This window comes from Ictalurus punctatus, chromosome 4 (genome assembly GCF_001660625.3).
Source record: "Ictalurus punctatus breed USDA103 chromosome 4, Coco_2.0, whole genome shotgun sequence".
Classification (NCBI taxonomy): domain Eukaryota; kingdom Metazoa; phylum Chordata; class Actinopteri; order Siluriformes; family Ictaluridae; genus Ictalurus; species Ictalurus punctatus.
This window is the reverse complement of record NC_071284.1, coordinates 11,359,686-11,648,043: the sequence shown is the minus strand read 5'-3', so window position 1 is coordinate 11,648,043 and position 288,358 is coordinate 11,359,686. Positions and strand designations below refer to the sequence as shown.

Below are 288,358 nucleotides of genomic sequence, written 5' to 3'. Positions count from 1 at the left end.
ACACTGTAATATTATTTGTTACAAGTCTTTGAAAGGTAAGGACATTATATTTATTATTGTGTGCAGACTGTTTATCATTCTTGGTAATTTTGTTGGTTAGTCCAGCTTATTCTCGGAGTTGTTTTCACATGGTGGACAACGTTCGGTTTTTGTAGGATACACTGCTGTCTCATTTGTTTATGGAGACTTTGGGTGTGTGGGTGTTTGGAGGATTGTGAGAGTAAGCGGAACATGCCAATGCTTTGAAGGATGTAATGTTATTTAATTGAGAATCTGTTTTTAGAGGATTTAAACCTAAAATGATGAACAAATTATATTATAGAATTCAAGTAATTTTACTGGGGTTATCTCATACAGTGTAGCAAGTAATAATATGGAAAGACCTTTGTAATATCACAGTCTAAACTTGGATATAAAGAGAAGCAAATTAGTAAATGAATCATGCGTATATGAATCATACGTAAATGAATCACTTGAATATGAATCTCATGAAAATGAATTACATGTAAATGAACCATATGAAAATGAATATATAAATTAAAGACAAAAAATCAACAATGAAAAACCACATGTCTAAAGGCAATTGGACGGAAAGGTATGTGGTTATACTCCCCCACTTAATTTTAAATAGATTGTTAAATAGACATGTCTCATCTGTTCATAATCTATGGCACTAGTCAAAAGTGACTACGTGAAGCGCTACACATGAAACATAACATAAGCAATAAGGAAATTTATGTAACCAGACCTTTTATAAATTTTAGCTGAATACTCCTTATATAAACTATTTATTAAGTATCACACTGTCATATTGCTGCTTGTGCTATGAAAATAGTGTGACCGAACGTTACCACTTTGAGGAAGCAGACGGGTGTCCACTTGAACTTTTATTGTAGCTTTGAATGGTCTCATGTTCCTGAAATCAAAAATAAACAGCTATTAAAGTGGATTGTGTATTGAATTTGTGACCTAATGCTGTCCTAAATTTGGATATGTACCTAGAGTGTTTGTGTTAATGGAACGTTAACCTGTTTCACTGACACTGTGCTGTCTGTGTATCAGTCAGTCATCAATGACTGGAGTGAAAGAAAAGTGTGTACGTGCATATTTCTTTTCTTAGGATCTTTTCCTAAATATTCTTGGTTCCCTTCTGTTTCCCTCCTTTCCATTTTCCTCCTTTCCATAAACAACAGGGCTGATTTCCAGGGTTTTTAAAGTTAACTTTGAGCATTTCTTCCTTTGAGTGTTGCTAACTGTTGAAATAGTGTATCTTGTAATTCTGTACTTTAACTTTACATGTTTGTCCTTTTCTTTGCTTCCTTACCCGAATTACATCACTGTACCACGTCACAAAGGTGCAGTTATAACATCACTGTGAAGTAGTGGAGGTTTCCTGGCTTTTGTTTGTGTGCGTAACTGATATGAGGCAATAAGCCCGGGTGAAATAAAGGCGTAGAAAGGAAGTGACAGCCTTGCTGCTATTTTTTTTAATGAATGACTTAGGAGATACCAAGTTAATTCTACCTGGAACTTCCCAATGCACCGCCAGTTACCAAATGCTATTTAGGTCAGTGCCTATTATCATCTGAAATTTACCACAGATGACAAGTTGCCAATAATACTTACAGGAGCTAAGTGTTAACAGCAGTGATTATTTATTTATTTTTAATCCAAGAATGGCTGCAACTAACAATTATTTTATTAATCGATTAATCTGTTGATTATTTATTTGATTAATTGATTAGTTGGCTTAAAAGGCCAGTTTTTATTTTCTGTATTTAAAAACAAAACAAAAAAAAACGTTTTCACATTCTACCCATTGGTGTCCCTCAAACAGTGTGCAATTTGAAGGCTATGAAAAAGGTATTAAATGTATCTATGTGGGCTATGCTATACATTGTGCAAAGGATTTTTTTAAATATTAAAATTATAAAACAAAACAAAAAAAAACTGTCCACAAGCTTTAAGCAGAAGTTAAATCACTATATATTAAAATTGCTTAAAAAAAGAAAAACATAAAGCACAGTGTCAACTGGTAAGGGGTTGAATGTTCTGCAGTAACACACACATTCACTCATCTGAACACAGTAACGTTACTTCATTCTGTAAATGTATGACACTTTGTACATTTATATACAATTACATGTTACATTACAGTTACTGCTCTCATAAAAACACAATTACTTTTGTTTCTAAATATCCTGCGCCTCCTTTCTATTGCGCGCTGTTTGATTGACGCGCATGCATGGACTCATTCAGTGAAGTTTAACGGAGACTCACTTGCTGTCAGGACAAGTCTTTATGTAAAATGGAAATACTGGTGTGAATTTCTAACATTTACAGATAAGGATATAAAGGTAAAAACGTCATTGCTGCGCTGAAGAAAACCTGTCTGGAATACATTAAACAGCACACGCATCTGTCATAGCATCTGACACGACAAGCCACGTTAATACACTTACGAGTTTGTGTGAAGCACTTAATATAAAACATTCTCATGTTTTGGACCTGGATCGTGCACTTTTCCTGCAACAGCTCACTCTGTGACCTCCGCTGTGTTTCAGATGTTTTATTCATAGAAATGCGTTTTTCACCATTGTGAAGTTACGTCACTGACAGGGAGGTTATCCAGTGTCACGTCACAGACCCTACTAATCCATAATCAAATACGTTGTTGTTTATTTTAATTATCAGTTTTATTGATTAGTTGTTGCAGTCCTAAATCCTAAATTTTGGATTAGTCTTAATTAACCCAGAGAATGTCTGGGCTGAACTTGGTTTGCGTTTTCTCATTGTGGACAAGGCGCCTGTAATGCTCTCATGAAGTCTACAAAGTGTGTAAAATGCCATGGGCGCCTCCCTGTTTACCTTTTGTTAGCAACAAGTTAGCCTGGTTACTGTAATGAGTGTTGTAATTATCTTCCTCAAAATTAAACCATACAGTCATTGTTCTAGATTTAGTGAATGTGTCGGTATGCCGGTATGTTTTCTTTGGTTTTTCCTAATCGGAGGTCCGAGATTCTGAGTTGTGACATTTAGTTGAATGTTGCGTTAACAGAATACATTATTAGTTTCCTTTTTTGGATTTGCACATCCAATGAGAGTCTGTTACTGGATGCCACTTTTCCTAAGTTAACATTTAATATGTAAAATTCCAAAGTTTAGGGATTATGCCTGGTCATTCTTTAACAATAAATAAGCCCTTAAGCTATGGTGTGTTTAATTTGATAGTGTTATTTTAAATGGACCTTGTCAATCTTTGAATCCCCTTGCTGTTTGAAGGTGGTCTTAGTATTTTATTTTGCTTAGCATGTCCACATACTCAATACATTACATACATTTCTGATGACAGCATTCATCTGCACTTGCCCTGTCTCTCTCTCTCTCTCGCTGTTTCACTGGGTCCAGTTTAGCCTCATGGCAATATAAACCCAGGGGGTGGAGCTTTCCATCTGCTGCTAATGAAATAAGAAGTCTAAATACCGAAGCAGTGAGGGTTGAATGGATTTTCTTTTGAAAATAAATAAATATAAAATACCTGAGCCTAGCCTGATATTTATCAACTTTGTGTTAAATCTATGATTTCAAATGTACAGTATGCGTTCTTAGCATCAGAACAGAAGCACTTTTCTTTGATCTTCTGATAGACTGCTTGTGAATAGCTTCATATGATTATAGCACACTAAGTGCTCCTACAATCACAATAAATTATTTAACTAGAATCATTAAGTCATTAAAAAAAAAGATGTTAGCCTTTTCAAAAAGTGATTTGGACTGAAGTTTATAAATCTGGTTACCTCTAAGGTCCAGAGAAATGTGAAAGTGTGAGTATATTTGATCCTATTGCCATAAGATGGATTGCATTGGCAAATGCATTACTATTTAAATGACACACGTGGCATGGACTGTTAATGTTTGCTAATCGAGCATACTTCAGTGGCACTCCCAACAATGTTTCTTGTTTTAAAATATACACATCTTTATCAATCCCCTTTTTTGTTATTTTTGTTTATGCTTTTATTGCAGTCTTTATTTTAAGCCACTTTTTTGGATATGCAATAGCTCACAAAACAAAACTCTGGTTGAATTGAAACATGACGCCCTCCAGCACCAAAACTCACAACAAGGAAAGTTTGATGACCGATTCTTTTCGGTTCTAAAAATAACTCTGTTCATTGCATCTATTTTTAGCACCAGTGTGCTTCCTGCCTTTGGGTTGCATAACCCAAAAGGAATTTCTCTCTAGCCAGTGAGTGCTGGCTGAACTGAATTTCCCTCTCAAGAGACCCAAAGGCACTCGGCATTCTTTTTGATATGCTTTCATGATGAGAGACGTAAAGTCATTAGTTGCCTGTATGATATTGCAATCTGAAGCTTTTTCTAAAGTTAAAAAAAAACCTTTTGCTTGAACAAGGGGAAATCCTGACGTGACCTTTTCCTTTAAACAGACTTCCCCTTAAATATGAGCACACCATCACTTTTTTTTTTTTTTTTTTTTAACAGATATAAAACAGTACAACCTGCATCTTTATTTTCTTCCTTGTTGAGGATGCAGTCATTGTTAAGGGACCAGAGATACAATCATATTTTTAGCAATCTTCACACTACGGGCAATTGGACGATAGTTTAAAAACATCCGATGATAAGGGCCAATTATATCCTGTCAATAAGAAGAGGGTGGAAAAACACATCAATTTCGTTCTGTGTGTAAAGATGACGTCAAAACTGCAGTTTGTAAGCCCTGCACTGCTAAAATTTTATACCGGACGCTGCAGCAGTGAAGCGGGAGTTTCGGCGTTGAGCCTAATTCTTTTTTGTTGCACTGCTCAAGCTGAATTAAAGGGCCAGTACACCGTTGAAAGATTTAAATGAAGATGACTTGACAAAAAAGTGTATATTGCACAGAAAAATATATTTGTAGAGTAGTATATTTCATATCCAATTAATGTTAATATTTAAAAGTTTATATTATATATGACCAGTTTGATGTTCAGTGATTAAGTAAAAATGCTTTTGTTTGTGGTGAGTGAATGTGAGACTAACAGGAGGTTTTTTGTTGTTTTTTTTTTTTTTTTTAGAATCAATGTTAATATGAATTAATAACATTCAATAAGTTAAGAAATCTTACTTTAATCTTCAGAATTTAGTTGTTGTTAATGTGTTTCCTGTTTGAGACCAGTTACTGTGAAACAACTTGCTGAAATGGAGAAGTTTTTATTTGCATTTCCTTCAGAACTGTGGAATTGATTATTAATTTAAAATGAGGCATAAAAGGCAGAACTATCGGTTGTCAATTTTACTCGATCATTTATTTATTTATTTATTTATTTATTTATTTTATTTAAGGTAACCCATACATGAGTCCTGGGTCATAAGACTAACAAACATGTCCCGGATGATGTCACGTGCATTCATATGTTGTTGTGACCATTTATATCTGGTGGTATATGTTTGTCATATTAACATTACTAATACATGACAAAAATGGCATGTGGTATAATCTGTTGTAACAACAGATTCTTTCCAAGTAAGTTTGTGAAATGGATACATCACTCTAATGACACCCTAATGTTCAAGTAAAATGTTACCAAGGAAAATCATGAAGCCATGGTTATTATGCAAAAGTATCTATCAAATTTTCCTTGTTGTCGGTTTCTTTATCAAAAAACAGCATTGCAATGTAATGTAATCATTTCCCTTAATGTGTGGAGAATAACTGAGCTATTACTTCATCACTGCCTAACATAAACAATCTCTTCTTAGACGAAGTTGCAAACAATGTGTTACTGGTATCTGCTAGCGGCAGTGATCTCGATGCGTTCCTTTCAAATAAATTTGGTGAATGTGGAAAAACAACTTCAACACAACTATGTATGTGGGAGTGTGTATATACGTCACTGTCACATGCTCAGTGCAAGGGAATGATTTTGTATAATCGAGCAGAGAAACGCTGGAAGGTTCTGGAAATACAACCTTGGCTTGTGTTGTTTGTAAAGCAGTGCATTTGTCAAGTGGCATGTGCATCACTGTGATTTAGCACTTCTGTCCTGTGGTCACAACCAGCATTTGCCCAGAAAATGTAGTGACAAACAGAAGCCTGAAAATTACCCTATACCCATTCCTTTTCTCAAGAGGGCCAATGGAGTTGCAGCCAAAGAAAGAGACAGTGCCCATGGTGAAACGGCCAGATGAATGGAAGGACCCCTGGCGCAGGTCAAAGTCTCCGAGACGAAGACCTGGCCTCATGGGGTCTCCAACCCGCGGACGCAGGCGGCATAGGCCCTCAGGCTCATCTGTGTCACTCTCTAACACATCGCGGTAATGTTTAATATTATCACTTAAATTGCACATTGTATTTTGGGCTGTGGTATGGATACTAAGTGAAATTGAGTACTAACTGAATGGTATTTTCACAGATCATCATCGCGGTCTTCATCATACACAGGTTCCGGTTCCTCTCGCTCAAGGTCACGGTCTTCATCTCTCAGCTCTTATTCCACCCACTCCTCCCAACATAGCTCTTTTACAGGCAGCCGTTCCAGGCAAGAATCTCACATCCATCCATGCACGCACGCACGCACACACACACACACACACACACACACACACACACACACACACACACACACACACACACACACACAGAGACAAATGAATGCACCTAATATACAGTACACTGGAGGGTCAGGTTGCCTGTTCTTATTTCACTCTTTTTATTTATTTATTTTTTTAATGGGAAAGGAAATTGCTTTTCTTTAACCAGTGCTTCAAGGCATGTGGTCTCTGTTAAACACTTTTGGTAAACCATTATTATTATTAACTTTCCCCTTTTTCAAATTTTCCTTCTTTTTTTCTTCCTTTTTAAAGATCGAGATCCTACTCATCATCTCCCTCCCCTACACCTTCCGCCCAGAGAAATGCAGGCAAGAATAAAGCAGAGCAGCCTCCTGGACCAGTGAAGGGGTACATATACACACCACTATTACTATGCACCTAATACAGTCATACACACTAACTCATTTATAGACATATTACTCACACTCTATCACACTTTGCTTATATTAATTAGTCTAATGGTACCACTGAATTAAAACTTGAAACTGAATTAAAACTTAGAACTTGGCTTTGGGACAGTTTGCTAGCTAGCAAGGGACTAAAGATGATGTATCAACCACTTTGAATATGTATCAGTTAACTAATTCAGGCTATCAATAAGCCTAAGTAAAGTCCCTGCTGAAATCTCTTTGTTACTAGCAGCACTGCCAAGCAACATGTTTGTTTACTGCATGCAAGCACAAACAAAAATCTGTTCTCCTCCTTAAGCCACCCGCTGAAGCCAGGTACACTGCCCCCCCCTCGCAGGGACAAGGGCCCCTCCAAGAAGATGCCCAGTCCCTCATTGCCAGGCAAACCTCTGAAAACTACAGTGGAAGGAGTTAAACCCCCCAACCTCCGTGATATGGGCAGACCAGCTGCACCAAGAGAACCGGCAAAACCACCCACTGTGAGGGAGGGCCGCAGGAAAGACCGACAGCCACAGGATCCTCGCAGGTAGAGTGTGTGTGTATGTGTGTTTGTGTTTGAGTGGGTGGGTGGGTATAGAGTGAGAAGCTGACACAGGCACAGAATCCTTATTTACTTTGACACTTTTTGAAACATCTTTTCATTAACTCATTTGAATAATTTGCAAATTGGATGGAATAGCAAATTGAAAGGGGAAACACAAACTAATTTTCTGTATGTGTGTGAACTGTGTGATTTATGGATCCATTTGCATGAATCCAGTGTGTCAGTATCCAGCAAAGACAGAGGTCTGTTTGTGTATGTAGGTGTGTGCGTGGGAGTGTGAGATGTGGAATACCCTGTGTGGGAATTATGGTGGACTCTGGGGGGGAAATCACACGTCTCTCCTGGCTTTCCTGAACTCTGATATAAATGAGCTTTTGTTGACAAATTATCTGTGTCATATAACCTTTGACTGAGACTTCCCTAAGGGAAGTCCTGAGTCTCATGCCATGATGATGACTGTCATGTCTGTCTTCTCACTTTTTTTTTTTTTTTTTTTAAAGTAATGTTTATTTGGTTTATTTTTATTAGTATTTTAGTTTAGAACACTTGTTATCTAAATTATTATAATTATTATTTATAGATGTATTAGTTATTATATATATTATTTTGAATTCTGATCATATCCTGACCATAGTCTCTACACCCATCTTCTTAAACTTCTATTAAATTAATTTATTAAATTAAATTATATATAATCAGTTAGACTTATGAGAAAGCAGGAAAGTTATTGTATGTTGTTTCCCAGTAGGTAGTTTCACACATTACCTTCCTTGTGCAAAATTCTATTGGCTTCAGGCCATTAAAAGTAATGGTTTTTTTTTTGCTTCTCCATTTTCTAATAAAAATATCCCCTGTCATTATCTGCAAATAAGAGTGATTACTTAAAAGTAATCATGCATAGCTGGAATCACATGGTAGTTGAGTCCTTTACTGGGACTGTATCACAATTTTTGTTTATATGTACACTACTGGTCAAAGGTTTAGACACACTCATTCTTTATTATATTTGAATTTTTTTCCCCACATTTTAGAATAATAAAAGTCATCAAAACTCTGGAATAACACAAATGGAACTATGGGAATTATGCTGTGATAAAAAAATCCAAAATAAATCAAAATAATTGGGTATTTTAGCATCTTCAAAGTAGACATCCTTTTTGCCTAGAATTTCCAGAAATGTATTCTTGGCATTTTCTCAACCGATTTCTTGAGGAATCCCCCTAAGATGCTTTTTAAACAGTATAAAAGGAGTTCCCACCTATACTGGACACTTATTGGCTGCTTTTCGAAATATTTCGCTCCAAGTCATTTGTTTTCTAATGAAAGAAATGAATATGTTGGCACGATTATATTTTTGTCTACAACACAAATTTCAAACATTTAATCATATGCCTTCAGATCATAAGATTTTTAAGATAATGAGAAACATTTCAATCAAGTGTCTCCAAACTTTTGATCGGTAGTGTAAGTTGACATCTGACTTGGACCTAAGCTTATGTGGCTCTGACTCAGAGTTGCTTGCTCTGACATAAATAGGCTGCTTAAATGGTTTTCTTCAACATTTCATATCATTACTTGAACTACGCTATTACAAATGAAGTACAACTGCTGTGTGTGATTAAAGAAACGTCATCTCCCAGAGCACAATTCATGTAGATATAATCTTTTCACATATACAAGTACAGTACACCGAAACCCTTTTTCATATCACAGTTTGTTAGGATATTGGCGACAGAGAATGGGTTCGGTCATTATACAGTACAACAGAGAAGAGAGGGTTAAGGGCTCCACAGTGGTAGATTGGTTGTGCTTTGGCTTAACTTGTGACCTTTTGATCAATAGCCCCGATCCTTTAATCATTGAGCCACTGCCCTATTGGACTGGACTTGACATGGGGCCTTTGGATGTGATGATGTTATTTGGACTGTTAATCTCAGTTTCAGATGTTCTACCCACATACATTGTTTTGTACAGTTTTCTGCAGTCTGGATCACTGCTCTTTTGTGTATACATATTTCCTTGCAAGAAGCAAGAGACTGATGCTGTCTTTTCAAATTCTTACGTTTTTGCAGATGAAGCAAATTCACAGCTGTAATTGAGTTTCTGACCATTTCTCTCCATCTCTATCTCTCTCTCTCACACACACTCTCACAGGAGGACATTAAGTGGTAGTGTGAGTGGCAGCTGCAGCAGTTTTTCAGGCTCTAGCTCTCACTCCAGGTCTCGATCCTCTTCCGCCTCTCATTCTCGCTCTCAGTCTGGATCCCACAAGTCCAGGTGCAGACTGCTAAAATCACTGCACATACAACTTGTCCCCTATAACTCGGCGCTCAGATGAATAACTTGGTGTGTGTGTTCATTCATGTTGCAGGTCTCTGTCAGTGAGCAGTGTGTCATCAGTGTCATCTGCCTCTTCCAGCAGCAGCTCAGTGCGCAGTGCTGATTCTGATGATATGTATGCTGACCTGGCCAGCCCTGTGTCCTCAGCTAGCTCCCATTCACCCACTCCAGGTCACACACGCAAGGAAAGAGGACTCCCACGAGACAGGGATGCCAATAAAGACAGAGGTAGTAGACTGACATACTTGCACTCAGTGAAAGATGCAATGCTGTCATGCTATAATGTGATGTATGTAGTTCTGTGTGCTCTCTGATTTCTTTTTAAACTTTGTCCAGTTTTGGTCCTGGAGCCGAACAAGTCTAAATTCACTTGGTCTTAGCCAAGACTGATTTTAAAGAGAGTTTTGATTTATTTAGATTTTTACTTTTCACTTGCAACACCTGTTTGTTAAATTCATAATTAAACCTGTATGGAGGTAAATCTCCAGAATACAGTGGGGGGAAATAAGTATTGGACACGTCAACATTCTTTTTTCCTGTGTCATTCCTCTGTATTACACATAACTTCATTTATGGACTTTAATGTGTGAATTCTTTATATTTCCGGAATTCTTGAGTTAATACTGAAGTCTGGTGAAAATTTCATGTGAATAACCTCATTGGAAATATATTTACTGGAAAATGTTGGCACGTCCAATACTTATTTCCCCCACTGTAAACTTGGCCAGCCTAGGTGCATACTGTAGCTCCATTTTGGTTGAGATAACCTTTTGTTAAAGATAATAATCAGTGTTCAAAGTATCATTAGTGTCATATCGCTGAAACCGATCAGAATTTTGTTAGCTAATACACAATAGCAGCTTTTATGGATAGCTCCGTTTGTTGACATGTGCTGCTTCACAGGTTGCATTGTGTTCTGTGTAGGAAAGCCCACAAAGAAAGATGAGACCTTTAAAGATGAAAGGAATGAAAGGAAAAGGGTTGATCAGTCTGGCATCCCACCCAAAGCTGACTCGGGCATGCCTAGATCTGCGCCTGGAAACCGAGGGCACCCGATGAACGCACCACCTATGGGTCCTGCAGGGGGGTATGGTTCACATAAGGACATCAAACTCACCTTACTCAACAAGGTAGCTGCTTACCATAAGATTGTTTTTATATTCTTTAATTTAAGTAGCAACCAAGCAACCACCTATTTTTTTCATCCCCTGCATATGTAGCAACAAGCAGACAGAAGCAATAGAAAAAGGTACTTCCCTGCAGACAAAGACAGACCAACATCTCCTCTCAACAAGAGAATGGCACTGTCTCCTGATAGAGGTGAGAGGTTGCTCGTCATCCATGTATAAAGGTCTTTTACTAGGAAAAACCAGTGTAGAAATCCAGTCTGTAAAATTGCGTTTGTCAGGCACGTGCATGTGCATGCTTGTTAATGAGGATTTCCAGAAGGAAATCCTGCCTAGGAGAAACATCACCTCGGTCAGCAGTTTCAGTTCATTTTAGTGGCCGGCCACACAACACCACACTTCAGTTGATGAGGTTGTTATCTAAATGATCTAATCTAATATTTCATAGGTCGAGACAGGAGGCCTGGACGTTCCCCACTTTCACCTAGAATGGACCGGCCAAGAGGTCAGGGCCCACGGCCTATGCCTCCACAGGGAGACAGGTTTGTACTAATGCTTTTGCTTAATGGTTCTGTTGTTCTTGTTCCTTCTTCTCTACTTAAATCAGTCAATTCCTTTCCATATGGGCTGATTTCACAGTTAACAGCCCTTCTATACATCAGCAGATTTTCATGGGCTTCCTCTAACATTCAACTGCATCTAAAACAGCTTCACATGTCAACTTCTGTACTTTACAGTTTATGATCTTTTATTCCTCAATAACAAATTAATTAATTTTTAATCTCATTTACAATTCCAACATTATCCCCTGGCTTGACTGCGTTTTCCAGAAAAGCACAATACTGCACACAGATTGTGCACCCTAATCGTGGCTGTTTTATAAAATTCCCAGCGTAGGGAAAAGTTTGTCTCTTCCTTAACGTTTGTTTAAAAAAAAAAAACAAATAAAAAAAAAACACTGACCCAGGGTCACTAGAAAGGATGCAATAATAATAAATAATCATTTTTTCCTTTCCTGGATAATCTCATGATATTTCAAGATATTCTGCTCTGCATCGATCATGGTTTGAAAAAAATATTTGCTGAGTCTCTAGTCTTTTGTTTAGAACGCGGCTTATTATTAAAATGGGAAACCCCAGGGATGTATACACTGTGTGCACGGACAGTACATACAAACCTGATGACGCACACTGTTTAGGAGGGAAGTGGTCATCAGAGACAAAGAAATTGAATGCAAAAACAAAATACCTGTTTTGTTTGGGTAACTTCACTTCTTTTTTTTTTTTCTTCTTTTTTTTTCTTCTTCCTCCTCCTGCCACATACATGCTTTGTCACGAATATAACCTCTAGCTGCACAGGTTTTGATGGAAAATAATACTATAGAATGAATATATATATATATATATATATATATATATATATATATGTATGTATGAGAGAGAGAGAGACAGACATACATGCATACACAATTATATTTTATATATATATAAATGTGTGTGTGTGTGTGTGTATGTTTTTGCTTTTGAACTGTTGGATAGGACCTAAATGTCAGCCGTGTTGATATTTCCTCGTACCTAAAATAGTTACAAAATGCTTTTCAAATAATGCCTTTCTAAAGGGTTTCACTTTTTTCTCATTTAATAAGTGCATTATAAAATTATGTTAATTTTTTGCCTGTGTAGCTCCTTAACTGTACTGCATCAGAGAGTGCTGCTTGGTTTAAGGGGCTGATTATTATGAAGTGTAAGACCTCTTATCACACTCTGCCCAGTCCGTGTCACTCACAGTGTTTCTTTCAGCTGTTGCTGTGCTAGGTAACACATCACTCAGGTTTTGTGCAAATTTTGTGTGCATCTCTGCCCATCAGAGTCAAATTAGCATGCACGCGCTTATATAACTGAAAACAGTTATACATTGTGCAGCAGTGTTACATATCTGAATTTCAGACTCTGAAGTAATTTTTATTGAGATGAGACATTTTTGCTGAACATTTTAGCACTGTTTGCTTACATTATCATCAGTACACCTGTACATAAACTTTACAGCCTTTGTAAAGGTTCTCACATTCTGGTGGCTTCAATAAAATATTTCCCCAGAGGACAACTCTCATCTATGTGGTATTACAGGTTCAGTAAAGAGATAAAAATTGATGTGATGCAGACCAACCTCCAACCAATCGGGATCAGAAGCAGATACTACAGAGACGGGATTAAAATTTCACTACAGCTACCTTCTATTCACATTGTTAGCACTTCCTATAATTATGGATATGGATAGAACATCATTTATTGCAGAAGCACTCTAAAGTTAGCAGGCTGGTGTAAAGTTAACAAATCCTGCATACCAGTTTTAGTAGAGTGCCTCCTTGAGAATTTTTTTTCTACTTAACCACAGAAAAAAATACTCAGAGTATGTATTTAACAAAGGTGTGTGTATATATTTGTTCAAAGATTAAATACAATTTAAAGACCTAATTTTGTTTCCTCATGACTCATGGTTGTGTTTTTGTTCCTCCAGGAAGCGTCCCCAATCCCCACCACCCAAGTCTTCTGGGAAAGGTCTTGCAGCATCAGCTGGTAAATCTCCAGCCCCTGCACCAGGCTCAGGCAAACCCAGCAGCACTCTCTCCCGCCGTGAGGAGCTGCTGAAGCAGTTGAAGGCCGTGGAAGATGCCATCGCCCGCAAAAGGGCTAAAATCCCGGGGAAGTGAGGAATAGGCCAGAACCTGCAACATCTGGTTTCCAAGCCATCAGTCACCGAGGACACCCAGCGTTGTTTAGAAGTGGATAAAAAACGGTCATTGTGTTTAAAGTCGCAGACGTCTAAGTAGCTCACGGTGATCGCTGCTACATTATTCGCACATTTCACCCCCAGCGAGAGGTTGTCTACATTTTATATTGATGTGATATTGTAGTGGGGTGACAGTTCACTCTTAATCTGTTATTGCAAGAAGTTGGAAGCTTTACTGTAGTGTCTCTATGCTGAGAAAAATGTACTATTAAGTTCTTTCTCTCCCTCTGTCTCGCTCCATTTCGCTCTCTCTCCCTCTTATTCACTTTTTGTTAATAGTCTGTATCATAGTCTTTTGATCCAAGACTAAAAATTTTGATCATCAAGAAGGACTGCCTTACTAAGGGTGACTGCTTTTGTGCAAACACCTCCTGGCTAGCTAAAGTTTTGACACTCTGAAGACCTCTAGGTTCCAGTGTTCCCATCTTAACCAATGAGCTCTTTCCAGTTCTGTATGTTAAGCATTTCCTGACCGTCTTCTGTTTCTGACTGTGTACAAATATTATAAGCCAGTTGAGGAAACGCACCTCTTAAAGTGTATAAAACTAGAGAACAAATGACAGTGATGTGATGTATTGCTTTTATAAGATTGCATTGGTTTTCGTTCCCCTAGCTCTTCAAGTAAAAACTGTATTTTATTTTGTTCCTTATTTTTAGATGAGTGCGAGAGTTTGTCTTTGGGACACTTTGCGATAGGGAAGAATAATATCTTGCTTTTTGTGACAGAGAAAGCTTCTAAATAAACTATTTTGATAAAGAGAATCCTCACTTGACTTTTCGTGTTTGTTTATTCATGGAAAGTATGCAAATGAATAGTTAGGCTAAAAAACAGTGAATGACTACACTTCAACCGCCAAAACATAAAGTGATTAAATCTCTTAAATGGGTGGTTTATGGTATTAAGCCTGCAGTTAGTCAATGTAAGAAGGTGAATTAAGAAATTTCTATCTAGTGAAAGTATGCCACTGTAGCCTGAAAATGCTGATGAGGAACTGGGAATGTTGGAGCATGTGTTATCAACTGTGTGTATCATCAGAATTTAGATGAGAGCCAGTGGGAAAATCACCAAATTCCCTGTTTGGTTGTGAGAGCAAGCAGCCAGGATGTTATTGATTAATACAGTTTGCTGTGCTTTCCATAACTCTGTTCTGGAAAATTGCCAAGATAATCTAGAAAATACCAAGGATATGCTTAGAAATAAATACAACAGATCTACTACTTGATTTATCAGTTGGACTGGACGTCAAATGTTTCCTTAGCACAGAACCATACAAAAATTTCCTTCGGGATCAGTAAAGTTGGTCTCCTCTTCTCTTCTCTATAAATGTGGGTAAGAAATTCTACCTAGGGATTTGTGGAGGCTTTTGATAAGGCCAACGTGTAATGGGGGAATAATTTGAAGCCATAAGGAAACACACTGAGGTGCCATCTGAGGATGAGGGATGGCAGAATGGGGTAACCATAGGAAATATTAAAAACCAAATATCAAACAAAAAATCACTACAGGTGATCAAGATGTGATACACGTATATCAAAATACACCCATTGCAAGTAATCTAGACATCTAGCCAGAAGCCCTCGAGCTAGGATACTTATTTTGGTTTGAGTTCACCTAAATGAATCTTTAATTCCCTTTTGAGAATAATTGTAAAGTTTTTAACATTAATTCAGCTTCATGACTTGTTGCAATTGCAACCGTAATGTAAAAAACAAAAAAACAAAAACAACAACAATGTAAAAGTTTTGAAGGTGACAACACTGAATAATAAAAACATAAAGGATATATTTTAAAATGTCTCTTTTTTTCCCTCCAAATGAACATATTTCATATGCAATTACTATTCTCGTCATTTCCTTGTCTAATAAATAAATAGATAAACAGTCCTCAATGCTGCGCTATTGTAATTGAGCTATGTTTGGGGGGGTGGGGGGGAAGAGGAAACTGAAGTATTCTATTTCCATTTCCTCATTCTTTGGATTTTCCCAAATGAGCCGATATATTGCTCGACTACTTATAGCTGTGGATCACTAAGCAATTTGATGTGGACTAACAGGCCAAACTAAACATGTGGGTAAGTACAGTAGCCTATAATCTTGTGATTTTTTACTTATTTATTTATTTTTATTCCTTTAGTGCAACATGACTGATAATGCCCTTAGTAGATGTATTTATTATTTGAACAGGTATAAACTTCGAATGAAACATAGTAATTATGTTGAATTTTGGATGGATCATGCTGTCATTCTTTTCCAGTCTTCTCTGATAGTGGGAGTTTTACTCCTTTTCCTCACGGATGCTCTGGCAGTACAGAAGCACAAAGGCTGTTTGACTCGAGATGAACTGGAGATGCAGGCAAGGAGATTACAGCGGAGGACGGGCAGACACAATGAACACAGAGCTGTACATGCTGTATCCTCCCCGTCCTGTTCCGATTTCACACACTGGGTCTTCTCATCTGATCTGAAGAACCGGTCGCTGTCTCCTTGGCGATCAAGGTGAGTCTCATTTCCTAAACTGCTCCCACAGCTGATCATCCATCCGCGTATTGATTCTGGCGCATGTTTTACGCCGGATGTAGTTATTAACTTTCCCATTTTCACTACGTGCAAACAGTGGCTGAGGTTGCTTTTCCGACCAGGGAATCTAGTCCGATTTCTAAACTAAAGGGTTAAATATTGCAAGTATCATTACACATCGCTCCGTTTGGTAGCCTTAAAGGCAGAAAGCATGTTGCGCGTTCTTGTCTATTCATCCTAATCGGAGTTCAGTTGATTTGGTTTGTTTTGAATTGTGATTTCGTCTGGTTTAGTTTTACACTGCACGTAAATAAACCAAAAGGCAAGACGTTGGCAGGGGGCGTGTACATCTGAAAACACACATCTCACACAAGCCTCATTCACTGGTCAGAAATACGGTGGCAGAATAATAATAATAGTAATAATAATAATAATAATAATAATAATAATAATAATAATAATAGTAAAAGGTAAACAAACATTTGGCAAGTGTGCATAGAAATGATAAATCTTCGTAAAACAAAAGCACACGTAGGAGTAGTGTGTGTCCTGCTGTCTAATTTGATCAGAAAATGCTTTCCAGTAGAAAGAAAGTTATAGGTAGCATATGCCGATATGTTTTATATAATATATGAAGAAGCGTGATTTTATGGACGCACAAAGGCTCAGCGCGCATGCGCAGAAACACTAATACGACCGGATCTTTGGACAGGTAGGTTAGTTTACTTTGTCACAGCACCGGCGCTACATAAATTAGGCTGCTGGATAATTATAACCTAGAGATGATTACCTTTAAATGCTTTTGTGTATCGCAGCCAGGGTTTATTTAGTGTTTTTGTTTGTGTTCTGGCTCAGTGTAGCAGCTCGACAGGAAATGCGTATGTGGTTGGGTCGATTCACAGCTGAATCACAATCCAAACGTTTGAAGTCACTTGGAATAGGACCAAGGGAAACTGGTATGATTGGCCTGTTAGTTTAAGCAGGTGAGAACACCACATTTGTGTCAGGCCAGAACAACCGGTGAGAAAGAGAGAGTGTGAGTGTGAATGTGAGAGAAAGAGCGAGTGAGTGAGTGATAGAGAGAGAGTGTGAGAGAAAGAGTGAGTGAGTGTGAGAAAAAGTGAGTAAGAGAGAGTGTGAGAGAAAGAGTGAGAGAGAGAGGGAGAATGAGGGAGTGTGTGTGTGAGAGAGAGAGAGAGCGAGAGAGAGTGTGAGGAGAAAGTGAGTGAATGAGAGAGTGAGTGTCAGAGAACGTGTGTGAGAGAGAAGGTGAAAGAGTGAACGAGAGAGCGTGACAGAGGGAGAGTGAGTGTGAAAGAAAGAGCAAGTGAGTGACAGAGAAAGAGTGAGTGTGAGAGAAAGAGTGAGTGTGAGAGAAAGAGAGTGAGAGATGGAGAATGAGAGAGAGAGATGGAGAATGAGAGAGAGTGTGAGTGAGTGACCAAGAGCGTGTGTGAGAGAGAGAGTGAAAGAGTGAGTGAGTGTGAGAGAAAGAGAAAGTGAGTGAGAGAGCATGACAGAGGGAGAGGGAGAGAGAGCATGAGACATTCTTCTCTGAATCGACCCAAATGCAGAAAGTAAATAGTCGAAATTAAAGCTGGATGTGGTACATATAATGTTAATCAATAATAATAATAATAACAACAACAACGATAACAATAATGATAATAGTAAATAAAGATAATAATAGGAATAATAATAATAATGACGATGATGATGATGGTAAATAATAATAATAATAATAATAATAATAATAATAATAAACATAACAATAATAATAATAATCATCATCAGGTTATTTATATAATTATTTGAGTATGTGTTTATCTCTGTGTTCTCTGTGCTCAGATGATTTTTTTTGTGTGATTTCCACACAGTTATTTCTGACCAAAAATAGCACCGCCCCCCCATCAGTGTTTTCTTCATTTTTTAAGATTATGTAACTATGTTCAGTGTGAAACTAAACAAATTATATCAGAGGAAGAAAAAAGAATGGGGGAAAAAACTCGCTCTGATTGGGACTCTTCATACCGAATAAAGGAAGTCCGGTGTGGAAATTAAAACAGAAAGACATGATACATCATGCATCATGTGATATGTTTGATGCATGATGATTTAATATTTTCGCCTGAATCCTTAATCATGTTAGGTGTTTATTTGAAAGAGAGAGAGAAAAAAATCCCTATACAGATATTATGCATTGTACTGTAAATTCATTGACCTGGTGTTATGTTTTATTTCCCCCCAGATTTGAGACTGATCATCACCTGATCCCTCCAACATATGAAGTGGCCGAGTGTCTGTGTTCCGGCTGCATAATTGACGGCTCTGAAAACACAGACTACAACTCCATCCCTGTGATGCAGAGCGTCATGTTCCTGAAAAAGGTCGCGTGTTCCTCTGATCCGGATAAATACTCTTTCGAAGTTGTGTATAAAACTATCCCGGTCGCCTGCACATGCGCTGTGCCCAGACAATAACCTCTTGTAGAGGCGTTATCATTTAACCAAGACAAAAAATGTAGAGACGTGTCTCATGTAAGGTTGTGTTTGTTTTAAAATGCAAAATTGTTAAGATTAGTTTTTTTTTTTGTGTGTGTGTAAACAGCACTACGTGCTATACTTATGTTCCATAAACTGTGTTTTTAGCATAAATTTACTATGCAATCAAATTTGCAGTTGGGTACATTGTTGTACATACACTACTATATATTTTTTCGTCTTATTTATGTGATAATTTATTGACTATTTATTTAAATTATTCAACTTCTGTTTTTGAAGTTTGTTTGAAAGTTTTTATTTTATTTGTTATTTTATTTGTTATTTTATATTGTTTGTTTAACTAATAGTCTGCACGTAATTTTATTTAATGTGTATTATACCGATTTGCTAAATGCTTTTAAATATGGTGTAAATGTAAATGCTTTTAAACATGGTGTGACATTCAAATATGTCATCTATTAATCTAATAAAGTCATCCAACCTGACATATGCCTCCACAGAACTATGCTTAATAATCTCTGAATTAGATTAAAATATTTTTGTCATGCAGGACTGAAAATATTGCTTATGTCTACTTAGGCAATAGATGAATATTTTTTTAATTATGTAATGCGTAACATTACTACCATGGTGAAACATTTTCCCAACACAGAGATAAGGATGGAATTAAAGTAATAATAATAATAAAAAAACTAATATAGAATAAAAGCTACATACAAATCACATACCACCACAAACTCCATCTATACCACCACATGTATACTTTAATAAAATACTTTATTTAAAAACATAGTATGCCGTTTAAGAAATAAACGATGAATACATTTCCATACACTCACATACTAACAAGTATGGGATCTTCCCCTTTTTATTTATTTATTTTTATATACATTTTATTTATTTATTTATTTATATTGCCATTTTCACAGGCGTAAATGTGGTTTGGATCAACACTTATGTTTATGACTTTTGGCTTATGTATTTTTCCCCCATCTTAGCGACCTTACGTAGTCATGACGCTTAATTCGTGCGACACAGTTTCACATGTGCTTCGCTCGTGTTGTTGACAAACATGACTACGGCGCTTATAACTGCACTGAGCATCCTTACCAAACCTATTCGAGGTAAGTGATTCTGTTTGCTGAAATCAAACATGCAAATATTGTACCAGTTCCCTTTATTTATTTATTGTACCTCCATGATGGAGATTTTGTGCGTTTTTTTAGCCTCCACCCCACACACACACTGCAACAGTTCATCGAACATGTGTTAAAGATTCTTGTTACAATTAGGACTTGTTATTACAACTCGAAAGCATTCGTTTGTTTAATTCGCTTTCCTTCTTTCTTGTACAGTGTTACAAGGCATACAGGAACCCATGAAATTGAAATGTATTTTCTTTCCGTTTTGAAAGAAGGTGAGCAGTGTAAGTTCTGTAGCAGCTCTAGTAGAACCTCTGCTTCCACACAGCTCTACCATCTTACAGGAGTAAGCAGTAAACATTTGGAAATGTTGATAAATATCTCACTACATTGTCCAGCCTGTATAGATCAAGTTCTTTTCATTCATCTACACATAAGCAATGGGATTAGGGCCTCTAGTGGTAAAAATATAGGGCTATTTTTCATTTAGATGAGAGTATTGAATGTGTAAAAACTAGTAAAAGGCTTAATAAATAAATAAACTGCTTCTGTAAGTCATAAAATAATGAAATTCTTGAAAGTGCATTAGGTTTTTATTTTAGCCTAGTCATGAACTTATAATGTATGTGGTCAGAGCACAGGTGATTGCTTTATGACACAATAGGAAGTCCGACTTCCCCTAAAATTTCATTAAAATGCGGCAATGAAACGTTGACCAAATTGTCTGTTATTCATCACTCTTGGTGACCTTCAATATTTTAGCTAATCAGATATCTCCCTGCAATATTGCACTGTTTGTTCATTTAATTGCAGACTGTTTTTGGTGCACAGTGCAGCCTGCATGAAAATATCCTTTGTAGCCTCTGAAACAGCTCTGATAGAAACCTAGAGATGCCATGGTTCTATGGGCTCCTATGAGAGATTCAAGCACGATGTGTTTTAATGGGCACACAGATGAATGCTTATCGGACATTGGGCTTTTAATACATCATTAATACAAAGTTGGGTGGGTGGGTTTTACATCTCGGTGTACACTGGACAATGCGCTCTTTGTTTGATTATGCTGATTGAGAGATCTCTTAAAGGGGCAAAATCTCGTAACCTATTGCCACTGAAACAATGATATCTAAAACGTAAATGTATCAGCACTAATTGGAATCACTTGGAACTGCATTAATGGTTAGTTGAGTCTTTACGAAACAGTTTAACACACTAGTATTTCATATTTTATCTTTGTAATTCGTAAATACTGCAAATAAGCGTAAAGCTCACCAGTTGCCACTAGGGCAGAGATATGTTTCTGTTTGTTGTTAGAGCTTATTATGCTATTAGTTGCACGTTAATTGTGTTGTTTTTCTTGTATATTATGTATCTCATGTAATCATATCTACAAAACAGTATGCTTCAGATTGACAGTGACAGCGTTTGGTTGAATCAGTAGTGAAGGAGGATTTGAGTTTGAATATGCTTGTACTTGGTCAGAGTATGGACTATTCAAAACAACCCACCACATCTGGGCCAATGCCCGAAGCAGCCCTTAACGAGGCTTTAATTTATCAATGATGTCGTTAGAGGAAAACAATACAACCGAATATAAATACAGACAACAAACAATTGTTCTTTAAACAAAATGAGTGACACCCCTAAAGATACATTTTAATAAATACATACAAATTATAATCTAAATTAAATTGTACATGTACTGTAGAATTATGTACTTTCAGTACACACTGTAGAATCCCCATTGCCTTTAGTCAAATATGTGGTTGCACACACAAAAAAAATCCCTTAGTCATCCATCACAATCCAAAGAGCGTTCAAGACAAAAAGAGACAGATGAGTGTTGACCTAACACCGGCAGATATAGGATTTTAAAACTACATTAGCAATTAAAGATATTATTAAGCACAATAAAAAATTTGTTTCAAATGACTATAAAGCTTAGAAATGCTTGCCAGGCTCTCCGCACAGTGAAGATGGTGGTGAAGGAGACAAGAAAAGAACTTTCCAGAATTGCAGAATTTACTTGATTCCTCCTTCAAGTTTCAAAGTTAACACAAAAAAAAATAAATGCACGAATTAACTAGGAATATAAAGGAGCCAGGGTTTTCCCCTAGGTTTTCAGAGGGCTTAGGTGCTGTCTCGGCTCCAGGGGATGGTGGTGGTTTGGGGGGGGGTGTTGAAATTATTCAAAGGAAACTTCAAGTTACATTTTTTTCCACATTCTTTTGGAAAGTATTTCTGAAAGAAAGCTGGCAACACCTATTGTATTTATATTCAAAAGTCTATTTATTTGAGCAAATAACATCACTGACCAATAACTGAAAGTATTTGAACAGCAAAGTCAATTTTTTTTTTTTTGCTATACAGTGAAGACATTTAGGATTGAGATCAAAAGATGAATATGAGACGAGATATATCAGAATAACCCCACCCCCCCCTTATTGGAGCACGTGACTGATAAGTATTTCTTGCTGCCCAGGTGTGCTCTGTTAAATTAATTGTTTTAAAGAATTAATAGCTCTGAATGTCTACTCTTAGTTTGAGCCCCAGGTTTTGCCTTTGAAGACTGCATTTATTGGTAAAAATGGATAAAATCTGCATGAAGACCAACAACGGTATGTGGGAGAAAAGAGGGAAACTCTCAGCTCAGAAGTATTGTTCATAGCCGATACAACAATTTGGAATGTCCTGAAAAAGAAAGAAACCACTGGTATACTGAGCAACAGACGTGAAACAGGTCAGGCAAGGAAAACAACAGCAACTGATGACAGAAACATTGCTGTGAAAAAAAAAAAAAAACAAAAAAAAACAACAGTCAAAGACATCACCAACATCCTCCACAGGGCAGGGGTGAAGTTATCACAATCCACCATTCGAAGAAGACTTCAAGTACAGAAATATAGAGTCCATACCACAAGATGCAAAACACTCATCAGCAGTAATAATCATAAGACCAGAATTTACAAAGAAATACAGAGATGAGCCAGTAAAGTCCAGTAACCTCTATCAAAGTGATGAAAAGGCCAAAGTGTGGAGAAAGAAAGGATCTGCTCATGATCCAAAACATTGAAGCTCATCAGTCAAGCATGGTAGTGTCATGAATTGGGCTTGCATGACTGCTTAGTTGAGGAATGTGTAAAAGACATTAGACGGTAGATGCTTATTAACTTCCTCTTACTTAATTCTGATAAAACAGAACTACTTGTACTTGGACCACGAGTAGCTGGAAGTAACTTTTCTGATCACATAGTTACTCTGGATGGTCTCTCTATTTCATTATGTGCAGCAGTTAAAGACCATGGTGTGATTATTGACTCCAGTCTTTCATTCGAAGCTCATGTAGATAATATTACTAGGATAGCCTTCTTTCATCTCAGAAATATTTCTAAGATAAGAAATATAATGTCACTACATGATGCAGAAATATTAGTTCATGCTTTCGTCACCTCTAGACTAGATTAATGTAATGCCTTACTGTCTGGATGTTCCAGTAGGAGCATAAAAAAGTTCCAGTTAGTCCAGAATGCAGCTGCAAGAGTCCTAACTAGAACCAGAAGATACGACCACATCACCCCGATCTTATCCACACTGCATTGGCTCCCAGTGAAATCACGCATTAATTATAAAATACTATTATTGACCTATAAAGCACTAAACGGTCTTGCGCCGCCGTATCTAAGCAAACTTTTAGTTTTCTATGATCCTCCACGCCTTCTTGTATCAAAAGCTGCTGGCTATTTGTCGGTACCTCGAATAGCGAAGACTACAGCAGGGGGAAGAGCTTTCTTTTATAAAGCCCCACAGTTATGGAATAGCCTTCCTATTAGTGTGCAGGACTCAGACACAGTCTCAGTGTTTAAGTCCTGGGCTTAAAACGTATTTGTTTACTAAAGCTTACAATGAGTAGACTTTCTTTAACGCAAAGCACAGTCTTACTTAACAATCTCTCCCTCGTTCCTTCTGTTGAGACACACATGATTTTATGGAGATGCAAGTGATCCTGATCCTTTCTGCTCTCTGGACCTCTGGATCCCTTCGGATGCCCTACCTCTGGATGGAGCTCTCATCAACTCCAATTCCAGATGGACATTCTCACTGTGGTTGCTGGGACTACGGTTGCTAATTTGGCTCTGGGACTGCAGTCACCACATGCAGTTTTGCACTCGGGTCTCCTTTGAACAGTGGACTAGTTCAACAAACAGACTTCATATAAAACCATATTGAACTTTCCTTTACTTTCACACTGTCCGTTGTTACCCAGATGTGGATGGGTTCCCTTCTGAGTCTGGTTCCTCTCAAGGTTTCTTCCGCTTAACATTTTAGGGAGTTTTTCCTTGCCACCGTCGCTACCGGCTTACTCAATAAGGATAAATTCACACATTTAAAATCTGTATCCCATGTTTATATATTTATGTAAAGCTGCTTTGAGAAAATGACCGTTGTAAAAAGCGCTATACAAATAAAATTTAATTGAATTGAAAAAATTGTCTGCTTCTGGAACAGGCTCACTAATCTTTATTGACGATGTAACTCATGATTGTAGCAGCAGAATGAATTCAGAAGTTTACAGAAACAATCTGTCAGCCAGTTCAGAGAGAAATGCATCCAATCTATTTGGGAGGAACTTCATCATGCAGCAAGACAATGACCCAAAAAGCACCGCCAACACCACAAAGGACTTCATCAGGGGGAAAAGAGGAAGGTTTTAGACTGGCCAAATCAATCACCAGACCTTCACCCACTTGCGCAGCACTTCACCTCCTGAAGAGGAGACTAAAGGGAGACCCCCTCTGCCTAACTTGTATGCATAGGAAGAATAAACATGTTGAAATGCATATGTAATTATTTTAAAAATGCAGCCAAAGGACATAAAGAAAAGTAACACGTTTTTTTTTTAAGCAAAAAGATTTTACATAATAATCCTATGGACTAGACCGTGCTTCAAAAACGCCCTGGACTTCTTTTGGGTGACTCTCAACTGCATTTTGTTACAGGTTTTTTATTTTATTTATTTATTTATTTTTTTAATGTATATGGAAAAACGCTCTGTCCAACAGTTTTAATCAGAAAAAGATATTGCATGTGAACATAATCTAACTTCGTTTAGCTAACCAAACCATGTTAGATATAAACACTTCACTCAAGGTATCTTTATGTAACGTCAACTAACTATCTTTGCTGGCTAACGTAACTTAATTCAGTACATGAATATCTTGCGTAAGTTAGCAATTTCATTAGTTGTAAAATGGGCCACATTAGTTAATAATTTTCTCTGTCTGCTATCGCTTTTATTAACATCCACAAGAATTACTGCCTAGTTATACTTCATTTATACTTTGAGGTTAACCTTATCGATGGCTTGCAACATGCTTATCTGGGTTGATGGTTGTGACTACCATCCCAGGTTGATGGTACAGAGAAACTTACCTTTCCTTTTGAGATCATTCCACCTCTGCATTTTTTTTTTTGTCAGCGCATAGAACTCTCACCGTTGCTTTTACATTAATTCTGATATGTCACCTAAATGCCTTTTTACATTCATTCGGCTTAAGGTGCTACGCAAAAACAAACTTTCTTATGTTAGGGAAAACACTGGGAGCGTAACATTTTCTGCATGTAGGAGTGGGCCAAGACTAAAGTCTCCAAACTTTATAGACAGTACAGGCTCTGGACTGTTCTGTACTTCTGGGGAGGCTTCACCAGCTATTATTTGAAAGCATGCCAATAATTTTAAAACAAGTGTTTTACAGATAAATTACATAAAAATGCCATTAAAACATTTTTACGTTTGAAAAGATAGTTAATAGTTTAGTTTTGACGCGCTATGTTTAAGGTGGAAATATCACTTAATGCATGTGTTAATTCATTCAGCTTTGCTTACCACTTATCTGAAGCCTTTCCCAGGAAGACTAGACCCAATACAGGAATATACTCTGGATGGGATGCTGCACACACACCTTTACACCTGGGGCAATTTAGAGTAGCCAATCTACCTACTGACATTTTTTTGGTAGGCGGGAGGAAATCAGAGACCTCAGAGGGAACCCATGTGCACCTGGGGAGAACATACAAAACTCCACACGTGTTATTCATTATATATATTCTTTTTCTGTGAGATTTGATAGTAATTCTGAAGTTGACTGTCTGTCATAACTGAACAAGCTTGAGCACAATTACACCTCTTACAGTTTTCTGTAGTTGTTCTTTATTCTTTTATTATTACAAAATGTGACAAAAGCCAAATAGTGTGTGTTAAATTACATCCTTAGCATTTTCTTTTCTGAGGATTATATAAATATTCTATATTTATTTGGGTGCCATGCCTTTGCCTCTGTAACTGCCTCCAGTTTCGCATATCCTCTGAACTCCTAAGTGGTAGTTCTTGTTGTAAGATTCAGACACATTTCATTTTTACTTTCTGGAAAGTTTTTACTTGTGGAAAAATTGTAAACTAGAGGATCTTTTTTCATTCAGATTCCATAGGGGATGCAAACCTTTGCACTGAACTGTAATTATTTATTAGATTAATCTGGCACATTAATTCTCCATGGTCCTCCCACCCAGTTATAGTGACATCTGTGTAGTACAGTTCAGTCAAACTAGTGCCAGTTTGCTAATATGACCGTATTTATTTATTTATCTATTTAACAGAAGCCAATTCGACTGGTGCACAAACAACCCAACAGGAAGTGCTTGTGTCCGCGCTCCAGAGGAACCAGTTGGAACTGAAGCGAATGTTAGATGGCGGAGAGCTGGAGGATGCCCGCTGTTTACTGGAGGAAGTCAGGAGCGAGACACAGTGGTTCTGTGCTCACACTGAGGACCTAACCTGGAGCTTTGCACAGGAATGCCTCCTTCTGCTGCTCTGCTTGTCGCGCCACCTCAGCAGGATGGTGGAGGCTTTTAACAGAGACTCAAGTCCTGTTGTTCCAAAACCCTGTGCTCCAGAGGCAGCTCCGCCATTACCTCCGGATGTCCTTAGTGTAGCTCAACAGAAGACCTTAGGCACCGTGCTACAGTTTCTTGTCACCCTGGGCCTGTGTCCGTACTTGGTACCTGGAGTGGGAGTGAGTCTGGCTCTGCGCTCTGCGTTTGGAGTTGCTGTGGAGGGAGCAGTGCATCGTGATGTGGCCCCACCCTGTGAACGCAGGCTTCTCATAACCACTACCGTTTTTCTTGAGGTGGCTGCACTGTCATCCCTGGCCACTCTGGTCTTTACTCGCCACCTGGGTGACCTGATGGCAGCACTTTGCCAGTTAGGGTATCGGCCTCGTCGGCCTGAAGGAGACAGTGCAGAGATTAATAAGGTAATATTACTTAAAATTGTCATGTGTTAACAGTTTATTTTTAAGCTAGATTTTTCCAAGTGTTTATTGCTGTTCCTGTACAGTTTCACTATTTGCACTTTGTAGAATCTTGTGTACATATGCACTCTACTGTCGGAAATGAGTCATTATGATACTGGAGGGACAGTATTTCGTCCCACTGTACATGTGTATGGATGGGATGACCTGATACCTTTTAATACTATAATACATTAAATGAATGATTAGATTATGGCTTTAAATATGCTATCAACAATGGCCATGGACTCTGAAAAGATGAGATACATCTGTGTTGAACTTACAGACTAAACAAATACTTCTCTGTCCACACATATTCTATGAAACATTCTGTTTTCATTGTCTTAAATTTTTTAAGACGCCATGTTGTCACTTCAATAATCAGACCAGAGAGTGTCCATCTGTGAATATCTGTGAAATCGCTCCTCTTTTGTCATTAAAAGAATGCTTGTCTTGGATTTTGTCTTGGTTAAATGCAATACCAAACATCCTTCCATGTATCGCGTTGTAATTTAAAGTTTTGTGATTGGTTCCACTAGTGTGTGGCATTCCAAGGAGATTTGTCATAGTGTACACAGATTTTTCACATGACAGATAATAATTTCAAAGTCAGAGACTTTGCTGGAGTCCCTTGTTGTAGGTCAAAACTGAATGGCTAACTGCAGTCTGCTCCAGAATTATTGGCACCTTGAGAAATTATGATTATTGCAGAAAATATACATTACAGCATGTGTGCATTGTGCCCTTTGATGGATTGGCATACCAGTCAGAGTGTATTCTCACCTTGCACCCAATGTGGCCAAATTATCGATCCCCCCCAAAATTACTTAAAATAAATGGTAACAAACTGTCACCCTTGAAAAAAGTCTATGTATTTTTAAATTTGTCTCGGTCTTCTGAAAATGTATTGTTTCCTTTTTTATTGTTTCCCTTTTATTCCTGATTTGTAACTGCCTGAATATGAGGTTACACACACAAAGTCCCATTGTTGCAAAATAATCCATTGTTATTCATCACCCTGGGGAAAACCAACAAGTTTTAAACAAAAAAGTCACAGATGGATGTTGATCCACACAAGTCAGTAAGTCAGTTTGACTGGTTAATGCCATTAAGTATGTAGGGGATTTTACAGTTAAAGGCCAAAGAATCAGATATGATGAATGAAGATTAGGAGTCAAGATATCCAAACCTCTTGTGACAAACCTCCCAACATCCTGTGACAAGAGTGCTGACACACACCAACCCACACACACACATACAGATACACAGGTTCTTCAAGGTTGGATTTGGTCAAGCTCTAGCTCTGACCAGGAAACTTTCCCAGAACAAACTGATTAGATATACTTTCTCTCAGTAAGAAGTTCAGACAATGTTTGTCATTATTCTCTAATGATAGAACATGAAAAGTAAAGTAAATGCTTTAACTAAGAATAGTCAATAGTAAGCACAGGCCTGAGTGACTCCCAATGACCTGGGCTGTCAGGGTCAGCTAGAAGAGTAAATTTTAGTTATTTTTTTTAACAGGTGTTAAGTGCTTTTATCACATGTAGTAGTAAACCTCATAAGCTTGAAGAAGCCATTCAAATCATTTGATATTTTGAAAGATAAAGGTAGATTAATAACTCATTACAAATCACTCAATGGATATATACTGAAGGGGCCGGGGATTCCAGAATCCACCCTTCAAATACAATCAGAGACATAGTAAGAAAATGTCTTGAAAGGAGGCAAAGATTGCAGTTTGACAATTGCATTGTTTAGCTGATTCTTGGGGTTGTCAACTCAACCTCTGTTAGCATTGGACTTTTTTCCAATAATGTTTTTTTTTTTTTCACAGGGCCTCACTGTGGAAGAGCGGAAGATGTGCAAACAAGAACTTCAGAGTCTTCTGGGAAGAGTTTATCAGCCAATTGCTATAAAGGAACTGCTGGTTCTTCAAGGGGGCCCTAAGGTGTGAACTTTGACTGTTTCTTCTTTTCTGAACTGCATTTTTCAGTAGTGTACCCTATTCACTGTTTATGCTGGTGTACGGCTCCAGGCGGTTCCAGGCTCCAGGCTGCCTCAGGCTCCCCCCTGGTTGAGGCGTCTTTGTGGTCACCTGCTCTCTGAGAGGTTGATGCAGCCACACGGGGTCCAAGCGGTGGTCAGAGCCATCTTGGAGGGATCGGGAGGTAAGAGTGGTGTTGTCAAGCTCCTAGAGTTGGTGTTGAGGAGGTTGTAGTGTGTAGTAATAGCACTGATCTTGTTTAGTAGATGTTGGAGTATAAATAAATTCAGAAAATCATTAAAGATCTTTGGTGTGGTGTAGTTAAGGCTGTGATTGATTTGAAATGCTTTTCACCCTTTTGTAACAGCCTGTACTTACAGATGGGGAAAAGTGCTCTTTTAAAATTCATTTAAGTAATTAGAAAAAATGTGGGTTTAATATAATATTTGGTTTTACATGTTTATATGATTTGTTGATTTATGTAATGAATTACCTCAAGACTTTTATTCCGTTATTTTGTCCACTAGGTGGAGACTCAGATTGGAGAAAATGTGATGCTGTAGCCAAGATACTGGTGACTTGCCCCCAACAGTCGCTCTCTGCTGAGAGTTATTACAGTCAAGTGTGCCCACAGGTAAAGATTGGTTTAGTACTCAAGTGAAAAATGGCATGGCTTGTCTAAAAACAAGCAGCAGTTAATAAACCTGAATTACACTAGAATAATTGCGTTATAAAGATTAACTATGCATATGTGTGTACACACTATGCTGCGCACTATGTGAGTGCCATTGTTCACATTCTCTGTATTTAATGTGAATCTGGAAGATTATAAGGTACAAATGCTAGAGTGCAGGTCTGATTAGATAATACAGGTGTATTATACTACAGGTGTTCCTAATAAAGTGTAGGGTAAGTGTATACATACATACATACATACATACATACATAACTGCAGTTCATTAAAAAAAAAACACTGTCTTGCATAATTATTCACCCCCTTTGATATCCCCCACATTTTGTGGTGTTAAATCCTGGAACTGAAACTAACTCAATTTTTTTCAATTCAATTACGATACACAAAAGGATTTTAAATAATTAAATTGAATAAATTCATTTGGTGGCCATGTTAGAATGTTTATCGTGCTGGTCTTATATATTTGACACCCCTGACATAGAAGGCTAGTAAGTAGGGACATGCTTTCAGGTATGTATGTATGTATGTATGTAAAAAGTATGCCTAAAAGTTGTCCAGAATACTAAAACAGTGTGTAATTTGAGACACACTTAAAGTTTGTTTAGTCTGTTTCTGATGTCATGTCACATGCAGCAATACTACGTCCATCATTTACTTTGCTATTGCACCATGTCAATGCAGAAAACATGATGAGCCAAACAGCCACAAAATACACAACACCGCTATCTTACGTAAAAATTATGTCTAACTCCCATCTAGGGTCGCACCCACTTGTCATACGCACCCATCTTTCAGTAGGAGGTGGGCTGATTTCAGTGATTATATAATTCAGGAGTTAGAAACTCCTAATATTTTGGGTTGATATTCTCACCACTTGGAATCGTTTTACACTTTTATTCTCTAATTATATCACCGTGCTGTGTGTAGGTTCTAGATCTTCTCCATTTCAAGGACAAGATAACAGCACTGCAGTTCCAGCGAGTGGCCACCAGGGTGGCCCTCACCATGGTGGACGATCAGCCTGAGTTTGCCCAACGCTTTCTACTGTCTCCTCTCCTCTTACCCCTACAGCACTGTGCATCAGTCCCAGGTCTGTGTGTGTGGATGCATGTAAAGACAGCAGTTTTTTTTTTAAATAGCCTGTGACTGATTGAGTATAGATTTCTCTGCTGTTAAAATGTCCAGCAAGGCCTGCAGTTATGTTATTGATGGTGCCAGAGAATCAATGTATATGTGTGTTGTAAACCTTCACTCGAGTGTACATTGAATCTTCTCAGTCCTGAATAGAAGCTTCACACTGTTCTTGCCTCTTAATATTGGTACATTGGTATTTTTTTTTTCTTCATATTTTAGAGGCGGCATATGTTACAGGAGAGGAGGTAGTACCCGAGTCTGAGCTGACCTGTTGTGTGGAGGATGTGTACAAAGTGAGAAATTTACTACTATTGGGTCATGTTTGCAATATCAGAAATCACAGTACTCTATTAAAATATTTTAATTAGCATCATCAACTTCCAGATGCTTCCTGTAGAACTGGATGATCAACTGCTATTTTCCTGATTTTTCTGAAGATTTCCTTTGTTTTATTGATTTTACTTCTAGAATGTTAACAATGTAGCTATTACGCTACTATTCACCTCCCTTAGGTGCAGATACATTCTCTGTTTTTCCGTCTCTCTCTGTCTGGCTGTCAAATGTGCGCTGAGCTGCTTGCTGCAATTTAGTACATCTGTATATACACTCACTGACCACTGCATTCAATCAGCCAGTCATGTGGCAGCCACACCGCATAAAGTCATGTAGATACATTTCAAGAGCTTCAGTTAATGTTCACATCAAACATCAGAATGGAGAAAAAGTCTCATCAGTGACCGTGGTATGGTTTGGGTACAGACTCAATGAAACTGGATAATTAAAGATTGGAAAAACATCACCTGGTCTTTTCAACTCTTCAGCGGCCCAGTTCCTAACAGCCTGTGCCAACTGAAGCCTCAGATTCTAGTCCTTGGCTGACTTGAGTGGAACCTGATGAAGTCTTCTGCTCGTGTAGAAAATGAGAGAAAATGTAGAAAATTTTCATCCGCCTGAAAATGCGGTATGTTGTGCATTTTTAGATGCTTTTCTGCTCATTACAGTTGTGAAGAATGGTTATTTGAGTTATTGTAGCCTTCCTGTCAGCTCAAACAAGTCTGACCCTTCTCCTGTGACATCTCTCCTCAATAAAGCATTTCTGCCCACAGAATTTCTAGGTCAACTCGGGTGACTTTTGTGCAGAAAAATCCCAAGAGATCAGCAATTTACCATTTTACTACTATCAGCTTGTCTTGCTCAAACAACCATGCCACACTGAAAGTCACTAAGATAAAGTTTTCCCCCTTCTGATGTTTGATGTGAACTTTAACTGAAGCGTTGTACCTGTATCCGCATGATTTTATGCATTGTGCTGCTACGTGATTGGCTGTTTGGATAATTGGATGAGTAGGTGTAAAGATGTTCCTAATAATAATCATTCTCACAGGGGGATTTAGCAGAAATACTTATTACAATTTCGAAATGTCACTCATACTTATTTTTCTATAATAATTTGTCTTAATTGGTTCTATGGATTTTAAAAAAACTGCATTCTGTGGCTTTAGGTTTCATCCTATCTAAGAGATTTATTTCTTTGTAGTACAAGCTTACCTGGGTGTTGCAACTGTGAAATGGACTCTTTTGTAAATTTATAAATTCATACTATTAATAATAGCATTTTTCATTTCTAACAGATCTATGTGGTGGGTAACAGCCCATCAGGAATACTGCTAAGTGCTCTGGGCGAAGTAATTCCCACAATCGTCAGCCTGTTTTGTTACACCAAACAAAATGTCTCTCACCTACGGTCAGTAAAAGCCTGAGTTATGATAATATTAAAATATTTGTTAATCCTAAGTCCCCTAATGTTATGTTCAACAGCACCCCCTGTCAGGAAATCTTGCAGTGGTACCTGTCTCATGTGGAGCAGTCATCAGTACTTTTACTGCTCAAACACCTGTGTGTCATGCCGGGGAGTGGAGATGGAGGTGGGGGTGGTGTTGCACCTGGATACCATTTCTCACCTGGCAGTGAAGGAGGCGTCAGACTCACCCGAAAAGACCCAGTCAGGTGACCGAGATGCAGCATTATGATGTGATATCATGTCACTGAAGTAGATTTTCCAAAATATCGAATCATTTGGTCTGTCTTATGTACGCAGTGATGAGGATGATGCTCTGTATGAGAAAGTGTCAGGGGATCAGTGGAAAGTGGAGTGTGTTATACAGATCTTGGCTGAGATGAAGGACACCGACCTGCCTGGAGAATTCTTCCTCTTCCTCCTGCAGGTATGTTTTGAAAGGAGTGGCATTAACAGTGGTATAAATCACATCACATATTTTTATTTATCTTCATATTTTACAAATTGCACTCTTTTAAATTAAGCAGTAAATAACTTCCCTGAGCACATCTTCATCTTTTTGTTGTAAATAGACTCAGGTATGTAAGAAGGTATTTTCTTTTCATATTCAGTCCCTCCAGGATTTTGCGATCGCAGAAATCAATGAAACTCTGCAGTATTCGGAGGAAAATTTTCCACATAGTTAGGCCAAGACGCGTCATGTGATGTCATCACAACACGCATTCAGCCAAAGCCCCCTTCGATTCACATGTGTCGAATACAGCTAAAAGGTCTCATTTGGCAACAAACATCACTGTGAAAGTCTGTGCAAAACAATTTCGTGCAATTGCACTTTTGCCAATTCAAGTAGTTTTCTGCAAAAAAAAGGACAAAAAACTGTTTTATATTTTTACATTGTAGGCAGTTATGCTTAGTGGGTGGATAATATTAATACAACCTACCAGTTCAGTATGAAGGATGTCAGTTGTTACAGGTATATCGAGGGCAAACACAAATACACACCACTGAAGTAGGACTGGTTTTATCCTGTAGGTACTCCTGTTTGAATTTGAAGACAGAAATAGTGCAAAAATAAACAAGCCAGTTTTTTTTTCTCCCCCATGTAGGATCTGACAGACTTAGCAGCAGAGCAGCTGGAGCCCGAAAAGGGAGTAGACACATCTTCCATGACGTTGCTGGAGTTGGAGAAACACCTCACAGGGTGTGTGAGTGGCTATGGTCAAAGGCTGGCTCTCCTACAGACTCTGGCTGTTATGTGTGAGATTCTGCCACACACACAGCTACTGCGTAAGGCCACCCAGGTGTGTGACTGGTTTTGTGCTTGGTGATTTATGCTTCAGAGTTAGATGAAACCTTTTAGGTCATATTGAGCTTCATAATATAATTCTGGACAGACCACAAGTGCCCAAACTAGATCAGAAGTCCATACCTAATGTTTGGTAATTCCTTACCTAATTTGGTGTTAGCAGCTTTGTTTGCTCTGTTTTTGTTGGCCATTTAAGCTTCTTTTTGTAGAGCAGTCATCTGTCCTTGTGTGACTGTATCTGTATTTGTGGCAAGGTTCTACTGGGAGTCCTGATTAAGAAGATTTAGGGCATATGACGCATTTTAATCTTAAAAACAGCACACAGAATTTATTGGTCTTTGCCAATATCTCTATATCACTATTTTTCTTGGGAAAAAAAGTGTCCTGTACATTTTGTGGTTGCCAAGTGCCATGCAGCAACCCAGGCAATTTTCATCTCAATATATGAGTATGTGTGTAATAATGTTAAACATACTTTCTCATTCTATCCCTCATTCTTTCTGTCTAGGTTGTGAGCTTCATAGAGGCCATGCTACAGAGGGCATGTGTAGGTCTAGAACATGGCTCAGAGAGCTCAGTTGAGAGTCAGACTCTGAGTATGGGAATGGGGTTGGTGGCCACTCTGCTGTCTGGAGCTGCACAGGTATAGTACATTCACCTTCAACCCTGCTGCATTTACCCCTGCATTTTATTTAGAGTGGTGTGTTTAGGCAGGTATGAACACAAAAGTGAATTTCATGACTGCATCAAAACAACCAACCATCAAATCTACAAGAAAGAGATGGCCTTTGCAGTGCAGCTCGATTTCAGTGATAACAAAACGTATCCCTAAATCGTTTCAGCTGCAGCAAGTGATACAAAGTTGCAGGCACAGCTGTAAAGCTGAAGATGTATTATGGCCACCTGTGCAGAAGAACACAAAATAGAAATGTTGCTTAGAGTGCATGAAAATACATTTCCTATCGTTCACAGGTGTTTGGAGGGGATCAGGCCTGAAGTTGCTTTATTGCATATTTTTTTTCTTTGTTTTATATTTTCTGATTTTTAATTTAAGCAGCTCCTGGTGTTGTATGATTATTTGACTTAAAAACATATGCTTGGTTACCTGTTTACTTTTACATTGAGTCTTCCAGTTCCTATAGGTGTCTTATTTATTTATTTATTTATTTATTTTATTTTATTTTAAACACACTGTTAAGTTGATTATGGGCTCACGTTTGGCTCAACAGAAAAAAATCTTTTGCCAGATCTTTGGGCAGTCACAAGTTTGAATCCCACCAATACCATACCCAGAGTGTATTTGCAGGCAACACCATATTACTACTGTCATTATTTTTCCTGCTTCTACCCAGGATTGAGAGTTAAACATGCAAAAAACTAGTGCCTACCCAGCAAACAATTTGATGTCGAATAGTCGGCGAAAACTCACAAAGATTATTGTTGATATGACGTATAATCAAGCCGCTTTCAAGCCGTAAAACGGGGACACTTTTATACGCATGTTATCGTCGAAACCATGCCTAGAGTATAATCTACTTAACAATCCATTTATATATAACACAAACATACCAGTTCAAGATATAGCCTATATGTACAATGAAATCCAACATGGTTTAAGGACGATATCTGCGCATGCACGTGCTTAGCTTCGTATGTTTGGTTTTGTATGTGCAGTTTCCTATGCAAGAGATTTCGTATTCCCTTAAATTGGAGAATACGCTATCAAAAAATAGTGAACAATCACATCTAGATATATTTCTTTGAAATTACACAGCAGTAACTTCATTAATCAGTTTTTTTCGCTTAATTTCCAAGTAATATAGTGTTTCAAGAATGTTAAAATCGTTCAAGCTTATTTTCTACATATATTTGCCGTTGATTATTTTTTTTCGTCGTGATCAAGCCTCTTTTCGACTAACTGTAGCTTTCATTTCAATGGCGGGGGTTCGCTTGACTTTGTCGAAAGCACGTTTTGTTTGCTGGGTAGTGCGACTAGTGTCATAGAAAATACATAAAGATGCTACCCTGTACCCACTGTTCATACAAACCTCCTTCTAATTCCTTCTCTTCCTTTTGGTGTTCACCGCCAATGTCATATTCACCTCAGTTTACTTGCTGTCTTTGCACCAATTGTTTTTCTTTACTCTGCTCTAGCAAATAAGCCAGTGCCCACAGTCAAAAAAATAATAATTTCACATTCCTTCCTTGCATTCATACAATCCAGACAGTTGAGGTCAGAGAGGATAAGGCCTACCAGTAAAACCTGGTAAAGACTAAAATTAATTTGCCTGTTTACCAGAATACAATTCACTGATTGGGCCAAATCAAATCTTCACTTTTCGGTTTGCTTTATAAAAAGGTTAATATAAAGAAGGATTTGATGTCAAATATCATACCTGTAATTGTTCAGATTTACAATGGGTGCTCGTGCTCGTATCGTCACGTTTAAGTGCATCAGTAATCCAGAGAGAAATTGATTTTTGTTCTTCATGTACATTTCATTGAACATGAATTGAATTTGGCCTCTGAAAAATCAGTAGGCATTAAGCTTATTTTTGACAACACAACAGTACTTTTCCCCTTGATTACATAACTGGTATAATGCAAAAGCAGAGTACAATATGCCAACATTTTTATGTCATGTTAATACGCTCAGTGTTTGTCCATATTAGTAAGCTCCGTCACTACGAGTGTCTGTTTGTGTATGTATTTATTACACTCATCACCACGAAACATTGACTCCACTTATAGTGCATCCGGAAAGTATACACAGTGCTTCACTTTTTCCACATTTTGTTATGCCTTATTCCATGCCTTATTCCAAAATGGATTAAATTCATTCTTTTCCTCAAAATTCTACAAACAATACCCCATAATAACAATGGGAAAGAAGTTTGTTTGAAATCTTTGCAAATTTATTAAAAATAAAAAACAAAAAAGCACATGTACATAAGTATTTACAGCCTTTGCTCAATACTTTGTTGAAGCACCTTTGCCACCAAGTACAGCCTCAAGTCTTTTTGAGTATGATGCTACAAGCTTGGCACACCTATTTTTGGGGCAGTTTCTCCCATTCTGCTTTGCAGGACCTCTCAAGCGCCATCAGGTTGGATGGGGAGCGTCGGTGTACAGCCATTTTCAGATCTCTCCAGAGGTGTTCAATCAGGTTCAAGTCTGGGCTCTGGCTGGGACACTCAAGGACATTCACAGAGTTTTCCTGTAGCCACTCCTTTGTTATCTTGGCTGTGTGCTTAGGGTCGTTGTCCTGTTGAAAGATGAACCTTCTCCCCAGTCTGAGGTCCAGAGCACTCTGGAGCAGGTTTTCATCAAGGATGTCTCTGTACATTGCTGAATTCATCTTTCCCTCGAGCCTGACTAGTCTCCCAGTTCCTGCTGCTGAAAAACATCCCCACAGCATGATGCTGCCACCACCATGCTTCACTGTAGGGTTGGTATTGGCCTGGTGATGACTGGTGCCTGGTTTCCTCCAGACATGACGCTTGCCATTCAGGCCAAAGAGTTCAATCCTTGTCTTGGTCTTGGTCTGAGAGTCCTTCAGGTGCCTTTTTGCAAACTCCAGGCAGGCTGTCATGTGCCTTTTACTGAGGAGTGGCTTCCGTCTGGCCACTCTACCATACAGGCCTGATTGGTGGAGTGCTGCAGAGATGGTTGTTCTTCTGGAAGGTTCTCCTCTCTCCACAGAGACACGCTGGAGCTCTTGCCATCGAGTTTTTGGTCACCTCCCTAACTAAGGCCCTTCTCCCCCGATCGCTCAGTTTGGCCGGGTGGCCAGCTCTAAGAAGAGTCCTGGTCGTTCCAAACTTCCATTCACGGATGATGGAGGCCACTGTGCTTCGTTGGGACCTTCAGTGCTGCAGAAATGTTTCTGTACCCTTCCCCAGATCTGTGCCTTGATACAATCCTGTCACGAAGGTCTACAGCCAATTCCTTGGACTTCATGGCTTGGTTTGTGCTCTGACATGCATTGTTAACTGTGGGACCTTATATAGACAGGTGTGTGCCTTTCCAAATCATGTCCAATCAACTGAATTTAACACAGGTGAACTCCAATCAAGTTGGAGAAACATCTCAACGATGATCAGTGGAAACAGGATGCACCTGAGCTCAATTTTGAATGTCATGGCAAAGGCTGTGAATACTTATGTACATGTGCTTTTTTGTTTTTTATTTTTAATAAATTTGCAAAGATTTCAAACAAACTTCTTTCACGTTGTGATTATGGGGTATGGTTTGTAGAATTTTTAGGAAAATAATGAATTTAATCCATTTTGGAATAAGGCTGTAACATAACAAAATGTGGAAAAAGTGAAGCGCTGTGAATACTTTCCGGATGCACTGTTTGTTGTCGTGTCTCACCTGTGATTGAAATACTTTTGTTAGTATGCCTCAAGAGCAAATGTTTTTCGTATGGCTTATTTAAATTTGTGCAGTGTGAAAACAAATCGGACAAATTAAATACAAACCAAAAACTCAATAAATTTTACTCAAACAGACTAACAGATGAGAAAGTGCCCTTAAACTTAACAGCACATTAGAGTAGGGCACTTGCTCTTAACATTTATCCATGTATAAAATTGTTTCCTAGGTAAAGGGTTGTGTTTCTTTTCAGCTGATTCCAGAGGACTACTCTTCCATGGCTAGGCTGCTGGATCCTTTGGAGCAGATTTCACAGCAGCACCCAGAGCCGGTGATCCAAGAGCTGGCATCAGATCTGCGGGCTACCATAGCTACACGAGGGGCTTATCAGTCAGACTCTGTGAATAATGCTGCCCAATGCTACAGCCATAGTGGTTATGCTAAAAGAAAGAATCAGGTACCAAGCCAGAACAAAGGAAATCCTGTCAAACCTAGTGAAACCTCAGAGAGCCCAAAAGCTGTTCGTCAAAACATTGAGAAGCTGCATGTCAGTCAACAGTCATCTAAAGTTACATCTACCTGCTGTTCAGGGAGCGCACAGTCCACTGCCTCGGTTCCTTCACATTCCCAAAATACAGCACATCTTGGCACAGCTAGCACATCTGCACAAGTGAGGGAGCAGGCCCAGAGTTTTCAGCATAGAGATGAAAGAAATGGAAAATCATTTAGACCGAAGCCTGCTGCCAGCACACACACGTCTGCTTCCACTTCTCCCACTGCTCCCACTCCAAAGAAGGTCTTCTCTGAGTGGCTGCTGGAGGCCTGTGACCCCGATGTGCCCACCCGGGCCATCGCATTGCGGGCACTCACCCAGTGTGTAAAAGCGAGAAACAAAGAGGCACTAGAGGCCCGCGACAAGCTTCTGATGGTGAGTGTGAGTTTTGAAAGAAAACAGATGAGTGGGTTTGCATGTGAGAGTCTGTGAATGCTTGGCCTAATAGGTCTATTGTAGTCTATAGCACATTGCAAATATTCTTTGGAAAAAAAGGTGTTCCTCAAGGGTTCTTTGATTGGTAGCAGTTATCGCTCTCAAATGGATTCTGCTTAGAACCTGTGGCTCAGGTGGTGGAGCAGGTTGTCCACTAATTATAGGGTTGGTGGTTTGATTGCAGGCCCACATGACTCCACATGCCGAAGTGTTCTTGGGCAAGTCACTGAACTCCAAGTTGCACCCGATGTCAAGCTAGCGCCTTGCATGGCAGCTCTGCTACCATTTGTGTGTGTGTGAATGGGTGAATGAGAAGCAGTATAAAGCATTTTGCAGAAGGTTAAAAAAAAGCAATATAAGTGTAGACTGTTTACCATTTGTCATTTAATGTTTGCTGAAAGGTAGAAAAACTGAATTCCTTCACAGTGCTTGATGGATGGATTTTTGCAACAGGTGTAGGTTCTTTGATTCAGTAATTAATACCATATTAATACAATTTTCCTCTTGATTGATTTTGTCCTGGGTTTTGTGTAGTGTAATAGACACTGGTTGACTGGTTGGTCCTTTTAAAAGGGGCACACCATTTCACCTCCTTTTGCTGTTGGTTGGGTGATAAAGGGAAAGATGCATTACAAATGTTTTATGAATGAGTGGAGATCTTTGGTATGAAATACCCTAAAGCCAGGCTAGGGTCCACTGGGGATTGCTTGTGATCCTGTAACTAATCTAATATTCTGTGTGATAGTATTCCTTGCTGTGGGTACTCCATAGCGGTGTGCTTCAGGACCCAACAATTTCTTTTTAGTTTCATGTGAACGGGAGCAGGCAAACAGATAAAGAACTCATGGGATAAAGAAAGACCATGGAAGTGTAACATGGAAGTGTATCAGACTGCCATAAAAGCGCTGTACAACATGTTTACTGAGTTCCTATATTAATCTTCAGTAAATTCTTTGGTCAGCAGTGGCATAGCCTGGAATTAATTTCAGGGGGTTATGAGGAAATTAATAAAATCACAGAGTGATCTGTACAATTATATTGAAAAGTTTGACGTGCTTGTGCATTCTGAATGGATGCCAGAAGTAGTAGGAGTGGTGATCATCAACCAGTCATCCCATATTAATAATTTTGTCATGAAATCCCTTTATGACAGTTCCAATGAAAATGTTTAAAATGAGATGCTAGTTATAGGCGAGAAATAACATTGTATCTTATAAAACCAGATTTACCCTTTTTTTTCTTCCTGTAGTTCCTGTCACCTTAGTATCCCTGAGCTAAGATTTCAAATAGAAACGGGGAAAAAGCTTGATCCTGATTGGTTAAATTTGTTTCTCATCGTAGCAGATGGTAGCCAGTAAAATGTAATTAATCAAATGAAAGGATGCCTTGAGCTGACATTTGAGGAGTTTAAATATGGGTTCATAATGATGACAATGATGACCTTTTATGAACATCAGTATAGCATAATAACTGTGCAAAACATGTTATTTGACACACATATAGTCAACTGGATTGAATGTTATTGTTTTAACCACCCACACAAACCCCAAAACTACCCCCTACTCCCCTGCCAGTCAGGGTCATTCTGGTTACTTTTTATTTAGATTTTGGAGAAATAGAACCAGCTGAATTCATTATAAAATATCAGTGGTGGATACAAATATAATAAATACAGGAGTAGGTGGGATTGATCAGAATTGTTTTTCGGAGCAGGTGTGGGATAAACAAAGACCTGTGCACATCTAATTCACACACTCTGACCCTGAATGGAGTGTTTACTCTTACTGTATAAATCCTGTCTTTTTACTGAAGCTGTAATTTTGTCAACATGGTAGTACACATATGTGTCGGTGCATGAGTATAATGGTTTTAAATGGTAAAGAGTGTATAATAAATTCAAATTCAAGGTTGGTATAAAATGTTCAAACATATAATAGTTGCTATCTGTATTTGGAATTTATATTGGTTGCAAAAGAGTACATTAGTGCATTAGTTTTCTAATCTTCAGTAACCTCAAGCCATAAAAAAGCAATTAAAACCAGTTTTGTGGATTTCATTTGTGTTCATTATTTCGTTTACCTTAATTATGTACTGAGAATTGAGCTAGTGCCGTGCTCAACTGTTGTAAGGATAAACAAACAAGGTATTACTTTGAGTTAATTTTTGTCACAGTGTTTAATGAAGCTTTATCTGTATTTTCCAGATATTTTTGGAGAACCTGGAGCATGAAGACTCATTTGTGTACCTTTCTGCCATTCAAGGTATGGGGGTCTGATGTTAAGTGAAAACTGCTTGGGGTAATTGGGCCACATCATAATGTACAATATTTAGTAAAATTGTGAGAGTCAGTTATAAATTCTTTATTTTATATTAAATTAATGTCAGTTTTACCACACTAGAATGAAACATCAGTAAGCAGTAGCCTTGGTACCAGACTCACACCAAAGTTGTCTTAAGATCTAAATGAATCCATATGGATTTTCTTACTACTTTATTCAGTAGAGGCTTAAATGGATTAATCAGTCATACCTGAGATGTAGTCAGAAACTATAGGATGTATTTGGTAATGCATCATACCATCATTATACCACTATTACCTCTGACCTGTAAATCTTACTGAGACAAATAAGAGAACAAATTTTAAGAAGACTACTTTTACTTTCCATTTAAAACAAAAAACAAAACAAAACAAAACAAAAAAAAAACACTTTTACAAGACATATTAGCCATAGTATTATAACTTTAGGTTGCTGCTTTTGTGAGTTTTTTTTTAAGCTGATCAGCCAAACTTGAGCACACTTTGCTATTTATGCATTATTAATGTAGATACCAACCTCAACTGTACTTGAGAGGACATTGGGGACCACATTTTTTAATCTCAGCTGAAGAAAAGCTTCTGTATGGTCATAGCTGAGAGCTCTGTTTTACACATTTCAGCATTTCTTATATATATATAAAAAAGATACTTCTTTTCTCTGCTGCCCTACAAAGAGCAAACCACAGCACATACACTAACAGAGAAATGGCTCCCACCTTTGTTTGTGTTCAGATAGATAATGGGAATTGCCCTTATATAATACAATATATATTTATGAAGATGTTATTATACCTATGACAATGATGTGATCTGTGGCCCAACAGGCTATAATTATAGTTTTACTTCCACCATTCAGCTGGATTTTCTTTATTGATTTACAATATGAAGAATATTGTTTTACTTTATTATATTTTGTTTACTTGCTTTAGAAATCATACTTGTCCCATAATTTGTGTTTTTTATTTATTTATACAAAACCAGTGCTAACTAAAATGACACCTTTTTACTGCTGAACATGTGTCGAAACCACTGTGGATAAATTGTGAAGAGTGTGAACTTGAAGAGCTTAGCAAACGCTATTAATGCTATCAAATAGATAGTTAACATAAGCTAACCTGACAGAATTTCTTACTTTTTAATCCATGTAAATAAATGTATTCCTAATCTTTGATGTGAATGCTAGCTAACATGAGCCTACCTGACAGTTTGTAAGCAAATTTTTCATCTATAAAAATAAATATTCATAATCTGCAGAAGCCCTGAACCAGATGCTGTGAAAAAAGTCATTATTTTGAAATATTATTGTGAGTGTGTGTGTGTGTGTGTGTGTAGGCCTGGTCCTGTTGGCTGATTCATTTCCTGACCAGATCCTGCAGCGGCTGTTGGCCGAGTATCAGGCAGCTCCAAGTGGTGCGGCTTCCTCCAGCAGGGGGCGATGTCTGGAGACACGCCTCAAGCTGGGGGAGGCTTTGATGAGAGCCAGTAGAGCCATGGGTGGGTAATTTGTAATCTATTGTTTGTGTGTCTCTCTCATACATGAGCTTAATATTTCATATCCTCTCTGCCTTTCTCTTTTTACAGCAGAGTTGATCAGACACGTTAATATGAATCTTTAATTCTGAGCTGAAGTGTATTTTCTTAAGTCCCCTTACTCTTCTTCTGGTCTGTGCCAGATTTTGGGTAGTGCAGTGTTCCTGGCAGGAGCATGGGGTTATTCTTTGTGTCTGTGTTATTCAGCCTGGGCCTGGGTGTCTGAGTTTGGCACTGTTCCTCACATCTAACAGAACCTACTCTCAAAGGGTCCAACAGCTGCTTTGCTCCGTCTCCAAAAACACACATTGTGACTGCCCCCGTCAGCTCCCTTGCACTGCACCAGCAACCCAAAATTGTCTCACTCTCTCCATGCCACTCTTAAGCTCTGTTTTTTCTGGCATTATATAACTAAATAGTAAAAATTGTCTAAGTTTAAGGTTTCTGTCCTAGTTTATATTAACATAAGGAGTATGGTTGATGAATATTAAAGCCTGAAGATGCTGTTTGAGTCCTTTTCAATCTTGTGTCTTGAACTTACTTTGGTTAATTAATAGGCTCAAACAGAAGCTCATGCTAACTTTCTTAATATTTTAAACACATGCATCAAATAGGGTCCTTTTCACATGACTGTTTCTGAAGGCTATATTCCTTTTTGTCAGCAGAGACTCTAGAGGCTCAGTCCCACTGGACCCACATGCCAAGTATTGAACACTGAATTACGACTGGCTCATATCAATGGAGACAATAGAAAATTAACTTAGAAGTACAGCCATCCGTTGCCACTTAAAAGAAAACATAGTGCTTTAAAAAGAATAAACATTACAAAAAAAGCCATTGCTTTCCATTTTCCCAAATTGCACAGTGACTCAAAAAGTACCATTCTATCCAGTTACTCATGCATAAGGTATGTGATTAAGTCACTCTCACACTTTCACACAAAGATGGAGAGAAATTGTGGCGTCTGAGCTATGTTTATTTTCTCAGCACCTCGGCTATATGTTGTGTCACAGGAAGTCACATCTCTGAAGAAAAGTGTACACTGCAGAGTTGTTAAAATAGATCAGGTCTTGTGTATGGGATGTTGGAAAATGTATTGTCCCTGAAAACAAGGCTAGTAAAGTAAAAACAAAACAGCCAGGAATGACTTCAAATTAATTAATGAACAAATTAAAAATGAAGTAATTTTACAACATAATAAGTTGGGAAGGCAGGAGGTACAAGGTTAAATTTCTGCAAGTTGTAGTGCTGGGGTCTGGTGGATAGAGGATCAGGGGATGGAAATGTATACTTCTGTTTAGCCCTTGTGTAGAATCCCAGCAGATGTGTGCACAGTTTGTAACAGTTTGAGTGCAGTCCATGAGCTGGTAAAATGCCTCTTGTTCTTCAGGATGACTTTATTCCTAGCATTTGGCCAGTCAACCTGATCTTGAAATGCAATAGAAATTGTCCAATGTCTTTTCACCAATTTTTAGGTGTGCACTTTGAACCCTCTAGCACCACCAACAGGCTAATGTTAGACATACAAGTTGAACATATAATGGGACACCTCGTCATAAATTCATCATTCCAATTTTGAAAGATACTTTAGGACATGCTAAGTTCCATGATTATGATTTTACTAAGGTCTTACATAGAAATGGCTATCCGACAAAACGTGTTGGTTTTTTGCTACTACTCTTACATATTTTCAAAGCTTTTTTAAATTGAGTGAGCGTATGATCAGTCTGTACCACACAAAAGTTATCCATAGATTCCTTGCATTCATTCTCCAGCTGACAACAAAGATGCCAAACAGGAAACCAGACTATACATCAGCAATGGTATGGCATATTGACACCAAACTTGGTAAGTGGGTTTAGAACCACGCCTTAAAGGTCCCCAAGAATAGATCAATTAAACTATGACCTAAATGCTTATAAAATCTGAGCCACTTGCCATAAATCTATGATTCTTTGTTCTTCGGTTCCTTTTGATTATTTACATACAGGATGAACTTGCTACTTTGTCCACAATTTTTTACGTTTATGTATTGACTACAAAATGTCTGTCTTTGCTGTGATGCCTTGAGAGTAGCAATGGACTATTGGGTACTTTGGTCAAAAAGGGGGCACTCTTGGGAACTGGAAGTGAGACAGTATCTTAGCAACACTATTGGAGATTCACACCAACTCTGTATTTATTTATTTTTGACAGTTTACACTAATACTACCCATGGACTTTCATGTTCTTTCTCTGTTGTGCATTATTATAATTGTATAATTTCACTACTAGTTTATTTTAAAAAATATATGTAATTCATTCATTCTTCTTCAGTAACTACTTTATCCTGGTCAGGGTTGTGGTGGATCCGGAGATTAAGTGTGTGGACTTTAACTGCTTCTTGTAGTTTTATTTGTTACTTACTCTTTTAGCCTTTAGAGCTTTAGCCTTTCAGAATGAGACCAACACCACCTTTATCTATTGTAAATTAGTGTCCGATTAACTGCGTTTTGATTCTGGGGTCTCTCTTCTGTGTCAGGTGACCTTGCACCACACTATGGCCGCCCATTGATTGGGGCATTCCTGAGTGGCACACGAGACGAGGACAGCAGCGTTCGTGCCAGCTGCCTATCCAACCTGGGAGAGCTGTGCCAGCGCCTAAATTTCTCCCTCGGCTCACTGGCACAGGAGGTAATCCGACTGACCATCACACCAAAGCGGTCACACTGGATAGACAGATTGGCTGAAATTGTTGATTTATGGACTTTTTTTTTTTTTAAATAGTAATTAATACAGTAATAACATGCATTTTTAATAACACAACTTTTTCAAATTGTGTTTGCAAGTTTCATTTATACAGGTCCTTAAAGTATCATAATGCAGTATGCTATTAGTGAGACATAATTAGATCTTTTGATTCAGTTTGACCTTGTACATGTGCAGCTGCATTGTAACCCGTGGTCAAGGGGAAAGGTTGGGATGTGTAAGTCAGGACATTGTCTTGAGGGGATGAAGCGCTGCCTCAGGTCTCACTGCATAATATAAATTCTGCAACACAGCACTTATTAATTTATGTGCATAACAACAATGTATCTATGTGTGTGTTTGAGGATACCGAATTCTGCTGAACTTTTCCCCATTGCTTTAATTATGGTTTGTGCTGGTGCTAAAAGTAGGGGGGGTAAACATGAACTTCTTATGTGCCTAATCAATATCTGAGCTGGCAAAACCTCAGAGCCACCTCGCTAGCATGACTCTATTTGGCATGCATTTTTATACTATGCTGTGTAAATACAGTGTATGGCGTGTCTAGATATTTATGTGAATTTGTACACTTTTTTCAAAGTTTTTTTTTTTTTAGTTTCTGTGTATGCTTCTGATTTCTGAGTAAGCAGTTATATATGGCTGAGGTTCAGTAGGAGAGAGGTGGGGCATGTCTGAGCTCTTCATGAATAAGCAGCTCTGTCACTGTGAATAACAGGGTTGCTTATTCATGAACAGGCCACTCTCATTTATGGAGGAAAAGCGTGTGTAATCTTTGACCTAGTACACTTTCATTAGTGCATCTGCATGGAGTAGAGCACTGCAGTCTACTGCATTCTGTACTGCATCCAGGAAAATGTGTTTCTCATCTTTACACTATGTGTGTGTTTTATCCAATAGTTGAGCATGTGTCTCACAACCCTGATAAAGACGGAAAAAGAGGCAGAAGTGCGGAGAGCTGCAGTCCACGTGATTGCTTTACTACTGAGGGGCCTCAGTGATAAAACCACTCAGGTGGGTGGATGTGAGAATGAGTGTAATCACCCATTAAATGCCATAACACATGAAAATGTTACCTAAAATGCACAACAGATTTAGCACATATAATGGGTGCATAACGTAAGTGATCTTTCCTCTAGTCTAAATCACAAAGTAGGGGAATAGGCGAACAGTGTGCTTCGTGTCCGTGGACCATGGGGGCAAGGAGATAGCTGCAGCCATGATTACACACAGTTCACTTAAAAACATGAAATAGTAGGATTAACTGAAAAACAATGATACTCATTACACTAACATGGGCAGCCAGAATAAACGTACTGTATGTGGTTTAGATATATCTTTTTCTGTTTTCCAATGTTAGTGTACTGAATATCATTGTTTTTCAGTTCACAAAGTGTATAAAGTGAGGCTTCTTTGGATTTCACTCATGCATATAGAAAAGAAAATGTGTTGCACAAAAAGTAAAAATCTGTATCGTATGCTTCAGAGCTGGTGTAGGAAGCGTATCTGTTTCTTCCTCTCAGTGAGACACGTGAGATGGGGAATTAAAATATATATATTTTAAAGGAGTCATGTCATATGATTTTAAAATGTTTTTAAACGTTAATTACTTTGTTTATTGGGTGTAATAAAATAGGTTAACATGTTTTAATGTTCATAAAACGCATTATTTGTCAAATAGTGTACATTATCGCAGTACCCCTATTCCCAGGCTGCCTGAAACGCTCCGATTTCTCCAAAGCCCCTCCTTCCAGAAAGCCCAGAGTGCTCTGATTGGCTAGCTGACCCGTGTCGGAAATGTACCGCCCCTTGGCTTAGCTTTAGCCTCCAAAGCTTCTAAAGCAATTCTAAGTCCCTAAGCAATGTGTCGGTTTTACCGTACCAGTTTGAGCCAGTGTCGATTCAGAAAATGCGGAATGATCAAGCGGAACCAACTTTGCAAGCACGACTTAAGCAGAACATTTCAAAGTGGCAAGTTTTTATTTTGTAACTCTCTTACCTTTCAGATTCAATGTAAATTCCATCCCTGCCCGTGGGCCGTCTATGCTATGTACACAGCCTCTGTGTGTAAATAGGTACTCATGCGATATACCTTTGAAAGCTAAGATGCTTGTGATTTGATTGATATAAACCGTTTCAAGATGCAGTCACAACAGCAGCTACAAATCAACGTCTCTATCGGACCACGAGCATACAAACAAACACTAAAAAAACTGAGAAAACTTTAGCTAGCACGTTAGCAGAGGTCTACAACTGAGCCACAACACAAAACTCCACATTTGAACAGCAATAGCAGATACGTCATAAAATAAGCAAACATACTTACAGTTCTGATTGAGAAGCCCAAGATTGTACAAGCAAAATGGGAATCGCCCCACTTTTCAGTTGTAACCTTCATGTATAGCCTGCATTGTACTTGACCAGATTCAGGAAGCTGTCCTTCGTAAAATGCTCTGTGCACAAGCAAACGTTTGGGTTGTACTGCTCAGGAACAGCGTTATAAATAAACGGTAACCACCGATTCCTAATTTCGTCCCCGCTTTCTTTCTTTGTGGCTGCCTTTGGGCGGGATTATGCTGATGGTGCACGCTGTGACGTAGAGGAATTACGGAAGTAAATCTGGACTTCGAACAACACGTTATGGGCAGGTCTGGAGCAGTGTTTTCTGTTAGTTAAAATAAATCCCTTTGGGGTACACTATGAGCTTTGTGACTTTGCAGATCTTATACATGCACAAACACATACATTTCATACCCAAACAAAAGGAAAACATTAAAAATCATGAAATGATTCCTTTAATTCAATTCAGTTTTATTTGTATAGCTTTTTTACCAATAGACATTGCCATAAAGCAGCTGTACAGAAATCCGGATGTAGATTTACATCCCTAAAGAGCAAACCAGAAGTGACAGTGGTTGAGTACAAACATCTTGAGACGACATGAGGAAGAAACCTTGAAAGGACCCAGACACAAAGGGAACCCATTCCCTTCTGAATGACAATGGATAGTGGGATTATAAATCATTATTCTTCTACAACTGTATATTATAGCATCATATAGTAGTATGTGTGTTGAAAGGATTGTCAGTGTGAGCATATTATGACTAGGAGTACTGGGATGAGCATGGGACTGTCTTTATGATTGCAGCAGCAGCAGTTCATAGGCACAGGTCTGCAGTATCCAGATGAGATTATCTACTGAAGAAAGGATGAGACCTGGGCATAAATTGTTTTGGGGAAGAACAAATCCATGTGAGACCATCCATAACAGCAGGAAGTGTAGAGGCTCCAAGAAGAAGAATATCAGGGTGAATCAGGTCCACTTTAGAAACCCTTTCGGGGTAAACTGTTCTTTAGTGTGCTAATACACTGCACAGCTGTGTCCAACACATGGTTTAAAGGGAGGAATTCAGCATGCAGCTTTAGAAGTGTGGATGAGGCAGATGGTTTGAAAACCACTGGTCTCTCATCAAGCCCACCCTTCTGTGAAGCAATGTGTGTTTTCCCTAATTCTCCTCATTTGCATAAGGCCAAGGTCCAGTCCACTCTGTAGGCCACCACTGTGCTACAACTACTACAGCATTCAGTTGGTGGCATTATTTTATTTCTGATTACATGTAGTAGGCTCATGTAAATAGTACATATTAAATTTGATACAGCATCCGTGATTATTTATAAGTAAAGGTGAAGATTTTGGGTGAACCATTTTTAATCATTTAAATCGATGAACTGATCAGTTCTCCCTAGAATGGAAGAAACTCAAAAGCCATCTTGCTTGGACTGAAGTAGAGTATAGAGAGACTGAAGAAGACAGAAGTTTACCCAGCGATGAGAAATGGTTTAGTCGAGTTAACATTACACTGAAAGTGACATCACATGAAGTGGCTTGCTTTGGCCAGTCACCCAGCTTTCTAATCTGGCAGAACTGAGTCATTCTTTTGTGCTGCAAAAAAAAATTACAGCAATATCTTGAATATGGGCACATTTATATAATATTTCTTATTATGAGATTATTATAAACCAAATATATGATTATTAAACCTAATTAAATCTCTAGACAATTTATTAATTTCAAGCTTGAAATAGTCTTCTATTGGCAAATAATTTTTCAATTTCTAAGCATTTATTTCTAGAAAGAAGCAAAATGATCTGCCAGTAGAATTTTAAAAAATGTCAAGCTTGATGTGTAAAAACATTTTAAAAAGGCTTACAATGGGCACAAAGCGCACTCGAGACTCCTTGTATACATGTTACCTAAACATGTAGTTCCAGAAAACTTTGATTATCCATTTTTCTTTGTTAAATATAAACACATTTTAATCCATTCATAATCAGACTTAAAGATTATGTGGCGCTTCCTCCATAGAAGTCCCTGTGAACAAGGTGTTACTATAGAAACGGTATCGTATTAGAACAAGTGGATCAATATAAAACTGTCAATGGAACTGCAGTGAGAGCTGCTGTTATAAGAAATCAATCAACACATTCTGACCAAACAGATTTGAGAATTCAACGTATGTAAGAGAATTCACGGGATGTAAATTAGACTGACTACAAGTAAAATATTGTGCAAACATCAGATAAAACATGCATGGTTGTGGTCCTCATTAATGACCAGAAGGCTTACGTAATTTAGATAGAATAAAACAAAAGAGTCAGAGACCAAAAATGGTTAGAAAGGCTATACATTAATGCAAAATTTCCTTGAAAGAGAAATGTAGAATCAATATGAAGCAGTGAGACATTACATCTTCTTTGTCTATCTAAAAAAGGCTAAACTAACGGAGTCTCTGTAGAACAGTGCATAATCTGGTTGCTTAAAGCAGACATTGTTTCAAAGGTTGGTTGTTGCAAAAAGAAAGCAACACATGGTCAGTTTCCTGTGCCTCAAATGTCACAAGAAGTGACATAGAGGGCCACTGGCACACTGCAGACATGTCGTGTGTAAGCAGTGCCAAGAGCTAGAGAGTAAAACCGCTCTGTGTCCCAGCGACAGCTAAACTTTCAGCAAACTGCAGACACCATTAACCCGATAAAGCAATGGTGGGATAACCAGCATTACAGCTTCAGGAGAGATTATGAATCTCAAACTGCTAACTAAATCATCAGGCTTTCATACAAGAATAACATAGAGAATATCCTGCAACTGAGAGGTTTGATCTAGAGGTTTAAAGCAGTGGTAGCTACTTACAATCAGTCTGTTTTCAATCCTTCCTGCTGTTTTATTCTATTTCAGATTGCTTTATACATTAGTTTAATTTGTCTAGATTAATGTTGTTGTATAATTTTTTAAGTCCTTCCAAAGCATGATGTTATGTAGGTATCCTTCTAGCTAAACATTTTGCAGAACTAAATGAAATTGATTACAGTGTGGCTAACTAGAATGTACAGAGAATTATTTAAAAAAAATGTCCAGGACACAGGATCCAGCTGTACCAACAGCCAAAAGCACCACTTTGATATTCCCCATGTGATTGTAAAAGCACTTTTACTATTGTTTTTCAGCACTGTTAAACTTGCTGTTGTCGAACATGACACATAGCTATTAGCAGATTTCAGTGGGAAGTGTTGTGTTTTAGCTTTCATGTCTCTGGTGTCTAGGCTTCACGTAGACAGCTAGTCAGGAGATAGTAATTAACCCGTACTCCTGTGATTATAGACCACTCTGTCTCTGTTTGAACAAAAGGGAGAATAATTGCTTGCTTTCACATAGGAAGAAATCCCACACTAGAGAACGGGTTTGTCATTGAAGTGAGCATTAGAAATGGTACAGTTAATTTAAAGTAAAAGGATTCAAATGTAGATTCTTCCAAATTCACCACCCATAAGCAAACTATTTGCTGCGCCAGATAGGACTGGTTCATGAGAATGAGCTCTTCTGGGGTGTGACTTGTGGTTTGCAGTTTAAGGAATAAAACATGACAAAGAATGTTGTTATAGGAAAAAAATAATTAATGCCCACACCACAGTTGATTATTCTCTTGTAACAGCATTCCCTGCAGTGTTTTATTCCTTTTATACCACAGATTTTCCATAGATTACCAATTATTAACAAACATGTGAGACATTTTAGTTCATGTTATCACTTACTTTAGCAGAAATAATCAGTTGTTCCCTCACAAACCCCTCTTTTTCCCCCTCTCTCTTAGCAAAAATGCAGAAATTGCAAAATCCTTTGTGCCGAAGACTTTCTCATGGAGAAAAACATATTGAATCTCATAAAGTGCTGACACTGGAGACTCCATTAATAAATGTTAAATAATTATCTCATTGCGGAAAACTTCACCAAATCAATGAGTATTCCTTTTAAAATAAACATACACACATACAACCCCAATTCCAAAAAAGTTGGGATGCTGTGTAAAATGTAAAAAACAAACAAACAAAAAAACCCAGAATGCAATGATTTGCAATTCTCATAAACCCATGTGTTATTCACAATAGAACATAGAAAACATACTAAATGTTTAAACTGAAGAAATGTACCGTTTTCAAGGAATAAATAAGGTAATTTCGAATTTGATGGCTGCAACACGTCTCAAAAAAAGTTGGGACCGGGCAACAAAAGGGTGGAAAAGTAAGTGTTACTTAAAAGAAAGAGCTGGAGGAACATTTTTCAACTAATTAGGTTCATTGACGACAGGTCAGTAACATGATTGGTTATAAAAAAGAATATCTTAGAGAGGCAGAGTCTCTCAGAAGTAAAGATGGGATGGAATCTGGATGGAAGCATATGTTGCTCTAAAACATGTATATACCTTTCTGCATTGATGGTGCCTTTCCAGATGTTCAAGCTGCCCATTCCAGAGGCACTAATGCACCCCATACCATCAGAGATGCAGGCTTCTAGAGTGCTGATAAAAAAGCCGGATGGTCGCTTTCCTCTTGTTTATAGAACACGGTGTCCATGGTTTCCAAAAAGAATTTCAAATTCCAATTCGTCTGACCATAGAACAGAGAAAGTTTGAGAATTAAATAGCACTGTAGTATAAAAAGCCTTAAAACACAGCAGCTTCATGTCATTACTTATCTAGACTGAACTACTACAATTTTAATAGAAAGGCACAATCACCAAAAAGATAAATTGTTTGTGAAAGGCCATGGATTAGATTTCTGGTTTCCTCTGGTTTACACATGAAACCCTTGCTATTCAAACACTTGCTGACCCTCTAATTTTTCCAGAGCCGGTCTCTTGGCTATAGCAAGGTCAACACAAACTACACATTATAAGACCCTGAACTTCTGCTTTATGACACCAGTCATCACCTTAGTTACCACCTTGACCCTTGGCCTGGCATTCTGTAAATATGAGAGAATGTGTTTAGCCAGACTTGACTATTTGGAAATACTGATGTATTGACTTTGTCAGTAGTGCTAGGGATCAATTTGAGATAGGCGTGGCTTTGCTAGGATTGCTAGATCAATATTGGAACAGTGATGGATGGATGCAGCTGTTGCACTAACTAATGAAGGTCTGTAAAGCAAATGAGAGTGCTGAGGACCTACTTTCTGATCTTGCCTTTGACATTGTTTGTTCTTCAGCTGTAGTACAGAAAGCAGGAAACCACTTCTTCCCAAACCTTTACTGCTTCAGTGCTTGATTATGATGTTCTTTCTCTATGCAGGTTCTAGGAGATGTTCTTTTGGAGCTGTATCGCGCTTTGAAGTGGGTGGTGCGCTCTGACTCTGATGAGGTGGCTGTACTCCATGCGCAACTGGCCCTGGAAGAACTTGATGATGTCATGAGGAAATTCATTTTCCCTCAGCAGAAATTTGAAAAGAAGATTGTGGTTTTGCCCTGACTCTGGATACCTGCAGGGCTAAACCTAACATGTTTCTCTGGCATAAAATAAGAGATTATAAAATAAGGAATTCCCACTACTCATACTCTCTGAACTTTGGGCTTTTGTCATCAGACACAGAGGTCAAAGAGTAGAAAATAGAGAAAAGCAAAAGACTGTGAGATTGGTCTTACTTTGCACACATGACTGAACAGCAATCTGCTCAACACTATGTATGTAGTTCCTGTGCCCCTCACACCGCCCTTTTACACCGCATGTAGAAAAAAAACAGGGTTTTGACACCACTGAAAACAAAGACGACGCAGGCCGATTCATTACTCCATTTATTGGTGTTCTTTAAAAGGGCTGTACATGCTACTGAACCTTTCGATGCCCTTTAGCTTCCAGGATTGGTGAAAAAAATGTGAAAATTTGTCCTTGATATATTGCATATATCTGCTATAAATTAAATTTAATGTTTTACAGGGAAAATTATTTAGCACAGTGAAATAAATGTTTTTTTTTTGCTTTCCTTGAGCACCATGAGTGACTATTACCTAAGACAGACTGATGTAGAAGATGCTTATAATTAAACATATTCATTTTATAAAATTAAGCATTAATGTTGTGTTTTCCATAAATAGCTTAGGTTGACATGTTTAATTACATTGGAATGATGCATGCAAATGAGAAACATATTTCATATTTCAGTTGAGGAACTTCTGTATTAGCTCTAAAGACACTCCTAGAATGTGAAGCTAGCTACTCTCTCTCTCTCTCATATATATATATATATATATATATATATATATATATATATATATATATATATATATATATATATAATGAATTTGTATTGGGTAGCTGCTCATGGGAGCTCTTGATGTGCAGCCCAAAGAGGTTGGAAGAAAAAAAAAAACAGACCTATCAGAGAGATAGCAGAAATTTAAAAAGTGGCCAAATAAACAATTTGGTACATTCTCTGGTGAGCTCAGCAACACCAGAAGGACTGGAAGACCATGGAAGACAGCTAAAATGGATGAATACAGAATTCTTTCCTTGTTGAAGAAAATCCCCTTCACAACATCTAGCCAAGTCAAGAACACTCTGTAGGAGGTATGTGATACTTTGTAAAAGTCTACAATCAAGAAATGCCTCAGTGAATCTAAATACAGGTGGTTTACCTCAAGATGCAAACCACTGGTAACACTCAAGAACAGAAAGGCCAGATTAGACTTTTATATTGGACTGCTAAAAAAAAAAAAGATAATAACCTGACCAGTTCTGAAGTGTTTGGACAGTTGAAACCAAGATTAACTTGTACCAGAATGATGGGAAAAGAAGAGTATGGAGAAGGAAAGGGAAGGGCTCATGTTCCAAAGCATACCACATTATCTGTCAAAGTGGAGGAAGTGTTATGGCATGGGCATGTATGGCTGCCAATGGAACTGGGTCACTGGTGTTTATTGATGATGTGACTGCTAATAGAAGTAGCAGGTTGAATTCTGAAGCGTATAGAACTATACTTTTTGCTCAGATTTAGTCAAATGCTGCAAAACTGATTGGACAGTGCTTCATATTAGAGATGAACAATAACCTAAAACATACCACAAAAGCAACACAATGGCTTCTCAAGGTAAAGACATTAAATGTTCTTAAATGTCCCATGACATCAAACCAATTGAGCATGCTTTTCACTTAGAACAAAACAATAACTGCAAAGGATTTGCATCCAAGTATTTATATATATTTTTATATATATATATATATATATATATATATATATATATATATATATATATATATATATATATATATATATATATATATATTAATATTAATATTTATTATTGTTAGTTTGTCCAAGTACTTTTAAGCCTACAAAAATGCAGAGACTCTGTATAAAATGGCTGTAATTCCTAAATGGTTAAAGCAGCAATATTTTTGTTAAACCCCTTTAATTAAATCTGAAAGCTTAATTTCGAATCCATTGTGGTGGTCTACAGAGGCAAAATTATAAAATGTCACTGACCAAATGCTTATGTATTTGACTGTATATAGCTACAATAAATCAAATATATTGATTGTAGCTACCTTCACATTCAAGGAATATCCTTGGATCTAAACCATCCTGGCAACATACAGAGTACACCATATGGGATATACAGAATGTTACACACACACACACACACACACATATATGATAGAGAGAGAGACAGACATCCCATATGGTTTACAGGACTATGTTGCTAGTGGTTTAGATTCAAGGACATTCCTTGAATGTGAAGGCAGCTATGATGCCACTGCACATCATTAAGTTATCAGTGGCACTCAGGATGACCTCCTCCTCTACTATGATTTATGTTCTCCTGCTGCCCAGCCATGAAAGAGCTATTACACCAATAACCTGCTAGCCGTGATGCACTGGCTGAAAGAAAATGACTTTTATTCTTGAGAAATGAATTAAAAACATGTCAAGTATTTTTTGGGGGCAAATGATGATTGTATTGTATGATGGTATTACCCAGATATGAACATTTGGGGAGTGAACGGTTTACAAAGGGTATATTGACTGTTATAGCATACTACACATCTTCAACCCTCCCCCCATCCTCCCCCTTTTGCACTCCAATAGTCTCTCTCTCTCCCCTTTTTTCTTCATTTTCTCTTTGGACCTGCAGGCTGTCGGTGGCTAGGGCACAAGATGGATAAATAAATAAGTGCATAAAGGAAGCATTGAGAAGGGGTCCGCCCAAATGGTTCTGAGTCTTGTGGTAGCTGGCTGCACTGCAGAAAAGAGAAGCAAAAGGAGACAGAATGCAGAAGTGAAGATGAGGATAGGAGGAGGAAAGGACACGAGTGTGCTTTGCAGAGAGAGAAAGGAAACCAGGACAGTGTGTTAACAGAAGGGGGTGCTAAGATTTGGGTTACACTGCGTTGCAGAGATGCAGAAAGGACAGCAGCTTCCACTGCAGCACAGTGTTGACTAAATAAGAGAGAGGGAAAGAGATAAAGCACCCTCACCATGCAGGGCGCTCTTTCCGCATGCATGCATGCTGGAGCCAGGACCAGGTGAGCCACAAGCAGGCTCTACCACTCTCAACCTACCCGTCTACCGACACTGCCTTCTCAACTGAGAGGCCTTCATGCCTCAGGAGTGTGCAAGACGACAGGAGTTAAGGAGGAGGGAGAGAAAGGGAGAGGGAGGAGGAACCAGAGAAGGAGGAGACCGGGGTGCTGGATTTTTGGATGAAGGAGATCCTGAATTAAGAGCTGCTGAAATAAAGATGTAGTGTGAGCAGGAGGCAGAACAAGGAGCGTGCTGTGCTGCAGTGGAGAGGAGTGTGGTAGACGCCGGGTGAACACACCCCCACTCACATATCCAGCAAGACTCTCCCTGGACAGAGAGAACTCACCGTTACCGCCGCAGGGCTTGGAAGGTATGGAACTCAATTGGAGTGCTTATGTGTGTGTATTGTGTCTGGATGTTAGGGAGCAGAGGGAGAGGGGATTCTATTTGTCTTCATACAGGAGGGAGGAAGGATTGAATTTGTCTTTATAAAGGTTATGTGTGCATGTGTGTTCTGCGTGTAAGAGAGCAAGAGACTCAGAAGATGTGTTTTGGGAGGTTTAGGGGGTGTGCACTCAAAACTTGCACAAATAAGTTTTTGTATTAGTGTGTTTACACAAATAGAACAGGAAAAGGACCTTGTGGGCTCTAATTGCTTTTACTGAATGGTTAATTTTCTCTGAGATAGACTGGCTTAGAACTTATTGAAATCTTTGTAAATGTGGTAACATGCATGTCTCTAGACTGGCTACATTTACAGTATACATGGTGCACAACACTTTTTTTTTTTTTTTTGTACTTTCCTTTATTTCCCTTTAAAAACGCCTCTGAATTCTGTTTGAAGATGTGGGTCCTCTCCAAGGAAAATGCAGCCTGCTTTACTTTCTATGTCTTAAGAGACTTATTTAACACAAGAGTCTGGCGGCCTCAGGAAAAAGAACCTCCTGGGATTCACAAGCAACTAAACTAGATTATAACACTCAGACAGGCCTTACACATATCCATTCATTAACAGGGAAGACCAGATGTGGCTGGTCTTTTCAAAGCTTTGATATGATTGTGTATACCTCAATAGATGGATTATGGGGTACTATGGGGTATCTTCTGCTTACACACTTGGTTGGATTTCAGTCAAACTTTGATTACTCATTCGCTAGGTTGAACTTCATTCATTCCCACTGATAATGTACTGTGCACATTGGCCTAATTCATTAATTAAGCAAATGTATTGGTTCTGTAGAGGGTGACATATTGTACATCGCTGTAATGAGTGTGCCTCCTAGTGGTAGGAAACTGTGCTCTCAATCAAACCCTTTCATGAAGGAGGCTTGTTCATTATTATATATTTTTTTTGTTTAATCACTGTCAGCTCTGTATATATTCCCAATTGAAGACAATATATCTTTGTAGACTCTGTAGGTGATGAATTTATTTTGATATTGTCAGGCAGACAGGCAGGCAGGTCTAAAACCATGGTACTGACAGAAAGGATCATAACATTCTGAATCTACAAAGGGAGCTATTGAATTCCCAACCGAAACACCAACCACCAACACACAGGGTTCTCTACATTCCATTATGCTCTTGTCCTCAACCCTAACCCTGAGGAAGAGCTGTAATCCTGAAACACTATGCCCTTCACCTGGGACCACATCTGCACTGTCTGGGTGAGATAATTACTTTCTTCACTATACTCGCTGCACCTGAGCTTGGAATATACTGGTCTTCTGGGACAATAATGTGTAGATGATGGACTACTGGGTTCATGGACAATCACTGAGGTTGTTTTGTTGAAAATTATATGTCTAGAAAATATTATATGTATATTTTTTCTGCCTATATCTATAAACAGCTTTAAACAACCTCTCAATTATATTGCCTTTCTGAAAGTTCAAAGGCTTAGCTTTGACTTCTGTTTGTGTTGGTTTCTGTAGGCTACTCTTTTCTCATCGTCACATACATCCGTGTCTCTGTGTGCACAGCCTTTGGTGAGAGAATGACTACTGAAGTGTACTTTAGATTGTCATGAGTCTTTTCTTTTCAGACAGTCCCCTGGACTAAGAAACCCCCAATGGAGCAGGCCCTCTAATTAGGGTTACCTCTGATCCTCTGCATGCAGCTGTCTCTCCAGCCTAGGTTCAGAGAGCTGGTATTGTTAAGTTTGGATACTTACAACTAATGGAGCAGTGTCAATTAGAGTTTGGTCAATGGAAGTGGTTGTTTTTCAATGAAAGCAGTTTTTTGCTGTGTGGGCAGAGGGTGTAGGGATGAATTAAGGGAAAATTGTTTTTTGTTCAAACCATGCCTGGCTGTTAAATAAAATCATTAACCTGAGGGGGAGGGAAACTGAGATCAGTTTGTTCATTCAATAAGCAGGAAACCAATATTCAGTAGTTGCTCAGCTAACAGATGAGACACTATAGTCTGGTCCAAAAGTATTTGAACAGTGCCAATTTTTGTCATTTTGCCTTTGTACACCATCACAATGGAATTAAAATGAAGGAGTCAAGATGAGCTTGAAGTTTAGACTTTCAGGTTTAATTCAAGGGGTTTAACAGAGAATGCTGCATTAACCGTTTAGGAATTACAGCCTTTTTCTTGACATAGTCCTCCATTTTCACAGGCTCAAAAGTAATTGGACAAACTAACATAATTATAAATATAAGGTTTATTTTTAATACTTGGATGCAAATGACTGCATCCAAGTATTAAGTACTAGAAACCCTGGACATCACATAAGTGAAAAGCATGCACAATTGGGTTGAGGTCAGGTGACTGACTTAGATATTTAAGAACATTCCATTTCTGTGCCTTAAGAAGCTCTTGGGTTGCTTTCACTGTTATGTTTGGGTCATTATCCATCTGTACTGTGAACGGCCGTCCTATCAGTTTTGCAGAATTTGACTAAATCTGAGCGGAAAGTATAGCTCTGTACTTAGAATTCATCCTGCTACTTATATTAGCAGTCACATCATCAATAAACACCAGTGACCCAGTTCCATTGACAGCCATACATGCCCATGCCATAACACCTCCTCCATAATGTTTGACAGATGATGTGGTATGCTTTGGATCATGAGCCCTTTCTCCATACTCTTCTCTTCCCATCATTCTAATACAAGTTATTCTTGGTTTCATCTGTCCAAAGAATCTTTTTTAGGTTTTTTTTTTCTAGCAAAGTCTAACCTGGCCTTTCTGTTCTTTGTTTGTTTTAGCCAAAACCTTTTCTTGAAAGAGAGAGACTAGTTGGCTAGATGTTGTGAAGGTGTTTTTCTTCACCAATTAAGGAATTCTGAGATCATCCACTTTAGTTCTCCTCTGTGGTCCTCCAGGCCTTTTAGTGTTGCTGAGCTCACCAGAGCATTCCTTCTTTTAAAAAATTTACCAAATTGTTGATTTGCCTCCTAAAGATTCTGCTCTCTCTCTCTCTCTGATAGGTCAGTTTTGGTTTTTCAGCCATAATTATGGCCTCCATAACTTGCATTCTTTGGACTGCATATTGAGAGTTGTTCAATGTTCCCATGAATATCTACCAAATACAATTTCAACTCTTGGAATCAAAGTTAATGCAATGATTTTTGTTAAACCCCTTGAATTAAAGTTGAAAATCTACACTTCAATCAAACAGTCTTGATTTCAAATACAACCAAATAATGTGGTGGTACAGAGGCAAAATTCTGAAAATTATTATTATTATCCAAAAAATATTACCACAGTTATTGTGATAATAACAAGAGAAAATACTTGTCAGCACAGGTCTGTCACTACTGAATTCAACGCAAATGCTATTTATATCCTCCTCATCCTCATTAGGTTCAACGCATACAATAAGCACCATAACCTGCTTTGTTTTTTGTAAATCATATCTGAAGAAAATAAAATTTCATGGATAAGTGAGTACTTTTCCACAATTTCTCAAGCCACCTTCTCATCTCTCTAATCACCCCCATCTTTGCTTTTCATGTCTTCTTTCTCACCCTCTTTCTGTAGATGCCCTCTCGCTGTGGAACAGCGGTGCGGATCTTCATCACCACTCTATTTGCAGCTGTGGTGCTCTTTGCCATCCTGCTGGCCTATGTGACTGGCTACCAGTTCATCCACACTGAGCAGCACCACCTTTCCTTTGGCCTGTATGGTGCCATCCTGTCACTACATCTGCTGCTGCAGAGCCTCTTTGCTTACCTGGAACACCGGCGTATGCGAGCACCTTCACGGCTACAGCACCTGCACTGCACTGTTGCTCTTTGTATTGCTGCTTACCAGGAGGACCCGGACTACCTACGCAAATGCCTGCGCAGTGTGCGCCGCATCTCCTTCCCCACTCTAAAAGTGGTGCTTGTTGTAGATGGTAACCGACCCGAGGATGCCTACATGATGGACATCTTCCAGGAGGTAATGGGGGGAACAGAGCAGGCTGGATGCATGGTGTGGAAGGGGAATTACCATAGCAATGGGGCCAAAGGCACAGGTACAGGCTCAGTGAATATGGAGGAGGCTATTCGGGTGGCCAGGATAGTGCACAGCTGCCGCTACTCCTGCATCATGCAGGAGTGGGGCGGGAAGAGAGAAGTGATGTATACGGCTTTCAAAGCACTGGGGAACTCTGTGGATTATGTGCAGGTGAGTCTTAGTCTTAGAAATGAGCTTCACCGAACAAAACGTTGCTACCTTCAAGGCATAATTATGAGCCATTGGCTATTATCATCATTGACAGTGCTTCAAAAACAATTCCTTATTGTTAATTTTACTGTCACTGTTAATTTAAACAATGGCTCCTTCTTTTCCTCTTCTTCCTACGATCCGAAGCACTGTTATATGGAGGTCAAAGGTCATTTCATTGCCTTGTCACCTACACTCTGAGAACACCTGTGTGTTGTCAACAACTTCTCATTGCAAAGTCCAACCGTAGCTTGCAAACATCTGCCACTCTCAGTCACAGGCATTTCTAATTAGGTAGTTTAAAAACAAACATTAGTTTTGACTTTACTTTAAAAGTAAACCTTAATTTCTGGAATCCTCTGCGAAAGTGCATTAGGTGCCATGCTACAGGTCATTGTGCAGAAAATAAGTACTATTTATTATTATTTATTTATTTTTTAGCTTTTCTTTGGGACCTTCTGAATACATCACATATTTTCTTGTTATGTCAAGTTCAACATTCTGTCATTATCATTATACAGTTGTAATCAAAATTATTCAACCCCCACTGCAAATCAGGTTTATTGTCAAAATGTACAGGCTTTCAGCTGTTTGCAATGAACAAATCAAACAAAAGCAACTGAAATAGTTCAACACAACAAATGCTTCATATGGTTTCTCCAAATTCAACTGAAAATGCAACTTATAATGACTTCTCCAGTTTCAAAATTATTCAACCCCCTGAATAGAATCCCTCACAAGTACAAATATGTTAAACAGGTGTTGTCTCAAGCACACCTGATGCAACTAATCAAGGGCTTCATTAGTTGCACCAGGTGTGCTTGAGCTGAAACACATGAAATACCTGAACTGGCCAGGGGCTAAAATACATAAAATACTTGCACAGTGCAGAAAAAGGAAGCTGTCAACAGCTGCAACCAGATTTCTGAGAAGGCAGCTTGTGAAAAACAAGGCAGCTTGTGCAAAAGACCTGCAGCAAGACTTGATGGCAACAGGCACTGAGGTTTCAGTTAGCACAGTATGGAGCATACTAAACACAGAAAGTTTCCATGCCAGAACTCCAAGACATACACCACTACTGACCCAAAAGCACAAGAACATTCGGCTCAAAATTATATAAATAAGCCACAGAGGTTTTGGGATTCTGTTCTGTGCAGCGAAGAAACAAAACTGGAACTGTTCGGCACGATGGATAAGCGGTATGTCTGGAGGAAGAAGAATGAAGAAAGAACACTCTGTCCACAGTCAAGCATGGTGGTGGCTTGGTTATGCTCTGGGGCTGCTTTGCATCCTCTGGCACTGGAAACCTGCAGCATGTGGAAGGCAAGATGGATTCATTGAAGTATAAGGAAGTCCTAGGAGAAAACGTCATGCCATCTGTGAGGAAGCTGAAGCTTGGGTGTCATTGGACCTTCCAACAGGACAATGATCCCAAGCATGCCTCAAATTCCACTAAGGCTTGGTTGCAGAAGAAGTCCTGGAAGATTGTACAGGGCTATCACGGTCACCTGACTTGAACCCCATAGAAAATCTCTTATAGAAGGTGGTTGCAGCACACAAAGCCAAAAATATTACTGAACTGGAGGCCATTGCTCATGAGGAATGGTTCCTCAGGAGTACTGAAAGATTCTTCAGGAACGCTGCCAAAAGCTGGTGTCTGGCGAATGCATCTCATTTGCAGCAGGTCATAACAGCAAAAGGGTGCTCTACTAAGTACTAAAGATGCTTGCCATGAAGGGGTTGAATAATTTTGAGACTGAAGAAGTCATAATAAGTTGCATTTTCAGTTGAATTTGGGAAACCCACCTGAAGCATTTGTTGTGTTGAATTATTTCAATGGCTTTTGTTTTTATTTGTTCATTGCAAACAGTTGAAAGTCTGTAAATTTTGACAATAGACCTGATTTGCAATGGGGGTTGAATAATTTTGATTGCAACTGTATGTCTGTAGGTATGTGATTCGGACACAGTTCTGGATCCAGCCTGCACAATTGAGCTGTTGAAGGTTCTGGAGGAGGACCCAAAGGTCGGCGGAGTAGGAGGAGATGTACAGGTGAGAAGACTTTGTAGGGTAAATTTCACCATGTAACACCTTGCTGTACTCATGACTAATCTTTTAGTTCCACATTACCACAGCAAGAAGTCATCCTCAAAATTAATCCCCCTTCCTGATATGTTTCAGATACTGAACAAATATGACTCCTGGATATCTTTTTTAAGCAGTGTCAGGTACTGGATGGCCTTCAACGTGGAGCGTGCCTGCCAATCGTACTTTGGCTGTGTTCAGTGTATCAGTGGGCCTCTGGGCATGTATCGCAACTCCCTCCTCCAGCAGTTCTTGGAGCCCTGGTACCACCAGACCTTCCTGGGCAGCAAGTGTAGCTTTGGTGATGACCGGCACCTTACCAACCGAGTGCTCAGCTTCGGCTACAAGACTAAGTTTACTGCACGCTCACAGTGCCAGACTGAGACACCTACTCACTACATCCGCTGGCTCAACCAGCAGACCCGCTGGAGCAAGTCGTACTTCCGGGAATGGCTCTACAATGCTCTCTGGTTCCACAAACACAGCCTCTGGATGACCTATGAGTCTGTGGTCACTGGATTCTTTCCCTTTTTCCTGGTGGCTACAGTAATCCATTTGTTCTACCGTGGACGGCTGTGGAATATTCTGCTGTTCATGCTAACAGTTCAGCTGGTGGGAATGGTGAAGGCCACCTATGCCTGCTTCCTAAGAGGCAGCCTGGTCATGATCTTTATGTCCCTCTATTCCCTGCTGTACATGTCTAGCCTCTTGCCAGCTAAGATCTTTGCCCTGTTGACAATCAATAAAGCAGGCTGGGGCACATCTGGGAGGAAGAAGATTGTGGTGAACTTAATTGGGGCTGTACCTGTAACTGTTTGGGCACTTCTTTTGCTTGGTGGAGTAGCTTACACAATTTACTGTGAGACGCAGGAACCTTTTAGTGAAACTGAGAAGGTCCTGCTCATTAGCGGGGTCATCCTCTATGCCTGCTACTGGCTTATACTTCTGGTGCTCTATTTGGCTATAGTGGCCAAGCGCTGTAACAAGAGGGAGGAGCAGTATCACCTGCCCTATTCTGAAGCCTAGAATGCCTTAACAATGTTGCTGGGTAAACTATATGGGACTGGTTTGAATCAGTCTTCTACCTCTTTGGTGCTAAGCTCATTGTCACGTTGGGAAATTATGCATACTCACATCATTTGCAAGACCATGGAGCTTTTCCCGACCAGTTGAGATATACCGCTGACCTTTGAAAAAGATACAATTGAGCCGTGCAGTATTTTTGCTTCTTAAATATAGAGCATAGATCAGAGGAAATTTTCCATCATGGTGCTGAGCTCACACCATCATATGTGAATAGTGGTTTGGGTGCTTGGACTCAAATATGAATCACACTGTGGTGAAATGTGTACTGTTTCTGTGAAGAACCCCATATTAGTCACTGCAATTCACTTACAGTGAAAATGATCTTTTATAATTTTCATGAAATTTGACATCATTTGCCATAGCTTGAACAGTGATTTGAACAAATGCAGTACTAATCAATATTCTTTTGGGGTTTTTACTATACCAAAATTCATTGAATTTAATTTTATTTCATTTGCTTCAGGATTCTTCAGGAAACATTATTTTATGCCGTATTGGGAACAACCAAAGAGTCTTTTAAGGTTTATTTGCTTATAATTAATCATACACCACAAACATTTTCATACTTGTTGGTACTATAGATCCAGTTACACATTGCGACTAAACACACCAACCCCATTCTCCTTAAGAAGAACTGCATCAAGCTTGACTGTGCAACCTGAAACTTGAATGTGCAAAAAAATTAAAAGATATTGTTTGTTTACAAGTTAACAGTAATGTGACATTTTATTAGCTAGAATTCCTTTTATATATTACTCTATTTCTTTTCTTTATATAGATACAAGATTAGTAAAGTACTCGTTAATGCATATCGACTTCATATTAACTATGTAATTTTTCATACCAGCAAAAGGCTGAACATTACAAACACCCTAAAATAATGATGTTTACATGCAATTCAGTTAATTAAATGTTTATTAGCAATTGTAGAATTACAATATGTTAAATACACAAGGCTTTGCATTTACGTTTTGCCCTCTGTATGCCTAGAGTCTGCACAAACGCAAAAGTAGCAGATACAATGTTATAATAAATATAATGATTTTGGACATTTACTGTACAAAATCTGCCCCTTTTACTCTCCCAATACCAGCATGTGGATTTACTGATTTATTACTTAAGCACAATATCCACCTCCTGTTCTGACAACACACTCAGAGAGGAGCAATAATCTCTCGGTAGTGTGTTATGGTGTACATTAAAGAATTTATGCAGAGAAATGATGAATCCATGAAATGGCTGTCTGCAGAACTGCTTCTTATAAAGACAATTCCAGAGTTAAGTTCTAACATCAAGTGCGACGGTTTATCCTTGAGTAACAGACAGCCGATATGCATATAATGTGTACACTGTTCATGGGCACATATGAGGTTTAGTTGTAAAATGTGTAGAGTAGGAATTAAGTAAATAACTAAAACTTCTACATGCTTTTCAGGAGAGTTTTCCAAATCACTATAGAAAGGGACATTATTAGGCAAGTTGGAGTTTATTAACAAAATGAAAGCTTGCAGGACATTCTATAATGATGGAGCAGAAATAGACAAATCACAAGCCTGGATGCCCAGGACGAGCAGCTTTTGTCCCAGCGTTATTTTTTTTTTGTTTGTTTTTTTTTTTTTTAATGTAGTGGTCTACATTTGGTGAGCTGCTGATACAGAGCTCACCAGCATTTCCCCCCTCACATCCAGCAACCACAGAATGGTCTCTGAGTAACATTATCTCAAAGCACATCCCTAGTTAATTCACTAACTAAATAACTTGCAAGACTCTAGTTAAATGATTTTAGCTACCACTTTTTAAGCCTAGTTATTTAGGTTTAAGGGCAACCAAAGCATAGTACATGGAAAACACATTGGAGCTTGCCCAATGAGCTAGCTAATGATGTTATGTATAGTCTGGATGTTATTGCAACTGAAATATACAATGCTGAATGTAGACACTGATCAGGTCACAGTCAGTCAGATAAGGTGGATCATGAAATTTAATTTCTGTCCATTCAGTGTGCAGGATTAATGATTATTCACTAATTGTTCCAAATAGTTAAAACTTATTTAAATCTTTAATTTTAAATATCTACTGTACATGTCTAACATAAACCAGTGCAAAAATACTGACATCACACATTTTGTGTTGCAGTTCTTTCATCAGTAGACAATAGCATTTTTGTGAGTCCTGTAAAATAAGTACCACATCATGATGGTTGTTTAAATGGTTAGAGAAAGTGTGATCTATTTTAGAAGGTCTTGTGAGTTTCAACACATTTGGGTCGTAAATGATTATGGGTTAGTAAACTGTTCTATTATGCACTACACTTCTGTGCAACGCTAATGACAATGTACACCATTAAACTTTCCTTTCATATATTGTGTAAATGCATGAGAACCCCAGTCATACTGTTCAAACTCATTTACATTTATTGTGCAACTTGTTAAATATGTAAAAATTTTGTTTTTTTTAAGTTTTATATCAATATTGCAACATTTACTGTTTATTTTTGCAGACCTTTATAACACCTGCAAATTGTTTTTATGAAAATAAACTTTTTCTCTGACTCTGATCATTCTTTGTCCTAGAAAACGTACCTGCGTCACGTCTATTTTTACACTGATGGTCCAAAACATCACACATATCCAAACAGGATTTGCCCCAAAAGAATGCCAGCAGTCCAATTTCAATATTTAACATCTATCCAAACCTCACAGAACAGTCTTGTATTCAAAGCGTATCATTTGGAAAGATTTTAAGACCACATTTTCTGAAACTGTTGTACTTAAGAAAATGAGGGTAGCTGACACCATGAATGCCCTCAGTATATACGTTTTGGCCATTAAACCTTCTTTGGCACATTAGTAATGATAGGTTTAGGACGCGTTTTAAAGATCAGCTTCTTTTTGATAATAGCAGAGACAGTGTAGGAGGTAGGCTTCTCCTGGCCAGTTTCCATGGCTACCTCATCCTCCTGCGGGAGGCCAGAGTGCTTCATCAGGACAGCAAAAGGTTTCTCCAGTTTGACCTGTTTCCCATACAGGATGTGATGTCCCACAATCAGTATTGGTACACCCTTTAACACAAACAATGGCAGAACATTGGTACCCCACAGAGTAAACGTTTTTAAACACTTGTGAATATGTATTGGTTTCACCTTAAAACTGCTGATTAGAAGTCCAACAGAAACATTCCCAAAAGCCTACATGCACACTTCTGCAGTTCTATATCTTCCAGGAAATTTAGTAGATGGGAAAAAATACCCACTTTAAAAAACGATGTTTCAGTTGGAGGATCATCTCTATTTTCATCACTACTTACGTCACAGCGCTCCTGTATGCTCCATTCAGATTGGTCAGAAGTTGTTACTCTAATAAATGTTCTATAACAACACAGCTCAGACAGTAGCAATTCTAACACCTTATCATTTTAGTGACTTAAGGGCTATTAGGACAGGACTAGTTTTATATGGGGAAGTGGGGTAATATAATAATTACCAGAGCTGCTCTGTGATTTTAATCCTGTGCTAACTGGTCATGCCAGTTATTTTTCCACACTGCGCGTTCCCGTGCTGGTGAACATTACAGCGTCTTTTACCTTCTATAAAACAGCCTGTAAAAATAACCCCAGGTTAAATTAATCCCCTGCAAATGCACTCTCTGTAGTTTTTTAGGTAATCAATTCGTTCTTGACATTTAATCTGGTCACCAAACGCCACTTTGACAGAAAGACATTTATCACAATCTTCCTGAAAAATCTCCTCCCAAATGGATTGATTATGTACCATTTGTTCACACAGAGTTTGATAACGTTGTTCTCCCCAGACTGAAACTAAACAAAGTTTCAGCTCTTGTCCAGTTGTGGCTTTTCTTTTGCTTCGTCGGTGCACACTGAGGTGCAACACCATGTTATGTTTGACACACGGCTGCTGTGATGGGTCGTCTGAACGTAAACAACAAATAAACGCCCATTTCGGCAATGTATACAGAAATTCGCTTATCCTGTGCGAATTGATGATAAATATCACTGACGTCTGTAGTAACAATTACCCGACAGTCAAACATCCTGAAAACAAATCCTGTCCGAATAGGGCTTTACACAATATGGAACACACGCCCCATAATTTTTTTAAAAATGTGTGTAATCGTTGGTTTGGTAAAGTTCTCTGTGAAAACACATTTGTTTAGCATCAATGGAATGACTCAAAAGTGGTAAAGCTGTGTAACTAAGATTTCTGACAAGATCTTCAGGATGGACGATTTTTTTTGTAACATGACAAATTGAATTTTGTGTCTTGTTAACTTCAAGAGAGGACAAAAGAGAGACTGGTGAGGGAACAACTATTTATAGATGTAACAGGAGTGTAAGTGATAATTCAGTCCCTCCAGGATTTTGCGATCGCAGAAATGAACACAAAATCAAGGAAACTCTGCAATATTCGCTGGAGCTCGCTTTTAAAATTTTAATTACCACAGATTTTCTGCAGATTTGGGCCAAGACTCGTCATGTGACATCATCACAACGCACATTCAAAAGCCGTCTTCAATTCACGTGCGACGAACATGAGTACAGCTAAAAAGGTCTCGTTTACCAACAAACATCACTGCGAAAGACCGCACAACTGCAAATTTCACCAATTCAAGTAGTTTTTCACAAAAAACACCGCAAAGTTTTGAAAAAAGACGCAGCAAAAGCAAGCATTTTTGGCTGCAAAAACCTCTGTGAAATCCTGTATGGGCTGATAACAGGAACCAACTTGTTTTGTGAATGGTCATTAAATGTAACCACAAATGGATAAAAATTGCATCAGCTTTACATACGGTTTTTAAGTTAGTTTTTTTTTGCAAATTGTTGTGGTAAAAGAGGAATAAAACACTTTGGGATGGGCTGTTATTGGAAAACGAGCCATTTCAGGGTGGTAACATCAAACGCCCCATCATTCATTACTTTCCAATAACAGCATGCCACATTGTGTTTTATTCCTTACATGTGTAAAGAGTTTCCCTCTTTGTGTGTCGATATATAAAATTGGCAACAGATATAACATAGAGGTCAGAAATGCAGCGCAAGTTCCATCATACACAGTAAGTGTGTATAGTTAGTGGTACTCATATCATTAGAAGTTCTTACTGTACCTCTTTGGTGTAGTGCAGGTCCCCCATAAGATTTCCAGCCAGTCCAGTGTCATGTCGTGACACTGTCTCACCCTGTAACTCCACAAGCAGCCACTCACCAGGAGACTCTCCGCTTTTACTGAAACACACAAACAGCAGCTTAGCTACACAACATATATTGTACAGCTGAGCGCAATTTACATCCTCCTTGGTTTCACAATGGAAAATGCACTTTTATGTTACAACCGATCTAACACGAGGAAACAAAAGTTAATGTTAAAAATGAAATACATGCATGACCTGCAACAAGCCAAAACATAAAGCAAAATGAACAGAAAAACAGAGCTGTTAATCTGATGTGAAGTAGGCTGTGTGTGATACTGGCAAAGTCAGACAAACAACCAGAGACGGATTATTACAACTTGGAGAAGCCAGTTTGAAGGCAGTAATAAGGCAAAAGCCGACATACAATTTATTAGAGAATAGTTAGCACCTTCTGAATGTATTTATTTATTTACTGTTTAAACACTATTTTCCTGGAGGGTGTAAATCCGTGGTCACCAGCCCTCTTCCTTGAGATCTACTTTCCTGCAGGTTTCAACTACAACCAAAATCTAACACACCTGTTTTAGTTGATCAAGAACTTCTTAAGATAATGACTAGATGATCATGGCTGGAGCTAAAGTCTTCAGGAAGGTAGATCTCCACTGGTGCAGAAACATCAACGCTCTTTGCTGTCTTAGTAACTTACATTTCTTATCAACCTGTTTAAGACCTACCTTGAGATGACTATTTGAACCATGTTAGAACTGCTTTATGAAAACACGAGAAGAACAAAAATAGGCTGCAGTTCAGTCTCAATGTGTGGGAGTAATGCAGACCAAACAGCTGCTATGATGAAGACGTCGGTCCGAAGAATGATTGAGGTTATCTTTCTTTTGGTAGTTCTTTCGTGTTTAATAAAGAAAGGAAAAGTTCGACAACCACTCTACAAACCAGCTAACATAACGCTGTCAGTTTAAACTATTCTTCGCCCTCAAGCTTCCCGCCAGTTCGAGCATTTGCTCAGATTTTCCTTCCGTGAGCCTTCCTGTAATTTCAGAATAAAAGCCAACAGTACGCTATTTTCACCACGAGAGGGCAGCAGTGGAACACCGAGCACCCCAGTTCCAGTCGCCACTGCACGTTACGGTTCAACTCGACTCGACTCTGCTCGCTTTTTGGGGTATTTCCACTGTTGATAGTACCTGGTACCTGGTACTTTTTTAGTACCACCTCGGTCGAGGTTCCAAGCGAGTGGAGCCGATACCAAATGTGACGTCAAAAACCTGCAGCTGACTGACTGTTCAGAGAGAATCTGCACTACCAGCGTCAGTGGATTTGCAACACGGGATATCAAACCTGCTGGTTTAGATTTTTTTTTTAAGCAACAGTGAAAGCAGTATCATTTGTTCACACGTAATGGCTGTGCTCAAAATCATGCCGTGGTCAATAAGCGAGGTGCAGATGTTCTTCTCATTAATAGCCGAGTAGAGGATCCAACGCGAGCTGGATGGGGCAACGTGAAATGAAAAAGTCTATCAGGAAGTGTCCCAGCTGTTGGCTGTACATGGCTACCACAGGACCCAGTGTAGGGAAAAGCTTAAAAAAAAACCTTAAAAGTGAGTACAGAACCATCGAGGACCACAACAGTCAGAGTGGTAAAGGCGGCACAACAATGCCGATCAGCCTATAATCCCATCCATGTTGAGGCTGCACTAAACTGCAGTGGAAAGCAAGATCTGAAAAGTAAACCGAGCAGAGTCTAGTTGAAAGTATACTGTAAAAGTAAAAAAACACCCACTGACTTTTAGATTTATTAATAATAAAATGTACAGTAATTGTCCATGCTTTGTCCCACTTAATACCTCCAGATCATGATGACCAAAATATTACCGTTAAATTACAGCTAGACTTTCATACCTTTCTAAGCAAATTGTACTAAACTAGGTTAAATGGAGTAGTCAAATTCCAAGGTTCCCAAACTGGGATTTCCTCAACGGGGATTTTAAAATGCCACTTAATAATAAAGGAAACAAATAATTAGGAAAAATATCCCATATGCTATTTATATTTTTAATAGGTTGAATAATTTCTCACTAGCTCACTTTGTTTAACTAAACTTTATTTATTTCTCATCAGTTACAAACACTGACAAAAGATACATACTATTGTTGTTTTTGTTTTTCACCCTTGTTTTTTTGTATTGGGAACAATTTAACATATATACATGTACATATATGCATTATATCAATTTAGTTGGAAATAAAATCAGTAAATTATATGAACGCCACCAACAACAACAATAATAATAATAATACACATATGGGGGTTATATAACATTTTATGTAAGTATATATGTTTAAAGACATACTATTGGTCCTAAAATATCCTCTGCTTTTGATATTATTTTATTTCAAATATATCGGCGCGGATTCTGACGACTCTTCCTCGTCAGTCCCGTTGCATTATGCGATAGCGCAGTATCCACAGTGTCCACTGGTTCTAATGCTACCAGTGTTCATCCGGGCATTTCTCGCCTACTGTCGGACATACTACTTCTTTGGCGCACTGCTTTTCGCCTACTGTGTAGTAGGGTAGTATGGATATTCGGACACAGCTATGGTTTCCGCTTTCTCTGTGTTTCTGCGCATGCGCAGTCAGAGCCACGCGGAAGATGACTTGTCAGTGTTGTTGTGGAAAGCTGACAGGCACGTGAGCTGTGCGACGTCGAGTAGCGATGGCAGGCGACATGGCGGCCACAACTCCTCCCAAGGTACTGAAAACACTGGACTTTTCATGTCAGCTCAAAATTAAACATTGAAAATGAGCTCCGCTCTGTCAGTGGGCGCGGGTAGGCTTTGTCGGGGGCGTTGGTGTGGCCTGGCCGCTTGAACAGCTGAGGAAAAAGCTAAAGTTAATACAGTGCTGTGACCGACTACTGTTTTTAGCTTTTAGTTGTTAGCCAGTTAGCACTAGCACCTCATTACACATTTACAGTTGTTTAGCTAGCTAGCTGCTATGCCAGGAATGCCACGAAGGCACATCGGCCATGCCCATAATTAAATTAGCATTCTTAGGTTCACAGTAGTAGTCTCGTGCCTCAGTTAACCACTGAGCTAATCTAACCATTTAATTATACCTAGCTTGCTAGCGCTAACTGTAAAAATACTACCTAAGTTAAATGGTTAATTAGCTAGTTAAGTTAGCCAGCTAGCCTACTTTCTTAGTTGTACTATTTAAATTAGATAAGTTAGCAAGCAAGCGTAAAACTCCCAAGATTTATACGTTATGTTCAGAGTTTAAAAATATATATATCAGAAATGTTAGTTAATTATCCAGAAATTTCTTAAATCCAGTGCAGATTTGTTAAGTTTGTTGTTAACAGTAGCATCCGGCTACTTAGTGCAAGGGCCAAAAGTTTCGCAACGCTTCGATAGATGAGCACTCAGATTACACAGTGATGCTTTACACTTGTTTAGCTAGCAGATTCTCAAAGGTATATATTTAACATCTTGTTCCTTATTTATTATTGGCTATTTTTTAATCCGTCACTTTTTATTATGGCATGTCCATAGTCTTTCCTCGTGATTAAGTTAGTTTGGGTGTACCTTTATGTAGATTATACACATAGCCTACATCATTTTCATTGGGAACTAATAGTCATGGATCAGCAAATCATCACAGATCTATATGAAAATCTACGCCACACTTTGTACTCAACTAAAAGGAGTAGTTTCTTATTTACCTCAGGGTGCCTGCAGGGGTGGATTTAGCGATTTGGGGGTCTAGGCAAATTGCAGGGATGGGGCTGCAACGAACGATTATTTTGATAATCAATTGATCTGTCAATTATTTCTTCGATTAGTTAGTAAAGGCCAATTTTTCTTTTCTGTAGTTTTTTCTTTTGAAAAAAAAAAAAAACATTGTGTAAATTGAAGGCTTTGAAAAAGGTATTAAATGTATCTATGTGAGCTATGCATTGTGCAAATGAAAAAAAAAAACATTATTTTGAAAAAACAACTGATTGTCCACAAGCTTTAAAGCATAAGTTAAATCACTATATTAAAAAATGTTTTTTTAAAAAGCACAAACTTAACTTGTAAGAGGTTGAATGTTTTGCAGTAACACACACATTCACTAATCTGAACACAGTAACATGTTACTTTATTCTGTAAATGTATGACACTTCTTACATTTCTGTACATTTACATGTTACATTACAGTTACTGCTCTCATAAAAACACAATTACTTTTGTTTCTAAATATAGCATCAAACAGCAAATGTGATCAAAATTAATATTTTATTCAGAATTATTGCGCTTCCTTTTTATTGCACGCTGTTTGATTGACGCGCATGCGTGGACTTGCGCTCATTCAGTGAAGTTTAACGGAGACTCACTCGCTGTCAGGGCGAGTCTTTATGTAAAATGGAAATACTGATGGGAATTTCTAACATTTACAGATAAGGATATAAAGGTAAAAATGTAATTTCTGTGCTGAAGAAAACATGTCTGGAACACATTAAACAGCACATGCATCTGTCGCAGCATCTGACACAACAAGCCATGTTAATACACTTACAAGTTTGTTTGAAGCGCTTATTATAAAACATTCTCATGTGTTGGACAACCTAGATCGTGTATGTTTCCCGCAGCAGCTCACTCTTAGACCTCTGCTGTTTTTCAAATGTGTTTTATTCATAGAAATTACCATTGTGAAGTGAGGTCACTGATGGGGGATATTCACAGTGATGTCACAGATCCAACAAATCCAAAATCAAATTGTCAATTATTTTAGTTATCGATTAGTTGTTGCAGCCCTAAAATATAATATGTATTTTTAGGGAGCCCCTGGTTTCTTGGAGCCAAAGGCAGCTGCCTACCTTTGCCTAGTGCTAAGTCTGCCCCAGGGTGCCTCTGCAAACGTGGAGCTTTAATTCCTTAGGCTTGTCTGTCACGGTGGAATGTTGTAATACAGCAGCACTGTCTTAGGATATAGAACAAGAGAACACAAAAACAGTTTTCCTGTGTGTTGATGTTTGCAGGTAATATTTGAACACGAAGGGGTTTTTATCCATTCAAACACAGAAGAATCAGATGATCAAGATTCACTAATATCTGGGTTCCTTCGGATCGTTGATAAGGTACTATTGACCTGTCAGTGATAGGAAGTAGAGTTCATTATGTTTGAACAGCTCTTGCTTTTTTGTAATATCACTTAGAATTGATAGTATACAGTAATTTGAAGGTCATTTTATGTCACTAAATGCTATGTATTGAAGTCACAGATTGTGTATTAAAACTGCTGTTAAACACACATGTAACATTTTTACATATAAATAAGTAAGAAATAGAAATAAGAAATAAGTACCGCATAAACAATTCACAAGAAAAATCATACTTGCATTTTTGTCTTTAGGATGGTGAAACATTTGTGGAATATAAACCTTTGGAGGATACAGTGGATCTTTCAAACATGCTTTGTGCCTGCAAGGTTTGTTATTTATTTATTTATTTATTTATTTTTTTTTAACTTATTCATTTTACTATATTGCAGTCTATGTGAAATATACAGATGGGTTACAAATTAAAGGTAAAAAAAGCTGGGAGCTCTGTAATGTTGTGGCGGCGTGGATTAGCTCTTCTTTTTTCCTTAGAGGGAATGGTCATTACAAATCAATAGTTATTCACACTGATCACCTTTAGTCTATCATGAAATATTTCTGTCCTGATGGGAGTGGTCTATTTCTGGATGACTCCGCCCTATCTACAAGGCACAAAGACTCGCTAAACAGATTGATGAGTGTAGAAATTCTGTAAATTAAATGCTGTGGCCTTTACAGTCGCCAGATCTCAACCCAGTTGAATACTTATGGGAGATTTTGGAGCAACATGTTAGACAGAGCTCTTTCCCAGACTGTTGCTGCAAATTTGTAATGACACAATTGTATAGTTTGTGTCTACACAAACTGCACCCCCAGGCCTTCTCACCCACAATCAGTGCCTGACCTCACTAATGTTCTTGTGCTTGAGTGGACAAATCCCCACAGCCACACTTCAGTCTATTGGAAGGTCCTCCCAGAAGAGTGGAGGTTATTAAAACTGCAAAGGGGGACTAAATCTGGAATGAGTCGTTCAAAAAGTATGCGTGGGTGTGATGGTCGTGTTCACAAGCATTTGTCCATATAGTGTATAATTAAGTCTTTGGAATTGAACAGGTGCATTAGTTGTTGAATAGTGTTCATCTGTTTTTATTTTGTAATGTGAAGGACTCCAGCTCAGTGGTTGAGTGGACACAGAGACCTCATCGTCCTTTAGATCAGCAGCTAAGCTATGAGACTGAGTGGGACATGGTTAACACAGTCTCCTTTAAGAGGAAGGTCCATACCAACGGAGAAGGTAAAGCATTTCCTTGTACTACTTTAAGACCTGATATGAATGTAAATACAAGTTATCAGCAGGTTGAATCTTGAAAGGAATTCCACTGCATTACCCTCAGTGCTTACCCTCAATGACTGTGGTGCTGTGCATCAGAAAAATGCTGATTTGACGGACCATGTTTTCTTTTTATCAGCCAGGAGTGCTCAGACAGAATGTATATAATATTTCCCTGGTTAAAAAAAAAAGCCAATTAACTTAAATTAACAAGGACGCAATATTACATAAAATAATTTGCTTCTGGCTGTTTCCAATGAGGGGCAGGATTTGCGTTCCGAGCTGCCTCATTCATTTTTTAAACAGTAAACTGTCTCTACTCGTACTGTCCTCTTTGAAGCAGTATTCCCGACTTGAAGGAAGATTTCATTCTTCAGCCAGAAGAAAATGTTTATGCAGTAACATTTGGCTACATTTCCTTTCCTTTCCTTTCCTTTCCTTTAGAGTGCAGATCATTTTAGCTGTAAGTTTACTTTGAATTTTTAAGGAGCAGTTTGTAATATCTAGAGCCCTCTGCTGCTTATAAGGCAAATTGCAATTGAAAACATTGACAAGCCTTCCCAACCTCTCTGTTAAAAACTACCAGACAGAGCTCAGTTCCAGCTGGTGCTGAGCTAATTCCCAGATCGGAAAATGTAGAAGCCTGAAATGAAGAATCTAACAAGATCCATTGGATGGCATTATTGCCAATAAGAGTGTATTTGAAATTGTACGATTTATTACAAGTCTAGATACACATTTAAACATTACAAGCAATAACTTAAACAATATGGGTATTTATAATGAAGACTCTTGACATTTAAAGTAGCGCATTTTAAACAGGATTCATCTTCTCATTTCTTTTAGGTGGTTCAAACCACTTGAATGAGCGCAACAAGTGGGCCTTCTCCTTTAATGTCAGTGAACTCAGAACTGTTACAATAAAACATGAAGGCTGGTCATACCTAATTTTCTGCTTGAGAGATGACTCAACAATCCCTGCCATTCACTTCCATCAAGGAGGCAGCCAAGGGTTCTTGGATGTCTTGAGGAAATCAGTGCATCTCAGCGAGTAAGTTGTCGGGGAAAGTGTAAATAGATGAAAGAAAAGAAAAATGCAGTTGATTCAAAAAGAGTTGATTTTTGTTAGTTAAATTTTTATAAATATATAATTTTTACATTAGAGGCTGACATGAACTGCGATTATTTTGTTTACGCTTCACTTCCTTTTAGCATTGTTTTGAGTGTTTGTTGTCCTGCCATTTGTCCAGCAGAGTGCAGTGCAACTTGAGTTTTTGATGTCATGTGCACTAATATACAGAAATGGAGAGAAAGCTCAGACCTGTTTTAATGAAACTATATAACCTGTCATTTTCCCTTGCTGCTTTTATTCCATGACAAAACGTGTACTATGTTTTTCTTCATGTTTATTTATCAGAGGCCTCCAAAAGTTCACTGTTTGCCATTTACAGCTTCCCGTATCGAATTGAACAGGATTTTCTTCTCTATTATTTCCCCATGAAGATTAGCTGTCTAAAACAGTAAAGGACTGAATGCAACACTATTTATATGGTAATGGGGGGACTTTTGCTGGGGAATTTCAGTTCCTCTCAGAGACACTGCTAAATGGCATGTGTCTTACGGTGAGCACGAAAGTGGCTGATATCAGGTGGGACTGCAGCTGTAAGTTTAGTTTTGAGGCTTCATGATAGAAGTAGATGAGCACTTTTCCTACCCTGCATTAAATATCACAGCAGAATGAATAAATCAAGCTACGAGCATATTCAAGGCAGTGCCGCTGAGGAACAGATAGCTGTTATTAAAGTTCTTATCTTTGCTCTCATAATGAAATATGGGCCCGGCTTTGTTGCCTTTGCTTTTCATGCCAGTTGTACAGGAGCGGGATATGACCTGCGATGTCACTCGCTTAACTGTTCGATAGTGATTTTGGTACTATTTTTGTTGTTGTTTTCATTTACTTTATCTTGTAATCAATTTAAAGACATTAACACAAGTCCTTTTTTGTCTTTGAAGGAGTCCTGATGACAAAAACATTCTGCTAGTTTCCACATATAACAAAGCAATTTCACTATCCTTTGAGAATCTTCTAGATGACTCCAATTATGGCCTTGTTCAGGTATGAGAAATATATTGAGAAAATCATATTGATGCTGTTGTGCTTAATTAAAAAAAAACTGGCACACACAAAGCTGCCAAACCACTGATCAAACTCAGTTCCTATCAACAGAAGTTTAAAAAAGATCCCTACACAACAACTTTGGGTGGTTTCTCTAAAGTCACAAACTACATCTTTGATGCATTTCGGCCGACTGAGTCTGAATGCCTGCAGCGCCCTGCTGAAGAAGTGGCAGACATTCTCGGGGAACTGATCCCTGGCCTGGAAATCAACCAGCAGGAGGAGCCTGGTTTTGAGGTCATCACCAGAGTGAGTAGCTGCACATCAGTTTGGCTCCTGTCTTATAACATGACCTTGCCAATATTCACAAACTCTCAACAATAGGAAGTCATTCTGAAAGTCAGCGGAAATCATTGTTCTCTATCTGTAACAGTTTACTTATTATACAGGTAAATTATACAGGCTGCTTTTACTGTTTGCTCTAACAAATGCCTATGCCACATGAATGTTGAAGTCTGCATTGGGACTGGGATCTTCTGGTATACAACATCAAAGCTATGGGAGCAGACCACTGAAGTGCTATTAGCAGTGCCATTATTGTGCTGCCTTGTTCTGTGCTGTTCAGTTTTTGTACCACGTCCTTGCATGTTGCTGATGGGTAAAAAAGTTAATCTATCAACCATACAAGAAAATGTGTTCAGTTATTAAGAACAATGGGTAACAAAGAATGAAAAACAGATAGCCCAGACATGTAATCTGCTTTCCCAGCTGCATGGCATAGGGATTTCTTCACCCCTGATTTATTTACAGTTCTAACAGACCTGTGCTGACTGTATGTGTCTGGATTTATGTTTTTGTTGCAGGTTGACTTGGGTACAAGGCCAGAGGTGCAGAGGAGAGAGCCAGTAATGATGGAGGACTGGGCAAAGCACCAAGACTCAGAGGGAAGAGTGTCCAATGTGCCTCATTTAAAGCACCTTATTTTCAAAGGGGTAAAATGTGAAATGCTTTTGTTTAGCTAATATGTAAACTAAAATGTTTCTTACTTTACAGTTAATGTATACCATCTTTGGTCTTATAATAATGGGCATCTTAATTTCATGCACTAGTTTCTTTTTGAAACTGTTTTAACGTGAACATTTTCAGAACACATTGTCACAATGGCATCCTGTATTTCCTTTTTTTTTTTAAATATATTAGCATTCACTGCTAATAATCACTTTTTTTAAACAATATCCATGTAATATAATGGATGTATTATATCCTGTATATGATTTGGTCTTTCACTGGTTTAGAATATCTGCTACTTCAAAAATTAAATCCAAGTTCTTATTGATATATTGATTGTTTGGTTGAATGGTTAATTGGGTAATTTAATGATGATCATTTGATCAATTATATGATCAAAATCCCATGTTTGTTTGTGTGCTTAAGGGCCTGTGCTATGCTGTGAGAAAAGAAGCTTGGAAGTTTTTGCTGGGCTATTATCCCTGGGACAGTACGCATGAAGAAAGGAAAAATCTGCAGAAAAGGAAAACGTAAGTGTAGTCTGTGAGTCAGTCTGAGTTTTCCCATTTCTGGAATGGTTTTACGCACAGGCTGTGTTTAATATAACAAAACTTGTTTTTGTTTGCTTGTGTCTCTGTGGACTGAAGGGATGAGTACTTCAGAATGAAGCTGCAGTGGAAATCAGTCAGCGAGGAGCAGGAGAAGAGAAATTCCAGGTTACGGGATTATAAAAGCCTTATCGGTAGGTGTCCAGTCAAATTCTGTTTAATTTTTGTTCTTATAAGAAGAAAACTACCCGTAACTTATTGTACAGAAAAGCCAACACTACAAAAAGTGCTTTATCCTTACTAATTATTAAAATACCTAGTTGCACTAAATTGCCAGAATGTTACTGAAGATGAATAATTAAAATATCGAAAAAATACCTACTTCTTTTTGGAAACTGGTGGATAATTGGATAAATTTTTAAATATCTTTTTAACCTTAGAGAAAGATGTAAACAGGACTGACCGCAACAACAAGTTCTATGAGGGCTTGGACAACCCTGGGCTGATATTGCTGCATGACATTCTTATGACGTACTGCATGTATGACTTTGATTTGGGTAAGTGGTGGGGGAATGGGGAATTAAAAAGCAAGTGAATATTGCTGAAAAGGGTTGGCATTGTGAAGTTCAAATTTTGTGCCTGTGTTGGGGAAAAACTTAAACGGTCTGTATAATTATTCACATCATTTTTTTAGTTGCTTAGTGCTTTTTAATGTAAACTGGAAATTGTGCTTCATTGATTAAAGTTTGCAGTAGCCTTCTGTGCATACTCGTAACCCAGTTTGATATGCTCTGGTGCAGGCTATGTACAAGGCATGAGTGATCTGCTTTCTCCCATCCTCTTTGTTATGGAGAATGAAGTAGATGCCTTTTGGTGCTTTGTCTCCTTCATGGATCAGATGGTACCATAATTTTTCAGATATCACATTTTCATATCACATCATATGCATTTTTTGCTCATTGCTTGAGGTCTTTAATACTTGTGTATGAGTAATAAGTATAAAAATGAGCATCTAGACTAATGCAGTTATGCATTAGTCATGCAGGGATTTGAGTAAAATGGCATCTCTTTTTTGGTGTTCAGCATGAGAACTTTGAGGAGCAGATGCAGGGCATGAAGACTCAGCTGATCCAGCTTAGCACATTGCTACGGCTCCTAGATTTAGCCTTCTGGAACTACCTGGGTAAATGTCTCTTGCTTAGTAATCTGACATAACCTGGTTTGATTTGCTACATGCATTACTGAAAAGCATCTCTTATGGCTTAGAAAATGTCAGTGCAGAGGCTTAATAAGCATGTCCTCTGTAGAGATGCGCTAACCATCCATTTTATTAGGAACACCTTCTCATTCGGGTCAGCCAGTCATGTGGCAGCAGTGCAATGCAAAACGTCATGCCGATACAGGTCAAGAGCTTCAGTTAATGTTCACATCAAACATCAAAATGAAGAAAAAGTGTGATCTTTGTGATTTTGACTGTGGTATAGATGTTGGTACCAGAAGGGCTGGCTTGAGTATTTCATAAACTGCTAATCTCCTGGGAATTTCACACACAACAGTGTCTAGCGTTACTGTTTTTGGCTGACAGGAGTGGAACCTGATGTCTTTTTCTGCTGTTGTAGCCCATCCACCTCAAAGTTTGATATGAGATGCTTTTCTGCTTACTACAGTGGTAAAGAGTGCTTACTTGAGTTGCTGTAGATTTCCTGTCAGCTCAGACCAGTCTGGTCATTCTCCTCTGATCTCTCTCATCAACAAGGTGTTTCAGCCTGCAGACCCTCCTCTCACAAAATGGAGACTCTTGAGACTGTTGTGTGTGAAATTCCCAGGAAATCAGCAGTTTCTGAAATAAGTGAACCAGCCCATCTGGCATCAACAACCATGCCATGGTCAAAGTCACACAGATCAGATTTTCATCATTCTGATGTTTGATATGAACGTTAACTTAAGCTCTTGACCTGTATCTGTGTAATTTGTGTTGCGCTTCTGCCACATGATTGGCTGGCTGATTAGATCGCTAAATGAATGTACAAGTGTTCCTAATAAAGTGGACGATGTGTCTATGTGATGATGTCTCTTGTATTAACTTCAGTTTCTTGCTTTTGACAGAGGCTCAGGATTCTGGGTACCTGTATTTCTGTTTTCGGTGGTTACTGATCCGCTTCAAGAGGGAACTCTACTTTCAGGATGTGCTCCGCCTCTGGGAGGTCTGCTACATCAGTCCAAATATATCAAAAAGCATTGCACTGTGTCACATTTAAAATAATGTTTTTAGGATGTATTAAATTACATTTCATAGACATCATTTTCTAATATTCGGCATTTTATATATTTTCATTTTATATATTTAATAACGTGTTAGTAATGCTTGGACAAAATTTAAAAATCATTTGAAATTAGCATTAAAATGACCAATGTAATATAGTCAGTAAAGAAAGATTTATATAGCCCCAGGTGTGTATATACTTGTTTGTGCTAGTGAATCCTTCTTTCTTTGTCAGGTGATGTGGACAGGCTTGCCTTGCCAGAATTTTCATCTTCTGGTATGTTGCGCCATTTTGGATTCAGAAAAACAGAAAATAATGGACAGACATTATGGATTTAATGAAATTCTTAAGGTAAGTTCACAAATACTTGCAGATGTTTGGCATGTCCTGCAAAAATATGAGGAATATGAGTTGATTTATTGATTTTTATTAGTACTGATGTGAAAGTGCTCCAGTGGTTTATTATTTATCTACAGTGAGGGGAAAAAAGTATTTGATCCCCTGCTGATTTTGTACGTTTGCCCACTGACAAAGAAATGATCAGTCTATAATTTTAATGGTAGATTTATTTGAACAGTGAGAGACAGAATAACAACAAGAAAATCCAGAAAAACTCATGTCAAAAATGTTATAAATTGATTTGCATTTTAATGAGGGTAATAAGTATTTGACCCCCTCTCAATCAGAAAGATTTCTGGCTCCCAGGTGTCTTTTATACAGGTAACGAGCTGAGATTAGGAGCACACTCTTAAAGGGAGTGCTCCTAATCTCAGTTTGTTACCTGTATAAAAGACACCTGTCCACAGAAGCAATCAATCAATCAGATTCCAAACTCTCCACCATGGCCAAGACCAAAGAGCTCTCCAAGGATGTCAGGGACAAGATTGTAGCCCTACACAAGTCTGGAATGGGCTTGGACCATTGCCAAGCAACTTGGTGAGAAGGTGACAACAGTTGGAGCGATTATTCGCAAATGGAAGAAACACAAAAGAACTGTCAGTCTCCCTCGGCCTGGGGCTCCATGCAAGATCTCACCTCGTGGAGTTGCAACGATCATGAGAACAGTGAGGAATCAGCCCAGAACTACACGGGAGGATCTTGTCAGTGATCTCAAGACAGCTGGGACCATAGTGACCAAGAAAACAATTGGTAACACACTACGCCGTGAAGGACTGAAATCCTGCAGTGCCTGCAAGGTCCGCTGCTCAAGAAAGCACATATACATGCCTGTCTGAAGTTTGCCAATGAACATCTGAATGATTCAGAGGACAACTGGGTGAAAGTGTTGTGGTCAGATGAGACCAAAATGGAGCTCTTTGACATCAACTCAACTCGCCGTGTTTGGAGGGGGAGGAATGCTGCCTATGACCCCAAGAACACCATCCCCACCGTCAAACATGGAGGTGGAAACATTATGCTTTGGGGGTGTTTTTCTGCTAAGGGGACAGGACAACTTCACCGCATCAAAGGGACGATGGACGGGGCCAAATCTTGGGTGAGAACCTCCTTCCCTAAGCCAGGGATTGAAAATGGGTCGTGGATGGGTATTCCAGCATGACAATGACCCAAAACACACGGCCAAGGCAACAAAGGAGTGGCTCAAGAAGAAGCACATTAAGGTTCTGGAGTGGCCTAGCCAGTCTCCAGACCTTAATCCCATAGAAAATCTGTGGAGGGAGCTGAAGGTTCGAGTTGCCAAACGTCAGCCTCGAAACCTTAATGACTTTGAGAAGATCTGCAAAGAGGAGTGGGACAAAATCCCTCCTGAGATGTGTGCAAACCTGGTGGCCAACTACAAGAAATGTCTGACCTCTGTGATTGCCAACAAGGGTTTTGCCACTAAGTCATGTTTTACAGAGGGGTCAAATACATATTTCCCTCAATAAAATGCAAATCAATTTATAACATTTTTGACATGCGTTTTTCTGGATTTTTTTGTTGTTATTCTGTCTCTCACTGTTCAAATAAATCTACCATTAAAATTATAGAATGATAATTTCTTTGTCAGTGGGCAAACGTACAAAATCAGCAAAATCTTTTTTCCCTCACTGTATACCCCAGCACTGTTGAATTCTCAAAGGTGTTGACGAATTTTCTATAATAGAGTACCCCTGATAATGGTGGCAGCTGTAATTCAAATCACAGGTATATAATACTGCTCTGGTTCTGTTTCTGTAGTAACAAGTATCACTAGGATTTACATGGTAGATGCTTCAAATAATAAGAGGGATAAAAGCACATACTATTATTGGAAAATAATCAATATTGTTTTTATTTCTTACTCATGTAATGTTTTTGTTTTGTTTTTTTGGTGGATTTTTGCATTGTATAATAATGCTTTCCCCTTCTTTGTTTTAAACAGCATATAAATGAACTCTCCATGAAGTTGGATGTTGAGGAAATCCTTATTAAATCAGAGGCTATATATTTGCAGTTAAAGAATTGCAAGGTAAGTTTTAAAGGAAACATTAGAAGACTAGTAGTCTGTCATAATGCAAATCTCTGGAATTGGTAACTCTGGTGTAAACAAGTACATAGCTGTTAGATAGCTATTTTCATGTAGTAGATGTGATCACATTTTTATGTTACTTGCCTGCTGCATTGAGGGTCATGTTGCACTGGACTGTTTTATGTTTAGGATTTTTTTTTTTCTCCCATGTTTAGGATTTGCCCCATTCAGTGAGTGAGATTCTGGGCTTGAACACTGTCACAGAGAGCTCTACATTAGAAACCAGTGAATACAGCGTGCTTGAATCACCTCAGATCTCACCAAGATCTGCACACAGACAAGACCAGGCCTGCTCCAATGGCCATGGACTCTTACAAGAAACATCACACAACACGTGTAAAGTCGGCTTTATTTCCTAGGACGTTTCATAGGTTTTTCTTAGCACCTGTATATCAGTAAGATAAACAGAGTTTGGTATCATGTAGATATTTGCTACCAGATGTTACATTGTAAAGTATCCTGGATAAAACCATAGAAAAGAATGTATGAATGTAAAATTGGGATCTTATGTGATCCTAAAACTATTATTTTTGTAATTTTCTTGTACCATATTGTCTTTTCATTGAAATAATCATTCCTTCTCACTGTATAAAGTTTTCAAAATGTAAAGATGGAGTTTCCATTGTTGATTTTAAATGCTGATTTATTTCCCCCCTTTTTTTTCTGAATCATGCAGTTGAACCAATTAAAATCTGGTCTCCTCATGGCTGTGGTGTTTGGCTTTTTTTTGTGTGTGTAACTTCTATGACTTAGAAGTAAGATTAATGTAACATGAAATTGCACCCCATCCATATTTTCATTTCATGTCACCTGTGACCTGGTTCTATCTTTAATGGAAATATCAAGTGAACCATCTGTAATGATGCAGATCTGTGGGATGACATGCAGATATACATGCTATTCTAGTGTCTGCATACTCATGTATGCACACACGTAATACAGAATTATTGCCATCCTTCATAAAAATGAGCAAAAATCAATTGATTAAAAGAACAACATGCAGTAAGTGGTATGTGAACTCAAACATGCAGGATTATTGTATACATTTATTTATTTATTTATTTTTAAAACTTACCTAAAAAATTCATGCATTTTCTCCCTGTAAAACACTGGTTTTAAGATGATCTGCATCCTTTCAGTTAAATTTTGTTATGACGGGAGGGAATTTCAGCACTGATTCTATTACTGTTTGTAATGTTTTACAAGCTTGGGGACACTTGTTGAGAGATCTTGGTTCATGCCTCCATGCAGAACACATTTATTTTAGGTTTGAGCATGTGGACTTTCCTCTTCAATTCAGACCCCAGGTTCTCAGTAGGGTTCAACTCCACACACTGAGATACTCTCATAGAGATGGTCATTGCAAAATGTTGGTTTTGTGTTAATTTAACTATTTCTATGTTGAATTGATAATATGATTGACTCATTGTCTTGCAGAAAGTCCTGGCAGAGGCAACTGGGATTTAGACTGAAATATCCTAGTCCTGAACAGGTCAACAACCATCTGTCATATTTGCATCTGTTATAACATTTGTTGACCGTTCTTTGGTTTTTCTCATGATAATACATAATTAAGGTGTTTAACATGTGTGCAACTTCATATTTATTCCACAGGGAAACAGGACATGTTTAAAGGCAACAACAGAAGTTCCTGGACTTTTCATTGGCTCCCAGTCCAATACAAGATCCAATTTAAGGTTTTACTGTTTGTTTTTAAAGCTCATAGAGGATTAACTCATTACTACATCTCTTTTCTACTGTGCTTCTCTGCATTTAGGTTCCTCAAGTTCCCCATACCTGCTACTATTGGCTTTTCCATTATCTTGGCTGAAGGCTAAGGGTGACCATACTTTTGTTCACATCAAACAGCAGAATGAAGAAATTTGTGATCTCTTTTACTGATCATGGCATGGACATTGGTACCAGATGGGTTGCTTTGAGTATTTCAGAAACTGCTGATGATCTGGGATTTTCAGACACAACAGTCTAGAGTTTACACAGAATTGTGGAAAAAAAAAAAATAAACATCCTGTGAGAAGAGGGTCTGCAGGCTCAAACACCTTGTTGGTAAGCGAGATCGGACTGGTTGGAGCTGGCAGGAAGTTTATAGTAAATCGGTTAAACACTAAATATACAAAAAGCATCTCGCAATGCATGAAAAATCAAACCTAACCTTGAGGTGGATGAGCTAGAACAGCAGAAGACCACATGATTTTTTGCACTGCCACAGGACTGGATTGGCTGATTGGATAACTGCATAAATGAGCAGGTGTACATTAAAGTAGGCGGTGAGTGTATATTTCTCTGTTTTCCATTGTTTTGTATGTTCGTTGACATTTTTAAATGTTCTTTTATACTTATGTTTTATGAGCTTAACCATGTTTATATGATCTTAACTATCTACTTTGGTCAAAATTTGTCGTTTTAAATGAGCTTTATAAATATAACTTATTACGAACTAACTTACTGATAGTTCAATGACAATGATTTTGTTTGTTATAACAAATAATTTCTCTTATAGATTGAAATTTTGAGTTCATCTGTGTAGTGTTTGTTAAAAAATAATAATAAATAATCATTTTGGCTCATTTTTATGAAGGGGCCATTAATTCTGGACGGGTCTGTACATAAATGATGTGACGTGAGACAGTGAAGGTACACCACAAGGTATAGATAAGATTCATACCTTCTACTTAAGATAATACCCTGGGCTGAGCATTTTGAATGCAAATCACTTAATACACAAATAGCAATCTAAGTGGCATTTTGCTTGTCTATTAGACATTTGGTTGCATTTGGAACTGTGACATTTCAAGATGTGATGGGGAGGAGTGAGTGGAAAATCTTGACAGAAAAGCAAAGTATCTTTTATCGGCTCATAACAGAACCGAATGTTCACAACAAAGACACCCAGGATTGCCTCCCAACACTCTGGCACTTTCATTTCCTGTTATACAGGAAATTGCCTCAGAGGCGACTGATAGCTTTTCCTAAGACCTGTAATTTTATCTCACCTTCAGCTCACTTTCATTAAAGAAGCGCCTGCATTATGCACTGTAGCAAACACCACTCATTCAATGTGGACTATAAACAATGTGCATTGGTGCACGGACACACACAGGGTGATTAAATATATCTTTTCACTTGTGCTTATTTTATTAATTAAAAGTGGACATTAAAGCCTGTAGGAAAATGAATGTTGCTTCGGTTCCTTTATTTTCCCTTACTATAAATATGTGGCATATACTGTAATATACGGTACAGCATGTGTTTTGTAATTTTTCTGTACTTTTTAAAATACAGACTCACTTAAATTTGAAATTATATTGCAGTTAGTGAGACAACTAATATAATTGTTCACTTTTGCATTTTGATGTTAATGTTTTAATGTCTTTTGTGTTCTTTTGCTCTTGAGATAGCTCAAAAGAAACTGATCTGTGCAGAGATTTGTTGTACATCAGACCTTGAGTAGATTAACACTGGTGTTACACAATCAGTAAAGTACTGACGTCACATAACTTTTTTAAATGAACGATGCAGCAGCCTCCCAGAAACCAATGTACGTAAGACAGCCTGAGAGAAGAGTTCTTATCACCATCTTTCGTCACAGTATATAAGCAGAGCTCTGGCAGTGCTCTAGAAGGTGGAGTCCAGGGTAGAGCAGCACACTGAGCTTTCAATGGCTTCACAGGTACAAAAGAAGAAGGGGTCTGAAGCAGTCTCTGTGCATTCTGAAGTACAAGGCAAAACCAAGCCTCAAGAAACAATGTCTCCGCTGTCTGACAACCACAGTCAGAAAAAGGGTTCAGAGATCCCGAAGTCACCGGTGGGGTTGCTGAGGAAGAGGGGTAAAGAAGCAATTCCAAAGATGCAACCATCAATGATGATGTTCTCCAGCAAATACTGGGCACGTCGTGGATTATCTCTGGATTCAGCCATGCTTGATCAGCAGCATCTAGGAAATAATATGGTAAGTATAAGAACAATGTTAGACTTCAGTGGATACTGGAAGCTGTATTGGTCAGGTTACAATTTGTACAGTATCTAAAATGTGTACTGTGTGTAATATTGCCAGATATTGAAATTGTGGGGAAATTATGAATGATAAACTTGAATTTTATGGCCTAAGACTTAAAAGTATGACCTAAATCTTTCAATAAGTCAAATTACAGAAATTCCGAACAACAACTGAAATCACCATATGTCAAATTTCTGTCCAAATAAATACTGTAAAAAGTTATTAGCCTTCACACTGATTAGCACACATAAGCTTTGGGCCAGTGAATAAAATAAACAAAATTCATCATGATTTGAGTTCTTTTTACACCTAATTTATATATGCATAATAATATGCATACTCACTACAAATTATTTATTTTTTGGGTTTCCAACACTTTTTTGCAGCTTCGTAGGACATCCTTTAGTCGCATAGATGAGAAAGAGGATTCAGGCTCGGCTTCTGACAGCAGTAAAACAGCAGTGATTTTCTCTCTGAAGAACGAAGTGGGATGTCTGGTGAAGGCTCTTCGTCTCTTTCAGGTTAGCAACCACTACAGCTGGTGAATGAGAAATCAAAATAGAAATGTGTCAAGGATGTTAATCAAAGCAATATTAGTTAAATGTTTCAGTGTGATTTTATTTCTCATCTGAACGCATTCTGTGCTGTAGGAGAAGCATGTCAATTTGGCCCACATTGAATCACGCAAATCAAAGCGAGTCACCACAGAGGTGGAGATATATGCAGAGTGTAACTGCACTAAAAAGGAATTCAACGAACTGGTGCAGCACCTTAAAGACCATGTCAACATTATCTCATATAACACACCAGAAAATGTGTGGTCTGTAGAGACTGGTGAGTCTGTTACATGCAGAAAGTGTTTATTTGAGGTAAAAATACAAGGATTCATGAAATGCATAATGCATAAAATTCATGAAATGCATAAAATAAAGATCATTCACTCTTAACTTAAGTGAGTAGAGAAAGTTTGACATGACTACAAAACATATCCATAGTGATAGTGCTGCTGCTTCTCCTGGTTCTTTATTCTAGACTGTTTGGACTGTGTGTGTGTTTTGGGTGGCTTGCCAGATGTAGAAGGAGTCCCTTGGTTTCCCCAGAAGATCTCTGAATTGGACCAGTGCTCACATAGAGTGCTCATGTATGGCTCAGAGCTGGACGCTGATCATCCAGTAAGTGAACTGAGCTTAAGATACTTATGAAAGAAATTCAATAATAAAGCCCTTTTCGCAAAAACTAATCTATTTCATGTATTGCGTTTTTCAGGGATTTAAAGACACCATCTACAGGCAGAGGAGGAAGTACTTTGTAGAAGTTGCAATGAACTACAAATTGTTAGTAACTGTTAGTAAAAGTTCTCAAACTGATTCACACACAGTTTACATGAATATGAATATGGTTTATGAATTCAATTTACAGTGGCCAACCCATCCCACGCATTGAGTACACTCGAGAGGAGGTGAAGACTTGGGGGGTGGTCTTCCGGGAGCTCACTAAACTTTATCCCACCCATGCCTGCCGCGAGTACATAAAAAACCTGCCATTGCTCACAAAACATTGTGGATACCGTGAGGACAATATCCCCCAGCTGGAGGATGTCTCTCTATTCCTAAGAGGTAAATAGATGTATTACTATATTACTCCAATTTATGTCATTATGTACTCAAAAAAAGTTGGGTTGTTTTTACAACTCAGTTGTTGGGGTTAGCTTATTGGATCAGGTAATTGGGTTGACTTGACCCAAACCAGACTGATAATTGTAAACTGGTTAGGAATGTGGAATGTTACAACAAGATTCATTTTCTGGAATTTTCCACTGTATTTCCACAGCAGCAGCCAGAAAAGGCCTGAATTTAAAAAGAAAAGAAAAGAAAAGAAAAAGTAAAAATTACAAGAAGTGTAATTTTGTTCACATGTAACTTCATTTATTTAGCCGAACCTTTCAGAGTTATATTTGTGTAGACATTATCTAGGTTATAACTTTTTAACATGTAGTTTGGCTTGATAGCTAGTTTTGGCCTAAACTGATATAAACTGCTAGCTAACATTATTTAAGAGGAAAAATTGGCATGTAATAAATTAACATTATGTTTTGGGTTGCAGTGCAAGTTGCATATTAATATTACTTCTACCCATAGTTAAAAAAATGACTTTTTTTTTTGTAAGGTCATCTTGGATTATCAGCTAGCACTGGAGTCAATTTAATTCTAAATCCTGCATTTGATATTCATCTTTCATGTTTGCAAATTGTACACATACTGTACACATTATAAAATATAAAACATTATCATGTTTTAATTGAGAAAGGCTGCTTTCACATTAGGCATATTGTAGAGAAAAATGCTACCGGAATGCTTATTTTGTGCTAATATGAAAAACAAAGCTTCTCATGCAACACACACTATAACCATAACAATTTGGGTGTCTACAGCTCAGCAATGTAGTCATTTTACCCACAAGTTGGATTAGAAATCAACCTAGTGTCCTGGGTTAGTCCATAATGGACCGAGTGCTTGGTTTCCAAATTGAGACATGTTGGGTTATTTTTAACCCTACTCTTTTTAGAGTCTGGATTTTATAAGTAAATCTTCATGGAATCTTTTTCTTGTGATGAAAGGCAGTCTGATTGATTACAGATATTTGGTCTTGATATTTGTAGAGAGGTCAGGGTTTACAGTGCGACCTGTGGCAGGTTACCTGTCACCAAGAGACTTCCTGGCTGGTCTGGCATATAGAGTGTTTAACTGTACTCAGTATGTACGCCACAGCACTGACCCACTCTACACACCAGAGCCGTGAGTACTGTCTTGTCAACTGGTTGTCTCCCATGTCATACATTACTTTGTGCATCAAAATGCATCAACAATTGTTTTATTTTTGTATGAATTTTTAATACCTAACAATGTTATTAACACTAATTCTCAGGGATACTTGCCATGAGCTCCTGGGTCATGTCCCACTCTTAGCAGATCCTAAGTTTGCTCAGTTCTCACAGGAAATTGGCCTAGCCTCTCTTGGAGCTTCGGATGAAGATGTGCAGAAGTTGGCTACAGTAAGTAAGACTGAAACAGACTTTCATTTCACAGCATAGGTGTGTCTTAAATGTCACACTGCCTAATTGATTGATAGGCTCTCTGTATAATGCAGCTATTGTACCAGCATAAGAAGGTCACAAGGGCTGATGGTGGCATTTAACCAGCATTTCACTTTCAAATCTGACCTATGGTGGCACATTTGCATTAAATTGAATTGAATTGAATTGGCAGTGCTTTCTTCAGAGTGTGGGAAGTTTAGCTTGGAATATTTAAAGTACAACTAGTAAGAAACTTTCTTTTTAAACATTATCTGTTATGGTGATCATATTAGCAATACATTAATCTAATGTATTATTTATTGTGTTCATATATGTATGTATCTTATATATTAGTTTTAAAATAATGTTTTAAAACATTTTAAAAATATTAAATATTTATGTTTATCAGTGCTATTTCTTCACCATTGAGTTTGGCCTGTGCAAACAAGATGGCCAGTTGAGAGCCTATGGAGCAGGACTGCTGTCTTCAATTGGAGAGCTACGGGTACAGACTTTACTTTATTTTTTACAATACACTGAAACAGGAAGGAATTTACTTAACTACCCTGCATGAATTCACAGCATGCATTATCAGAGAAAGCTGTAGTGAAGCAGTTTGATCCCAAAACCACGTGCCACCAGGAGTGCCTCATCACAACTTTCCAAGATGTTTACTTTGTCTCAGAGAGTTTCGAAGAGGCCAAAGAAAGGATGAGGTAATGTCATTCATGAAACGTGCACAATTTATAAATGTATACATTTATCAGGAGATTTAATTAAGAAATATTGACTGTTTTAATGTGAAGCGACATTTATCCTCTCCACAGGGAATTTGCCAAAACGATCAAGAGGCCTTTCTCTGTCTACTATAACCCATATACTTCGAGCATTGACCTGCTGAAGGACACTAGGAGCATTGAGAATGTGGTGCAGGACCTCCGCAGTGACCTCACCACAGTCTGTGATGCACTGGGGAAAATGAACAAGTACCTTGGCATCTAGAAGCATACAAATTAGTTTTAGCCACACCTTTTCTGCTTTGAACTAAAAACCTATCTGCAATTACATTACGTACATTACATTACCTAGTGGCTAATGGTGTTCTTTAGTGTATAATCGGAACTCAAAAAGTCAAGCAGAACTTGGTCTTCCTGTCTGGTGTCTTCATGTATTTTCCAGCTTTCATAGTAAGTTTATTCATATGCGCAAGACTGCCATTACTACAGAGCCTGCAGGATGCATTCGTTTGTGGTTGCTGATTGTAATTTGCTAATCAGTATTCCATAATCCAATTGCCCAAGTTCCTAACTAGGTCCGACTTCACTATGAGAGAGCAAACAGGATGTTTGAGATGGATGATTCCAGATGCTAAGGCAGAAATATACCCCAGTTTGCTCTAGTCAATTAGCAGCACAGTCTGCTTCACAGACCCTCTAACAGTCTTAAGTCACATCTTGAATGATATGGAATGAATGCTAGTACATTATCATTGAATCCTATGGAACTGTTTTGTTACATTACACTGAAGAAAATCATTGGGTAATGAAAGTAAATCCATCCAATACATTACCATAATGAGTCTAGTATTAAATGTGTTACCTCTCTGTACCTCCATGTAAGCCTGAAATTTGAGTTGAGCTAAGATAGAGTAATTGTAAATCAATGTGTATTTATTTGCATCTTAAGTTGCAGCACTCAGGCTAAGGTAAATGTTGATAGTATTGTGCCTAAAATAATCTATATGTATAATCTGTATAGAATATTCATGGATGAAATTGCTAAGTGTTGGAGTGAATACTACAGTCCCTATGTCTGGATAGTGCTTAGTAGTACTGGTTATATATTTGCGGCTGATAAAGTAATTGTAGCAGATACTTGTTTAACAAAGTATATATTTTATGTTTTTTAGTTGTCTGTCTTAGTATTTTATTATGTTTTTGTCACTGAATATTTTTGTCTAGCAACCAATGCCACTTCTCTATTGTAGTAATGTTGGAAAATACAAAACTATTTAATTAAAGTTTTAAGACAGCTATTATGATAAATGTGTGAGGTCTCTCCAGGTTTTTTTGTTTGTTTGTTTCATCCCACCTTGCAAAAACATGCTGGTATGTGGATTGCTAACTTGAAATTGCCCCTAGGTGTAAACGAGTACATGAACGTGTATGTGCATGGTGCCCTGCATTGGATTATTGTCCCATCCAGGGTGTATTCCTGCCTCATGCTCAGTGTTCCTGGAATCTACCATAGCCCCAACCAGGATAAAGCACTCACTGAAGATGAATATTATACATATATGATATGATATAATGAGTAATTCTTTCATATATACATATATATGATATAATTCATTATTATATCATATAGCAAACCATTGTTAAACATCTGTGAAAATCAAAGGTTATCAGGAAAAAAAACCCAAGGATCTTTCATTTGAGCATCGCAAAGTTGTTTATTCAGGAGGCAGTTGAGGACAACATGACACGTCTCTGTTGGGAAAAGCAGCCAGTGACATCACTGCACCTCATCACCTTCATCAATTTTAAAAGCATTCTCCTTTAGTGGGAAGGGAAAGAGATTGATAGTAATGGCATTCATAATTATATACTGTATAACAGCATTCCCATGACAAGTTGAAATTATGTGCTATGTTTAATAGTATTTCTGTGCTGTATGTCCTAATAAGTTAATGTGCATGATTCAGCCCTTACCCAGCCACCATGTTGCTGAATCCATGGTGCAAAATGCTGGTGCACATATTGGGCCCCGAATCCCATTACTCTGTTCATAGGCTGCAGGTCCAAGGCACTCAGCCTGCTGGTCATCTCAAAGGTCCAAGCAATCTTTATTTTCTGATCATTGTCCTCTTTCATCTGTTTGCCTGAGGGCACCACACTGCTAATGAAGGCTGAGGCCAGTTCCTCAAACAGGGTGTAGGAGAAAAAACCTTGGAGATATCTTAAAAGTTCCTGGTCCTTCTCAATCTATGTCAGGAGAAGCAGTAAATGCGAATGTGTTGAGGATATTTTTTTCTTTTACTACTACCCGAATTGTATGTACTCTGCATGGACTGTATTTTGCCCAGTTGTTTACCTTTTCATTTACTTTGTCCCCATATTCTTTCATTAACTCTACAAGTCGCTGGATGATGTCTGATATAAAAAGAACAGTCCATTTACATACAGCATTACATTCTCAGAAATATGAAAGTTAGGAGAAGACTTGCACTTAAACCAACCCACCACTCTCTGTTACTACTTGATCCTGAGCAGGAGATACACTGTCTACAATATGAGTCAGCTGATCAGCCACTTGAACGAATGCATCTGTGTGATTAAAGACACAAGATTAAAACAGGATTTGAGCAGTGTTCACCATCTCAGATCATTTTATGTGCTCAATTGACTGTCTTACCAGTGTTTGCAGCTGCAGCAGTCCGTATTCCTGTAGGTAGTTGTAGATATTTGTTTAGGACGAGTGTGCGTATGGGTTTTGGGCTTAATCTTGACGTTCTTTTTTTATGATAAATCTTCAGAAGCCGATACTCGGTACTGAACAGGTCGTCAGCTGGCATGGTCTCCATTTTGCCGACAGGAAACCCTGGAGTTCTCTAAAACACATGACGGAAAATATTCTCACGGTCGAACAATTTAGATTGCTTGTATCATTCAGACCTGTGTCTGTATTACAGCTGCCGTATAAACAGGTGTTTTTTTTGTTTGTTTTTTTGCACCTACCGTTAAACTTTAATTTAGTTTCACTTTCAAAATTTGCGTTAGTTAATATTTCATGCTATCGCCTCCTTCACAACGACTAACAAGTGCGCTTTGGAGAAAGGAAGTCTGTTGTGTTCCATTTTTTACTTCAAAAAAGCGCTACGACTGAAAACGGTAAAGCACTCACCCGCACTAATGTAAAGGGCGCGCGACCACAAGCACAACGTTGTGTTCCTTTAGTTAGTGGGCGTCAGGTTTGCCAGATCAGGTTGACTGTTTCCAACAGAATAACGGGTCCGAACGCCCACAAGTCATTGTAAATGCTCACTATAACTCTTCAACTCACAAAGTCACGTTTCTATAGCAGTGCGATTAAACAATCTGGCAACACTGTGGGCGTTATCCTGTGTGTTGTATGGGCTCCTTGTTCCGCATAGGTCGTATAACATGGCTACAGCAAAATAAATATATGATTCACAGCCAGGGGTGGACAAAGTACTGAAAAATTATAGCTATGTAAGTGAAAGTATACACAGGCTTGGGTTTAATAAAGTATCCATAGCTGAATACTCAATACTCTCTCTTTATTACATCAATGTAATCAGTAACGTGTTCAGTTAGACTACTTAAAAAAGGGCAACGTATTCACATTACTTTTATAATACTTTTTTTTTTATACATAGTTCACATATTACAAAAGCACGGTTGGAAGAATTATGGTGTGATATGGTAATCTTTGGCTATCTTCTAATTGATCAGTGCTTTGGGTTGATGGCAGGTTAGAAGTAGTCAGTATGTTAAGTACAGAAAAAAGCAACGAAAATAGACACGTGGATATATGCACACACATTAGGCATTAAAGTAGGCCTATTGTATAATTAATCTAGACATCTATATAAATAATCCGTTTATTTTCTGCTTGAGGTGGGTGGGGGTTTTTCAACTGAAAGTAAATGTGTGACGTCATTAATTAATTAATTAATTCGCAAAGCATCTGAAGTCTGACAGTCGGTCATACTCCGAACACTCACTACGCCCCTTTATTCCGCAACACACACACACACACACACACACACACACACACACACACACACACACACACAAAAATTACTTAACCACTTTCCCGCTCGATTTGAATTGATTTAGTTCTACAGTGCTGTAGGTATATGGTAATCACACAGTCAGTGCACGAGAAAAAATTCTGTAGTTTAAATAACCACTAACTGCACAGTGCCAGTGTTACAATCCCATGTCTTGCCACTTTATTGTGAGCACAATAATAATACTGGGTATATAGGGGCTGCCTTCTTCTCAATCAGCCTCAGTTCTTTGTGGCATGGATTCCACAAGATGTTGGAAACATTCCTTTGAGATTCTAGTCCATATTGATAGGACTGCATCACACAATTCATGCAGATTTTTCAGGTGCACGTTCATGCTGCGAATCTCCCCTTAGAAGACCACTGAAGAACACTGAACTCATTGCCATGTTCATAAAACCAGTTTGAGGCAACTTTTGCTTTGTGACATGATGCATTATCATGCTGGAAGTAGCCATTAGAAGATGGTAAATTGAGGCCATGAAGTGATGCTCATGGCTAGCGATAATACTCAAATAGGCTGTGGCATTCAAGCAATGATTGATGGTATTAACAGGCCCAAAGTGTACCAAGAAAACATTCCCCACACCATTACACCACCTCCACCAGCCTGGACTGTCCATCAGCGGTCCATGGATTCATGCTGTTTGTTGGTGCCAAATTCTGACCCTATCATCTATGTGCCTCAGCAGAAATCAAGATTCATCTTGTCTAATTTTGGTGAGCTTGTGCCCATATTAGCCTCAGCTTTCTGTTCTTGGCTTATACAAGTGGAACCCGACATGGTCTTCTGCTCTTGTAGCCCATCCATCTCAAGGTTTGAAATGTTGTGCATTTTAAAATGCTTTTCTGCTCACCACAATTGTAGAGATCATATGGACAAGATCAAATTCACAGAGATCACCCCCCCCCCCCCCATTCTGACGACTGATGTGAAAATTGCCTGAAGCTGCTGGCCCATATCTGATTTTATACATTGCACTGCTACCACACGATTGGCTGATTAGATAATTGCATCAATGAGCAGGTGTACATGTGTTCCTAATACATTTACATTTACATTTATTCAGTTAGCAGACGCTTTTATCCAAAGCGACTTACAAATGAGAAAGATACAAGCAAAGCGATATATCAAGCAGAGAACAATACAAGAAGTGCTACCATACAAGATCTATTAATTGAATTCCAGAAGAAGCAAAGTGCAGAGTAGAGGTGTAAGTGCATTTTTTAAATTATTATTATTTATTTATTCATTTTTATCATGAGTTGGTTAGGTGTTCATGGAAGAGGTGGGTCTTTAGCTGTTTTTTGAAGAATAAAGTGGATGGTGAGTATATATAACGTTTGCAGCATGCTCTGATAAGATAAGAAGACTTTGTCATTGTACTGCTGTGCAAAACTTCAAAAAAGGTTCTCTGATAACATGAAGTGAAATATATCACTATGGGGATGCCTCAGGCATGAGCGATTGAGGGAGCACCAATGACAACACATCTGCCGATTTGGCAGACCAATTGTTGCAGCGATCAGGGAGTTCTGCCTCCCTGAATATAAGCCGTTGTTGCCTGCCGCTTCGTCATTCTTTGCATATCTCTTCTCCGTGCCAACTGCACGGAGGGCAATTTTGTGAGATACCTCACATGATGTTATCAGAGAACTGGGGTTACGATGGTAATCTAAAGTTCTCTTTCTATCATTTGTATATGAGTGCTAGTGCAACATCTCTACCCACTCCCAGGACTGAATGAGCTAGAGAGGGCTCAGCCAGTCACGTTAAAATCTCAAAAATGTGTGTGGGGATGACTAGCTCGCCACAGCACATATTTTTATGTATTTTTTAAATAGTGCCTAAGACGTAGCCACACCCCTAGTGGAGTGAGTGAGCTCATAGGTCTCCTGGGGGCTGCAGATTTGAGTTATTGTAACATGACACGATCGCCTCCACCACCCAGTAGGAAAGGTGTTGACGTGAGACAGGTTTCCCTTTTCATGAATCAGCCCAAGAGATAAAAAGCTGATGGGTTCGTAAGGGGGCTTTGAGAGCGCCTCCACGGACAGATCCCAATGCGGGACAAGTGGTTTAGATACTGGGTGTAACCGCCATGCACTTCTTATAAATTTGCAGATGAGATGGTGCTGGCCTATGGATCCCGAGTTAAGTCTGATATGAGATAGCAGCCAAATAAACCTTATCTGTACAAAAGGCTCTGTATTTTCCATTCCCCATTTAGAGGATTCCCTCTACACTGCAAGTCCGCTTCCCTATTCAGTATTCCTGGGACATGTTTCTCATGCACTGACTGTTGGTTTGTGCTGCTCCAAATGGTCAGCTCCTTTGCTAACCTGTGCAGCTCGAGTGAGCATACCCCTCCCTGCTGATTTATACAAGCTTTCACCATCCGGACCAATACATGATGACTTTTCAGAAAGTGCATCAAATGTTTTAGAGCTTAAAACTAATTAATATGCTTCTTCCTCAGTGCAGGAGTCCAAACTCCTATCATTGTTCTGCAGGATATTTCTTCCTCCAAAACCCGAGCTGATACCCCTTGGGCTGCTGACAATAGCACTCCATTTAAAACAGCGAACTGAAGCCTGTATCCACCGTTCATTGTGGGTAAAACCCAGGGATGGATTGCACATGCACGCCAATTCTCGATTTGAGCTGCGATCGGGCCCGTCCCATCTTCTCTCACTACTGGTGCTGCCACCCCCTCTAGTGGCAAAGGGGGAGATTGCAGCTCCAGCCAAGGAGTCACATTCATCTCCATTGAAGTTTGCTTTATTTTTCTGTGTATCTTTTCTCTTTTCACAATGCTCTGTGCCCACGGTCCTCAGCCTGGATGCATCAGAGAACACTTTATTTTTATTGGAGTGTTTGTGCACTTTTGCCCCCACCTCGGAACAAACCTTGAAGGTGGAAAAGGAGAAGGCTGTTTCAGGGACAGCTGGGGAACATGGGCCACTCTTTTGTGCACACTGGACACTGAACCATCCATGGGTGTCTCTCTGAAGGGTTGAGACAGAGAAACCCTGGTCCTTCCTGTCGCCCAGGCGAGGTCACAGGTCACCCGCCTCTTTTTGCTACCCTGAGGGATTGTTGGCCGGTGCTTCACTACTGTGACTGTGAAAGACTGTTTTGGCCTCACAAAACTGGGCTTTGGTTGCAGGGCCGTGTTTCCCGACAGCTGTGATGGAGGAGGGCGAGAAGGCAGATATTCAGACTGTCCTCTTTTACCGGAGGGCCTGAAATTCGGCCGGCTTGGATGATAAAGCTGAGCTGACGGTTTTCTGGGGAAATAAGCTTTGAAAGCCTTTCCCTCCTTCTTCCACAGGTCACATTGCTGATGCATTGGGAAAAAAAATAAAGAAGCACAGTGGGGACAACTGTCGGCGTTAGACAGTGCTGCTTGGGCATGTTTAGCACCCAAGCAAGAAATGCAGAGGCTGTGTGAATCCTTCACAGAGACCCACACACCATATGTGCACGGGTGAGGAGGATGGCCATTTCCCCCAGGGTTCTCTGGCTCTTTTGCCGTGGCCATGATGGAGCCTGCACCCTCTTCATACGTTAAGTCCACTACAGTGTGTAAACTAGTACAGAGCTGTGCCTTCCCTTTTTTTCTTTTGGTGCATAGTAAGTGCCACCAAAGCTTTGAAAAGGAAAAAAAAAACACAGAGAAGGAAAAGTCACCTTAATGCGTTATCCCACTCTAAGCCTGACATTCAACATACACAAAGAAGGAATAAATTGCGTTCGAATGTTACAATGAGGCTTCGTCTGCAAACTCTTGAGCAATAAATCCCAATGAGGCTGCTGAGGACAGCTTCAGAAATCTTCCACGGGGAAGAGAGCGTGAATGACGAAGCGGCAGGCAGCGGCGGCTTATACAGTGGAGGAACTTCCAGCAGGACAACGACCCAAATTATACAGCAAAGGAAACTCTCAATTGGTTTCAGGGAAAAAAATCAAGGTGTTAGAATGGCCCAGTCAATCACCTGACTTGAATCCAATTGAACAAGATTTATAGACAATATGTTTAGAAGATTTGGCCAAAATCACACATGAATACTGCGGCCGATTAATTTCTTCATACAGGAAGCATCTTGAAGGCTACTCCACTAAGTATTAAATAAATTTCAGTTAGTGTGTTCAATACTTTTTTCCTGTGTCATTCCTCTTCATTATAAATAACTTCATTTATGTACTTTAATGTTTGGATTTGTGGATTTCTTGAGTTAATACCAAAGTCTGGTGAAAATTTCATGTGAATAGCATCATTGGAAATATATTTACTGAAAAAAAATATTGACACATTCAATACTTATTTCCCTCACTTTATTGATGATCCCTGCATTGATTGGTCTGCCATTTCGGCATACGTGGTGTCGTTGGTTCTTCTGCATTTGGTCACACCTGAGGCATTCCCAAAGTGAGAACAACGAAATTGTCATTGTAATGGTATTACCTGAGTTCTTCAGACAACAACATAAAGCAACAAGATAAAACACAGACATGTATGTCTAAAATATTAAATTAAACAACTGTTTAAAAATTAAACAAAGTGGTACAGTAAGGCAATAAGACAGGATGTGCAGTTTAATTTTCTGCTTACACAATCTTTCTTGCGCTATGATGCATTATGGGAAAAGTTTTCATGCTGATGTGCTTCTGCCACCAGTGCTTTGCATTGAGGTTTGACATCAGGTGGTTCCGGTATGGAATGTCGTCACTGAGCTATAAGGTGACTTCTCAGTCAATGCAAACACACAAAGCCCTTTCATGACAACCACTGCTGTTTTGCTTACTTGCATGTTTAGTTTAGCAGCATACTTTGCTTATTAGTAGTTTTGCATACCTGCACGTTTAGCTTATTAGCATACTTTGCTATTTTGCATGTGTTGTCTATTAGCAGGTTTAGTTTATTAGTGTACTGTATTTACAGTCATATAATGTGTAAGTTAATCTCTTAAAGTATATTTACAGCTATACACTTTAGGCTCACCTTTCATCAACATATCATCGTTAAAATCTTAGACACATCACTAGAGGTCAGTTTTCTGCAGAAAATGCAAAGTCAGTTACAACTCCTTTGCTCTACAGCCTACCGAAGTTAATGAACAGTAAGTTTACAATAATATATTTCAATCTGTTCAAGCCAGTACACGTACAGTGATAGTACGTATAGTGTCAGGACACCAGGTAAACCGCTTACGTTTCTATGGTAACCTCTCGCGCTCAGAGTCAAGCATCTACTTGCTTTTATTGAAAGCTCTGCCTCTGGAGAGCAGCAGCTGCAAGCGGGGACAGGGGCAACTGGAAGCCTGGATGCTGCCAGGTTTGCTGGCTCATTGGAGATTGAAAGATTAGGAAAACATTTTGCTGACGGAGGATATGTAAAGATGAGTATGGCAACTGAACTGTTTGCGGATTTCCCGAAGAAGGAGAAAATCATTCAGAAAATAAAATACGTGCCCCTGTCAGCCCGAACAGTGCATGACCGCGATGTCATGATGGCACGTGAGGTAGAGAGGGAAAAAAGCGCGCACACACACACACACACACACACACACACACACACACACAAAAGGGGAATGTCAAGGGTATTATTTTTTTCTGACCTTTGTCCAGTTGATGGGTTTTATCTCTTACTGCTCTTAATTGGCTTAATATGCGATTTATTATTCTGTGCTTGCATGGTATATTGCATATTGCACTGTATTATTTAAATTTTTACAAATCTTTAATGTACTTAGTGAGTTTAGTGTGCATTGTATTGCATATACATAACACACAGTATACAATATATGTGCATATTCACACACTCAAACCACATGTTGCAAAGAGACTGTATTTGAACTAAACTAACAAACGTCACAGTAAGGAGACCGTATATCAGTACAATAACATGTTATATCAACAATAACATGCAATAAAATTTAGTGCAAACAAAGTTTTATTAGTGTCAAGCTCTAAAAAATGGCGGGTTGGCTAATATTACCATCAAATCTTGCTAATTATTAATCAGTGGAAATAGGCAGCAAATTATTCATCATTGTGCAACACGAATAGGCTACCACATGCCAAAATAACTTACAGTTACACTGCTCGACTTAGTAAAAAATGAGTGAATGTTTTTTGCCGCTTTGAGCTCATCATGATCTCTCATCATGATCGGGTGTGAGCGGAAGCGTGACACGTGACGTTGACCAATTATCATGACATGTTCAAGTATAAAAATCAAAAGATACACAATTTGGCCATGGCCAGTGAAAAAGTGCAGGGGACGAATTTACGTTTTATTAAAAGTGCGGAGGACATCCACGTCCCCCACGGATTCTGCACACGCGCACACACACACACACACACACACACACACAGAGAGAGAGAGAAGATTTTATGCTGCTGGAAACACAACCTCAACGTGTAAAGCCCTGTACAATTAATTCCATATTGCAACATATAATTGTTTGTTGCATATTTGTTAGTTTTTGAGTTGTCTATGGACCTAAATAAAGTTACTGTTATTGATATGTTATTGAAAAAACACGTTTTTTTATCACAGTAAAATATTCGTTTTTGCAATTACTCTTTCGCAAAAGCAATGCATTAACCAGACAATTTTACAATGGCACTTGGGTGAAAAAAGGTTCCCGACCCCTGTTCTGTCCAAAATACATTATTCCAAAAGGCCTGATCTTTACCTATATGCTCATTGGCAAACTATAGTCTTGCCAAGGCTTTTTCCTGGCATGCCTCCCATGCAGGTCAAATTTGTGCAATCTCTCACTGATTGTAGAAGCATGCACTTTGAGACCAACAGCTGCAAGACTTACTAGCAGATCATGTGATGAAATTTTGGGGTTCTTGGAGACTTCTTTTTGCATAAGATGATCTGCTCTTGGGCTGAATTTGCTGAGACAGCCAGTCGTGGACAAATTGGCAGTCATTTGAAATCTGTGCCAATGGTAGATGATTTTACTCACAGTGGAATGATGTATTCCAAATAATTTTGAAATCTCTATAAATCCCTTACCAGACTCAGGCATCCACAACCTTTTTTCTGAAGGCCTTACAGAAATTTTTAGATCTCGGCATGATCACACCACACACCTCAATAGCAAAGGGAAAAGCAGACACTAGATATGAGAAGGGTATAAATAAGACCTGTTCCACCTGCACTCCCTAAGCAGGTTCTAATCAGTGGCATCCAATTTTGAACACCTGATTCTAATTTTATGGATTTGAAGGTGGGATAGATGTAGGGGTGTAGTTACTTTTTCCATTTGACTGATCTGTTTTTTGTTAATTTAAATTGTGAAAATTACTACAAAATGTCAATTTTATGTAAATGGAACACTTATATAGTGCTTTTATCCAAAGCGCTTTACACTGTGTCTCATTCACCCATTCACACACACACACCAATGGTAGCAGGAGCTGCCATGCAAGGCGCTAGCTTACCATCAGGAGCAACTTGGGGTACAGTGTCTTGCCCAAGGACACTTCGACATGTGGAGTCACCCAGGCCGGGAATCGAACCGCCAACCTACAATTAGTGGACAACCTGGAAAATAGACTATAGCTGAGGGCACCAATACTGCTACAATGTTCTTTAGAGCTCGCTTCTTTACAACTGCATTATTTTGCTCCCCTTCACCTGGGACCTTTTTACGCAGCACCCACACAATGCCTAATAGACAGGCCACCATGACTATAAACAGCACATTAAAATTGATGGATAAGAAAACAGCCGTTTTAGAGAGGGTGTAGACAAAGTTGATTCCTGCCATGATGCAGGTGAGAAACCAGATGATGGCAGAACATGCAGCACGATACTCCCACTTCCCCAGGCTTATGAAGAGCACAGGGTGTACCACAGTGACATAGCGCTCCAAGCACATATTGGGTCAGCAGGAGTGGGCAGCCAAAGTAACTAAGGGAAGAAAAGGCATTTGAAATGCGTAGGAGTAGTCCTGAACGTTCCTGAGTGGATGAAATACTGATATCCAGTGGCAAGCCGAGGCAAAACAGTACACTAAGTAGGGCAAAATTGAGACCTAAAACCTCAGAGGGAGACAGAGTCTTTCTTTTCTTTACCAGCAGCCAGAGCAGGACTGCATTTGCTGGAAGGGCAAGTATGAGGACAAGGATCTGAATGGCTGCACGTATTGGGGCCATCCCACTGCTGTTACACTGAGCTATAATCTCACCAAGAGAGAGAGAATTCCATGAGACAGATGAAACATTGGTTTGCAAGGAATTGTTGGAGAGAGATTTTGCTGTTCCATTGTTTTCATTTATCACGATGTATTCCATGAGGAGCATTCTGGATGTAGAAAGTAGGTTTCAGTTGTCATGTAATAATGCAGAGCATGTTAACAGCTACTAGTACAAGTTAAATAAAAAAAAAATCATTTGTGTCTTTTAAAAGTTATTTCTATTTAGACATTTGAAGCAATTATAGGCAAAAGAAAACTGAAAACAATATAATGATAAGTGTTAAGTAATCCGTACTGACCTTATATTGCCATGAACAAATTTGACTGTTGTGAATGCCTTGCGTCTCCATCTGTTTTTATTTCATATATAGAGTTCAGTCTCTCCTTACGACATAATCTCTCTGCAGCATATTTGAATATTGGCAATGGACGACTGAACAAACTTACCTATCAAAAACCATCCAAAGATTCTACGTACATTACCAAGCACCTCTCATTTTAAACAGAGATGGGCTCTGGAGCATCCAATAGTGTGACTATTATTTACATCTCTAATTTAGCATAAAAAACAGTTTAAAGCGTAAAAAATACAGTTTTTAAATGATGATGTCAATTATTGAAGCAAAAAAGTTAGCTAATAACAATGGGGCCTGTGTGAAAATGTATTTCCCCCGTATTTACTAATTCCAAAAATCTATGAAACTGCATTCATAATGGGGTGAAGCTGGACACAACCAGGCCTGATTACTGCAAACCCTATTCAATCAAATCAACACTTAAATAGAACTTCTACAACAGCATGATGTTGGTTAAAAGGTTTTACCCAGTAACACACTATGCCAAAATTAACAGAAATTCCATAAAGGATGAGGAAGAAGGTGATTGAAATACAGCAGTCTGGGAAGGGTTACAAAGCTATTTCAAAGGTGCTGGGACTCCAAAGAACCAGAGTGAGAGCCATTATCTCCAAATGGAAAAACACGGCACAGTAGTGAACCTTCCCAGTAGTGGCCAACCATCCAAAATTCCTTCAAGACCACAGAAACTACTCATCTAACAAGTCACAAAAGAGCCAAGAATAGCATCAAATAACTTACAGGTCTCTTTTGCATCAATAAAGGTCACTGTTCATGACTCCACTATCAGAAAGACACTGGGCAAAAGTGGCATCCATGGAAGAGTGGTGAGGTGAAAAACACTGCTAACCCAGAAGAACATTAAGGCTCGTCTGAATTTTGCCAAAGTACACCTTGATGATACTCAAACCTCTTGGGAAATGGTGAAAGTGGAACTGTTTGGAAGGCAGGGGTCCCTTTATATCTGGCATAAACTAAACACAGAATTCCACAAAAAGAACATCATTCCTATAGTCAAGCATGATGGTGGAAGTGTGATGGTGTGGGGATGCTTTGCTGCTTCAGGGCCTGGGCAACTTGCAATAATTAAGGGAAACATGAATTCTGCTCTCTACTAGAAAATCCTATTGGAGAATGTCGGGTCTTCAGTCTGCAAATTGAAACTCAAGCGCAACTGGGTTATGCAGCAAGTTGATGATCCAAAGCATAGGAGTAAGTCCTAGTCCTAGAAGTAAGTGAAATACTGATCTCCAGTTATCAGAAGCTTTTGGTTGCAGTTATTACTGCTAAAGGTGGCACAACCAGATTTTAAGTTTTTGCTTCAATAAAAAAAGAAATCAATAAAAAAAAAACTATACTGTGTGTTTACTCGGGTTGCCTTAGTTTTCTGTTGTATTTTGTTTGAAGATCTAAAACTATTTAGTATGAGATCTAGACAAAAACAGAATAAATCAGGATATAATACTTTTTCACAACGCTATAGATTATTTTAAATCCCACATAAAGCTTTAGCCTCAGAATACTAAGATATTTAATCACTAATACTAAGCAAATTTAACACACATGATCCACCACGATGAATCCTATTTGCTTATCATTGTCAGTCATCCTTAAAGTATGTTTGCATGTCAAATGTTAACATCAGACATTAAGAGTCACGGTAAAATGTTTTGATTAGCAGATTAACAACTATTACAAAGCACAAGAGATTAATGTAAATCATATGCATTGATAGTAAAAAATTTGGTCATCTACACTATATGGCCAAAAGTTTATGGACCCTTGACCATCACACCCATATGTGCTTTTTGAACGTCCCATTCCAGATTTAGTCCCCCTTTGTTGTAACCTCCACTCTTCTTTCCCCTAGATTTTAGAGCATTGATATAGGGATTTGCCACTAATTCATTAGTGAAGTTGGGCCCTGATGTCAGGTCAGTTCATTCCAAAGTTGTTCAGTGGGGTTGAGGTTGGGGCTTTGTGCAGAGTGGCATTGCTGGCAATCCAACAAAAAAATCTGTGGGGTGACCTGAAGCAAGCTGTGCATAGGAGATGCACTCACAATTTGATAGATCTAGAATGTTTTTTGCAAGAAATAGTGGGAAAATATTGCCAGGTCAAGATGTGCCATGCTGATAGACTCTTACACAAAAAGACTGAGTGGTTTAATAAAGTCAAAAGGTGCTTCAACAAAGAATTAGTTCTGGTGTGTGCACAAAAACTAGGTTATTGTAACATTTTTATTTTTCCTATTATTCCCTAAAATGTTTCTGATTGCTTTTCACTTAATTTAATATGTTATAATTTCACAGTGAGGGTGGAAAACGGTCTGACATGATTTATCTCAGTTTTTAATCATCACAAAAATGTGCCATTTAAACAGGGCTGAGTAGACTTTTTATATCCACTGTATTTTCCTTTTGGTTTGACCTAAATATTTGTCTGTTCCTATACCTACTTTTGTGCAAACAGTCAAGTGTATCACTGCTGTTATACTAAATATTAGCACTCTTGAAACACTGCTTGTCCAATCAAATTAGTGGACCAGAACTAACATTGTTGTACAATGTGTTATTTGCGGCACCTGAATTTTATTTATTTATTTTTGGTTAAACACAGCACGATATATGCTTTCAGGCATAGTTCTTAATTGAGGTGATACTTCCAAAAAAGTTGACTGGCAAAATTGAAATTTTATTGTGCCTATGTAGAGTATATAAATGGATAAGACTGATGGGGTTGACCTGAAATGGCTTGCTGACAATAGTAAGCATATCCCATATGATTCTTCAAGTTCATACTTTTTGCTGTTCTTGGTTTGTCAAATCTTGATAAGATGGGGGTTCAAATCTAGTAATTTAGTTAAGATACACTGTCTCAAGTCACAGGCTCCAGCTTCCAATGCGTCACAAGTTACATAAGAATAATTAGCAGAATACTTTATCTGAAACTCAGATGATATCAAGATATTTGCAAATCACCAAGCCTGTTTTTAAGTCATTTATACCAACTTTAAATTCCTTGATTTATTTTCATATATTTGATTATCATAAATCTGCTTTGATTAAAAATATATTAACATTACACAAATGCACAGACATTCCTTGTTTTGTACACAGGTTTTACCAATAAATATATAGCAGATGTGTATAGTAGATATGTAAAACATAGTGTATGGCCAGAGTGTTTTAATTTGGGTGGCTTGTTAAGGAAACAGTAACTCAAAATTGTGCAGTAAAAAGTAAAGTTTTCATTTTAATGTTATTTATTTGGTTACCAAAATCAACCATAAAAATAGTAAAACACATAGACAACATATCTTAACTTTATAATGTTATCCTTAGATTATATTATTTTAAATTTATTTTTTAAATTATTTATAATTGGTATATATTATTTATAAACCATGAATGCCAACATGTACTGTGACATACTGAAGCAGAGCATGATCAGTATGCAGTATTCCAGCATGATAACAACCCCAAACACACCTCCAAGATAACCACTGCCTTGCTAAAGAAGCTGAAGGTGAAGGTGATGGACTGGCCAAGCATGTCTCTAGGCCTAAATCCTATTGAGCATCTGTGGGGCATCCTCAAACGGAAGGTGGAGGAGCACAAGGTCTCTAACATCCACCAGCTCCGTGATGTCATCATGGAGGAGTGGAAGAGGACTCCAGTGGCACCCTGTGAAGCTTTGGTGAACTCCATGCCCAAGAGGGTTAAGGCACTGCTGGAAAATAATGGTGGCCACACAAAATATTGACACTTTGGGCCCAATTTGGACATTTTCACTTAGGGGTGTACTCACTTTTGTTGCCATCGGTTTAGACATTAATGGCTGTGTGTTGAGTTATTTTGAGAGGACAGCAAATTTACACTGTTACACAAGCTGTACACTCACTACTTTACATTGTAGCAAAGTGTCATTTCTTCAGTGTTGTCACATTAAAAGATATAATCAAATATTTACAAAAATGTGAGGGGTGTACTCATTTTTGTGAGATTGTGTATATAAAGGGGGGGGGGGGGGGGGGGGCCCTCAGATTTTCAATTTGGTCTCAGAGGTTTGGACCCCACTGTGTATTTTGTAATTTCTGAAAGAAGGTATGTATTAGTTTTCTGAAGATGAGGCACCTTATATGAAAAGGTGATGATCTTAAAGAGGGAGTTTCTGGAGAGAAGCCTTGGTAAGCAGACTTTGAATAATCTGATTTTTCACTCTCCCCAGAATTGCTGCCATAGCCTGTGAGGTGTCCAATACATAGGTCACATCTCTGTCCTTCCCAAGCAGCACAGGGATGACAATTGGACTATCAGAGAGCTGATATATGGATATATGATATAATGATATATCATATATCATATCATGGATATATGATATAATGATATATGATATATCATTCTGAAACAAAGGGCTGTAATTAATTAAAAATGGTTTCTATTTTGTATTACCTGAAATCACATACACTTTACAAAAACTCTTTGACAAGACTGTAACCATTCTAAAGTCAAGAAAAAGGACCATACCTTTATTGATTCCTGAGAAAGTTCATATATTCCCCCATTTTGCAGTCCACTGGACTTTGTTGTTGTATAATATGGTTGCTATAGTGACACAGTGGCCACTAAAGGGTGACATTGAGACCATCTAGTGGTGACAGAGCACAAAGCATGTCACTACAGCACCACATGATGATTTTTTTTCATTTGTCATGCGTCATAAAAGTCACAAAACTCTGACTTATTACCCAAAATATATTAACCAGAGTATAAATATAAATTGTTAGCATAATATTAGCCAATGTTACCCATTTAAACAATATTCTGAGAGGAGGCCTGATTGTGGTTGTTATTTAAAGGTCATAAATGCTAAATGGATTCATGCTGTATGTCTGTTATCTGTCACATACAAGAAGGGCAGAACATGTGAGGAAATAGGAAAATGTCTGTTTTCACTAATTAATTGCTTTGGTATTTTTGCATGAGGATATAAAAGGTGCAGAGTTAGGTCTCTAAATGTTTAATATGTGAACTTGAATGATTTGACTGATTTTTTACTCATGAGTTTGTCCCATTCCCACTTATGTATACAAAGCTCTGCCCCCAGAACCTATGGTGGTTCAACCAGAGTTAGTATGCCATGGTATAAGAGGGTGATGGCTGATTTCAGAATGAGATTGGTTGGAGTGAATGGGCGTTAAGCATTGTCAATGAAATGACTGATATGAGACTCATCCAAACAAAAACCAGCCTACTAACCATTTTACTCATCCACGTAATATTTATAATGAGGCAATGATTTAAACCATTATATATAGAAAATTAAGAAAATGAATATCCAATGTTCAAACATATAATCATATAACCACAAACATTAAGAACAGTGTAAGCTTTTTCCAAATAATAAACACATACCTAACAGACAACAAACCCTTGTGTTTAACGTCCTTAACTTTTATTAAATGAATGCATACACTTGACAAAATAGTCTATGACAGTACGTCAGTACAGACTTTTATAGTAAAATATTCTTATACAAAACACATTTGTGAACACTTTTGCTATTAATGACATTTACCTAAATAATATGTGTGGTGCAGGTGATAATGCTAAACTGTAGAGGGTATTATAGCTCATGGGTTAAGAATTTTTAGCAAAAACTATTGTACAATTTTAAAAAATAATAATACTTTACTTAATAGAAACAAATTGCACACATACAATAACCAATCACTTTATTAGGAACGCCTATACACCTGCACAATCATGCAATTATCTAATCAGTCAATCATGTGGCAGCAGCGCAATACATATTATGCAGATACAGGTCAAGAGCAAGTTCTTGAAAAACTGGGGAGTGCGGCTCACAAAAGAAAACTTTGAATATGTCTGCCCTAAAAGAACTCAATATATGCAAATGTATATATATGCGCATTCAAAAATTATTGTTTATATATACATGATTACAATCCTTTTATTACTGAGGCTAAAACCTAAATCTACAATCATAAATTAGTGACACACACATATGGCTCATTAAAGTGGGGATGTAGAAATTATACTAGCTCTTTATTTATAATTCAGCAATGCCCTGCTAGGATAATCAGCTCATAATGAGTTCTGCAGGGGAAAAAGGGAGATGTGATTAAGATAGCCCACAGGCTTGATGGATTCCAGTAATGACCCCAGGTGCCTTAAACTAATTTCCTTTGCAAATGCGTCTTTTCATGAGATAAGAGTGTAGATATTTGTAGATTGTTCTATTCCATGAAGACTGAAATGTTGAGCACAAATTAGAAAATGAGATATCAGTAAGCATAGCAGGATAGATCTCAAATAGCGTAGTTAGAAATGAGACAAATTATTCTAACCTTCATTTTCATGTTTTCCAACAAAATGGACTTGCTCCCATACAGAATTTCCAAGAACAAGCATATGCTTTTCAGTGTCAATAACACACTGTAAAAGGGGACATATCTCATAATGCATTTCAAATATCCTCAAACTTGTTGTGAACATGTTGTCTTGTATTGCCAAGGTTTAACAGAGCGAGAGAGAGAGAGAGAGAGAGAGAGAGAGAGAGAGAGAGAGAGAGAGAGTGTGTGTGTGTGTGTGTGGGGGGGGGGGGGGTGGGGTGGGGGTGGGGGTGGAGTTTACCTCAGAAACTTGAGTGTCTTTGTGCCTAACATTATAAACTTTTTACTGTTTTCTGCAACGAACAATACACATAATTTACTCATTGAGCTTAATCACTTGAATCTTAGCAACACTTAAAAACAGTGTTATCATGCACTTACTCACAACAGTAAATAAAAGATCCGTTTCTGTTTGCCCGATGACCAAACTCAGCTTGATGTGTCCTATAGTTTGGAGGTTGTGCTGGAGTGGCCCTAAATGTTCCTCATTTTTGTTGCTGATGATCTTTTCCTTAAAGCTGTTGAACCAATGTAACATAATTATTAGTGCTCTGATTGCTATCACCGTTTAACCCCTTACGTGACCAGCTTATTATTTAGTTACTCATCTTAATGCATATGTTTATAGGATAATGTAAGTCTGGACCTGGTGATGGTTTAAGGGGTTCCCAATTTCAACGACAGACACAGAGTCTCTTTTGAATCTGGGCAAGGTCATTAACCTTCATACAAAAACTTTGATTAGATAACCTAGGATCAAGGTCATAGTAACCACTGTGCATTAAATGATGCATCTGCACATTAAAAAAAAGTATCATTCATATTATAGTATATATATTACTCAAGTTTCTCTATACTGACTGATGATATCAGATCTAGGGCACAGCCACTGTCAATTTTAACCATCATATCCCTCCCAAAGCATTAAGCAGAATTGGAAAGAAAGGAAAGAATGGCGAGTTTTGCCAAACAGGTATGCTCTGGGGTATACTGTGGCAAACTGTCAACCCTGACCATAGTTTGTTTTGTTTACCTGACACATGACTTGAATGAGGTCAGTCTCAGCCTCTTGAATATCACTGTGTATGCTGGGGCTTTGAACCGTATAACTGCGTGCTGGTTTCATGTTGCGGTTGTTCGATCTGATCCGTGATAAGGTGGCCTCCAACAGCCTTCTCTGGAGAATGTTGTGTGGTTGCTGAAAAATAAAAACATTTAGACTAGATGTATATTTCCATTTAATATATTTTCCAACTAACCTGATGTAAATGTAACTTTAGACAACAGCTAAAATCCAACATCCAGTAATTATTTTTGCAAAATTTGAGTCTAAAACAGTTACATGCATCCCACATATTTGCGTTACCAGTCGTGATAGAACATTCAGGCTGTTCTTTTGTTCTTTCAGCGCTCGTCGACTCCGGAGCAGCGGAGAACTTCATAGATGAGAAGACGGTGCAGGAGCTCGGCCTCCCCATACGTCCCCTACTCCGTCCTCGTGATCTCCAATCCATAGACGGGTTACCTATAGGGGGAGGCATAATATCTCACAGCACACACCCAGTCTGCCTTCAAGTTAGCGCCCTCCACCACGAAACTCTGGTCCTTTACCTCACGGTCTCCACCAGACACCCCGTCATACTCGGACTACCCTGGCTAGAACGGCACAATCCCCAAATCTCCTGGGCAGACAAGCAACCCACCCAATGGTCCTCGTATTGCGTGCAGAATTGTTTGAGGGGTCACAACCCACCTTACTACCTCCAATAGTTTCCCAATCCAATAATTCAAATAACCCAAATTCTTTCAAAAACACCGCTTATTGTCAAATTTAGCCGCTGTTTAAGATGACGCAATGGGTGTATTACAAAAAGGGTATATCCAGGACTGACCAATGACATCTTTGTGTTGCCAGACTGGATTAACACACCTTGCCTTTAAAACCTTCCAATCACTTTAACGGCACTATAACTGCATAACGTTCGGTTCGGTAAGTGACTTTGAGTCACTGAACTTTTGTAGCTACACCTTATAGTTTCCCTCCAGTGTGCCTAATTAAAATGGTTTTATTCGGAGAGCCTACACAATCCCTTCCTCCCTTCTTTGGACGTTCCGAGTTTCTTGAAGCCATCTAATGGCAGCAAGTCGGCGGAATCCTTGTGTAAAAACTGAATAGTCTGTTTAATGCTGCGCTGCCGCCGTCTCACTGATGTCCATGACGCGCACGCTACTATCCGCGTTTCTAAGCGCACGCAAGCCATTTATACAAACACCGACAGGCGGTGCAGGAGTTCCCGTTTATTCCTGACCTAACCACAGCGGAGATCTGATAAGCACTGTCTCTCTACGTTAACCACGTTAAACTGTCTACGTTAAACCACGTCCCAAACTACTATTCACGTTCAAGTCTTTATTGTCGTGGGCAAAAAAGTGGCCCTACAGTGTGCAACCGGCAGTGAAATTCATACTTTTCCATGCATACAACAATAGGCATACATATAAATAATCAACACGAATGGAGCGCGTCAGTGTTGAGATTATTATTATTTATTTATTTATTTATTTATTTTTACAGTCGAACTAATATTTAAGGTTATGATGGCATTTTAAGGGGCTTAAAGTAGCGAGTGTTTACAGTATTTACAACAGAGTAAAATAAAAGTGCTCAGTGACATAAATATATACATATATACATTACATCTAGAATACTGCTACAATGACAGAAATGATGTGTAGTATAAACCTGCTCATTCATGCAGTTAATCCAATCAACCAATCACATGACAGCAGCGCAATGCATAGAATCATGCAGATACAGGAGCTTCAGTTAATGTTCACATCACACATCAGAATAGAGAAAATGTCTCACGTCTACGTTGACCACAGAATAGTTGTTAGTGCCAGACAAACTGGTTTGAGTATTTCAGAAACTGCTGATCTCCCGGGATTTTTATGCAGAATGATGTTAAAACAAAAATGAGAGACGTCAGAAGAGAACGGGTAGACTGTTTTGAGCTAACAGGAACGCTATGGTAACTAAAATAACCACTCTTTACAAATGTGGTGAGCAGAAAATCATTGCAGAATGACAACAACACATAGTATTTTGAGGTTACAAAAGCAGATCACATTGGGCTCCACTCCAGTCAGCCAAGAACAGGAATCTAACCCTACCCCTAGGAGTCTACAGTGGGCAAAAGCTCAATGAAACTGGACAGTTGAAGACTGGAAAAAAAACAGGTGATGTTACATGAAAATGTATTAGAATAAATTAACCAAGGCAGCAAACTATCCAAGGCAATCATAACTACATTTGTTATTTATACCAGAGTATACAGCTTTGGACAAAGCCCAGTAATAGAACTGGAGAGCCATTACTACAGAAAAACAGAAGAAACAATCAGGTGACTCAAGGAACAATAGTAAATCCGCATTCAGTCTGATGTCAACAAACTGTCCTTGCTTAATTATCAACATTCAGTTAACACACTGAACACTGAGCATTTACCATATCTTACGAGTTGACAGAGCTAAACATAATTTGATGCCTTGTTTTATTTTGCTGTTAATGCAGGATGGTAGCATGCATCACACAAGTGGTGTTGTAAAAGAACATAATGTATAATTCATTAATAAATAAAAAACTGTAACCATAAATCGTTGTGGTATACGTGGAATAACACACCTCAAGTCGTGCCATTATATGAAGATAATCCACTTAGGCACACAGAGGAGGGCTGTGGACCACCCCAATGTGGGTTATTTTTCACACAATAGCATGGCTGTTGTTTTATTCCTTACTCAAATCAAGATTGCTATGTTTATATCTCGTTGGTAAGATGTTTATTAATAATTAGACAACATGGATTCTATATACAAGAATGACTTCCCCAGGGTATTTGTTCTCTCTGCTTTGTGTGATATATTGTATATGGCTGGTTTCCAGACACTTAGAGTACAAAGGATTTTAGTTTATATTTCCCAGAAAGTACAAAACTAGGCTTAGCAAATATCAAACCGTAATTTAGATAGTAAAGTCAGTTATATTTAGTCAGTCCATGATATTAACTCAACAGCTCAAAAGTGCTAATTAGCATAAAAGCCTGCTGCAGTGCCATATCCTGCTGATAAGTGTAGCTGGTTATATATAGTATATATAGTTAAATTGTAGTTCAGGATATATACTCTATTTAATGTCAGATCTTCGTATCACAAAGTTTTAACGTGAAATTGTGTAACCAAGCTGTTCACCAAGCATCTCCCCAAACGGACGAGGCGTTTATACTTGGCGCGCTCGCCGTTGTAATATTCTTTTAAACGAAAGTGGGAGACTCGGAGTAATCGTCCTATAAATCAACACGAAGTAGCTGAGAGAAGTAGTTGTTTGTCGGAACAACCATAGCAATGCTTACAAACAAGGTGCCTTGCGTGGAATTGCTGAATACTGAGGAGGCATGTGTTTATTGTTGACGATGCTTGTTTTCAGTAAACTTCACTAAAATCCACAGTATGAAAAAAAGGCTAAGAATCATATAAAACCGAGTAAACCTTGAGATTATCACTTGTCACATTACAACAAAAATATAGCTATACATATGAGAACATGTATAAAACTAAATTGAACCTCAATTTTTTTTATTCATTTCATTAAGATTTTTATTAAACATGAACCTTTGCTTTCATTAAATATACTTATTATTTATTGTAGGCTCATTTTGTACATGTTAGCAATTACTGTAGACATAAACAAAAAGTGGGAGCTTCCTGCAAATGTTATTTGTCACATTTACATGATCAGGTGTTTATGTTCACCCATCAGGGGAAATGTCTCTTTATGTATAGAGACAAAAGAAAGTTATTACAGAATGATCACTCTGTATGGCCACCAATCCATGTAAACATCTCTATTTATGAAGATAAAAGAATGAGGTTTAATCAGTGACTAATAGTGTAGTGTAGTGACTGTGTTTATTTGTGAAGATACTGATGAATGAAAACTTTGTGCACCCCCCCAAAATACTTTCAGCTTTGGTTTTATTCTTTCAGCAGTATGTACAAAGCAAATCTAAATCACTATTTTTAAAACCTTTCCATAAATTTTGAGCCATCTGGCTATCTCTAAGGTCCCGCATGGATGTATCATAGAGATGCCTGTACATTCGTACCTTTCGGCAAGAGTCACCTCGAAGTTATTCATTTTCAGATGCGACGGAATGCGGCAAGTTACAAAAAATGACGTACAATCCGCCGTGAGAAATGAGGCCTCACACACTCAACACGCTCGACCGCCCGCTCTGCGATGACGTAATTTTTGCCACACGCTCCCTTGCACTATTGCGGACACGTTGAGTATAAACCAGACTTAACACTGTCTAGCATTAATATTTGTGTAGGGTGCCACAAATTTTTCAACATTTTCAAAGGGTGCCGTGACTGAAAAAGGTTGCGAAACGCTGTTTTAAACAACCACTAACTGCACATTGCCAGTATTAATCCCATGTCTTGTCACTTTATTGGGAATACAATAATAATACTGGGTATATAGGGCCTCCCTTCCTCTCAAAACAGCTTCAGTTCTTCATGGCATGGATTCCACAAGATGTTGGAAACATGTTGATATGCTTTTCTGCTCACCACAATTGTGAATTGTACCCAATTCACCCCCCCGATGACTGATGTGAAAATGACCTGAAGCTGCTGGCCCATATCTGAATTATTTTATATATTGCACTATCACATGATTGGCTGATTAGATAATTACACGAATGAGCAGTTGTACACGTGTTCCTAATAAAGTGGACGGTGAGTGTATATAACGTTAGCAGCATGCTCTGATAAGATAAGAACATAAGATAAGAAGACTGATCACTCACCCGAAGTGGTCTGGTTCTCTGTACATACATATACAGAGCTCTAACCAGGCACATGCAATGTAGCCACTCTAGATAAAGCCTCTGTAGATAAAAAGGTGAATGAAAAGCTCACAGATCCACTACTCGACTCGAGCCATGTGGATCACTCACTTTAGGCACAAATGCCAGGTTAGTTCTGAGTGTTACCCTTTGACCACCTGTGGTAAAAAGCATACATAAGGAGTAACCAATAGTGCCTATAGTTTACTCACCCTTTTTGCTGTGGTGAGAGCGAGTAACATAACATGTCTGAAACTGAACATACATATGGGATGACATTCCTATCTGCACACCATCTTTTGAATACTCCCCATTTGTGATTATATAGAGAAGGCACTGAGGCAGCCCTCGTGTTCTAAATTGTCTCCATCTCTAAACCGACTGCATTTATATTCAACCTCTCATGGGTCAGGCCCAAAAAGCTAGTTTCTGAGGAGAGTGGTGGAATATTCACCCTCCCCCCCCCCCCCCCCGCACCTATGAGAGGAGAGTAACTATGAGGTGCTTCTCCTGAAAAGCTGTCTTTGGTGTGTGCCAAACATATTTGCTGTTACTGTGGCCAAACAACTCTTTTACTCATCTGTCCCAGTGGATAGGAACCTATGGCCCGTGAGCCACACGTGGCTCTTTGACAAAAATCATGTGGCTCGCCAGGTGTCTCACCTTTCACCAACATATCATCGTTAAAAACTTAGACACGTCACTAGAGGGTAGTTTCCTGCAGAGAATGCAAATTCAGTTACAATACATGACTGTGTTACGAAACAGAGGGATAGACAGGAAGTAAGTGCAGGAGCACTGTCTTTATTAATAAATCAATTAAACAAACAAGCAAACACAGGAACGCGGTCTATACGGAATTAGCAAGAAAACATAGGACTAGAGTCGAGGCAGTAAACAGGACATGAAAACAAAGACCTCTTAACATGCTAAACTTAGAGGCTACGCAGCTGCAGCTGCAGCTGCAGCTGCTGCTGCTGCTGCTGCTGCTCACACAGGTATCTCAACTACAAATATCGACATAGACCCGAGGGGTTTAAATACCCAACATAATTAATCTAAATCAAAGACACCTGGGTTAAATCAAGGACATCCTCAAACAGAAACTAGAACTCGGGCAAAAAGCGAATGAAAACAAAACAAAGTCATGTGACCAGTCCAGAGCCGTGCCACAGTGATATCTGCTGGCCGTCCCGTAACAGACTGACTGTCAAGAGGATTCTTTTTTTTCTGACCTTTGTCTAATTGATGGGTTTTATCTCTTATTGCTCTTAATTAATTAATGTGCAATTTATTATTCTGTGCTTGCATGTTATATTGTATATTGCATTATTGTATTATTAAAATAATGCAAGTTGTGTTCAGTGTGCATTGTATTGCACATACATAACACACAGTATATAATATATACTTGTATATTCACACACTACTTTATTCTATTCTATTCAACAGTCCACAGTTCAGAAAAGAAATAAATCACTCAAACCACATGTATAGAAAATATCAATGAAGTGTAATCAATATGTCTATCAAACATTTGGATATGTTCATAGAGTGTACTCAATATGTAACCAACATTTAGAATTATTACTTAAGAGTAATCGAATAGTCAATATTAGTTTAAAAAAAACATAATCTATATGTATAATCAGTAGTTAGAATCATAATCTAAATCCATAGAACAATGTTTGATCAAGTCATATTCTGAGTGTGTATTGTGTTGGATGAACTCTGGTGTCTTACTGTACACTAATTGTTCTTTCTGTATATATATATATATATATATATATATATATATAGTAGAGTTCTGGTTATATTGATTCCTAAATACTTAAAGCCAGAGGGGCTCAGTCTGAAGGGGATATCAGATTGATTTAGTTGTAATGCCAAAGTATTAACCGGATAGCACTCACTCTTGGAAATGTTAACTTTATAACCTTAAAATGAACCAAATCTCTGGAGAAAAGAGAGAATTCCTGGTAAAGAGCGACTTGGGCTGGAAACATACAGTTATAAATCATCCGCATAAAGAGATAGCTTAAATTCCATTCCCAAACATGTTATCCCAGTGAAAGAGGGGGAGGACCTCAGATAAATTGACAAGGGCTCTATAGCTAATGCAAAAAGTAAAGGAGACAAGGGACAACCCTGTCGAGTGCCACGGGATAAAGTAAAATAAGTTGATTGCATACCATTGGTGGAGATACTAGCTTGCGGGGATGTGTACAGAAGGCGTATCCAAGAAATAAATGTATCACTCAGTCCAAATTTATGTAATACTGTAAGCAGGTAGTCCCATTCAACCCTGTCGAACGCTTTTTCAGCGTCGACTGAGATCACTACTTCGGGGGTTGTAGTGGAGCGTTTGGAGTAGATAATGTTTAAAAGGGTTTAAAAGCTTAAATTCCATTCCCAAACATGTTATCCCAGTGAAAGAGGGGGAGGACCTCAGATAAATTGACAAGGGCTCTATAGCTAATGCAAAAAGTAAAGGAGACAAGGGACAACCCTGTCGAGTGCCACGGGATAAAGTAAAATAAGTTGATTGCATACCATTGGTGGAGATACTAGCTTGCGGGGATGTGTACAGAAGGCGTATCCAAGAAATAAATGTATCACTCAGTCCAAATTTATGTAATACTGTAAGCAGGTAGTCCCATTCAACCCTGTCGAACGCTTTTTCAGCGTCGACTGAGATCACTACTTCGGGGGTTGTAGTGGAGCGTTTGGAGTAGATAATGTTTAAAAGGGTGCAGACATTGTAAAATAACTGACGCCCCTTCATTCATATAATTTTGAGATCTTTTTAAATCCCTTGCCAGACTCATAGGTATCCACAACCTTTTTTCTCAAGGCCTATACAAAACTCTTGAGATCTGGGCATGATGACACCACACACCTCAATAACAAAGGGAACACCAGACATTTGAGAGGGGTATAAATAAGGTCGGTTCCACCTGTACTCCCTAAGCAGTTTCTAAGCACTCGTACCCAATCTTGAACACCTGATTCTAATTTTATGGATTTGAAGGTGTGATGCAGGTAGAGGTGTACTTACTTTTTCCATGTGACTGATCTGTTTTTTTGTTCATTTAAATAGTGAAAATTACTACAAAATGTCAATTTTATGTGACATTTGATAGTGTATCACCTTTATTAATAGGTACAGTTTCAAAGAGGATGTTTGCTTGTCCAAATGTCAAAAAAGCCAACAATTTCCATGGGGTGGAATTTCCATATTTTTCACATGACTGTATATACTCTTTGGCTCCTGGCATTTTGGAAACTGCAGATTGTGTTTTATTCCTTTTTAGGTTTGACCAAATATCAACATGTTTGGAACACCACTTGTCCATTCAAATTAGTGGACCAGAACTATCTGTAATATAATGTTATTTTCTGTACCTGTAATCTGTTTTTTTTTTTAACTCAGATTTTTTTTAACACAGCATAATCTAGATGTTCTGCTTTCACTGAGGCATAGTTCTTAATTGAGATAATACATCCAGAAGAAAGTTGACAGACACTGTTAAGCTTTATAGTGATGTTGGAAAATTTATTCTCACTCATTGTAGAACATGATTTTCCACTCTCTCATAGCTTTACTGATGCTATAGTTTATTCAGTACATGTTGCTTATTCTACAGTAAAATGTTTGTCGTATATATCAGCTTTATTTTCATTGGCATTTTAGTTCAGGAACCCATAAGTGCTGCATGTCCTCCTCTCATTTCTGCTATAACAACATCTATAATAAAAACAAGAATTACACAGAACTGCGTATGTCTTCAGATAAATCATACATGACTTCAATAGTTTAGTTTCTCTGGTCTGTAATGGTCTGTTTTGTGTCTCTTGATTCATTATTCCTGACACATAGCATTTGCCTTAGCCGGGCTATGTAGAACATGGGTCCAATGCAGACTCCAAAATGTGGGATAATACTGAACATCAACAGACCAGTACAGATAATCATATTTATGCTTTGTGAGCACGTTTGAATTATCAGCAGAAATGGGGCCAGGCCCAGCAGTGGAAAATAGATTATAGTTGAGGGCACCAATACTGCTACAATGTTCTTTAGAGCTCGCTTCTTTACAACTGAATTATTTTGGTCCCCTTCACCTGGGACCTTTTTATGCAGCACCCACACAATGCCTAACAGACAGGCCACCATGACTATAAACATCACATTAATAATGATGGATAAGATAACAGCTGTTCTAGAGAGGCTGTAGACAAAGTTGATTCCTGCCATGATACAGGTGAGAAACCAGATGATGGCAGAACATGCAGCACGATACTCCCACTTCCCCAGGCTTATGAAGAGCACAGGGTGTGCCACAGCCACATAGCGCTCCAAGCACATACTGGTCAGCAGGAGTGGGCAGCCAAAGTAACTAAGGGAAGAAAAGGCATTTACAATGCACAGGGATAGTCCTGAGCGCTGCTGAATGGAGGAAATATTGATATCCAGTGGTAGGCTGAGGCAAAACAGCACACTGAGCACAGCCATGTTGAGACCTAAAACCTCAGAGGGTGACAGAGTCTTTCTTTTCTTTACCAGCAGCCAGAGCAGGACTGCATTTGCTGGAAGAGCAAGTATGAGGACAAGGATCTGGATGGGTACACGCATGGGGCTAATCCCACTGCTGTTACACTGAGTTATCAGCTCACCAAGAGAGAGAGAATTCCATGAGACAGATGAAACATTGGTTTGAAAGGAATTGTTGGAAAGAGATATTTTTGTTCCATTGTTTTCATTTCGCATGGTGTATTCCATGATGAGCATTCTGGATGTAGAAAGTAGGTTTCAGTTGTCATGTAATAATGCAGAGCATGTTAACAGCTACTAGTACAAGCTAAAAAGAAATCATTTGTTCCTTTTAAAAGTTTTTTTCTATTTAGACATTTGAAGCAATTATAGGCAAAAGAAAACTGAAAACAGTAATGATGAGTGTTAACTTATCCATACTGACCTTATATTGCCATGAACAAATTTGACTGTTGAGAACTCCTTGTGTCTCCATCTGTTTTTATTTCATATATAGAGTTCAATCTCTCCTTGCTGCATAATCTCTCTGCAGTGTATTTGAATATTGGCAATGGATGACTGAACAAACTTACCTATCAAATACTGTCCAAAGATTCTACGTACATTACCAAGCACCTCCCATTTTAAACAGAGATGGGCTCTGGAGCATGCAATAGTGTGACTATTATTTAGATCTCTAATTTAGCATTATATAAAAAGAGAACAGCTGTTTTTTTAAAGACAGATATGCAAAAATTATTATTTGCTAAATATCTTACAGTGCTTTGAAAAATTATTTGCTCCCATCCTGATTTCTTCTGTTTTGTCTCATACTAAATTGTTTCAGAAATTAAAACAAAATCTAAGATAAAACAAAGGCAACCTGAGTAAACACAAAATATAGTTTTTAAATGATGATGTTGTTTATTGAAGCAAAAAAGTTATCCAACACCAACTGGGCCTGTTGTATTTATTTCACCCGTATTTACTAATTCCCCAAATCTATGAAACTGCCTTCATAATGGGGTTCAGCTGGACTAGACGCAACCAGGCCTGATTACTGCAAACCCTGTTCAATCAAATCAACACTTAAATAGAACTTTTAATACAGCATGAAGTTGGTTAAAAGGTCTTACCCAGTAACACACTATGCCAAAAGTAACAGAAATTCCATAAAGGATGAGGAAGAAGGTGATTGAAATACAGCAGTCTGGGAAGGGTTACAAAGCTATTTCAAAGGCTCTGGGACTCCAAAGAACCAGAGTGAGAGCCATTATCTCCCAATGGAAAAACTCAGCACAGCAGTGAACCTTCCCAGAAGTGGCTGACCATCCAAAATTCCTTCAAGACCACAGAAACTACTCATCTAGCAAGTCACAAAAGAGCCAAGGACAACATCAAATAACTTACAGGTCTCTTTTGCATCAATAAATGTCACTGTTCATGACTCCACTATCAGAAAGACACTGGGAAAAAGTGGCATCCATGGAAGAGTGGCAAGGTGAAAACCAATGCTAACCCACAAGAATATTAAGGCTTGTCTGAATTTTGCCAAAACATGCTTGATGATCCTCAAACCTTTTGGAAAATGGCGAAAGTGGAACTGTTTGGAAGACAGGGGTCCGGTTACATCTGGCATAATATAAACACAGAATTCCACAAAAAGAACATACCTATGGTCAAGCAAGTGTGATGGTGTGGGGATGCTTTGCTGCTTCAGGGCCTGGGCAACTTGCGATATTTAAGGAAAACATGAATTCTGCTCTCTACCATAAAATCCTAAAGAAGAATGTCCGGTCTTCAGTCGGCAAATTGAAACTCAAGTGTAACTGGATTATGCAGCAAGTTGATGATCCAAAGCACAGTAGGAAGTCCTACTCCTAGAAGTAAGTGAAATACTGATCTCCAGTTATCAGAAGTGTTTGGTTGCAGTTATTACTGCTAAAGGTGGTACAACCAGATTTTAAGTTTTTATGTCAATAAAATAAAAGAAATCAATATAAACTATATTGTGTGTTTACTCAGGTTGCCTTTGTTTTCTGTTGTATTTCGTTTGAAGATCTAAAACTATTTAATATATGATCTACACAAAAAAAGAAGAAATCAGGATATAATACTTTTTCACAGCACTATAGATTATTTTAAATCCCACACCAAGCTTTAGCCTCAGAATACTAAGATATTTAAGCACTAATACTAAGCAAATTTAATACACATGATCCACCATGATGAATCTGCATATTATATGCTTATCATTGTCAGTCATCCTTAAAATATGTTTGCATGTCAAATGTTAACCTCAGACATTAAGAGACATAGTAAAATGTTTTGATCAGCAGATTAACAACTATTACAAAGCAAAAGAGATTAATGTAAATCATATGCATTGATAGTAAAAAAATTGTTCATCTACACTATACAGCCAAATGTTTGTGGACTCTTGACCATTACACCCACATGTGCTTTTTGAACGTCCCATTCCAGATTTAGTCCCCCTTTCTTGTAACCTCCACTCTACTTTCCCATAGATTTCAGAGCATTGCGATAAGGATTCACCACAAGTGCATTAGTGAGGTTGGGCCCTGATGTCAGGCGAGGAGGCCTGGGATGCAGTCAGTGTTCCAGTTCATTCTAAAGTTGTTCAGTGGGGTTGAGGTCAGGGCTTTGTGCAGAGGGGCATTGCTATGCTGGATCATGTTTGGGCCCCTTAGTTTCACTGAAGGGAAACTATAATACTACAGCAAACAAAGACATTCTATACAATTGTGTGCTTCCAACTTTTTGGCAACAGTTTGAGGAAGAACCATAAAGCATGCATGGTATCTTACTTGTCGAAAGGAATCAATCAGGAGAGAGGTATAAAATAATTTTTTTAACATTCTCTTTATTGTTTTCCAAAATTGGATACAAAGAATGATTCAAAATTAAAATAAAAGAATTTCTTAAACATTATATGTACTATGGAACATTGTACAGGCCACCATCAACAAGTGGAGAAATGGATCACCACGGTGACATTAACAAGAACAGGACGTCCCTCTAAAATTTATAAAAGGACAAGACAAACACTTACCAGGGAGACTGCCAAGAGACCTATGGCAACATTAAAGTAGCCGCAGGAATATCTGACAAGTACTGATTACTCTCTGCATGTGACCACAATCTCTCATATTCTTTACATGTTTCGGCTATGTAGTACAGTGGCTAGATGGAAGCCCTTTTTCACAAAAAACATCCAAGCCCAACTAAATCACCCCAGCCACATTGCAAAATGTGTCATGGTCTGTTGAGGAAAATTCCAGAAGGTATAATATTTCCAAAATTCCAAAAGGTATGTTTGGTGCAAAACAAAAGCACATCACTAAAAGAACACTATATCCACAGAGAAGCATGGTGGTGGCAGCATCGTGCTTTAGGGCTGCTTTTCTCAGCCAGAACTGGGGCTTTTATCAAGGTGGAGGGAATCATGAATAGCTAGGAATACCAGTCGATTTTAGACACCTTCAGGTGTCTGTTTGTAAGTTGACAATGAAAAGGAATTTCACCTTTCAGCACGACTATGACCTAAAGCGTTCATCCAAATACACAAAGGAATGGCTTAACCAACAGAAGATCAATGTTTTTGAATGATCTAGCGAGAGCCCAGACCTAAATCCAACTTAAAATCTGTGGGGTGACCTGAAGCAAGCTGTGCATAGGAGATGCACAATTTGATGGATCTAGAATGTTTTTGAAAGAAATAGTGGGAAAACATTGCCAAGTCAAGATGTGCCATGCTGACAGACTCTTTCCCAAAAAAGACTGAGTGGTGTAATAAAGTCAAAACGTGCTTCAACGAAGTATTAGTTCAGGGGTGTGCACAATAACTATTTTATTGTGACCTTTTATTTTTCTTATTATTCCCTAAAATGTTTCTGATTGACTGGCACCCTGTCCAGGGTGTACCCCGCTTTGTGCCCGATGCTCCCTGGGATAGGCCCCAGGTTCCCCTGCGACCCTGAAAAGGAGTAAGCGGTTGAAGATGGATGGATGGATGGATGGATGGATGTTTCTGATTGTTTTCCACTTAATTTTTATATGTTATAATTTCACATTGACGATGGAAAACGGCCTGACATGATTTATCTTAGTTTTTTAATTATCACAAAAATGTGCCATTTTAACAGAGGTGTGTAGACTTTTTATATCCACTGTATTTTCCTTTTTGTTTGACCTAAATATTTGCCTGGTCCTGTACCTACTTTTGTACAAAGAGTCAAATGTATCAGTGCTGTTATACTAAATATTAGCAGTCTTGAAACACTGCTTGTCCAATCAAATTAGTGGACCAGAACTAACATTATTGTACAATGTGTTATTTGCTGTATCTGAATTTTATTTATTTATTTATTTTTGGTTAAACACAGCACGATATATGCTTTCAGGCATAGTTCTTAATTGAGGTGATACTTCCAAAAAGGTTAAGTGGGGTTGACCTGAAAAGGCTTGTAGAAAATAGTCGGAGTATCCTATATGATTCTTCAAGTTCATACGTTTTGCGATTCTTGGTTTGTCAAATCATGATAAGATGGGGGTTCAAATCTAGTAATTTAGTTAAGATACACTGTCTCAAGTCATGGGCTCTAGCTTCCAATGCATCACAAGTTACATAAGAATAATTAGCAGAATACTTTATCTGAAACTCAGATGATATCAGGATATTTGCAAATCACCAAGCCTGTTTTGAAGTCATATATACTAACTTTAAATTGCTTGTATAATTATCATATATTTGATCATCATAAATCTGCTTTGATTAACAATATGTTAACATTGCACAAATGCACAAACATCCCTTGTTTGGTGCACAGGTTTTACCAGTGTATAGTAGATATGTAAAACATAGTCCATGGCCAGATTTTTTTCCACTGTGGACTGAGTGTTTTAATTTCGGTGGCTTGTTAAGGAAACAGTAACTCAAAATTGTGCAGTAAAAAGTAACGTTTTAATTTGAATAATATTTATTTGGTTACCAAAGTCAACCATAAAAATAGTACAACACATAGACAACATATCTCAACTTTATAATGTTTTCGTTAGATTATACGATATTATTTTAAAATTATTCAGAATTTCTCACTGTATGTCATTAAAGAAACTGTCAAAAATATAATGCAGGGGAACCAAAAGTACATAAAAGCACATTCAGCATGTTTTGTCAGAAGCACAGACAACAGGGAAAACAATAACCAGATACAAATGGCAACACTGGTCCTTTTTATTTTATTATTTTAGGATTGCTAAAGGTCCATATTTTTTAAAGTTTTCATTGCATATTGGACACTTAAGGTGGCTTAGTGTATTCCCACTTCCTGCCCAGTGTTTCTATGACAAGCTCTAGATCAATTGTGGTCCTGCCCTGGATAAAGGGGATACTGAAGAAAAATGAATATATGTACAATATATGGACAAATTAGTTACAATTGTCCAGGACAATCAAGAAAAAGCAGGATGTTTAACAGATATGTTTTTTTTTATCAAGCAGACAGATATCTCATATACCCAGTCTATTTTTTGCCAAGTAATGCTCACCTGACTTAATATACTGTATAACCTATTCTGAATAGGTAGTAACTTGTGTAATCTCAGGACAGGATTGTTCCCTCTTTCATAGCTTTACTGATGTTATAATCTATTCAGTACATGTTGCTTACTCTATAGTAAAATGTTTGTGTCATATATATCAGCTTTATTTTTGTTCCCATTTGTGTTCAGGAACCCATAAGTGCTGCATGTCCTCCTCTCATTACTGCTATAACATCAACAACAACAACAACAATAAAAACAACAATTACACACAATTACAGTTTTCAGACAAATCATATTCAGTAGTTTAGTTTCTCTGGTCTGTAATGGTCTGTTTTGTGTTTCTTGATTTATTATTATTGCCACAGAGCATTTGCCTTAGCAAATAACATAAGGGTATTTGTGCCTTCTTGTGAGCATACTTGGATTATCAACAGAAAAGGGTCCAGACCCAGCAGTGGCAAATAGATAAAGGTTGAGGGCACCAATACTGCTACAATGTTCTTTAGAGCTCACTTCTTTGCAACTGAATTATTTTGGTCCCCTTCACAATAGGGCCTTTTTATGTAGCACTCACACAATGCCATATTAATAATGATGGATAAAATAACAGCTGTTCTAGAGAGGGTGTAGACAAAGGTGACTCCTGCCATGATGCAGGTGAGAAACCAGATGATGGCAGAACATACCCACTTCCCCAGGCTTATGAAGAGCACAGGGTGTGCCACAACCACATAGCACTCCAAGCACATACTGGTCAGCAGGATTGGGCAACCGAAGTACCTGAGGGTGGCAAAGGTCTGTGAGATACGCAGGAATAGTCGTGAATGATTGTTTGTTGATATTACTATATCAAATGGAAGGTTGAGGCAAAACAGCACAATGAGCACAGCCATGTTGAGACCTACAACCTCAGAGGGTGACAGATTCTTTCTGTTCTTTACCAGCAGCCAGAGCAGGACTGCATTTGCTGGAAGGGCAAGTACGAGGACAAGGATCTGGATGGGTACATGCATTGGGGCATTGCCATTTCTGTTACACTGAGTTATAATCTCACCTAGAGAGAGAGAATTCCATGAGACAGATGAAACATTGGTTTGAAAGGAATTGTTGGAAAGAGATATTGTTGTTTCATTGCTTTCATTTGGCATGGTGTACTCCTTCATGAGCATTCTGGATGTAGAAGGCAGGTTTCAGTTATCATGCAAAAATGCATCACCAATGCAGTAAATTAAATGGAGGAAATATTTTTTGCCTTTTTATTTGATATATATATATATATATATATATATATATATATATATATATATATATATATATATATATATATATATATATATATATATACACACACACTACAATTGATCCATTTGAAGGAATGAAAGGCAAAAGAAAATTGAAGACAATTCTAATAAGTAATGTACTGATCTTATACTACAGTGTAAACATTTGATTGTTGTGCACTCCTTGTGTCTCCTTCTGTTTTTATTTCATGCATAGTGTTCAATCTCCACAGAATCTCTCTCAAGGTATTTGAATATTAGCAGTGGATGACTAAACAAACTTACCTATCAAATGCAAACCAGAGATACCATACCCAAATTACCAAACACCTCCCATTTTAAATAGAGATGGGCTCTGGAGCCTCCTTTAAAAAAAATCAAACCAAAAAAAAAACAAAAAAAACAAACAACAAAACAGACACACAAAATTAATTCTTTTTTAAATTCCAGTAACTTATTTGCAACTTATCATAACAATAAACAAAGCCATAGACAATGACATTATTAAAAAAAAACATACAAATAAAAATGTAAGGTCATAATTTCTTGTGAATCAGCTTTAAATGATACAGGACAAACATTTCAGACATCCCCTGTTGGTATGCTTCACACTTTCTTTATGGTCTGGAAAAAAGAAAAGAAAAAGTAAACAATATAGAAAATCTAGAAGACAAGGGAAAAACACAATTCACTGACTGGCACTCATTTTATACAAATTATATTCACCAAGATGAATCTACATATTACTTAATTGTAAGTCATCCATAATGGATTTTTGCATGTCAAATGTTAACCTCAGACATAAAGAGTCATGACAAAAATGTTTTTGATCATCAGATTAATGACTAGTACAAAGCACAAGAGGTTGTATTAATAATAAGAATTAATAATACAAAAGATTATCATCTGGCCTCAACTTATATTTTCTTTTAGATTAGGTTAGGGCAGAAAAGCATGTTTCATAAATCTCCTAATGAATATATTATCTGCCAAACACTGAACACTACCTTACCCCCCCCACCACCACCACCACACACACACACACACACACACACACACACACACACACACACACAATTCTTCTTCTTCTTCTTCTTCTTCTTCTTCTTCTTATTATTATTATTAGCATTATTATTTTTAACATGTGAGTGTTCACCTCGTGTACCCTACCCCAATTTTGGAACCACTGTTCTACAGCAAGGCATGTATATGTGGTTATATACTGTACATCTCCTGTCGAAATGAGCAGCTATTAACCAACAGGAGGAGACAAATTCCATGTCTGTAGCGACTGTATTACACTGTTGGACAAAATAGGCTACACTGGTTAACTTTCTGACCAGTATATATAATGATGTAGATAAATATTGCCCATGTTTTAAAAAATCCTGGCAAAAAAATAAATAATGTACAAAACATAACTACTGCATATCTTAGGTTACGTTATCCCCCATAACAGATAATGGACTACATTTCCCAACAACACCTGGGAGAGGAAGAAAAACTTCACGATTCGCTTTCATTTACACGCCCAGAAGATCTGAACTAATGATACTGCTGTAACAACAATGTCGGACAGCGGTGAATGTTCACGGGAATTAGAAATAACAGGAAAGCATCTCGTGTTGTAAATTTTAACTTTTAGAAGTTTCGCCTTGCATGGCTCGATTCAGAAAAGGCTCTGCAGATTTGATTAACGTTAATGCCAGTGAATGTTTTGCACGTCTACGTTCAACAGTACACACCCATGTACTAAATGATCAACTGTGGTGGTGTAATTTCGTATATTATTCAGATTAGAACTGATTTGGGATGTAGCCTGAAACTTTTAGCAGGTGGATTGTGACTTGTGATCGATAACGAGCTGTGTTTGTCCGCGTGATATTTATTAATGTAACTCTCTCATGCACGTGCAGCCTGTGATCATGGCAGGTCGGTGTTGGCTGGACGCTTCACTTGATCGTTCGTCTAAACTCGGACTTGAGGTGTTGCAGAGAGCCAAAAGACGGTCGGAATCCTTGAAGAATGTCGGATCATCTCACCGAGATGATTCCTGCACCGAGAAACACACGGAGGTACAGTCTTCTAAAACTGGAATGGTTTTCAAATGGAATGCATTTAGACGATTATTATTGTCAGTGTGCTGCATAAATAAATCAATAAAAATTGACATGGAAATAACCAACATCCATCAGTAACCACTTTATCCTGATCAGGGTTGTGGAGGATCAGGCCCATCATAGGGCACCATGCGCGCGCACACACACCTATTGCAATTTAGTGTAGCCAACCTGAATTTTCTTGTATAGTGGGATGAAACCGAGTTGAATACATGGACACAAGAACATGTAAAACTCCACACATACAGTAACCCGAGGTCAGGATTGAACTAGGGATCCTGGAGCAATGCTACCTGCTGTGCCACTGTGCTGCCCATAACCAATATTCACCTGGTTTGTTCAAGGGGTATCCAAACTTCTCTGCAAATGGGCACTGTGGCTGCAGGGTTTTGTTCCAACCAATTAGCAGCCACACCTAATTTCACCAGGTCATCTTAGCCTTTCATCTTGATTGTCTGATGCTTGGTCAGAACGAAAACCTGTGGTCCTTTGTGCCTAAGATTGGACACCCCTGGTTTATTTAGTTATTTTAGTCATGGTGTTTTAACCCCTTTATTGGCCTTAACTACTTAAGTCATATGTTGTAAACAAATGAGAAGTGCTGGATGATCAAAAAAAAAATTAGATTTGAACAATAAAGTTTCTCAGAGTAGTGGTAGCTCAGCAAAAAGTCCTGCCATTACTGGGTAACACCTGATGAGTTGTCCTGAGCATGGTGAAGGCCCAGGGCACCAGATGACATGGAATAGCCCTACTACCCTACTAAAATATTTTGTGAGCGAACTACCCAAGAGCCACTGATAACCAAACAACTTCTGTAGTTAATCTTTGCTCTGATTCAAACTTCCTTCAAAGTTCAAATGGGAAAACATTTTGTCCATGTACATGCGATACCTGTATTTGCAATGATGACAACAGCAATAGTTAAATCTAACTTTGTTTATTCAAAGGATCTGGAACATCCTGCTGCCCATATGACCTTGGATAATGCTTTTGCAAAAATAATGGAGTGCATGTCTGAAACCAGCAATCAATGCAAGGTAGAGCCTGATGCTAATTATTTCTCTTTATTCATTCTGCCTTTCTGCTACTAGACTTGCTGAGCATGTGTTTTCCACACAGCGGTTTTACAGGTCTGCAAGTGCAGCAGAGCTTTGTGAACAAGAGCGAACCCATGTGTGTCGCTTTCATGCTAAGCAGCTTCTACAGACTTCAAGGCAAATTCAAACCACTACCATAACCTCCAAAAGGGCTCATTACACTGTAAGCAATTCCCACATACAGTGAAGGGAAATAAGTATTCAGATTTTTTTTATTTATTTAATATACTTCCAGTGGATATATCCACTTCAAATGTACTCACACAAAGTTTTTTGACTTTGTACTTATAAATAAAACCAAAAAGGTATACATTTATAAGCATAACTGAACATAGTATGTTTCTAAAACAAGGGGGAGTATTCAGACACCACAAATTACCAGCATTAGAAAGTTGTTGGCAGTTACAGCTTTGAGACGTCTACAGTAAATCCAAACATGATGAGCTGAATTATAAACAGTTCCTGTTTGTTTTATTCTTGACTGTTCTGAAAGAGTTCTAATTTGATTAAATGCATTTAGGTGCACATCTCAGTGCTTCTTTTTTAGCAGAGGATTTTTGTGTGTGGTGCAGGAACAGAGATGACTGAGATGCATTGCTTATTATTCCCTCTGTTGTTCCTGCTACTTTCAGGTTGTCCTGCAACTCTTTTTGAGTGACTGCTATTACTGTCCATATCATTAGTCTGAGAGTGCATTTTGAAATCTTGTGTCCGCACTTGTCCGGAGACGATTAGTTTTGGTTCCATGAATGTTCCTTCCACCTGTATATTATCTAACCAGTTGTATGAACAGGGATGTTTAAGGTTGACAGGGATGTCCATTTGAATGATGTTCAATAATGTCTCTGAGAACTTTAGGAAGCTCCTTCATGTTTACCATGATTGCAGCTTGTTGTGTGAAATCTTCCAATGGATGTTTCTCTTTTTATGACACCAAGTGCAATTTGCATGAGAGCATTCTTTGCAGCATTTATAAGGTCATCTTTATGTAACCTTTACATATACACACACCACTCATATATAATATTACATATACTATTTAATATAGTATCTGAATACTTTTGCCTTGTTGATTTTTGTTTCTTGAAAATATTTTGAAGTGGATGTATGCACTGGGTGTTTCTTTAATAACAAAAACTAAAGTGTCTGAATACTTATTTCACTCATTGTATATTTAAAGAAAAACCTCTAATTTGACTTCTAATCAAATTTGTAGAAGTCTCATGGAATAATAACTTTAAGTGTACTTGTTTCACTGTTATTAAAGGCTTTGTCTGAGCTAGAGGATTTCTTGATTGAATTGTCTCCAGGCACTTATGCCAGGAATGCAGGATGCTGGCCCACAGACCCGAGTGGTGCACATCAGTGCAGGGGAGAGCATGAGCCTCACATTCAACCTCTGACATCAAGCTACTATCCTCAGGTTTTGACAAAATGTTTCCATATACATCATAAAAAAGTCTCCTTTCATTGCACTAAAATTAAATTCTTCACAACTGAATTTAATTTTATTAAACATAATTTGGTGCACTTAATGTAATGTGAAATGTGCCTTAATGTAATGTGTACATGTACTACTCAGGGTATTTTTATAAACTACTGAATTTTAATGGTTATGATAAAATTATGTGCAATAGAACTTTTGCTTTATTTTGTGAAGTTTTGATGCTGAAATAAAGGATTTTTTTTAGATATCGAAAGTATTTTGCTGGGAGTTAATGCAGAAGTTACATTTCCTCTTTCAGTTCATACCTGTCAAACAGTTCATTACTAAATATTAAAACTGCAACATATATTCAATACATTCATTAAAAAATAAATGGATTTGTGTTTGCAGTGAGCAAACACAAGTCCATCAATTAATTATTCAATTATAAATAAATAAGTCAATGCCAATGGGCCGGTCTGTGCATAGCCATAAGCCATAAGCAAATACCTCAGCTGACAGAAGCTTGAGGTCACGCTTATGAGGGAAAGGATGTTTATTTTTTCAGAGGATGAAACTGGCTTACATAGGGGTTCTGTTTCCCACTGCATCTTCTTTTAACACTGCACAACACTTCCAGCAAGTGAGCCAAGACAAATAAAACAATTTTAAAATAGGTTTCCCTGTGTGATGTACTTGGTGTTCATGATCACATAAATACTGTGTAGATTTTCTCTATCCTCCATTTTCATGTCACACCATTTTCTTTACATTTTATTTAATTTATATTTTGTGTAATTCGTCTCAAAATTTTGACCTTTAAGGTGCTGTTAAACTGCTGAAAAGTTTCTGCTGGCATAGAAGTGAGTCAATATAACTTTCACCTCAGGCGTTCTACCTTTTCTTTCACTGTTCATTTTGTGTTTCCAGCCCTCTCTGAGTTTGACCTTTTATGTTTTTTGGGTGAGTTTTGTGGGTGTCTCTAAATGCAAATGATCTGTGTCCTGGTCACTAGAAAGCATTGCTGAGAGTTTAAATTGAATACAACAATGCATCACATTTAAAAAAAATTATATAAAATTAGAAATTTGATATAATTTTATTGTTGTTTGATATCTTTTGTCATGCTATCATTTAAAGAATATTCAAAAACTATAATCAAGAGTTACATCCATAGTAAATCTCATTTGCAGCTTGTGCAAATGTCATATCAAATGTTTTTTGAGGTTATTGAGCTATTTAAGCAGTTTTATGATCTTGGTTCACCTGAAATTTTCTTTACTGTAAAAGCCAATGGAGGTGGTGCTTCAGAAAGTGGTTTTTGTACAGTCCAGCCAAATACCTCTCTTACTGTTATACCTCTTCTTACTGAATGTGGAACCATTTCAAATAATGAACTGGGATTTGTGGATGCAAAACTGGATGAGGAGTATCCAGAATCACTGTTTATTCCAAGGCAAGAATAACCTGGATTTGGAGGCTTAGTTACTTGCCCTAAGAAACAGAAAAAAACATAATTAATTGTATTTAAATATATAATTGCATACAAACAACATGGAAACAATTTTAACATTGAAAGACAATGACCTTAGCAGAAATGAATTGGATGTGTGTGATGTTCTCATGGACTTATGGATCTTTGGTTCTATTAATGAAACTAGAGATGGCCTGTGATCAGGCAGACAGTTACCTGGTTTTTTGTGGTGTGGCTCTGGGGATCCTCTTCTCCAGTACCTCCAGGCTGGTCTATTCTGTGGCTCACTATGGGACTTATTCAGGTATGAGATCTCCGTGTTCACTGAGCAGCTCACCAGTTCTGGTGTGGAATTTAACTTTTCATTTGTAACTTCTTCCTCGTTTTCGCTTGAGTCTGAAGAAGACAAATCAGTCTTCATCTCCTGAGAAGCTGTCAGCTCATTTACTTGGTCAGGTTTAATCTCCTGCGCCTTCCATTGATTGTCCATAAGAAGGCGTTGATTAGAGAGGGGACAGTTCTTCACTGGGCAAAGGCACATTGAGGGAGTTGTTGGAAGACAGTGATTTATGTGATTTATGCAGCAGACTGGTGACCAGTTAATGTGACTACACTGGCTGTGGTTTAAGCAGCCTGGTCTGAGCACATTAGGCTGCAGTTCCCTGATTATTTGCTCATGGTGAGAAGCAGGTATCCACACAGCCAGGTCTTTTCGAACGTGCAGTCTGATTCCATTCCAAAACAGCACCACTAGACCATCTCCCATTCCACCTGAAACAAAACAACCATCTTTATTCCACTGCAGAAAGTGATTTGAGTAGTTCAATTAAAACATTTTATTTGGACCCACTCAAACCTTGGCCTTACCCTTCACTGAATCTCTTACTTCCATGCCTGAAACAACTCTGCCAGGACCATATCTGCTCATCTGAAATTCCCAAGGCGCTAATACCGTGTCTCCTGGTACTATACTGTGCTTATGTGCCTGTGTTATATTCACCATGTCAGGTTGACATGTTAACTGAGGTGATATGATTTCCATCATGGTGTTATCTTTGGGCAAACACTTATCAAATGTCACCATAAAGAGTCCTCCCCTGTCCTAGGGTAAAAAAGATATTTATGTTGTGATCACACATGACACTTAAAGGTATTGAGAACTTTTCAAACTTTTGTTTTACCTGTAGCTGGTGTACAATTGTCCCCAAGTAGTAGAATCCATCTACCTCTCTTCGTGCTAACACACGGCAACCTGGAAAGAACTCAGCACCTCTTGCTACCTTCCCTAAAACACACGGTGTCACACTAAAGGGATTTCCCATGGAACACCTGGAAGACATCAATTATGCCAATTTACTTAAATCTCTTTTTCCTTAGATGCTAATACTTATTGGAACCCCTTACCCCCTAATCTTCAGGACTTTAATGTAGAGGGCATACCAGTATGGTGAGATGCAGACTGCATGAAATGGTTTGTAGTAGGAGACCTGGCACTTGTCCTTTGAGCATGACTGATGTTGAATCTGGTGTTCTGATGAGTGCAACAGGGCTAGCTGTTATTAATGAAAACATATTAATATTAATAATGATGCACAGGATTTAGATACCTTTGCTCCAAGACAAACACTGAAATGTGTAAGGAATAAAACATGACATGTTTTACATGACATGTGCTATTACAGGAAAATGATCAACGATGGGATGATGTGATGATTCCAATAACAGTATGTTCTGAAGTGTTTAATTCCTCCTGTACCACAGCAATTTGCCAATTAAATTTGTTAATGATTTTTAAATGTTTATAGTTGCATTTAATGTTGTGGAACATCTGTGAGACAAGTTATAAGATATAAAACAGTCATTCCCTCACCAGCCTCTCTTTTTCCTCTTTCTTGAAGTTAATCAGACAAAAGCTTGTCATGCTACTGACAAACTGGAAAGAGTAAACTCCTCTGTCCTTGAAAACTTTCTGCTAGAAGGCCTTGACACTGGAGACTCCTTTCCATCCATTTTCTGTACCACTTATCCTACACAGATTCAGAGCCTATCCAAGGGTACAAGGTGGGGGACCCCCTGGACAGGGTGAAACCCATTGTAGGGCACAATCACACACACTCATTCATATGATGAGATGCTAATCAGTCTACAACGCATGTCTTTGGACTGGGAGGAAACCTTTGAAGCACGGAGAGAACGTGCAAACCATTAAATCACCATGCCCGAGACTCCTTTCATGAATTTTAAATAAACATCTCCCCACAGAAACCTTCACCTTATCAATGATTATATGTTTTTCTTTGTTAAATAACAAAACCTTTTCAATCTGTTTATCATTAGGCTTAGAATCAGTGGGTCATCAGCCATACTGTAAATTAGCAGTAAATGAGCTGTGCTGTTACAGAAAAATAATCAAAACCTTTTGATAAATCAGAGAAATCAACAGCACTGTGGTATAAATGTATATAACATACAGTGCCCTCTACTAATATTTGCACCCTTGATAAATATGAGCAAAGAAGGCTATGAAAATTTGTCTTTTGATCTTTTGCTCTCATGGATATCAAACAATTGCAAACACAACACAGGTTTATAAAAAAGATTCTTGCTTAAATATAGGTGTGCAACAATTATTGGCACCCCTATTAATTCATATGAAAGAAGTATATTCCAATTGACATTATACATATTTTAGTACACCTGGGTGACTAGGAACAGGAAATTGTTCAACCATGACTTCCTGTTTCTCAGGGGTATAAATATAAGGTGACACATAGGCCAAAATCCTTTAGTCATTCATAACAATGGGTAAAACAAAGGAATATAGCTGTGAAATGTGACAAAAGGTTGTTGAGCTTCACAAAATGGGAAGTGTCTATAGAAAATAGCACAAGCATGGACAATGCCCATTTCCACCATCAGAGCCAAAATTAAGAAGTTCCAGTCAACAGGAAATGTTATGAATCAAACTGGAATTTGATGTGAGTCTATATGATCTCAGTGCACTGTGAAGAGGATGCTTCGGAGAATTGCAGAAGTTAGTTGCATCTTGGGGTCAGAAAGTCCCCAAAACTACAATCCGATGTCACCTATATCACAAGTTGTTTGGAAGGGTTTCAAGAAAAAAACCTCTACTCTCATCCAAAACAAATTCTACCATCTTGAGTTTGCAAGATACTACTGGAACTTCAAATGGGATCGGGTTCTATGGTCAGATTAAACTTTTTTGGCAATAAACACCAGAGGTGATTTTGGTGCACACAGAGAGGTAGCCATAAGGAAAAGTACCTCATGCCCACGGTTAAATATGGTGGTGGCTCTTTAATGTTTTGAGGCTGTTTTTCTGCCAGAGCACCTGGACATTTTGTTAGGATAAATGGGATCATGGATTCTATCAAAGATCAGTGAATATTAAATGAAAACCTGACTGTCTCTGCCAGAAAGATTAAATGGGCCATAGTTGGATCTTCCAGCATCCAAAATATACATCAAAATCAACACAAAATGGTTTACTGACCACAAAATCAAGGTCCTGCCATGTCCATCCCAGTCCCCTGACTTGAAACCCATAGAAAACCTGTGGGGTAAACTGAAGAGGATAGTCCACCAGTGTGGGCCTCAAAATTTTAATGATCTGGAGAGATTCTGTATGGAGGAATGGTCTCAGATCCCTTGCCATGTATTTTCCAACCTCATCAGGCATTTTAGGAGAAGACTCAGAGCTGTTATCTTGGCAAAGTAAGGTAGCACAAAGTATTGACTAAAAGTTTCTTTTTTTTTCTTCTTTTTTTTTTTTTTTTAAATAAACCTGTGTTTCGTTTGCAATTGTTTGATATCCATGAGAGCAGAGTATTTTTGTGACTTTTTTTTAATAAATCAAAAGTTTAACAGTAAAGACAACTTTTCACAGTCTTCTTTGCTCATATTTACGAAGGGTGCCAGTATTAGTGGTGGGCACTGTACAATGGGTGATAGAGTTCCTGTCCTACTACTGACCGAGGGGTTCACCTGCTCAGCTGGGGCATTAGAGTTTAGAGACAGCCTGTAGCAACTCCCTTTAGTGGCAGAGGTCAAGCATTTTAGGAAATCCAAAACATCGGTGTCCAAATCCTGCTTTTCTGATACATGAAATGTGTGCACAGGGCGTGCTGTAAATGTAGATAGAGAATTCAGGCAATTCTCCAGGTTGTCTGGGAGGCTGTTTGTCACTAGGTGGACAGACTGACAGGCAGGATCAGAAAATGCTGTAATGAGTGCCGTAAGGAGATCATTTCCAGGGCTTGTCCTGAGAGAATGGATCCAGCTGAGGGCCTGGTACACTGTATCAGGTGCACAAGGAATCATGTGCTCAGACAAGGATGTTATCTAGGGAGATACATATAGGGGTGGTTAGATAATGTGTCGAGTACTGCTTTGTCTAAGAGCTGTCTGTGTATTTTACTCATATTGCCTGCAAACGCCAAATGCTTGATATATGTACAGTGGGGTCCAAAAGTCTATTTTGCATTCTTTTCTAAATGAAAACAGTTTACAGTATTGACAACAAACTGAAATGTAGAATCTCTGAAATATTTACATGAGTTGTATTTGGTTTGTCCCCTTTTTGCGTTAATGACAGTGTGCACTAGAGCTCACATGGATTCCACAAGTTTGTGCAAAACCTTATGATCCTTATGGCACACGGCATGGGACACCCTAGACAGGGTGCCAATCCATTGCAGGGCACAATCACACACCTACATTCATGCCCATTTACATCCTACTGACAATTTAGAAATGCCAATCACCCTACAATACACATCTTTGGACTGTCAGAGGAAACTGTAGTACCCAGAGGAAACCCCCAAAGCATGGGTAGAACATGGAAGCTCTCTGCACACAGGGTGGAGGAGGGAATTGAGGTGCGAGGCAAAAGTTCTAACCATTACACCACTGTTCCCCCTAGTGCAGAATTTTGAGCATTTACTTTCTTTGTGTTATGTGTTTTTATACATACATACATACACACACACAGTATCTCACAAAAGTGAGTACAACCCTCACATTTTTGTAAATATTTGATTCAATCTTTTCAAGTGACAACACTGAAGAAGTGACACTTTGCTACAATGTAAATTAGTGAGTGTACAGCTTGTATAACAGTGTAAATTTACTGTCCCCTCAAAATAACTCAATACACAGCCATTAATGTCCTAACCGCTGGCAACAAAAGTGAGTACACCCCTAAGTGAAAATGTCCAAATTGGGCCTAATTAGCCATTTTCCCTCCCCGGTGTCATGTGACTTGTTAGTGTTACAAGGTCTCAGGTGTGAATGGGGAGCAGGTGTGTTAAATTTGGTGTCATCACTCTCACACTCCCTCATACTGGTCACTGGAAGTTCAACATGGGACCTCATAGCAAAGAACTCTCTGAGGATCTGAAAAAAAGAATTGTTGCTCTACATAAAAATGGCCTAGGCTATAAGAAGATTGCCAAGACCCTGACACTGAACTGCAGCATGGTGGCCAAGAACCATACAGCGGTTTAACAGCGGATCCCCTCCCTTCAGAGACTGGGCTGCAGGGCAGTATTCCAGCATGATAACAACCCCAAAGACACCTCCAAGACGACCACTGCCTTGCTAAGGAAGCTGAGGGTGAAGGTGATGCACTAAACCCTATTGAGCATCTGCGGAGCATCCTCAAATGGAAGGTGGAGGAGCACAAGGTCTCTAAGATCCACCAGCTCCGTGATGTCATCATGGAGGAGTGGAAGAGGACTCCAGTGGCAATCTGTGAAGCTCTGGTGAACTCCATGCACAAGAGGGTTAAGGCAGTGCTGGAAAATAATGGTGGCCACACAAAATATTGACACTTTGTGCCCAATTTGGGCATTTTCACTTAGGGGTGTACTCACTTTTATTGCCAGCAGTTTAGACATTAATGGCTGTGTGTTGAGTTATTTGAGGGACATTGTACATTGTAGCAAAGAGTCATTTCTTCAGTGTTGTCACATGAAAAGATATAATCAAATATTTACACAAATGTGAGGGGTGTACTCACTTTTGTGAGATACTGTATGTATGTATGTATATATATATATATATATATATATATATATATATATATATATATATATATATATATATATATATATATATATATATATATATATATATATATAGTATAGAAGGTATGTATTAGTTTTCTGAAGATGAGGCACCTTATATGAACAGGTGATGATGTTAAAGAGGGAGTTTCTGAGAGAAGCCTTGGTAAGCAGACTTTGAATAATCAGATTTTTCACTGTCCCCAGAATTGCTGCCATAGCCTCTGAAGTGTCCAATACATAGGTGACATTTCTGTCCTTCCCAAGCAGCACAGGGATGACACTTGGACTATCAGAGAGCTGATATATAGAGGCTGTTGTCATTCTGCAACAGAAGGCTATAATTAATTAAAAATGGTTTCTATTTTGTATTACCTGAAATCACATACACTTTACAAAACACTTTGATAAGACTGTAACCATTCTAAAGTCAAGAAAAAGGACCATACCTTTATGGATTCTTGAGAAAGTTCATATATTCCCCCACAGTGCAGTCCACTGGACTTTGTTGTTGTACAATATGGTTGCTATAGTGACACACTGGCCAATAAAGGGTGACATTGAGACCATCTAGTGGTGACAGAGCACAAAGCATGTCACTACAGCACCACATGATGATTTTATTTCATTTATCATGCATCATAAAAGTCACAAAACTCTGACTTATTACCCAATATATATTAACCAGAGTATAAATAGAAATTCTTAACACAATATTACCCAATGTTACCCAATTAAACAATATTCTGAGAGGAGGCCTGATTGTGGCTATTATTTAAAGGTCATAAATGCTAAATGGAGTCATGCTGTATGTCTGTTATCTGTCACACCCAAGAAGGGCAGAACATCTGAACCTGTGTCAAACACAAAGTCACAAGTGCAGGTACTGTTAAAGTAAAAACTCAATAATTTGTTACAAAGATGGAAAATAGGAAAATGTCTGCTTTCACAGATTAATTGCTTTGGAATTTTTGCATGAGGATATAAAAGGTGCAGAATTAGGTCTCTAAATGTGTAATAAGTGGACTTGAATGATTTGAATGATTTTTACTCCTTGAGTTTGTCCCATTCCCACTTATGTATACAAAGCTCTGCCCCTAGAACCTATGGTGGTTCAACCAGAGTTAGTATGCCACGGTATTAGAGGGTGATGGCTGATTTCAGAATGAGATTGGTTGGAGTGAATGGGTGTTAAGCACTGTCAATGAAATGACTGATATGAGACTCATCCAAACAAAAACCAGCCTACTAACCATTTTTCTTATCCATGTAATATTTGTAATGAGGCAATGATTTGAACCATTACATATAGACAGAAAATTTAGAAAATGAATATCCAATGTTCAAACATATAATCATATAACCACAAACATTAAGAACAGTCTAAGCTTTTTCCAAATAATAAACTCCTACCTAACAGACAACAAACCCTTGTGTTTAACGTCCTTAACTTTTATTAAATGAATGCATACACTTGACAAAATAGTCTATGACAGTACGTCAGTACAGACTTTTCTAGTAAAATATTCTCATACAAAACACATTTGTGAACACTTTTGCTATTAATGACATTTACATAAATAATATGTGTGGTGCAGGTGATAATGCTAAACTGTAGAGGGTATTATAGCATATGGGTTAAGAATTTTTAGCAAAAGGTATTGCACAATTTAAAACAATAATAATGCTTTACTTAATAGAAACAAATTGCATACATACAATAACCAATCACTTTTAAACATTTTATTGTTTTCTGCAATCAACAATACACTTAATTCATTGATTGAGCTTAATCACTTGAATCATAGCAACACTTAAGAACAGTGTTATCATGCACTTACCCACAACAGTAAATAAAAGATCTGTTTCTGTTTGCGCAATGACCAAACTCAGCTTGATGTGTCCTATAGTTTGGAGGTTGTGCTGGAGTGGCCCTAAATGTTCCTCATTTTTGTTGCTGATGATCTTTTCCTTAAAGCTGTTGAACCAATGTAACATAATTATTAGTGCCCTGATTGCTATCACCGTTTAACCCCTTACGTGACCAGCTTACTATTTAATCACCCATCTTAATGCATATGATTATGGGATAATGTATGTCTGGACCTGGTGATGGTTTAAGGGGTTCCCAATTTCAATGAGAGACACAGAGCCTCTTTTGAATCTGGGCAAGGTCAATAACCTTCATACAAAATCTTTGATTAGATAACCTAGGGTCAAGGTCATAGTAACCACTGTGCATTAAATGATGCATCTGCACATTTAAAAAAGTATCATTCATATTATAGTATATACTTACCCAAGTTTCTCTATACTGTCTGAAGATATCAGATCTAGGGTACAGCCAGTGTCAATTGTAGCTATAATATCCCCCCCAAAGCACTAAGCAGAGTTGGAAAGAAAGGAAAGAATGGTGAGGTTTGCCAAACAGGTATGCTCTGGTTTATACTTTAGATCTGGGGTATACTTTGGCAAACTGCCAACCCTGACCATAGTGTGTTTTGTTTACCTAACACATGACTTGAATGAGGGGCACACGGTGGCTTAGTGGTTAGCACGTTCGCCTCACGCCGCCAGGGTCAGGTCAGGGGTTTGATTCCCGCGGCTCTGTGTGTGCGGAGTTTGCATGCTCTCCCCGTGCTGCGGGGGTTTCCTCCCCCAGTCCAAAGACATGCATGGTAGGCTGATTGGTGTGTCTAAAGTGTCTGTAGTGTATAAATGGGTGTGTGAGTGGGTGTGTGATTGTGTGCCCTGTGACGGACTGCCACCTTACCCCGCCTTGGCTCCCCCGCGACCCTGAAAAGGAGTAAGCAGTTGAGGATGGATGAGGTCAGTCTCAGCCACTTGAATGTCACTGTGTACACTGGGGCTTTGAACCATACAGTATAACTGCGTGATGGTTTCATGTTGTGGTGCTGGTTTCATGTTGTGGCCATGAACATCCTCCTCTGGAGAAAACATCACAGTAATTTGCTCCTAAAATTAATTAATTAAAAAATTAAAATTAATGTGAATGTGTATATCTGCAATGGACTAGCAGTGTTCCCAGAACAGGCTTTGGATTCACCACATCCCTAAGAAGGATAAAGCAGTTACTAAAGATGAATGAATGAATGAGTGGACTGGAGGACCAGAGGACAAGCGTGATGTCCATTTAGGGCTCATATAAGCAAGGCATGGAAAGTATGATGTGCACACATAAATCATAAATTTAGCAAAATTAATTTGGTAGAAATTAACACAAATTGTTCTCTGAAATTTTTTTAGAGAGACCTAACAATGTCCTCTGAAAATCTGATGAAGCGCAATATGATGTCATCAAAATTGTTGATCCGTATTGGTGGTAGAGAGAGACTGTAAATTCTGAATGCATATATCTTCTAGATGCGAATTTTGTCACTGTTTTGGAGAACACTAGCTTATAGATAACTTAAAGCTACTAAGATATTAAAAATACTAAAGCCCCGAAACTTCAATTTTGACGTGATGAGGACTTTAACCTTCCATTACTGATGTAGACATGTATAGGTTAATAAGGTCTAATAATGTAATCTAATAATAATAATAATAATAATAATAATAATAATAATAATAATAATAATAATAACTTTAATAATCCTTAATAATTCCGGCGAAATCCTTGTGTAAAAACTGAATAGTCTGTTTAATGCTGCGCTGCCGCCGTAAAGCCGCCGCCTCACTGATGTTCATGACGCTCGCGCTTCTCTCCGCGTTTCTACGCGCACGCACGCCATTTATACAAACACCTACAGGCGGTGCAGGAGTTCCCGTTTATTCCTGACCTAACCACAGCGGAGATCTGCTGATAAGCACTGTCCCTCTACGTTAACCACGTTAAACTGTCTACGTCAAACCACGTCCCAAACTACTGTTCTCATTCAAGTCTTTATTGTCGTGGGCAAAAAAGTAGGGCTACAGTGTGCAACCTGCAGTGAAATTCATACTTTTCAATGCATACAACAATAGGCATACATATAAATAATCAACACGAATGGAGAGCGTCGGTGTTGAGATTATTTTTTATTATTATTATTATTATTATTATTATTATTATTATTATTATTATTATCATTACAGCTGAACTAATATTTAATGTTATGATGGCATTTTACATGGCTTAAAGTAGAGAGTGTTTACAGTATTTACAACAGAGTAAAAATAAAGCTGTAAAGTGCTGTGACATAAAGATATACATATATACATTACATCTAGAATATTGCTACAATGACAAAAATGATGTGTAGTATACACATGCTCATTCATGCAGTTAATCCAATCAACCAATCACATGACTGCAGCGCAATGCATAGAATCATGCAGATACAGGAGCTTCAGTTAATGTTCACATCACACATCAGAATAGAGAAAATGTGACCCTACGTTGGCCACAGAATAGTTGTTAGTGACACACAGACTGGTTTGAGTATTTCAGAAACTGCTGATCTCCCGGGATTTTTATGCAGAATGATTTTAAAACAAAAATGAGAGACGTCAGAAGAGAACGGGTAGACTGTTTTGAGCTAACAGGAAGGCCATGGTAACTAAAATAACCACTCTTTACAAATGTGGTGAGCAGAAAATCATTGCAGAATGGGCAACACATCATATTTTGATGTTACAACAGCAGAAGATCACATTGGGCTCCACTCCAGTCAAACAAGAACAGGAATCTAACCCTACCCCTATGAGTCTACAGTGGGCAAAGGCTCAATGAAACTGGACAACTGAAGACTAGAAAAAGACCAGGTGATGTTACATAAAAATATATTAGAATAAATTAACCAAGGCTGCAAACTATCCAAGGCAATCATAACTACATTTGTTATATATACCAGAGTATACAGCTTTGGACAAAGCCCAGTAATAGAACTGGAGAGCCATTACTACAGAAAAACAGAAGAAACAATCAGGTGATTCAAGGAACAATAGTAAATCCACATTCAGTCTGATGTCAACAAACTGTCCTTGCTGAATTATCAACATTCAGTTAACACACTGAACACTGAGCATTTACCATATCTGACGAATTGAAAGAGCTAAACATAATTGGATGCCTTGTTTTATTCTGCTGTTAATGCAGGATGGTAGCATCCATCAACACAAATGGTGTTGTAAAAGAGCATAATGTATAATTCATTAATAAATAAAAAACTGTAACCATAAATCGTTGTGGTATACGCGGAATAACACACCTCAAGTCGTGCCATTATATGAAGATAATCCACTTAGGCACACAGAGGAGGGCTGTGGACCACCCCAATGTGGGTTATTTTTCATACAATAGCATGGCTGTTGTTTTATTCCTTACTCAAATCAAGATTGCTATGTTTATATCTCGTTGGTAAGATGTTTATTAATAATTAGACAAGATGGATTCTATATACAAGAATGATTTCCCCAGGGTATTTGTTCTCTCTGCTTTGTGTGATATATTGTATATGGCTGGTTTCCAGACACTTAGAGTACAAAGGATTTTAGTTTATATTTCCCAGAAAGTCCAAAACTAGGCTTAGCAAATATCAAACCGTAATTTAGATAGTAAAGTCAGTTATATTTAGTCAGTCCATGATATTAACTCAACAGCTCAAAAGTGCTAATTAGCATAATAGCCTGCTGCAGTGCCATATCCTGCTGATAAGTGTAGCTGGTTATATATAGTATATATAGCTAAATTGTAGTTCAGGATATATACTCTATTTAATGTCAGATCTTCGTATCACAAAGTTTTAACGTGAAATTGTGTAACCAAGCTGTTCACCAAGCATCTCCCCAAACGGACGAGGCGTTTATACTTGGCGCGCTCGCCGTTGTAATATTCTTTTAAACGAAAGTGGGCGACTCGGAGTAATCGTCCTATAAATCAACACGAAGTAGCTGAGAGAAGTAGTTGTTTGTCGGAACAACCATAGCAATGCTTACAAACAAGGTGCCTTGCGTGGAATTGCTGAATACTGAGGAGGCATGTGTTTATTGTTGACGATGCTTGTTTTCAGTAAACTTCACTAAAATCCACAGTATGAAAAAAAGGCTAAGAATCATATAAAACCGAGTAAACCTTGAGATTATCACTTGTCACATTACAACAAAAATATAGCTATACATATGAGAACATGTATAAAACTAAATTGAACCTCAATTTTTTTTATTCATTTCATTAAGATTTTTATTAAACATGAACCTTTGCTTTCATTAAATATACTTATTATTTATTGTAGGCTCATTTTGTACATGTTAGCAATTACTGTAGACATAAACAAAAAGTGGGAGCTTCCTGCAAATGTTATTTGTCACATTTACATGATCAGGTGTTTATGTTCACCCATCAGGGGAAATGTCTCTTTATGTATAGAGACAAAAGAAAGTTATTACAGAATGATCACTCTGTATGGCCACCAATCCATGTAAACATCTCTATTTATGAAGATAAAAGAATGAGGTTTAATCAGTGACTAATGGTGTAGTGTAGTGACTGTGTTTATTTGTGAAGATACTGATGAATGAAAACTTTGTGCACCCCCCCAAAATACTTTCAGCTTTGGTTTTATTCTTTCAGCAGTATGTACAAAGCAAATCTAAATCACTATTTTTAAAACCTTTCCATAAATTTTGAGCCATCTGGCTATCTCTATGGTCCCGCATGGATGTATCATAGAGATGCCTGTACATTCGTACCTTTCGGCAAGAGTCACCTCGAAGTTATTCATTTTCAGATGCGACGGAATGCGGCAAGTTACAAAAAATGACGTACAATCTGCCGTGAGAAATGAGGCCTCACACACTCAACACGCTCGACCGCCCGCTCTGCGATGACGTCATTTTTGCCACATGCTCCCTTGCACTATTGCGGACACGTTGAGTATAAACCAGACTTAACACTGTCTAGCATTAATATTTGTGTAGGGTGCCACAAATTTTTCAACATTTTCAAAGGGTGCCGTGACTGAAAAAGGTTGCGAAACGCTGTTTTAAACAACCACTAACTGCACATTGCCAGTATTAATCCCATGTCTTGTCACTTTATTGGGAATACAATAATAATACTGGGTATATAGGGCCTCCCTTCCTCTCAAAACAGCTTCAGTTCTTCATGGCATGGATTCCACAAGATGTTGGAAACATGTTGATATGCTTTTCTGCTCACCACAATTGTGAATTGTACCCAATTCACCCCCCCGATGACTGATGTGAAAATGACCTGAAGCTGCTGGCCCATATCTGAATTATTTTATATATTGCACTATCACATGATTGGCTGATTAGATAATTACACGAATGAGCAGTTGTACACGTGTTCCTAATAAAGTGGACGGTGAGTGTATATAACGTTAGCAGCATGCTCTGATAAGATAAGAACATAAGATAAGAAGACTGATCACTCACCCGAAGTGGTCTGGTTCTCTGTACATACATATACAGAGCTCTAACCAGGCACATGCAATGTAGCCACTCTAGATAAAGCCTCTGTAGATAAAAAGGTGAATGAAAAGCTCACAGATCCACTACTCGACTCGAGCCATGTGGATCACTCACTTTAGGCACAAATGCCAGGTTAGTTCTGAGTGTTACCCTTTGACCACCTGTGGTAAAAAGCATACATAAGGAGTAACCAATAGTGCCTATAATTTACTCACCCTTTTTGCTGTGGTGAGAGCGAGTAACATAACATGTCTGAAACTGAACATACATATGGGATGACATTCCTATCTGCACACCATCTTTTGAATACTCCCCATTTGTGATTATATAGAGAAGGCACTGAGGCAGCCCTCGTGTTCTAAATTGTCTCCATCTCTAAACCGACTGCATTTATATTCAACCTCTCATGGGTCAGGCCCAAAAAGCTAGTTTCTGAGGAGAGTGGTGGAATATTCACCCCCCCACACCTATGAGAGGAGAGTAACTATGAGGGGCTTCTCCTGAAAAGCTGTCTTTGGTGTGTGCCAAACATATTTGCTGTTACTGTGGCCAAACAACTCTTTTACTCATCTGTCCCAGTGGATAGGAACCTATGGCCTCTTTGACAAAAATCATGTGGCTCGCCAGGTGTCTCACCTTTCACCAACATATCATCGTTAAAAACTTAGACACGTCACTAGAGGGTAGTTTCCTGCAGAGAATGCAAATTCAGTTACAATACATGACTGTGTTACGAAACAGAGGGATAGACAGGAAGTAAGTGCAGGAGCACTGTCTTTATTAATAAATCAATTAAACAAACAAGCAAACACAGGAACGCGGTCTATACGGAATTAGCAAGAAAACATAGGACTAGAGTCGAGGCAGTAAACAGGACATGAAAACAAAGACCTCTTAACATGCTAAACTTAGAGGCTACACCGCTGCAGCTGCTGCAGCTGCAGCTGCTGCAGCTGCTGCTGCTGCTGCTGCAGCTGCTGCAGCTGCTGCTGCTGCAGCTGCTGCTGCTGCTGCTGCTGCTGCTGCTGCTGCTGCTGCTGCTGCTGCTGCTGCTGCTGCTGCTGCTCACACAGGTATCTCAACTACAAATATCGACATAGACCCGAGGGGTTTAAATACCCAACATAATTAATCTAAATCAAAGACACCTGGGTTAAATCAAGGACATCCTCAAACAGAAACTAGAACTCGGGCAAAAAGCGAATGAAAACAAAACAAAGTCATGTGACCAATCCAGAGCCGTGCCACAGTGATATCTGCTGGCCGTCCCGTAACAGACTGACTGTCAAGAGGATTCTTTTTTTTCTGACCTTTGTCTAATTGATGGGTTTTATCTCTTATTGCTCTTAATTAATTAATGTGCAATTTATTATTCTGTGCTTGCATGTTATATTGTATATTGCATTATTGTATTATTAAAATAATGCAAGTTGTGTTCAGTGTGCATTGTATTGCACATACATAACACACAGTATATAATATATACTTGTATATTCACACACTACTTTATTCTATTCTATTCAACAGTCCACAGTTCAGAAAAGAAATAAATCACTCAAACCACATGTATAGAAAATATCAATGAAGTGTAATCAATATGTCTATCAAACATTTGGATATGTTCATAGAGTGTACTCAATATGTAACCAACATTTAGAATTATTACTTAAGAGTAATCGAATAGTCAATATTAGTTTAAAAAAAACATAATCTATATGTATAATCAGTAGTTAGAATCATAATCTAAATCCATAGAACAATGTTTGATCAAGTCATATTCTGAGTGTGTATTGTGTTGGATGAACTCTGGTGTCTTACTGTACACTAATTGTTCTTCTGTATATATATATATATATATAGTAGAGTTCTGGTTATATTGATTCCTAAATACTTAAAGCCAGAGGGGCTCAGTCTGAAGGGGATATCAGATTGATTTAGTTGTAATGCCAAAGTATTAACCGGATAGCACTCACTCTTGGAAATGTTAACTTTATAACCTTAAAATGAACCAAATCTCTGGAGAAAAGAGAGAATTCCTGGTAAAGAGCGACTTGGGCTGGAAACATACAGTTATAAATCATCCGCATAAAGAGATAGCTTAAATTCCATTCCCAAACATGTTATCCCAGTGAAAGAGGGGGAGGACCTCAGATAAATTGACAAGGGCTCTATAGCTAATGCAAAAAGTAAAGGAGACAAGGGACAACCCTGTCGAGTGCCACGGGATAAAGTAAAATAAGTTGATTGCATACCATTGGTGGAGATACTAGCTTGCGGGGATGTGTACAGAAGGCGTATCCAAGAAATAAATGTATCACCCAGTCCAAATTTATGTAATACTGTAAGCAGGTAGTCCCATTCAACCCTGTCGAACGCTTTTTCAGCGTCGACTGAGATCACTACTTCGGGGGTTGTAGTGGAGCGTTTGGAGTAGATAATGTTTAAAAGGGTGCAGACATTGTAAAATAACTGACGCCCCTTCATTCATATAATTTTGAGATCTTTTTAAATCCCTTGCCAGACTCATAGGTATCCACAACCTTTTTTCTCAAGGCCTATACAAAACTCTTGAGATCTGGGCATGATGACACCACACACCTCAATAACAAAGGGAACACCAGACACTTGAGAGGGGTATAAATAAGGTCGGTTCCACCTGTACTCCCTAAGCAGTTTCTAAGCACTCGTACCCAATCTTGAACACCTGATTCTAATTTTATGGATTTGAAGGTGTGATGCAGGTAGAGGTGTACTTACTTTTTCCATGTGACTGATCTGTTTTTTTGTTCATTTAAATAGTGAAAATAACTACAAAATGTCAATTTTATGTGACATTTGATAGTGTATCACCTTTATTAATAGGTACAGTTTCAAAGAGGATGTTTGCTTGTCCAAATGTCAAAAAAGCCAACAATTTCCATGGGGTGGAATTTCCATATTTTTCACATGACTGTATATACTCTTTGGCTCCTGGCATTTTGGAAACTGCAGACTGTGTTTTATTCCTTTTTAGGTTTGACCAAATATCAACATGTTTGGAACACCACTTGTCCATTCAAATTAGTGGACCAGAACTATCTGTAATATAATGTTATTTTCTGTACCTGTAATCTGTTTTTTTTTTAACTCAGATTTTTTTTAACACAGCATAATCTAGATGTTCTGCTTTCACTGAGGCATAGTTCTTAATTGAGATAATACATCCAGAAGAAAGTTGACAGACACTGTTAAGCTTTATAGTGATGTTGGAAAATTTATTCTCACTCATTGTAGAACATGATTTTCCACTCTCTCATAGCTTTACTGATGCTATAGTTTATTCAGTACATGTTGCTTATTCTACAGTAAAATGTTTGTCGTATATATCAGCTTTATTTTCATTGGCATTTTAGTTCAGGAACCCATAAGTGCTGCATGTCCTCCTCTCATTTCTGCTATAACAACATCTATAATAAAAACAAGAATTACACAGAACTGCGTATGTCTTCAGATAAATCATACATGACTTCAATAGTTTAGTTTCTCTGGTCTGTAATGGTCTGTTTTGTGTCTCTTGATTCATTATTCCTGACACATAGCATTTGCCTTAGCCGGGCTATGTAGAACATGGGTCCAATGCAGACTCCAAAATGTGGGATAATACTGAACATCAACAGACCAGTACAGATAATCACATTTATGCTTTGTGAGCATGTTTGAATTATCAGCAGAAATGGGGCCAGACCCAGCAGTGGAAAATAGATTATAGTTGAGGGCACCAATACTGCTACAATGTTCTTTAGAGCTCGCTTCTTTACAACTGATTTATTTTGGTCCCCTTCACCTGGGACCTTTTTATGCAGCACCCACACAATGCCTAATAGACAGGCCACCATGACTATAAACAGCACATTAAAATTGATGGATAAGAAAACAGCCGTTTTAGAGAGGGTGTAGACAAAGTTGATTCCTGCCATGATGCAGGTGAGAAACCAGATGATGGCAGAACATGCAGCACGATACTCCCACTTCCCCAGGCTTATGAAGAGCACAGGGTGTACCACAGCCACATAGCGCTCCACGCACATACTGGTCAGCAGGAGTGGGCAGCCAAAGTAACTAAGGGAAGAAAAGGCATTTGAAATGCGTAGGAGTAGTCCTGAACGTTCCTGAGTGGATGAAATACTGATATCCAGTGGCAAGCCGAGGCAAAACAGTACACTAAGTAGGGCAAAATTGAGACCTAAAACCTCAGAGGGAGACAGAGTCTTTCTTTTCTTTACCAGCAGCCAGAGCAGGACTGCATTTGCTGGAAGGGCAAGTATGAGGCCAAGGATCTGAATGGTTGCACGTATTGGGCCCATCCCTCTGTTGGTACACTGAGCTATAATCTCACCAAGAGAGAGAGAATTCCATGAGACAGATGAAACATTGGCTTGCAAGGAATTGTTGGAGAGAGATTTTGCTGTTCCATTGTTTTCATTTATCATGGTGTATTCCATGAGGAGCATTCTGGATGTAGAAAGTAGGTTTCAGTTGTCATGTAATAATGCAGAGCATGTTAACAGCTACTAGTACAAGCTAAAAAGAAATCATTTGTTCCTTTTAAAAGTTTTTTTCTATTTAGACATTTGAAGCAATTATAGGCAAAAGAAAACTGAAAACAGTAATGATAAGTGTTAACTTATCCATACTGACCTTATATTGCCATGAACAAATTTGACTGTTGAGAACTCCTTGTGTCTCCATCTGTTTTTATTTCATATATAGAGTTCAATCTCTCCTTGCTGCATAATCTCTCTGCAGTGTATTTGAATATTGGCAATGGATGACTGAACAAACTTACCTATCAAATACTGTCCAAAGATTCTACGTACATTACCAAGCACCTCCCATTTTAAACAGAGATGGGCTCTAGAGCATGCAATAGTGTGACTATTATTTAGATCTCTAATTTAGCATTATATAAAAAGAGAACAGCTGTTTTTTTAAAGACAGATATGCAAAAATTATTATTTGCTAAATATCTTACAGTGCTTTGAAAAATTATTTGCTCCCATCCTGATTTCTTCTGTTTTGTCTCATACTAAATTGTTTCAGAAATTAAAACAAAATCTAAGATAAAACAAAGGCAACCCGAGTAAACACAAAATATAGTTTTTAAATGATGATGTTGTTTATTGAAGCAAAAAAGTTATCCAATACCAACTGGGCCTGTTGTATTTATTTCACCCGTATTTACTAATTCCCCAAATCTATGAAACTGCCTTCATAATGGGGTTCAGCTGGACTAGACGCAACCAGGCCTGATTACTGCAAACCCTGTTCAATCAAATCAACACTTAAATAGAACTTTTAATACAGCATGAAGTTGGTTAAAAGGTCTTACCCAGTAACACACTATGCCAAAAGTAACAGAAATTCCATAAAGGATGAGGAAGAAGGTGATTGAAATACAGCAGTCTGGGAAGGGTTACAAAGCTATTTCAAAGGCTCTGGGACTCCAAAGAACCAGAGTGAGAGCCATTATCTCCAAATGGAAAAACTCGGCACAGCAGTGAACCTTCCCAGAAGTGGCTGACCATCCAAAATTCCTTCAAGACCACAGAAACTACTCATCTAGCAAGTCACAAAAGAGCCAAGGACAACATCAAATAACTTACAGGCCTCTCTTGCATCAATAAATGTCACTGTTCATGACTCCACTATCAGAAAGACACTGGGAAAAAGTGGCATCCATGGAAGAGTGGCGAGGTGAAAACCAATGCTAACCCACAAGAATATTAAGGCTTGTCTGAATTTTGCCAAAACATGCTTGATGATCCTCAAACCTTTTGGAAAATGGCGAAAGTGGAACTGTTTGGAAGACAGGGGTCCGGTTACATCTGGCATAATATAAACACAGAATTCCACAAAAAGAACATACCTATGGTCAAGCAAGTGTGATGGTGTGGGGATGCTTTGCTGCTTCAGGGCCTGGGCAACTTGCGATATTTAAGGAAAACATGAATTCTGCTCTCTACCATAAAATCCTAAAGAAGAATGTCCGGTCTTCAGTCGGCAAATTGAAACTCAAGTGCAACTGGATTATGCAGCAAGTTGATGATCCAAAGCACAGTAGGAAGTCCTACTCCTAGAAGTAAGTGAAATACTGATCTCCAGTTATCAGAAGTGTTTGGTTGCAGTTATTACTGCTAAAGGTGGTACAACCAGATTTTAAGTTTTTATGTCAATAAAATAAAAGAAATCAATATAAACTATATTGTGTGTTTACTCAGGTTGCCTTTGTTTTCTGTTGTATTTCGTTTGAAGATCTAAAACTATTTAATATATGATCTACACAAAAAAAGAAGAAATCAGGATATAATACTTTTTCACAGCACTATAGATTATTTTAAATCCCACACCAAGCTTTAGCCTCAGAATACTAAGATATTTAAGCACTAATACTAAGCAAATTTAATACACATGATCCACCATGATGAATCTGCATATTATATGCTTATCATTGTCAGTCATCCTTAAAATATGTTTGCATGTCAAATGTTAACCTCAGACATTAAGAGACATAGTAAAATGTTTTGATCAGCAGATTAACAACTATTACAAAGCAAAAGAGATTAATGTAAATCATATGCATTGATAGTAAAAAAATTGTTCATCTACACTATACAGCCAAATGTTTGTGGACTCTTGACCATTACACCCACATGTGCTTTTTGAACGTCCCATTCCAGATTTAGTCCCCCTTTCTTGTAACCTCCACTCTACTTTCCCATAGATTTCAGAGCATTGCAATAAGGATTCACCACAAGTGCATTAGTGAGGTTGGGCCCTGATGTCAGGCGAGGAGGCCTGGGATGCAGTCAGTGTTCCAGTTCATTCTAAAGTTGTTCAGTGGGGTTGAGGTCAGGGCTTTGTGCAGAGGGGCATTGCTATGCTGGATCATGTTTGGGCCCCTTAGTTTCACTGAAGGGAAACTATAATACTACAGCAAACAAAGACATTCTATACAATTGTGTGCTTCCAACTTTTTGGCAACAGTTTGAGGAAGAACCATAAAGCATGCATGGTATCTTACTTGTCAAAAGGAATCAATCAGGAGAGAGGTATAAAATAATTTTTTTAACATTCTCTTTTGTTGTTTTCCAAAATTGGATACAAAGAATGATTCAAAATTAAAATAAAAGAATTTCTTAAACATTATATGTACTATGGAACATTGTACAGGCCACCATCAACAAGTGGAGAAATGGATCACCACGGTGACATTAACAAGAACAGGACGTCCCTCTAAAATTTATAAAAGGACAAGACAAACACTTACCAGGGAGACTGCCAAGAGACCTATGGCAACATTAAAGTAGCCGCAGGAATATCTGACAAGTACTGATTACTCTCTGCATGTGACCACAATCTCTCATATTCTTTACATGTTTCGGCTATGTAGTACAGTGGCTAGATGGAAGCCCTTTTTCACAAAAAACATCCAAGCCCAACTAAATCACCCCAGCCACATTGCAAAATGTGTCATGGTCTGTTGAGGAAAATTCCAGAAGGTATAATATTTCCAAAATTCCAAAAGGTATGTTTGGTGCAAAACAAAAGCACATCACTAAAAGAACACTATATCCACAGAGAAGCATGGTGGTGGCAGCATCGTGCTTTAGGGCTGCTTTTCTCAGCCAGAACTGGGGCTTTTATCAAGGTGGAGGGAATCATGAATAGCTAGGAATACCAGTCGATTTTAGTGCAAAAACCTTCAGGTGTCTGTTTGTAAGTTGACGATGAAAAGGAATTTCACCTTTCAGCACGACAATGACCTAAAGCGTTCATCCAAATACACAAAGGAATGGCTTAACCAACAGAAGATCAATGTTTTTGAATGATCTAGCGAGAGCCCAGACCTGAATCCAACTTAAAATCTGTGGGGTGACCTGAAGCAAGCTGTGCATAGGAGATGCACAATTTGATGGATCTAGAATGTTTTTGAAAGAAATAGTGGGAAAACATTGCCAAGTCAAGATGTGCCATGCTGACAGACTCTTTCCCAAAAAGACTGAGTGGTGTAATAAAGTCAAAACGTGCTTCAACGAAGTATTAGTTCAGGGGTGTGCACAATAACTATTTTATTGTGACCTTTTATTTTTCTTATTATTCCCTAAAATGTTTCTGATTGACTGGCACCCTGTCCAGGGTGTACCCCGCTTTGTGCCCGATGCTCCCAGGGATAGGCCCCAGGTTCCCCTGCGACCCTGAAAAGGAGTAAGCGGTTGAAGATGGATGGATGGATGGATGGATGGATGGATGTTTCTGATTGTTTTCCACTTAATTTTTATATGTTATAATTTCACATTGACGATGGAAAACGGTCTGACATGATTTATCTTAGTTTTTTAATTATCACAAAAATGTGCCATTTTAACAGAGGTGTGTAGACTTTTTATATCCACTGTATTTTCCTTTTTGTTTGACCTAAATATTTGCCTGGTCCTGTACCTACTTTTGTACAAAGAGTCAAATGTATCAGTGCTGTTATACTAAATATTAGCAGTCTTGAAACACTGCTTGTCCAATCAAATTAGTGGACCAGAACTAACATTATTGTACAATGTGTTATTTGCTGTACCTGAATTTTATTTATTTATTTATTTTTGGTTAAACACAGCACGATATATGCTTTCAGGCATAGTTCTTAATTGAGGTGATACTTCCAAAAAGGTTAAGTGGGGTTGACCTGAAAAGGCTTGTAGAAAATAGTCGGAGTATCCTATATGATTCTTCAAGTTCATACGTTTTGCGATTCTTGGTTTGTCAAATCATGATAAGATGGGGGTTCAAATCTAGTAATTTAGTTAAGATACACTGTCTCAAGTCACGGGCTCTAGCTTCCAATGCATCACAAGTTACATAAGAATAATTAGCAGAATACTTTATCTGAAACTCAGACGATATCAGGATATTTGCAAATCACCAAGCCTGTTTTGAAGTCATATATACTAACTTTAAATTGCTTGTATAATTATCATATATTTGATCATCATAAATCTGCTTTGATTAACAATATGTTAACATTGCACAAATGCACAAACATCCCTTGTTTGGTGCACAGGTTTTACCAGTGTATAGTAGATATGTAAAACATAGTCCATGGCCAGATTTTTTTCCACTGTGGACTGAGTGTTTTAATTTCGGTGGCTTGTTAAGGAAACAGTAACTCAAAATTGTTCAGTAAAAAGTAACGTTTTAATTTGAATAATATTTATTTGGTTACCAAAGTCAACCATAAAAATAGTACAACACATAGACAACATATCTCAACTTTATAATGTTTTCGTTAGATTATACGATATTATTTTAAAATTATTCAGAATTTCTCACTGTATGTCATTAAAGAAACTGTCAAAAATATAATGCAGGGGAACCAAAAGTACATAAAAGCACATTCAGCATGTTTTGTCAGAAGCACAGACAACAGGGAAAACAATAACCAGATACAAATGGCAACACTGGTCCTTTTTATTTTATTATTTTAGGATTGCTAAAGGTCCATATTTTTTTAAAGTTTTCATTGCATATTGGACACTTAAGGTGGCTTAGTGTATTCCCACTTCCTGCCCAGTGTTTCTATGACAAGCTCTAGATCAATTGTGGTCCTGCCCTGGATAAAGTGGATACTGAAGAAAAATGAATATATGTACAATATATGGACAAATTAGTTACAATTGTCCAGGACAATCAAGAAAAAGCAGGATGTTTAACAGATATGTTTTTTTTTTTTTATCAAGCAGACAGATATCTCATATACCCAGTCTATTTTTTGCCAAGTAATGCTCACCTGACTTAATATACTGTATAACCTATTCTGAATAGGTAGTAACTTGTGTAATCTCAGGACAGGATTGTTCCCTCTTTCATAGCTTTACTGATGTTATAATCTATTCAGTACATGTTGCTTACTCTATAGTAAAATGTTTGTGTCATATATATCAGCTTTATTTTTGTTCCCATTTGTGTTCAGGAACCCATAAGTGCTGCATGTCCTCCACTCATTACTGCTATAACATCAACAACAACAACAACAACAACAACAATAAAAACAACAATTACACACAATTACAGTTTTCAGACAAATCATATTCAGTAGTTTAGTTTCTCTGGTCTGTAATGGTCTCTTTTGTGTTTCTTGATTTATTATTGTTGCCACAGAGCATTTGCCTTAGCAAATAACATAAGGGTATTTGTGCCTTCTTGTGAGCATACTTGGATTATCAACAGAAAAGGGTCCAGACCCAGCAGTGGCAAATAGATAAAGGTTGAGGGCACCAATACTGCTACAATGTTCTTTAGAGCTCACTTCTTTACAACTGAATTATTTTGGTCCCCTTCACAATAGGGCCTTTTTATGTAGCACTCACACAATGCCATATTAATAATGATGGATAAAATAACAGCTGTTCTAGAGAGGGTGTAGACAAAGGTGACTCCTGCCATGATGCAGGTGAGAAACCAGATGATGGCAGAACATACCCACTTCCCCAGGCTTATGAAGAGCACAGGGTGTGCCACAACCACATAGCACTCCAAGCACATACTGGTCAGCAGGATTGGGCAACCGAAGTACCTGAGGGTGGCAAAGGTCTGTGAGATACGCAGGAATAGTCGTGAATGATTGTTTGTTGATATTACTATATCAAATGGAAGGTTGAGGCAAAACAGCACAATGAGCACAGCCATGTTGAGACCTACAACCTCAGAGGGTGACAGATTCTTTCTGTTCTTTACCAGCAGCCAGAGCAGGACTGCATTTGCTGGAAGGGCAAGTACGAGGACAAGGATCTGGATGGGTACATGCATTGGGGCATTCCCATTTCTGTTACACTGAGTTATAATCTCACCTAGAGAGAGAGAATTCCATGAGACAGATGAAACATTGGTTTGAAAGGAATTGTTGGAAAGAGATATTGTTGTTTCATTGCTTTCATTTGGCATGGTGTACTCCTTCATGAGCATTCTGGATGTAGAAGGCAGGTTTCAGTTATCATGCAAAAATGCATCACCAATGCAGTAAATTAAATGGAGGAAATATTTTTTGCCTTTTTATTTGATATATATATATATATATATATATATATATATATATATATATATATATATATATATATATATATATATATATATATACACACACTACAATTGATCCATTTGAAGGAATGAAAGGCAAAAGAAAATTGAAGACAATTCTAATAAGTAATGTACTGATCTTATACTACAGTGTAAACATTTGATTGTTGTGCACTCCTTGTGTCTCCTTCTGTTTTTATTTCATGCATAGTGTTCAATCTCCACAGAATCTCTCTCAAGGTATTTGAATATTAGCAGTGGATGACTAAACAAACTTACCTATCAAATGCAAACCAGAGATACCATACCCAAATTACCAAACACCTCCCATTTTAAATAGAGATGGGCTCTGGAGCCTCCTTTAAAAAAAATCAAACCAAAAAAAACAACAAAACAAAACAAACAACAAAACAGACACACAAAATTAATTCTTTGTTTAATTCCAGTAACTTATTTGCAACTTATCATAACAATAAACAAAGCCATAGACAATGACATTATTAAAAAAAAAACATACAAATAAAAATGTAAGGTCATAATTTCTTGTGAATCAGCTTTAAATGATACAGGACCAACATTTTAGACATCCCCTGTTGGTATGCTTCACACTTTCTTTATGGTCTGGAAAAAAGAAAAGAAAAAGAAAATAAACAATATAGAAAATCTAGAAGACAAGGGAAAAACACAATTCACTGACTGGCACTCATTTTATACAAATTATATTCACCAAGAAGAATCTACATATTACTTAATTGTAAGTCATCCATAATGGATTTTTGCATGTCAAATGTTAACATCAGACATTAAGAGTCATGACAAAAATGTTTTTGATCATCAAATTTATGACTATTACAAAGCACAAGAGGTTGTATTAATAATAAGTATTAATAATACAAAAGATTATCATCTGGCCTCAATTTATATTTTCTTTTAGATTAGGTTAGGGCAGAAAAGCATGTTTCATAAATCTCCTAATGAATATATTATCTGCCAAACACTGAACACTACCTTACCCCCTCCCCCCCACCACACACACACACACACACACACACACAATTCTTCTACTTCTTCTTCTTCTTATTATTCTTATTATTATTAGCATTATTATTATTAGCATTATTATTTTTAACATGTGAGTGTTCACCTCGTGTACCCTACCCCAATTTTGGAACCACTGTTCTACAGCAAGGCATGTATATGTGGTTATATACTGTACATCTCCTGTCGAAATGAGCAGCTATTAACCAACAGGAGGAGACAAATTCCATGTCTGTAGCGATTGTATTACACTGTTGGACAAAATAGGCTACACTGGTTAACTTTCAGACCAGTATATATAATGATGTAGATAAATATTGCCCATGTTTTAAAAAATCCTGGCAAAAAATAAATAATGTACAAAACATAACTACTGCATATCTTAGGTTACGTTATCCCCCATAACAGATAATGGACTACATTTCCCAACAACACCTGGGAGAGGAAGAAAAACTTCACGATTCGCTTTCATTTACACGCCCAGAAGATCTGAACTAATGATACTGCTGTAACAACAATGTCGGACAGCGGTGAATGTTCACAGGAATTAGAAATAACAGGAAAGCATCTCGTGTTGTAAGTTTTAACTTTTAGAAGTTTCGCCTTGCATGGCTCGATTCAGAAAAGGCTCTGCAGATTTGATTAACGTTAATGCCAGTGAATGTTTTGCACGTCTACGTTCAACAGTACACACCCATGTACTAAATGATCAACTGTGGTGGTGTAATTTCGCATATTATTCAGATTAGAACTGATTTGGGATGTAGCCTGAAACTTTTAGCAGGTGGATTGTGACTTGTGATCGATAACGAGCTGTGTTTGTCCGCGTGATATTTATTAATGTAACTCTCTCATGCACGTGCAGCCTGTGATCATGGCAGGTCGGTGTTGGCTGGACGCTTCACTTGATCGTTCGTCTAAACTCGGACTTGAGGTGTTGCAGAGAGCCAAAAGACGGTCGGAATCCTTGAAGAATGTCGGATCATCTCACCGAGATGATTCCTGCACCGAGAAACACACGGAGGTACAGTCTTCTAAAACTGGAATGGTTTTCAAATGGAATGCATTTAGACGATTATTATTGTCAGTGTGCTGCATAAATAAATCAATAAAAATTGACATGGAAATAACCAACATCCATCAGTAACCACTTTATCCTGATCAGGGTTGTGGAGGATCAGGCCCATCATAGGGCACCATGCACGCACACACACCTATTGCAATTTAGTGTAGCCAACCTGAATTTTCTTGTATAGTGGGATGAAACCGAGTTGAATACATGGACACAAGAACATGTAAAACTCCACACATGAACTCCACACATGAACTAGGGATCCTGGAGCAATGCTACCTGCTGTGCCACTGTGCTGCCCATAACCAATATTCACCTGGTTTGTTCAAGGGGTATCCAAACTTCTCTGCAAATGGGCACTGTGGCTGCAGGGTTTTGTTCCAACCAATTAGCAGCCACACCTAATTTCACCAGGTGATCTAAGCCTTTCATCTTGATTGTCTGATGCTTGGTCAGAACGAAAACCTGTGGTCCTTTGTGCCTAAGATTGGACACCCCTGGTTTATTTAGTTATTTTAGTCATGGTGTTTTAACCCCTTTATTGGCCTTAACTACTTAAGTCATATGTTGTAAACAAATGAGAAGTGCTGGATGATCAAAAAAAAAATTTGATTTGAGCAATAAAGTTTCTCAGAGTAGTGGTAGCTCAGCAAAAAGTCCTGCCATTACTGGGTAACACCTGATGAGTTGTCCTGAGCGTGGTGAAGGCCCAGGGCACCAGTTGACATGGAATAGCCCTACTACCCTACTAAAATATTTTGTGAGTGAACTGCCCAAGAGCCACTGATAACCAATCAACTTCTGTAGTTAACCTTTGCTCTGATTCAAACTTCCTTCAAAGTTCAAATGGGAAAACATTTTGTCCATGTACATGCGATACCTGTATTTGCAATGATGACAACAGCAATAGTTAAATCTAACTTTGTTTATTCAAAGGATCTGGAACATCCTACTGCCCATATGACCTTGGATAATGCTTTTGCAAAAATAATGGAGTGCATGTCTGAAACCAGCAATCAATGCAAGGTAGAGCCTGATGCTAATTATTTCTCTTTATTCATTCTGCCTTTCTGCTACTAGACTTGCTGAGCATGTGTTTTCCACACAGAGGTTTTACAGGTCTGCAAGTGCAGCAGAGCTTTGTGAACAAGAGCGAACCCATGTGTGTCGCTTTCATGCTAAGCAGCTTCTACAGACTTCAAGGCAAATTCAAACCACTACCATAACCTCCAAAAGGGCTCATTACACTGTAAGCAATTCCCACATACAGTGAAGGGAAATACGTATTCAGATTTTTTTATTTATTTAATATACTTCCAGTGGATATATCCACTTCAAATGTACTCACACAAAGTTTTTTGACTTTGTACTTATAAATAAAACCAAAAAGGTATACATTTATAAGCATAACTGAACATAGTATGTTTCTAAAACAAGGGGGAGTATTCAGACACCACAAATTACCAGCATTAGAAAGTTGTTGGCAGTTACAGCTTTGAGACGTCTACAGTAAATCCAAACATGATGAGCTGAATTATAAACAGTTCCTGTTTGTTTTATTCTTGACTGTTCTGAAAGAGTTCTAATTTGATTAAATGCATTTAGGTGCACATCTCAGTGCTTCTTTTTTAGCAGAGGATTTGTGTGTGTGGTGCAGGAACAGAGATGACTGAGATGCATTGCTTATTATTCCCTCTGTTGTTCCTGCTACTTTCAGGTTGTCCTGCAACTCTTTTTGAGTGACTGCTATTACTGTCCATATCATTAGTCTGAGAGTGCATTTTGAAATCTTGTGTCCGCACCTGTCCGGAGACGATTAGTTTTGGTTCCATGAATGTTCCTTCCACCTGTATATTATCTAACCAGTTGTATGAACAGGGATGTTTAAGGTTGACAGGGATGTCCATTCGAATGATGTTCAATAATGTCTCTGAGAACTTTAGGAAGCTCCTTCATGTTTACCATGATTGCAGCTTGTTGTGTGAAATCTTCCAAAGGATGTCTCTCTTTATATGACACCAAGTGCAATTTGCATGAGAGCATTTTTTTGCAGCATTTATAAGGTCATCTTTATGTAACCTTTACATATACACATGCCGCGCATATATAATATTACATATACTATTTGATATAGTGTCTGAATACTTTTCCCTGTTGATTTTTGTTTCTTGAAAAATATTTTGAAGTGGATGTATGCACTGGGCATTTATTTAATAACAAAAACTAAAGTGTCTGAATACTTATTTCATTCATTGTATATTAAAAAAAAAAAAAAAACCCTCTAATTTGACTTCTTATTTGTAGAAGTCTCATGGAATAATAACTTTAAGTGTACTTGTTTCAATGTTATTAAAGGCTTTGTCTGAGCCAGAGGATTTCTTGATTGAAGTGTCTCCAGGCACTTATGCCATCACAGCAGGAATGCAGGATGCTGGCCCACAGACCCGAGTGGTGCACATCAGTGCAGGGGAGAGTATGAGACTCACATTCAACCTCTGACCTCAAGCTACTATCCTCAGGGTTTGACAAAATGTTTCCAAATACATCATAAAAAAAGTCTCCTTTCATTGCACTAAAATGAAATTCTTCACAACTGAATTTAATTTCATTATATTAAACATAATTTGGTGCACTTAATGTAATGTAAAATGTGCCTTAATGTAATGTGTACATGTACTACTCCAGGGTATTTTTATAAACAGTACTGAATTTTAACGGTTATGATAAAATTATGTGCAATAGAACTTTTGATTTATTTTGTGAAGTTTTGATGCTGAAATAAAGAATTTTTTAAGATATCGAAAGTATTTTGCTGGGAGTTAATGCAGGAGTTACATTTCCTCTTTCAGTTCATAGCTGTTGTTTCAGTTTTAATATTTAGTAATGAACTGTTCATGTATTCAATACGTTCATTTAAAAAAAAAAATGGATTTGTGTTTGCAGTGAGCAAACACGAGTCCATAAATTAATTATTCAATTATAAATAAATAAATCGATGCCAATGGGCCGGTCTGTGCATAGCCATAAGCAAATGCCTCAGCTGACAGAAACTTAAGAGGGAAAGGATGTTTATTTTTTCAGAGGATGAAAACTGGCTTAAAAACTGGTGGGTTCTGTTTCCCACTGCATCTTCTTTTAACACTGCACAACACTTCCAGCAAGTGAGCCAAGACAAATAAAACAATTTAAAAATAGGTTTCCGTGTGGCGTACTTGGTATTCATGATCACATAAATACAGTGTTGATTTTTTTCTATCTTCCATTTTCATGTCACACCATTGTCTTTACATTTTATTTAATTTATATTTTGTGTAATTCGTCTCTAGATTTTGACCTTTAAGGTGTTGTTAGACTGCTGAATATTTTCTGCTAGCATAGACGTGAGTCAAAATAACTTTCACCTCAGGCATTCTACCTTTTCTTTCACTGTTCATTTTGTGTTTCCAGCCCTATCTGAGTTTGACCTTTTATGTTTTTTGGGTGAGTTTTGTGGGTGTCTCTAAATGCAAATGATCTGTGTCCTGGTCACTAGATAGCATTGCTGAGAGTTTAAATTGAATACAACAATGCATCATATTTAAAAAATTATATAAAATTAGAAATTTGATAATTTTATTGTTGTTTGAGATCTTTTATCATGTTATCATTTAAAGAATATTCAAAAACTATAATCAAGAGTTACATCCCTAGTAAATCTCATTTGCAGCTTGTGCAAATGTCATATCAAATGTTTTTTGAGGTTACTGAGCTATTTAAGGAGCTTTATGATCTTGGTTCAGCTGAAATTTTCTTTACTGCAAAAGCCAATGGAGATGGTGCTTCAGAAAGTGGTTTTTGTACAGTCCAGCCAAATACCTCTCTTACTGTTATACCTCTTCTTACTGAATGTGGAACCATTTCAAATAATGAACTGTGATTTGTGGATGCAAAACTGGATGAGGAATATCCAGAATCACTGTTTATTCCAAAGCAAGAATGACCTGGATTTGGAGGCTTAGTTACTTGCCCTAAGAAACAGAAAAACATAATTAATTGTATTTAAATATATAATTGCATACAAACAACATGGAAACAATTTTAACATTGAAAGACAATGACCTTAGCAGAAATGAATTGGATGTGTGTGTTGTTCTTATGGACTTATGGATCTTTGGATCTCTGAAACCAGAGATGGCCTGTGATCAGGCAGACAGTTACCTGTTTTTTTGTGGTGTGGCTCTGGGGATCCTCTTCTCCAGCACCTCCAGGCTGGTCTACTCTGTGGCTCAGTATGGGACTTATTCAGGTATGAGATCTCCGTTCACTGAGCAGCTCACCAGTCCTGGTGTGGAATTTAACTTTTCATTTGTAACTTCTTCCTCGTTTTCGCTTGAGTCTGAAGAAGACAAATCAGTCTTCATCTCCTGAGAAGCTGTCAGCTCAATTACTTGGTCAGGTTTAATCTCATGTGCCTTCCATTGATTGTCCCTAAGAAGGTTTTGATTAGAGAGGGGACAGTTCTTGATTGAGTGAAGGTACATTGAGGGAGTTGTTGGAAGACAGTGATTTATGTGATTTATGCAGCAGACTGGTGACCAGTTAATGTGACTACAGTGGCTGTGGTTTAAGCAGCCTGGTCTGAGCACATTAGGCTGCAGTTCCCTGATTATTTGCTCATGGTGAGAAGCAGGTATCCACACAGCCAGGTCTTTTCGAACGTGCAGTCTGATTCCATTCCAAAACAGCACCACTAGACCATCTCCCATTCCACCTGACACAAAACAACCACATGTATTCCACTGCAGAAAGTGATTTGAGTAGTTCAATTAAAAGATTTTATTTGGACCCCCTCAAACCTTGGCCTTAGCCTTCACTGAATCTCTTACTTCCATGCCTGAAACAACTCTGCCAGGACCATATCTGCTCATCTGAAATTCCCAAGGAGCTAATACCGTGTCTCCTGGTACTATACTGTGCTTATGTGCCTGTGTTATATTCACCATGTCAGGTTGACATGTTAACTGAGGTGATATGATTTCCATCATGGTGTCATCTTTGGGCAAACATTGATCAAATGTCACCTTAAAGAGTCCTCCCCTGTCCTAGGGTAAACAAAATATTTATGTTGTGATCACACATGACACTTAAAGGTATTGAGAACTTTTCAAACTTTTGTTTTACCTGTAGCTGGTGTACAATTGTCCCCAAGTAGTAGAATCCATCTACCTCTCTTCTTGCTAACACACGGCAACCTGGAAATAACTCAGCACCTCTTGCTACCTTCCCTAAAACACACGATGTCACACTAAAGGGGTTTCCCATGGAACACCTGGAAGACATCAATTTTTCCAATTTACTTAAATCTCTTTTTCCTTAGATGCTAATACTTGTTGGAACCCCTTACCCCCTAATCTTCAGGACTTTAATATAGAGGGCATACCAGTATGGTGAGATGCAGACTGCATGAAATGGTTTGTAGTAGGAGACCAATGTTGAATCTGGTGTTCTGATGAGTGCAACAGGGCTAGCTGTTATTAATGAAAACATATTAATAATGATGCACAGGATTTAGGATACCTTTTCTCTAAGACATAAACTGAAATGTGTAAGGAATAAAACATGACATGTTTTACATGACGTGTTGTTACAGGAAAATGATCAATGATGGGATGATGTGATGATTCCAACAACAGCATGTTCTGAAGTGTTTAATTCCTCCTGTACCACAGCAATTTGCCAATTAAATTTGTTAATGATTTTTAAATGTTTATAGTTGCATTTAATGTTGTGGAACATCTGTGAGACAAGTTATAAGATATAAAACAGTCATTCCCTCGACCAGCCTCTCTCTTTCCTCTTTCTTGAAGTTAATAAGACAAAAGCTTGTCATGTTACTGAGAAACTGGAAAGAGTAAACTCCTCTGTCCTTGAAAACTTTCTGCTAGAAGGCCTTGACACTGGAGACTCCTTTCCATCCATATTCTGTACCACTTATCCTACACAGATTCAGAGCCTATCCAGGGGTACTAGGTGGGGTACACCCTGGACAGGGTGCCAACCCATCGTAGGGCACAATCACACACACTCATTCATATGATGAGATGCCAATCAGTCTAAAACGCATGTCTTTGGACTGGGAGGAAACCTTTGAAGCACGGAGAGAACGTGCAAACCATTAAATCACCATGCCCGAGACTCCCTTCATGAATTTTAAATAAACATCTCCCCACAGAAACCTTCACCTTATCAATGATTATATGTCGTTCTTTGTTAAATAACAAAACCTTTTCAATCTGTTTATCATTAGGCTTAGAATCAGTGGGTCATCAGCCATACTGTAAATTAGCAGTAAATGAGCTGTGCTGTTACAGAAAAATAATCAAAACCTTTTGACAAATCAGAGAAATCAACGGCGCTGTGGTATAAATGTATATAACATACAGTGCCCTCTACTAATATTTGCACCCTTGATAAATATGAGCAAAGAAGGCTATGAAAATTTGTCTTTATTGTTTAACCTTTTGATCTTTTATTCAAAAAATGTAGAAAAATACTCTGCTTTCATGGATATCAAAAATTGCAAACACAACACAGGTTTATAAAAAAGAATCTTGGTTAAATATAGGTGTGCAACAATTATTGGCACCCCTGTTAATTCATATGAGAGAAGTATATTCCAATTGACATTATACATATTTTAGTACACCTGGGTGACTAGGAACAGGAAATTGTTCAACCATGACTTCCTGTTTCTCAGGGGTATAAATATGAGGTGACACATAGGCCAAAATCCTTTAGTCATTCATAACAATGGGTAAGACCAAGGAATATAGCTGTGAAATGTGACAAAAGGTTGTTGAGCTTCACAAAATGGGATGTGTCTATAAGAAAATAGCACAAGCATGGAAAATGCCCACTGCCACCATCAGAGCAAAAATTAAGAAGTTCCAGTCAACTGGAAATGTTATGAATCAACCTGGAATCGGACGTGAGTCTATATGATCTCAGTGCACTGTGAAGAGGATGGTTCAAATGGCCAAAAAATCTCCAAGGATCACAGCCGGAGAATTGCAGAAGTTAGTTCCATCTTGGGGACAGAAAGTCTCCAAAACTACAATCCGAAGTCACCTACATCACAAGTTGTTTGGAAGGGTTTCAAGAAAAAACCTCTACTCTCATCCAAAACAAATTCTACCATCTTGAGTTTGCAAGACACTACTGGAACTTCAAATGGGATCGGGTTCTATGGTCAGATTAAACTTTTTGGCAATAAACACCAGAGGTGATTTTGGTGCACACAGAGAGGTAGCCATAAGGAAAAGTACCTCATGCCCACAGTTAAATATGGTGGTGGCTCTTTAATGTTTTAAGGCTGTTTTTCTGCCAGAGGACCTGGACATTTTGTTAGGAAAAATGGCATCATGGATTCTATCAAAGATCAGTGAATATTAAATGAAAACCTGACTTTCTCTGCCAGAAAGATTAAATGGGCCATGGTTGGATCTTCCAGCATGCAAAATATACATGAATGTCAACACAAAAATCGTTTTGTGAAAATCAAGGTCCTGCCATATCCATCCCAGTCCCCTGACTTGAAACCCATAGAAAACCTGTGGGGTGAACTGAAGAGGATAGTCCACCAGTGTGGGCCTCAAAATTTTAATGATCTGGAGAATGTGTATGGAGGAATGGTCTCAGATCCCTTGCCATGTATTTTCCAACCTCGTCAGGCATTTTAGGAGAAGACTCAGAGCTGTTATCTTGGCAAAGTAAGGTAGCACAAAGTATTGACAAAGTTTTTTTTTTTTTTTTTTTTTTTTTTTTTAAATATAAACCTGTGTTTCGTTTTCAATTGTTTGATATCCATGAGAGCAGAGTATTTTGTGACTTTTTTTTAATAAATCAAAAGTTTAACAGTAAAGACAAATTTTCCACAGTCTTCTTTGCTCATATTTACCAAGGGTGCCAGTATTAGTGGTGGGCACTGTACAATGGGTGATATAGTTCCTATCCTACTACTGACCAAGGGGTTCACCTGCTCAGCTGGGGCATTAGAGTTTAGAGACAGCCTGTAGCAACTCCCTTTAGTGGCAGAGGTCAAGCATTTTAGGAAATCCAAAATGTCCCTGTCCAAATCCTGCTTTTCTGATACATGAAATGTGTGCACAGGGCATGCTGTAAATGTAGATAGAGAATTCAGGCAATTCTCCAGGTTGTCTGGGAGGCTGTTTGTCACTAGGTGGACAGACTGACAGGCAGGATCAGAAAATGCTGTAATGAGTGCTGTAAGGAGATCATTTCCAGGGCTTGTCCTGAGAGAATGGATCCAGCTGAAGGCCTGGTACACTGTATCAGGTGCACAAGGAATCATGTGCTCAGACAAGGATGTTATCTAGGGAGATACATATAGGGGTGGTTAGATAATGTGTCGAGTACTGCTTTGTCTAAGAGTTGTCTGTGTATTTTACTCATATTGCCTGCAAACGCCAAATGCTTGATATATGTACAGTGGGGTCCAAAAGTCTATTTTGCATTCTTTTCTAAATGAAAACAGTTTACAGTATTGACAACAAACTGAAATGTAGAATCTCTGAAATTTTTACATGAATTTCCTTGTATTTGGTTTGTCCCCTTTTTGCGTTAATGACAGTGTGCACTAGAGCTCACTTGGATTCCACAAGTTTGTGCAAAACCTTATGATCCTTATGGCACACGGCATGGGACACCCTAGACAGGGTGCCAATCCACTGCAGGGCACAATCACACACCTACATTCATGCCCATTTACATCCTACTGACAATTTAGAAATGCCAATCAGCCTACAATACACGTCTTTGGACTGTCAGAGGAAATTGTAATACCCAGAGGAAACCCCCAAAGCATGGGGAGAACATGGAAGCTCTGTGCACACAGGGCGGAGGAGGGAATTGAACCCACAACCCTGGAGGTGCGAGGCAAAAGTTCTAACCATTACGCCACTGTTCCCCCTAGTGCAGAATTTGGAGCATTTACTTTCTTTGTCATGTCATTTCATTCATATATATAATATATATATATAAATGGGTTAAAAAAAAAACAACAACTCAGATTTTCAATGTGGTGTCCGAGATTTGGAACCCCCTTGTGTATTTTGTAATTTTTGAAAGGAGGTATGTATTAGTTTTCTGAAGATGAGGCACCTTATATGAAAAGGTGATGATGTTAAAGAAGGAGTTTCTGAGAGAAGCCTTGGTAAGCAGAATTTGAATAATCAGATTTTTCACTGTCCCCAGAATTGCTGCCATAGCCTCTGAAGTGTCCAATACATAGGTGACATTTCTGTCCTTCCCAAGCAGCACAGGGATGACACTTGGACTGTCAGAGAGCTGATATATAGAGGCTGTTGTCATTCTGCAACAGAAGGCTGTAATTAATTAAAAGTGGTTTCTATTTTATATTACCTGAAATCACATACACTTTACAAAACACTTTGATAAGACTGTAACCATTCTAAAGTCAAGAAAAATGATCATACCTTTATGGATTCTTGAGGAAGTTCATATATTCCCCCACTTTGCAGTCCACTAGACTTTGTTGTTGTATAATATGGTTGCTATAGTGACACACTGGCCACTAAAGGGTGACATTGAGACCATCTAGTGGTGACAGAGCACAAAGCATGTCACTACAGCACCACATGATGATTTTATTTCATTTATTGTGCATCATAAAAGTCACAAAACTCTGACTTATTACCCAATATATATTAACCAGAGTATAGATATAAATTCTTAGCACAATATTACCCAATGTTATCCAATTAAACAATATTCTGAGAGGAGGCCTGATCGTGGCTGTGATTTAAAGGTCATAAATGCTAAATGGCTTCATGCTGTATGTCAGTTATCTGTCACATACAAGAAGGGCAGAACATATGAGCCTGTATCAAACACAAAGTCACAAGTGCAGGCACTGTTAAAGCAAAAACTCAATAATTTGTTACAAAGATGGAAAATAGGAAAATGTCTGCTTTCACTGATTAATTGCTTTGGTATTTTTGCATGAGTATATATAAGGTGCAGAATTAGGTCTCTAAATGTTTAATACGTAGACTTGAATGATTTGAATGATATTTTACTCCTTGAGTTTGTCCCATTCCCACTTATGTATACAAAGCTCTGCCCCCAGAACCTATGGTGGTTCAACCAGAGTTAGAATGCCACGGTATAAGAGGGTGATGGCTGATTTCAGAATGAGATGGGATGGAGTGAATGGGCGTTAAGCATTGTCAATTAAATGACTGATATGAGACTCATCCAAACAAAAACCAACCTACTAACCATTTTTCTCATCCATGTAATATTTGTAATGAGGCAATGATTTAAACTATTACATATAGACAGAAAATTAAGAAAATGAATATCCAAATGTTCAAACATATAATAATATAACCACAAACATTAAGAACAGTCTATGCTTTTTCCAAATAACAAACACATACCTAACAGACAACAAACCCTTGTGTTTAACATCCTTAACTTTTATTAAATTAACTCATGCACTTGACAAAATAGACTATGACAGGATGTCAATACAAACTTTTCTAGTAAAATATTCTTATACAAAACACATTTATGAACACTTTTGCTATTAATGACATTTACCTAAATAATATGTGTGGTGCAGGTGATAATGCTAAACTGTAGAGGGTATTATAGCTCATGGGTTAAGAATTTTTAGCAAAAGGTATTGCACAATTTAAAACAATAATAATGCTTTACTTAATAGAAACAAATTGCATACATACAATAACCAATCACTTTTAAACATTTTATTGTTTTCTGCAACGAACAATACACTAAGCTCAATCAATAAATTAAATCACTTGAATCTTAGCAACACGTAAGAACAATGTTATTATGCACTTACCCACAACAGTAAATAAAAGATCCGTTTCTGTTTGTGCAATGACCAAACTCAGCTTGATGTGTCCTATAGTTTGGAGGTTGTGCTGGAGTGGCCCTAAATGATCCTCATTTTTGTTGCTGATGATCTTTTCCTTAAAGCTGTTGAACCAATGTAACATAATTATTAGTGCCCTGATTGCTATCACCGTTTAACCCCTTACGTGACCAGCTTATTATTTAGTTACTCATCTTAATGCATATGTTTATAGGATAATGTAAGTCTGGAACTGGTGATGGTTTAAGGGGTTCCCAATTTCAACGACAGACACAGAGTCTCTTTTGAATCTGGGCAAGGTCATTTACCATCATACAAAATCTTTGATTAGATAACCTAGGATCAAGGTCATAGTAACCACTGTGCATTAAATGATGCATTTAAAAAAAGTATCATTCATATTATAGTATATACTTACCCAAGTTTCTCTATACTGACTGATGACATCAGATCTAGGGTACAGCCAGTGTCAAATGTAGCTATCATATCCCTCCCAAAGCACTAAGCAGAGTTGGAAAGAAAGGAAAGAATGGCAAGGTTTGCCAAACAGGTATGCTCTGGGGTATACTTTGGCAAACTGTCAACCCTGACCATAGTGTGTTTTGTTTAAAGTGTGTTTTGTTTACCTAACACATGACTTGAATGAGGTCAGTCTCAGCCACTTGAATGTCACTGTGTATGCTGGGGCTGTGAACCGTATAACTGCGTGCTGGTTTCATGTTCCGGTTGTTCGATCTGTTCCGTGATAAGGTGGCCTCCAGCAGCCTCCTCTGTAGAATGTTGTGTGGTTGCTGAAAAATAAAAACATTTAGACTAGATGTATAGTTCTCTGGTTTCTTTCCACCTCCCAAAAACATCCCAGTAGGTGGATGGCTATGCTAATTTGCTCCTAAAATTAATGATTGTGTGAATGTGTGTATATGGTACCCTGCAATGGACTGGCAGTGTTCCCAGAACAGGCTTTGGATTCACCACATCCCTAAGAAGGATAAAGCAGTTACTAAAGATGAATGAATGAATGAGTGGACTGGAGGACCAGAGGACAAGCGTGATGTCCATTGAGGGCTCATATAAGCAATGCATGGAAAGTATGATGCATGCACAAATAAATTTAGCGCAAAGTTAATTTGGTAGAAATTAACACAAATTGTTCTCTGAAACTTTTTTTAGGGAGACCTAACAATAGGTCCTCTGAAAATCTGATGAGAAGCTGAAGTGCAATATGATGTCATCAAAATTGTTGATCCGTATTGGTGGTAGAGAGAGACTGTAAATTCTGAATGCATATATCTTCTAAATGCGAATTTTGTCATTGTTTTGGAGCACACTAGCTTATAGATAACTTTAAAGCTAACATATTCATACTAAAAGCCCCAAAACTTCAATTTTGACTTGATGAGGACTTTAACCTTCCAATACTGATGTAGACATGTATAGGTTAATAAGGTCTAATAATGTAATCTAATAATAATAATAATAATAATATTATTAGTATTATTATTATTATTATTATTAATAATAATAATAATAATAATAATAATAATAATAATAATAATCTAATAACTTTAATAAGGTTTTCTAAATCATAAATTTGAATGAATGTTTTTTTGTATACATGATTTGATTTATTGCAATAACATTTTTACAGGGGCTACTGAAAAGAAACACAATATTATTATTCTTAATAGAAAGTAAAGGTTAAGTAAACAACGAGCAACCCACCTTACTACCTCCAATAGTTTCCCAATCCAATAGTTCAAATAACCCAATTTCTTTCAAAAACACCGCTTATTGTCAAATTTAGCCGCTGTTTAAGATGACACAATGGGTGTATTACAAAAAGGGTATCCCCAGGACTGAGCAATGACGTCATTGTGTTGCCAGACTGCATTAACACACCTTGCCTTTAAAACCTTCCAAACACTTTAATGGCACTGTAACTGCATAACGTCCGGTAAGTGACTTTGGGTCATAGAACTTTTGTAGCTACACCATGTAGTTTCCCTGCAGTGTGCCTAATTAAAATGGTTTTATTCGGAGAGCCTACACAACTCACCCCCTCTTTAGACGTTCCAAGTTTCTTGAGGCCATCTAATGGCAGCAAGTTGGCGGAATCCTTGCGTAAAAACTGAATAGTCTGTTTAATGCTGCGCTGCTGCCGTAAAGCCGCCGCCTCACTGATGTCCATGACGCTCGCGCTTCTTTCTGCGTTTCTACGCGCGCGCACGCCATTTATACAAACACCGACAGGCGGCGCAGGAGTTCCCGTTTATTCCTCACCTAACCACAGAGGAGATCTGCAGATAAGCACTGTCTCTCTACGTTAACCACGTTAAACTGTCTACGTTAAACCACGTCCCAAACTACTGTTCACATTCAAGTCTTTATTGTCGTGGGCAAAAAAGTAGGCCTACAGTGTGCAACCTGCAGTGAAATTCATACTTTTCCATGCATACAATAGGCATACATATAAATAATCAACACAAATGGAGAGCGTCATTGTTGAGATTATTTATTATTATTATTAATTTATATATATATATATATATATATATATATATATATATATATATATATATATATATATATATATATATATATATATATATATATATATATTTTTTTTTTTTTTTTTTTTACGTTGAACTAATATTTAATGTTAGGATGGCATTTTAAGTGGCTTAAAGTAGAGTGTTTACAGCATTTACAACAGAGTATTGCTACAATGACAAAAATGATGTGTAGTATACACATGCTCATTCATGCAGTTAATCCAATCACATGACAGCAGCGCAATGCATAAAATCATGCAGATACAGGAGCATCCATTAATCTTCACATCACACATCAGAATAGAGAAAATGTGACCCTACATTGACCACAGAATAGTTGTTAGTGCCAGACAGACTGGTTTGAGTATTTCAGAAACTGCTGATCTCCTGGGAATGGTGTTAAAACAAAAATGAGAGACATCAGAAGAGAACGGGTAGACTGTTTTGAGCTAACAGGAAGGCTATGGTAACTAAAATAACCACTCTTTACAAATGTGGTGAGAAGAAAATCATTGCAGAATGGACAACACATATTTTGACGTTACAACAGCAGAAGATCACATTGGGTTTCACTGCAGTCAACCAAGAACAGGAATCTAACCCTAACCCTAGGAGTCTACAGTGGGCAAAGGCTCAATGAAACCGGACAATTGAAGACTGGAAAAAGACCAGGTGATGTTACATAAAAATGTATTAGAATAAATTAACCAAGGCTGCAAACTATCCAAGGCAATCATAACTGCATTTGTTATTTATACCCGAGTATACAGCTTGCAAAAAAAACAAAAAAACAAAACAAACAAAAAAACAGAAGAAACAATTAGGTGATTCAAGGGACAATAGTAAATCCACATTCAGTCTGATGTTAACAAACTGGCCTTGCTGAGTTATCAACATTCAGCTAACACATTGAACACTGAGCATTTACCATATCTGATGAATTGACAGAGCTAAACATAATTTGGTGCCTCGTTTTATTCTGCTGTTAATGTAGTATGGTAGCATGCATCAACACAAGTGGTGTTGTAAAAGAGAATAATGTATAATTCATTAATAAATAAAAAACTGTAACCATAAATCGTTGTGGTATACACGTAAGAACACACCTCACGTCGTGCCATTATATGAAGATAATCCACTTAGGCACACAGTGGAGGACTGTGGACCACCCCAATGTGGGTTATTTTTCACACAATAGCATGGCTGTTGTTTTATTCCTTACTCAAATCAGGATTGCTATGTTTATATCTCGGTGGTAAGACGTTTATTAATAATTAGACAACATGGATTCTATATACCAGAATGATTTCCCCAGGGTATTTGTTCTCTCTGCTTTGTGTGATATATTGTATATGGCTGGTTTCCAAACACTTAGAGTACAAAGGATTTTAGTTTATATTTCCCAGAGAGTCCAAAACTAGGCTTAGCAAATACTAACCCGTAATTTATTTTTTAAATAGTAAAGTCAGTTATAGTATATTTAGTCAGTCCATGATTTTAATTCAACAGCTCAAAAGTGCTAATTAGCATAATAGCCTGCTGCAGTGCCATGTCCTGCTGATCAGTGTAGCTAGTTATATATATAGTTAAATTGTAATTCAGGATATATACTCTATTTAATGACAGATCTTTGTATCACAAAATTCTAACGTGAAATTGTGTAACCAGCTTTAAAAAATAGTGTTTATTTTTCAACCGAAAATATATACACCACATCCGTAGTGTGCTTACCACAGTGTGTAACTTGGATAACTTGGAATGCGGATTACATTCTAGGCCTTCTTGTCCGACATCAATGCACAAATTCACTAATGCTCTTGCAGCTAAATGAGCATAAATGCCCACAGCAACAGTGGAGGTTGCTGTAGCAGTAAAGCAGAGTCCAACTCCATATTAAAGGCCATGGTTTTGGACTGGGATGGGTGTAATGGTCATGTGTCAACATACTACATGTGATTAGCAGGTCATAAACCAAAATGTCACCTTTCGCATAAAAAATAATAAAAACATGAGTTTTCTAATTCCATTTTTAAAATTTATATCAGATTATTTGCCTGTTATTGTACTAACAACATTAGTTCTAACTTCATGGCACTGCAGAAAGTTTCTAAACAATTTTAAAAATAAATCTGAAGCTTTCACCTATTTAACAAATAGTCAGTTACAGATATTGTACTCATTTAATATAAGTAAACACCTTTTACACGGTGTTCCCCGTGTGCACTGCATTGCCCATACAACCTCACTGCTTATGACCAACTTGCGTTTCAAAATGGCCGCGGACACGCATTTAAAACATTAAAACTTTTTGTTGTTCACCTAGCATTACCAGGAAATTACACCTGCGAACGTAAAAGCGTTAAGAAATGGCCTCCCGCACTCGTCAGGAAATAAAACTATATTCTCCTTGCACACCTAGACAATACTCGTGTTTATTAATCGCTAAACAATACGAGAGACAAACCAGAATGGCGTGATCATGGTGCCCCTGACTCTGAATACCCCCGATAAACAAAATTTCTATCAAATCAAAACGCTAGAGTAACAGCTGTGTGTTTAAGAGCCTATCAAAAGAGTGCAGTGTGGACTCCACCCCGCCCTTTGACAGACCTCACTCCGTTATTCATGTTCCGGGGTTGTGTTCACTACACAGCGTTTCCTGCCCTGATGCATGGCGGTCGAACGAAGGGATTGTTGGAAAATTTTTGGAGGTTAGTATATAAATGTGTTTTTACCCAGTGTGCCTTATTTCCTCAGTCAGTACAGAGCTGCAGAAGGCGCTGATGGAAATGTCATGGAAGTGCCAGAGGAAGCCTGTTTTCAATAAAAACAATTCAAATGCATCGGGAAACAATGTTTTATTTATTAGAGGCAACTGGACACGGTGTTCTTATCGGTTACAACGTTGTTAACCTTCCTGTTGTGTTTCTTCAAGTTAACGGAGCTAGCGCTTGCTTACAGCATCTGTCTTTGATAGCCGTATAACATTTTAACTTTAATAATTGCAACGCTTAAATGTATTGTTTTGGATTAACGATTATAACACCGACTCTAACGTAAGCATCGTGCAGATGTTAAACTCTAAAATCTAAACGCTTTAGCGTATTTGCTAACGTCAAACTAGCACAGTTAGCTGGTAACGAATTAGCTAGGTAGCTAGCGGGGTTTGTGTTGCTAACTACTTGATGGGATTTCAACACTTACCTTAAAAAAAGAAATATTGAACGTATTGGTTTTATAAAGTTATAGTTAGAATGCATTGTGTCATACAAGGACTGGATTATCTAGCGCAGATGCTTAGCAGGTTGATGGTTCGCATAGCTAGGCTAAGGTGGTTAGTTAGCTAGGAAAGGCTCGTGCTTGGCGTTAATGCAGTTTTACAGACTGCTTACAAAATTTTAATGAAGACAACTTAATTTTGACATGTTTTAGGATAATTAGGAATATTTAACAAACCGAAAGCAAGCCTTGTAATGACATTTGATTTGGTGTTGCGGCTCCTCAGAGAATACACACTTTAGGGTGACATTTGTAAAATTGAGTCATTTCAAAATCATAAGTACAGGTACTGGTTTCTTGAAATATTTGCTATGATGGTTGTGTAGTTGTGTTCGGATTATGTTAGTTGAACGCTTTTCACAGCTGAATGACCTTTTTAAAAGGTCACCGGGCTGGGTACTTGGTCATAAGCCTTGAATTAAAATGAAACCTTTAGATTAAAAAACAACAACAATGCTACAGTTTTTTTTTTTTTTTTTTTTTAAATCCAGGAAGATTCTCATTTACATCAGATAGACGTGCTATTGGATGTAACATCCGTTTAGAACCTTAGTCAAAACCTTCATATTTTGAATATTAAATATTTATCTGAAAAATAAGTTGGTTATAGATGTCTGTTAATAAATCTTAAGTAATTGCTTTATCTTGGTCAGAGTCATGGTGAATCCTGAACCTCTCTCAGGAACACTGGACACAAAATGGGCATATTCACCTCGAATTGGGCACAAGTCTATGTATACACACACACTCACAAATTCATTCACACCTAGTTAGGATAGCCAAACTGCATACTTGCATGTTTTTCAACAGGAGGAGGAAAATTAAATAGATATGGAGAGGATATGTGAAATTCCCCACAAACAGTAACCCAAGCCTGGACCCTGGAGCTATGAGGTGGCAATACTACTTACCGTGCCACTGTGTCCTCCAATTACAGATATTGTGCACATTTAAAATGAGTCACTTTTTAAATGGAATTCCCAGAGTACACTGTTCATAACCAACTTGCAATTAAAAATGGACATAGGCACACCTTTAAAACGAACAAAATTTTGTTGTTCATCATACATTATACGTTTGTTGTATGCCATACATACATATGTCAACCTGCAATTGTAAAAGTGTTGATTGGATGCTTCTCACAGGTAGACCATGCTCTTGGCCCAGGTGAATCGGGACACCCAGAGCATGGAGTTCCAAAGTGTTGACGGTGATCCACAGCAGGTCACCCTTTGCCTCACTGAGGCTGTGACAGTTGCAGGTGGGCCAACGTTTTATTTTATTTTTTTAAAGTATGTTTACATTCATTCCTGCACAAGTCTGCAACTTGCAAATTTTGCTTTATAGACAGTGACCACATTGAGGCAATGGATACAGTGAGTTTGCAGGCAGTGACTCTGGTAGATGGCTCAACTGCATACATACAACACAGCCCGAAAGGTATAGAAATTGTAGAATATCAACTCTTTTTCGAGCATTTCAATTAATTCACTGAATGCAAATATGCATATTACAGTTATAGAAATATTTTCCTATAAGTGAGCTGTATCGTATGTCTATTTTTAAGATAACAAGATAATGGAAGGACAGGTGATCCAGTTGGAGGATGGATCTGCTGCGTACGTGCAGCACCTACCAATGCCGAAAGCAGGTACCTTTCACAGGCCTAAAATTAACTCAGGTTATTTACTTAGTTGTGCTTCATTTATGATTCAATTATTATTCACATATGCATAATTTACATCTCCTTAATGATTCAAGACATATCTTTTAATCTTCATGTAACTTTCAGCTGGAGAAGGTCTAAGACTAGAGGATGGACAAACTGTGCAACTGGAGGATGGGACAACAGCATACATTCATGCACCCAAAGGTACATCTATGCCAGTAGTTACTGTTTTGTGTAACATGGAATGTGCCAAATATTTTACTTTTTTTAGGACGCGTTGTCCCCTATTAATCCTAAAGCCAGGTTCACACTGTGCGATTTTGAATAGTCTTTTGCGACTGTTGCTTGCCAGACTGTACGGACATGATACCCACTGTAAGCCATGTCACACTGTAGGATCTCAGTTGTCATTAATGTCAGAATGTACGACAGTTAAGACATGAAAAACGGACGCACACAAGAAGACTCATACGGAGTAGGAGAAGCCACACTACAGTACTTTGCCTCAAATCTTCTGACACTGACTACGTTTACATGGACCGCAGTAATCAAATTACTGACCTTATTCTGAGTAAGACAATGTTGTGATTAAGGTGTTTACATGAGCTGCTTTTAGAATACTCCTTTCATGTTCCCGTTTTACATGTTATGGGACATAGTTCGATTAATGGCACACGTCATTACGTCTCCATGACGACCGACGTTCCCTCCAGAATTTCACCTATCAACATACAGTTCGTCTTTTTTTATGGAACCATATACAGTTTCGGGTGTTTTTATTTTTGATTTTTACGAACACTTCAAGAGCGGTTAATTAATTGTCATGCTGTACTTGCAAATAGACGACTGCTTGAAGCCGTGGGCTGCGTCCCAAACCGTATACTTACCTACTATATAGTAGCCGAAATACATGTATTTCGCCTACTATATAGTAGGTAAGTAAGCGGTTTTGGATGCAGCCGTGCTCTCTTGTTTGCCGTAAAACTGTTGAGCACTGCCATGTGTGATCGTGTCCTGTCATGGTGAAAACTCCCACACGACGTTAATAGTGTGATTAAGGTGTTTACATGTCTGTAACACACGTCGATAATGCAACTAAAACAGGAGTACTCCACATGTCTTAATTCAATTTGTGTTTACTTCGAGTATGACTTTAATCAGATTAAGGTAATAAAAAATTGCTGTTTACATGGTAGCTTCTTAATCAGATTATTGTCATTAATCTGGTTAATATTAGATTATTGTTGTCCATTTAAATGTACTGAATGACAGAATTTCATCAGAGGAAAAATTTGATCGCAACGGCCATCAATCGGCTGTTGGGGAACATGTCAAACTTGCAATCAAAGTCTATAGATTTTGGCCTAGGATTATAGGACTCTTAAGATTCTCAAAATTTGTCTCAGATTACCAAATCGTGGCTAAAATCGTACATTGTGAACCTGGCTTAAGTCTGAATCCAGAGTGAGATTTTACAGTTGCAGTCAAAATTATTCGACCCCCATTGTAAATAAGGTTTATTGGCAAAATTAAGACTTAATTGTTTACAATGAACAAATCAAATAAAAGCAATTGAAATAGTTCAATACAATGAATGCTTCAAGTGGTTCTCCAAATTCAACTGAAAATGCAACTTAATGATTTCTCCAGTTTTAAAATTATTCAACCCCTTCATGGCAAGAATCTTTAGTAGTTAGTAGAACACCCTTTTGCTGTTATGACCTGCTGCATCAACCCCTGAATAGAATCCCTCACAACAGCACAAATATGCAAAACAGGTGTTGTCTCAAGCACACCTCATACAACTAATCAAGGGCTTCATTAGTTGCACCAGCTGTGCTTGAGCTGGAACACATGAAATACTTGAACTGGCTAGGGGTAGAAAAAATATGAAATACCTGGACAGGGCAGAAAAAGGAAGCTGTCAATGGCTGCAACCAGATTTCTGAGAAGGCAGGTTGTGAAAAACTCTTGAGTGACTGCAAAAGACCTGCAGCAAGACTTGGTGGCAACAGGCACTGAGGTTTCAGTGAGCACAGTAAGGGGCATACTAAACGCAGAAGGTTTCTGTGACAGAACTCCAAGACATACTGACCACTGTCCACTACTGACCCAAAAGCACAAGAAAAGTTGGCTCTAAATTATATAAATAAGCCACAGAACCTTTCGGAAAACTGGAACTTTTCGGCACGATGGATCAGCGGGCTGTCGGGAGGAAGAAGAATGAACATTCTGTCCACAGTTAAGCATTGTGGTGGCTCTGTGATGCACTGGAAACCTTCAGCATGTAGAAGGCAAGGTGGATTCATTGAAGTATCCGGAAATCCTTGGAGAAAACGTCATGCTGTCTGTGAGGAAGCTGAAGCTTGGGCATCATTGGACCTTCCAACAGGACAATGATCTCAAGCATACCTCAAATTCCACCAAGGCTTGGTTGCAGAAGAAGTCCTGGAAGATTCTACAGGGCCATCAAAGTCACCTAACTTGAACCCCGTAGAAAATCTCTAGTGGGATATGAAGAATTCGGTTGTAGCACACAACCCCAAGAATATCACTGAACTGGAGGCCATTGCTCATGAGGAATGGGCTAAGATTCCTCAGGAACACTGCCAGAAGCTATGTATCTTGTTTGCAGCAGGTCATAACAGCAAAAGGGTGCTCTACTAAGTACTAAAGATGCTTGCCAGGAAGGGGTTGAATAATTTTGAGACTGGAGAGGTCTTAAGTTTAATTTTCAGTTGAATTTGGGGAAACCACTTGAAGCATTCATGTGTTGGACTAATTCAATTGCTTTTGTTTGATTTGTTCAATGCAAACAGCTGAAAGTCTATAAATTTTGACAGTGAACCTGATTTGCAATGGGTGTTGAATAATTTTGATTGCAACTGTATGTGGCCTGCTTTGGTGTGCACATTTTTGTTAAGAGGTGTATGGGAAAGGGTGGGGCTAAAAATTATTTTCAGTCACTAGTCAGAAATTTGCCTATGGAAAATGTAAACAAACCTTTTGCAAACACATGTAAAAATGACAGAACTCAACCAAGAATGTAGAACTTGGAACCAGTTCTAAACAAAAATGTGTAACTTATAAACATTAGTATATTCCAACATTCCTTATTTTGTTCTTTGACCCAGATTTACAGAATACATTATACATGTTCAGCACTTCTGATCTTCCTTATGATATTCTGTTTGCGTTGTGCAACCCTATTATATACTTGGGTCAAATCAAGTTCTTACTCTAATTGAATTACAAGTATGCACCCATTCATTTACTTTGACCCAAAAAATTTACTAAATATTGCATATGTGAAGGTGTCCTTTGACTAAAGTCTGTAATAATATATAACAAATGCATGTCATTATTTGCAGAAACATATGATCAGGGTGGATTACAGGCTGTCCAGTTGGAGGATGGCACGACTGCCTACATCCAACACATGCCCCAGTCAAGCACCATTCTGGCTATTCAGGCTGATGGCACAGTGGCAGACCTGCAAGCAGAGGGCACTATTGACCCAGAGACCATCAGTGTGCTGGAACAATATTCTGCCAAGGTTACAATTACACCTCTCACCAAAAACAAGCAAACTAAAAAAAAACACTCAGGCCACAATAAGATTTTCTGCTGTGGTATTCAAGTGATGTCACTTTAAAATTGTAGTACTTCTTTTTGAAGCACTAATTACTACTTAATACACTTGAACTGCTCTTTCAGATGGAAGGAACAGAATGTGGCACAGGGCTGCTCAGTAGAGGCGACACTGACGGAAGTGTGCATATGCAGGTACAGTCTTCTGTATTATTTTTTATTATTATCAGTTTTTCCGCAGTTTACAGTTTCCATTGGACCTTTTGAATCACATTTGATGTGTTTTTGTGTGACTGGTGTGTACAGATTGTACTTCAGGGTCAGGAGGGCAGGTCTCCTAGAGTGCAGCATATTGGGGAAAAGGCCTTTCGCTGTGAACATGAGGGTTGTGGAAAACTCTACACAACAGCACATCATTTAAAGGTAAAGCTTTATGATTGTTTGCTTAGAGTGTAGCAAAATTAAAGCTAGAACAGCTGTTTTATTTAACATTTTTATTGATGCATTTACTTATTTATCTGTTAATTACTGTGATTGAAGTTCAAATGTCATTTGTTTCTCTTGAAAAGGTACATGAACGATCACATACTGGGGATAAACCTTACATGTGCGATCATCTGGGATGTGGGAAAAAATTTGCAACAGGTACTGTATCACATCCATGTGTACCTTAATGTGTTTTTTATTTTTATTTTTCTGTACAATTTTTCACACTGATTTTATGTTAACTAACAGGATATGGCCTAAAAAGTCATGTTCGAACACACACTGGTGAAAAACCATATCGCTGCCAGGAACTCAACTGCCTTAAGTCTTTCAAGACATCTGGAGACCTACAAAAACACACACGAACACACACTGGTGCGTTTTCTGTAGACAGTATACTGCTTAAGCCAATGAATAGCATTTATAACAGTGGTTATCGAATAATGTTTTGTTATGCTGTAAAAGTGTTTGTAGTTTCAGATTCCTACATGATTGTATTTGTAGGGGAGAAGCCTTTCAAGTGCCCATTTGAAGGGTGTGGGAGATCTTTCACCACCTCAAATATTCGAAAGGTTCACATCCGAACACACACTGGTGAGCGGCCGTACTACTGCTCGGAACCCAACTGTGGAAGAGCCTTTGCCAGCGCCACCAACTACAAAAACCACATGAGGATCCACACAGGTACCTACATTTTTCTACCACATCCTAAAAAAAAAATGAGTATTTGATAGCTAAAATAGCAACAATTTTGGAAAATATGTAAATAATAAAGTAAATTTTGTTTGCATCTGTAGGTGAGAAGCCATATGTGTGCACTGTGCCTGGCTGTGATAAACGCTTTACTGAGTACTCCAGTCTCTACAAGCACCATGTGGTCCATACTCCCTGCAAGCCCTACAACTGCAACCACTGTGGGAAGACCTACAAGCAGATCTCCACTTTAGCCATGCACAAACGCACCGCACACAATGACACCGAACCCATTGAGGAGGAGCAGGAGGCCTACTTTGAGCCACCTACAGGTCCGTGCAAAACTGAAATGAAAATGTATAGAACTTATTAAAGCTTTGAGATGATCATATTTTGATTTAACTAGTCCTGCTCAGTCACCTATGTTGGAGCTGTTTTAATGCTAGCAGACTTTTGTGAATAGGTGTGTCATGGGTTGAAATTTTCATTGATGACCTTGATATACAAAATATTGTGGTTTCTGGTGTCACAGTTGATGTTTTAAAAACACATAAGCTGCTGGTGAAAATGAAAAGGAAAAAAGCTCAAAAGTGTCTTTGCCCAGAGAATCCCCTAACTGTTCTTCTTTCTTAGAAAGATTTTTTTTCCATAAAATGTCTAACATTGTCAATATTTATCAGATTGTCATTATAAGCTGAACAAGAGAGTAGATGTGAAAAAAGGCAGCTTAACAAACAAAATGGACAATAGTTATTTGGTTTAGTTCAGGTCAGCAATGCCATGTTCTTATGTGCATTTGATGATTGTGTATGAAAAAGTTATAAACATTCTAGGAGGGGCAGTAGAGAGAGCAATGTAGCATGTTCTGGTTTACACAGCAAAAAGGTTTCAGTGCATTGTGTCCACTGCATGCAGAAATTGAGGTGGATGTGTAATGTCTTTTAGGGTGAGTTCAGGGACTGGACACTTTGGGCAACAAAGTAAATGGGTAGACAATAATAGAGGAAATGCATTTTGATCACTATTTTGTGACCAACCAAGAAACTGTAATGACACTAGTTGTGAAAATTGTTTTTACTATAATCACGTTTTTCACCAGACTTGACTCTGTGTTAATATCTTGCTCAGAGGCCATTGATGACCCTGCATTGACTTTTACCCCTGCTGTGGTGGATGAGGATGGAGGATCAGACCAGGTTTCAGGAGGAACGGAGCTCATGAGTCAGCAGCACGTAGCACTCATATCTCCGGATGGCACACAGCAGGTTGGGACAGTTTAAAATAAAATTAATATGTACATTTATAATCATAATATATGTAGTTCTGCATTTATTCAGATATTCCTCTTATGAATTTCTGTATTGTGTAAATGTTCCAGCTTCATTAAAATTCTAATAGCCTAAAATTTGGCCCTCAAAGTGTTACAACAAGGAATTTACATTATATTAATTAGAATTAGGTTTATTTACCTGTATCTATTCTGCAGCTTAAAAATGCTTAAGTGATAAATGCATTCATTAGTAGTTGAATGGGGAAAATTGTATGAAAGTAAACAATTAAGCACTAATAGGAAAGGAGAAGGTTTTACCAGGTCTGTCCAGTTATTCTCCCTTTTTTTTTTCTTTCCTTTTTTTTTCCAAATTTAGTAAGCTTTATGGGCATGACCATATGCAGTTGCAGTACTGCTAAAGTTTATATTGAGGAATGGAGATTAAAGAACAGAAATGAACATTAATAATAGTAACAAACATACTATCTCTCTGTCTCTCTCAATCAACCTCTGTTCCTTTCTGTCTGTGTCTCTGTCAGACTGGTCTGTCTGTGTTACAATTCTGCTGTTGAAGTAAACGTTTTATTGTTTCTCCACCTGCACAGTTGCAGCAGAAACTGTTTGAGTAATCTGGAAATTGAGCAGGTGCTGATACACGGTTACAATGTTAAGTTTCGTTCCTCACAACTGCATTAACACTGCAACTGTGACTGAGAAGGAGGTTACAGAAGTCTGGCATTTTAGCTGACTTTGAAACTCTTTTTTTCCAGTTAAAATTACTCCTTAGATGCTGCTACGGAGCTCATTATGTTTCAATCGATCATTTTCTCAAGGCCAGAGACTTATCTTTGGGAGAATTTATAAATGTTTGTTTATTTTTAAGATATGGTGAACTTAGTACATATTGTTCTCAATATTAAACCTCTGTTCATAGCAATTTTTATTTAGTTTTATACAGACAAAAATGCACATTGATTCAGAATATATATATTTTTTAAAGGAATGTTTTCAGTCATCATTTTTCTTCTATTAAAATTTTGTTCAAAATATTAAATCAAATCATGAAGCCAAGGTCATGAATCGAATCAAATCATATAACTGTGCATCATTACACCCCTACTTGCTGTTTCTTTTTTTTTTTTTTGGCAGGTTAATATTATCCTTACTACATATTTTCATTACATATCTTCATGAATATGCTGAAACTAAGTGCTACACTACCTGATAATGTAGTGTATAGAAAATATGAATAACTAATACTTCCACTGTCCATTCAGGTTTTTTCTCAGGCAGACGTTCAAGCAATGAATGGCACAATAACAATGGTAACACAAGAAGGAACGACTATAACCATCCCTGCTCATGAGGCAATGCTCTCCTCTGGAGAAGGTCATTCTGTCACCATGGTTTCTGCAGATGGCACAGAAGGACAGGTATTGGTTCACATTTGCTTTAGATTTCTTTCAAGCGATTATTTTTTCTGAAAGGTTTTTATCTGTATTTATATTCATTCAGCTGAACTAAGTGCTCAGCTAACATGTGCTATGCCATATTTGTCCTATGTGTTTGCTGATGTGTCTTGGTTTTTATTTGTGTTGTAGGTGGCAATTGTGACGCCAGATCTGTCTGTGTTCCAGACTGAGGACGGAGAGCTGGTTCAGGAGCAGCACCAGCGGCCAATGGTGTCCACCAGCCCACATCCAGTTACTCTGCTGGCTACCTCTAATGGCACACACATTGCTGTGCAGGTACATAAACACAAACGGAGTTCATTTAGTTAAAATAGCATTTTCTAAGCCTTTAACCAAGCGAGGTGAGGATGTTAGCCTGACCTAAATACTATTTGGGGTGGAGCTGACTAATTACCCTAATCCTGTGTTTTATGTGATGAAAACTATTAGTATGTTTACATGGACAATACTCCGATATTAACCCAATTAAGACAATACTCTGTTTAAGAATCTACCATGTAAACAGCAATTATTGATTAACTTAATCCGACTAAAGTCATATTCGAAGTAAACACAAATCGACACAGACATGTGGCTTATTCCTGTTTTAGTCGCATTATTTAAGTGCCTTATAGACATGTACACATCTTAATCATACTATTAACGTTATGTTGATGTTTTCGCCGCATTTTGGACAGGACACGCACACACACGGCAATGTTCAACCGTTTGACGGCAAATGAGAGTATGACTGCATCCGAAACTGCATAGTTACCCATTATATAGTAGGCTAGATACTTGTACTCACAGCTCCAAGTCGTCTATTTGCACGTATAGCATGACAAATAATTAACAGCCCTTGAAGCTTTCGTAAAATTAAAAATGAAACACCCAAAACTGTATATGATACCATAACCAAGAGGAACTGTATGTTGATGCGTGAAATTCTGGAGGGGAACAGTGTGGCGTGGGGACGTAATGACTTGTGCCATTAATTGATCTGTGTTGTATAACATGTAAAATGGGAAAGTGAACGGAAAATTCTAAAAGCAACTCATGTAAACACCTTAATCAGGATATAGTCTTATTCAGAATAAGGTCAATAATTAGATTATTGTTGTCCATGTAAACATAGTCAGTGGTGTTTATGGTATAAGGGTGTGGAAAGCAGATGTTGTCCCTGTGTGGCTTTATAACTGATTATTTCCTAACAATTTATTATTTAAGGTTAATATTTGAGCTGCCCAAAATTTTTCTGAATTCCCTGACTATACTAGAGCTAGACTCTTGGATTTACTCTTCACTCAAGCTGAAAATAACAATATCATCCAAGTCATAATTAATTTCTTAATTGGACCTGATTGTCACTTCTTTCTGCTGATTGGGGTTTAATACAATCATTTAATGTACAATCATCAAACCATTCATCTCAGACTGACCTGTCAATTACATCTGATTAGAGAGCCCTACTACTGACTGAGGTAAGCATTGAGGTGAAGTGGGTACATTTTCAAGCAGTTATAGGGCATAAGGAGTGAATCATAAGGCATGACAATTAGATTAAAAGCTGTAATAACCTAAATTCACTCAAACAAATGCATGAAACACTTCTGTATTCTACTGCATTGTTAGATTCTGATGATGAGGGTAACTTAAAAATTACAGCCTGTTTAGGTGTATATACACCAAAACATGACATGCTGATGCAGGGTGCTACTGTCCTAAAAAGGTTTCCACATAAATTCCTACTGCACAACAGGAAAAATATTGAATAAAATGATAATATATTCTGTGAAAGAAAGCATTGCATTATATTTCTCTTGCTTTTGTTTTGTAGCTCAGCGATCAGCCTTCATTAGAGGAGGCCATCAGAATCGCATCACGCATTCAACAAGGAGAAACCCCAGGCCTAGACGATTAAAGCATGACCTTCAACATAGCAAAATCAGTGTGTGTGTCGGTCGGATGTTCGTGTGCGTGCATGTGCTTGCAGTGAACAAATGAGTCAAGTATCCAAAAAAATTTTGCTAGCATCCTGATTGCTCTATTTGAAGAGGACTGAATATATTTTTATGTGGATTTATGTACATAATGTTTTGAAACTGGAGTTTTTGCTGTAAATATTTATTTGATTCTTCTATTGAATACTTGACTTTTTAGGATCTTAATAAATGACAATTGAACAACATCCCATTTACACCTGCCTTGGACATTTTATGGACTCTACCTACAACGTAGCTATGTAACTGCTGGTTGTAGTCCATATTTTTCTATTAAACTCTTCCTTTATATGGAAAGGAACCCAATTATTATTTGGCCAGAGATTGCCATTTTTAGCACAGCAGTAACACTGATATGGTAGTGTTTGTGTGTGTTGCCATTACAAGTGTATCAGGTGCAACAGCTTTGCTGGAAAGTTTAAAAAGCTCAGCGTCACTGCTGGGTTGAAAAGGGGGGGGGGAAGTCCATCATCAGTCAGCACCCAATGTACACAATAGCTGAACCATGATCTCAACACCAGTGACTACTGGTTTACCTACAGCACAGGTTACCAAGAGTCCTACCCCCTGTCCTTCAACTCAGCAAGGGCTAGACAAAGGAGAACACACCAGTATCAGGGTTGGGGACATGTGGATTACCATAGATCAGCTATGTGGGTTGCGATGTATGCCCATATATAAAAAATGATACACTTCTGTTTTTAGACAAACAAGCATACAGACCTGCAACGGTTTGATGTCACCCTACAAGAGCTTTGTATCCTTATAACAGAACTCAGACGATTTAATGCCCTACCTTGCTGCAACAGGTTGGGAGTGTCCCTCTTTTTATGGGTGGAGACCCACATTGAAACCCACGTTGCTAATCTAGGGAGGCCCCATATTGCTATATGCACAATTTATTAAGGTGTCATAGCTTTTAAGTGTAAGAAGCACTGACTTTAAAATGAAATTTAGATATCAGGATAATAATTAACTGTGTTCGTAAATTAAGTTTTAAACAACGAGCAGTTATAAGGTTGAAGATGTATTACATTAACTGCTACTCTTTACGAAGTACATTTTTGTGTAAATGCAAAGTATGAAGTACCCACGTATTTATAAAGTCGGGCCTCAGATCAGCAGAGAGGAATGAGATTAGAGAGATCAAAGCGCGGCATTCGCGCCAGTTGAAACCAGCGTCCGTCTCCAGCTAGGTTACAAAAAGCACCATCAATGACGTTCTGGAACCGCCCATCATTCAAACTTCACGGTGCGCTCTGATTGGTCGATACTGAGTCATTTGACCAACGGTCGCGGGAAGACTATGACCACGCTTGTTGTAGGTGGGAGGAGTAGCAATTCGCCATTCAAACTACTTTCGTAAACAAAATTGTTTTTAATCGGTGTAATTATGAAAGCTTTACGTTTTGTTGGGCTTTGATTTAGTCGTTTATTATGGCGTACTGTCTTTTCATGGACATTATATTTCACTTTTAGCGCAGTGACTAATCTGGGGAGTAGATTTGGGAGACTCGGAGAAGAAGAAGCCATTTTTTTTTCAAACTTGGCCGCTTTGGTGCTTCGTGGTAACAAGTCAATTTATCAGTCGGTAAGAGCTTGTCTGATTCGTTTGGGTGGATATTGGGGTTGCTAGTGGACTATACTGTCGACGGTGGAAGACAAGTGGGATTGATATTTTATTAATGTGACAAATCTAAGAGAAGTTGTAATTAGCAAAGTGGCTAGCTAGTTATAGGAGTCGTTAGGTCTCCACGGGGAAGCCTCCCGTTAACTAAGGTTAAGTAGTCCGTGTTTGTTAGATATGCTAAGCTTCTTTCATTTCTTTTCTTTAACTATCTGACTTGGTTAATTTGTTTTGAATAACGTTAGCCTAATTGTACAACAGCGTTTCCGTGTTTTGGTTTGTCTAACTCTCAGTAGAGAGTTTCTGCTGACCGAGAAAATGAGTTTCGGCTGCCGACGGCAAGCAGACTGTTCCCCAAACCTTCGAGCGATTCGCCAGAAACTGCAGTTTGCACACAGCGATGGTGAAGAGGATAGTATTGAGGAGGCCAACAGCAGTACCGGGGCTGAGTCCGGTTTTAACGAGCTGGATTCTCCGGTATCTCTGCGGCGTAGCAGCGCAGATAAGAGACCCGACGAGCTGAACAGCAGTCCTCTGAGCCGAACCAGGGAAGACGACGACCCCGAGTCTTGGGACGAGGAAGGTTTCGGCTCTCCGTCTCACCTCAAAGTGAGCTTTTGTGTGAAAAACTCTCCATCGCCGAGAAAAAGTCCTCGCGCCTACGACAGTTCACCGGAGAGGACGTGTATTCAGGACGATGTGGAGGGCTCGAGCTCTCCCATTCCTGACTGTCCTGATACACCACCCCATAAAACCTTCAGAAAACTGCGACTGTTCGATACTCCACACACCCCAAAGGTTCGTGCTGTCCTATTCTGTAAAAATATAGCTTTAAAGCTCGAGTTATCCGCAGTGAAATACAGAGTACTTTGGTAATATTTAAGTATGGTTGCATTCGAGCTATTTTTATTTTAGAAAGTGCACAGTGAGGCATGGCAAACATGTAATAATGAGATACTCAATTCAGTTTTATTTGTATAGCGTTTTTACCAATGGACATTGTCACAAAGCAGCTTTACAGAAATGTAGACAGAAATTTTAAACCTTATACATTTATTCCTAATGAGCAAGCCAGAAGCGACAGTGGGAAGGAAAACCTCCCTGGGATGATCTGAGGAAGATGTATTCAATAATTTTTTCCCCAGCAATCTCAGCAAGTCAGACTACAGTTTCTCCTTCCAGGTGACTTCAGAGCTCATTGACCCAGTTATTATCTAACTGTACAGGTTACGTAATGTGTTTCATATGCAGTGAATCATCTCCTTGATTACAGCGGCGGCTCGGAGCTTTGTCCATGTTTTGCTTCGCACTTTACTGTCTATAACGCAGGTCTTTTAACCCTAATAAGTAGTTTGCGTATTTCAAGTAGCACCATTAACTTTATGTCTCGTCTCTAATGAGCAGAGTTTGCTGTCAAGAGCAAGGACTTCGGCTTCTACAAGCAGGAGAGTCGCGCTTTTCAAGAATGTGGATTCCAAAGGAAAGGCAAGTCTCGACGGAAGGCGAAACCAAACACCTCTGGTCAACATTAACCCCTTCACCCCGGACTCAGTGGTCGTCCAGTCATCAACTCAACAAAGAAACAATAGAAAGCGCTCTCATTGGAATGAGTAAGCTCTTTGACTTGGTTATAACAGCTTTTGGTTGATTTTATTTATTCGTTTGTTAGCTTTTGGGATAAAAAAACAACTTGATATTAAACCCTTAGATGCCATGTATTTAATGTTCAGGTTGCAATGAGGTTCGTTAAATCCGTTTACTGCCCGGGTTGCGAGTCAACACTGGCAAGAAACCAAAGCCTCGAGTGCACTCCTACACCACGCCACGTGCTTCCCCCAGACCTCTCTGCTGCCCTCTTGTGTCTGATGTGAAATAATAGCTCCTCTTCTCCCATTGTGTTGCAGCTCCTGTGGAGAGGACATGGAGGCAAGTGATGCTGAGATTGAGGATGACGTTATTCCACCTTCAAAGGTAGACATTTTTACAATATAGACCATAGTGTATCTGAGCACTTTTTATGGCTCTGTTATTCTTCTCTTCATTGTAAGAAAGTACTTGTCACCCATCACATATAAACAAAAAACACTTATATTTTAAGCGTGTGCTGTGGCAACGTTTTGATTCTAGTTCTAATTAAAAACCCTTTTTCTCCAGAGAATTACAATGATGGAGAGTAACATGATGTCCAGATATGCATCAGAGTTCCATGAACTAGAGAAGATTGGTTCTGGACAGTTTGGCTCTGTGTACAAATGTGTGAAAAGACTAGATGGCTGCATCTATGCAATCAAGCGTTCCAAGAAGCCTTTGGCAGGGTCTGTGGATGAGTAAGTAATAGTTACTGATATTGACTACATAATACAGACTTTATCTGTGAACAAATTTTTCTTTTTATTCATTTATATTTTTAGCGCTATATTGATGGCAATATGCTATTTTTGTCCATATTGTGTTCCCTAATAAAGTTGTTTTCTGACAATGTGTGTTGTAAAAATGATTATACAAATTGCATTCATATTTAATACACCTTTTTGTTAGATTGAGAAGCTTACTGTGCCTTTTTTTTTTTTTAACCAACTACAGGCAAAATGCACTTCGTGAGGTTTATGCACATGCAGTTCTTGGACAGCACCCTCATGTAGTGAGATATTATTCTGCCTGGGCCGAGGACGACCACATGCTGATCCAGAATGAGTACTGCAATGGTGGCACCTTGTCTGATGTTATTGCTGAGAACTACAGACGTTTGCACTTTCTGTCTGAGCTGGAACTGAAGGACTTGTTGCTGCAGGTCTCCCGCGGGCTCAAGTACATCCACTCGACAGCGCTTGTGCACATGGACATTAAGCCAAGTGAGTTGTTCTCATAGGATACTTTGATATTAATTTGCACTTGGTTGTTTTTCCTTTTTGCTGCTCACTCAGAATACCATGTGAATTCTACTTTAGAGCATGTTGTCGTATTTTATAGGCTGCTCCGTTTTCCCAATTTGGGTTTAAAAACACGTTTGCCATCATATCATGCACCCTGTATAATAAATGGTTGTGTGAGAAGGGGTGTGTTAATAGAGGCTTGCGTTAACTGCCTGTTATGAGCCAGTATACAGTGACATGACGATATGGAAAACTGTGCATGCAGTACTGTGAACTACTCTGTAAAATATTTTCTTAAATTCATCAGAAGTTTGTCTTCACTATGTTGGGGTTTTTTTCTTCTTGTATTTAATATTGCAACTCTTTAAAATAATTAAAGTGGAAGTACTAGGTCGTATTATCTGTGAAGTACAGGACCATGAACTTGACAATGTATTTAAAATTGTTTGTATTTGAAATTTTTTTGTTTCAGGTAACATATTTATTTCAAGGAAGTCTGCAGTGAACGTTGAGGAGTTTGAAGATGAGGAGGATGGGCCCAGCACTAATGTGATATACAAAATCGGTATGTACACACCAACTATACCATTTGTATGCGATGTACAGTTCTCTTAAATTGCAATTAACTGACAGCCTCTCTTTATTTTTATTTTTTTGTTAGGTGACCTAGGCCATGTGACTAGGGTGACTAATCCACAAGTTGAGGAGGGTGACAGTAGATACCTGGCTAATGAAGTTCTTCAGGAGGTAAAACAATGGTTTTCTCTGATGTCAGAAATTCTGTAATGGTCATTTTGAAGAAGGCTTCCTATTTAAGCAGCGATGTAAACGTTTTTGCTCATTGGCTAACTGTGAACTGTCTCATGATATTTAATTTCATTTGGAGATCTAATATTGTTGAAGTACTCTATCTGCAAAAATTTGTGGACACCTGACTGTCATACCATATGTGCCTTTTGAACATCCCGCTCCAGATTTAGTGCCCCCTTTGCTGTTATAATAACCTGTACTTTTCTGGGAAGACTTTCAAATAGATTGTGGAGCATGACTGGAGATTTGTGCCCATTCAGCCACAAGAGCATTAGTGAGGTCAGATACTGATGTCAAGCAACATCCAGTTCATCCAAAAAGTCATGGGATTAAGGCCAGGGCTTTGTGCAGGCCACTTGAATTCTTCCACACCAGCCTTGGCAAATGAATGTCTTCATGGACCTCAGTTTGTGTGCAGGGGCATTGTCATGCTGGAACTTGTTTGTGCTAGCCTCTTTAATTCCATTTAAGGGACATTGTAATGCTACAGCATACAAAGACATCCTATATAACGGTTTGGGATAGTCCCATGTATGAGTGTGATGGTCATGTGTCCCCAAACTTTTGGCCATGTAGTATGTCAGTGAACTCAAATTTTACTTGGTTAAGTCCTCTTGAATGGCTTATTTCAGTAGTATAGATTTGTAGTTAACTATAAAATATTAAACTTATTCCACATAGATTATGGTGACTATTTTTCGCTGGTAGGTGGAGGAGTATTTAGCCTGTTTGATGTTTCTGAGTATTTTGTTCCTTTCAGGACTATAGTAACCTGACAAAGGCAGACATCTTTGCTTTGGCTTTGACTGTTGTCAGTGCATGTGGAGCTGAGCCTCTACCAACCAATGGGGAACAATGGCACAAAATCCGACAGGGAATTCTACCCCATATCCCACAAGTGCTTTCTCAAGAATTTTTAAGCCTGTTAAAGGTAAAAGGGAAAAAACATTCTTTCTTACTTTCCTTATTTATTTACAGTACTTTTTAAAATGGTAGTTTTCTGTTTACTTCAGTAAATAATTTGTTTAATATATATAATTTCTTACAGCTTATGATTCATCCTGACCCCACACGCCGGCCATCGACCTCTGATCTCATCAGACACCCTGTTCTGCTTACCGCCTCCAGGATGAATGCTGATCAGTTGCGTGTGGAACTTAATGCAGAGAGATTCAAAAACGCCCTGCTCCAAAAGTATGTGTTTTGCTACCAAGTCGTATTATAAATTGCTTAGTTTTAACAGGATTTGTTTTGATACAGACAGATTCCTTGTTCAGTTTTTGTGAATTTCTTGTGTATGTAAGCCTCACGAGGGCAAATGAGTACAAGGTCATTTGAGATTTTGCTTTTTATTCAGTTCTTAAGCACCACTTTTCATTTGCTCTTGGCTTGTTAAGTTTATTTAATGCTTTGTAGTGTGTAGAAGAAATACTTAACACAGTTAACTGTGTACTGTGAAGCTCTTGTTAATTTCAATTCTCATCCTTTTTAAATTACAAAAAAAAAATTTGTTCTTGTTTCTCAGGGAGCTGAAAAAAGCCCAGCTTGCCAAAGCTGCAGCAGAGGAGAGAATTTTGTCCACAGACAGAGTCCTGACACGTTCCACAATCCAGTCTAGTTCCAGAAACTCTCGGCTTATTGGGAAGAAGATGAACCGCTCTCTCAGCCTCACCATTTACTGAACTGAACCTCGAATTAAATATTTTGACAAAGAAGAGTTTCCCCCAGAGGGAGGAACACTGGTGCTGTATCACAGATTTCACATGGAGTTTTTTTTTTTTTTTTTTTGGGTGTGTGTCTATTACTGTTTGGACAGCTTCCATTGTCTCATGACTGTTCGTGCTTACACTGTCCTGATAGAAGTGAGATGGTTTTGAATGGAAGAAAACCACACTTTCCTAGCAACTGATAATATCAGTTAAAACATCTGTCAGTTTGTACTGGCCATGGACTGCTTTTTATTGCATGGTCCGGTTCCTTTTGCAGAATTTGTTTTGCATGCATTTCATGTGTAGATATTTCTTAAGGTAGAGAACTTCCTTGTTGTTTTTTCCTTATTCCTTCTCCAACTTCCAAAGAGGGAGGTCTGCATGTTGGTCATAGACATGGGGCATCTATGAACCCCTGTAGAGACCTGATTTGTGAATGTTCCAGACCTAAGAGTTGTGCACCTTACTGCCTGTAAAATGCCTTATGTTGAGCAATGAAGGTTGGGCCCTATGTGTCGATTACCGTTAAACTGAGCACTTTGGAGGCAATGGGGAACTCGCCAGAAAGCCTGCTGCTATTCATGTTTGTCCATTTTCCAGTTGTGGTTGGGAAATATGATCTACATTTTTATCATTTCTTCCCCCCCCTCCTCAATCATTGATCTCTTTTGTTATACAGCAATTTCAAAATAATTTCCTTTGAGGTTATGTACAGTTCTGTACAGAAATAACATGTATGCATTTGGTTTTTCATGTAGAAAAGGTATAGAATTGATCATGTGTACATGGGATTTGGTTACATTTAGAAACTGCAACTTAAGCTAAATTTCATATCCCCAGTAAAATATTTGCATAGACTTCAACAGGACTTCAACTTCAGTCTCAAGCCTGTTTGTAGCATTAAAACAATAGCATCCTTTTTATTTTATTTTTTTAACTGTTATGTTATCCGTTAACAAGTCATTTTATTTTCTGTATTGCCACTCTACTGTTATTAGGATACTCTTTGGTTTCCCACTTAGATCTTGTACCATAGAACAACGGCTTATTTTTTGTAAATATGTTCTTTTTAATAAACTAGATCAACACATCCTTGGTGTGTTTTTCTTTAGTGCTGATTGCACACAAATAGTAGTAGTGACTGAGTTACTGGATGTCTGCAAATCACAGGCCAAAGTTCTGAGATTATTTAATCCAAATTTTTCAGCCAACTGTGTAACCAGATGATTATTTTTCGGATTTTATTTTATGCAAGTAATGTAGTGTCTTTATTTTACCTCCTAATTAACCATAATATACAGTAACTACAGTGAAAGTAAAGTGAAGTGGGTCTGTTACAACGGTGAGGACTGTAGGAGTTTAAGTGGGTAATGTTTGTTTTTATTTATTGGGAATTTGCATTAGAGAAAGTATTGGGGCAGTCAGTTGAAAACCTGAAAAGTGAGAGAAAATAGAATTAAATTTTCTTGTGCTGAAAGAAATTATATAAAATAAAAAAAAATAATGCACTTTTGTGACACCTGTTTGCGATAATGCAAAATAAAAGGTTTTCATTTGACATCCTCATACATTACTTAATGTTCACATGGATTATGACAAAGATAATGTATCATGGCCATTGCACATTTGCTACCATTTTATTTTTTGAGAGTTATAGGTATATTTGCTCTTGCTTTGGTTAATTGTGAGAATACCGGGATGCTGTGGGATTGTGTATATATATTTATATAGCATTTGGTGTTTTAATGTTGCTGGTCTTTTCTAGTGTTGCTTATGTCAAAAATTGTAGCTACATAAGCATCACACACCTTGTTGATGGAGTCAGTTGATTACCTTCTCTGACAATGAATGAGAGTATATCCTTTTAAAAGCAGACCGACCGGCCTCTTCTGCTAAAGTTCAAAACATTTCTCTTTTCAGTTAACATTTTTGAGCTAATTGCCATTTATTTGTGCTTATCTCAGTGAATAGAACAAAGGAACACCACTTCCTTCTTAGCCAGAGGAGGGCAGCAGGTAATCCCGAGCAACTGTTTAGGCATTTACATTGTCCAAGCTTTTTTTGTTGTTTGTTTTAATCTTGTTATGACTTACAGCTCTTGGATGTACATACAGCATAGTTTTGCAGTAAACAATGTGCCGGCGGGGTCAGAATTTGGGTAAGGTAAGAGAGTTAGAAAATAAAAACTTGCCACTGTGAAACGTTCTGCTCAAGTCGTGCTTGCAAAGTTGGTTCTGCTTGATCTTCCGCATTTTCTGAATCGGAATCGGGCTCAAACTGATACAGTAAAACCGACGACATGTTGCTTAGGAGCTTAGAATTACTTTAGAAACTTTAGAAGCTAAAGGTAAGCCAAGGGGCATTACATGTACAACACACACTGAGGCTTTTGGCCAATCACAATGCAACGGGTCATCTGGCCAATCAGAGCACTCTGGGCTTTTCGGAAGGAGGGGCTTTTGAGAAAACGAAGCGTTTCAGGCAGCCTGGGAATAGAGGTACTGCAATAATGTACAGTATGTGACAAATAATGTGTTTTTTTTGGAACATTAAAGCATGTTAACCTATTTTATTACACCCATTAAACAAAATAATTAACGTTTAAAAATCATGATATGACCCCTTTAAATGCTGAAAAAAAAAAAAGATCTGTGAATACTTTCGCAAATCAGCTAGTTCAATTAGAATAACTTTTTATTCATCTAAGTGTTCCACTTTTAAGGTTATAGACTCAAGAAAATAAAGTTCCTAAATCTAATGCAGATGGAATTTATATTTGTCCTCAGAAGCCACAAATCAGACATAACAATGTGCACTATTAATAACCGGTATATGTCACTGACTTACTTTTATTTACTGTTACTAACTTTCTATCTATCTATCTATCTATCTATCTATCTATCTATCTATCTATATCACATTATATTTTGCCACAGAATTTGACCAAGATGTTATTGGTATCATCTTCTGCAGTGTGACACAATAAATAGGACAGCTGAGTAACAGCAGAGTTAGTGATCTATGAGTTGCCAGGCTGACAAAGTTGACAGTGGCATTGGCATGGAATTTAAAGTATTTGAACCCAGTCTGTTTGAGCAGAGTGTATAGATGAGGTGGCACGAGAGCTGGACTGACTAAAGGACTAAAGCGCTGCTGCATCAGTCTCTTTAGTTTTGGCATGAAGAATTTAGGGTTAAATCCCAGTAGCACCACTACCAGTGGGTGGGCAGTCCACTATGAGTAATACAGGAAATGTTAACCAAAGTGAAAGTAGACCAATTTAAATCAGAGTAGACCAGTTTAAATCAAATCTTAGCTCGGAATATTAATGACATAAAACTTTTGGACCATCGAAGATCACATTAATTATGATAATGAATATTGTTAATTAAGTCGTCCAGGGTGAATTTTTCAGTTGCATGAATAGTATGCTGCTCTAGCACAGCAGCAATTACAAAGTAACTAAGTTGAAATATCGTGTGGTTTTAATTATTTGGTGTAAGCACTTTCTGAGCCGCTTTGACGCACTTTGAGCTGCTGTGAGTGAGCGCTGAGCCGACTCCTTTAGCGTCACGTGACCGCTGCTCGGACCGTGTGAGAGGAACCTTCTCAGGACGGAGCAGAAGTGCGACGAGCCTCAGCCAGTCTGTACCACTCGAAATGGGACTAAGGGACGAACTTCTAAAGTCGATATGGCATGCCTTCACAGCGCTGGATTTGGACAAAAGTGGGAAAGTGTCAAAGTCTCAATTAAAGGTATGATTTTGTCCAGATCGGAACATTTTGTGGCATGTTTTGTAACTTTTTTGTTCCACCTCGCCGCTATGCACTATGTCACCTAGGCTTTACAATTACATCAAATATTTGTCTAACGACGTAAATATGCGAGTTTTGTTTTCACAAATTTTTAAGAGGCAAGTAAGACACAGGAATAAAGTTGGTTTGACGTTGGACGTTCGATATTCGCGGATATATGGAAATTAAGGGACCGTCTTTAAAGTTACATACGACATTGTTAAACACGTTTCTAACTTCAATAGCATTTGAAGGGAATGACTTACAGTTATATAACCAACTCTTAAGTGTTCATGTAGGTGTCAGCTATAATGCACACCTCTTAGATTTTTGATATTTAACAAAATAAACTATTAAATCATATATAAATATTGCCATGTATTTTGTTACTGCATGGGCTCATACACAAAATATACCATTATTTAAAGCTCAATGGCATTTGAAGGGAATGATGTACAGTCACACAACTAACTGTACAGTGTTCATCTAGGTGTCAGCTATAAGGCACACATTTTAGGTTTTTGATATTTGTTAAAATGAGCTATTAAATCACATTTAAATTAGACATGAATTTCACTGCAGAATAGGCTCATACACAAAATATACTATAATTTTAAGCTCAATAGGGTTGAGCTTAAATAGGGTGTACTGGGTTGAATGGTTTTCTTCAAAAAATAGATGTCCTATTAATAAAATGATATATATATATATATATATATATATATATATATATATATATATATATATATATATATGTGTGTGTGTGTGTGTGTGTGTGTGTGTGTGTGTGTGTGTGTGTGTGTATATATATATATATATATATATATATATATATATATATATATATACATACATATATAAATTCATTAATAGGACTTTTTTTTTGAAGAAGAAAACCATTCAATCTAGTACAGGTCATTTTGACCCCCTTTATGCATTCGTGAAGGTTTTTTTGGTTCATGCATTGTAAGGTTAAATATCGAAAATCTAAAAAGTGTGCGCCCTATCTGACACCTAGTCGAACACTTTACAGTTGTGTGACTGTACATCATTCCCTTCAAATCCTATTGAGCTTTAAATTATGATATATTTTGTGTATGGGCCTATTCAGTAATGAAATACATGTCAAATTTAAATGTGATTTAATAGTTTATTTTATTAAATATCAGAAATCTCAAAGGTGTGCATCATACCTGACACCTAGATGAACACTTTACAGTTGTTGTGTGACTGTAAGTCATTCCCTTCAAATGCTATTGAGCTTTAAATAATGGCATATTTTGTGTGTGGGCCCATTCGGTAGTGAAATTCATGTCTAATTTACATATAATTTAATAGCTTTAATAGATGAACACTTTCCAGTTGGTTGTGTGACTGTACACCATTCTCTTCAAATGCTATTGAAGTTAGAATCATGTATAATAATGTCGTATGTAACTTTAGAGACGGTCCCTTAATTTCCGCATATCCGCGAATATCGAATGTCCAACATCAAACCAACTTTATTCCAGTAAGAAAGACCATGACCTATACAAACATTTTAGGTTGCTCCAGCCGATTTCCTAACATTAAATACAAATGTGTTTGAACCAGAGACATTGGGCTAAACTGATGTGAATGTTAAACTGTAAGCAGGTATATATATATATATTTTTGTGCTGTGGTTTTGTTCTGTGTTAGTAGCGCGATGTCATGTCCTCAAGTGTCTTAAATAGCCTATGTGGGTTTTGTGCTTTTTGTTGCCGTTAAAGGGGAAATGTTAAGAAATGACTGGTAATTCAGTCTTTACTCAATTGCTAGCATAATGTGCTGCTTATTGCAAAGACCACTACAGAAACACTCACATAGATGGTCTATAAAATCCAGGGCCTACCTACTCGTGTCCTGTCTGAAATTGTTAGTATGTTTTGTGAAGAGAATGGACTCCGACCCCCAACTGCCACAAAAAACAAAATAAAACAACAACCGTAAAATGTATTCAGGTATGTGTGGTCTGCTTAAATAGATCACGAAGAAAATCTATGATGATTTTTACCTTTTCTTAGGTAAGCGACAAAATTTATGCAAATTAATGTCAGTACAAAAATATTAATTTAAATAAATAATTTAAAAAAAAACCCATACATATTAAAATAACAAGGAACAGAAGAAACAAACAGTTGGTTAAAACACCAAAGTAGGATAATTTAATAGAAGGCTTTCAGTTCATATACTGTTTTTTAATACTATAGAGCAGGTATGTGAACATAATTTGCCAAGGTCCATTTATGAAAAAGTTACCTTTTAATGATTAACCATTCACGATAGTTCATAACCATAATAAGACACATCAGTCCGAAGTGGTGATATTTTTTGTTTTGCTCTGGTGCTTTTGATTAGGGCCACAGATTCTGAACTGACAAGATATCTTTTGTTTTGAACTTAAACCAGAGAATAAGCTCACCCTTCTCTGTCCACTTATCTGTGAAAATTATTTTTTTATAGTTGACTTTTTTTTGACCAAGCCATGTTGTCAATTTAATAATCAAACCAAGGAGTGTAAATGAAATAAAAATCTAAGTCTGCAGGAAAAAAAAAAAAAATTTGCTCTGAGCTGTCTTCAGATAAAAATGAGTTGTTGAACAGCCATTTTTTTCATACACTGCTATAGTGTTTTTCAAAAATTCAGAAAAAAAAGACAAAAATTTATCAAAATGACAGTGTAACACTATTGATTGTTGTTATAAGGCTCACACTGACTAGTCTCTTATCTTTGGAACATATATTTGGTATTTTATAACTTCTGATGGTATAAATAGTAATGAATAATAAACCCAGGAAAGAGTATAATAATGTAATGTTTATGCCTACATCACTATGCATCTCTTTGAAAGAAAAAAATACATAAAAATAATGCTGTCATTAGAAGCATGAAGAATTGCTTGAAATATAAGCTGGGGCTCATTTATTTCTAGCCCAGTCTGAAGGTTCACACCGTCTACACAGAGTGAAGCACCCCTTATAGTGTTTATTTCATTGGGGCTTATTCATTTAGTGGGGTTCATTTATTTAAGCCTGCTTCATTGAGACATCCAGACACAAGGTGGATTACTTTCATTTTATAATTTTCAAAATGCCTTTGGAGGAACTAGAAGTAGAAATACTACGCATACATTGTCAATTCAAAGTAGAAATTACACAAAAGGATGACAATATTGGGTTTGAATAAAAAGGTTTGAACAAAAGAGCTGGCTACTGGCCAGCACAGTTTTTTTGTTTTCCATACTTACTATTAGGGAAAGACAGCAATCATGAATGGTCTTGTCTATCTGTCTTTCTGTGATTGTGTTTGCATAATAGTTTATGTCTACAATATGACCTGGTGTTATATGACACCATGTCTAATGGTTTCATAATAGTAATGCTGAGTTATTGATATGTAGTAGAATTTTATGGTCCCATTCAATATCATGACCAGCCATCACTGATAATCACTAAATCATGTAAAAAGGTAGGACTTAATGCTACGTGATTGTATAAACTACACTATACCAGAATACATACTAAAACAGGGTTTTATTTTATTGTGACTTTCAGGTGCTTTCCCATAGCCTGTGCACTGTGATGAAGATTCCTCATGATCCAGTGGCTCTGGAGGAGCACTTCAGGGATGATGATGAGGGACCAGTCTCCAATCAGGGATATATGCCCTACCTGAACCGATTCATTCTGGACAAGGTGAGCTTCTTGTGCTCAATATTGGCAGTTTTCTTGCTGAAAGTGAAACAATGCAATCTATGGAAGACCTCAAGAGAGGCACTGAAGGTTAATGTGAGTGAGGCTTGACATTCCATTGTTGATGTCATTTTGATTGGCTGTAGGTATATTAACTGGAACACAACACTTGAATGCTAAAGAAGGCTTCTTCACTGGACACTTAGTTGTGTTGTAGCATCTTCTAGTCTTTCCTTATGCACCAAATGGTAGTAATGAAAAAAATAGGTTTGATCAAGTTTTAAACATGACTTTCTATGTTGGCATAGTCATTGTGAATGGCTTTTTGCAGCAGTACTGGTTGTTTCTTCTATGGTTGTGAAAGAGGAAGCAGATTAAGGAAGAGTTATATTTCATAACACATGTCTTATTGTGGGATCCAAGAAAATGAGTTTTAAATGAACATTAGTCACTGCACATGTCTTAAAAATTGGCACTGCACATGTCTCCAGGCTTAATATACGGTCAGTAATCTTAAAGTATATTATTTAGTAAACACAATGGATTATTTGGTAACTACAGTGGAACTAATTGGAAATAAATGTTTGGTGCTGATGAGTTCTGGCAGTCTAAGAGGTTAATGTGCTATAATTAGGTGCCTCATTATTCATTTTAAGCCTGTGCTTAGTATATGAAATCACAGGATATTTCTTTAGTTAGTAAGTGTGTGGTAGTGTTTTACCCACCTCCAACTTGTCTCACTCCTTTTGAGATCCGCCTTTCCCCTTTCCTTGACCACCAGCTTGATTTACAGCCAAGTCTCCTCACTCAAATCTGTAGTTTGATTGTACCAAATGACTCACCTCTTTCTTTCCTTCTTTCTCTGCTTTCTTTCTTTCTTTCTTTCTTTCTTTCTTTCTTTCTTTCTTTCTTTCTCAGATATCTCACCCGTGTATTCTCTCTCTCTCTCTCTCTCTCTCTCTCTCTCTCTCTATATATATATATATATATATATATATATATATATATATATATATATATATATATATATATATATATATATATATATTACTGAATCAGCTTCTTGTCAACTCTACACATTAGAACTGCATAGGTTACACATTCTATTATTTTAAGACAATGTTGCAATGGACCTTTTGTGTAGAACTAGATGTTAGTCAGAAAACTCATCTCTGGACTGTTTTGTAGGTTTTTGTGATTCAGTAAAATGCCTGCTTTCACACTGACCAAGTAGTGTTTTATAATTTAAATGTTTGTCATGAAAAGCATGGTCTCCAAAATTGGATGGTATGTTTAAGACTTTGGATAGAAAGCTGTGTTTTGCTGTGGCAGCTAGTGAAATGCTTCCTCTCTCTCTCTCTCTCTCTCTCTCTCTCTCTCTCTCTCTCTCTCTCTGTATTTGTCTGCACCTTCCTCTTTTATTATATTTTGTGTAGCAAAAAGCATTTAACAATTATGTATAATTTCTGTCACTATCACTCAAGCACTCATTCAAGCACTAACAGTTTTTCATTTGAAACTGCCAGTGTGTCTAAATAATCTTCACTACATTTCATGCCTCCTGTGGTCTCTTCCCACTAATATAACATACATGGACTGTATATGAACTGCTTCTGACATACACACTATTGACTAAGCACAGATGACTTCAGGTCTGAGCACATGGGTTCTGTCAGTGCATGTGGTGGATTTCCTGGTCTAACAACAGTTTTTTTTTTTCTGCTGTATTTTTCTTTTTTGTAGGTCAGATTTGAAACAGAGTACTTCTTCCACCACATTTGTTTCAGAGCCTGGAATGCATTGTTAATGAAAAACTGTGATGTCAGAGGTTGAACAAAAGAGCAGGGCTGCTATACAAATGCAAGACCAAAATAGAGAAGCTATCTTAAAAACCATTGGTGCTGGGTACCATGATGGTGTTGTGGTGAACAATTTGACCCCGTTTATACAATCACATAAAAGTGATCACCTTGATATTACTTTTTTCAATATGGCTGTATGTAGTTTATTCTATATAGTCTATGCAGTTGTGCTTAATTATCACTTATCCAATGGAAGTATGAATTATAATAAATATGTAGTTCATTGTTAATAAAAGGGGTATTTTGTGAAGGATTTTGTCATGTGGCACAAACATGAAAACCCTTTTCCAGAATTGTGTTAGATTGTGGATGGAATTGTGGAATTTTTTCTTATGACTGCTTCTGGTGATAAGGGCTGTTTACAAATCTCACTGCCTCTCAGCTCTGTAGAATGCAAATGCCCAGTTTTCTCTGCAGCTCAGCAGCAGTTGTGACCGTTTAGGCCTCCACAAGGCTCCTATTGTGTAGTCCCACAGTGCACAAAACTAAATGGGAGGTGTGTGTGACGTAAACTACTGCACACTTTTGCAAAAAAAAAAAAAAAAAAAAAAAGAGCTACTCTTTCAAAACAAACTGTTTTACAAATCCAGCTGTACGTTGGTGGATTATGGTGAGACAGCATTTGTGCATGCATGTTTATTTGACAGCTAAGGTTGTTTTGAGCACTATAACAGCTATATATAGCAATAGACTGATTCAGAAATAATGACTGCACATTTACATGTTTTCGCATAGATAGCTTTCTGTACTAATGGAGACTATTTCCTGTAAACCCCAAGGACCTTTGTGGCACAATAAGATCATAATATGCCCTGCAAAGCACTCCAGCACCATTTACTACCTTCAGTTTTTGCTCTGTGCATGGTGCCTTGTAAAAGGTGATTTGCAAGTTGTAATAAGTTTCCCAACTTGTGGAAAAAAAGTGGGGGAAAAACATGGATGCCTCCACAAAAGTGTCTTTTGCGTGCTCTGTCAGAAGACAGATATAAAGTTAATAAAAAGCTACTTTAACTACACTTTTACAGTTACAGGCCTGGGTGGCTATTAGTTCTGTTTTACTATAGTGAACTTTAAACATTCTTACAACATTTTCGACTGAAAGTGCAGTACAGCAACAACAGCTGACAATAACATGTAGCTTAGCAGCCAACTAGATAGCAGACAATCGTAAGGTAGCTTTAGCAACAAGCTATCTGACTAATGTTTGTAATAACTCTGATAATTAACTGATCTAAAGCCAGTATTTCTATAAACTAATTTAAAAGTAGAGAAGGGGCACTCTACACTGAGCGGCCATGTTAATATGACGTTACTTGGTAAACAGGGAAGGATCTGGTAATTGAGAAGACTATTCCACATTGACAAGTTAAAATTGCAAATTGAGGGGACCTTGTTTTTTTTTTTTGTTTTTTTAACTGATTGTAGTTGGGTAATTACATGTGGAAATTTTGCCTAGAATGTAACATAACAGTAGTGAACAAGTGGTTTTAGAAATAGGAGTAGATTAGAATTTTGAAGTTCCCATAGGAGAGAATATTTTCAATTTTAATTTGTTTATTACACCAATCATGTAAGAAATGTTCTGTTAAAAATAAAACACGGATGGCATAGTCATGCAGCATTGTGCCTGTATGTGTGTGAACTCTATAACAGACTGTGTCCTGTCCAGAGTGTTTTCCTGCCTTGTGTCTAGCGTTCCTGGGATATCCTCCAAGAATGAATAAAACAATTTAATGATGATTGCATTATTGGCATCCTGCTCATTCAGTTGTTCTGTTGTTCTTAGAGACAAGTAACCAGAGCTATATAACTGCAGTGTAGTGGAAATAGGGATTAGGCCCTTCATGTGACATTTAAAGTGACATTTGTTTATTCATTCATATTCAGTACACGCTTTTTCCTGGTCAGGGTTGTGGTTTATCTGGATCTTATCCAGGGAACACTAGATGGAAGAAAGGAAAAGGATGGGATGCCAATCCACCTAAGGCCACCATGCGCATGAGGAAACATTTACATACCCATTTACACACTCATTCACACCTTGGAGCTATTTAGAATAGCCTGTTCACTTGCCAACATTTTTTTATGAGTTGGGAAGAAACCAGAGAAGCCAGAGGAAACCTACACAGACATGGGAGAACATGCAAAAATTCCACACAAACAGTAACCTGAGCTCAGGATCAAACCTGGAACCCTGGAGCTGTGAGGCAGCAATGCTACCCACTGTACCACTCCCTAACAGCCAGCTAACACTACAGCCAAACATTATTGACACCCTTCATTGAAGTGCTTAAATGAATTAAATATATTCAATTAATGACATGCAATACATGCCGTTTTGTGCTTAAACATTTTGAGAAACTAAAAAAAATGTATTTCATTGTAATTCATTGTCTATGTTTAATTCATGTCTCTCGCTTCAGGTACAGGACAACTTTGATCGAGTGGACTTTAACAGGATGTGCTGGACGCTGTGTGCTCGGAAAAACCTCAACAGAAATCGCTTGCTCATCTCTGATGATGACGCATTTAAAATCTGGTGTATATTTAATTTCCTCTCAGAGGACCGGTACCCCTTGGTCATAGTTACAGAGGAGGTAAGACATGCACCACTGTGGGAATGTGTGAAACTGTAATTGTTGAAGAAGAAAAAGTAGTTTACCTTCTAACAATACGTACAGCCAGCATGTTTGGAAATGTTGTTGATATGTAAGAGATAACCAAATGTATTGGAATTGTCCTGACATTAAAAATGGATGGACATGGGGAAAGTGAAGAACACCATGCCATGAAGTGGATTTCCTCCACAAAGTCCATTATTTTGTTGTATTGTAAATGTTTTTTTAACTAAATAAGATGAAAATAGTATGATCATTATTTTATGTAGCTAAGTTTCTAGTCCCCTAGATATTACCATAACATTATATGGTCTTTTTTCTATAGCACAAACTTTGCTGCCTCTTATTCCTCTCAGGACAAATTATCACTGATGTTAATATTAATTCACTGTCGTTAATACATTAAATTAATTCCTCTTAATCGTCTTTTAAAGACATGATATTAAAGGCACTAGTGAATAGTGATAGGCCATGATATCTATTATAATAAAGAAGTACCAGTAACAAAAAAGGAACTATGCAGCTTCCTGTAATACCCACCAGGATGTGCATTCTGACTGAGTTATCCTATGTTGCCATTACTATTTGGATTATGTGCAATGCATTGTCATAGACTTGTGACTGTATTATTTTTTAATAATTTCTGCATATTTGTTTATTTTCTCTGAAACCTTGCCTGCATTCATATAATTAGTTTGACAAACATTATAAAACAATTTTGCTTATCTTGTATTAAATAGAGAGCATCACTTAATATTTTTTACTATTTAACATTCATGGGCTGCTTTTCATGAGTAACCTTCATCCTTTGTTCCACAGATTGAGTATTTCCTGCGTAAATTGACAGAAGCAATGGGAGGTAGCTGGATTGAAGAGAAGTTTGAGGACTACAAGATGCAGCTGAACTTCAAACAGCAGTGCCTGAATGTGTGGGAGCTGATCGAGCTGGTCGGCATGGGCCACTTCAGCAAAGGGATGGACCGCCAAACGCTCTCCATGGGCATCAGTGAAGTCTTCCAGGAACTCATTCTGGATATGTTGAAGCAGGTCTCAGCCCCCATATATGGTTCATGTACATTATAAGTCTATGATATCTGGTATGGTGCATCTAAGGTAGTCTTGGTGGAATTGATTTGTTTATTTTACTTGAGCTACTATGTTTTAAACTAGTTTATGTCAATCCAGTGTTACTGGCTGATCAGCCTACTGTATAGGTTTGTTCTCCTTTATGAGCATGTGCTGAACATGTAGTTCCTGCATAACTCTGCATGGTGTGCAGTGACAGCTGTGTGAGTATGTTTTGGAAAATGCAGGTGGTATCAATAGAACTCTCTGATACCAGTGGTGTTTTTTCTTTTGGATTTAAATTGGTATGCACAGAAGAGGGGGAAGAGACCATTGCCAAGGCCAGATGCACCACCACAGACAGAGACTAGATACAGAATTGCAAAGTAACACAAAATTACCCATGCTCTTTATAGTTGACTGCCACTTTCAAAGAGGAACCCACTGGTGGTTAGGTTAAATCTGCTCTATTTTTAGGGTTATATGATGAAAAAAGGCCACAAACGGAAAAATTGGACTGAGCGGTGGTTTCTTCTCCGCCCCAATTCAATCTCATACTATGTGAGTGAAGATCTGGCAGAGAAAAAAGGAGACATACTGCTGGATGGAGACTGCTGTGTTGAGGCAAGAGATATATTTCTAAACTAATCTTGTGTCTTGCATTATGGTAGCCTAGAAACTGGGGAATGTCCTTATTTACGTAGCACTATGTAGATGGTTTGGTAATGCAGACATAGATTACATATTATTTACAATGAGCAAATATTAATTAAGATAGATGATTAATAATATTTGGGTACTGCCCTTATGCATAAATATAACATTTTTAGCCTATCATTAACTTAAATCTAACCTTAACACAAACTGATAAAACCAGTATAAGCCTCATTCCATTCCAAGTTTATCCAACCACTTATTATTTTAGCAAAATTTAATACAAAACAGTGGATGGGTGGTGAATCTGTTGCAGTATGTTGATATTTTCCTGTATGTTATGTGATCAATTTCCTTCCGTTTCCGGCATGATGTGATACTGATGAATCACTTTCCTGCCATTTCTGCAGTCATTACCAGATAAGGAGGGGAAGAAATGCCTTTTCTTTGTCAAGTGCTCAGACAAAAGTTATGAGATCAGTGCCTCTGATAAAAAGAAGAAACAGGAATGGATCCAAGGTGAGAAAATGCATCAAGTTACTCTAAGGATGCATGTAGAAACCACCACTAATATAGCTGCTTGTAAACTTTGCTTCATTAATTTTATATAAATAATATTACAATATATCAGTAATATTATATAACGTACATATTCTCTTTTCTGATTTTTCTCTTTTCTCTTTGACTCTCAGCCATTCAGACATGCATCTCTCTGCTGAAGATAGGCCGCCCAGCTCCACATCATGAAGCTCGACAAAAGCGGCGAGAGCTACGGCAGAAGCAACAAGCTGAACAGGAACAGCTAGAGCTTAGGATGAAAGAACTGCAGACAGCCAACGAGAACAAACAGCGAGAGCTCGAGGCCATGAGAAAGGTCTGTAAGCCTCTCTTATTATAAATCCTATTAAGTAAGCAAGAAAACTGTCACCCCTTTCCACACCTGCCTTCAAGACGCACACATTTCTAAACACAATGTACATCTCTCTTGAGAGAGTGAAACAACACACTGAGCCTAATCTGATTTAAGCTTATGAATAGCTAAATACGGAGTACACTTACACTGAAGGAGTTCTAAAGAATTGTTGAAGGATTCAAGGTTTTAGTTAAATTAGTAAATAACAAATGGAAGTGAATGTGAGTGCATTTACATATACAACATAATCTAATTGGATTTTTAGATAAATTAGATAAATCCAGTAGTGAGGTGGCAGCGCTGATATTTTTTAAATGAAGTAGCTTGTAAGTAGTTAAACTGTTTTATTATGCTTCTGCCACTGAGTGGGGGAAACATTATGTTTTCAGGTTGTCTGTCCATGTACCCGTCCGCCTGAGATTCTCGTTAGCACGATATCTCAAAAACAAGTGGTTGAATGTTTGTAGGATTTATATGGAATTATCAGTGTAAGCAGCAGGTGAACTGATTATATTTTGGAATTGATCCAAACAGGGTGAAGGTCACAGCAAAGTCAAGTGTCTGAAATACGTTTTCCTCAATAGTTTCCTTCCTGATTGAAGTGTATTTTAAGGGTATTTCTGGCATGCAAATTAGTAACAAGAGGGACTAGACTTATGTCAGAAGCATCCCTATCAACTCAGTTAGTTCCGAGTTCTACTTGTTGAACAAGTAGTGGTGTACTGTTGATTCATATCTTTTATTAACATATACAATGCATATTTTATACCAGGATTGTATGTATTTCTTTTTTCTTTTTTTTCTTTTTTTTGGAAGTACTTGATGTACTGACTTTACTTGAAAATAAAAGATTTCAAGTTAATGTTATACATGCACTGAATAATACTATTATTAGGCTTACTTCCAAGTGTGCTTATTTGACCCCTTGAAATGTTGTAATGTCTTTTATCTCTATCACTATTTGCATATTTATTAGATTTTAGTTTGTATGTAAATGTACTAGTAAACCACTGAGAGTTTCTGTGGAAATATACATTACTGCCTGGTGAATATGGTTAAAAAAGTGGTTGTTCCTGTTTTGGATACTGGTTGTTTTCTCTAGTAGAAAACTTTCATTCATGATGCAATACATGCACCACCCTTAGGTACTTTAGTATATTCATCCAGTCAGATTTGAATATGAATCTAACTGCTTTTTTCACTCCTTCATTTATTCTTACTTGAATAAACTTGCTAAACATTTATAGAAAACATTTACACACAAGCTTAACCATTAAGAAGACTTGGTGAGTTATTTTACAAGAGATTGGGCATGTGAAGGGGATAATGGTGGGTACAGAGGCAGAAAATTGTTAACTGTACTTAACCAGTGTTTCTGGTAGATCTTGTTGTTTTGACTGTATTGTCCAGTGAAACTGAAGAGCTAGTACATTAAGTAAGTGGTTAAGTTATGAGTGGATTTTAGGTTAGCAAAATGTGCAAGTAGGTCATAGATTATTATTTGGACAATGATGGCAAATTCTCTTGGTATCACTGGCAAGTGAATTAAAATTTTCTCATGGATTTGCTCATTGAAGAATACTTAACCACTAGAGTTGTAAAAAAAAAAAGACAGAACAGTGTTTGATCCATCGGAACCACGTTTGCTTGTATACAGCAAGCAACACTTGCATTACACAGCATTTAAGAATTCTGGTAGACTACTACTGTGCAGACAGTGTGACTTACTCTGACAACAAGTTTCCTTTGTCTGGCCCTGACTGAGACTGGGCTATAGTGCGAATGGAGAACAATTTGCTATTGATATCTACTGCCTGCCCCACTTGCCCCTTACAGAGGTCTGAACAATAAGTGTACCAGGAGAGAGCTATCCAGGCACGACGCATGCCTGTGGAGCTCAGTCTGAGACACAGTACCTGCCTTGTGTCTCAGCTGTCCCACCTGAGATATCTCACACTACCCTGAGATACTGCAAATGGCACTGGCAGGACGAGTCTCACCCTGACACGTGCTTGTGAATAATGGGAGGTGAGAAAGTAGTGACAGCTGCATTAAGTTGCTTTGATGGTGCTACTGAGCATAGCTTTGATTCTTCCAGTTCCAAAAGTAACACTAAATTAAAGAAGTAAATGTGGTTATAATGACTTTATGATTGCACAATATCTTTAACTGTTAAGTGTTATGGATAGAGAATGTTTCCTGCCTATGTACTGTAGCAGAACAAGCAGTAGTGGAGTTGCTTGCAGCTTTGCAGATGTTTAATTTTTTTACCACTGGAAAAAAAAGTAGTCTATTTAACAGGAAAATCTCTGAGGAAATAAGCTATCCTGTGCTTGGTTGCGTGTGTCTGGTTTAGTGTGAAGACCTACTGTGTTGGTATTTACTGCTGGCCAAGCTGTCTTTTGCATGCTGGTTTATTACTGTTGTTGTTTTCCCCTGCCCACTTTTAATGCCCATCACTGTTGTGCTTATGCACTGTAAAGCCTCTGGTATACTAAATTTTTTTACGCGTATGCTAGCGTATGCATAAAGTCATACGCATAACCTTTCAAAGTATACTCCATTTGACATGTACACGTACGCAGGCGGTCAACGCATGCGCATTACGACAACTTGCACTACCCCTCCTGGCCTACAAGAGTCACTATAGAGCAGTAAAGCAGGTCTTTTGTGTGAAGGACGACAATGAAGAAGAATCACAACAATATGAAGAACAATGTTTGGGCAATCTATCGCCATGATTAGCACCCATAAACAAATCCATATACTCTTTAAGGCTAGAATTATACAAATGCAGGTCCTTTCTAACTTGCACTCATTTCCGTCTCTTCCATTCATTCCATTTTTTCTTCATCTACCTTGAGAATCAGTGGCCCTGGGTCACTGATGCCACTTTGTGGAACAGCTAAGAGAATGCAAAAGAATTAAATGCGCATGTGCGACATGGAGAAAAATCGGGCGGAACGCATACAGTATGCACGTACTCTGCTGCTTATGAAATTTGTGTCAAGTGCACTGTACACCATTTTTAGCGTAAGTGAAGCATACTTTCTGCTTAATGGTCTAATGATCATGTCTTAGGGTCAAACTGCTTGGTTGCCTTACTTAATTGCCAGTTCTTGTAAGGTGGCAGAGTGACAACTTACTTGACACATACAGTGCATCCGGAAAGTATTCACAGTATTCACTTGTCCCACATTTTGTTATGTTACAGCCTTATTCCAAAATGGATTAAATTCATTATTTTCCTCAAAATTCTACAAACAATACCCCATATTAACATTTATTAAAAATAAAAAACAAAAAAAGCACATTTACATAAGTATTCACAGCCTTTGCCATGACACTCAAAATTGAGCTCAGGTGCATCCTGTTTCCACTGATCATCCTTGAGATGTTTCTACAATTTGATTGGAGTCCACCTGTGGTAAATTCAGTTGATTGGACATGATTGATTTGGAAAAGCACACGCCTGTCTATATAAGGTCCCACAGTTAACAATGCATGTCAGAGCACAAACCAAGCCATGAAGTCCAAGGAATTGTCTGGAGACCTCCGAAACAGGATTGTATCAAGGCACAGATCTGGGGAAGGGTACAGAAACATTTCTGCAGCATTGAAGGTCCCAATGAGCGCAGTGGCCTTCATTATCCGTAAATGGAAGAAGTCTGGAACCAGCAGGACTCTTCCTAGAGCTGGCCGCCCGGCCAAACTGAACGATCGGGGGTGAAGGGCCTTAGTCAGGGAGGTGACCAAACCCCGATGGTCACTCTGACAGAGCTCCAGCGAGAACTCCAGGACAACCTTCCAGAAGAACAACCATCTCTGCAGAACTCCATTAATCAGGCCTGAATGGTAGAGTGGCCAGATGGAAGCCAGTCCTCAGTAAAAGGCACATGACAGCCAGCCTGGAGTTTACCAAAAGGCACCTGGAGGACTCTCCGATCAAAGATTGAACAAAGATTGAACGCTTTGGCCTGAATGGCAAGTGTCATGTCTGGAGGAAACCAGGCACCAGTCATCACCAGGCCAATACAAACCCTACAGTGAAGCATGGTGGTGGAAGCATCATGCTGTGGGGATGTTTTTCAGCGGCAGGAACTTGGAGACTAGTCAGGATCGAGGAAAAGATGAATGCAGCAATGTACAGGGACATCCTTGATGAAAACCTGCTCCAGAGCTCTCTGGACCTCAGACTGGGGCAAAGGTTCATCTTCCAACAGGACGACGACCCTAAGCACACAGCCAAGATAACAAAGGAGTGGCTACAGGACAACTCTGTGAATGTCCTTGAGTGGCCCAGCCAGAGCCCAGACTTGAACCCGATTGAACATCTCTGGAGAGATCTGAAAATGGCTGTGCACCGATGCTCCCCATCCAACCTGATGGAGCTTGAGAGGTCCTGCAAAGAAGAATGGGAGAAACTGCCCAAAAATAGGTGTGCCAAGCTTGCAGCACAATTCTCCAAAAGAATTGAGGCTGTAATTGGTGCCAAAGGTGCTTCAATACTTTGTTGATTCAATACTTTACAAATACTTATGTAAATGTGCTTTTTTGTTTTTTATTTTTAATAAATTTGCAAAAATTTCAAACAAACTTCTTTCATGTTGTCATTATGCGGTATTGTTTGTATTTGTAGAATTTTGAGGAAAAGAATGAATTTAATCCATTTTGGAATAAGGCTGTAACATAACAAAATGTGGGACAAGTGAAGCACTGTGAATACTTTCCAGATGCACTGTACAGTGATGTTCGAAAGTTTGTGAACCCATTAGAAGTTTCTATATTTCTGCATAACTTTGAACTACGACATCATCAAAAATTTCCATACAAGTCCTAAAAGTAGACAAAGAGAACCCAATTAAACAAATGAGACAAAAATATTATACTTCGTAATTTATTTTTTGAGGAAAATTATCCAATATTACATATCTGTAAGTGGACCATAGGAACCTTTGTTTTCAGTATCTGGTTTAACCCCATCATGCAGCAATAACTGCAACTACATGTTTCCAATAACTGTTGATCAGTCGTGCACATTGACTTGGACGAATTTTAACCCATTTCTCAGTACAGAACAGCTTCACCTCTGGGATGTTTGTGGGTTTCCTCACATGAACCTCTTTGCTTCAGGTCCTTCCACAGCATTTCTGTTGGATTAAGGCCAGGACTTTTGAATTGGCCATTGCAAAACATTAACTTTATTCTTCTTTAACCATTCTTTGGTAGAATGACATGTACTTAGTGTCATTTTTAGGGTCATACTTAGGGTCTTACTGCATGCCCCACTTTGTCTTGAGAAATGTCCTGACATTTTCCTTTAGAATTTGCTGGTATAATTCAGAATACATTGTTCCGTCAATGATAGCAAGTTGTCCAGGCCTAGATGCAGCAAAACAGGCCCAAACCATGGTACTACCACCAGCAAATGTCACAGTTGGGATAAGGTTCTTATGCTGGAATGCAGTGTTTTCCTTTCTCCAATCATAACGCTTCTCATTTAAATTCTACAAAAATTCTCACGAAAATTCTTCTCACAAAAATTCTATTTTGGTCTCATCAATCCACAAAATACTACCAATAGTCTTCTGACTTGTCCATGTGATCTTTAGCAAACAGCTAAACAGCAGATAGGCAGCAATGTTCTTTTTGGAGAGCAGTAGCTTTCTCCTTGCAACCCTGCCAGGTACACCATTGTTGTTCAGTTTTCTCCTGATTGTGTACTCATGAACATTAACATTAGCCAAGAGAGAGCCCTTTAGTTGTTTAGAAGTTACCATGGGTTCTTTTGTGACCTCATGGGGAGGGTAGCAATGGTCTTGAATTTCCTCCATTTATACACAACCTGTCTGACTGTGGATTGGTGGAGTCCAAACTCTTTAGAGATGGTTTTGTAACCTTTTCCAGCCTGATGAGCATCAACAACTCAACTCTTTTTCTGAGGTCCTCAGAAATCTTTGTTCATGCCATGGTACACTTCCACAACATGTGCTGTGAAGATCAGACTTTAATAGATCACCTGACTCTTTTTTCTTCAAATTAACTGCTAATCCTAGAGGTTCTCATAATTTTGCCACTCACAGATATGTAATATTGTAATCATTTTCCTCAATAAATAAATGATACTTTTGTCTCATATGTTTAATTGGGTTCTGTTTGTCTACTTTTAGATCTTGTGTGAAAATCTGATGATGTTTTAGGTCATAGTTATGCAGATATATAGAAAGTTCTAACAAACTTCACAAACTATTCACAAACTTTCAAGCACCACTGTATGTAAACAAGACAAAAAATGTTGCTTATCATGTTATTGCTTATCATGTTATTAAGTCCTTTGTTCTGAAAACATCACATCAGAAAACTAAAAGAAACAGCATTATATGTGATGTTATGTAACACTGACACCTGAGACTATAACTGCTAAATAAACATCACCGAACACCATTTCAACAATATATGTTCTATTTATGTGGAGCATCTGTCATGCAGCTCCCTGTGAAAGTTGTTACTATGCAAACAATAACATATTCGAATAAACATATCAATATAACCTGTTATTTGCCTTGCAGCTGGCACTGCTGTCTGAGCCAAGAATTCTGTGCTGTGGAATAGTGCTCAGAATAGTGCACAGTGCTGTGGATTAATTACATTTATGCTACCATTTTTCTATAACAACGTGCCCTGTTGTTTCTTATTCCGTAATTATGTTCACATCTTTCATTTGGCACTTATATTATCATCTTATGCACTGTGACTTACAAAAACATTTGTTATATTTAATAGGGATGCACCGAAATGAAAATTCTTGGCTGAAGCCGAAACCGAATATAATGACAAACTTGGTCGAAGGCCGAATACTGAACATTTCAAAGAAAAAAATCATTTACAAAAACTGAAAATGCTTTTTTTGCTATTTTCGGCCGAATAATTTCGGTTGCCGACCATTCGGTGCATCCCTAATATTTAATGGAAGTAAAAAAAATTGCATCTCTTGCATTACTATCACCTTAACATCGAGATAACTCAAAGCATGTTTGTCATTATCTCTCATTGTTGTCCAGAAACTGGAGGAAGCAGCAGCTACGGCGGCTGAGGAGGAACACAGGCGTCTGCAGACCCAGAACCAGTTGGAGGACCTTTACAGAGCTGAAATGGAGAAAGAGAAAATGGTTTTTTACTTATTCTATAATATTACTATTCACACAGCTGAATGGAGCTGTCTTTTCAGTGCTGCTCATTTTAGTATCTGGCTATGGCCTAGTTTTGCTAACAAACATGTTAATGGAATTCCCCAATGAAAAAGCCCCCTCTTAGACTAGGACTGTGCTTTGTCTATTGGCACACCCTAATATAGTGGTATGCACAAATGAACAGTAGCGAACTGCAAGGTGACTTCAGCTACTTTCAACTATATTTTCAATAGTTTAGGAAGTTAATTCAAGTATAACTTCTCTTTTCTACTGTTATTCTGTAAAATGTGGAAGCACACACTGCCAGACAGATCTCATTAATAACAACAACAGCCCAGAAACACAGGCACTCACACCCTCACTCACATGCACACACACCTATACACACAATGAGTATCACATAAAAACACAGATTTAAAAAAATATATTTTTATATAACTAATAAATAAAATTGTTCATAAACATGACTAAAAATTAGGGATACACCAAAATGAAAATTCTTGGCTAAAGCCGAAACCGAATATAATGACAAACTTGGCCGAATATCGAACACATTTTTTGTGTTTTTTCCATTTATTTAGCCATTTTTTTCACCATTGCATAAATTAAATAGCCAAAATGTGCTTTTTACTATTTTGTCTTGCTTTTCAAAGAAAAAAATCAATTACAAAAACTACAGTTTCAAAATATTTATTTAACACTGAACTTTTTTTTCATTTCAGCAGGCATATGCTACCAACAAGGCACAATATAACTTTAAATAAATAAATTAGTAAAATAAAATATTTTTATGTGATCATCTTTGAGCCCGCCTTGAATAGCCTATAACTGACTGCTGAAAGAATGTAATACTCTGTAGCCTATAACAAAAAAGTGCATTAAAAAGAGTGCAAAAAATGGTTCTATTCAGTTATATATATATATATATATATATATATATATATATATATATATATATATTGGGGATATATACCGCTCGCCTCCCTGTACACCTCGCGGAGTATTAGAGTAGATATAGGATAGTTAGATACGTTGTTAATTTTATGTTCCTTAATAGATTTAGTTAGTTTAAACTATAGATTAGTTCATTTAGTCCCCGCTGGTTTTTCCGCTCCCAGTCCATAGTACTAGTTCATGTTTCTTGTTTTGTGTTTTGACCCTGTTTTCTGTAACCGCGACTTTGATTCCCTTTGCCTGTCTTGACTAAGTTTTTTGGATTACAATGTGGATTTGTCTGCCTGCCCTTAAATAAATAAGTCTTTACCTGCTTCCATATTCTACTCCCTTATGTCTCGCGACGTGACAGAATACTCCGGAACAGAAACAAAACAAACCCACGTGTCCACAGTAAACATCCGAAGAGCACGTGGCTCCTGCACGTAGCTCGTGCATGCGTGCGCCCCCTCATCGAAGTCGTGACATTTTCACTTATTCGGCCGAACACCAAAAATGCTTTTTTTGCTATTTTCGGCCGAATAATTTCGGTTGCCGAACATTCGGTGCATCCCTACTAAAAATGAATGTATAAAATACACATTGCATACAGTAATTAAAAATTTCCACTCAAATAATAGGAGAAACTATGTTTGTTCTAAAAAATTTATGTATTTGTGGAAAAATTATTGACACCCCTAAAGAATATGTTTAATAAATGCACTAACAATCTCACTAAATATGAAGTTCCACACATATAACATCCCTTTGTTATATATTACTGTGGCTAAAAACAAAGACCTTTCAACACAACAGAGACAGATGATTGCTGACCTGCACAAATCAAGTAATTGACATAAAAATGCACAAGCAGATAAAAATACAAAATTTGCTCCATAAGAAAATGTTTCTGGCACAGTTTAAATTTTGGTAAGTACCAAAATATTTCAGCCCGAAACCTGATTCCCTATGTCAGTTCAGACTTGGCTATAGCTATAGCAATCACCAAGATGATAACCTAAATATATTTGTGGACCTAACAAAACACAAGGTCAGTGATTGACAATTACCATCTCAGACACACAATTTGTCAACTCAAATTAAAACCTGTTGTTTACTTAGGGAAGTCCAACCCTAGAATGCAGAAAATTATATGATGGAGTGTTTATTTCCACTACCAGTTTAACATGTTGGCTGGTTGGAGCCATTCTTTTTTCTTTCAAGTCAGATCAATGAAGCTTATGGAATCAGTATTTAGGGACTTAGATTATATTGTAACTTAACAGACAACTTCATTTTAAAAATAGATAATAGGGGAAAATTTGAGAAGAGCCATAAAAATGTTGTTTGATGTTTTAGAACATCTTTCAAGCTCATAGTGCTACAGTTCGCAAAAGGCTCTCTCTGAAACTGAAAAATATGAACTTCCCACCCTCCTCTACATCAGTTAGCCAGTATTGATGTGTAAATGGATGGGGGTTGGAAATGGTGGGAGTTCCTGTCTGTGCTGTTCACTAACCCTCCCTTCCTCTTTGTTTGGTGAACAGCTAAATTAATACTGTATTGAAATGTGATGAACACTTAGGGTTTCCCAATGGTTGTTTTGGAGACTTCTCAGAAGCCAAACCAAAATCATCCTTCAGGTACTTGGCACCCTGAAATGGAGATTTATATGTGTTCACCCAAGATGTAAATACCCCCATATTTAAGCCACCTGTGCTTCATCTGACAGACGCTAATTTGTTTCAAATTAAATGTGCTAAAGTTAAAAGCAAAAAAAACTACAACAACACCATGGTCTAACTATCCAATTACCTGCACACATTGGGCCGTATTCAGACTTAAGTTGCTTGCCTGTTATAAATTATTTTTTTACTGAAGTTGCACACACCGGTATTCAGACCTCAGACATGAATACAGAATTGAGCACTATTCAAGTTACACATGAGTTACACACAATGGGTGGAGTTTGCAGAAATCAGAGGAGTGTCTCAGGGCTTGCATGATGTCAGTTAGAGCAAGTAATGATACTGTCTGACAAACTGATATAACCACAATATGTCACACTGAAATTGAAAAAACCATGGAATGCAATTTGAGGCCAATATTAAGTACATAAATATGACACTATTAAGTATTGTCCCTTGTAAATGAGTGAAAACATTTTTCGAAATAGACAGCATCTTAATCAGAGGCATTGCTTAAACTGAGTCGATGAGTGCTCAGTTAGATTATTCTTCAAATTGTGAGCATGTTTTCTTTATAGCAGAGCACATTGAATTAACAAAAACTATATTTTGTGCACACATTACATTTTCATTACCTCATGGCTTTACTCTATGGCTTTATTAAGTTGTCTACACAATTAACCATTGGTGTGCAATATAAGAAAATAAATTCCAAACTCAACAAATAGGGATTGGAAGTAGGAAAAAATGACAGCAATAGAAAAACTGCTATGAAATCTAACTGTAAAAGCAATATACACTTGAAGTTCTAGGACAATATCTGTTCATCTTGTTATCAGTTATGTCAACAAATACCTTTCAAATTAGACCTTCAATAGCTGAATGTTTTCTGCAGGTAAACTGTAGTAATATTTATGTGCATGTATTAGGTGAGGCGGCAGATGGAGGAACAGGTGGCGCAAAAGTCCAGTGAGCTAGAGCAGTATCTGCAGCGTGTCCAGGAACTGGAGGATATGTACCATCGCCTAGAGGAGGCACTAGAGGATGAGAGGCAGGCCAGGCAGGATGAAGAGACTGTTCGCAAACTGCAGGCCAGGTACTCACACCACACACAATTTACACACAGATAGGCTAGTATGGGTGTAAAGATTTTAAGATTTTAATAAGTTTTTTATGACTATTCAAATCAGCATGTATTGGGAAAATGTTAGCAGGGAATTGCTGTTTTCTTTCTGTTGATTAGGTCCAATACCACACAAATAATCCCTTTATATAGCTAGCATACTATAAAAAAAAAAACTATCAGACACATTTTCTTTCACGCTGTCAGTTTATTTTTAACTCTTTCTTCCGTCATGAGCCCTCTTCACACGGAATTTGATTTACATGGGAACCTGGCAGTCTTTATTTATTTATTTATTTATTTATACAAACTCTGTGGTGTCCTCTTAATTTTAGTCCCCTCTATATAGATAGTTTGATGCTGCTTCTTGTTTTGTGAAGAAAAGTTGGTGCTTTTCACACAAAATTAGAAGAGCTCCATCCTGCAGGCTATTGTAATGACAGCTATAGTTCTTAAACTACTTTATATTGATGTATGTCACATTACAGTAATAAATGAATAAACTGTCATTTTCTTTTCTTTTTCTTTTTATCTTAATAGTAGTTGCTGGTCCAAAATTACTCTTTATGTTCATCCCGATAATGCACATGAAACATATGACCTTGTGTGACAAAACATTTAGGGAAAAACAACCCTTAGGAAATTCCCTCATTCTATTCCATCATTAACTGCTGTCTGGATGCAAGTTTTCTCATAATTTATCATAATTTATTACTGTGTGATTACAGATCCTGTATGGATCTCTTATTGTCAGTCCCAGTGAAAGAGAGATACTACTCCATGAAGATAACATACTTTTAATTTTCATACATTGAATTTTGAATCACAAATCAATTAATTTGTGCTAGTTGCTTCAGAAATACACATCCAAGTAAGCAAATAGTAAAACATGCCCACAAAGAACTTTGAGAAGTGACAGTGGAAGAGGAAGTAAGAGAGACAGTAACACATGAGGCATGTGAAATGGTGTGATTTTTGGCTGTTCCCAGCCTGACCTGGCATAGGCCTGCCGTCTTCCTGCCATTGTGCTGACTTATTACCAGCTCAGCACTTTACCAAACCCCACTACTGCATACTTGTTTTATACATTTTAAGAATTTGATAGGAGGAATCTTTTAAAACATTGGACTACAAATCTTTTGCCTTTTTTTTTTTAAATATTTTTTTTCTTCATTTGCTTATGTATCCAACCAGAATGTTTCTCTTAAGGTTTTGCAGGTTGACAAACAACAATGTTCATATATTTAATGTATATAGAGTTACAATCAACAGGCGCTACTGTTGCATTTGTTCTGGATTTTATGGCCCTATACCACTGGCATACATGCACATTTATGAAGCTCGATGGTGTATATGTGTGTATGATATGCATATGCACAGTTGATCCAAATTTTATTGTGCAAAGAAGCCTTCTTAATTATATACGCAAGAAACTAGTTTAAAATTTCTTGCGTTACGTTGATAAGTGAGGACCCAGATCTTGGATGGTGATTTAAGCCAATTTGAAGTGGAGGAAGATTAAGGAAGTGAAGGTCAGTCACTATTGATTAATTTATTATAATATATATATATGTGTGTATATATATATATATATATATATATATATATATATATATATATATATATATATATGTATAAACAGCACACAAAATCACAAAATTTCACAAAATTAGACAATACAAATTTTTTATTGAAAAACTCTTTGGAGAAACTGTTTACAGAGCAAAATAATGGTTCTAAAAGCCTTAAATACATAAATCCAATACATCAAAATTGTTTGCAAATTTTTTTTATTTTGTTCACAGTTATATTCAAATAGGTTAACACATGTGTTTTAAAGGCAGACTTTGCAAAACAAAAGCAAAACAAGAAACCTAGTAGACCCTAAAGTGGGTCTATGTGTGGCCTGTGTGATGCAGATTGCTGGAGGAGGAGGCAGCAAAGCGCTCAGAGCTGGAGCAGATCCACCTGCAGCAGCAGCAGGCTATATCTCAGACAAAGGCAGAGAAGGAGGAGCTGGAGAGAGCACGAGTGGAAAAGGAGACTGCACTGGAGGATGCCATGCAGCAACTACAGAGGCTGGAGACTGAGAGGCAGAGTGCGCTGGAGCAGTATGAGGTACTGCACAAGTTTTTGTCTGTCCCTAACATTATTTTGCCCATTTACTTAGTAGAGTGTCACATGTGACACCTTTTTGACCTTCAGAGCATCATTAGTAGTACTGTTGATTAATGGGACAGAATGGTATGCACATACCATAAACGTGAAACCTAATTTCATGTAATATACCTGTAATGTTCCTTGGGCAAGGCTGAGCTATAACCCCTGGCAAAAATTATGGAATCACCACACTTGGAGGATGTTTACCCAGCTTTCACCAGGCAAATAAACAAATCACAGATACAGTATCTCACAAAAGTGAGTACACCCCTCACATTTTTGTAAATATTTGATATCTTTTCATGTGACAACACTGAAGAAATGACACTTCGCTACAATGTAAAGTAGTACAGCTTGTGTAACGGTGTAAATTTGCTGTCCCTTCAAAATAATTCAACACACAGCAAGTAATGTCTAAACCGCTGGCAACAAAAGTGAGTACACCGCTAAGTGAAAATGTCCAAATTGTGCCCAATTAGCCATTTTCCCTCACCGGTGTCATGTGACTTGTTAGTGTTACAAGGTCTCAGGTGTGAATGGGGAGCAGGTGTGTTAAATTTGGTGTCATCACTCTCACACTCCCTCATACTGGTCACTGGAAGTTCAACATGGCACCAAAAAATTGTTGCTCTTCAAAAAGATGGCCTAGGCTATAAAAAGATTGTCAAGGCCCTGACACTGAGCTGCAATACGGTGGCCAAGACAATACAGCGATTTACCAGGACAGGTTCCACTCAGAATAGGCCTCGCCATGGTCGACCAAAGAAGTTGAGTGCACGTGCTCAGCGTCATATCCAGAGGTTGTCTTTGGGAAATAGACATATGAGTGCTGCCAGCATTGCTGCAGAGGTTGAAGGGATGGGGGGTCAGCCTGTCAGTGCTCAGACCATATGCCACACACTGCATCAGATTGGTCTGCATGGCTGTCATCCCAGAAGGAAACCTCTTCTAAAGATGATGCACAAGAAAGCCAGAAAACAGTTTGCTGAATACAAGCAGACTAAGGACATGGATTACTGGAACCATGTCCTGTGGTCTGATGAGACCAAGATAAACTCATTTGGTTCAGATGGTGTCAAGCGTGTGTGGCGGCAACCAGGTGAGGAGTACAAAGACAAGTGTGTCTTGCCTACAGTCAAGCATGGTGGTGGGAGTGTCATGATCTGGGGCTGCATGAGTGCTGCCGGCACTGGGGAGCTACAGATCATTGAGGGAACCATGAATGCCAACATGTACTGTGACATACTGAAGCAGAGCATGATCCCCTCCCTTATTCCAGCATGATAACGACCCCAAACACACCTCCAAGATGACCACTGCTTGCTAAAGAAGCTGAGGGTGAAGGTGATGGACTGGCCAAGCATGTCTCCAGACCTAAACCCTATTGAGCATCTGTGGGGCATCCTCAAATCGAAGGTGGAGGAGCACAAGGTCTCTAACATCCACCAGCTCAGTGATGTCATCATGGAGGAGTGGAAGAGGACTCCAGTGGCAATCTGTGAAGCTCTGGTGAACTCCATGCCCAAGAGGGTTAAGGCAGTGCTGGAAAATAATGGTGGCCACACAAATATTGATACTTTGAGCCCAATTTGTACATTTTCACTTAGGGGTGTACTCACTTTTGTTGCCAGCAGTTTAGACATTAATGGATGTGTGTTGAATTATTTTGAAGGAACAGAAAATTTACACCATTATACAAGGTGTACACTCACTACTTTGCATTGTACCAAAGTGTTATTTCTTGAGTGTTGTCACATTAAAAGGTATAATCAGATATTTACAAAAATGTGAGGGGTGTACTCACTTTTTTGAGATACTGTATAACACAAAACAATTTTTGTTTAATAGCTAAACATTCTGGCTTCATGAAACATACCTCAAACAAATTAAATTAAATTATTTTAATTAATGGCCTATTTTATTCCAGATCAACAGGGTGCCAGTGCATCGCAGGGCACGATCACATACACATTCACACACTACAAGCACTTTGGACATGCCAATCAGACTACCATGCATGTCTTTGCACTGGCGGAGGAAACCCCCACAGCACAGGGAGAACATGCAAACTCCTCACACACAGGGCAGCAGTGGTAATCGACCCGCCAACCCTGGTGGTGTGAGACGAATGTGAGGTGGCTTAACCACTAAGCCACTATGCGCCCCCCGAGCAAAGGGTGTTAAAGCTTTTCTTTGGGAAAGGCATATCAGGTCACTGACATGGCCAGCAAACAGTCCTCAACACAGATCTCAATCTGATTGAAAATTTATGGTGGAAATGTAAAATATTCTTCCATAACAAGGCTCCATCCTGCAAAGCTGATCTGTCAACCGATATTCGAGAAAGTTTGAACCAGCTTAATGGAGAATTTTGTTTTTCACTAGTGAAGTCTATGCCTCAAAGGACTTAGGCCATCATAAAAGCCCCAGGAGGATCAACAAAGTACTAATTGTGTTTTTTTTTGTTGATGATTCCATAATTTTTTTCCTCAACATGAGTGATTTCATACTCATAATCATACTTGATCTGGAAAAAATATGGCTTTAATTAAAACAATTTAATTGAATTTGTTTGAGGTATGTTTCACGAAGCCAGAATGTGAATGTTCAGCTATTAAACAAAAATTGTTTTGTGTCATATCTGTGATTTGTTTATTTGCTACAAAGTAGCCGGCTGAGCGTCCTCTAAATGTGGTGATTCCATAATTTTTACCAGGGGTTGTAGTTGGTCCCTAGACTTTACTAGCATTTTATTGGCTTACTCACTTTTTTATAGTGATTACTCCAGTGGTTTAACATGCCTTTTAAATATTTAAACAATCTATGGACTACTGTCTTCTTGAAATTTGGTCTAGGCAGACACTGTTGATTTTAAAAATGTTATGCTGATCACCTGTTGAATATCATTGATGGCAAAATTCTGCTTTCTGAAGCAACATCACATTTCCTCCCAAGTCTTTAGGAAACAAAGTTAACACAACATGGTGCATGTATGGTGAAGTGCAGATAGTAATGTGTGGGCTTAACTAATATGTAAAACATAAGGCTTGTTGTTGTACATGTTTATTTTGCCAGTGAGATTATATATATATATATATATATATATATATATATATATATATATGTATGTATATATATATAAATACAGTTTCTTACATATAGACAATATTTTGTTGATATGAGTTGACATGAGAAAAAAATCTCTGTTTCTAATTCAAATCTTAAAACACAAAACACAAACTATGCTTTGTCACGTGGTTGTGTGTTGAAACAAAGCTTTGGACTTCACTGGCCATGTTTAGTTTTGGTCATGAAAGAAAAAAATCAAGCACTGATACAGTGCTACAGTAAAGTGTACTGTTTTTTGACACATGCCTCAGAGCCTGAGGATCATGGGAGCATCACTATAAAATACCACCACTCACAGTTATACCAGGTCGTGCAACATTTTTATTGTTCCTGATTCTGACAGTCCTGGTTGGATGATGAGATGTGTTGAAACGATGAAATAGTAGCTTGTTTGTACTGCAAGCATTTGATAACGAGTAATACATTTGAAGTCAGTTGGGGAATTTCAACCTCAGAACATGCATGGTCCTAAGGTATTATCTTTATTTTTGGTTTAGAACATCAAGTGGCCTGATCTAGTTAAATGTATAACTTTAGACTGATTTGATCCTGTGTGTCCTAATGAACAGGAAGTAATAAAGAAACTGGAGGATGCTGCTAATAACACAAAAAGCTGGAAGGACAGGGTGGCCCATCATGAGGGACTCATACGTCTTATACAGCCGGGTAATGATCTGTTTTTTTTTGCTCACCTCACAACCTTTATTGCACCTCTTTTTCATTATAACACCCCGTTTCTTGTTTTATTTACTCTTCTTTAGTCCATGCTCTGTTATGTTTTTCATCAGTTCCACATGGTACTGCATGAATGGTTACATGTTGTCTTTTTATTTATGTGTCGGTGTATTTGTTTGTTCAGGCCCAAAAGGCCCTCAGAAGATCACCAACTGGGGTCCTGCAGCCTTCACAGACACAGAATTGAGTCTGAGAGAGAAAGACTGGCAGGAGAGGAAAAACACTCCTGCTCAGACTCAATGAGGCATCATTGTTGTTCTGCCTGCGTTACTGCAAAGCATTCCTGTGCATCTAACCACTACTGAATAGGGAAACACTGGCAAAGCATTTCACTCAAACCTTTGGAAAGATTTCACTCAAACCTTTGGACATTTGGAAACACCCTGTGTGACTGCATAGTAGACTCTAATTACACGGTATCTGTTATCATTCCATTTATACTGTAATAGTGCAGGGCTTTGTGTCACTTTTGTGGCTCCTTTGAAGGGATTTATATATTTGTTTTTATAAAGCACCATATTCTACATAGATATGTTGATTTAGTTGTACTTTCTGCCAAAGTGGTGACAGATTTTGCACAGAAATAAATAAAATGTCAAAGATTGTTTGTTTAAAAGAAATAACTGTCATTCACCAAGTAATGTGTAAAACCTCTAAAAAAAAAAAAAAAAAAAAAAAAAAAAAAAGAACCTGTAACTTTATTGTGAGACCTAATTTAGTAGTTTTAAAATGGAATTGGTTCACCATAAACAGTTAAATGCATTGAAGGGATGAATGAAGTACTCTGAAGAAATATGGTTTTGTACTTTGTGTAGAATAACATTGTTTATTTTTTTGTTTTTACCACACTGACACAGACAAAATACATTAGAGGCATTTTTTTATGGCGACATAGCTACAGCATTAAGCTGTTATAACACCAGAGTGGCCGTATTATTCAAACGTTTACAAAATATCAAGGTTTTTGAATTTTTTGCCATGAGCAGTATTCTGCATGTTTGTATCAAACTAACATATTGTTCAGAATTTAGACCTTTTTTTCTTTATTAAAAAATTAGACTAAAATGTTACACGTTATGTTTAAAGTGTCTGAAATTATTAGTTCTGATGAGTTTAAATGTATAGATTAGATGTAGCAACAATGTAGCATGTAATACTGGTTTTTTTTTATAGCTATTAGAATATTGGTACTAATTATTACTTTTTTTTCTCAGAAAAGTCCTCTAATTTGCTTGTATGGTATAAAACACAGTTTCCCTGCCCTGTTTCTGCAGCTCTAATGCCCTTCATGTAACTTTTTACTAAGTGTTTCTCTGTGTGTTTTGTGATTAAACAATTCGTTTTAAAATTACTCTCCAAGGATATTGCGATTACTACCAGCAGATGTCTCCATACACCAGTGAGAGAAAAGGTCATGTAGTGTGTGAAATAAAATTGCCTTATTAATATTGGCAGAATACAAAAGAACATTTTGGAATTGGGATCATATTATAATTAGATTTTTGCAAAATAGACATTGAAATAGTTTAATGATATAATCTTTGCACACATGAAGAAAAAGTAAGCTCTTGCAATTCACTTGCAGAAATAATGGTGTACCATTTCTGTGTCTATCATGTTTCTCATGAATTTAGGGTATTTGTTAGTGACATTTATGGCAAGCTGTGAAAAACACCTGTTATGAATAGCTGTTCATGGAATTTTTAACATTTATTTAAGTTTTTTAAAAAATACGTATATAATTCTGGACTTTTTTCTTCACTTTTCTAGCTCTCTTGAGACTTGCTCTAAATACATGATTTATAGCTTAGATTGTTGAAACTCTTAACAGACTTTAACTTAGCAGTTAGTGTGTAAGCATGAATAAATGTGTTACTAATCAAGTGAGAGTGAGCTGCTAATAGTTGGACATCTCACACCTTGTCATTGTACTTCAAAAACACGACCTCATTCCTCTTACACTCATATTTTCCATAAACACATTGTGTCTATTAGAGATTAAAATGCTCCAAATCTAAATATAATCAACACACATGTAGACTCATAACCTTGGAGAGCAAATACAGATTGAGGTTAATTTCTAAGATAACATGAGGAAATTACATTTGATGTTCAGATTGAAATAGGTCAAATGTCATACAATTTAAAAAAAACAAATAGCTTGCACATATGTATTGTGGAATGACCGTGGTTGTTAATTTGCCTGCATATACATATTGTTACCAAATATGCTGTAAGGTGATGGAGCATTTATATTAATTAAATTAAAATTGCACTGAAGCATAAATTTAAGAATGGGTGTGGGTTTATTAATAAATCTCATGGATCAGATGTATTTCTATTATCTATTTCATAACTTCCAAATACATCTCAAATGGGCTATATATGTACTCCCTCTGAAATTGGCATTCTTCAAGGGATCTGAGCCTGGGAACAATGGGATACCAGTCTATCAAAGAGTGCACATTTAATAAATAAGGATTAAAATATATTGCATCCTGTTAAAGAAAAAAAAAATCAGTGACAGGGTGGTGTGATATGGCTGGATGTGAAACTATACCACAAGGCAGACTATTTTCCAATAACAACACTCGATCTTAGCCAACATGCCCTGTTGTGTTTGATTCTTTTATAGTACAGCAATTTACCAACAATTGCAATTTGTTATTTGCTGTATGAACAGCCCATTGTATTTTTTTATGTTATGTTACGTATGGTTATGTTATTTTATGGAACTACTATGAAACGAAGTTCTTATCATCACTTACAGTTGCAATCAAATTTATTCAACCCCCATTGCAAATAAGGTTTATTGTCAAAATGTACAGACTTTCAGCTGTTTTCAATGAACAAATCAAACAAAAGCAATTGAAATAGTTCAACACAGCAAATGATTCAAATGGTTTCCCCCAAATTCAACTGAAAATGCAACTTATAATGATTTCTCCAGTTTCAAAATTATTCAACCCCCTGAATAGAATCCCTCAAAACGGCACAAATATGCAAAATAGGTGTTGTATCAAGCACACCTGATGCAACTTATCAAGGGCTTCATTGATTGCACAGGTATGCTTGAGCTGGAACACATGAAAGACCTGAACTGGCTAGTGGTAGAAAATTTATGAAATCCTCAAAATCATATAAATAAGCCACAGAAGTTTTGGATTCTGTTCTGTGGAGCGATGAAACAAAACTGGAACTTTTCGGCACGATGGATCAGCGGTATGTCTGGAAAAAGAAGAATGAAGAAAGAACACTCTGTCCACAGTCAAGCATGGTGGTGGCTCGGTGATGCTCTGGGGCTGCTTTGCATCCTCTGGCACTGGAAACCTTCAGCGTGTGGAAGGCAAAAAGGAATTAATTGAAATATCAGGAAATCCTAGGAGAAAACGTCATATCGTCTGTGAGGAAGCTGAAGCTTGGGCGTTATTGGACCTTCCAACAGGACAATGATGCCAAGCATACCTCAAATTCCACCAAGGCTTGGTTGCAGAAGAAGTCCTGGAAGATTCTACAGGGCCATCAGTCACCTGACTTGAACCCCATAGAAAATCTCAGCTGGGATTTGAAGAAGGTGGTTGCAGCACACAAATCCAAGAATATTACTGAACTAGAGGACATTGATCATGAAAAATGGGCTAAGATTCCTGAGGAAAGCTGCCAGAAGCTATGCATCTTGTTTGTAGCAGGTCATAAGAACAAAAGGGTGCTCTACTAAGTATTAAAGATGCTTGCTATGAAGGAGTTGAAAATTTTGAAACTGGAGAAATCATTATAAGTCGCATTTTCAGTTGAATTTTGGGAAACAACTTGAAGCATTCATTGTGTTTAACTATTTCAATTACCTTTGTTTGATTTGTTCATTGCAAACAACTGAAAGTTTGTAAATTTTGACAATAAACCTGATTTGCAATAGGGGTTGAATAATTTTGATTGCAACTGTACGGTATTAAAGCTAGAAATAGTAGTACCCTCACTTTGTCATGATGCTTATAAGACAGCATAGTGCACTTTGTCATTTTACTGAGAACAAAAAATAACAAAATCCTCTGTCCTGATGACTCTCATGTGTCAACCTAAATTTACAGCCACTTCAGACTATTAAAAAACACTGACACTGGATACTCCATCCAAAATGCACAGAAAAACAGAAAACTTCAACCAACTATTACACATGTTTTAGGTATGGTTATGTGGAGTCTTTGCAATGCCCCTGTGAATTAGTAGGTTTTTTTTTATTTATTTATTTTTTTAAATCTAACATATTAGAATGATTAATATTAACCTGTGATTAGCCTTATAGCCAGAATTACATTCATAGATTCTGATATAGAAAGTTAATAAACTTTCAACCAATCAGAATCAAGAATTCCACAGCCCTTGAGTATAAATATTCATAATATAAATTATACAGTTAGGCTCACAAAACATATTACAGTGTTTTAAAATTGTTTGGGATTGTTCCCTTGATTTAGTGTAGTACACTAGACAAAACAAGTAGTAAACAACTTATAATAATAACAGTTAGAGGTTAACACAACAGTGTATGGTCATGACCTGATTTTCAAAAAGTTTTTTTTTGGTAGTTTAGAGTTCATCAGGTATCAAGCCACAAATCGTGCAATTAGTTGAATAACAAAATCCACATCTATTTCATGCAATTATGTCATGGTTGCAATTGGTTGATTGGATAGCAAAAGCAAAAGACGTCAACGGTGATGTAAATGGAAGATTCTGAACATTCCAAAAATGTGCTTCTTTGATGTATGTCCAAAAGCACGCTGGCCTATTCATTAACAAACAGCAGAATAATAGAAAAAAGTACACACTGTTCCACATTGTAGGTAAGCTATTAATGAACGCATTGATCATTATATTTTTTCATCTGTAAGTTCACATGCACTCTCTTCTAATCTAGAACACATTGGGCTTTGAAATCAGCCTATGAAATTTCCTTTCACTGACCCTCAAAAACAATTATTTATACAACAATAAATAATCATGCAACTATGTGGACAGTGCGTGAGTGACAGAGTGCGAAGAGAGTGAGAAGGCTGAAATGTGTGCACCAGATGCACGCAGTGTTCCAGCTGAGCTAAGCGAGCTCTTTACGCAACCTGATGGAGGGTCATTAACGGCTGGACTTGCACGCCGCTCCGGATGCACCCCGCTCCCCAGCAGTGCCTGCATCCCATCATCTCTCCTTCAAAACTCCCTTGAATTCATCGGCTCCGCTTGGGGCCTTGTGCACTAGCACAACATTCCAGAGAAATGATGTGAAACAGAAATGCATTCAATTCCTGATCTGGAATCCATCGCTGAGTTGTGCATGTCGTAGGCCTACTGTAAAAATAGGGCGCTCCGTGCTGTTGCACAGAAGGGTTACACAGCTGTGGTTTGTGAGGGGTTAGCTGTGCCTCTGAGGAGCAATGTCCTAAATTTGAACGCCTTTGGAATGTGGTGCAGTATTAAAGACATCTCTGCCAACCAAAGAATGGATTAATCGCTGCAATTTGTGATTGTAAAACAAACACACACACACACACACACACACACACACACACACACACACACACACAAGATCTCCTTAAGTTGGCATTTCCTGTCTGAGTACAGCTGAAGCAAAGTAGCTCCCTCTCATAAACATCTGGTCACTGAATAGTTAGAATGCTAAAACTTGTTTCAGTTCATTTAAAGTGATTTTAAGACCACTGGATCTAATGAGCTGTGAACAAGTCATCCTTATGTAGTGGCATCACATATAGAACTAAGGACCAGAAAGGTGTAGTCATTTTGACACATTGGCTCATTACTCCCTAACCAGAACTAATGTTGTGTTTGACTTAAACTTGTAACTATGAAATTCCAACCTCTATCTAGGAAAGAACAAAGAAATGCCTCCTTGAAATTCCTACCCAGAAAGATTGGAAAATGTCTTCAATCGCAATGTGAAATTGTCAATTCTGTATATGACAAAATGTCAAAATGTCCACGTTAACAGCAAATAAAATATGCAGTACCTTAAATGAGTTTATATTACTATTTATTTGAGATCAATCAACTAATACCTATAATACCTATAATACTGACTACACAGGTTGCATAAGTAAGTTTTGAGTAAGTAAATATTTCACACTTCCACTTTGTAGCATGAATGTGCCAAGCTCAAAAATGATCTAGGACTGGCAACTCTCAGATTCGATGTGCCTGCATTCTGAAACTTATTTATGTGGCTCAGGCACATCTGCAGCTTTAAAATCAATCAATAAGTAAAATAAAATAATATTGATTAAAGTCAAAATAATAAAATCATTTAAATGAAATACTCAGTCTTTATGTATCATCTTAAAAGTACAAATGGCTCATTTGCATGATGACCAATTGGTCACTAGTAATCATACATAGCATACTCTGTCACATGTTCTTTGTTGTCTTTGTTGTCATTTCTTGAAGTTGTAAGCAAAACTGCTTTGGATATTTAGGAAGCTAAGAAGGCTTTATCATTTATATCAACTATTGTGTTGTTATAGTTGTGTTATGTTAAATGGCATAATGTACTTTTGTAAGACCTAGTTTTCTGACCAAAATTTTTTTGTGAGGTTGAACACAGTGTGAAGCTTCAAACATAGGAAATTTGCAGCTGGCTCCTCCAGTCCTGTAGTTGAAATATTATGCTTGCTACCTCTCATTGTACTATGGTCATCACACCTACAATATTTGCCCTAGGTCTATGATGGCATTACACTGTACACTATTGTATTACACACAGCTTTTGGAGCACTGTTTTGTCTACATGTTTGGGGACCTTTTCTGTGTTCACTTGCTGGATCATCTCTCCCTTGGTTTTCCGATACTTCATGTTTTGCAAATTAAGCACTGCCCAAAACCTTCTTCAGGGGCAATGGGTTAAGGCACAGCTCAAGCCCCTTTGAAAATCTCAATAAAACCTGAGCCATTTTTAAAGGAAAGCCTGCAGGATATCAAACCCACCCTGTTTCAATTGTTCTCTTTAGTTATAAATATGTTCAGTGGCCAGTCTGACCTTTCTAATAGTTTATTTAAAAGTGCTGGTGAGACTGACAGTAATAGGGCAGAGGAAGGAGAATAATGAGAGAAAAGGAGAATAATGAGAGAAAAATGTACTACAGAACAAATGCTAATCAAGCTGTCTCTGCTGCATAAGTCCCGCAGAAACGTGACATGGGTGAGACAGGGTGGATCTTCCTCATATCATCTCAGAGAGTTTTTCTTGCCACCGTCACCTCTGATTTGCTCATTAGGGATAAATTCATACATTTAAAATCTATATAATTAATTTATATATTTCTGTAAAGCTGCTTTGGGACAGTGTCCATTGTTAAAAGCTCTATACAAATTAAACTGAATTGAACTGAATCTTTGAAGAATGGTGTGCGTGTTAATAAGGGGGAAAGATTTTATTAGCTGCAGTCCTTTCCTCATCCCTGCTCCTCCTCTAACACTGAGGAATGTGTGGAAATGAGCAAATATAAAACACCAGTGCCTCAGCAAAAAAACGTTAGTCGCCCCCCATGGATCTCACGTCTCCCTTGCCAACTTTCTGCAATCTGGGTCTCCATAGAATTCCTCTGGCTGAGCAGGGTCTTGTCTGGCACACAACTTGGGAGCTCAACCAGCACATTGTCTACCAGCATCCGTTATAAACCACCTGAAACTAGCACAAAAGAGAAACATAGGGAGCAAGAGATAAAAAGAAGGTTAACCGAATCTGTGTGTTACAAGCACTTTATAGTTCTGAGGTAAAAGCGCTCTAGTTGGGTAAAGCACAGTATGTAAGGTATGAGGATGTCTGACTCACCATCCTTATGTGAATGTTCTGAGCCTTCAGGATTCATGTGACCAGACAGGAATGTGTATGACCTCTGAGAAATGAAGTCTAATACAGAACAACACGACAGAGACGTGGTGCAGTGCAGTGCAAAGTAGGCACATTTCTAGACTACAACTGCAAGAGTTTACACAGTAAAATTTCACTGTTAATATGTGCTCACAATTTCATTCAAGTTAATTTTATGGTGGACTATAGATCCATATTTTTACTACAGCAATTAAATCATTAAAACACCTAAGTAAATTTGCCTCACTTATGTTTTGTTTGTATGCAAAATAAATAAAATTTACTCAAATCACACAATAATATTTTTAACTGTAACTTTAAAAAAGCAATAAAACTAGGTTAGCTAAACTGGGGCAATTAAAAAATTCACTCCTATGATGCTGTCTAATCATATCAAAAGGAAAAAAAAAAAATGCAACACTCATTTAATGTTCTTTGTACCAGAACAATTCTTGGTGACCATAGAAGCGGGGGCGTGGTCAAGTGCTGGTTTGTGAATGGAGGGTAGAGCTGGAAACAATGTTGTATACCTGTACAACATTGTGCTAATGAGTGTTTTGTGTTTCAGTGAATGGCAGCAAGGATGAAGAGGGGAGAGATGAGATCCACGGGAGAGAGAGAGCTAGGCAGCACTGAGCAGTATGTGTGTGTGTGTGTGAGTGTGTGTGTGTGTGTGTGTGTGTGTGTGTGTGTGTAGTAAATCGCTACCGTCTTATCAATTTGGTGAGGCACTCGCCCATGGCCCAAGTGGAAGCCCAAATACCATACTTCCACCTGTACAATCGTACACTTCTTTGGGTTTCATTTGTGTCCCGCCCATCTCCATGATCTCAGGACACACACACACACACACACACACACACACACACACACACACACACACACACACACACACACACACACTCCACTCTGTGCTGCTCAGCTCTCTCTCCCATGGCTCTTGTCTTGCCCTTCTTTATAATTGCTGCCGCTCATTGTAACACAGAACATTTGTTAGCAAAATTTCGCACAGGTGTGGAATCCGTACTACTTTTCCTACCTTTAGAAATTAATTATAGTTTAGCAAAGAAAATTTTACTACAGAGTATCAATCTAAACGTATAATAAGAACTAAGGAATGTATCTGAATTCTAATGCTTTATGTGGAAGAATATATGCTTAGTGGATACAAACAAATCTAATAACTGCAAAAGTTAAGTAAAAAAATCTCTAGCTGAACCAATTATAAACTTGAGTGCTGTAGCTGAGGTTGAGGAACTGTCTGAGTGGCTCAGCAGCACTAGAGCACCACAGGGAACCATGCTATCACCATGTATCTTCATCCTGTACACCACTGACTCCCAGCACAAGCCAGACCTCTGTCACCTGCAGACATTCTCTGACAACTCTGTGGTGCTTGGGTGTATCAGGGATGGAAGGAAGAGGAGTACAGTACAGGGACCTGGTAAACAACTCTGTTGTTTGAGTGTTGTGGTAAGAATGATCTACTCCTCAATGTGGCCAAGACCAAGGATATAGTGGTCGACTTTAGGAGGAAAAAGACCACACCCAAACAGATAAAAATCATGCGACAGGATATTGAGCTGGATGAAACCTACAAATACTTGGTGTGTACCTCGACAACAGTCTGGACTGAAAGGTCAACAGGGATTTTGTGTATAGTAAAGGGATGAGTAGACTATATTTTCTGAGGGTGCAGAGGTCATTCAACATTTGCTGCAAGATGTTGGACATCTTCTACCAGTCAGTTGTTGCAAGTCCTATCTCCAAACTATTATCTATCCTGGACAATGTATTACATCCCCTCCATGCCCTATTGGTCAAACAGTGGAGCACCTTCAGTAAAAGACTCATTCAGTTCAACTATAGCAAGAAACATTATAGAAGGTTGTTCTTACCAACAGCAATCACCCTGCACAGCAATTCATCACTGTGCCAGGACATTTTTATTAGAGCTTCAGCATCAGTGCAGTAAACAGTATCTACAGTATATACAATGCACTGGGTTGCATTCTGATCGCTGCACTGATGCTACTTAGCACATTACTGCACTGTACAATTACTTTGCTGCACATCCATGGTTCCATACCATGGTTCTATCTATCTATCTATCTATCTATCTATCTATCTATCTATCTATCTATCTATCTGTCCCTCTGTCTTTCTGTCTGTCTTTCTGTCTGTCTGCCTGCCTGCCTGACTGCCTGCCTGTCTATCCCTTCAGGTTTTTGGGGACTTACTGGAAGGGTTCATAATAAAAAAACAAACCCTTCAAATTTAGCCCACAGTTAGAGTATAAAACTGATGAGATTTTGAAAATCTAGAAGAGATACAGATATTTGGAGCACTAAACAGATACAGATAGTGGCATTGAATTGCACTCCTAACATGAACTCATCTATCCCTCTCATTATTGCATGTGCACAATGGAGCCAGAATTCTGAGTGATGTACGAGGGGGAGCTGCTATACTGGAGTGGTCTCATCCAGATGCACATGTAGACAGAGCAGTGATTCGAGGAGTTCTGGAATATGCCGGTTTGTGCTGGCTGGAGCTGAGCAGATGCAAAACTGAGCTAAATGTTGTTCATTACTATTACTTAAAGGTTTCACTGGGCACAGCCAAATTTTGCTGCAGCATGTGTCCAAGTAAACAGGATAGAGTATGATAGTGCATGAACATCCTTCACAAGCCTATTTTTTTTAACAGATCACATAAATAAATGGACCTACAGTGTTTTATAACAATCTCAGCCCATGAAATATTTGGTGCAATTTATTTGTTACAAATGGAATACTTTCATGTGCAGCTAAAATATAATGTTTTCTCTGTGCTTGCTACTTTGTGAGTTCCTATTCAAATCAATATCTCTATTACAATGTCAATTGCTCTAACTGACTTTGCTTTTAGGTGTTTGTGGCATGCAGTGTTTTCAGTAACATTTCAGGGAGAAATTATTCTTGCAGTCACATGAGGAAAGACATAGAGGGGAGTCGCTACAAAATGCTGTTGCAATATACTTTAGTAACATGCCTTTGACATTTCCATTTCCCCTTGGTAGAATCCCTGTTGCTTCATGAAGTTAAGTTGGTTAGATGACTATTTGTAGGGTAAAGGGTTTATGTCCACATGACTGCCAGCTTCAGATGCAGAACCTACCAAGAAAGCATTGTGATTTGAAACAGCTTTAAAAACAGTGAAAAAATGGTGAAAAAATCAGAACAATAAATACCTCGAGCTGCTACATTAAAGTTTTTTTTTTCTAGCTTGCTACTTTGTATACATGTTAAATTTGTTACTTTGTACTTTGCTTGCTACTTTGGTACTTTAAGTGTCTTTTTTATGCAAGTTTGATCTAGACTAAGAAAACAAATGTTAATTACTGAGGTGATCTACTAAGGATCTGCTCACTGTAAAGTGAACTGCTTCCATTCTGCTTTGAATTAATTGGAAGTGTATTACTGTTGAAAAGGCAATTATACCCTAATCCCTTGTTTTTGCAATTGGCCGCTTGTAATGAAGGTGATGATGTGTTGAAATCATATTGAAATATGGCTCAGGTCTGGTTTGTGTTTTGTGTCTTGGTTTTGAAGAAGTCTGTGAGTAACACTGTAAGCATTATATCATAGCTTGCTATTTTGGGCTTGTTTTTATGATTTGTTTGAGAAATATCACCCCATTTGCTGTAGTACAGAGCTCCAAATCATAAACCAATATTTGTAAAAAAAAAAAAAAAAAAAAAAAAAAAAAAGATAAAAGAATACAAATCTGGGGCAGATTTACACTGTTTTGTTCAGATAGAGTGAGAAAGGGAGAGGCAGAGAGAGAGAAAAAATGTGAGATTTATAATTGAGCCAGAAAATGTCATAGCATTTCTGGACCCTTGAAAGATTTCATCCTGTGTTTTTGATTTATGAGAGTCTCTTCGTGCAGCTCTGATGCATATCTTCCATCAGTTTGTACCCCAATTAAATTACAAAAGCAGCTCTCCAGTACATAACAAATAGTAGTTCTAATAACTGAATTTTAACCTAATGTCAGAATGCATCTTAATATATGTATAGTGAACAGTCATTTTGTGTTGTTCTGTGCTTCTAGACCCTGTCCATGGTGCTATTTATTCTTGTAATAATTTCTACGGGTACAGAGAGTGTTCAGTGTTATGCTTGCTTCACTGTTTAACAATGCTCTTTGTGCTTCAGTGTTTTTGGGAATCTCATGCCAGAGCTTCTAGTAAAGCACAGTGTATTATATAGAATGTCTTAAGAAAACACTAAAGCATTGAGATCAAATGAAATGTTCCTACATGGTTGCTCATTTCTCTTACATGTGTATGGCATGGACTGAATACATGAAATGAATTAAATTCTATTTCATTAATGCCATATGTGACAGAAAGTAAGAGAAAAAAAAGTGTGGTTGTGTGATTGAGTGGAGGTTTCCTTTAGAAGTAGTGGAATATTCCTCTTTGCTTGATTCATTGCTGAACGCAAATATCAGTGCCATCACCTCAGGACTTTGACCTCACATAGACAACCTATAAAATCTGCTATGTCACATTTGGTGTCTGGCTATTTTATAAACTACAGTGAACAAGGTGTACTGCTGGTCCTCTAAATAGCTGTAAAATTATGGTTACTCCCTGTACATAACCTGAAAATGTGCTAAATTAATCCAAGGTGAACTGTCAGCTAAAACACGTTGTTTAAGAGTTTAGTGTAATGTATAAGGTTATCTAAGGAATAAGGTCTCTATTAATTGAGGAAATTCAGCTCAGCTTTATTGGTATGAAAGAGAGGATCACATTTTGCCTTATTTTCTCCCAGTTATAGTCATTGTCAATTCTCACCCACTAGTTAGTTATATCCTATAATATGACAGCTATTAGCTGGGGAGGGAAAGGGCTAACACAAGGGCCAGCCACTGCACTGAAACAGAAGGGTTTTTTCCACCTGATTTTTTTGCATACAGCTGTAAGCTGTTAGCTGGAAAACACAACTGGACCACAGCATGAAGCCTTTCATAGTCCAAGTTCAAATTTGATAACAATACCAAATAAAATTGACATTTTACACATGTTTTTAAAAAGGTATGTCCATGCATTTTTTTTTTTTTTTTACCAAAACCTTTTGGAGACTCCAAAGGGGCCTTGGTAACCATGACTAGGATAAAAAGGATGCTATTCTTGATTTTTCTTATAATTATCATATCACATATCCAGCAATCTACAAAATGTATACTTATATGTATTTTCATATGTATATTCATAACTGAAACCTTTGTGCACTTTTATGCTCTCCCATGCCATTGGTTACAGAGCTTTACACAGGGACTTTTAAGTTGAAGTGTTGAAACACACTCGTGAAGCAAGATATCATTCTCTTCAGCAGTTCAGTGGCTACACACTGGTCCTGTCAGCTCCACATTTGCCATTACACAGCTTAGGAAAAGGGGAAGGAGCTTGCTGCAGCACAGACTCTGATTGGATTTTGAAGCCTATAGACAGGACATGGAAGCTCCTATTGGATCAAATGAGGTGTCATTCGATAAGGTCTCTGCCCAGGGGCCATTTTGAGCTCTAGCAATTAGGTGTGTTCATTCACGCACTGAAAAGATATGGAGAAAATTATCTTCTTCTGAGATGATTTGGGACAACGCAGCAGTAGTAGTTCTTGTGGATTTATTGATGTAAAATGTGTTTTGGACTAAATATTTTTACATAATTGAATTGTTTGGACCTTTGGCAGTGTAACAAGACTGTTTTTGTCAAGATGTTATTCTTCAATTGAGTGCTATCAAAGTGGCTTCAAAGGTGAGTTGGCTCCAATTGGTATTCATTTGTTTGCATGCTGGTGAGCTGACAAAGATGCTAATTGTAGCTACTGTTGTGATTGTATCTATATCTATATCTGTATCTATACTAAATGGTTTATACCATTCAAATTACAAGATTCTTAGTTTTCTAATGGTATATTGCATGAGTACATTTGTACTCTGTACAGCTGTGTAAATGGCAAAGTTCTCCTAATAATGTTGCATGAAAGGATGTTAGAATTCCTATGGCCCGCTGGTGGGCCACTGGAGCAATCATGTTATTTATCATTCCAATACTGATAGAACAAGACAAGAATAAGGCAGCATTATGTAGTGCAACATATATCACATCACAGTTCTCATGTGCTGGAGAAAAAAATCTGAATGAAATCATACAACGTTCACATCAATCCTAAATGGTGATGTACTGGCCATAACCATGGCCATAGAGCAAAAACAGCGCATGCAGTCAATGCACAACATTTGTGTAGTCTGAAAAAAGATTAGTATAACAAAATAAGATCATTGACACATTCTCATAAAGTTTAATTCCTAGAAAAATCATAGGGAATTTGCCATGTGGTTGGGGTAATTTAACCAATAAAATGTTCTTGCAAAAGCAATAACTCTTGTATCATGCTCTTATAAAATCACACATTTTTAACATTAACCACATTTCAACTGGAATCAGCAGAGAACATTCACTTTACAAATCAGCACATACTGTTTCATATCATGATGCATAATTGATATGATGATGCATTGATGCACAGCCATTTAATCATGCTTAAATAGGTGTTTTAACAAACCTTTCAAAGAGCAGATAAAGTACAATTTGGTACCTCTGCTCTGATCGTGATCAGAATCACGTTCGCCTCACACCTCCAGGATTGGGGGTTCGATTCCCACGGTGGCCATGTGTGTGCGGAATTTTCATGTTCTCCCCGTGCTGCGGGGATTTCCTCCGGGTACTCCGGTTTCCTTCCCAGGTCCAAAGACATGCATGGTAGGCTGATTGGCATGTCCAAAGTGTCCGTAGTGTGTGAATGTGTGTGATTGTGCCCTAAGATGGATTGGCACCCTGTTCAGGGTGTACCCCGCCTTGTGCCCGATGCTCCCTCGGATAGGCTCCAGGTTTCCCCGTGACCCTGCAAAGGATTAAGCGGTATAGAAGATGGATGGATGGATGGATGGATGTTCTGATCAGAGACCCTTTATTTAGTAATAACAATGAGATTAACTGTACTTCAAAGTCTGTGACAGTAGGTTTTATGAAAGGTCTAATATTTATATAAAGCACTTTTTCTGGATTGAGTTTCTGGAAAATGGTCTGATTATTATATAATGTACAGTATAATTCAAAAGTGTAACTGTGACTAAGATTAGATCATCAGCTCCAGGAACTAAAAAAGCCACATGACTAAAACATTTTTCATAATAGTTTTCATGCATTACATAAGAAGATTACCATAATTATGTAAAAGATGGAATTCAACATAAATATGTTTGTACAACATAAATATAATAAATATGTGGGTGAACACATGAAAAATTTCACTTATTTGAGCCTATAGACAAATTTCAGAGAAAAATGACTGTATTTTGAACACATATAATACATAGAGCATTATGAACTGCATAATGATTAAAACCATGGGTGAACACATTTGTTTGCACCTCCTGTATTTGTATTTGAGTCTCAATAATGTTGGTCCATTTAAATTCAAAATATAAGGTAAAAAGAGAGAGAATTATGAGAGTCTGTATAAATCTTTGAAAGCACAGCACACAGAAGTTTCTGCCAAATGCTGAGCACACACACACACACACACACACACACACACACACACACACACACACACACACACACACACACACACACCCAAATACATAATAATCAAACGCGGAAAACATCCTTATTTATAATACCTTATCTCGGCTTCACTTGATTCTTCACAGCCTACAGGTCGTATTATCTATCATTCCCTCATAGCAACTTTTGTTCCACATCACTGCCGAGCAAAACCTAAAGGCCACATTTGTAATGGCAAATGACAGCACGCTCTCCTACTCTACCTCATGTTTTCAATTACAGTGTGTACACTTACACAACTGAACACATATGTTTTGCTTCAAGCTAGAGTATTTTTAGTAACTTGTGGTGTCTGTATGGAACAGATCAGGGCAGAGCATAAGAGGACCATAGGGCATTAATAGAAGTGTGATTATATGACACACAAATGGAGCGCCATACTTGGATTAATGTGAACAGTCAAACATGACCTCATTGATGAAGATAGGCTTTATGTTACAGCAGAGGCTTTATTCAAGCTGTCCTTGGAGTGTTATTATTGTTATTTATGTGAATTCCTTACACCTGCAAGACACATCACTTAAAAACACCTGGAAGCTTCATTATTCCTGTACAAAGCAATTAAACACTTCACTTTGTAAAGGCAAAAAATAAAAGTATGCCTAAACTACATACTATATAAACATTTACTCTTGTACTTTCATTTTGTGGCATTTTGACTGCTCGTGAAAGACAGCAATTATTCATTTCTATGGTTTGGTGTGTTGAAAGTATATGCTAGTGTCAGTGCACAAAGGACAATGGTATTTCATAGATTTGTCGTTTTATGCACAATGGAAAAAGAAGGAATGGGTTGTTGAGGGTATTCTATCAGTGCATATTATGTGAAGAAAACATGTGCATGCCTGTGACAAAATTGGTCTGGATGCTTTCATGGAAAATAAAATCAATGTCATTCCATCTGACAGACAAAATAGTTCACAGCAGCTGGTGGTCAAGAGATGCATTAGAGAGTGCCTTTAAGGCAGTTGCCACTGAAACATAGTCTCACGCAAATTGGGAAACTATCATGTTGGCCTCATTTGGTATTAGAGTGGCTGTGCATATGAAATTTTATAACACAAGTTTATTTTTAAAACAAGCAGTTGTAATTGGTGATGAGTTTATTTGAAAGGAAATTTCTGTCTAAATCTAACAATAAAAAAGAAAACAAGGAATCTGGGAGGTGTAATGTGTGATCAAATGCAAGTTTAATCCAGACTTGCATCTAAAGGATTAAGTATTACATATAATACTTGCCACGATGGTGACATATTCTCTCTTCAGAGTTGTGTCAGGCTCTGACTATACCAAGTGAGGACTGAATTCCAGAGTTATTTTTGAACAACTAGTTTGGCTATTGGGCCATTTGATAAACAACCTTTTAATCGCATCAACCTCAGTACTTTCCTGTGTGCCTTGTTTAACCATAAGTTTTCCTGTTCCACTATGAGAACAGCATAATTAATAACTTAGACTGTAGCAGCATCTAATTACTTGCTAAGGCCCCATTTATGGTGTAGTGTGCAGTGCTCATGCATTGAGAGCATTAATTGCATAGTAAAGAAAAAAAAGCTTAGTAGAGATTAAAAAAAGCAAAATAAAATCAAAACAAAAACAGCAGTGATTATGTGAAGACCCACCAAGAACCAAGCCTCTGGCGAAGACTGCAGGGTCTTTTTTTTTTTTTAATTTTCATTTATTTATTTATTTATTTTAATTAAATATTTTTATTAGTATGTCTCTTACTGTTTCTTATATGGATGATCAGCTTAGTAACATTGAAAAGGCCAGTCTAGGGAGAGGAAACACCAAAGGTTCTTGGGTAAAACTTGAGGTTCTCAAGTAAAACTCAACACAAAGCAGATTGGGTGAAGGTGGTCTGTAGGTCTTTGAACAGCCATCACATGTTTCCTGGAGAACAGGCTTTATTTATATATGATTACTAGATGGCGAGGCTAAGGCTGAAATAAAATTTCATCTTGTAAGTGAAAAACATTACCCAGGGAAAGTTTGACAATTTTAGCAGATATTTATGGCTGTTTTAGTCTTATGTTGGGTTACAGAAACATTTTTTTTAAATGTATGTGTGGCGTTATTAAGCACACAAGACCATGGGCCATTCAAAATGCTGATCAAATTGTTTGTGAATACTTTATTTAGCATATACAGTGCAGGAAATAAGGATTTAACGTGTCAACCTTTCTACTGACTCTGAAAAACATCAGAAGAAAGACAAGGATGCTTGCTCACCTGTGTGAACATGCCATAGGCCTGCTGCAGGGAGTCATGAGGACTGCAGATGTGGCCAGAGCAATAAACTGCAATGTCTGTCATGACATGTCTGTCTGTATGTCATGTCTGTATGTCCTGTCATAACCAGCTCATAAAAAAATAAATAAATAAATAAATAAATAATACATTTGCACTTACACCTCTACTCTGTGCACTTTGCTTCTTCTGGAACTCAATTAATGGATCTTGTATGGTAGCACTACTTGTATTGTTCTCTGCTTGATATATTGCTTTGCTTATATTTTTATCATTTGTAAGTTGCTTTGGCTAAAAGTGTCTGCTACATGAATAAATGTAAATGTAAGACAATTGAGACTGTGCTGCAGGAATGTGTAACCATGTGTCCCCCCAGATATGATCGAGAACTTGCAGATGCCTTGGTGGAAGAGTGGTGTAACATCTCACATCAAGAACTGACAAATCTGGTGCAGTCCATGAGGAGGAGATGCACTGTAGTACTTAAAGCAGCTGGTGGCCACACCAGATATGAACTGTTATTTATAATTTTATGTAATATAATTGTGACAAAGCATTATGAAAAAATGGTCCCACACAAGAAAATTTATGGCAAGGCAATAGCACTTTTGTGCAAAGGTGTTTTATTGACAGTGCTACTATTTACATTCTATTTACAATTCACCAAATGTGCACAAAAATATGTACATCCCCAAAAAATAGACAAAATAGGGGAAATGGGAAAAACTATACAAAAATATATGCACTACAGCATGTGGCTGGTAAATCCCTCCACAGAAAGGTAAATACTTGCACTGCAACCACAAACTCCAAACTATATCCCACCCTAAACAAACAGGCCTGGCTTTTAACCTGGAAGCTCTACCCACATGGATTCCTCCATGTTTTTCAAGAGGTAAGTATTAAAACAATAACTTTACATAAACAACAATATATATATATATCTTCAGAATCATAACATATATACCATATCATCAATATTAATTATATAACATAATATATATAATCACTTTCATACAGGAATTAACTTGGGTTTTGTAATCCCAACTCCCCCCCAAACAAACAACAGATAAAACAGTCCAGTTACCGGAGTGATTGCACAGGTGCAACACAAGAATTTAGCGATATCTTACATTCTGGATCGCTTCTGGGTTTTGTCGTTTGCTTCCAGTAACTTGGACTAATACACAATAAGATGCAACACACACAAACAACTGAAAACACAAAACGACATGCAGCTAAGTACAATAAACATTTACTGATGAATGTATCTGGTGTCTACATGTTTTTATTGTGGGATATGGGGGAAAGATGCGGTAATGGAGTGGATATGTGTGCGTTATTTTTACAACTTCCACGTTAACCTGCCATAGTGTGCATCCAAGGGTAGAGAAAACCAGAAAATGGGTGGATAGTGGATTATTTGCGCATGTAAATGTAGTGCTGCCGCAATCATGACAGAGCCCTCTGTCACATTATCTCCCTCCTCTCCTAGATTGGCGAACTCGGCAGTCTGGATAGGTAATCAGTAGTCAGGTTCTCTTTCCCAGGTTGGTGTCTGATCTTAAAGTGGTAAGGCTGCAGTGATGGGTACCATCTTGTTATCCTGGCATTTCAATCCTTCATTGAATTCATCCAGGTCAATTCGAGATCGAACTCTCTTCCCAGCAAGTAATATCGGAGACTTTCTAATGCCCATTGATGGCAAGTCCCTCTTTCTCCACAGTGGAGTATCGGGTCTTTCAGGGTAGCAGCTTACGGCTTAGGTAAAGGATTGGGTGTTCCTGGCCACTCTTACCTTGTGCCAGTAATGCTCCCAGTCCATTGGCAGAAGCATCCACTTGAACTAAAAATCTCTGGGAGAAATCAGAACTTCGAAGAACGGGACTGTTACATAAGCTGTCCTTCAGCTGTTGAAATGCCTGCTTAGCTTTCTCTGTCCAGGGCACTGGGTTTCCAGTGACACTGGAAACTCAGGTATAAACCTTCGGTACCCTCTGATTGGTCCAAGGAATGCACATACCTCTTTCTTTGTCTGAGGTCTTGGACAGTCTTGGATGGCCTCCACCTTGTCTACCAGTGGTCGAACCTCGCTGTTGCACAGCAGGAATCCCAGGTATTGCGTTTCTTGTTTTGCCCATTCACATTTTGTCACATTTAAGATGAAGCCTGCCTCCCAGATTTTCTGCAAGACTCTGGTCAGGTACTGTAGATGCTCTTCCCAGTAGATGACCACGTCATCAAGATATGCCACACAGCAGTCCTCTTCCCCTCGTAGAACCTGATCCATCAGCTGTTGGACGGTGGCTGGAGCTCCATGTAACCCAAATGGCATGGTCGTAAAATGGAATAGTCCTAAGGGTGTTCTGAAGACAGTGTACTCTCTGGATTATTGGGCCAAGGGTACCTGCCAGTATTCTTTGCACAGGTCTAAGGTTCTGATGTATTTGCCTTGGCTGATCCATTCCACCAGCTCATCAATCCAAGGCATTGGGTATGCATTGAACCTGGAGACAGCGTTGAGCTTCCGAAAGTCGAGACAGATCCTCAGCGATTCATCCATTTTTGGTACCAGGACAATTGGGCTGCTCCATGGGTTGTTTGATGGCTCAATCACCCCCATATTCCTCATCAGCTGAATCTCCCTCCTCAGTGATTCGATTAGTCATTCAGGCACCCAATAGGGCTGCTGTTGAATAGGTTTTGAGTCAGTGAGCTGGATAGTGTGTTTGATTAAGTTGGTTCTTCCTGGCTCTGTTCTGAAGAGATGTGGGTGCTTGTCTATGATCTGAAGCAGCTGCTTTCTCTGTTCATCTTCCAGATGTTCCAGGGTTATCTTTGCCAGAGGTCTCTGTACAGCCACATCTTCCACCTCGCCCTCACCCTCCTCTCCTTCTGGAGCTCCTTTGCAGGCAAACAGTACTGTCTCTTTGCCTGCTCCTGCCACTCTTTCAGGAGGTTGACGTGGTACACTTGGCTGGACTTTCCCTTCTCCGGGTGCAATATCTCATAAGTGACCAGTCCCACTCATCTGCAACAATTACTGGCACCCAAAAATTACTGGCACCCTTTTAGTCAACACTTTGTGCTACCTCCCTTTGCCAAGATAACAGCTCCGAGTCTTTTCCTATAATACCTGATGAGGTTGGAGAATGCATGATAAGGGATCTGAGACCATTCCACCACACAGAATCTCTCCAGATTCTTCAAGTTTTGAGGTTCATGGTGGGGGACTCTCCTCTTCAGTTCACCCCACAGGTTTCTATGGGTTTGAAGAGGCAGGACCTATGGCCACGGCAGGACCTTGATTTTGTGGTCAGCTAACCATTGTTGTGTTTATTTTGATGTATGTTTTGGATCATTGTCCTACTGGTAAATCCAACCCTGGCTCGTTTTAAGCTTTCTGATCGAGGTAGACAGGTTTTCATTTAATATCTCTTGATATTTGATAGAGTCCATGATGCCATGTATCCTAACAAAATGTCAAGGTCTTCTGAAAGAAAAACAGACCCAAAACATTAAAGAACCACCACCATATTTAACCGTGGGCATGAGGTACTTTTCCTTATGGCTACCTCTCTGTGTGCACCAAAACCATGTCTGGTGTTTATTGCCAAAAAGCTATATTTTCATTTCATGTGACACTAGAAGCCAAACCAGTAGTTCCAGTAGTGTCTGACAAAGTGAAGATGCTTGATTTTATTTTTGAATGAGAGGAGAGGATTTTCTCTTGAAACCCTTCCAAACAACTTATGGTGATGTAGGTGACTTCAAATTGTAGTTTTGGAGACTTTCTGACCCAAAGCCATCTGCAATTCTCTAGCTGTGATCATTGGAGATTTATTGCCCACTCAAACCATCCTCTTCACAGTGCACTGAGACAATATAGACACACAATCTCTTCCAGGTTGATTCATAACATTTCCAGTTGACTGGGACTTCTTAATGATTGTCCTGATGATGGAATTGGCACTTTCAATGCTTGTGCTATGGTCTTATAGCCACTTCACATTTTGTGCAACTCCACAACCTTTTGCTGCACATCAAAGCTATATTACTTGGTCTTACCCATTGTTATGAATGACTAAGGGAATTTGGCCTAAGTGTTACCTCATATTTATACCCCTGTGAAACAGGAAGTCATGGTTGAATAATTTCCTGTTCCTAGTTACTCAGGTGTACTAAAAAAAACTTCAAATATATTTTTCTAATATGAACTCATAGTGGTGTCAATAATTGTTACACACCTATTGTGTTATTGTGTTATTGTGTTTTGTCTGATACCAGCCACGGAACCAGAATTTGGACCTTGCACTGGCTGATTATGCTGTTGTCTGACTTGGGGAAGAAGTCACACATAGTGTAGTGAAAGCTTCTTAGTTTAATGCTCACAAAGGCATGGCATATACACACAGAATACAGGAAAAAGTGATAAATGTTGGAACAGGTCACAGCTGCAGTCAAAACATCTGTTGTGTATGCTCCATTGTAACAGACTGTGCTAACAGATAGGAGCTGGAGCTCCGAAGGGTGGGAGTGATTAGGTATTCACAAGCAATGCACATTCCAAGAAGAGAAACAACTCTATCAAAGAAGAGAAAAGCAACTTTATCTTCTCGAACAAAGGCATTGTGACACAGACTTGAGAACTTCAGAATTGAGACACAGAGATCATGCCATAAAACTTATCACTGCTTCTTAGGTCCCAAAGGGACCTGTGCGTTATCTCTGTGGACACTCTACAAAGCAGAAAAGAATAGAATTTGTGTGTGTATTGCTAATACAAAACAGGGCTATATGTGTATGTGTTAAGATGAGATGAGAAAAGGCCCCCTAAGGGCTACTTGATGGCAGTATAGCCTTTGTCACAGCTGAACAGAGCTTGATGAATCCACTGGGGTTGTGAATCCGTGAGAATAGTGGTGCGAGTGACAGCAGTCACACCAGTTGGAAGGCCATAAGCTGCTTCACCAACTTTTCATGGTTTCAGACTCTTGACAAGGAGTCGACTCTTGACGAGGACAATTGTTTGTGCTATACACCAAAGACATTTGGGTTTGAGAGCAAAAGATGAATATGAGACGAGAGTTTTGGATTTCTGCTTTTATTTCCTGGTATTTACATATAGGTGTGTTAAACAACATAAAACATTTTGTATCAGACACCCCAATTTTTAGGTGAGCAAATGTATGGGAACAGAGGTATTGAAGTAAATTAAATTAAATACACTTAATATTTGGTTTCATATCCCTTTCTTGCATTAATTGCATCAAACCTGTGGCTCATACCTCCACCATATTTCACAGATGAGCTTGTATGTTTTGGATCATGAGCTTCATGAGGATCATGTACTTCTTTCTTGACACTTTACATCACTTTGGTAGAAGATAATCTTGTTATCACAAAACTTTTGTGGCTCATGTCTGTATTTCTTTGTGAATTCCAATCAGGCTATCTGATTCTTGAGTGGATTGCATCTTGTGGTTTGGTCACTATATTTCTGCTCTTGAAGTCTTCTTCAAATGGTGGATTGTGATACCTTCCCCCCTGCCCTGTGGAGGTTGTTGGTGATGTCACTGACTGTTGTTTTAGGATATTTCTTCACATCTCTCATAATTTTTCTGTCATCAGCTGTTGTTGTTTTCTTTGGCTGACCCATTCGGTGTCTGTTGCTCAGTACAGTGGTTTCCTTCTTTTTCAGGACATTCCAAAATGTTGTTTAGGTTGTGTCCAATGCTTGTGGAATCGCTCTGATTGATTTTTTTCTCAGCCTCAAAATGACATGCTTTTGTTCCATAGTGGGTGGCTGTGGCTCAGGTAAGTGGGTTGAGCGGGTTGTTAACTAAGCGTAGGGTTGGCGGTTCAATTCCTGGCCCACATGTCTCCACATGCCGAAGTGTACTTGGGCAAGACACTGAACCCCAAGTTGCTTCTGATGGTTGGCTAGCGCCTTGCATGGCAGCTCTGCAGCCATTGGCGTGTGAGTGTTTGTGTGAATGGGTGAATGAGAAACCATGTAAAGTGCTTTGTAGAACCGCTAAGGTAAAAAGAAAAAGTGCTATACAAGTGCAGACCATTTTACAGAAAAAATAAATGAATTGGCCCAATTAGTTCCAATAGTTTCGGAGATGACTATAATAGAGGATACAACTGAGCATTTGAAGATTAAAGATCTTGCTCAAGCACCCAACTGTAGCAGCTTGGAAGTGCTGGATTTGAACTCAGAACACTAAAACACATTTTTCCCCCCTTACATTTGACTCGTTATTATCTCTTGGTTTTTACCTCTCTGAAATATCACTTTTACATTGTTTTTTGTTTTGACCTGCTATCATCTCTTGGTGTTTACCTCTCTAATCTACCACTCATATTGTTGTTGTGGCTCTGCTTCCCATATGGTTTTGGACAATTATTTTTCTTGTTTTTAGTTTTACTTTTGCCTCTTTTTTTTACGATTGTTCCTCATATTGGCTTTTGTTAATAAAGCACAGCTTTCATAGTAAACTGAAGTCTTATCAAACTCTTCTGGCATCCCTGACAAATATAACCTTACAAAACAGTGATATATTATTGTGTGTTTGAAACAGAAATGTACTCTGACAAGTTCATAATACTTCATTTGTTCAGCATATGGCTTCATTTGTGAGAAACAAAAAACATGGAGTGAGGTTCAATGTTTCTTGCATGCTGAGATGCCTTTCTGCTCACCACAGCTGTAAAAAGTGATTATATGAGTTACTACAGTATATCCTTCCTGGCAACTCAAACCAATGTGGCCATTTTTCTCTGACCTCTCTTGTCACCAAGACATTTCCACCCTCAGAACTGTCTCTCACTCAGTGGTTATTGTTTTTTGCACCATTCTGTGTAAACTCTAGAGACTGTTGTGTGTGAAAATCCCTGGGGATCAGTAATTTCTAAAATAAACCAATGCATCTTGCACCAACACCCCATGACATGGTTAACGTCATCAAGATCACACTTTTCCCCCATTCTGTGTTTAATGTGAACATTAATAGAAACTCTTGACCTGTATCTACATGATTTTATGCATTGTGCTGCTGCCAAATAATTGGCTGATTGGATTACTGCATAAATGAGCAGGTGAACAGGTGTTCCTTTTAAAGTGAATGGTGAGTGTTTATTAAATTCATTATTTTCTTCAAAATTCTACAAATAATACCCCATAATGGCAACATGAAAGAAGTTTGTTCGAAATCTTTAATAAAATTATTTATTAAAAATAAAAAACAAAAAAAGCACATGTACATAAGTATTCATAGCCTTTGCTCAATACTTTGTTGAAGCACCTTTGGCACCAATTACAGCCTCAAGTCTTTTTGAGTATGATGCTACGAGTATGATGCTTCTTTAGTTGACTATTGCTGCAGATTCGATGACAATTAGTAGTTAAAAGCCCGTATGTAAGATATTGGCTGCCTCTGTAAACCGTTCTGTATCGCCTTTCATCAGAAGAATCATTGCCAACAGTGCTACCCATACAACATCACACGTCCCCTTGTCACGCAGACACATAATGTTTATTCTATCATTGAATACATGTGGTCTGCGATACGCAACCCTGCGTGGACTAGCAAGACGGGTTTGATTGGTTGAACTCAGTACTCGGGGGATGAGGCTCGTGGATATTAACCGTCTGTCTACCAATAGATGCAATAATTCTTCTTGTCTTGCTCATTTTGCCTTGTATTGTTTCTCTCGTTCGGAGCAGTCTCTCACGCACATTGAAATCACTAATGACCAAACGCTGATGTTGACAAAGACTGATTATGATCCCTGTGATGACCAACCTGACTTGTATCCTAAACCTGACTGGGAACTAGATCCTTTCAGCGACACTGACGATGACGACCCATTGACATCCATTTCACACCTATTGTAAATATTCCTTTGACTATAATGATTCTCATTTCACCTAAAATGAGCTTGCTTGATGACAGGATACTTTATATCCACAAAAACAGCCTTACCGCCTTCATTATGTCTGTTTTATGTTGAATTCAGTTGAACCATGTAAGGATTCTGAAGTTCTGATGTATTCACAGCATTGTAATTTCTCTATTAATTTTAGTTATCATATTTTGTAATGATAAAATGGGAGAATGTAAGGGAAATTACTTATTTTACTTATGTAATAAGTTTGTTCTTGTTCTGTTTCATTCTTATGTGAGGGTAACGCCTAAGAAGGCCATGTCATGTCACTGAGATCATTACAGAATGTTTATCTGCTTACAGAGACACAAACATGTTCTTCTGTTCAAGGATCGTCTAAACATCTTCCATGTTCCTAAAACAAAGCCTGTCTGAACTGCCTCAAACTGCTTCTTATCGGTACACAGAATTATGTCATGCTCTGCATTTCACATATATAGTAGTGATTTACTACAAGGACTTCAGAGCACTCTCCTTATTCTATCCTGCTTTATTCTATCCTGTATTAAGCATGTTTCTGTGATAAACCTTTTACCTTCAGAGGATGAGTCTGCGAGTGTTGTCTAATTTCCACGACTCTTGGCATGCCTATTTTTGGGCAATTTCTCCCATTCTTCTTTACAGGACCTCTCAAGCTCCATCAGGTTGGATGGGGAGTGTTGGTGCACAGCCATTTTCAGATCTCTCCAGAGATGTTCAATCAGGTTCAAGTCTGGGCTCTGGCTAGGCCACTCAAGGACATTCACAGAGTTGTCCTATAGCCATCCTTTGTTATCTTGGCTGTGTGCTTAGGGTCGTCATTCTGTTGGAAGATGAACCTTCGCCCCAGTCTGAGGTCCAGAGCACTCTGGAGCAGGTTTTCATCAAGGATGTCCCTGTACATTGCTGAATTCATCTTTCCCTCGATCCTGACTAGTCTCCCAGTTCCTGCCACTGAAAAACATCCCCACAGCATGATGCTGCCACTACCATGCTTCACTGTAGGGATGGTATTGGCCAGGTGATGACTGGTGCCTGGTTTCCTCCAGACATGACACTTGCCATTCAATCTTTGTTCAATCTTTGGTCTGAGAATCCTTCAGGTGCCTTTTGGCAAACTCCAGGCAGGCTGTCATGTGCCTTTTACTGAGGAGTGGCTTCTGTCTGGCCACTCTACCATACAGGCCTGATTGGTAGAGTGCTGCAGAGATGGTTGTTCTTCTGGAAGTTTCTTATCTCTCCACAGAGACACTCTGGAGCTCTGTCAGAGTGACCATCGGGTTTTTGGTCACCTCCCCGACTAAGGCCCTTCTCCCCCGATCGCTCAGTTTGGCCGGGCGACCAGCACTAGGAAGAGTCCTGCTGGTTCCAAACTTCTTCCATTTATGAATGATGGAAACCACTGCGCTCATTGGGACCTTCAATGCTGCAGAAATGTTTCTGTACCCTTCCCCAGATCTGTGCCTCAATACAATCCTGTCTCGGAGGTCTACAAACAATTCCTTGGACTTCATGGCTTGGGTTGTGCTCTGATATGCATTATTAACTTTGGGACCTTATATAGACATGTGTGTGCCTTTCCAAATCATGTCCAATCAACTGAATTTACCACAGGTGGACTCCAGTCAAGTTGTAAAAACATCTCAAGGATGATAAGTGGAAACAGGATGCACCTGAGCTCAATTTTGAGTGTCATGGCAAAGGCTGTGAATACTTACATACATGTGCTTTTTTTTTGTTTTTTATTTTTAATAAATTTGCAAAGATTTCAAACAAACTTCTTTCACGTTGTCAGTATGGGTTTTTGTTTTGTAGAATTTTGAGGAAAATAATGAACTTAATCCATTTTGGAATAAGGCTGTAACATAACAAAATGTGGAAAAAGTGAAGCACTGTGAATACTTTCCGGATACACTGTATACTGTAGCGACAGGCCGGCGGCCGGTGCACAAGCAACAAAAATCGCTCCTCCCCTAACTGCCGCTGTGGTGCTGAAGAGAGAGCTCTGCTTCAGCACCTCCAATGTTTTGGACAGCCAGAGAGTGCTTGGCTGTGGGGCGGGGCCACCGACACACACGGCTGGGGAATGGTGCAAAGCACGGCAAAATTCCACCATCTAGCAACCGAAGGGGGGGTATAAAAGGCAATCCTCCACTCGCAAGAGGAGTGAACAATCTCAGTGTACGTGCACTAACCTGTGTTGTGTTTCTTGCAGATGACTCCGACACAAGCGAAGACTCCGCCCCCTGGCTGCACCCGTGGCATTACCTGACCACAGAAAGGGATCACCATCACCCGGGAAAACCCCAGCATGACCCCGGCAGCCCCGCAGATGACTAAGCACTTCACCACATGATCCCACTTTTGCACACACACACACGCACACATACACCCTCATGTACTTTTTTAAATAAAAATTTCTCCACTTGTGACACTTAAGCGGCCTCCTGTGTGTCGGTGCTCTGCCCACCGCTGGCTAAATTCCCTACAATACATATTTATTTATTTATTGCATTTTTTTATATGTATAAAATATGACATAATAAGTAAGTGCTTAAGTATAGTGCATAAAACTATTTCTGTAGACTGCTGAGCTTTTAAGCACTAAATCTAATGAAATCACCTTGCTCTTTACTTCTGCCCAAAGCTGGCTAAATTCCCTACACTGGTGGAGGATGCGGGCATGAGCACAGACCCACCCACCTAAAAAAAAAAATCCCTACTTCAAGAAAAAAAAAAAGAGAGAAAAACAAAATGGATCCTACGCTACAGCATCTCCTGGAAACGAATCTCCAGCAGCAGGCCGTGACACAGCAACTCGCCCAAAGCCTACAGGTCATGACCCAGGAACTTGTGGCCCTGAAAGCAATGCCCCCTGCAGCTCCCACGCCTCTCCCTGATCCTGGCCACGAGGTCCAGCACCTGCTTCAGCCACTGACCCCAGAGGACGACATCGAGGCCTACCTAGAGGCCTATGAACGGATCGCCCACCGTGAAGACTGGGGCATCGACAAGTGGCCATGCATCCTCGGCCCACGGCTCTCCGGAGAGGCACGCACGGCCTACTACACCCTCTCTCTGGAGGAAGCAGCAGACTATGGAGAAGTGAAGAAGGAGATCCTGGCATGGTGTGGGTGAACCCCCCACCAGGTGGCGGAGTTCCACCAATGGAGCTACCAGCCTGGGGTCAAGCCACATGGGTAGATGAACACCCTCCTGCGCATAACTAAGAGGTGGCTCCAACCAGACCTGTATACCACCACCAAGGTGGCAGGGAAGGTGGCCATGGATCGATTCCTGAGAACTCTGCCACCCACAGAGTGCCAGGCCATGGGGATGTAGGTGCCCGGGACGCCCAAGGAACTCCTAACTGCCCTAGAATGCACCTTGGCCACCCTGGAACTCGGCCAGGAAGGACAGAGATCCCTCAGCCCTCCTAGAATATTCCTACCATGCCGGACCGAATGCCAGTGCTACTCCGGGGAGGGGAGGAACCACCAAAGCCAGCCCATCTACGGGTTTGCCCAGGGACAAGCCCATGCCAATGGAGCCGGACCCGGGGACAGCGAAGAAGGCCCAGAAACCCTGACTGGCAGGGTGCGCCCTCCACATGCCGAACCCACCAAGAGCACCTACCATGACTATGTGGGTTGAAGGAAGCCCAGTTACTGCCCTGCTGGACTCAGGGAGCACGGTGGTCCTGGCCAGACCGACGATCCTGCCAAACAAAAATCAGCAGGAACGGGACCATAACAGTAACTTGCGTCCATGGGGATGCACGGGAAGTTCCCGCTGCCATGTGCCAAATACAGGGTAAAGCAGGCACCAGGCCACTCCTAGTCAGCATCATCCCAGACCTCCCAGTGCCGCTGCTTCTGGGAAGAGACTGGCCGTCCAGCTCCCAAATCCAGGAGGGCACCCCAGCAAGCGAAGGAGGCACAAGTCTGGCAGGCCTGCTTGGCGCAAGATGAGGGGGACACCACAGCAGAAGGTGAGCCGCACACATACACTAACCCAATCTCGTCTGTGTTCCAACAGGTGAACCGGCAGGGGAACTTCGGGCAGGAGCAGAAGGAGGACGACCACCTGAAACATTGCTGGGTCCAGGTGCATCAGATAGAAGGGGTCAACCAGAGTCCGGACCAGAGGCTCCCCTCCTCCTACTTCCTCGTCAGGGGAGGCCTCCTGTATCAACGGGCCAGCTGCAGAGGGGAAATCGTTCACCTCTTGGTAGACCCCAAGACAAAGACGCAAACGCTGATGCACCTGGCCCACGCCCATCTGCTTGGGGGCCACCTGGGGGCACGTAACTCCCTGGAAAAGCTAAAGGACTGCTTTGTCTGGTCGGGGATGGATACAGAGGTCCGGGGCTTCAGCCAACAGTGCCGCTGCCAGCTCCCCTTATCCCTCTTTCCATCATAGGTGTCCCCTTCAAGAGGGTCGGGATGGACCTCATGGGACCGCTCCCCAAATCCACCTGGGGCCACAAGTACATACTCGTCATCATGGACTACACCACCTGATACCCCGAGGCCGTGCCGCTGCTCAAAGCCACCCACTGTAACACTGTGAGAGAACTGGTGCTCCTGTTCAGTCTTGTGGGGATACCAAAGGACATCTTGCCAGACCAAGGTATGCCTTTCGTCTCCAAACTAATGTCTGATCTGTGTCGGCTGTTGCAGGTAAAACACCTGAAGACGTCGGTCTACCACCCACAGACCAATGGGCTCATCGAGAGGTTCAACCAAACCTTGAAGCAGATGCTACGTTGGGTGGTAGATGAGGAAGGGAAGAATTGAGACCTCCTCCTACCTTATGTCCTCTTCGCTGTCCGGGAGTGCCCCCAAGCCTCCACGGGCTTCACCCCCTTCAAACTCCTCTTCGGATGGCAATGAGGACTACTGGACGTGACACATGAAGCCTGGGAGGAACAGTTTCGCTCTGTCATCGATTACATGCAGGAGATGCAGAGGAGGATTGACCGAGTGGCCCCGATCGTCCAGGAACATATGAGAGCTGCCAAGGAGGAGCAGAAACGAGTGTACAACCATCCGGTGCAACCCTGGGAGTTCCAGCCTGGCGATTGGGTGCTCCTACTAGTATTGAACAGCTCTTGCAAGTTCCTAGCCCGGTGGCAAGGCCCATACACAGTCCTCAAGTGGAAGGGGGCCGTGAACTCTCAGCAGCCCAGTAAGCAAGCTGAGACACAAACGTACCATGTGAACCTGCTGAAAAAATCCACCACGAGATCAAGACCCAGCTGGGAGTGGTGGTGCGGCAGCGGCCCTATCGTGTACCAGAGGCCAGCCGCAAGGCTATTGAGGAAAAAAAAAGTGCCACCTGGTGTTGACTGAGGCACAGTACCTAGGGTACCACATTGGCTGGGACTTACTGACAGGACTTTGGACAGGCAGAGAGCGTGTGGCTGCTGGGCGGGGCCGCCGACACACACACGGCTGGTGAATAGTGCGCAGCACGGCAAAATTCCACCATCCGGCTGCCGAGGGGAGAGTATAAAAAGGGTGCTCCTATGCTCGCAAGAGGAGAGAATACACTCAGTGCACGTGCGCTAATCTGTGTTATGTTTCTTGCTAACGACTCTGATGTGGACGAAGACTCCGCCCCCTGGCTGCACCGGCAGCATTGCCTGATGCCGAAAGGGATCCCTGCCACTCATGAAAACCCCAGCACGACCCTGGCAGCCCCTTGGACAACTGAGTACTTCACCTCACGATCCCACTTCTCCACCTACATACACACACACACACACACACATACACCCTCATGGCCTTTTTTAAATAAAAATTTCTCCATGTGTGACACTTAAGTGGCCTCCTGTGTGTCTGTGCTTTGCCCACCACTGGCTAAATTCACTACAATACATATTTATTTATTTATTGCATTTTTTTAATATGTATAAAATATAACAATAAGTAAGTGCTTAAGTATAGTGCATAAAACAATTTCTGTAGACTGCTGAGCTTTTTAAGCACTAAATCCAATGAAATCACCTTGCTCTTTACTTCTTCTTAAACTCTTCATTGTAAAGTTCCTGACTTCTACACAGCAGTCTGTGTGCTATGAATTAATGCCAATCTTTACAAAGGGAAGCAGGAAAATCCCTTAGTTGGTAAAACTATTCTTCTAAATCAGGTGAAGGGGAGAAGGACTTTGTCCTCTGTGTCACCTTGGATCTGTGTATGCTGTGCCTCCATCCTCCCTCTCTGTATTCAGAGAGCGGCTGTGATTGCCACCCACAGAGAGGTGCTTCCTCTAGTTCTGTTTGAGCAGACACACTCAGCACAGCACAGATTAGGGCCAAGCTGTCTTATACTACCTTTTGTTTTCACTTCAGTGGTGCGTTTTGCCCTGGTACTTTCCATTAAACATGACAGGAGAGCAAGCCTACAGTCGTTCCCTATAAACAATGATGAGAAACAGTGCCAGAGTAACAAACACTAAGGATAGAAAACACAAGGTGTCAGGTGTCAGCTTGAGTGTCAGATACAAAACCAAAAACACATGAAACTACTCATGAGGAAGAGAGCAACAGTGCTAGAGGTGACAGTGGCAAGGAGAAAGGCTCCAAACAGAAGTAGAGCATTAGGATGGTTAAGCTCGGGAGGGCAGGCATTTCATCAAGAGTAATGTGTAGCTTGGCAGAGAGAGAGAGAGAGAGAGAGTGTGAGGGAGAGAAGACAGTTTGTTAGGTATGCGCTTGCTTTGTAATGGTTTAGGGAGATATACATTGTGTTCATTGTGCAAACAGGGACTCCAGCAAGCCTAGCTATGACAGCATAACTAAAACAGAGAGCCAGAATAAGGCATAAGAGCATCGTGTAAAGTGGCCAGCCACTCTGCCATCAAGAAACCTGAGTGAACATGTGAGATTTATTGATTATTAAATACAATATTGATTATAAAATACTATTATTAACCTATAAAGCACTAAATGGTCTCGCGCCACAGTATCTAAGCGACCTTTTGGTTTTCTATGATCCCCCATGCCTACTTAGATCAAAAGATGCAGGCTATCTGATGGTACCTCGAATAGCGAAGGCTACAGAAGGGGAAAGAGCGTTCTCTTATAGATCCCCACAGTTATGTAACAGTCTTCCAATTAGTGTTCGGGACTCAGACACAGTCTCAGTGTTTAAGTCTAGGCTTAAAATTTATTTGTTTACTCAAGCCTACCCTGACTAGACTTTTTGTTACACTAAGCACAGTCCTAATAACCTTTTCTCTCCCTCTCTCCTTCTGCCGAGCCACACAATTTTATGGCAATACTAGAAATCCTGATCCTTTTGCTCTCTGGACCTGACTGATCCGGTTCGGATTTCCTACCTCTGGATGGAGCTCTCATCTACTCCAATTCCAGATTGCTGGGACTATGGCTGCTTCTAAGGCCAAACAGACTTCATATAAATCCATAATGAACATTTTCACACTATCTGTTGTTGCCCAGATGAGGATGGGTTCCCTTCTGAGTCTGGTTCCTCTCAAGGTTTCTTCCTCTTTAAATATCTTAGGGAGTTTTTCCTTGCCACTGTCGCCACTCAGTGGCTTGCTCAGTTGGGATAAATTCGTACCTTTAATATCTGTATACCGTGTTGATATTTCTGTAAAGCTGCTTTGAGACAATGTCTATTGTAAAAAACGCTATACAAATAAAATAGAATTGAATTGAATTGAATAGAATCATAAAAGACCAAAGGTTTGCTTAGGTATTATGGTTAGAGACCATTCAGTGTTTTATAGGTCAATAATATTATTTTATAACACTCTGAAATTTGAATGGGAAATTTGAATGCAGTGTGTATAGGATAGGGATGATGTGATCATATCTTCTGGTTCTGGTTCTCTGGATTAACTAAAGCTTGTTTATGCACCAACTGGAACATCCAGACAGCAAGGCATTACATCAGTCCAACCTAGAGGTAAAAAGCATGTTTTTTATGCATTGTGTGGTGACATTACATTTATTATCTTAGCACGATTTCTGAGATGAAATAAGTCCATCCTTGTAATATTATCTACATGAACTTCAAATGAAAGACTGGAATCAATAATCACACCAAGGTTGTTTACTGCCACACATAGTGTTCCATCCAGAGTTGCTACATAATCAGAAAGCTTACTTTTAGCTGCCTGTGCTCCTAGTAAAAGTATTTGTCTTGTGAGAATTAAGACAGTCACTATCCAGAGTCTAATGTCCTTAACACTTCCTCAGCTTTATTATTCTGGTGTCTTTTATCTGGCTTTGCTGGAATCTGTAGCTATATGTCATCAGCATAGCAGTGGAAGCTATCACCATGTTTACAAATAATGGTACTGAGGTAATAGAAAAATATTATGATCTATGGTACAGTACCTGCACGACATTACATGTCAAGCAACACAAGCAAAGAGAGAGAAACTTAATTGGAGAACAGTAGTAGGTCATTTCCCATTTTAACTTGTGCTGTCCCAGAATAGTGATGAGGCCTAAAGCTTGACTGAAAGATTTTTATAAATGTTATTCCTATGCAAGTATGAGACTAAATGCTATGCTACAACCTTCTCTAGAATCTTTGAGATAAATGGGAGGCTTGATATTGGTCTTTGGGTTTTTAATCAGGGGTTTGATAATAGTTTAAAGGATTTAGGTACATAGCCAGTGCTAAGAAAGGATTGATTATTTTGAATTGAAGTTTGATTGCTTCTGTTTGTATTTGTTTTAGGAAATGTGTAGGTAAGGGATTTAGTACACAAGTTTTTGGAGGGGAGTAAAATATTCTAATCACTGAACTGGTTATATTGTTCTCTACACAGTTATTTATCACATTGTCTTACTTTATGTTAATACTCTGATTTTTTTCACTAATATTTTCAAATTTGTCATCTAGGATTAGTTTTTATTAAGGCAGAGAAATATGCAGATATAGCAGCACCAAGAGCCTTTCTATAGCTGAGAATGCTCTCCTCTCACAGTTTGACTATGTTTTGTATATTTTATCAAAATGTCAGTATTAAATCAAGAGTCTGTCTGCCACAATGAGTGGGTCCCATAATATTCTGATTAGCCCTATCTGAATTTATAAAGGATTCTCAAAATGAATACTGTCTTCAACAATTACTGCTGATAAGAAAATCAATGTAAATAAAGAATTACAAAACACTGAGATGACACTGAGTAATGATTCAAAGTGCTATTTACACAATTTACCTAATTTCTTAAAATTTTATGTTTTGCATGTGTCATTATTTCTTATTCTTTTGGGTATTTAAAAACTTCTCAAAAAAAAGTAAGGGGGCCTCACTGAATGGTTTGATATATGAAATATGAAAATTATGTAAATCATATTTTATCAACTTAACTGTACACTGATGTGTTAGGCAGCACCCTACACCATCATCATCAAAACAGCATTTGATGGAGTATTGTTGGGAAAGAATGATATTTGTACCTCTAGTACAGTTTATGAAAGATTTTACAAGCATACTCACTTTTGTTGCCAGCGGTTTATACATTAATGGGTGTGTGTTGAGTTATTTTGAGGGGCAGCAAATTTACAATGTTACACAAGCTGTACACTCACTACTTTACATTGTAGCAAAGTGTCATTTTTTCAGTGTTGTCACATAAAAAGATATAATCAAATATTTATAAAAATGTGAGGGGTGTACTCACTTTTGTGAGATACTGTACATCTGATGATTACAATGATAATTCCATCTAAACCGTACAAACATTCAACCACTCATTCTTGAGGTATCATGCATGAATGCACAGACAGACAGACAGATGGATGGACAGACACACAGATGGAAGTACGGACAACCCAAATATTTAATGCCTCCACCACCAACCGTACACAGAGTTACATTTTTCCAGAGATTGCTGAGAGGAATCTCAAAGGCATGCAGTTTGTCCGACTAACCTACTGCTGATTTTATGTCCCCGTTTCAAACACAGGACACAAGAAGATATGAATAACTGATTTTATAAAATGAGAACAAAAGTGTCTCTTTGTAAACCAAAACAGCTTCCTTTGTGTTACTATATTGTGCATTCCATAGTGAACATCAACTTTTCCATTGCTGGCTCTTGTCTTGTGTTTATAGCATGTAATCCTGTCCCATAAACAATTTAAGCAGAGAAGCTGCACTAGTTTAAAATATTTTGCATTTTTGCCTGGTTCTCTGGTCTGTGGGGGGTCACTAACTCAGCATTAATCAAATGGTGGAAAAAGAGGCCTGTGGTCTGACTGGGAAGAAAACAAAGTGCATCACAACTACATACCCTTCTTGAAGTTAGCATAAAACACATGCTTGAGCTGGATGTTTCTGTAAGGATTAAAAAAAAAAAAAAAACTTTGGTTAAAAAATATTTATGGGTTCAAAATTAGGAAACATTTATTCAAAGCAAAGTTGTGATGTCAACATGAATTCTAACACAAAATTACAGGTTGACAGGCAAATTCTAAAAAAAAAAATTGCAATAATGATATTGCATGAAATTGCAAACTATAATCTAAGCAGGATCAAGAGCTGGAAAGTTGTTTCACTGGATTCACAGTGTTAAAGTGCTTTGCATACTGTGAGTATTCAGCACCCCATAAACTTTCACATTTTGTAGTGTTACATCCTGGAATTAAAATGGACTTAGTTGGGATTATATGTCATGAATCTACACAAAATAGCTATAATGTTGTATTTGGGGGGAGGTCAACATAGTTTGCAAAGCTATTCATTCTTTCATCCTGAGTAACTCTTTATCCTGAGCAGGGACACAGTGGATCACAAGGTGGGAGAATTCACTCCGAATGGCACCGTTGCAGAGCAAACACCCATACACACACATTTTTGACAGTGGGAGGAAACTGGAGAATCCGGAGCAAACCTACACCAATACTGGGAGAATGTGCAAGTATCAAACCCCCAACCAAGGAGCTGTGACTTAGCAATGCTACCCACTGTGCCTCCCTTAGTTTGTAAAATTATTATTATTTTTTAAAATATAATTATTTGGTGGTGGTAGCTCAGTAGTTGGACTTGGACTTCTGATTGGAAGGTTGTTAGTTCAAATCCCAGTACCACCAAGCCACTGCTGGGCCATGGAACAAGGCCCTAAACTCTCAATTACTCAGCTATATAAATGAGATAAATGTAAGTTGCTCTGCATAAGGGCATCTGTCAAATGCCATGAATGAATGTAAATAAATAAAATGTTAGAGTTGTGGTTAGAGAACATACCTAAACAAACAACACCATGATGGTATCAAGGAGCAGCGTTGGGTTTAACATGTTACTGAATTCTAATTACTTTTTCTGATAATGCAGTAATGTAACGTATTACATTTTAAATATATGTAATTTGATTACAGTTACTGATGTCAAAATTATGTTATTTGCACTACAAATTTAGTGTTAAGAAAACAATATTAAGTAAAATGTGTTTTTAAAATAAATCACGTTTTGCACCGAAGATTTTTTCTTTAGTCCCGAATAATTCTCCACTTGGAGCGGTTTGTCACTATGTAACTTAATATCAGTAAAAGAAGACCAACTGTAATTTTATATCTTCAGTGAACGGAGATGAGACCAATCACACAGGGTTTACAAGAAAATACATGGAAACACTTTTGTCTTAGTGGATGACAGCTCTCAATTCTCCAAAACGCTAGCTCACACAGTTAGTGTGAGGAAAAATTGATATATGCTGATGTTTTTTAAACAATAAATGGGTTGAAACTGAAAGTTTCAAAATGAGTTCCAGTTTATGTGAACATGATATGAGCAGAGCATTAGGAAAGCTAATGTACTTTGTATGGCTCTGTAGCAGTTAGTAGCATGATCACTTCGCTGTGCCTCCCCTTGGCAAGCAACACCAAATTAGCCTAGTTAGAAAAGTTTTATTTTTTATTGGTCTGCTAGTTCTACAAACAGTGACAACACCCGAGACAAGTTTTATGATAAATCTAACTTTTTCTCATCGTCATACATTGATGCATGCTAAAATTACTGAAAGAACTGTGACTTTCTCTTTGTAGTGTATTTTTGTAGGATTGGTAGGGTTTGAAAGTAATGTGAAGATAAAGTAATTAGTAATCTGATTACTTTTTACATGCAGTAATCAGTAATGTGATTAGGTTACTATTTTATAGTAGTAATTAGTAATTTGTAGTGGATTACTTTTTTGAGCAACTTACCCAACATTGTCAAGGAGCTATAAAAATAAGTCTGGGAGAAGGTTCTGGGAGAAAATCAATAGTTTGGTTACAAATATATATATATATATATATATATATATATATATATATATATATATATATATATATATATATATATATATAAACTTGACCATCCTGCAGAACATCATTAAATCCATTATAAATAAATAAATAAGGTATCAGTTTGACACCAAAAATCAGTGACCATGTAAAGAGGGTATTAGTAAGAGACCAGCAAAAATGATGCCAAAGGCAAACTTCAATATGATGCTGCCACCATCATGCTTCACTGTGATAAATGTTTTCAAGATGATGAGATGATATGCAGTGTTGGGTTTCAAATTTCAACTTTCAGAAGACTTTTTTGATAGATCCTTGGTCTTCAGAATGCTGTTTTTTTAGTTTGTTTCCTAATAACTCTGGGGCCTTCCAGGAACAGGTGCATTTACATTGAGATAATGTAATACTTTCTTTGCACACAGGTGCATTCAACTAATTATGGGACTTCTGCTGGCAACTGATTGCACCAGAAGTAATTGCAACCTAGTAATTTAGGGGTTTCACAGCAATGGGTGTGAAAATGTATACAATTACGTCTGTCTTCTTTTATGCTACATATTTGTAAACAATTGTGGAAAAGTTCAAAGGGGTTGAAAACATATGCAAGGCACTATATTTTACTGATAACATTGGGATTCAGGCTTTGTCACGAATCGAGGTTGAGCCAGAAGCAAGTGCAGATGATAACATTTATTTAAACAAACATACTATGAAACAAAGACACTAAGACAACTTGGAATAACCCTGTGGCATGGAACAAAACCCCGAGACATGAACAACAAGAGTCTAGGACAACGAAAGACAACCAAACAGTGCAGACAAGGACTATATATACACACGAGTGCTCATTAACCAAACGTGAGTCAGGTGCAGGTGGTCATGTGACAGCTAGTGCAGTGCAGTGGCTGATGGGAAGTGGAGTCCAGAGTTTCTTGATACATGACAGGCTTTACTATCTACTGCTGTTATATATTAGTTTTCTTTTGTAAAATGTGCAAGCAACTAAGCTGGATTCCAAATTTATGTTGCATCTATTGTGTTACTCGTGGATACCTGATTGAGTCTACAGACCTAAGTGTCAGATCACTTGAAAAGAGAAGAGATGAGGAGATACACGGAAGTAAAAATACAGCTGATGGTATGGTATTTAAAAAAAATATTGAAACTCAATTATAAACCTATATATTTTAATAGGGAATATAGATAATTAAAGTACCATAAAAAGATTGTGTTCCCTTGATTGTAGAGCTTCTAAAGAACATTGCATTAAAATACTACTGAGATTAGCGTGCAGCCAAAGTGTGACCTAAAATGACCCACATTGAGTATCATCAATAAAATGAAATATTACATTAACAGAACAAAAAAAGGAGAAGCATAATAGCATGCAGCCACAGGCATATTCTCAGATTCCAATTGTGTTTTTAATATTGCCTCAAAATGGATGTAAATCAACTACAATTACCTTTTTGATTGCAGCGGGTGAAGAAATGATGTCCTAAGATTGCAGGGGGATGTTGTAAATTAATTCAGCATGTGTGGAAAATGTGTGATAAACATGAAACGAAAGGCAGCCACTCCAACTGAATATACAGAATATAAGACATGTTTATTCTATCAGAGTAATTCCTAAACCGCAGTATTTTATCAGGGTGTACAAAAAAAGCTTATAGCATCTGTAAAAAAAAAAAAAAAAAAAAAAAAGAACATATACAAAATGTATTCTTTGACCCTGATTGTTGGAGACTATAATAGCATCTTAAATGTCTGTAATGGTTATTTAAAAAACATGGTTGTTTAAAAATCTTTGGTTATTTTGTGTCTTTATTTCAGAGATTTTAAAATGATTTTTGAATAAAGTATGTCATTTGAGATTTGTTCACTTAACTAAACACTCTATCCTTTTAAACCAAAGTATATAGCCATTTACATTCAGCAGTGCTTGCAATAAGACTAAGAATCTCCATTTCCTCTCACCCAGTGCCAGCTCTAAAACCATAAAGTCCAGAATGAAGGAAGACAATACTTTTAATCACTCATGCCATCATACAATTCCAGCAAGCGATTTAAAGACAGATAACATTACCTGGACTATTTCTGGCATTGTGTACTTTGTGTTTAAGGTACCCCATGGGCTCTGAGGAATGAAGTCTAATTCAAACCAGAAGAGATGTTGTAGCGTGTCAGATGTTCTAACTGCCTAACGTGTCTTCCTCATTCTTTTAAAGAATTTACCCACCTTTAAATAGTCATTATTATCATGAATTGTTTACTGCTTGTTATGTTCATCAGTTTAGTGCCATTTTAGTGATTAGATCAACATATTTGTCTCATACAACAATATCAGCACTGTTGTGGAAAGTTTTAAGAGACCTGCCCAGCTCATGTTGAGTTCAAGATTGTGCAAGTCTAACATTTTGTTCATGTTCTCATCTCTGTTTGTCTGTGCATATTTGATGGCGTGACCATGGAGAGTGCATAAGCCTGAATGAATCATCGGTTGAATAAGCCCATCCAGGCTGGATAAGGTGTATATGACCGTCTACAAGATTAAATATCATACTGAGTTTAAAATCCTTCTTCTTACATACAAGACACTCAAAAATCTTGCCCCTTCATGCGTATCTGACCTTCTTCAAATCTACACTCCTACTTGTACTTTAAGATCATCTTCTGCACTCACTCTTGTTGCCCCTTAAACTCCCACTACTTCTATGGGGGCCTGAGCCTTTATTCATGCAGCTCCTTATTTGTGAAACTTGTTGCCACAGGATGTGTGAAACAGTGAAAGACTTCTTGTTTTTAAATATTGACTTAAGACCCATCTTTTTAGGCAGGCTTTTATGTGATTGCTTTTATGCTTGTATCTAGTCTGTCCAGGCCGTAATAATGATTATTGTTGTTAATGTTGATTGTTTTATTGTGTTTGTAAGGTGTCCTTGAGTGTCATGTAAGGTGCCTATAAATAAAATGTATAATAATAATAATAATAATAATAATAATAATAATAATAATAATAATAATAATATTTTCATACACCATATATACAATAGTCTTCAGGATGATGTTTAATCTAAATCAGTAGCAATACCTACAGCCTTGCATTTTTAAAATTTATTTATTTATTTATTTTTTACAGAAGGCCAGGTACTTTTGATATTACACATGCCTCTCTGAAACTGTGAATAATGCACAGGAGTTTCACGCAAGCAAGACACCACAGGTCCACTGATGCTGCAATAATTTGTGTTGTGACCTAACTAATCTATAACAAACCGAATTAATAGTAAGCTATGTCAGTATCATCCTACAGAAAGACGGATTGCAGAACTAGGCATCTTGGATGTGCAAATCTGAATGATTCATTTTCTATTTTTACAGCCCTCTAATGCCCCCTACAATGTGTACGGATGCCTCAGACATGACGCAGGGCTGTTGGAGTCACAGATTGCTTGGCTGCAGATGCAGAGAGCTGAGGCAGTGAAGCTGTCTCTCTTCAACTGCATCTCATGCTGAAAGTGAACAACTGGCACATGCCTGAACTGCTTCAAGCTGAAGACGTCTGTCAGTTTTCTCCCAAAATACTAAACTGCAACTATTTATGTATTCAAGGCAACAGCAGTCAAAGCTCTTACTGAATTAATGTTAGTTAGCATTGTTGCCCAAAATTAAAAACCAAAACAGTGGATTCCAAAAAACACCAACATAAGATGCACAGAATCTCAAATTAATATATGATATGTTCAGGATAAAAATACTGAAGGTGATTTTCCTCCTGTGTAAAGTATCAGAACTTGGCACAAGAAAACTGGGTGCCAAGGAACTGTGTGCTTGCTGTCAGCCACCAGTCCTTCTATTATCTGTTCAAGATTTGCATACTGCTTACTGCATCATGTAACATCTGTCATTATACACACAAAATACACAGAAAAATGTAGATGGTGATTCCACAATGGGGGTGCCATTTATGTCTCACTTATAGTACATTTACAAATGTAGAGGTAAAAGATATTTTTAAGAAGGGTAAAGTGTCCTTTACAACAACCTGTGTGTATATTTCACATAAATAATGCAAAACATTAACAAAACGTACAATTTACAGCACTTATAGCTGTAATGTACACTTATAGCAGCCCACTATAACTATTATATATTCATTAAAATACTATCAAAATCTTATTTGTGTGAATCCATTTAATAATAATCCTTTATTATTTTACATTTATGGCATTTGGCAGACACCCTTATCCAGAGCAACTTACAGAAATGAAAGGATATTACCATTTGTTTAGGATTAAGGACCTTGTTTAAGGGCCCAGCAGGGACAGCTTAGTAGTGCTGTGTCTTGGATTCATGACTTTCTGATCAGTGATCCATCAGTAGTAGGCTGAGCTACCTCTGACCTTATAAATGGTGTCCCATTCAGACATTAAAAATAAATTTAAAGTAGTCTCATGTACTCATGCCAGTACATTTTGTGTATTTGCTAATTCTTTTGTGTTTTTGCATGTTCTATGGCACATCTTGTTACTTTTAACCTTACTAATTGAAGAGCAAAATGCAGCCACTGTTGGCCAGTAAACCTTGTAAAAATTAGATATTGCGGCCTAAAAAATATATATATATTTAAAAAGTTTCATTTAAAATTATAAGGGATAACCTGTGGCACCATGGTTAAAATTACCTAAAATAGCCTTGGTATATTCTTGGTGTTTGTTCAGAACATTGTTCTACTTTGTTTTATAACCTGCACAAATTTTTAAAGTTATTATTTTTTTTTGCAAAAGCACAATGATTTAATTCTCTGATGTGGTTTGGCTCCAGTTTTCTAGTACAGTCATAGCATCCTCACAATATATATCAAATTTTGCTATATTTTTATTAACCATTAGTTACAAAAAATTTTTTTGTAATTGTGTCTCTTGGCAGATTTACAAACAGAGGTTTAGGTGAAGCTGCTCATGTCATCCAACTTAGACAGTGAACAAGATGATACTCTATCATGCATTATTTCCAGAAAAGCATATCTTTTCTATGTGAAGCTGCACATGCTTCTTGTTGCGTACAATGATCACCGCACTGATTGCCATTTCACTTTTGACACTAGAGTCACAACAAAACTAATACCGTACATTCCTCACATACTACATCATTCTCGATTGGATGCACATGTTCAGATGGTATTGCTGTCTCATTTCAGCCAAGTGATATTTTGGAGATAGCAAAATGCATCTACACAACAGCTACGTTATGCATTCCAAGACAATCACTGTAAATTAGTGTAATGACAAAAATAAGCACACAACACATGTTTTGAATTGAACAAGTCACATGTGGAAAGCAGCTCTTTAATTACAAAAGGACCCCACATGGCTCCATAAACACTTCAAAGCTGATTTCATTCTAGGATGGATGAAGGCTAAACAGCAGGGTTTTTTTTTTTTTTTTTTTTTTTTTTTTAAATATTCATCTTCATTTAGCTCTAATCAGAAACAGTACAAGAATAGTCTAGAATACATGGAACGTGTCATATGTACATATTTACTTACGTCACATATTACTGCAAGATTTTTCTATTATAGTTAATAAGCAGTTTTGTCTATTTTGCTATTGAAAAGCATTTATTCATTAATTTATTCATTCATCCATCTTAACCTTTATCCTGGTCAGGAATGTGTCATGACTGGTCAGAGCCTATGCCTGAAACACTTGGCACAGGAATACATTATGGATGAGTTGCCATTCCACTGAAATGAGGAAAAGCATATTATCTATATATAATCATTATAAGGGTATAGGGCATAATAGTCATGTTAAACTTTATAACATGGTTTTATGTACAGACTAACCGGCAGGTGCTACTTCATCATCAAATATAAGAATCAATCATGTTCCAATATGCAAATTCTCAGATGTAGCTAGGAATTCTGACCACCCCTTTTGGCCATAAACTGCCTTTAAAGTCATATAGTTTATTTATATTAAATATGTTCAGATACCCAGTTGAATTTTGGTGGCCTCTTTCCAGAGGCGGGTGTACACAGTGTCTTATGATGGACTAGCATCCCATCTGGGGTGAATTCTCCCACAGTGTTACTGGGATTGGCTCCGGATCTACTGCTAACCTGGCGGGGATAAAGAGTTGACTGAAGATGAATGGGAGAAAAAAGGATTTCTTGATGAGAGTTAAAATGTATGCATTCCATACCTTCTACAACCGTCTAATGAACTGAAGCAATTTCTTGTTTTTTCTAATTTAAAAATTATGGGTTATAGATATAAGCTCTGGGTGATTTTAAGGCTTAAGATTTAAGGCTTCATTTACAGCAAACATGTGCAGTGTGTTTGGGTATGTAATAATAAGCTCACCTGTCTGTATAATAATTTTGTGCTAATTTAAATGTTTTTTTAATGCATTCAGTATTGATAATACTTTGGCTAACAGTTTAACGCAAACACTGCTTGTGTTGCACATCCATTTGTGAGTAGGATTTTTAAGCTAATACGATTCCATTTTTTAGCAGCTATATAAATGACAATTTAAAACCTGACGTGCTGAGTCAAAACTCATCTGGAACACTAAATTCATTGACAGACCATAAATAATGGACTGATTTGGATTAGGTCAAGATGTTCACAAGGAATGTGATAAAAGATGAAGTGTGAGAAAGAGTGTAAGGACAGTTAACACAAAGCAGACTCTGAAAACAACGGCCTGTTTTGCTACAAGTGACTAATCCACATTAAACCATGCCATCTTCACTAGAGCTGGAAGGGGAAGGATGCTTTTCTCAGTGGCCAACATAGACATCAATTAAATTATTGACAAATACAGCATGAATACAATGACAATAGCAAATGACCTGATTTAACACCCCCCCCCCCCCCACCCCCCAAAAAACAAGTCTAAATACCCAGAAAACACACATAAACACTGTCAATCTCTTCCATCTGATTATTTACTATACTGTGTCAAGTCCTTCAGTGGTGGGACAACAGCTCAACAGAAGAAGAGTCCATTACGTCCATTCAACACACCTAGGATATGAGAAAATACTTAATTAAGTGCCTGAATGGACCTAAACATGGTCTTAGTCAATGTGTTATGCAGTAAATCATTTGGTCATGCATAGCGGGGTAAGTCTGAATATAATACATCAGGTGTTTATACAGGGGACAAATTCAAATCACATGTTGAAAATTGGGAAAGTCCAAAATTTATTTCCTCTCACACTATAAAGATAAACGGAAAAATTCTTGACATTCTGAGAGGCTAGATTTCAAGGCATTAAAACCATCCGTGCCATTACCCCCAAGATGATAACGTTCCGTGCTTAGCATGATTCACCACCTGACCTCTCTGATCACGCACACAATGCAGAAAACTGTCTTCACACACCAATATGAACTTAAAATAACCTGTTGATTTCCTGCTATAATCCTCCCTACATTCCAAACAGTGCTCAAATTCGTTCAAGACACATAAACACAATGTCATTTTCTCGATTGCATGATTGAAAGGATTTGCTAAAATCCAGGAGATTTAAAAGGCTTGAAGATCTGAAAAGTGTATCTACAAAGGTGCATATTTTATGAAAAAGGAAAAAAAAACCCTGTAAGATTGAATTTAGATATCAGCATGTTTTTTTTAAAACAGTTCATTGAAAACGTATTTGGATAATTCAGCTCCAACACGCAATGAACATTTGCACAGAATATCATAAATCAATTAACCAGACCAGTGCTGGAAGACTACAGAAATGCTCAGCTTAATAACTGTCTCATTCGTTGAATCAAATGTGTTAGGACAAGGAAAACACTCAACTGTTATGTTGTTTGATAATAAAACCTTTTAGATATAGTTCTTTTTCAGATTATGTATGGTGTTTTCACAAAATGTCACTGTCAGTTAATGCAATCAACATATTTTTGTTGTAGAAATTAATTTGTGGCCTGATTTTTGTTTAAATGGTTATATGGAGAAAAAAACATCAATTGCACTACAACAGCTATATGAAAGGATCTAGAGGCCATTTAATAAAATGGCGCTGAAAATAAAACACTTATATTTATTCATTTTGCAGACAATTTTACATAAAATGAGGCGAGGCATAATATAATTCAAGTACAGAGTTGTCACATAAGCTGACAGTGAGACAAGTGCTGCAGAAGTAAGTTTCCAACAATTCCTCTTCAGACATAATGAGTAAATTTGCATTGTGACTGCAGGTGGGCAATTAAGGCAATTAGAATGACTGTGAAAAGTGACAGTTTTTAGACCACACGGTGACAGTAACACCATGTGCCATTTACTTGCAAATTGATACTGCTAATACATTTGCCCAGGGTGTACAAACTAGGTCCTTTTGACAAATTTCATGTAGGTGGGTGAAGTGCTGTAATTTGTTGGTAAGCATCAAATAATTTAACATGATGCAAGCAGCTACAAACTACAAATTGCAGTGAAATAAGATAAAAAGGACATGTTGAAATAATTTGATCAATCACAGTATATCCTTTTAAATTCAACACTGCTCAACACTGCATTAGATTTGTTTTAATGTTTTAACTTGCTGATTTATGTTTATTATTAGGTCATTTGATGTGGCAACCACACCACTGAATTCACTAAACATCTTTACACTAAACCATTTTCATTCTTAAAATACTCAATAACCCAGCATGCAAGAATTGAGCACATTTCAACAACATTTAAAGTAGTTTCTATCTGGGTTTAGAATGACTGGAATAAGTTGAAATAAGTATTTAGCTGCCTACTTTGAAAACATTCTGCTAGTGCAGATAATTCATTTATTTTCAGTAAACACTTTATCCCGGTCATGGTCTTGATGGATCAGGCCTGTCCTGAGAACATTGAGCATGAAGCTCTAATACAACTTGGATGGGATTGCAGTCCATTTCAGGGCACCATGCATACACATTCATACCTAGGGCAATTTAGCATGGTCAGTCCACCTACTGGCATGTTTTTGGGAGGTTGGAGTAAACCGGAGACCCCAGAGGAAGCCCATGAACAGAAAATAACCTGAGCACAGGATCACACCAGGGACCCTGAAACTGTGAGGCAGCAACACTACCCGCTGTGCCACCATGCAGCTTGAGTCTAAGTAGGCCAACAAGCTAAGCCAAAACCCTGTAACAAAATTTATTGATTATATATGTCCAAAAGTTTGTGCACAACTGTTGCCACAAAATTGGAAGCACCCTCTTGTATAGGATGTCTTTTTATATTCAACCTTTAAAATTTCCCTTCTCTGGAACTAAGGGGATGAACTGTAATGCCAATGTGCCCCAGGTCTTGTCGCAAAGCATCAGTCCAAAATCTAAAGGAAAGCCTTCCCAGAAGAGTGGAGGCTATTAAAACAGCAAACGGGGGACTAAGTCTGGAATGGGATGTTGAAAAAGTAAAGATACGTGTGATGGCCACCTGTCCACAAACACAAAAAACATGGTCAAATGTATTGTTATGGTTCAGGTTTAGGCAGGAGGAGTGATGCTTGTCTAATGGACAAGGACAGTGAGTCCTATCGACTAGAATAATACTAGAATAATATAAGAGTTTTTTCCTAGACTACAACTACCCAAGCGATCCAAGGGACTTGGTTTTGATAAATAATAATAGACAGTTAAGTGTGTACAGTTCTGGGTACAGATGTGGTAACAGGTGAGATGCCAAGGTATGAAAAATACAGTGGTGTAAAACATGGAATAGAAGCAAACATGTGCTGCCATCCTTTCAAGTACAATTTAAGGAAACTTAAGAAGTAAGTAAACTTGTATTTAGAAGTGACACATCACTTGACATGTCACATCAAAATGACACGACATTATCATAAATATGGCATCATAATGACCTGACAATATCCTAAAAATCCTAAAATATAAATACCCTAAAGTGTACTACTTTTTTATATAGTGAACATTTATAAAATACTTGACATAATACTTGATATTGTGTCAAACTTTGGTTTGAAATATATGGATACAAACATAATTTAATTTGCGCAATACTGCAATAAAGCAATACTGCAGTTACCATTGATGTTGCCAATGTTAGAGGGGGAATGCATGAATAAAAATTAGTTCATAAAAACATTGCCATTAGTAATGTCCACATCACCTTGATGGCCATCATATCATCAGCACTGTGTAATAGAATAAAGATGTAAATAGCACAGCAGCTACTTACCCACACAGAAAAAAAAGGTTACGTGAATATGAGCCAAGCTCATCCAGGGTCCAGAGGGAGTCGTATTTGTATTTCCTAGAATCTTGGCTTAATACATTCAATGCATAAGACATTCCATGCATAAGTTTTCAGTGCAGTCACATCCTGTTAAACACTAGCACTCTGCTGCAACAACCTTTCTGTGGTAATAACATTACCACAAATAAATACTCAAAAAAACAAACAAACTGTGAATACTGCAAATAACTAAAGCATTAGTGGACTAGGTACAATTTCACAAAGAATTAGTTTTGAGTGATTTCTCAATTTGTGTTCTTAACTGTGTTTGTGAGCCTGAATGAAGTGATGGCTGAATTCCAGCACAAAATTAATGCATCCTTTTTACTGTGAACTCTTCACATTTTTAAAAACAGCTGATGTTCTAGAGCTTCCAAGAAAGTTGTAACATTACAGTGTTGAAAAGCACTTGTTGCTATTTTAAGCTCAACATGGAGGCAAAAGTCTTCGGAGACCTTTTGATTAATGAAGTAGTCAAGGTGTAGCAGCGAGTGCTGGACTTACTTGTGGATTGGGTGTTGAAAGATAACAGTGTGTGCATATAATGAGAAATTGTCTGAAGCATGTGGAGTTCACCTCTCATGTGGAATGTAGCTCATTCTTTAAAACCTTACACAACTGTGAGCAATGCATTGTGCTTTCCATTTATTAATGAGGAACAGACGCAGGTCAGTTACTAGACAGAGACGTGACATCCTTCATGCTAGCTGATCATGCTGCATATGCTACAACACATGGACACATCACATCACATGGATGTTGATTATGTAAGAATATAACATATTAAAAATCACACTTTATAAATGACTGTATAGATTTAGATCTGTTTGCAATTATTCTCAATGCATAAAAACATTCTATACAACATACCACTGGGAGTGTAAAAGCAATGTGAAGCACTTGTTTGTAATTACACCCATTTGTCTTTCTCAAATGGATGTTTTTATAATTAGTACTTGAATAAATTAATATTGATCATCAAGTAAATCCAATTATAATAAATTACATATGCAGCAAAAACTCGTCAATAACTCCAGCAAAGTTGAGATACTTGAGAAAAGAAACCAGGGCAGAAACTTTTTTAATATGCATGTCAAATTTGTAGCAGGAGTTTCAAGTGCACAAGAGTTGAAAATTATCACTGATGGTTCACATTCTGCAGAATGATGATGACTCCTGTATGACTGGAAGTGCAAGGACTTGGCTTCTATCTCTAAATGCTGATATCATTCAGTCATGCTAGAAAATGCCGAAGTCTATCAGTCTGAGCACAAGCATTACACAAGTTAATTCATCCTGTCACATGATCTAATGCTACAGCTCCACTTATCACTGTTACTCATACAGAATAATTGTGGTCTCTGAATATGGGTGCGTTAACATCCAAACTGGATGCTATTTCTGTAATACAGATCATCAACATTTGCCCTGCATTTTTAATCACAAGGAATTATGTTAAAAACAAATAAACAATCAAACAAAAAAACAGAAAGAAATGTTAGATGCCTGGACAGTCAGTATTTACATGCATAAAATTTTAGTTATGCTAACTAAACAACAGAGAACCATGAGGCAGACTAGCCCAGTTACACTACGTCCTACTGAATCCAAATACTCATTTATCATATCACTCACAACATAGTGAGGATAGACATTGTTTACCCATAAGCCTCCAGGCCAGACAAAATTCAGCTGCTATGAAGTGTGACTGGCCAGATAGCATAGTGGGCCACGTAATTCGACCAACAGCTGTTAATTCCAACAAGGGATATTGTAATATATGTCTTCTGAGATGCATCTGGAAAGGATCCTTTGTAAGGATGAATTAATTTGGTTATGTGCCGTAATGTGAAAAATCATTTTTGGGTGTTGTTTAATGCCTCAGAGCATTAAGCAATGCTCTCAGCACGTACAACCCATTTGATCAATTGATTGCAGTATTTTCAGGGACGTGTGAGGGGCTTAACGTGAGGTTACCATAGTCACCAACTCTCAAAGTGAAGCATATTTACAATTCTACTCCAACATGACAGAAGAGGTCACTAAAGCCAATGTACTGCAACACTGCATCTAAAAACTAGAGATGTTGTGAGCATAAGCAAGCTTCAAAAGGACACTTGCTCAAAGTGCTGCAAAGGTCAAAGTTCAGCCAAACTGATTATGTGACCTTAGTTTTATTTGGATAACTCCCTTCTTTGGGGTTTAAGTGGAAAATTAAAATCTGTGTCCTAAGCATCTGAACCATGGCATTCTCCTTTATATAACTGAGAAGTTTGCACATTACATGAATTTTACAATAGTATCAGGCCTTACAGTAGATGACCACTTTTCAAGAATGAACATAAACCTACTGAAAGTGTTATAATGTCAAAGAAAGTAATTTGTTTTAATATATTTAATATGTCAGTGAATGTTCAAATCAAATTGGTGAGAGATGAAAATTATGAATGTAATTATATCACTTTTTAAACACATAACAGCAGCAACAGCATGTCAGATTTCTTTATTTCTTTATTTTTAGATAAAGTCACACTACACTAGCAAAACGTCTAGGTGGTGGAATTGCAAGTGTTAAGTCATTATTCCAATTTCTGAAAAATAACCAATAAGAGATTCATCAACATTCAGTGCATGAATATTAAGGACTGATGCAGTTCATGTATATACTGCATGACTAGAATATATTAAACATTAATTTAGACTACTCAAGACCCCAAACACTCTAACCTTCTCACTGTATAGAAGAAAACATACCATTAAAATGATTTTAAATGTACTATAACAAATGCCGTGGGACCATTAATGGACAGTTATAATTAGTGATGCTGGAAAATCATTCCTTTGTCCACACAAGACAGGGCATGTAAGGTTGGGGATGTGGCTGACTGTCACTCATCCTAACTCCCGCCTCCTCCCACCCCCTGTAAAGTATAAAAGGCTCCCAGGTTTGCCTTTTAGACTCAGAGGATTGGTAGTGTCACAGCTGCATCCTTCTCTAACACACACACACACACATACACCTACACCTACACACACACACACACACACACACACACACACACACACACACACACACACTGGACATTATTTGGGAAATCCTATTTTTCTGAACCAACCAATCAGTGTTGAGAAGTCAGGAGTAGAGTTCTTGATTCTTACTCAAGAACAAAACTTCTCAGGTATGTATCCTTGCAATGCTACTCAGACATAATTATCATCAGTTGAATGTTTTGGCATTTCCTCAGAGGTCAAGGCTAAAATAAGTTTGTGTTGGAAAGACATCCGGCTGTCAGCAGTCTGGTTATCATCATGTGTGAGGCAGCACTTATTGACCCCCAGCAAAGCAGCACAGCTCCATGGCTGCTCCATGCCTCATTATACCACCAATAACATCTGCCTGAATATAATATGTTTGGCATACAGTGACTAATGCAGATTAGGAATGGATGCTGATTAGACTTGCTGTCTGGAGTATTTTAAGGAACTGTTCAATTTCTACAGAGATATATTTAGTGGTTCATAAACTAACACAATGACCTGAACTCTTTCTACAGGGTGAAATCAAAATGAAGACGGTTTCTCAGAATATTTTGTTTTGGTGTTTGCTGGCTGCTTTTGTGCCTTGTGTTATAAGTGCAACACTTCCTCCCAATTCTGATGGAGAAAAGAAGTACGTCTAAGCATCAGCATTTTTTTTTTTATCTGTCTCACCTCTTGCAATTGCACAGTGGGTTTGCAATTCTGATACTGATATGTTTGTGCTGGTCTTTGTGTGCCAGACTGAATGCAGAGCTTCAAAAGAAGGATCCCTGTATGCATAATAGGAGTTTAGAAGATTCAGTTGAGAACAGGGATACAGGGCCACCTATATCACAGAACAGGTAGGCTTCCTTCCTTCCATTGGCATGTCTGGGTTTTTAGACATGGGGTGGAAATGCAGTGGTACCACTTAAAAAAAAATGTATAGAAATTTGCATTTAAATGTGATTTTCTGATTTTCAAAATGGTGCAAAATGAATGGCCACATTATGAATGTCATAATGGGCTTCATTGTAGATATATAGTTCATAATAATTAATACCAATTATGTTCCAATGATGATTTAAATCAACACAATCTATGTAGATATGATTTATAAAGTTAGGCTTAAATTGCATAGGAGTAATAGACAATCTGAGATGTGATTTGAGGTCAGTATTGGGGTGGCATTTTGGGGGGCAGGGCTTGTAACACCAAAGTGACCACACTCCTGCTTTCACTCATCTGCTCTTCATGATTTTTTAAATTGAAAACATTAACCAAATAACTCTCATAACAAATTTCACATATTCAAAATGCAATGCAGAGTCTCTGCTGACTCAGTTCTTCATCAATAACAGAACACATCAAATACTGTTCACCTTTAAATATGTTTCTTCAAGATATGAATACATCAGTCCACTGAATGACAGTGGAACAGGATAAAATGCCTTTTCTGAATGTTCTGGGAGGTCGTAAAGTAGAATAACCTCCTTTCTTTTTTCGTTATTTGTGGCTTGTTTGCTTTTTGCAGTGATCAGCCAAGTGGTAGGATGAAACGGGGCTGTAACCTGCCCACCTGCTCAATACATGATCTAGCCTACCGCATCAACCATCTCAGTAATAAGACGAATAACGCCCCCCCACGCAAGATCAGTCCCTGTGGCTATGGACGGCGACGGAGGCGTTCCCTCCTCCGACGCTCCACCGCTCCAGCCCACAGGGCGGGCCATCTGAATCTCTCCACGCTGCAAGCCCAGAGACATGACTCGCCTCAAAAACTGATTTAAGCATCAATCTGTGGTTTGTCCTGAGCCTTTTTCTTATTTTGGCTCAGTTTGCTGAAATACTACTGACAACTCCTTTGTAGGCACAAAAATGAGGAACTACCATGTTCAAGCAGCTGGAACATCTTTCTCCATCCTTCACCAGAGAGACAGGACTACAGATAAGGATTCAAGTCATTTGGAAACAATGAGTGTTTGTGTAAAATGGGTCAGGCAATTCTGTTTTGTAAGAAAGAGAAGCAGGAGTTCAAGTGAGATAACAAGGGTGTGGGCTTATGGCAGCAATATGAAAAGATACTTGAGCAGTTGTGTGTGCATTATTTTGGGATATTTCTCGATCTTACGGAGCTCTGGGATCTGACAAGGCTCTCTGTCTCTCCCCCAACGCAGGACATGCCACTTCTTCAAACCGCTGGAGAAGCAATGGGGTTATCCAGGAAACTACCAACACCACTGTTTTTCTAGCTAGGGGAAAGAGGACAGAAAACTCATATACCAGCTAAAAGACTTTCACCAATACGCCTCCATAAGGGAGATTGACTGAAAGAAGAGGTCTTTGTGAAACCTGGATGTGAAAGGCTTGGACACTAATATCTGCTCACCTACTTACATACTTGAAGCTGGATGTGTGTATAGTGGGGGAATGTGCAATAATTGTAGCAGTATGTATTCCATCAATAATGGCATAAAAAAAATAATGTATGTTATAAATTCATATTTTTATACATTCAATAATAATATACTTGTAATCTCAGAGATTAACTATTTTTTATACATGAACTAATATGGGCTTTGTATATTGAAATTAAATATTTAACCATTACTTTTATACTGATCTAATGATAAACTTATATTTATGTCAAATCATTGTCAGTGTCAAGTGAAAACCAGATGGTATAAGCAACTATTAAACACTTGTGAGAAAAAAAGAATGAAAGAGTTTTATTTCCAGCTTTTTTTTTCCAACAATAAGGCTCAGAATTATGATCATCCATATTTCATCCATAAATTCTAAAATACTCCTTCTATATGCACATGAATAACTGATACATGAATCAGAGTAACATTTACAAGATGTAACAAACGCAATACACTACAGATTATAGCATGCAAAACATGTATAGTGCAGGCAAGACAACACAGTAAACAGTATTGCATGCTGCTGCACTACTATCCTCCAGTGACAATTTAGAATGATGTGTCACAAAACATGATCATACGATGATTTTATTAAGACCAGTAATAACCATGTCTGTTTTTGCCATAAATAATATATACTACTTGCAAAAACATTTCCAATTCCTGGTTATCAGTACCCTGAGACTATGATACCATTAACAGTATTCAATTAGGAGATTTATTTGTGTGTTACAGACGATGCATTGTCCTATATATAGTGTGTATGAAACCAGAATACTTACAGAGCCATAATATACCCCAACTTAATACACCATAATTTAATATTAATTCAAAACATCTGCTTTACTTCTAGTGTTATGCCGCCATCTAATGTTAAAATTCTGCTCTGGGCATGCATATATATATATATATATATATATATATATATATATATATATATATGCATGCTACTAATCTTCCCTTTCTGAAGACAAATTTTAACTGGTATTTTTCTAACGTTTGTACAAGAAGATGCATAAGAGTAAGAGTTAGCTTGAATGACCAGGGTCCCCTGATTTTTTTGGGGCCCCATACTAATCTGACCCTTCAATTAAAAAAATTATAAATAATGACTTAATGGCTAGTTATATCGGATTAGTTATATAGTATTGTACTTCATTGTTGCTGAATTTTAGTGACTACTGAGGGGAATTCTGACTCTTTTCGGTGAGTCAGATCATTTGTCTCAGCTCACCAATAGGTGCCACCCCGAAAGAACCCCTAACACCTCCATGCTATTCTTTCCTAGAATGGATACATTTTGGAATATTTTAACTTTTGATTGTTCATCTTAGTTTGAAATTGCTCAGTGAAATTTTACTGCCTTCTAATTAGCAAAATAACTTTACTTCACGTTCAGTGTACATTTTTTTTGTACAATTTCATTAAACAACATGTAGCACAGTTTAAAATAGGCTTCAGTTAAACTATTTTTTAGTAATATCATTGATGTAAGGTTGAAAAGGTCTTACCCATTAAAAAAAAAAAAGTGACCAGTGTTGATAAAAGCAGTAGGTCAGTTTTGCACTTCATCTTCATACTTAAAAACAGCAGCTAGTACTTTACAATGAAACTTTGTGGTTCTTAGTTTGTGCAGATGTGAACAATCCATTGAAATTACAAGCAGGTTGCAGCTAATTTATGTGTTAATTAGACTGCTGTCTGATTGAATTAAGAATTTTTTTAATGAAGTTACTGCAACTAGTCACTACATCAACTGGCAAATTGTAGACTGACCAAAAATTTATAATAATTATATGAATATGAAATAAATTAATGAAAAGTATTTGGGTAAGCACCCAGAACAAGCAAACCTCAGTATTCAGTACCTCAGTGCAAACATAGCTAACTCAGCAAGCCAGAATTTGTTTTCTAAAATATTGTGATGTTCTGCTGGGTGTCAGAATCAGAAGTGTTGATAAACACATTTGTTTTTACCACAGACCATTATATTAGACACTTTTCCAAGCCACCAGAAAATGGTTGTGGGTACAAGGAGTTGAAGAGAGAAAATTGGTCCAAGGCGGTCTATCTTTGTGTCACAAATCATGACGGAGCAGAGATACGGCGGATGCAAGTGCAGGATAACAGTTGTTTATTTAAAGAGACAGGCAGGCAGACAAATCCAAAACGTGATCCAAAACGTAATCCATAAACATGCAAGAGGTCAGGCGATTGGCAAACAGGCATACACAGGGCTAGGCAGGAATCTAGGTCGATAACCAAAACAAGACACGAACTAGAACAAGGGACTGGAAGCGGAGAATCCAGCGCGAACTGACTATGACGCGAACTAAACTAACGCTAAACATTTACTTACGACTTCTTAATCTTCCGCGTTGTGTGCTGGGAAGCACGTGGTATATATGCGGACCTGATTAGCGTGTAAACTGCTATCAGCTGGGAGCAATACAGACCCACGTGAATTCCCAGACAATGACGGAACAGGGAGGAGACACGATAAACAAAACACACGTGTCCCAATGTCACTACGGTCAACAGCGGAAAAGCAGGTGCTCGCGCAATTGCGCTTAGAGCACGCTGCTTCAAGGGGGAATCGTGACAGAACCCCCCCAAAGGCACTCCTCCCGGAGTGCCATGAGTCATCCCATTTCCCCTGGGCTGAATGTCCTGAGCAGAGCCAGGAAACTGCACGGTGTTCTTGGCGGCGTAGGGAAGCAGAGCGACGACCTCAGCTGGACAGGGAGGCTGAGCGACGACCTCAGCTGGACAGGGAGGCTGAGCGACGACCTCAGCTGGACAGGGAGGCTGAGCGACGACCTCAGCTGGACAGGGAGGCTGAGCGACGACCTCAGCTGGACAGGGAGGCTGAGCGACGACCTCAGCTGGACAGGGAGGCTGAGCGACGACCTCAGCTGGACAGGGAGGCTGAGCGACGACCTCAGCTGGACAGGGAGGCTGAGCGACGTCCTCGGCGGAGCAGGGAAGCAGGGTGACGCCCACATCGGAGCATGAAGGCAGAGCGACACCCTCATCGGAGCAGGGAAACAGAGCACTGTACTCGGCGGAGCAGGGAAGCAGGGTAGCAGGGTGACGTCCTCGTCGGCGCCTGAAAGCGGAGCGACGTCCCCAGCTGAACTGTAAGGCAGAGCGAAGTCCCCTGTAAGGCCAGGGAGAGGAGCGTGGGTCTCCGTGCGGCCAGGGAGAGGAGCGTGGGTCTCCTCGAAGCAGAAGAGGGGAACGCTATCTGCCATGGAGCAGGAAGGCTGAGCGACGTCCACAGCTGAACAGGGAGGCTGAGGCTCTGAGGTCACTAGGTGAACCTTGGGCATGGGCGGAGCTTGGCTGGGCGTGTCGACAGACCGTGGCGTGGGCGGAGCTTGGCTGGGCGTGTCGGCAGACCGTGGCGTGGGCGGAGCTTGGCGTGTCGGCAGACCGTGGCGTGGGCGGAGCTTGGCTGGGCGTGTCGGCAGACCGGCGCGTGGGCGGAGCTTGGCTGGGCGTGTCGGCAGACCGGCGCGTGGGCGGAGCTTGGCTGGGCGTGTCGGCAGACCGGCGCGTGGGCGGAGCTTGGCTGGGCGTGTCGGCAGACCGGCGCGTGGGCGGAGCTTGGCTGGGCGTGTCGGCAGACCGTGGCGTGGGCGGAGCTTGGCTGGGCGTGTCGGCAGACCGTGGCGTGGGCGGAGCTTGGCTGGGCGTGTCGGCAGACCGTGGCATGGGCGGAGCTTGGCTGGGCGTGTCGGCAGACCGTGGCGTGGGCGGAGCTTGGCTGGGCGTGTCGGCAGACCGGCGCGTGGGCGGAGCTTGGCTATGCGTGTCAGTGGGCTGAACTTGGGTGACCAGGTCGGTAGACTTGGGCGTGAGCAGCATTTGGTCATTAGGCTGAGATATTAGCAGAGCTTGGGCGTCAGAGCCTGGAGGCTTGGCTTGGGCGTCAGGAACATGAGACTTGACCTGGACCTTCCTGACTGGAGGCTGGACCTGGGGCTCGGGGACTGGAGGCTGGACCTGGGGCTCGGGGACTGGAGGCTGGACCTGGGGCTCGGGGACTGGAGGCTGGACCTGGGGCTCGGGGACTGGAGGCTGGACCTGGGGCTCGGGGACTGGAGGCTGGACCTGGGGCTCGGGGACTGGAGGCTGGACCTGGGGCTCGGGGACTGGAGGCTTGACTTGGATCTCGGGGACTGGAGGCTTGACTTGGATCTCAGAATTGCGCTCTACGTGAAGTTGCCTGTAGTAGTGGGTAAACGGCAGGGCAGGTTCGCCTTCCAGACTTACCCCCCTGAGAAGTTGTTCTAGCTCCTCCTTTGCCTCCGGACTCCCGAATCGCATCATGAATTCCCCCACAAACTGTTCTACACTGTCCAGGTTCCTACAGTGCTTATCCAGTTTGAGCTGCACCCATTGATGGGCCAGTCCAAAGAACTGGGACCACATGAATCGGAGCCAGTGCTTCTCCTCTGGCTTAGGGTCTGACAGGCTGGAGAAATAGAATTGACAATCTACCAGGAAATACTCTGGGGCACCGAAAAATCCGTCAAATGGATCAGGAAGCTCCATAATTGTCCATTGTGGGAAGTGGACTGAGTCCATAGCAGGGACGGTGGGCGTCGACTTCCAGGTTCTGCGTCTCCTCCGTTCTCCTGCTGCATCCATGTTTCGGCGGAAGATTCTGTCACAAATCGTGACGGAGCAGAGATACGGCGGATGCAAGTGCAGGATAACAGTTGTTTATTTAAAGAGACACGCAGGCAGACAAATCCAAAACATGATCCAAAACGTAATCCATAAACATGCAAGAGGTCAGGCGATTGGCAAACAGGCATACACGGGGCTAGGCAGGAATCTAGGTCGATAACCAAACCAAGACACGAACTAGAACGAGGGACTGGAAGCGGAGACTACGCCGCGAACTAAACTACCGCTAAACATTTACTTACGACTTCTTAATCTTCCGCGTTGTGTGCTGGGAAGCGCGCGGTTTATATGCGGACCTGATTAGCCTGTAAACTGCTACCAGCTGGGAGCAATACAGACCCACGTGAATTCCCAGCCAATGACGGAACAGGGAGGAGACATGACAAACATAAACAAAACACACGTGTCCCAACGTCACTACGGTCAACAGCGGAAAAGCAGGTGCTCGCGCATTTGTGCTTAGAGCACGCTGCTTCAAGGGGGAATCGTGACACTTTGCAATGGCCATTTCATCTTAACTTACTATCACTGACTATCATATCACTGAAGTTGACTTGCTAACCGGCACTTTCTCAGGATTTGATGCCCTTTCTGTCCCCTGTACTACTGCTATAAGTAGCAAGACAATTTACAGATATTCCACATAGTCACATTAATTAATTGATTTGGATATTTTGTAATGTGCTATACAAAAAAAGCATAATTTTTAAAAAATGTTTGTGTTTCATTGAAATATCAACCATTTCGCATGTCCCCATTCTTCACTGTTACATTTTAATAGTTTATGTAGAATGAAAAAAAATCTAATTACATGTCATTTTTATTGACATTTAAATATCATGATTTAAATTTTCATGTACATTTTTTATTTTTATTTTTTGCAAAACATTATGGATTTTCTGAGAACATTCTGAATTTATCTTTGTCCCCCATTCTGTTCAACCCCGTTACACGGTAACACTTCACCCTATTAAAAATAATGGTTTGATGTTTCTGACATCAAATTTGTTCAAGTGACATCATCAAAGTCTTTTTGACCACATAGTTTAAACAGAGGTAAGTTTCTTTATCAGTATTTCATTATATTTACACTAATATGGACTTTGTCAAGCTCAGTATTTCAGCTCTGTTATGGGAAAAAAAATCACAGTAACTGGACTTGTATAGAAAAATATTTTTTTGGCGCAAACTATAACAACTATTGACGGAAAGCCGTGGTATGGTGCAATGAAATTTGCTAGCTAAGGCAGTTATTAGCTTTTTTATTATTATTATTCAACCCTGTCACAGTTGAATGTTAAAGGTTGAATATTTGTTTAAATTATTGTATTGATAATATATATATATATATATATATATATATATATATATATATATATATATATATATATATATATATATATATATATATATATATAAATAAAGATGATATATTAATGTATTATTGTTATAATGATTA

At 38.3% G+C, this 288,358-nt stretch overlaps 16 protein-coding genes, 3 long non-coding RNA genes and 1 other non-coding gene across 39 annotated transcripts in view; 12 read left to right on the top strand and 8 right to left on the bottom strand.

Annotated features, from left to right (window-relative positions):
• The window catches only part of zc3h18 (zinc finger CCCH-type containing 18), a 40,611-nt gene extending 26,023 nt beyond the window's left edge, over positions 1-14,588 (top strand). For both annotated transcript variants that reach the window (XM_017466366.2, XM_017466367.3), the window contains exons 10-19: positions 6,133-6,318; positions 6,417-6,542; positions 6,868-6,963; positions 7,324-7,551; positions 9,724-9,846; positions 9,941-10,137; positions 10,834-11,039; positions 11,130-11,229; positions 11,485-11,578; positions 13,554-14,588. In XM_017466366.2, coding sequence (XP_017321855.1) covers positions 6,133-6,318; positions 6,417-6,542; positions 6,868-6,963; positions 7,324-7,551; positions 9,724-9,846; positions 9,941-10,137; positions 10,834-11,039; positions 11,130-11,229; positions 11,485-11,578; positions 13,554-13,746 — 1,549 coding nt within the window. In that variant the 3' untranslated portion in view covers positions 13,747-14,588. The remainder of the gene's footprint in view (positions 1-6,132; positions 6,319-6,416; positions 6,543-6,867; positions 6,964-7,323; positions 7,552-9,723; positions 9,847-9,940; positions 10,138-10,833; positions 11,040-11,129; positions 11,230-11,484; positions 11,579-13,553) is intronic.
• A 1,221-nt stretch (positions 14,589-15,809) lies between these two features.
• Positions 15,810-19,329, top strand: il17c (interleukin 17c). The gene is made up of 3 exons (XM_047154913.1): positions 15,810-15,898; positions 16,081-16,322; positions 18,592-19,329. Exons 1-3 carry the CDS (start codon positions 15,893-15,895, stop codon positions 18,821-18,823), a joined length of 480 nt encoding a protein of 159 aa, XP_047010869.1. The 5' UTR covers positions 15,810-15,892; the 3' UTR covers positions 18,824-19,329.
• Positions 19,330-19,849: 520 nt separating this feature from the next.
• On the top strand, positions 19,850-54,601 carry tango6 (transport and golgi organization 6 homolog (Drosophila)). Its single transcript, XM_017466691.3, has 18 exons — positions 19,850-19,968; positions 26,641-27,296; positions 29,170-29,283; positions 29,371-29,503; positions 29,847-29,953; positions 30,941-31,103; positions 31,367-31,440; positions 32,779-32,891; positions 32,966-33,154; positions 33,246-33,372; positions 34,052-34,246; positions 34,760-34,894; positions 38,882-39,556; positions 41,820-41,877; positions 43,266-43,427; positions 45,985-46,136; positions 47,109-47,222; positions 53,834-54,601. Exons 1-18 carry the CDS (start codon positions 19,917-19,919, stop codon positions 54,008-54,010), a joined length of 3,396 nt encoding a protein of 1,131 aa, XP_017322180.2. The 5' UTR covers positions 19,850-19,916; the 3' UTR covers positions 54,011-54,601.
• LOC124627968 (uncharacterized) lies at positions 49,712-53,826 on the bottom strand. Its single transcript, XR_006982380.2, has 3 exons — positions 53,715-53,826; positions 52,967-53,150; positions 49,712-50,151 (listed from the first exon to the last, which is right to left on the bottom strand). It is a non-coding gene; the product is annotated as an uncharacterized LOC124627968 (long non-coding RNA).
• Positions 54,602-56,688: 2,087 nt separating the features above from the next.
• On the top strand, positions 56,689-65,448 carry has3 (hyaluronan synthase 3). The gene is made up of 4 exons (XM_017465159.3): positions 56,689-57,429; positions 61,050-61,679; positions 63,669-63,770; positions 63,900-65,448. The coding sequence occupies exons 2-4, from the start codon at positions 61,050-61,052 to the stop codon at positions 64,827-64,829; spliced, it is 1,662 nt and encodes a 553-aa protein (XP_017320648.1). The 5' UTR covers positions 56,689-57,429; the 3' UTR covers positions 64,830-65,448.
• Positions 65,449-67,285: 1,837 nt separating this feature from the next.
• Positions 67,286-70,974, bottom strand: chtf8 (CTF8, chromosome transmission fidelity factor 8 homolog (S. cerevisiae)). Its single transcript, NM_001200367.1, is given in 3 exon segments — positions 67,286-67,950; positions 70,010-70,127; positions 70,768-70,974. Coding segments are annotated over 3 exon segments (375 nt in total). The 5' UTR covers positions 70,791-70,974; the 3' UTR covers positions 67,286-67,716.
• A 1,691-nt stretch (positions 70,975-72,665) lies between these two features.
• Positions 72,666-85,613, top strand: tbc1d15 (TBC1 domain family, member 15). The gene is made up of 17 exons (XM_017466687.2): positions 72,666-72,803; positions 75,075-75,173; positions 75,449-75,523; positions 76,299-76,428; positions 77,311-77,515; positions 78,478-78,580; positions 78,692-78,889; positions 79,444-79,572; positions 80,015-80,118; positions 80,236-80,330; positions 80,577-80,693; positions 80,937-81,037; positions 81,220-81,319; positions 82,243-82,340; positions 82,635-82,751; positions 84,763-84,849; positions 85,065-85,613. Exons 1-17 carry the CDS (start codon positions 72,768-72,770, stop codon positions 85,266-85,268), a joined length of 1,998 nt encoding a protein of 665 aa, XP_017322176.1. The 5' UTR covers positions 72,666-72,767; the 3' UTR covers positions 85,269-85,613.
• Positions 85,614-88,126: 2,513 nt separating this feature from the next.
• Positions 88,127-94,027, top strand: tph2 (tryptophan hydroxylase 2 (tryptophan 5-monooxygenase)). 2 transcript variants are annotated; one of them, XM_017465211.3, is made up of 11 exons: positions 88,127-88,879; positions 89,314-89,448; positions 89,578-89,761; positions 89,999-90,099; positions 90,194-90,261; positions 90,347-90,543; positions 91,587-91,722; positions 91,853-91,979; positions 92,410-92,505; positions 92,583-92,716; positions 92,828-94,027. In XM_017465211.3, the coding sequence occupies exons 1-11, from the start codon at positions 88,589-88,591 to the stop codon at positions 93,000-93,002; spliced, it is 1,644 nt and encodes a 547-aa protein (XP_017320700.1). In that variant the 5' UTR covers positions 88,127-88,588; the 3' UTR covers positions 93,003-94,027. The 2 variants fall into 2 exon arrangements, with proteins under 2 accessions (XP_017320700.1, XP_017320699.1); XM_017465210.3 differs by having other exon boundaries at positions 89,960-90,099.
• A 405-nt stretch (positions 94,028-94,432) lies between these two features.
• Positions 94,433-103,953, bottom strand: si:ch211-218c6.8 (apoptosis facilitator Bcl-2-like protein 14). Of its 4 annotated transcripts, XM_053677956.1 has the most exons (7): positions 103,854-103,953; positions 103,654-103,774; positions 95,415-95,610; positions 95,243-95,326; positions 95,094-95,152; positions 94,712-94,984; positions 94,433-94,556 (listed from the first exon to the last, which is right to left on the bottom strand). In XM_053677956.1, the coding sequence occupies exons 2-7, from the start codon at positions 103,765-103,767 to the stop codon at positions 94,515-94,517; spliced, it is 768 nt and encodes a 255-aa protein (XP_053533931.1). In that variant the 5' UTR covers positions 103,768-103,774; positions 103,854-103,953; the 3' UTR covers positions 94,433-94,514. The 4 variants fall into 4 exon arrangements, with proteins under 4 accessions (XP_053533931.1, XP_047008853.1, XP_047008850.1 ...); XM_047152897.2 differs by lacking the exon at positions 103,654-103,774 and having other exon boundaries at positions 103,854-103,945; XM_047152894.2 differs by lacking the exons at positions 103,654-103,774; positions 103,854-103,953 and adding an exon at positions 95,904-96,159.
• An 8,081-nt stretch (positions 103,954-112,034) lies between these two features.
• LOC108263996 (uncharacterized) lies at positions 112,035-115,609 on the bottom strand. The gene is made up of 3 exons (XR_001812312.3): positions 113,180-115,609; positions 112,847-113,011; positions 112,035-112,331 (listed from the first exon to the last, which is right to left on the bottom strand). It is a non-coding gene; the product is annotated as an uncharacterized LOC108263996 (long non-coding RNA).
• A 5,639-nt stretch (positions 115,610-121,248) lies between these two features.
• Positions 121,249-122,850, bottom strand: LOC108264469 (proteinase-activated receptor 3). The gene is made up of 2 exons (XM_017466033.3): positions 122,705-122,850; positions 121,249-122,518 (listed from the first exon to the last, which is right to left on the bottom strand). Exon 2 carries the CDS (start codon positions 122,515-122,517, stop codon positions 121,543-121,545), a length of 975 nt encoding a protein of 324 aa, XP_017321522.2. The 5' UTR covers position 122,518; positions 122,705-122,850; the 3' UTR covers positions 121,249-121,542.
• A 7,785-nt stretch (positions 122,851-130,635) lies between these two features.
• On the top strand, positions 130,636-134,019 carry LOC108264820 (A-kinase-interacting protein 1-like). Of its 2 annotated transcripts, none has more exons than XM_053677954.1 (5): positions 130,636-130,734; positions 131,024-131,182; positions 132,178-132,267; positions 132,350-132,490; positions 133,638-134,019. In XM_053677954.1, the coding sequence occupies exons 1-5, from the start codon at positions 130,693-130,695 to the stop codon at positions 133,728-133,730; spliced, it is 525 nt and encodes a 174-aa protein (XP_053533929.1). In that variant the 5' UTR covers positions 130,636-130,692; the 3' UTR covers positions 133,731-134,019. The 2 variants fall into 2 exon arrangements, with proteins under 2 accessions (XP_053533929.1, XP_053533928.1); XM_053677953.1 differs by having other exon boundaries at positions 133,595-134,019.
• LOC124626826 (uncharacterized) lies at positions 130,639-131,636 on the bottom strand. Its single transcript, XR_006981533.2, has 2 exons — positions 131,558-131,636; positions 130,639-131,160 (listed from the first exon to the last, which is right to left on the bottom strand). It is a non-coding gene; the product is annotated as an uncharacterized LOC124626826 (long non-coding RNA).
• Positions 134,020-134,362: 343 nt separating the features above from the next.
• Positions 134,363-141,846, bottom strand: c4h11orf16 (chromosome 4 C11orf16 homolog). Of its 4 annotated transcripts, none has more exons than XM_047153062.2 (8): positions 141,763-141,846; positions 141,428-141,638; positions 139,221-139,589; positions 136,668-136,780; positions 136,409-136,556; positions 136,095-136,329; positions 135,444-135,998; positions 134,363-135,247 (listed from the first exon to the last, which is right to left on the bottom strand). In XM_047153062.2, the coding sequence occupies exons 2-8, from the start codon at positions 141,635-141,637 to the stop codon at positions 135,003-135,005; spliced, it is 1,875 nt and encodes a 624-aa protein (XP_047009018.2). In that variant the 5' UTR covers position 141,638; positions 141,763-141,846; the 3' UTR covers positions 134,363-135,002. The 4 variants fall into 4 exon arrangements, with proteins under 4 accessions (XP_047009018.2, XP_047009020.2, XP_047009019.2 ...); XM_047153064.2 differs by having other exon boundaries at positions 139,233-139,589; XM_047153063.2 differs by having other exon boundaries at positions 141,428-141,651; positions 141,763-141,821.
• Positions 141,847-161,338: 19,492 nt separating this feature from the next.
• On the top strand, positions 161,339-166,288 carry LOC124626822 (A-kinase-interacting protein 1). Its single transcript, XM_047152886.2, has 5 exons — positions 161,339-161,467; positions 161,757-161,915; positions 162,900-162,989; positions 163,072-163,212; positions 164,319-166,288. The coding sequence occupies exons 1-5, from the start codon at positions 161,426-161,428 to the stop codon at positions 164,460-164,462; spliced, it is 576 nt and encodes a 191-aa protein (XP_047008842.1). The 5' UTR covers positions 161,339-161,425; the 3' UTR covers positions 164,463-166,288.
• Positions 165,883-191,102, bottom strand: LOC108264468 (chromosome 4 C11orf16 homolog). 5 transcript variants are annotated; one of them, XR_008393880.1, is made up of 9 exons: positions 190,970-191,080; positions 173,511-173,675; positions 173,303-173,385; positions 172,852-172,988; positions 171,458-171,578; positions 171,123-171,333; positions 167,124-170,334; positions 166,161-167,044; positions 165,883-165,970 (listed from the first exon to the last, which is right to left on the bottom strand). It is a non-coding gene; the product is annotated as a chromosome 4 C11orf16 homolog (transcript). The 5 variants fall into 5 exon arrangements; XR_008393881.1 differs by having other exon boundaries at positions 166,161-167,271; positions 167,383-170,334; XR_008393877.1 differs by having other exon boundaries at positions 166,161-170,334; positions 190,970-191,102.
• znf143b (zinc finger protein 143b) lies at positions 178,039-190,063 on the top strand. Of its 4 annotated transcripts, none has more exons than XM_017466025.3 (16): positions 178,039-178,147; positions 179,861-179,976; positions 180,063-180,155; positions 180,283-180,366; positions 180,508-180,588; positions 183,756-183,940; positions 184,102-184,170; positions 184,282-184,398; positions 184,545-184,620; positions 184,711-184,836; positions 184,966-185,145; positions 185,259-185,486; positions 186,283-186,419; positions 187,702-187,857; positions 188,026-188,172; positions 189,713-190,063. In XM_017466025.3, the coding sequence occupies exons 2-16, from the start codon at positions 179,868-179,870 to the stop codon at positions 189,794-189,796; spliced, it is 1,872 nt and encodes a 623-aa protein (XP_017321514.1). In that variant the 5' UTR covers positions 178,039-178,147; positions 179,861-179,867; the 3' UTR covers positions 189,797-190,063. The 4 variants fall into 4 exon arrangements, 3 of the variants coding, with proteins under 3 accessions (XP_017321514.1, XP_047010864.1, XP_047010866.1); XM_047154908.2 differs by having other exon boundaries at positions 184,936-185,145; XM_047154910.2 differs by lacking the exon at positions 178,039-178,147 and adding an exon at positions 178,192-178,492 and having other exon boundaries at positions 184,936-185,145.
• An 85-nt stretch (positions 191,103-191,187) lies between the features above and the next one.
• On the top strand, positions 191,188-197,984 carry wee1 (WEE1 G2 checkpoint kinase). 3 transcript variants are annotated; one of them, XM_017466029.3, is made up of 11 exons: positions 191,188-191,466; positions 191,799-192,300; positions 192,907-193,112; positions 193,407-193,473; positions 193,657-193,829; positions 194,086-194,354; positions 194,848-194,940; positions 195,037-195,122; positions 195,946-196,116; positions 196,234-196,379; positions 196,711-197,984. In XM_017466029.3, exons 2-11 carry the CDS (start codon positions 191,821-191,823, stop codon positions 196,865-196,867), a joined length of 1,848 nt encoding a protein of 615 aa, XP_017321518.1. In that variant the 5' UTR covers positions 191,188-191,466; positions 191,799-191,820; the 3' UTR covers positions 196,868-197,984. The 3 variants fall into 3 exon arrangements, with proteins under 3 accessions (XP_017321518.1, XP_017321517.1, XP_017321516.1); XM_017466028.3 differs by having other exon boundaries at positions 191,796-192,300; XM_017466027.3 differs by having other exon boundaries at positions 191,764-192,300.
• A 2,330-nt stretch (positions 197,985-200,314) lies between these two features.
• Positions 200,315-229,162, top strand: swap70b (switching B cell complex subunit SWAP70b). The gene is made up of 12 exons (XM_017466031.3): positions 200,315-200,650; positions 204,266-204,406; positions 208,689-208,862; positions 209,703-209,930; positions 210,426-210,572; positions 211,013-211,121; positions 211,295-211,476; positions 218,577-218,684; positions 222,256-222,422; positions 224,369-224,567; positions 228,308-228,404; positions 228,598-229,162. The coding sequence occupies exons 1-12, from the start codon at positions 200,555-200,557 to the stop codon at positions 228,714-228,716; spliced, it is 1,767 nt and encodes a 588-aa protein (XP_017321520.1). The 5' UTR covers positions 200,315-200,554; the 3' UTR covers positions 228,717-229,162.
• Positions 229,163-279,730: 50,568 nt separating this feature from the next.
• admb (adrenomedullin b) lies at positions 279,731-282,486 on the top strand. Of its 2 annotated transcripts, XM_053677952.1 has the most exons (5): positions 279,731-279,936; positions 280,312-280,427; positions 280,537-280,638; positions 281,310-281,578; positions 281,953-282,486. In XM_053677952.1, exons 2-4 carry the CDS (start codon positions 280,324-280,326, stop codon positions 281,563-281,565), a joined length of 462 nt encoding a protein of 153 aa, XP_053533927.1. In that variant the 5' UTR covers positions 279,731-279,936; positions 280,312-280,323; the 3' UTR covers positions 281,566-281,578; positions 281,953-282,486. The 2 variants fall into 2 exon arrangements, with proteins under 2 accessions (XP_053533927.1, XP_047008832.2); XM_047152876.2 differs by lacking the exon at positions 281,953-282,486 and having other exon boundaries at positions 281,310-281,592.
• Positions 282,487-288,358: the final 5,872 nt, after the last annotated feature.

Bases quoted from the DNA above. Each gene is read 5' to 3' on its own strand.
- il17c (XM_047154913.1), top strand. The intron at 16,323-18,591 runs GTGAGTCTCATT...ATTTCCCCCCAG, and splicing joins CTGTCTCCTTGGCGATCAAG to ATTTGAGACTGATCATCACC.
- tango6 (XM_017466691.3), top strand. From the start codon at position 19,917: ATGACTACGGCGCTTATAACTGCACTGAGCATCCTTACCAAACCTATT. The intron at 29,284-29,370 runs GTGTGAACTTTG...GTACGGCTCCAG, and splicing joins TTCTTCAAGGGGGCCCTAAG to GCGGTTCCAGGCTCCAGGCT. The intron at 29,954-30,940 runs GTAAAGATTGGT...TGCTGTGTGTAG, and splicing joins ACAGTCAAGTGTGCCCACAG to GTTCTAGATCTTCTCCATTT.
- has3 (XM_017465159.3), top strand. From the start codon at position 61,050: ATGCCCTCTCGCTGTGGAACAGCGGTGCGGATCTTCATCACCACTCTA. The intron at 61,680-63,668 runs GTGAGTCTTAGT...GTATGTCTGTAG, and splicing joins ACTCTGTGGATTATGTGCAG to GTATGTGATTCGGACACAGT. The intron at 63,771-63,899 runs GTGAGAAGACTT...GATATGTTTCAG, and splicing joins GAGTAGGAGGAGATGTACAG to ATACTGAACAAATATGACTC.
- tbc1d15 (XM_017466687.2), top strand. From the start codon at position 72,768: ATGGCAGGCGACATGGCGGCCACAACTCCTCCCAAG. The intron at 72,804-75,074 runs GTACTGAAAACA...TGATGTTTGCAG, and splicing joins CGGCCACAACTCCTCCCAAG to GTAATATTTGAACACGAAGG. The intron at 81,320-82,242 runs GTAAATGTCTCT...TGCTTTTGACAG, and splicing joins AGCCTTCTGGAACTACCTGG to AGGCTCAGGATTCTGGGTAC.
- tph2 (XM_017465210.3), top strand. From the start codon at position 88,589: ATGGCTTCACAGGTACAAAAGAAGAAGGGGTCTGAAGCAGTCTCTGTG. The intron at 90,262-90,346 runs GTTAGTAACTGT...TTCAATTTACAG, and splicing joins GTTGCAATGAACTACAAATT to TGGCCAACCCATCCCACGCA. The intron at 90,544-91,586 runs GTAAATAGATGT...TGATATTTGTAG, and splicing joins TGTCTCTCTATTCCTAAGAG to AGAGGTCAGGGTTTACAGTG.
- si:ch211-218c6.8 (XM_053677956.1), bottom strand. From the start codon at position 103,767: ATGACTGCCAATTTGTCCACGACTGGCTGTCTCAGCAAATTCAGCCCA. The intron at 95,327-95,414 runs GTAAGACAGTCA...TTAATCACACAG, and splicing joins TGCTGCAGCTGCAAACACTG to ATGCATTCGTTCAAGTGGCT. The intron at 95,153-95,242 runs GTGGGTTGGTTT...TTTTTATATCAG, and splicing joins TCAAGTAGTAACAGAGAGTG to ACATCATCCAGCGACTTGTA.
- LOC108264469 (XM_017466033.3), bottom strand. From the start codon at position 122,517: ATGCTCATCATGGAATACACCATGCGAAATGAAAACAATGGAACAAAA.
- LOC108264820 (XM_053677953.1), top strand. From the start codon at position 130,693: ATGTTCACGGGAATTAGAAATAACAGGAAAGCATCTCGTGTT. The intron at 131,183-132,177 runs GTACAGTCTTCT...GTTTATTCAAAG, and splicing joins GCACCGAGAAACACACGGAG to GATCTGGAACATCCTGCTGC. The intron at 132,491-133,594 runs GTAAGCAATTCC...CTGTTATTAAAG, and splicing joins CCAAAAGGGCTCATTACACT to GCTTTGTCTGAGCTAGAGGA.
- c4h11orf16 (XM_047153062.2), bottom strand. From the start codon at position 141,637: ATGACAACAGCCTCTATATATCAGCTCTCTGATAGTCCAAGTGTCATC. The intron at 139,590-141,427 runs GTGCCTCATCTT...GTATCTCCCTAG, and splicing joins TCATCACCTGTTCATATAAG to ATAACATCCTTGTCTGAGCA. The intron at 136,781-139,220 runs GTCAGTAGTAGG...CATTAATAACAG, and splicing joins CTGAGCAGGTGAACCCCTCG to CTAGCCCTGTTGCACTCATC.
- LOC124626822 (XM_047152886.2), top strand. From the start codon at position 161,426: ATGTTCACAGGAATTAGAAATAACAGGAAAGCATCTCGTGTT. The intron at 161,916-162,899 runs GTACAGTCTTCT...GTTTATTCAAAG, and splicing joins GCACCGAGAAACACACGGAG to GATCTGGAACATCCTACTGC. The intron at 162,990-163,071 runs GTAGAGCCTGAT...TTTTCCACACAG, and splicing joins AAACCAGCAATCAATGCAAG to AGGTTTTACAGGTCTGCAAG.
- znf143b (XM_047154908.2), top strand. From the start codon at position 179,868: ATGCTCTTGGCCCAGGTGAATCGGGACACCCAGAGCATGGAGTTCCAA. The intron at 179,977-180,062 runs GTGGGCCAACGT...TTTGCTTTATAG, and splicing joins TGAGGCTGTGACAGTTGCAG to ACAGTGACCACATTGAGGCA. The intron at 184,621-184,710 runs GTACTGTATCAC...GTTAACTAACAG, and splicing joins TGGGAAAAAATTTGCAACAG to GATATGGCCTAAAAAGTCAT.
- wee1 (XM_017466029.3), top strand. From the start codon at position 191,821: ATGAGTTTCGGCTGCCGACGGCAAGCAGACTGTTCCCCAAACCTTCGA. The intron at 192,301-192,906 runs GTTCGTGCTGTC...TCTAATGAGCAG, and splicing joins ATACTCCACACACCCCAAAG to AGTTTGCTGTCAAGAGCAAG. The intron at 193,474-193,656 runs GTAGACATTTTT...CTTTTTCTCCAG, and splicing joins ACGTTATTCCACCTTCAAAG to AGAATTACAATGATGGAGAG.
- swap70b (XM_017466031.3), top strand. From the start codon at position 200,555: ATGGGACTAAGGGACGAACTTCTAAAGTCGATATGGCATGCCTTCACA. The intron at 200,651-204,265 runs GTATGATTTTGT...TGTGACTTTCAG, and splicing joins TGTCAAAGTCTCAATTAAAG to GTGCTTTCCCATAGCCTGTG. The intron at 228,405-228,597 runs GTAATGATCTGT...TTGTTTGTTCAG, and splicing joins CATACGTCTTATACAGCCGG to GCCCAAAAGGCCCTCAGAAG.
- admb (XM_053677952.1), top strand. From the start codon at position 280,324: ATGAAGACGGTTTCTCAGAATATTTTGTTTTGGTGTTTGCTGGCTGCT. The intron at 280,428-280,536 runs GTACGTCTAAGC...TTTGTGTGCCAG, and splicing joins AATTCTGATGGAGAAAAGAA to ACTGAATGCAGAGCTTCAAA. The intron at 280,639-281,309 runs GTAGGCTTCCTT...TGCTTTTTGCAG, and splicing joins CCACCTATATCACAGAACAG to TGATCAGCCAAGTGGTAGGA.